At 36.7% G+C, this 288,358-nt stretch overlaps 1 protein-coding gene and 1 long non-coding RNA gene across 11 annotated transcripts in view; both read right to left on the reverse strand.

Annotated features, from left to right (window-relative positions):
• Positions 1-32,484: 32,484 nt before the first annotated feature.
• On the reverse strand, positions 32,485-229,364 carry LOC307188247. 2 transcript variants are annotated; one of them, XR_013828864.1, is made up of 4 exons: positions 229,303-229,364; positions 76,296-76,369; positions 75,565-75,649; positions 32,485-33,530 (listed from the first exon to the last, which is right to left on the reverse strand). It is a non-coding gene; the product is annotated as an uncharacterized lncRNA (long non-coding RNA). The 2 variants fall into 2 exon arrangements; XR_013828865.1 differs by lacking the exon at positions 32,485-33,530 and having other exon boundaries at positions 74,913-75,649.
• A 19,385-nt stretch (positions 229,365-248,749) lies between these two features.
• The window catches only part of LRP1B (LDL receptor related protein 1B), a 1,831,517-nt gene continuing 1,791,908 nt past the window's right edge, over positions 248,750-288,358 (reverse strand). For 5 of the 9 annotated variants that reach the window (XM_079925113.1, XM_079925117.1, XM_079925114.1 and 2 more), the window contains 7 exons: positions 284,371-284,475; positions 283,383-283,496; positions 263,244-263,320; positions 255,261-255,351; positions 253,936-254,080; positions 251,848-251,946; positions 248,750-250,397 (listed from right to left, as the gene is read on the reverse strand). In XM_079925113.1, the coding sequence (XP_079781239.1) occupies positions 250,257-250,397; positions 251,848-251,946; positions 253,936-254,080; positions 255,261-255,351; positions 263,244-263,320; positions 283,383-283,496; positions 284,371-284,475 (772 nt within the window). In that variant the 3' untranslated portion in view covers positions 248,750-250,256. Of the gene's footprint in view, positions 250,398-251,847; positions 251,947-253,935; positions 254,081-254,792; positions 254,859-255,260; positions 255,352-263,243; positions 263,321-283,382; positions 283,497-284,370; positions 284,476-288,358 lie in introns of those variants that run through there. The other 4 variants (XM_079925118.1, XM_079925116.1, XM_079925115.1 and 1 more) reach the window with 3 other exon arrangements.

Here is a 288,358-nt window from a genome sequence, read left to right on the forward strand (position 1 = left end):
GTAGGCATTCAGTGGGATTAATGCAATGTCTTTAAACCTGCTAAAGAGTTTATGATATTTTTCTACTTTTCCACAGAGAAGTGTGATGATCCAAATCATGTATCCACAGGACCAACCAGAGAACAGCATACAATGTTATGATAAGAGAGAAGACATGAGAGGTAATGCAAAAAGCTAGGGCACTATTGCAATTGAGAGATATTGAGGAGATGATCTAGGAAAGAAAGAAGAAGTAGTTGTGGAAAGCATTGCAGCAGAAGAAACAAGAGGTCTTGCCAATTGATTGAATGTATGAGGCAAGTTAAAGAGTTAAACATAACTTTGAATTTTTGGCCATAAGTGACCTGGGGTACCATGCTACCTACAAACAGAAATAGGGAAGTATAGGAAAAGCTGCTTGGGATAAAAGATGTATTCGGTTTTGAATATATTGAGTTACAGGTTTAAACAAATCTAGGAATGATTTAACTAGTTTAAATAGCATTGTACTTAAGATATTTAATGGATTTAAAGCAGAAAAAAATAAGTGAATTTAAACAGTATAGATAATTTAAATGGAGAAGTTTTTCCCCCTGCAATCGTGGATTCAGTCAAAACTCTCAGACAAAGAGTAACAGAGTAATTGATTTTAATGCTTTCTTCAGTGTAATGCAATTATAAATTCAACTAAATATAGCACTATATCTTCTTTCAAATATCTTCACAAATAAGGGAGAGGGATGGTATAATTAATTCACAACAGTAGCTAGCACAAAAGAGCAGCTATTCAAACACATATATTAGGATTTGGATATGTTTTTATACTGGACATGACTGCTGATCTGGGACTGAATTACACAGACAGAAATCAGAAATCGGTAGTGAGGACTTCACTAAGGAAAAGCTGGTGTACCCGATTCATTTCATGCAAGCTTTTCTCACTGGCTTTAGACTGTGGGACACAACTAACTGAACGTGAGCTTGCCCAGCCTTTGCACGTGGAGGGGATTCTATCATCAGTGAGCACAAGGGAGGAGATGCAGTGGACCTAAGCACCCTTAGCTTTGGATGTTTGTGATACAACAATCCTGGCTGGATTATAATTTTATCTTTGTATTATTTACAAAGAAAGTATGTGCAAGTGAATCATTAGTTTAAAAAATTGAAAGGAAAAGGCTGAATCATCAAAATGACAAAAGTTTTCTAAGTGACTTTTTAGAAGATTAACTGAATGCTGCTAATTACAAATGAGATTATCTCATTCAAATAGAATTGGATGACATTTAACATAAAATTATATTATTCAAATGACTGTATGTATTTTAAAGTAATAGTGCTACATCATACTTTTTACAGCATTACACTTGGTTCTTTACAAGAAAAACATTTTGATTAACTCCTTAAATATGCTTAATTTTTAAAAATTGATTTTTAAGTGGACATGCTTATATTTACACAAAATAACATGCTAAGTTCAGGTAAGAGTTGCCACATTTTAATATTCTATCTTTAATTAGATTTTCTCACCCCCTCTGCTGTCTGTGTCTCCTATTTTCCTACAATAGGTACAAAATTGTTTACATATGTACACACACACACACACACACACACACACACTCCCTGCATTCAGGTGAAAGTAGAAATATCAAGCAGGCTGCAGCAATGGCCCTGGATTTCTTCCCTCAATAAACTGATTATTTAAACTGATACTGAGCAGGAAAGGAAAACTTAAGCTCAATCTTTAAGTCACCTACAATTGATCTCTCTCTTCTTTTTTCCTCAGGCCAACCCATTGAGTTTGTTTTAAAATAATCCTAAGATTTACAATTGATGAAGGAAGTTTAAAGAATTTAAGAATTTTCAAAATATAATTAAGCAGGTTCTGCTTTATATTTCTTTTTGAATCATTTTTCTTTCAAAAATGAGAGTAAATATCACAAAGTTTCATAAAATTTGCTAAGGGTGGCACCCAGATGTCATGTAATTATCCTCGCCCCATCTTAGATTACAGATATTGAAAAAAGAGAGTATCTTGTGAGTTAAACATAAAGGAAATTGGTTTTCTCTCTAATTTATTTGTTTTAATTCTCCTTTTTTGTAGGAACTCATGCTAGATTATGTATCAGAAAACAAGTCTTTTGATTTAGTGTCAGTGGTAGCCTTTCTGATACAGTTTTTTTCAGATTCTCCCACTGGACTCCCCTTGGTATATATTGCCTGCCTGGAGGAGTAGATTCTCTTTTCAGTTTACTGACATTATTTTAAGTACATAAGTTGTCCCTGGATTTGAACAAGTACATCTTGATTAGATCTGTACAGAGGTTGCTGGTACCCCATGTATTTTTCTTATTTATATGACTGGCAGACATTTTCTTGTTCCTTGCACCTAAGTAGTGCCATATCGCCATTTCTCACCAATAGAATCTGAGTGGAAGTGACATATGTCATTTCCTGGCGGACATGGTTAAAAGCAGGTGTGCATTCTCCATGCTGTCTCTCTCTTTTCCCATTTATCAACTGAAGACAGAGAGCTTAAGCATATAGAAGAGGACAAAGCTACAGGCTGGAAGGAGCCCAGGTCCCTAGTTTACTGTATAAAGCAGAGAGACCACCTTCCTGACCTGCTCTTGACTGATGTCAGCAAGAAACAAAATTTTATTATTAAGCATTAAGATATGGAGGATTTTTTTTTTTTTACAACAGTTAAGAAATTCAAAAAAAGACAGGCAAAGCTGAGTCAAGATGGCGTACTAGGAGGACGCAGAATTCGCATCTCTGCACAACTAGGGCACCTACCAGGCACCAGTGGAGGACCACGGACACCTAAGGGGATGGAAGGAAGCACCAGCGACCAGGAAGGACGTGGGGCATGTGGGGGAGTGAGGGGGGAGGAGAAGAGGAGGTGGGATGGGACTGGCACACCTGAGGGGTGGCTGGGGGAGGGGAAGGGACCCCACGCCCGAAGGGGGAAATTGGGGGACCACTGGGAGGGCAGAGGATCAAAAGGGAGCATGGCCAGGTTTCCTGCCCACCTGGGCCCCCGGGAGCCTGCTGAGATCCCAGGCCTGATCCTTTGCCCACCGAGGCCCCTTCAAGATGCATGGGTCCTGAGGGAGTGAGAGAGAAGGAAGGGGGAACAAAAGTAAAGGCCAGACCTATCAGAGCAACACCCCTAAGGGGCGGATGGGGAAGAGGAGGAGTTCCTACACCCAGCAGGACCCATCCACAGTTAGGAGTCCAGCAGTGATGGGGGAGAGCCTGTTGGGGGAGGGGAGCAGAAGAATGGAAGGAAACACCTGCTTCCCCTGTCCCCTTAGGCAATGGGGAGCCTGTAGGGCTCTCAGGCTTAATCCTCTGCCCTCGGTGCCTCCCTCCTACCTCGTACAGCCCAGGTCCCGCCCCTACACCCCCAACCAGGGCCCTGCTTCTACATCAGAGACGCCCTCTGAGACTCCCTTCAACCACGCTGGGCCTAAACCCCACCCACACACCCTCATCCAGGGCCTTATCTCCAAACTCCAGAACCCCATCCTCTGGAGGCCCCGCTTTGGATGTGCTGCCTTTCCCCTTCTGCACAGGTCCAAAGCAGAGGCCCCGCCCCATGCTTGAACGTCCACCTGCTTAGGGCCCTCCCCAAGGCCTTTTCCAGCTGTGTGGGTCCTGAGCCTAGGCCCCGCCCCATGCTCAAACGTTACCCCCTGCCTACGCCCCGCCCCACCCTAAACCCCACCCCTGCCTAAGTTCCACCCCCCCACCTAAACTCTGCCCCGCATAGCCAAGGCCTTTTTGTTTTCTTTCTTTTTTCTTCTTTTAGGTTGGGGTTCTGTTTTACTTTGTTGTGTTAATTCATTTATATTTTTATTTTTCTAGTAAATTTTTAATTTTCTAATTTTACTTTATTCTTTATACTTTGTTATTGTTCTGCTCCTTTTGGCTTGTCCCCCCCCCCTTTTTTTTCTCTTGTGGTTTTGTTTTACCTTCTTGCAGTTGTTTCAATTATATTTTTATTTTCCTAATATATTTTTTAATTTTCTAATTTTATTTTATTTTTTATTCTTTGTTATTATACTGCTCCTTTTTTGCTTATTTTCTTTTTGCTATGCCATGTGGCTTGCAGGATCTTGGTTCCCAGGCTGGAGGTCAGGCCCCAGCTCCTGTGGCGGGAGCACCGAGTCCAAACCACTGGACTAACAGAGAACTTCAGGCCCCAGGGAATATTATTCAGAGTGAGTGCTCCTGGAGGTCCTCATCTTGGCACCAAGATCTGGCTTTACCCAACTGCCTGAAAACTCCAGTGCTGGATGTCTCAGACCAAACAACCAGTAAGACAGGAATACAGCCCCACCCATCAAAAAAAACACAAACAAATGAAACGACAAAAAAATATGTTACAGACGAAGAAGCAAGGTAAAAACCTACAGGACCAAATAAATGAAGAAGAAATGGGCAACCTACCTGGAAAACAATTCAGAGTAATGATAGTAAAGATGATCCAGAATCTCGGAAACAGAATGGAGAAAATACAAGAAACGTTTAACAAGGATCTAGAAGAACTAAAGAACAAACAAACAGTGATGAAAAAAATAACAACTGAAATTAAAAATAGAAGGAATCAATAGCAGAATAACTGAGGTAGAAGAACTGATAAGTGAGCTGGAAGATAAAATGGTGGAAATAAAATGAAGAGAATTGAGGACAGTCTCAGAGACCTCTGGGACAACACTAAATGCACCAACATTCAAATTCTGGGGTCCCAGAGGAAGAAGAGAAAAAGAAAGGGACTGAGAAAATATTTCAAGAGATTATCGTGAAAAACTTCCCTAACATGGGAAAGGAAGCACAGAGAGTCCCATACAGGATAAACCCAAAGAGAAACAAGCTGAGGCACATATTAATCAAGCTATCAAAAATTAAATACAAAGAAAAAATATTAAAAGCAGCAAGGGAAAAGCAACAAATAACATACAAGGGAATCCCCATAAGGTTAACAGCTGTTCAGCAGAAACTCTGCAAGCCAGAAGGGAGTGGCAGGACATATTTCAAATGATGAAAGGGAAAAACCTACAACCAAGATTACTCTACCCAGCAAGGATCTCATTCAGATTCGACAGAGAAATCAAAAGCTTTACAGACAAGCAAAAGCTACGAGAATTCAGCGCCACCAAACTGGCTTTACAACAAGTGCTAAAGGAACTTCTCTAAGTGGGTAACGCAAGAGAAGAAAAAGACCAACAAAAACAAACCCGAATCAATTAAGAAAATGGTAATAGGAAAATACATATCAATAATCACCTTGAATGTAAGCAGATTAAATGCTCCAACCAAAAGACATAGACTGGCTAAATGGATACAAAAACAGCATCCATATATATGCTGTCTACAAGAGACCCACTTCAGACCTAGGGACACATACACACTGAAAGTGAGGGTATGGAAAAAGATATTCCATGCAAATGGAAATCAAAAGAAAGCTGGAGTAGCAATACTCATATCAGATAAAATAGACTTTAAAATAAAGACTGTTAAAAGAGATAAGTGAGGATACTACATAATGATTGAGGGATCAATCCAAGAAGAAAACATAACAATTATAAATATTTATGCACTCAATATATGGTGCAACATGTATGCACCATACATGCTCATATGTATTGTGCACCTCAATACATAAGGCAAATGCTAACAGCCATAAAAGGAGAAACTGACAGTAACACAATAATAGTACGGGACTTTAACACCCCACTTACACCAATACACAGATCATCCAGACAGAAAATAAATAAGGAAACAGAAGCTTTAAATGACACAATAACCAGAGAGACTTAGCTGATATTTTTAGGACATTCCACCTGAAAGTGGAAGAATACACTTTCTTCTCAAGTGCACATGGAATGGAGTGTTCTCCAGAAGAGCTCACATCTTGGGTCACAAATCAAGCCTTGGAAATTTAGAAAATTGAAATCGTATCAAGCATCTTTTCTAATAACAAGGCTATGAGATTAGAAATCAATTACAGGTAAAAAAACAGTAAAAAACACAATACATGGAGGCTAAACAGTGTGCTGTTAAATAACCAAGAGATCACTGAAGAAATCAAAGAAGAAATTAAAAAATACCTAGACACAAATGACAATGAAAACACAATGGCCCAAAGCAGTTCTAAGGGAGAGGTTCACAGCAATTCAAGCTCACTTCAAGAAACAAGAAAAATCTAAAATAAACAATCTAACCTTACACCTAAAGCAACTAGAAAAAGAAGAACAAAGAAAATCCAAAGTTAGTAGATGGAAAGAAATCATAAAGATCAGAGCAGAGATAAATGAAATAGAAATGAAGAAAACAATAGCAACGATCAACAAAACTAAAAGTTCATTCTTTGAGAAGATAAACAAAATTGAGAAACTTTAGACAAACTCATCAAGAAAAAAATGGAGTGGACTCTAATAAAATTAGAAATGAAAAAAGAGATTACATCTGACACTGCAGATATACAAAAGATCATAAGAGACTACCACAAGCAACTTTATGCCAATAAAATGGACAATCTGGAAGAAATGTACAAATTTGTGGAAAAGTACAACCTTCCAAGATTGAACCAGGAAGAATTAGAAGATATAAAGAGACCAATCACAGGTAATGAAATGGAAACTGTAATTAAAAATCTTCCAACAAACAAAAGTCTAGAACCAGATGGCTTCACAGGCAAATTCTTTCAAACGTTTAGAGCAGAGTTAACACTTACCCTTCTCAAACTTTTCCAAAAAATTGCAGAGAGATGAACATTCCCAAACTTGTTCTACGAGGCCACCATCACCCTGATACCAAAACCAGACAAAGGTATCACAAAAAAAGAAAATTATAGACCAATATTGCTGATGAACATAGATGCAAAAATGCTGAACAAAATACTAGCAAACAGAATCCAACAACACATTAAAAGGATCATGCAACATGATCAAGTGGGGTTTATCCCAGGGATGCAAGGATTCTTCAACATACGCAAAACAATCAACGTGATATACCATATTAACAAATTAAAGAATAAAAACCATATGATCATCTCAGTAGATGCAGAAGAAGTTTTTGACAAAATTCGACAGCTGTTTATCACAAAAACTCTCCAGAAAGTGGGCACAGAGGGAACCTACCTCAACATAATAAAGGCCATATATGACAAACCCAGAGCAAACATCATTCTCAGTGGTGAAAATCTGAAAGCATTTCCTGTAAGATCAGGAATAAGACAAGGATGTCCACTCTCACCACTATTATTCAACACAATATTGGAAGTCCTAGCCACAGGAATCAGAAGAAAAATAAATAAAAGGAATCCAAACTGGGAAAAAAGAAGTGAAACTGTCACTATTTGCAGATGGCATGACACTATGCATAGAAAATACTAAAGATGCCACCAGAAAACTAATAGAAGTAATAAATGAATTTGCTAAGGTTGCAGGATACAAAATTAATGCACAGAAATCTCTTGCATTCCTATACACTAACAACGAAAAATCAGAAAGAGAAATTAAGGAAACAATCCCATTTACCATTGCAACAAAAAGAATAAAATACCTAGGAATAAACCTACCTAAGGAGACAAAACACCTGTACTCGAAAACAATAAAACACTGATGAAAGATATCAAAGATAACATAAACAGATGGAGAGATATACCATGCTCCTGGATTGGAAGAATCAATGTTGTGAAAATGACTATACTACCCAAAGCAATCTACAGGTTCAATGCAAACCCTATCAAATTACCAATGGCATTTTTCAAAGAACTAGAATAAAAAATTTTACAATTGTATGGAGACACAAAAGACCCCGAATATCCAAACCAATCTTGAGGGAAAAAAAAGGAGCTGGAGGAATCAGACTCCCTGACTTCAGACTATACTGCAAAGCTACAGTAATCAAGACAGCATGGTACTGCACAAAAACAGAAATATAGATCAATAGAATAGGATAGAAAGCACAGAGATAAACCCATGCATATAATGTCACCTTATCTTTGACAAAGGAGGCAAGAATATACAATGGAGAAGAAACGGCCTCTTCAATAAGTGGTGCTGGGAAAACTGGACAGCTACATGTAAAAGAATGAAATTGGAACCCTCCCTAACACCATACACAAAAATAAACTCAAAATGAATTAAAAACCTAAAAGTAAGGGCAGACACTATAAAACTCTTAGAGGAAAACATAGGTAGAGTACTCTATGACATAAATCACAGCAAGATCCTTTTTGACCCATTCTCCTAGAGTAATGAAAATAAAAACAAAAATAAACAAGTGGGACCTAAAGAAACTTCAAAGCTTTTGCACAGTAAAGGAAACCATAAGACGAAAGGACAACCCTCAGGATGGGAGAAAATATTTGCAAATGAAGCAACTGATAAAGGATTAATCTCCAAAATATACAAACAGCTCATGCAGCTCAATATCACAAAAACAACCCAATCCAAAAACGGGCGGAAGACCTAAAAAGACATTTCTCCAAAGAAGATATACAGATGGCCAACAAATATATAAAAAGACGCTCAACATCACTAATCATTAGAGAAATGCAAATCGAAACCACAATGAGGTATCACCTCATACCAGTCAGAATGGCCATCACCAAAAAATCTAGAAACAATAAATGCTGGAGAGGGTTTGAAGAAAAGGGAACCCTCTGCACTGTTGGTGGGAATGTAAATTGATACAGCCACTATGGAGAACAGTATGGAGGTTCCTTAGAAAACTAAAAATAGAAATACCATATGACCCAGCAATCCTACTACTGGGCATATACCCTCAGAAAACCATGATTCAAAAAGATACATGTACCACAATGTTCACTGCAGCTCTATTTACAATAGCCAGGACATGGAAGCAACCTAAATGTCCATCAACAGATGAATGGATAAAGAAGATGTGGCACATATATACAATGGAATATTACTCAGCCTTAAAAGGGAATGGAATTGAGTATTTGTAATGAGGTGGATGGACCTAGAATCTGTCATACAGAGTGAAGTAAGTCAGAAAGAAAAACAAATATCGTACGCTAACGCATATATATGGAATTTTAAAAAGCAGTACTGATGAACCTAGTGGCAGGGCAGGAATAAAGATGCAGATGCAGAGAATGGACTTGAGGGCACAGGGTGGGGAGGGGAAGCTGGGATGAACTGAGAGAGTATCACTGACATATATACACTACCAACTGCAGAGCAGCAAAGATCAACTCGATGCTTTGTGTGGGAGGGAGGCTCAAGAGGGACGAGCTATGGGGATATATGTATACATATAGCTGATTCACTTGTTGTACAGCAGAAACTAACACAACATTGTAACGCACTTATACTCCAAGAAAGATGTGAAAAAAAAAGACAGGCATGAGCCTACTTACTACATAAAATTAGAAAGATTCAGTAGCATATAACATGCTTATTAAATCAAATGTATTTAGAAAAAGTAATAAATTTATAGTTTCTAGATTTCAAACACCATCAATGGCTCCTGATCTAATATTTGGCTTTCTCCATTATACATACTGGAACTTTTAATTTGCTTTACGTTTATTCCTATATTCTTATCTTTATAATACAACTACCAAAGAAAAAATCGAAAAGCAGAGGACTGAGATTTCCAAAAAGAAAAAAAAAGGAGCGAGAGATTCCATGAGATTTTCAGATCATGGATATGCCAAGAAGAATGAGTGACCCAGTTGCTGAAATTATCCCCTCCCACAAACAATTCACAAACTGTTATTTTAATATATCAAACCATTATGGGTGTCTTTACATTTTTGATAGTGGAATAAAGCTAAAGTAACCTTAATAATGATGTTATTACTGCACCATATAGCTGGTTCCTAAATGTGTAATAACATATTGGTTTTTAACAAAATTTTATGTAATATAATGCCTTAAAATTAAAGATAATTTCTGAAAATAAAAATTCACATTGACTCTTTTCTGGTTACTTCAGGAACTGACTATATAAAAATCAATCTTCTCCAGTTAGTCCATCTTTCTCTAACTTTTCCAAACCAATTTAAAAACTTACATGCAATTAAGTATATTTGTATATATTTCATATGTGATTCACATATATCACTTACTTCTTCACATAGGCTTCGAGCAACTTTAAAATATTCAGAATCCAATACTTTGTATTCCACAAGTCACCTAGCAAAATGAACACATAATAAGCATTTAATAAACATATGCTTGTTCCTCTTACAGAATAGATGACTTTAAGAATTGATTCTTAATGCCTAGCATTGGCTACCATTGTGATTGGGTAAGCACAGGGTTATTTTTTTTTTCTACTACCACTTCAGCAAAAGGTAGAATCAACATGGTAGAATGCTATTTGTATAAAGAAAATCAAGAGAAAGATTGGTTAACACTGACCAGTTTCCAGTGGGCAAAATTATTTACACATAATAAAGAAAGTGGTATTGGGAGAATTTATTTTTCTCACTTTATATCTTTAACATTTTAAAATAATATATTTAGCCATGAAAATGTGAATTTTATTAATACAAAATCAAAATGTTTTATAATTTTTGTTTTTACATGAATAGTAAATTCTAGACAATCATATACATATTGAGTTTCTATAAATACTTTAAAACATTCCTCCAGCAATCCATGCCTTTTGTCTAACTAGAAAAATACCATTAAGGGAATCATGTCATTTTGTAGCATCTCAACTGTCACTCTTTAATCCTCAGTATTTCTTCTTGTTGAATCTATAAAATCCAAGAATTCTAAGGAACATCAAACAATGGAGACTACAGGTCACAATAAAATTAGTTGACCATTGACAAGATTTTTGCTGAGAATAAATTAATATTACCACTTTAAGAAGAAATTATTGTATGATTCACAGTACAATTTAGTTCTCTTAATCTTACATTTTCACCAGCACACGAAAGCCCCTTTGATTTATATAATTATATAAATAAAAAGAAACTCTGATTAAAAGGTAATCAATATTGAAAAACTCCCTAATTGAAAAAACATGAGTTTATATATTCTTTAAAGCATATGTGCATAATTTCATGATACATCTTATAAGCCCCATATATAAACTTTGGGGAGTACATAAATATTTGTTGAGTATTGATAGCTGTAAGGAGTTAGGAAGTGAATGCTACAGAGCATGAAGTTTATAGCTATTCACTAAGCAAGTGACTAAGTTCTTCTTTATAACTTTTCAAAGACTCTTGTGTAGTATGTGGTTCTGTTAAAGTATTATTTATTTTCAAATCCAATAGTTCTGCTAGACCCTGTGCAAGATGCTTGCATATATAGTATCTTTTTTCAGGAATTCTCAAGTGATGGGCTATGACACACCAGTACGCCATGGAGAGATTATAGGAGGGCTGTGTAAAATATCAATCTCTCATCCTGTGGCATGACTGGAGAAGGCAATTGCAGGCAGAGTCCACAAGGTCACTTGTCTCTGCTTAAGTAGTTTCATCTGGGTTCCTCAAAGGACTGACCAAGTGGAACAGATTCATGGGCATGTCCTTCAAACCCCACTGTAGGTGAGTACATTGAGCAACAACCGTCTGCTGCTGTTCTGTCACAGTGTCCTGAGCATGGTCAACAAGGTGTTCTTCCCTTGGGCATCTCCTTGCATGGTCTGTGGTAGCATGTACCACGCACTACACCCCTTCCTGGATGAGGGCTCTATGGAGCTGCTGAGAGTTTGTGTTCCATGTGCTCATCTGTCTAAAAGTCTTCCTAAGAAACACGTATACCATTTCATGGAAGCAAAGTTAGATTATATTTAAGTTTGGTACACATTTCACTAATACTTTAAATTTTCCTTATCATAATTTTATTGCATAGGATATTTTTTACATGTCAAGTCCTAAATAGACTACACACAAACCCCAGTGTGATATATGTATTTAATATTCCATGTATGATACTATGTGAAAAATACTGGGAGGTTTATAACCATTTTAATACTAACAAAAAGCAAACATACATTCATTTTTATTAATATTTAAATATAAAGGTGTGAACTCTATAGGCATGCAGAAACAATTTAGATCCACAGCTGATGAGCTGATAATTATCTTAAAGTTTGGATCCTTAGTGACCAATTATCAGCACATCATACTTCTGTGGCATTTCGTAGGTCTTATGCATACAAAATTATTTTATTTTTACAGCTCTATGAAGAAGATATTATTATCCTCATTTCACAGATATTTGAACCAGGTAATTTCTTAAGGTCACGGAGCCAATAAGTAGTGAAGCTGAAATCTAAACGATGGTCTGTGCTAACACTATGTACCTTCTCCAAATCCTTATTTAAATTAACCCGAATTTCTATTTAAATGTCATGAATAACTTGTAGCATAAATTCCCATTATAAATCAGATAATAAAGAACACATTAATGAGAATCACTAATCCTTCTATAAAATCTGTTTTGCAGTTGCTTTCTTTCTATATGATCAGTCTCTGTCAATCTGACATGTTCCCTCTTCTATTGCCAACTTTTAGACATAATAAGTGGTGGGTTAAAAGGATACAGGGAAAAGATTTGAAATCAACTAACTTAAGTCTGGTGCCTCAGGTAAATCAAGAAATTAAATTGAGGCAATATCTGTTACTTCTAATGGACAATTTCATGTTATAAGAAAAAGTGAAAAACTTGCTCTTTTCCAAAATATGAGAAATATGAACTAAAATTCTGATCTGTTGATGTTGTCTACAAATGTTTACAGAAAAGTGTTTTGTATCACCAGTTTGGTTTCATCACTTCAAATATTATCTATTTCCAAAAGCTTTTCTTGATAAGTTATGACCACAATTGACCCAGCTCTTCTCATTCCTCTGTCTCGTTAGTTTTAGTAATCATTTTTCATTCTCACTGGGCCATGTATAAAGTAAATCTCAATTAACAAATTGTCCAGTAGGTATCTACGATATGTTCCTTGGAAGCCAGAAGATAAATTAGAAAGAAATGCAGATCACCATTATCTCCAGAGGAGACCTGACTTGCCCAAAGTCACACATTAAGTTAGTGGCAGACTTGTTTAATGTCACCTCTCTTAATGCTGTATCATTGCTCTTGCTGTCACTTGTGAGAAAATAGCTTCCCCAGTCTGTGAACTAGACAGTATGGTTTACTGAACACTAAATGGCAGTAAGCATTAAACTAACACTCTTTTTCCTTTAACAAGGTTTGTGAAATACAGCCTCCTCCACTGAACCCTACTTGACTGAACAGAAATGAATACAAATTGCCTTGCCCTACTTCTAATTCCAGAGGGCAACTTGTACTTCCACAGTGTGAAGTGTCATGGGAAGCTCTACTAAGGCTTTGAATAACTGTAGTACCTCATACTATGGCTCCTGACTTCTCTGTGTACAAATTCTCGAAAGAACTCAAAATATTTGAGGAGCAAAACTTCTTGCATTATGTTCTTTCTACTACCATACACAAACACATATTTGTTATCTAATTTTTTTGAGGCAAACTCCCACATCAAGGGAGAGTACGAAACATTGAGCTGTCCCTTCTGGTGAAATGCTTTGACCCAGGCTGGCCCTGGGAGACAATCACATCTTTTTGTACAATAAAACTCATGTAGATATCAGCAATCACCAGTCTAAGACTCTTCTTTTACAAATGGAGGAAACAATTGCTCAGAGAGATTAATGATTTGTGCAAGTGACTTTGGTTACGAGCAGAGCTAGGAATACATCTTCCTAACTTCCAGAAGGTGCTCTTCTTTATCACAGCAACACAACAAGTTGCTGTGTTGTGTATTCAAATGCAAATAACTTTATATTTCTATTGACTCTGCTGATTCATTTACAAATGTTGATTGTTTGTCAACATCACAGTTCATTTGGAACATAGCCTTTGCAGTTGAAACTCCTGAGTTTAGATTTGTCTTCTACAGTATTATAAGGTGACAAAAGGCTTTGGGGAAAAAAAAACAGCTAAAGACAAAAAGTTCTGTTGGTAGCTATACAAATCAGATAAATACTATTTCTATATATGGTCTATGAAAAGATATACATAACACATTTGAACCTTCATCTACAAGATTAAAAAATATATTCATTTAATTGAATGCAAGGCACTATTTATTATAAGATACACCATTATTGTATACAATAAGGATAAAAAGAATAATACCAGTACAGTTATGCCACAATGCTAACATTCAGTAAATAACAGACACATTGATTTTTCAGAGATAATAAAATACAAAGGAATGTGTTTTTGAATTTATAAAATGTGCTATATATTTCTCTACCTATATATGGATAGAGATAAAGAAAGGGAGAGATTACTATGTACCAGGTACTAAGTTCACTGATTTTATAGGTATAACCTATTCAATACTCATAACTGTCATTTTAGTTAGGTACTATTATTCCATTTTACAGGTGAAGGGGCTGAGCTTTATAAAATGACTTTCCAAGATCGTATTATTTCAATAAGGGTAACAAGTACCTGTTATTATACATTTGTTAGGTGATCACACTTCTGCCAGGTGACTTGTGGTAAATCAAGCACTGCCCTCTGGTGCATTCTGTCTAGTTGTGGTAGCAGGTTGTGCACACATGAAACAAGCAACAATCCGTGTCTTAACACAGTCTAGTTCGAGATTGTCTAGTCCATGATTGGATATCGTGTTTTTTTCTAATGCCCCTTTGTGAACAAAAAAGATAGGCACATAATTTGTGTAAACCAAAACAAACAAAAAGACTTGAAACAAAGATTTACTCCAAAGGACTGAAAATCAAACTGAGCCCAATTTTCATGTTTTTACAAAACGAAGGTAAAAAAGAAAAATTGAGCATGGATTCTCAGGTATTTTTAGTACATTATTGTTTCCATTTTTTCCTTTTACTTCTGGCTCCCAGAAACACAATAAAGTCAGTTAAAACTTGAAGAATGAGAAAGCTTCAGCTATATACAAGAGATAAGTCAAATCTCTTCATTTGGATGATTAGGGAATAGGGAGGTTTCTGTTTGTTTGTTTTTCTTTAACACCACAGATTTCAGCAAGTTCAAGTTAATTGGGTTTTGTGTACTACCATTCATGTGGTGTTTGTCAAAAAAAAAAAAAAGAAAGAAAAAAGGAAAAAGAAAGTAAACACGTGTACACACATCAAACTAGTATGCATACCGGAATATCACAGTGAATTCAAACAGAATTGGGAGCTTTTGACTAGGGAACATACTTACTGAAGCAGAAAGTATCCTCTGTGTGAATAAGCTTCCCCAAAATATCTTGGCATAAATGTGCTTAAACTCATTTAAAATACCACACTCTATGAATTCTCCATGCTTGTCAAGTTCCTCAAACTATACTGCAAGCTACCTCCTCAAAGTATCACTCTATTTTGCGATACTTGTCTGTAACATGCATTCAAAATTTCAAAATGTAATCAATATTTTAAAATTAATAATCATCATTTAAATTATCATTTTCTAATGTCATTATGCTTTTTAATAGTTTTAAAATCAGAACATCTCTAAACGTCAATTTACTTTACATAACTGGACCCTGTAATATAGCTCAAGTTCATCCATCAGTCTTAGTTTAGTGGTGATATAAATTATCCTGATTTCTATTTGCCTTACCGCCTAGGGATCTTTCAGAAGTGAAAGTTTCTGGTATATCCCTTCTAAAACTAGCTTGCTTTTTTTCACTGAATAAAAACATCTTTGTGACAAATGAATAAATAAATATTATGTTATTCTGGTCAGCTCATGATGTTCTATAGTGGTAATTGCAAAATGAGTAGTAAGGGTAGAGAAATGGGTCGTAATGCTTTCTCCTCCACGTTCAAATTAAGTAGAAAATTAAAAATTAAGTGAAACCATTATGACGATTATAATTATCTCTTTCAACATGGGGGGATTTCAAAAGTGGCTAATAGAGGCTAATTTTATTGGTATGACCATATAGAAGTGCGGTAAGAATGGAAATGCAAAATCATAACCAAATACCATGGAATCGAAATCTAGGACAATAGAGGCATAATTCCAGAATCATGATTTCTTAAGGCAGAAGCCAAGATGTTAGGTATAGCCAGGATCAGACACTGCCATCGCAATAACAAAGAGCAGAATAAACAGGAAAAAACACGAAACACAGAGACTTTTTGTGAAAATCTCTCAGGAATAACCAAGAAGATTAGAAAGAACAGTAAAAGAGAGAAAACAGTCAAAAGAAACGAAGACCAAAGGAAAGGAGGGACTGGGGTGCAGTGTGGTCTTTTCCTAGAATTAAGATTCAGTTATCTCTTAAGCCAGGTTATTCTGATGTTAATGACAAAAACTTTATGAAAAGAATCTAATTCATTTGTTAATCGATTTATCAGTTACTGAGTTCCTACTATTTGCTAAGCACTTCATTTCTCACTGGAATTACAATTCATGATGCAACTCTTATTTTGAAAACGTAGTTTGGAATATTTGGCCTTGCAAAATGAGGAAGAGAAGCAGGAGGCCCAGAAATGCCCAAGAACTGAAATTATTCATAAAACTTTAGATGTCTTAGCAAGAATTTCCAAGTGCCACAATTTTATTAACATACTGTCTTAATAGGAAATCTTTGCAAAGAACAGAGAACATAACTTTATCAAATAGCTTCCAATTATTTTACAAAGGGCTTTCCCTTTTGCTTGGGTGTAGGAAAAGACGTTCTGGATTTCCTTTTTTTTTTTTTTAACATCTTTATTGGAGTATAATTGCTTTACAAAGGTGTGTTACTTTCTGCTTTCTAACAATGTAAATCAATTGTACATATACATATGGTCCCATATCTCTTCCCTCTTGCATCTCCCTCCCTCCCACCCTCCCTATCCCACCCCTCTAGGTGGTCACAAAGCACCGAGCTGATCTCCCCATGCTACATGGCTGATTCCCACTAGCTACCTATTTTACGTGTGCTAGTATATATATGTCCATGCCACTCTTTCATTTTGTCACAGCTTACCCTTCCCCCTCCCCATATCCTCAAGTCCATTCTCTAGTAGGTCTCTGTCTTTATTCCCGTCTTGCCCCTAGGTTCTTCACGACCTTTTTTTTTTTTCTCTTAGATTCCATATATATGTGTTAGTATACGGTATTTCTTTTTCTCTTTCTGACTTACTTCACTCTGTATGACAGGCCCTAAGTCCATCCACCTCACGACAAATAACTCAATTTCGTTTCTTTTTATGGCTGACTAATATTCCATTGTATATACGTGCCACATCTTCTTTATCCATTCAACTGTTGATGGACACTTAGGTTCATTCCATGTCCTGGCTATTGTAAATAGAGCTGCAATGAATATTTTGGTAGACGACTCTTTTTGATTTCTGGTTTTCTCAGGGTATATGCCCAGTAGTGGGATTGCTGGGTCATATGGTAGTTCTATTTTTAGTTTTTTAAGGAACCTCCATCCTGTTCTCCATAGTGGCTGTATCAATTTACATTCCCACCAACAGTGCAAGAGGGTTCCCTTTTCTCCACACCCTCACCAGCATTTATTGTTTCTAGATTTATTGATGATGGCCATTCTGACCAGAGTGAGATGATATCTCATTGTAGTTTTGATATGCATTTCTCTAATGATTAATGATGTTGAGCACTCTTTCATGTGTTTGTTGGAAATCTGTATATCTTCTTTGGAGAAATGTCTATTTAGGTCTTCTGCCCATTTTTGGATTGGGTTGTTTGGTTTTTAGATATTGAGCTGCATGAGCTGCTTGTAAATTCTGGACATTACTCCTTTATCAGCTGCTTCATTTGCAAATATTTTCTCCCATTCTCAGGGTTGTATTTTGGTCTTGTTTATGGATTCCTTTGCTATGCAAAAGCTTTGAAGTTTCATTAGGTCCCATTTGTTTATTTTTGTTTTTATTTCCATTTCTCTAGGAGGTGGGTCAAATAGGATCTTGCTGTGATTTATGTCATATAGTGTTCTGCCTATGTTTTGCTCTAAGAGTTTCATAGTGTCTGGCCTTACATTTACGTCTTTAATCGATTTTGAGTTTATTTTTGTGTATGGTGTTAGGGAGTGTTCTAATTTTATTCTTTTACATGTACCTACCCAGTTCTACTAGCACCAATTATTGAAGAGGCTGTCTTTCCTCCACTGTATATTCTTGCCTCCTTTATCAAAGACAAGGTGACCATATGTGCATGGGTTTCTCTCTGGGCTTTCTATCCTGTTCCATTGTTCTATCTTTCTGTTTTTCTGCCAGTACCATACTGTCTTGATTACTGTAGCTTTGTAGTATAGTCTGAAGTCAGGGAGACTGATTCCTCCAACTCCATTTTTCTTTCTCAAGATTGGTTTGGCTATTCGGGGTCTTTTGTGTTTCCATACAAATTGTGAAATTCTTTGTTCTAGTTCTGTGAAAAATGCCAGCGGTAGTTTGATAGGGATTGCAATAAATCTGTAGATTGCTTTGGGTAGTAGAGTCATTTTCACAATGTTCATTCTTCCAATCCAAGAACATGGTTATCTCTCCATCTATTTGTATCATCTTTAATTTCTTTCATCAGTGTCTTATAATTTTCTGCATACAGGTCTTTTGTCTCCTTAGGTAGGTTTATTCCTAGATATTTTACTCTTTTTGTTGCAGTGGTATATAGGAGTGTTTTCTTAATTTCACTTTCAGGTTTTTCATCATTAGTGTATAGGAATGCCAGAGATTTCAGTGCATTAATTTTGTATCCTGCTACGTTACCAAATTCATTGATTAGCTCTAGTAGTTTTCTCGTAGCGTCTTTAGGATTCTCTATGTACAGTATCATGTCATCTGTAAACAGCGACAGCTTTACTTCTTCTTTTCCAATTTGGATTCCTTTTATTTCTTTTTCTTCTCTGATTGCTGTGGCTAAAACTTCCAAAACGATGTTGAATAAGAGTGGTGAGAGTGGGCCACCTTGTCTTGTTCCTGATCTTAGTGGAAATGGTTTCAATTTTTCACCATTGAGGATGATGTTGGCTGTGGGTTTGTCATATATGGCCTTTAACATGTTGAGGAACGTTCCCTCTATTCCTACTTTCTGCAGGGTTTTTATCATAAATCGGTGTTGAATTTTGTCAAAAGTTTTCTCTGCATCTATTGAGATAATCATACGGTTTTGCTCCTTCAATTTGTTAATATGGTGTATCACATTGATTGATTTGCATATATTGAAGAATCCTTGCATTCCTGGAATAAACCCCACTTGATCATGGTGTATGATCCTTTTAATGTGCTGTTGGATTCTGTTTGCTAGTATTTTGTTGAGGATTTTTGCATCTATGTTCATCAGTGATATTGGCCTGTAGTTTTCTTTCTTTCTGACATCCTTGTCTGGTTTTGGTATCAGGGTGATGGTGGCCTCATAGAATGAGTTTGGGAGTGTTCCTCCCTCTGGTATATTTTGGAAGAGTTTGAGAAGGATAGGTGTTAGCTCTTCTCTAAATGTTTGATAGAAGTTGCCTGTGAAGCCATCTGGCCCTGGGCTTTTGTTTGTTGGAAGTTTTTTTTTTTTTTTTTGCGGTACGCAGGCCTCTCACTGCCGTGGCCTCTCCCGTTGTGGAGCACAGGCTCCGGATGCGCAGGCTCAGTGGCCATGGCTCATGGGCCTAGCCACTCCACGGCATGTGGTATCTTCGCAGACCGGGGCATGAGCCCGTGTACCCTGAATCGGCAGGTGGACTCTCAACCACTGCACCACCACGGAAGCCCTGTTGGAAGATTTTTAATCACAGTTTCAATTTCAGTGCTTGTGACTGGTCTGTTCATATTTTCTGTTTCTTCCTGGTTCAGTCTCGGCAGCTTGTGCAGTCTAAGAATTTGTCCCTTTCTTCCAGGTTGTGCATTTTATTGGCATACAGGTGCTTGTGGTAATCTCTCATGATCCTTTGTACTTCTGCAGTGCCAGTTTTTACTTCTCCTTTTTCATTTCGAATTCTATTGATTTGAGTATTATCCCTTCTTTTCTTGATGAGTCTGGCTAATGGTTTATCAATTTTGTTTATCTTCTCAAAGAACCAGCTTTTAGTTTTACTGATCTTTGCTGTCATTTCCTTCATTTCTTTTCCATTTATTTCTGATGTGATCTTTATGATTTCTTTCCTTCTGCTAACTTTGGGGGTTTTTTATTCTTATTTCTCTAATTGCTTTAGGTGCAAGGTTAGGTTGTTTATTTGACATGTTTCTTCTTTCTTGAGGTAGTATTGTATGGCTATAAACTTCCCTGTGAAAACTGCTTGCTGCATCGCATAGGTTTTGGGTCATCGTGTCTCCATTGTCATTTGTTTCTAGGTATTTTTTGATTTCCTCTTTGATTTCTTCAGTGATCACTTGGTTATTAAGTAGTGTATTCTATAGCCTCCATGTGTTTGTAATTTTTACAGATTTTTTCATGTAATTGATATCTAGTCTCATAGCGTTGTGGGTGGAAAAGATACGTGATACGATTTCAATTTTCTTAAATTTACCAAGGCTTGATTTGTGACCCAAGATATGATCTATCCTGGAGAATGTTCCATGAGCACTTGAGAAAAATGTGTATTCTGTTGTTTTTGGATGGAATGTCCTATAAATATCAATTAAGTCCATCTTGTTTAATGTATCATTTAAAGCTTGTGTTTCCTTATTTATCTTCATTTTGCATGATCTGTGCATTGGTGAAAGTAGGGTGTTAAAATCCCCTACTATGATTGTATTACTGTAGATCTCCCCTTTTATGGTTGTTAGTACTTGCCTTATGTATTGAGGTGCTCCTATGTTTGGTGCATAAATACTTACAATTGTTATATCTTCTTCTTGGATCGATCCCTTTATCATTATGTAGTGTCCTTCTTTGTCTCTTGTAATAGTCTTTAAAGTCTATTTTGTCTGACATGAAACTTGCGACTCCAGCTTTCTTTTGATTTCCATTTGTATGGAATATCTTTCTCCATCCCCTCGCAATCAGTCTGTATGTGTCCCTAGGTCTGAAGTGCATCTCTTGTAGACAGGATATATACAGGTCTTTTTTTGTATCCATTCAGTGAACCTGTGTCTTTTGGTGGGAGCATTTAACCCATTCACTTTTAAGGTAATTATCGATATGTGTGTTCCTATTCCCATTTTCTTAATTGTTTTGCATTTGTTATTGTAGGTCTTTTCCTTCTCTTGTGTTTCCTCCCTAGAGAAGTTCCTTTAGCATTTGTTGTAAAGCTGGTTTGGTGGTGCTGAACTCTCTCAGCTTTTGCTTGTCTGTAAAGGTTTTAATTTCTCCATCAAATCTGAATGAGATCCTTGCTGAGTAGAGTAATCTTGGTTGTAGGTTTTTCTCCTTCATCACTTTAAATATGTCCTGCCAGTCCCTTCTGGTTGCAGAGTTTCTGCTGAAAGATCAGCTGTTAACTTTATGGGGATTCCCTTGTGTGTTATTTGCTGTTTTTCCCTTGTTGCTTTTAATATGTTTTCTTTGTATTTAATTTTTGATAGTGTGATTAATATGTGTCTTGACGTGTTTCTCCTTGGATTTTTCCTGTATAGGACTCCTTGTTCTTCCTGGACTTGATTAACTATTTCCTTACCCATATTAGGGAAGTTTTCAACTATAATCTCTTCAAATATTTTCCAGGCCCTTTCTTTTTCTCTTCTTCTTCTGGGATCCCTATAATTCGAATGTTGGTGCGTTTAAGGTTGTCCCAGAGGTCTCTGAGACTGTCCTCAGTTCTTTTTATTCTTTTTTCTTTATTCTGCTCTGCAGTAGTTATTTCCACTATTTTATCTTCCAAGTCACTTATCTGTTCTTCTGCCTCAGTTATTCTGCTATTGATCCCTTCTAGAGAATTTTTAATTTCATTTATTGTGTTGTTCATCATTGTTTGTTTGCTCTTTAGTTCTTGTAGGTCCTTGTTAAATGTTTCTTGTGTTTTGCCTATTCTATTTCCAAGATTTTGGATCATCTTTACTATCATTGTTCTGAATTCTTTTTCAGGTAGACTGCTTATTTCCTCTTCATTTGTTAGGTCTGTTGGGTTTTTACCTTGCTCCTTCATCTGCTGTGTGTTTTTCTGTCTTCTTATTTTTCTTAACTTAGTGTGTTTGGGGTCTCCTTTCCGCAGGCTGCAGGTTCGTAGTTGCCCTTTTGGTGTCTGTCCCAGTGGGTAAGGTTGGTTCAGTGAGTTGTGTACGCTTCCTGGTGGAGGGGACTAGTGCCTGTGTTCTGGTGGATGAGGCTGGATCTTGTCTTTCTGGTGGGCAGGTCCACGTCTGGTGGTGTGTTTTGGGTTGCCTGTGGCCTTATTATGATTTTAGGCAGCCTGTCTGCTAATGGATGGGGCTGTGTTTCTGTTTTTCTAGTTGTTTGGCATAGGGTGTCCAGCACTGTAGCGTGCTGTTCATTGAGTGAAGCTGGGTCTTGGTGTTGAGACGGAGATCTCTCAGAGATTTTCGCTGTTTGATATTACATGGAGATGGGTGGTCACTTGTGGACCAGTGTACTGAATTTGGCTCTCCCACCTCAGAGGCACAGCACTGATTCCTGGCTGGAGCACCAAGTTCCTTTCATCCACACAGCTCAGAATAAAAGGGAGAAAAAATAGAAAGAAAGAAAGAGAATAAAATAAAATAAAATAAAGTAAAATAAATTTATTAAAATAAAAAATAATTATTAAGAAAAAAAATTTTTTAAGTAAAAAAACAAAAAAAACCAGACAGACAGACTCCTAGGACAAATGGTGAAAGCAAAGCTATACAGATAAAATCACACACAGAAACATACACACTCACAGAAAGAGAAAAAGGGGAAAAAATAATATACCTTTGTTCCCAAAGTCCACCTCCTCAATTCGGGATGATTCGTTGTCTATTCAGGTATTCCACATATGCAGGGTACATCAAGTTGATTGTGGAGATTTAATCCACTGCTCCTGAGGCTGCTGGGAGAGATTTCCCTTTCTCTTCTTTGTTCACACAGCTCCCAGGGTTCAGCTTTGGATTTGGACCCGCCTCTGCGTGTAGGTCACCTGAGGGCGTCTTTTCCTGCTCAGACAGGACGGGGTTAAAGTAGCCGCTGATTCGGGGGCTCTGGCTCACTCAGGTCGGGTGGAGGGAGGCATATGGATTTGGGGGCGAGCCTGGGTCAGCAGAGGCCAGCAGGACGTTGCACCAGCCTGAGGCGTGCCGTGCGTTTTCCGGAGGAAGTTGTCCCTGGATCACGGGACCCTGGCGGTGGCAGGCTGCACAAGAACCCGGGAGGGGAGGTGTGGATAGTGACCTGTGCTTTCACATAGGCTTCTTGGTGGCGGCAGCAGCAGCCTTAGCATCTCATGCCCATCACTGGGGTCCGTTCTGATAGCCACGGCTCGTGCCTGTCTCTGGAGCTCCTTTAAGCAGCACTCTTAATCCCCTCTCCTCACGCACCAGGAAACAAAGAGGGAAGAAAAAGTCTCTTGCCTCTTCGGCAGCTCCAGACATTTTCCCGGCTAGCCGTGGCACACTAGCCCCTTCAGGCTGCGATCACGCCTCCAACCCCAGTCCTCTCCCTGGGATCTGACCGAAGCCTGAGCTTCAGCTCCCAGGCCCCAACAGTCCCAGCGGGTGAGCAGACAAGCCTCTCAGGCTGGTGAGTGCTGGTCGGCCCTGATCCTCTGTGCGGGAATCTCTCCGCTTTGCCCTCTGTACCCCTGTTGCTGTGCTCTCCTCTGCGGCTCCGAAGCTTCCCCCCTCCGCCACCCACAGTCTCCGCCCGCGAAGGGGCTTCCTAGGGTGTGGAAACCTTTCCTCCTTCATAGCTCCCTCCCACTGGTGCAGGTCCTATCCCTATTCTTTCGACTCTTTTCTTTTTTCTTTTGCCCTACCCAGGTACGTGGGGAGTTTCTTGCCTTTTGGGAGGTCTGAGGTCTTCTGCCAGCGTTCAGTAGGTGTTCTACAGGAGCAGTTCCACCTGTAGATGTATTTCTTATGTATTTGTGGGGAGGAAGGTGATCTCTGCGTCTTACTCTTCCGCCATCTTGAAGCTCTCTCCTCTGGATTTACTTTTAATTTGCTAAAAATAGTATTCAGAACATTTCTACTTCTTAGGAATGGGCTTATAGGCATGAAAAGTTAGAAATGTACAGATAATAGTGCTCAATTGATGATTTACTCAATACTTTTTCTTATTGTACTCTATTACTTGTAAATTTCATTAACTTTTTTTTTTTTAACAAACTAGAGCATTAAAGGCAGGCAAGGCAAAATTTTAATTATCTTTTGTGGCAAAGCACCATATGTTCTGCTTTAACAACAGAAAATACAATGAACCACATTCAGTTTTATAAAACAATACTTTTATAAATTTAGCTGGGTTGAAAAAGTTAAGCTGGTCAACACATTGCAAACTGGATCAGTTTGTGACATATTTGATACTACCAAAATATTTATCACTCAGCCTAAGTACCTATCAGTGAAAAGGGGAGATGTGGTTTATCACTTTAATACTCAACGTAATTTTGTATCCAGCTGTGGCCCTCAAGAAATTTGAAGACTTTTCCTGTGAGAAGGAGGAAGGTTGAAGGGGAAGATATGTGGATGCCATTACAAAGCAACCAGATGTTTACTCTGGCACTTTGCATGAAAGTTAAACAAACATTAAAAATACTGATTGTTTGTGTGTCTTTGGATAAAACTGTTTTTAAGGCTTGCTTTATGATTTATTTGATCTCTTGCAGAGAAGAAAGATTGAGTCATTTTTTAAAGATTTAAAAAATAAATATGCATCTAATTTTGTTTTGGGAAATGTAATTCCATACATGCATTTTTAGGAAAGGAAAATATGAAAGGGAATATTTATTAACTACTAAGCAGTAAGTGAGTTCTGGTCACTATCCTTGTGCCTTAAGTAGCTGGACCTTTCTTCCTCAGGAAGAAATGACATTAGTATGAGGCACTTGCAGAAAAAGGTCTGCTCTAACAAATCAACAGAATAGCATTTTCCCAAAGGCTAACAAATCAACAGAATAGTATTTGTCCAGAGGTAGAGAGACCTTTTTCTGTGACTTTCTGTCATGTTAAAAATTTTAAAAGAATAGATTTTTCTTTTTTGCGGGGGGGGAAAGAAAGGTTTTTGGAAATCATGTTTTTGTTAGACCCATATAAGCATTATAAACAGAATACCAAGAAAAGCTTGTCTCAATATTTAATATAAACGAAGAATCATGAATACCACATCCCAAGGTATTTGAACAGATCTGAATCTTGCCTTCTGAGGACTTTGGATCCAAAGGTACTTTCATATAGAAGAAAAATAAGTTATTTCTGAGATTTTTTGAAGACTCACATATAGCTGAAAAAATATTGATTTGTTGACAGAATTTATCAAGTTTTTTAAAAATATTTTTGAACTGTCTAGACTTGTAGCCATGAAGAGCACTTTGCTTTGCTAAATAATTCATTTGATTTAACTTCTTCCCTAAATTCTGGTTTTCAGTATTTCAAAAAATACTTGGCTTCTCTTTAAGTCACTTCTCACTGTCTCATACATTTTTCAGCTTATGGAGACCACAATTTTAATGGTTATCTTTTTACAGAGACAGATATATGTATTGTGTGAGACATACCTCGTGGCATGGTCAGCCCATTCTTAATACATGGTAAGTATTAAATTAGTGAATCCTATCTTAGTTATTTCTTATATTCCATACTTCATGCTTTCTCTACTGCTTGAAGCTCCCTCTCCTTTACCTTAAAGTCCAAATATCCACATTCCCTTGTTTAGCTACAAAAAGCCTATCCAGGTCCCACTCTGGCAAAATGGTGCTCTGGCCCACAACTTTTAATGTTTCTACGCACCAGAATTTCCATTCCCATTCCATCCTCATTTCTACTCTTCCTCCACCAAATGTCCCATTTTCTTGATGAAAGTGGAGGTACCTACCAGAATGAATGAATCTCATTAAATAGTTAACTCAGTCACATTAAATTATGGATGATTAATAATGAACCCTTCTTGTGAATTTTTATCTGAAATAAATTTATTTCCAAAATAAATTCTAACTAGACTGAGTATAAAAAGTGTTTTTGGTGGAAAATCTTTTTTTCAACAGTCCTTAAAATTAAACTCGTAAGATAAATTAATAATTTTTTTAAATTGAAAATTTTCTATTTCATAGATAAAGAGATTTTTAAATGGTTTTTTATTCATCATATATCTCCAAATTATATTTTGACTTCTCACTTGACATTCTTGTGTCTCTTTTATGCTTAGTTAAGTTTTGGGGGAGGTTTTTATGCATTATTTTCTCTGCTTTTTAATTTTATAAACGTATGAATTCTATAAACTTTTCAGTTCATTCAATCTTGTTCAAAGACCACTGGGATCCTTTTTCTATGAGAAAAATTATATAGGTAATAAATCCAATTATCTTAAGCACAGATATTAAAAAGCACGCTGAAGCAGGAGAACCAAGAATTTCCTGAGCCTACATAAACCTGGCATCTAGCAACCAGCAATAGCAGGCTGCTGCTGAGGATGGGGTAAGTGTGTGAAAAGTAGCCCCACGTGAAGCACAGACCTGCAGGGTCTCATGAGAGCTAAAGTTAGAACACTGATGTTGAAGAAAGGCCTCTGGCACCCAAGGAACCACACTAAGCGGAAGGTAATCACAGCCAACCACCGGAAGACTTCTGCTTCTACTTAGAAGTAGAAAACCACAATAAAATGTTACTTCCACTCTGACAATGAGAAAAAAAAATTAAACCAAACAAAACAGATAATTTGCTTAACCTGATAAAAGCCAACTATTAGCTTTCTAAATTATTTACAAAAATTGCAGCAAAACAGTGTTTCAAGAAAGGTAGCTAAGAGGAAAAGCATAATATTAAAGTCTTAGGATTGTCAAGCTTCTGACAAAATTCTTTATTTCTAAAAATCTCAAAATGCCTATATATTAATGCAACAATGCTGTTTAATAAATTGATGACATTTCTTGAATGACTGAATCCCTGCCCTTCATTTGGACAGTAAACATTTTTAGCCTTTTGTGCCTATTATGAGACCATGCTACTGGATACTAACATTTCTTTAACTTCTTACATAAGTGGTGTCAGAATTCCTCCATTATCAGTCAATCAACCTGTCTACAGAGTCTTTTGTCTTCCCTCCAACATTCTCTAAGTTAACTCATAATTCAGTCTGTTAAGTGAGAGCCAGGCTATAGGGAACTGGACAAAAAGGCCATCTTTCTCATGGTTTTCCCTAGCAATGCCCCATGGCAGCTATACTCAAGAGATTCCTATTTAAGTGACTATCACTGCCATGTATTAACAGCCATCCAATGTCAGAGCACATTTTATTCCTGAGCTTTGAGGAAAAAATCAATTGGTGCAGGAAGTAGAATAGAGAAAATAAGGAGAAAGAGAAAAATATAACTGAGGATTTGCACAAATTCAATTTTAAAAATAATATTGAAAGAAGATGTGGTACAAATATGCAATGGAATATTACTCAGCCATAACAAAGAATGAAATAATGCCATTTGCAGCAACATGGATGGACCAAGAGGTTGTCATACTGAGTGAAGTAAGTCAGACAAAGACAAATATCATATGATATCTCTTATATGTGGAATCTAAAAAAATGGTACAAATGAACTTATTTACAAAACAGAAATAGACTCACAGATGTAGAAAACAATCTTATGGTTACCAGCAGGGAATGGAGGGGAGGAATAAATTGGAAGATTGGGATTGACATATACACACTACTATATATAAAATAGATAACTAATAAGGACATACTGTGTCGCACAGGGAACTCTACTCAATACTCTGCAATAACCTATATGGGAAAAGAATCTAAGAAAGGGCAGATATATGTATATGTATAACTGATTCACTTTGCTGTACAGCAGAAACACAACATTGTAAATCAACTATACTCCAATAAAAAATTTTTTTAAATGTTAATTTACTTAAAAGTAGTTTAATCAATATTCTACTTATTCTTCAAAAACAGCTGTAGTATTTAAAGATTTTTAGTTCAAGAAATGCATAAGACATTAACCACTGGGAAAGGGCTCAGGATGGTGGCATAGGAAGATCCTGAACTCACCTCCTCCCACAGACACCACAAATCGACAACTACATACAGAATAATTCCCTCCAAAAGGGACCTGAGAATCGGATGAACAGAATCTCCACAACAAAGAATAAAAGGACTGGATTGAGATGAGTAGGAGAAATATACAGTCATACCAAGGGAAAAAAATCACACTCCATCCACGGCTATCTACAATTGGGAATGATCACAAGGATAGGGTTATTTTCCCTGAGGAGTGAGGGATTTGAGCTCCACATCAGACATCCCAACCCTTAGAAACTGCATAAGAGAGACGAGCTCCCAAAACACGTTGTCTTTGAAAAACAGTGGGGAATATGTCCAGGAAAAGTATAGAGCTACAGGGAATGGAAAACCCACTTTTAAAGGACTCATGCACAAACTCATGTGACCTGAAAATCAGTGCAAAAACACTAGATTGAAAGGCACATGGACCATAGGTGAAGGGGACCCACTTACTAATCCTGAAGTGTATGTTGGAGAGGCAGGAACGAGTTGGGTTACTCCTTGAGGATTGAGATACTGGCAGGCACCATTTTGGAGATCTCTATCAGTTAGCACCAGTGGGCATGCCCTGTCAATAGCCCAGCTCACCACTGCACTTTGGCCAGGCCTCACAGCGAGTCAAGGGATAAATCTGCCCAGCAGTGCCAGACAGCCACTGTGGCTGGGATCCACAGTCTTCCTGGGGGCCAGCCTTGCCCACCAGCATGCCACAGTAGCAGCCACAGCCTCACCACAACAGAAGGGTGCATGCAGGCCACATAAAGGACACCACTTGAACTCCTGTCCCTGGTGGCCAGCAGGATTGTGCTTCTCAGCTCTATAGGACATCTACATAAGGCCACTCATTCCAGACTGGGAGAAGTAGCTGATATAGCTAATACCGGAAACAAACAAAATTATACAAAATGTGGAAGCAGAAAAATATTTTCCAATCAAAAGAGCAAGATAAACTTCAGAAAAAGAAGTAAACAAAACATAGATAAGCAATCTATTTAAAAAGGAGTTCAAAATAATGAACTTAAAAATGCTTCCTGAACTCAGGAGAAGAATGGATGAATGCAGTGAGAATTTCAACAGAGATAGAAAATATAAAAAAATACCAAACAGAAGTTATAACTGAACTGAAAAATACACAGTGGGGTACAACAACAGATTGGATGAACTAGAAAATACATCGGCAAGCTGAAAGATAAAGCAATGAAATTCACACAGACAGAGCAGCAAAATGAAAAAATAATTTAAAAAGTAAAGATACGTTAAGGGATCTTTGGGACAATATCAAGTGGAATGACATTTGTATTACAGGGGACACAGAAAGAGAAGAGAGAGAGGGAGGGATAGAAACATTTGAAATAAAGATTAGTGACTGAAAACTTCCCTAATCTGAAGAAGGAAACAAATATTCAGGTCCAGGAAGTCCAGAGAGTTCGAAATAAGATGAACCCAAAGAGACACATACCAGGACATATTACAGTTAAAATGGTAAAAGTTAAGGATTAAGACAGAATCCTAAGAGCAGCAAGAGAAAAACAACTTGTTACATACATTGAAAACCCAATAAGGCTATCTGCAGATTTTTCAGCAGAAACCTTACAGGCCAGATGGTGGTAGCATAAAATATTTGAAATGCTGAAAGAAAAAACAAACAAACAAAAAACTACCAACCAAGAAATCTCTACGCAGCAAAGTTATCATTCAGAATTGAGGAAAGATTAAGGATTTCCCTGATAAGCAAGGTTAAAGGAGTTCACCGCCTCTAAATTAGGACTTCTTTAAGCTGAAAAGAAATGGCTTTTAAATATTCTTTTCATATGTTAGAAAACATGAACGTGAAAATCTCACTGGAAAAGGTAAATATTTTAAAAAGGTAGTGGGTCAAATACTTATAAAGCAAACATGAAGGTTAAAAGACAAAAGTAGTAAAGTTAACTAAACTACAATAATTAGAGTACATAAAAATGTAAAATGTGTCATTAAAAGTATAAAACATTGGAAGGGAATAAGAAGATAAAGCTTGGAATGTGTTCAAATTTAAGCTGCTACCAACTTAAAACAAATTAAATTATTTTCCTTACGTGTTACTTCCCTAATACAAGTTTGCAGGATAATTAGTCCTGTAACTGGCCATGAAAACTGTTCACTGGCAGTGGAAAGATTGATTTTCCATTTCCTGCTATGCACCTTATGTCTATAAAAAGAGATGATTTTTTTTTTTTTTTCGGTACGCGGGCCTCTCACTGTTGTGGCTTCTCCCGTTGCGGAGCACAGGCTCCGGACGTGCAGGCTCGGCGGCCATGGCTCACGCGCCCAGCCACTCCGCAGCATGTGGGATCTTCCCGGACCGGGGCACGAACCCGTGTCCCCTGCATCGGCAGGCGGACTCTCAACCACTGCGCCACCAGGGAAGCCCAAAAGAGATGATTTTTGATAGATCAGGTGACATTAAAGTATCAACTCCATATGATTAGACAACCTAATAGCACTGTTCCCCATTCTTTTCTGTGCCTAGAACTGATTCTGGATTGATGGTAAATCCTGAATCAACTTTTTATGAATGGTTGAATGAACAATTAAAGATGAATTCCAAAGTTACTTATGACACCTTTAAGGATTACTCTGTGCTACTGCTGAGTATACACTTGAAGGGTGATCCTGAATCTCCAACTGCTCAAGCAGCCCAGAAGAAGTCCCAGTCACGTACATGTGTGAGAAGGGCCTGTAAGAGCCTGATGAAAGAAACTCATACATGTGAAGAAAATGCTTAATCTTCCTTGACAGGGGATTTGCACATTGAGCTAACAAGTATCTCTCTCCATCTCCTGTACATCTAACATTTTTTTGTTGTAATTTTAAAGGAAAATGCCATACACTTATGCTAATTTTAGAGGAGAGTATCATACACAGGTGACAAGCATGCTGGGATTCTGATGAATTAAAAATATTAAGATACGTAGAATTATGGATGTTATACAGAAGCTAAAAACTTGAGCCCTTACTGTTGCTCACTCTGAAAGTCTAATCAGATGACACTTCTCAGATTATTGATGTATAAAATGAGATCTTGCTACTATAGTTCCTTTTCGTGTGTGAAAATGTTTATCATGATTTAGGTTGAAGTGAGTGTCATATACTGTGTAATATGCAATTAAAATAACATGATGTCATGAATTATCTGAAAATTTTTAGAAGTTCTATTCATGATTTATTCTTTCTCCGTATTTCTCCTGAAGGGATGACATATTGTAGATACAGCATTTTCTACCCCGTTAAAAATAGGCAATGTTTAAGTATCAATATATGAGTGACATCAATTTAAAAATTCAATAGTTTAATTATTAGATATAAATAATGAAATATGGAAGAGAAGATTTTTAAAGGCAAATTTGTTTTATAATGCCTTTAGAAAATGTATGCTTAAAACACAATGAAGAAAAATTATTATGGCAAGACAGCAGTGGCAAAAACATAACATTTGAATCTCTATAAATCTAATGCCTCAAGAAGGTCAATGAATATAGCAAGCAAACAAACTCATAAATTGATCAAATTAAATATTTCTGTTCATCAAAAGATCCTATTAAAAGAGTTAATAGGGAAACAAAAAAAAGTGGAAAGTGGATATTTATAGTATATATATCTGAAAAAAAATACTTTTCAGAATATATAAACAGCTTCTGCAAAGCAGTAAGGAAAAGAGCAACAATATAGTAAGTAAAAGCAAAAGACTTGCATAGGAATTTCATGAAAAGAGAATATCCAAATGGCCAAAATGAGTCAAAATAGTGGTTATCTCTGTGGCAGTAGGACAGAGGAAAGCTATCTTCTGAAGTTTTTGGAATATTCTATAGTTATATTTAGTGGGTTGATAGATTCACAGATTGTGCACTTAAGATTGTAGACCTACCTAAATGTCTTATTATACTTAATAAAATAATTAAAAAATAAAAACTTCATTGGAACACAACATCTCATTTACGACAGTGACAAAATTCTACAGCTATAATATAGTGTTCGCTCGAAGAATCTCTGAAGCCAGAACCCTCATATATTGTTCACAGGCATGCAAAGTATCATAACCCTTATGGAGAATAATGTATCAATAACTAATAAAATCTACCAAATGTAAAATCGATAGCTAGTGGGAAGCAGCCACATAGTACACGGAGATCAGCTCAGTGCTTTGTGACCACCTAGAGGGGTGGGATAGGGAAGGTGGGAGGGAGATGCAAGAGGGAGGAGATATGGAGAAATATGTATATGTATAGCTGATTCACTTTGTTATAAAGCAGAAACTAACACACCATTGTAAAGCAATTATACTCCAATAAAGATGTTAAAAAAAAAAAAAAGAACCTAAGGCAAGTAGCACTTTATAGAAGGAAACCATTAACTAATATAGATTGATTTATAAGGCTCCTGTTTGTATATTTCAAGGGCTATGGACTGATAAAAAATTTAATCTCTAGTACATTTTATAAGCTATAAAGGATATTCTACTTAGCTATGTATATTTGAAGGTGTACTACCTCAAAAACACAAAAGGGAATCCATAAATACTTTACCTTAAGAGAAAAGGGGATGTTATAAAATATTTAGAAATCAAAGACATTCATTAAGAAACCAACAATTATTGAATGTCAGGTATCTGGAAGTAATGCCCTTAATATTATTATTAATATTAACTTTAACAAAATTAAAATAGCAAATAATGTTATTTGTGAATAACCAGAATTTTTTGTTTGTTTCATTTTTGAAGAAAATAGCACAGTTGCAGTTAGAGGCATTTCTATTTTAATTAATTACAAGAAAATATTGTTTTCTTTCTTTTTTAATTAATAGAATTTATTTTCTAGGGCAATTTTAGCTTCACAGCAAAATTGAGTGGAAAGTACAGAGAGTTCTCATGTATTCCCTCTCTGTACATGCACAACCTCCCTCACTATCAACTTTCCTCACCATGGTTGTTTGTTTGTTATAATTGATGAACCTACATTTGCACATCATTTATCACCCAAAGTCCAGAGCTACATTAGGGTTCACCCTTGGTGTTGTACATTCTGTGGGTTTTGAAAAATGTATAGTGACATGTATCCACCATTTTAATATCATACAGAATTGTCTCACGGCCCTAAAAATCCTCTATGCTCTGCCTATTCAACCCTCCCTCCCTGCAACCCCTGGAAACTACCAATCTTCTACTGTCTCCATAGTTTTACCTTTTCCAGATTATCATATAGTTGGAATCATACAGTATGAGCCTTTTCAGATTGACTTATTTCAGTTAATAATATGCGTTTAAGTTTCCTCTGTGTCTTTTCATGGCTCGATTGCTCTTGTATTTTTGGTTTGCTTGTTTTGTTTTGTTTTAGCAATGAATAATATTTCGTTTTCTGGATATACCAGTTTATCCACTTACCTACTAAGAGACATCTTGGCTGCTTCCATGTTTGGCAATTATGAATAAAGCTGCTGTAAAAAAATTTTTTTTTAATCACATAAATTTAATTCAGCTGTCCACTTTTAGAAACCTACCCCAAAACTGCACTGATAAAAATATGAAAAGAAATGTGCATGAAGCCATGCACTGCACACTTTACATAGTAACAAAAGACTGGGGGACAATCTAAATGTCCATCAAGGGAGGACTGAAGAAATGATGCACATCCAATCATTGGAGTACCAACATTCCACAAAAGGAAAAAAGAAATATTTCTATATATACAACCATGAGGAGTGATTTGCAAGATATATTGTAAGTTTTGTTTTGGGTTTAATAAAGCATGGTTAAAAAATATAAATGCCATAGCTTAAGTAAGGGAGACTATACATTTATAGGTATATATATATATATATATATATATATATATGTATGTATATATACATAAATATATTAATATATAAGAAAAGAAGATACAGATAAATTTCCCTTATGGACTGATAAATTTCCCTTATATATTAGTATAAATATATTAATATATAAGAAAAGAAGACTACAGATGTATTTCCCTCACGGACAGAGAACATGATTATCTATATAGAAAATCTTAAAGAATCAACACAAAAAGCTACTAGAATGAATTAACAAGTTGAACAAAGTTGCAGGATACAAGGACAATTTACAAAAAGTAATGTATTACTATATAATAGCAGTGAAGAGTTGGAAAAATGGACATAATCCAAATGTCCCTCAACTGGTGAATGGATTAAAGTAAATAAATGATGGTGCAAATCTATTATGAAATGCCACAAAACAATAAAGAGGAATGTACTACTGATATATACAATAACAAATTAATATCAAATGCATTCTGAGAACTGAAAGAAACCTGCTTCAGTAGGCTGCATGTTACATAATTCCATTTCTTTTTTTCTTTTTTCAAAAAAATTTTATCAAAGTACAGTTGATTTACAATGTGTTAATTTCTGCTGTACAGCAAAGTGACTCAGTTACTCACATATATATTCTTTTTCATATTCTTTTCCATTATGGTTTACCACAGGTTATTGAATATAGTTCCCTGTGCTTCCATTTCTATGACATTCTGAAAAAGATAAAATGATAGAGACATAAAACAGACTAGTGGTTGTCAGAGGCTGGGGGAAGTTGTGGGTTTGACTATGCAGCGGCCCGGAGGGACTTATGTGATATCTTGACTGTTGTGATTACACAACTCTATGATTTTGTCAAAACTTGAAAACTGTACACTAAAATGGGAGATTTTCACTATATGTACATTATACATTAACAAAAAATTAAAAAATGATGGGAGGGTAAACTATTAAGTAATGAAAAATAATTATATTCACAGGTAGGATGATGGTAATGGGGTAGAATGGTCAGGGACAGAATATTTTCTCTAAAGACTGCAGATTCTTTCAAAAGATTTAACTTGTTGATTTTTATTTTAGATGTGATTTTAAACCTATGCAAATATTATACATAATTGTAAAACAAAATTAGATTTTAAAAAGCACTTTATAACAATTAATGTAAAATTAAATAAGCCTGTCATAAACTACAATAATAACATGAGGATTTAAAAGAAACAAAACAATCTGCAACAAAAAAACAGTTGTAAACTATTTTCCTAAATCATGTTGTTGATAGTGTTGATAATACTGTTTTTGTTATTCAGAGTCAGCTGTATGTGTAATTTGCAATAGAGCAAATGAGTCATTATTTTGCTGTCACTGAGAATCAAGATATTTTACATGATTGAAAGGAATTTTATTTTCAAAGAAAGTATACAGTGGGATTTATCCAGTGTAGAGGTTTTGGTAGGCACGTGCAACAGGAGGACAACAGTATATTGATGTTAACTATATAAGCAAAAACATAATAATGAATGACAGTACAAGGTTAATTGTGAATATTTCCTGCTTTAGTCATGGAATTAAGAATTCCTAAGGAGTTCTGTTTCCTCTTAGTTAGAAATAGTACTTAGAGACATCAATTTGGGTGTAGAAGATGCTCACTGCTGTTTTGTTTCTAGGTCTGCTTAGTAGAAAGAGCTAGAAATTGTGTCATTTTAAAATATACAATATATCATGAGTTAATATTGATACTTTTAATTCAAATTCAGGACTACAGGATTATTACTTAGTCTTTATGATGCTGTGGATCCTGCAAAATGAAATAGATGGGCACCTTTCTAAGGTGCTGTGTGATACATATAATAAAAGCTTCTGTAACTGGAATCAGAAACTTGACTCTAGTTATCAGAGTGGGACTCTAAGCCTCTCACCTGGTTTCCACATCTAAACCTGTTATTAGAACTACAATCTATTGATTGAGGGAGAGGCTAGGTCAACTGAAGGAAGGCAGCCACAATTTCTGCTACAAATTTTTCCCTCAATGGGTATGTATCCTTTCACCAAAGAGACTATAACCTAAGAAAAAGTAAATATCCAGTAAAAACTCATGTTTTCTTATATATTAATTATGAATTATTGTTAATATCTGAAAAAACAAAATAACAAGTGGTCAGAGGGATTATGTAGATTAGATAATGTATAGTATTCTTGAGGTGGACACGCTTGGCTACCAAATGAATTCTCATATTACTGAGAGATATTTTGGTGGGAAAAGCCATAAAAGCCCCAAGAACTACCATGTGCACCTTCATTTCATTCCCTTATTCCACCAAAAGAGAAAAACAATGCCTACCTAATGCAATGGGGATATGCAGAGATTAATGCACCAGCAAATCCTTGAAGGATTCAGGGGTGTTGATTCTTATACCTTGATTTATCTTTCCTTGCATCATGGAAAATTGCAAGGATTTGTCATAGCTTTTGATAAAGAAGCATGTACTACTGAAAACTTAATAAAATGGGAAGGCCAATGGAGCTTGCTATTCCTGATATGACATCTTTACTGGATCAATTGCCCCACCATCAATTGACCTGGCAGATTCTTTTGTTTCTTGATTGTAGTTAGTAAAGGCTATCAGAAGCAATTTGCCTTACAAAATGGAGAAAGCAATTCACTTTCAATGTTCTACCTCTGAATTATTATGTCAGCTTTTCTGGTCCCTGTAATAAAATTTTCCAGAAGAAATTTAATGTCTTGATATCCTATAAAACATCAAGATTATCCATTAAATAAATGGCATTATATTAATTGGACTGAGTGAAAGTGAGTAGGCAATACCCTAAGGTGCCATATTAAGAGACTTACATGCCAAAGGTAGTTAAATTCTGTGAAAAGTCAAGGTCTTGTCATATCAGTGAAGTTTCTAGTAGCCCACTGGTTTTAAGTATGCTGGGATATCCTCTCTAAAGTAGGACTGGTTGCTGTACCTTGCAGCATCCATCAGTAAGAAGGAATGAGCAATTTGGGGTTTTGGATGTAACTGTATTTAAGCATGCAGCTCAGAAGACCTCTAGTTCTGACTGGAGCCCAAATTAAGAGAGAAATCTGCAGTGAGTAGGGGCTATGGTACAAGATGCCCTGCCACTTGAGTCTTATGTGCCAGGAAACAAATGCAGTTCTTTCTATGCTAAAACTATTCTCCATTTGGGAGTGTCTCCTGGCCTAGTCCCTGGCCCTTATGGAGACTGAATGCCTGACCATGGAAAAAGAGGTAACTATGCAACTTGAACTACAAATCAAGAACCATGTATCTTCTGACCCACCATATTATATAGTTTAGATATGGAAACAGGCAATGCTCTTAACCTCTACACATTTCCACCTCTCTAGAGATTTCTTCTTTATACGACATTTACTACCATGGTACCATTAGAGAATGGTGTTCTAGTCTTACCTTGATATTGTTTGAGATGCCTTATCCTCCAAGGTTTAACATGGTATATCGAATCACAGAGTCCACCTTGGTCTCTTTGTTAGTTCTTGAAAGCACATATGATCTGAGAGTGGATCTATGTCTGTTGTGCACCTAATGCTGACCAGGTCCTGAAACAACCCCAATGGATTATTTCAGCCTCCCTGAAATGGAGAGTGCCTACTGCCTAACAGTGTCGGTGACCACAAACCTCATATGCCTCGTACCCCCAGAACTGGAACCCTGGATATCTACATAAATCACTTTAGTCTGTTACATGTCAGCTGGTGAGAGGGAGAAGGCCAAAACAACCTGCCTATTTCTACTGATTGCTAGACTTTCATTTCTCCTGCCTCTATCTATGACATGCAGTCTGTAGTCTGTACTATGTGACTTATTGAGCACATGCGCGCATGAGTGCACGGGCACATGCGCGCGCACACACACACACACACACACACCCCAACAGTAGGATACTGGCATGAAATAATCAGGAAGTCATATCCTGACCTTTGTGTGTGCAGAGGTGGAGACTGAAAGGAGAGGTCCTACCTGTAATATTTCTTCACAGGAAGCACCATGACAGCTGTATTTCTGGCCAATGGAGAAGAATCTATATTAGTTTCAATCCTCAACAAGGGAATCCCACTTTCCACAAAAGGGAGTAAGAGCTAACTCTCTCAATGAACAGAATGTTGATTAAAATAGAGAATGCAAATAAGAAAGCAAGAAGAAAGCCAAACCTGTTTGTTGTGGGAGAAGAAGGAAAGAGGAGAGATGAAAAAGCTTTTCCTAGTTCATGACTAAGGTAGAAAGCATTTTGCAAAATTCTTCAGAGTTATTTTCTATTCATATAAATTGCTGAATACTGATTATACATAGACTACCAGTTAAATGAGGTATATTGATGTCATCTTCCTCCCCCAAACATAGGAAATGATGGAAAGAAAAAAAAAAAGGAACTTTAATATATTAACCTGAAAGGATGACAAGAATGGGGGCAAGGAACAACAGTGGATGAAAATTCTCAGCCAAGTTTTAGAAAGAAGACGGAAAAGTGATAACTGACCACACCGTTGAGAAAGTTAAATCTATGTGCCTACAGAGGCAAGCACCTTCAAGAAGTGAGCTGACAAGCTCTGTAGGTCAGCTGAGGGTCTCAGAGCTTGTTGGCGTTGCAGAACTTGCAAGCAGGAGGTGACAAGCAGGGTTTGGATGAGTGTCTGTGTATGGTGTATTTGTCCCTCCAGGACCCTTCCCTCCTACATGAGATGCATGAGATGACTGCTACTCATCGTCAATGCTGCACAAAACAGTAAAGCAAATGAAGCAAAGAGACTTGAGGTCCCCAAGCACAGGGGAAGGAAGAAGGGAGACAGGGACAGAAAAAAAAAAAAAGGAATTTTATGAGGGCGTTCATTAGGAACTGTGGACCCTCAGCAACCTCTCCCACTATTTTCAAGGGAGACCACCTTCCAGGCAAAATACAATCCTATCACAGCCAACCAGGCAAGAGATAGAAGACTTTCACCCTAGAGAAATTAAATGACCCAGAGAAAAGATCTTCAAACTAAAAAGATCTTCTAGCATTCGTGTTTGAATATTTGGGTAACATGTGAAGTAGTACCCCAAATTTTCAATTTAATACTACTTTCTTAACATATCTGATCTATGACACTCAACCCATGATCTCCAGAAGGGCACACTGACAATGCAGTTTCCGTGTACTTCGCATTTGCTTGCCCTACAGCACCAGCACACTCTTGTTCTAAATAGGTCCCAATAAGTATTTTCTGAGTCTATTAACAAATCCAGCCATATACTTGCCAAATCTCAGTTATCAAAAATCTCAAAGTGCAAGAAGAAACTTTTGTAAGTCAGCTAATGTTCCCTGGGCACGATAACTTCTAAACAGAGTTTTCTATCATATTTCTGTACGATGTCAACATAGAAGTGAACAAACCCACTTGGAACTTTAGAGGACTTATATTTTTGCTTCAGTGAAGCTAAACCAAATTATTTAACAGCTTAAAGTCAATCTCCCACCTTTTCAAAATTTCAGCATCAGCATTCATGAAAGGTTTTAGTGGAGTTTCAGACTAAGAAACAAAAAATACACTGGTAGTCAACTGTGTATCCATGGAAATAGGAAATGAGTAGACTTTTTGATAAGATTATGCCATCTTTGGGATAGGTCATAATGACACCTGGTGAAAGGAAATGCAGGACAGAAAAGGGCCTGAAGCAAGTCCATACATGTTACACTTAACTCAGCTCCATCGCTCTCATTTGTCATTGGCACTGTAGTTTTCAACCTTCAGCACCTAAGAAAATGTTTAGTTGTTTCTAAAATTCAATGAGAGCTCTGGCTTTCATGGATAATTTTTTGATATGTCACTTCCTATTTACCGGAAAGGGTTATGGAAAACTTACTGAATTAATTTCTTGGTTATAGTTAATGTTCTAATTTTTAGAATAAATCACTGTGCTGCTTCTCACTGATCTCTTTAGTAAAGCAGCCATCCTTTTAAAGTTTCTCAGTTTTATATACTGCCTCATTGACTCCCATGAGAATGAAATAATATAATGTGTATAAAGTGCTCAGCACAATAGCTGACATGAGTAAATGCACATTAATGGGTAGCTGTTTAGGTTGTTATGTCATTATTGCTATTAACTTGCAATTTCATGAACTTTCCATTTAATATCTTTTAAAAAAACACAAGTATTTTCTTCTACATCTGGTTAACATTTAAGTCATATATAGAATCATAATAATCAAATGTTATTCCTTATTTTTGACATGATCTTTTTTCTTCTCTATTCTTTTCTTTTTGAGAGTAAATATAAAGTCATGAAGACTCAGGGTTAAATAATAACAGTTTTGAGAATCCTCATTTCCTCAGTTATATTAGCTTTTAAAGTAAAGTCACGTAAAGGGTGAATGCCAGTTCTGCTTTGTTGTCTTTGAAAAATGTCTATCAAGAAGAATCTCTGTTCCCTTTATTCCTTACAAACTGATAGAGAAAAATGTATACTTTCTATTATTCAAATGTATCCATTTTTGACTTAAATATCTGCTCATTAAGCAGCCTTAACTGTAACTCCAAGAATATTTATTTGCTCTTTTGCTGAATTCAATTTCTTTTATAGAACTAAACATATTAAATTTCCCCTCTTTTGTAATTAGAGTTACAAACATCCAGTGTACCTTAAACACATCCCTTTACGTCTACCTTCCTGGTATCCCTTCATGTTTGCATTTGTGCTTGATTTTTCACATTTTAACGAAGTTTAATCAACATGTGTATTAATTTATTCCACGATGGCTCTTGCAGACACCATATTGAATTTCGGTTCTGCCTTGCTCTCGTCTAGTATTCTTGAGATGCATGTGCAATGAAAAAAAGTGATTAATTTAAAACTTAGTTAAATCTGAAAAACAACCAATGATAACCAGTCTCTCCTTTTCAAGACCTTCTCAGACTCATAGACTGAATGTAATAATATATGTATCTACCACACACACACACACACACACACACACACACACACACACACACACACACAAGAAGGGAGCAAGAGACAGGGAGAGGGCTTATTTATAACATGTACCAATGTATATTGGTGACCAATTAAATTTGAAAATTAAACAAAACACATACATTAAAATATCAGTAGAAAATTCAGTGAAGACTTTTCCATAATTTGGAAGTAAGGAGGTAATTGCTAAGCTTGACATCCACGCCAATAGTTAGAAAGGAAAAGACTGACATAACGGATTGCATGAGTATTTAAAATGTCTTTAGGGAAAAGAAACATGAATAAAATTAAAACAGGTTATATACCAGGATAATATTGAATCTCATGTGACAATTTTTTTTAAAGGGCATTGCTGTTCTTAAAGCAAACACAGCTTTTACAGGAAAAAAAAGACAAAAATTCTTAACAAGAAATGAGCAAAGAGAATGAAAATGAATAGGCATTTTGCCAGGAAAAAATGTAAATGCCTTCTGCCAAATAAACACTATTAAAGCAAAACAATGCAGAATAAAAATATCATGAAAGATTTGGTTTGTGTTTTCAGATTTACAAATCTTAAGAATGTCATTAACGCTCAGAATTGGCAAGCTTTTTGAGGAAATGTATTGGTAAATCTTCAAATTATTAAAATGTTTTTGGAGAACAATCTGGTAGTAAGTATCAAAATTTTAAATGTATCTACTCTTTGACTCAGCAATTCTACTTTAAAAATAGATCTCAGGGCTTCCCTGGTGGCGCAATGGTTCAGAGTCCGCCTGCTGATGCAGGGGACACGGGTTCGCGCCCTGGTCCGGGAAGATCCCACATGCCGCAGAGTGGCTGGGCCCGCGAGCCATGGCTGCTGAGCCTGCACGTCCGGAGCCTGTGCTCCGCAACGGGAGAGGCCACAACAGTGAGAGGCCCGCGTATCGCCAAAAAAAAAAAAAAAAATAGATCTCAGAAAAATATATTGGTGTATGCAGATGAAGAAGAAATGCGTTCATCTAATTTCTTTAAATAACAAAATTATAAAGCTTGTTTTCTAGTAAATTTTTCATGAAGGGCTCATGGAAGTGATATTCCCTGAGTTTTCAATGTTGAAAATAATTTTTGTGTGCCCTTTATACCTAAAAGTCAGTTTTGCTGGATATAACATTTTTAGTTCCTTTTATTCTTTCCCCTTGAACAGTCTAAAATTTTAATCCAATTTCTTGGATACCAATGCTACTACCAAGATATATAATAATAATATAATTTTCTTTCTCTGTTCTTTGCTGAGATAGCCAAAAACTATTTTTTTCTCTTTTTTGTTACTGTTCCAATATTTAAAAATGAAATCATTTTTGGTAATGACCTGTATGTTTTATATTATAGAATATTATTATTATATTATAGAATATGATATGCCAGTTTAAAAGAGTAAAAACAGGACAAATTTATGGCATTTGGTATTTCTATTTCTACCTTGGTGATATAAAATCAGATTTAAAGTTCTGTTTTAGATTCCCATTTTTAAAAATTCTCAGTACTTGCTATGGAGGTTAATTATAGAAGCAATTCCAATGTAAAGTTCTGCTCTGGGGGGAAATGACGTCAAATATCTCTTTTTAAATTTCCTATAGACCAACTTGTGAACCTGTTTATAGGTGCATGTGTGAAATGGGAAGGTCAGTGTTGTTTCTGAATCAGAAACAAATAATATTTAATAGTAATTGAACACATTAATTTATGATATAGCTAATAGAGCTTATTTTATTTTCAAAATACACTAAATAGTTTTTTTTCCCCCACAAAGAATAACTAGCAGTGAATTTTTACAGACAAAAGACTTTGACTTTTTCTAGGACTTTATTTCCGTCTGGGATCTCTCTGTGTGGAAAACCAAAGGATAGTGAGAACCTAATTTTGACCAAATGGTATGCCAGGTTACAAAAGTTTCTGTTGAACATCCAGAGTTCCTCAGAAAATGAAAAATATATATTAACAGCATAATGATCACTTTGGTAAATACAGTGTAATGTAAGATCACTGCAAAAAGAGAAAAAGAAACTCTATAGTTATTGTCAGCACCCCGTGTGGACCTCTCCTTGTTGGCATCTTACACTTAACAAGTGCAAAACTGTGTTCCTAAAAGTCAGCTCATCCTGATTCTACTCTTCCTCATCTCAGTTCAGGACAATTCCACTTTAAAAAAAAATTTCCAACACTTTATTTTGAAAACTTGTCAAGCCTAGATAACATCCACTAGAATAGTACGTTAACATCCATATTCCCATACAACATTTGCTTTAGCTGTCTGTTTATAAAAGTATTTTTTTAAAATTGGGGTATAGTCGCTTTACAATGTTGTGTTAGTTTCTGCTGTACAATCAACTATATGTATACGTATATCCCCTCTTTTGTGGATTTCCTTCCAATTTAGGTCACCGAAGAGCACTGAGTAGAGTTCCCTGTGCTACACAGCAGGTTCTCATTAGTTATCTGTTTTATACATAGTAGTGTACATATGTCAATCCCAATCTCCCAATTCATCCAACCCCCTTTTCCCCCCTTGGTGTCCATATGTTTGTTTTCTATGTCTGTCTCTTTTACTGCTTTGCAAATAGGTTAATCTGTACCATTTTTTCTAGATTCCACTTATGTGCGTTAATATATATTTGTTTTTCTCTTTCTGACTTACTTCACTCTGTATAACAGATTCTAGGTCCATCCACATATCTACAAATGACCAAATTTCGTTCCTTTTTATGGCTGAGTAATATTCCATTGAATATATGTACCACATCTTCTTTATCCATTTGTCTGTCGATGGACATTTAGGTTGCTTCCATGTCCTGGGTATTGTAAATAGTGCTGCCATGAACATTGGGGTATATGTGTCTTTTTGAATTATGGTTTTCTCTGGGTATATGCCCAGTAGTAGGATTGCTGGGTCATATGATAGTTCTATTTTTCATTTTTTAAGGAACCTTCATATTGTTTTCCATAGTGGCTCTATCAATTAACATTCCTACCAACAGTGCAAGAGGGTTCCCTTTCTCCACACCCTCTCCAGCATTTATTGTTTCTAGATTTTTTGATGATGTCGATTCTGACTGGTATGAGGTGATACCTCATTGTAGCTTTGATTTGCATTTCTCTAATAATTAGCGATGTTGAGCATCTTTTCATGTGCTCCTTAGCTATCTGTATATCTTCTTTGAAGAAGTGTCTATTTAGGTCTCCCACCCATTTTCTGCTTGGGTTGTTGTTTTTCAGATATTGAGCTGCACGAGCTATTTGTACATTTTGGAGATTAATCCCTTGTCAGTTGTTTTGTTTGCAAATATTTTCTCCCTGGTGGCGCAGTGGTTGAGAGTCCACCTGCCAATGCAGGGGACACAGGTTCGTGCCCTGGTCTGGGAAGATTCCATATGCCGCGGAGCGGCTGGGCCCATGAGCCATGGCCGCTGAGCCTGTGCTTCTGGAGCCTGTGCTCCACAACGGGAGGGGCCACAACAGTGAGAGGCCTGCGTACCGCAAAAAAAAAAAAAAAAAAAAAATTTTCTCCCATTTTGAGAGTTGTCTTTCCATCTCATTTATGGTTTTCTTTGCTCTGTAAAAGTTTTTAAGTTCAATTAGGTCCCATTTGTTTATTTTTGTTTTTATTTTCATTACTCCAGGAGGTGGGTCAAAGAAGATCTTGCTGTGATCTATGCCAAAGAGTTTTCTTCCCATGTTTTCCTCTAAGAGTTTTATAGTGTCCAGTCTTAAATTTAGGTCTTTAATCCATTTTGAGTTTTTTATTGTGTATGGTGTTAGGGAGTGTTCTAGTTTTATTCTTTTACATGTAGCTATGCAGTTTTCCCAGCACAACTTAGAAGAGACTGTCTTTTCTCCATTGTATATTCTTGTCTCCTTTGTTATGGATTAGGTGACCATAGGTAAGTGGGTTTATCTCTGGGCTTTCTATCCAGTTCTATTGATCTATATTTCTGTTTTTGTGCCAGTACCATACTGTCTTGATTATTGTAGCTTTGTAGTATAGTCTTAAGTCAGGGAGTCTGATTCCTCCAGCTCTGTTGTTCTTTAAGATTGTTTTGGTTATTCAGGGTCTTTTGTGTTTCCACACAAATTGTGAAATTTTTTTGTTCTAATTCTGTGAAAAATGCCATTGGTAATTTGATAGGGATTACACTGAATCTGTAGATTGCTTTGGGTAGTATAGTCATCTGCACAATATTGATTCTTCCAGTCCAAGAACATGGTATATCTCTCCATCTCTTTGTGTCATCTGTGATTTCTTTCATCAGTGTCTCATAGTTTTCTGAGTATAGGTCTTTTACTTCCTTAGGTAGGTTTATTCCTAGGTATTTTATTCTTTTTGTTGCAAGGGTAAATGGGACTGTTTCCTTAATTTCTCTTTCTGATCTTTCATTGTTAGTGTATAGGAATGCAAGAGATTTCTGTGCATTAATTTTGTATCCTGCAGATTTATTAAATTCATTTATTACTTCTATTAGTTTTCTGGTGGCATCTTTAGGATATGCTATGTATAATATTACGCCATCTGTAAACAGTGACAGTTTTACTTCTTCTTTTCCAATTTGTATTCCTCTTATTTCTTTTTCTTCTCTGATGCCATGGCTAGGAATTCCAAAACTATGTTGAATAATAATGGTGAGAGTGGACATCCTTGTTTTGTTCCTAGTCTTAGAGGAAATTATTTTAGTTTTTCACCATTGAGAATGATGTTTGCTGTGGGTTTGTCATATATGGTCTTCATTATGGTGAGGTAGGTTCCCTCTATGCCCACTTTCTGGACAATTTTTATCATAAATGGATGTTGAATTTTGTCCAAAGCTTTTTCTGCATCTATTGAGATGATCATATGGTTTTCATTATTCAGTTTGTTAATATGGTGTATCACATTACTCAATTTGTGTGTAGTGAAGAATCCTTGCATCCCTGGGATAAATCCCACTTGATCATGGTGTATGATCCTTTTAACATGTTGTTGGATTCTGTTTGCTAGTATTTTGTGGAGGACTTTTGCATCTATGTTCATCAGTAATATTGGTCTCTAATTTTCTTTTTTTTTGTGATATCTTTGTCTAATTTTGGTATCAGGGTGATGGTGGCATCACAGAATGAGCTTGGGAGTGTTCCTCCCTCTGCTATTTTTTGGAAGAATTTGAGAAGGATGGGTGTTAGCTCTTCTCTAAATGTTTGATAGATTTCGCCTGGTCCTGGACTTTTGTTTGTTGGAAGATTTTTAATCACTTTCAATTTCATTACTTGTGATTAGTCTGTTCGTATTTTCTATTTCTTCCTGTTTCAGTCTTGGAAGGTTGTACCTGTCCAGGAATTTGTCCATTTATTCCAGCTAGTCCGTTTTATTGGCATATAGTTGCTTGTAGTAGTCTCTTACAATCCTTTGTATTTCTTCAATGTCAGTTGTAATTTCTCCTGTTTCATTTCTAATTTTATTGACTTGAGTCCCCTCCCTTTTTTCTTGATGAGTCTGGCTAAAGGTTTATCAATTTTGTTTATCTTCTCAAATAACCAGCTTTTAGTTTCATTGATTTTTGTTATTGTTTTCTTCATTTCTATTTTATTTATTTCTGCTCTGATTTTTATGATTTCTTTCCTTCTATAACTTGGGTTTTGTTTGCTCTTCTTTCACTAGTTGATTTAGGTGTAACGTTATGTTGTTTATTTGAGATTTTTCTTGTTTCTTAAGATAGGATTGTATTGCTATAAACTTCCGTCTTAGAACTGCTTTTGCTGCATCCCATAGGTTTTGGGTTATCATGTTTTTGTTGTCATTTGTTTCTAGGTATTTTTTGATTTCCTCTTTGATTTCTTCAGTGATCTCTTGGTTATTTAGTAGCGTATTGCTAAGCCTCCATGTGTTTGTGTTTTGTATAGTTATTTTCCCTGTAATTGATTTCTAATCTCATAGCATTGTGGTCAGAAAAGATGCTTGATATGATTTCAATTTTCTTAAATTTACTGAGGCTTGCCTTGTGACCCAAGATGTGATCTATCCTGGAGAATGTTCCATGTGCACTTGAGAAGAAAGTGAATTCTGCTGCTTTCTGATGGAATATCCTATAAATATCAATTAAGTCTATCTGGTCTACTGTGTCATTTAAAGCTTGTGTTTCCATATTAATTTTCTGTCTGGATGATCTTTCCAAAGGTGTAAGTGGGGAGTTAAAAATCCCCCTCTATTATTGCGTTACTGTTGATTTACTCTTTTATAGCTGCTAGCATTTGCCTTATGTATTAAGGTGCTCCTACGTTGGGTGCATAAATATTTATATTTGTTATATGTTCTTCTTGGATTGATCCCTTGATCATTAGGTAGTGAGTGTCCTTCCTCGTCTCCTGTAACAGTCTTTATTTTACAGTCTATTTTGTCTGATATGAGTATTGCTACTCCAACTTTCTTTTGATTTCCATCTGCATGGAATATCTTTTTCCATCACCTCACTTTCAGTATGAATGTGTCCCTAGGTCTGAAGTGGGTCTCTTGTAGACAACATATATATGGGTCTTGTTTTGTATACATTCAGCCAGTCTGTGTCTTTTGGTTGGAGACTTTAATCCATTTACATTTAAGGTAATTATCAATATGTATGTTCCTATTACCATTTTCTTAATTTCTTTGGGTTTGTTTGTGTAGATCTTTCTCTTCTTTTGTGTTTTCCACCTAGAGAAGTTCCTTTAGCATTTGTGGTAAAGCTGGTTTGTTGGTGCTGAATTCTCTTAGCTTTTGCTTGTCTGTAAAGCTTTTGATTTCTCCATCGAATCTGAATGAGATCCTTGCTGGATAGAGTAATGTTGGTTGTAGGTTTTTTCCCTTTCAATGTATCTTGCCACTTCCTCTGGCCTGCAGAGTTTATGCTGAAAAATCAGCTGATAACCTATGGGGGTTATCCCTGTAGGGATTCCCTTGTATGTTATTTATTGCTTTTCCCTTGTTGCTTTTAATATTTTTTCTTTGAATTTTTTTGTTAGTTCGAATAACATGTGTCTTGGCATATTTCTCCTTGGGTTTACCCTGTATGGGACTCTCTGTGCTTCCTGGATTTGGGTGGCTATTTCCTTTCCCATGTTAGGAAGTTTTCAACTATAATCTCTTCAAAATTTTTTCTCAGATCCTTTCTCTGTCTCTTCTTCTTCTGAGATCCCTATATTTCAAATGTTGGTGTGTTTAATGTTGTCCCAGAGGTCTCTTAGACTATCCACATTTCTTTTCATTTTTTTTTTTCCTTTTTTCTTTATTCTGCTCCTTGGCAGTTTTTCCAGTATTTCCACCATTCTAATTTCCAGCTCACTTCTTTGTTCTTCTGCACCAGTTATTTGCTATTGATTCCTTCTAGTGTATTTTTCACTTCAGTTATTTTGTTGTTCATCATTGTTTGTTTGTGCTTTAGTTCTTCTAGTTCCCTGTTAGACATTTCTTTTATTTCTTCTATTTGTGCCTCCATTCTATTTCTGAGATTTTGGATCATCTTTACTATCATTACTCTGAATTCTTTTCCAGTTAGGTTGCCTATTTCCTCTTCATGTATTTGGTGTTGTAGGTTTTTACCTTGCTCCTTTGTCTGTAACATATTTTTTTGTCATCTCATTTTTTTTGATGGGTGGGGCTGTATTCCTGTCTTGCTGGTTGTTTGGCCTGAGGCATCCAGCACTGGAGTTTGCAGACAGTTGGGTGGGGCCAGGTTTTTGTGCCAAGATGAGGACCTCTGGGAGAGCTCACACTAATTAATATTCCCTGGGGCCCGAAGTTTCTGTTAGTCCAGTGTCTTGGACTCGGTGCTCCTACCACAGGAGCTCAGGCCTGAGCCCCAGCCTGGGAACCAAGACCCCACAAAATGTGCAGTATGGTGAAAAAAAAAAAGAAGACCACAACGAAAAAGAGCAGAACTATAACAAAGGATAAAAAATAAAATAAAATTAGGAAAATAAAAATAAAAATGAAACAGCAACAAGCAAAACAGAACCACAACAGCAAAATAAATAATAAAAAATAAAATTAAAAGAATAAAAAATAAGAAAAAATAAAATAAAATAAAAAAATAAAACATTCCCCGGTGCCTCTGCTATCGGTGTCCTTGCCCCCATGGTGAGCTATAGCCAATCCCTGCCTCCTCAGTAGGCACTCCAAGACCTCTAGGTAGGTCTGTGGACCAGCTGTGTCAGCCCCACCTCTGCATGTTTCTCTCACCAGCATCTGCTCCTGAAGCTGGCCCAGAGCACACATGGCCACACAGGCCAACTGGGGCACAGGCCTCCACAGGTGTGCCCACAGGGGCTGCTGCAGCCAGAGGAGGCCTTGGAGGGGTGTGGCGCTCAGCCTGTCAGGACCCATGCAGCCAGAGGAGGTTCTGGCATAGGCAGGGCTCAGGCCAGGACCCACACTGCTGGGGGGGCTTTGTAGAGGAGGGGAGCTCCACTTTTTAACTATTCACCCCTTTATCCACACTACTCTTTCTCTGAAACTAAATATCTTGTTCATAAGTAGATTCTAACTTCAAGATATATCTTGGGACAACTGTGGCCATCTCCCTACACAGCTGCCACATGGTGAGGGACTTCCTCCCATCTGATCTGCATTACTGCAGTAGCCCCCTCACTGTTCTCCCTGTTTCTGCCCTTGTCACCCTACAGCCTATTTTCATTGAAACAGCCAGATATACCCTGTTAAAACATACTCAGACCTTTTCATGTTTCTCTTCAAATTTCTCAAAATGCTTCCTTCTCACTTGTTCTGACTAGAAGCCCAAGTTCCAATCTTGAAGTGCAAAGTCCTACATGACTGCTTCCCCCTTACCTCTCTGAACTCATTTCTAGTAACTCTGCTGCTGCCTCAGTGTTTTCCAGCTACCCTGGCCTCCTTGCTATTTCTGAAAGTCCTTGGACACACACGTACCTTATGACCTTTCCACTTGCCCTATCCCCTCTGTTGAGAATGCTTCTCTTCTGGATGAGGGAATGTGACTCTTCTCTTTTTTCATAACTTTCCTCAGTTGATACCTTCCTAGAGAGCTCTTTCACATCACATTGAAAATTTCTCTGCTCAACTCCTGCACTCCCAGGATATCCTCCTGCTTTTTAGATTTCTCCTTAGAACTTCTAAATCTAATACACTATATGTTTTAGTTACTTAATTCATATGTTGTCTGCCTCTCCTGTTAGAAGTTAAGACATAAACACTGGGTTTTTTTCTGTTTTGCTCAGTGCTCTATCACGAGTGCCTACAACAGCGCCTGGCATTAGGGACCCACACTGCACAACTCCATCCTCATTGCATTCCATGTAAGCAGGACTTTCTGGAGAGTAACTGAACAGCAAGGTACTTGTCTCCCTGTAATTATCCAAATGGTGACCTCGTCTCTTATCCACTAAGCATAAAACAAATGTTTAAGAAATAAATGACTATATAAACCAGTAATCACACTACCATAGGTAAGGAGTCTTGGGAATTTGCAGGGTTTTTTTTTTTTTTTTAAAAAGACTCGCTGCTAGGCAAAACTATGGCAACAGTAAAAAGATCACTGGAAGCCAGAGGTGGTGGAGGCAAGGATGGGTAGGGATAAAGAGAAAGAGCACACAGGACTTTTAGGGCAGTGAAAAGACTCTGTATGATACTATAATGATAGATATACATCACTATACTTGTCCAAACCCTAGAATGTATAACACCAAGAGTGAACCCTAATGTAAACTATGGACTTTGGGTGATTATGATGTACCCAGGTAGTTTCACCAGCTGTCATAAATGTACCACCCTGGTGGGGGATGTTGATAGTGGGGGAGGCAGTGCATGTGTGGGAGCAGAGACAATATGAGAAAGCTCTGTACTTTCCTTCCAATTTTGTGATAAACCTAAAACTGCTCTAAAAATAGAGTAAAAAAAAAAAATCCTTGCTGCCAAATTAATCCATGTTTATTCAATTACAATCATTGAAACTATCTTTTTAAAATATCATTAATTCCTTGTTGGCTTAAATGTGGAAAATACCTAAAGAAATATTTTCCAAAATTCAGAATTCAGACAACATTTTCAGGCTGGGATTGTCTTTTTGATTTAGGTAACCACCCAGTTTCTATATTTTTCTCCTGATTGAAAACAGCCAGGAATCTGAAGCAATTAATTCTGTTTTATTCCTCCTCATTTAGCAAACATTTATTGAGTACTTGATAGGTTCCAGGTGTGGTACTAGATATCTCAATGCTTGTAATTTAAATTAAATACTGACAAAAGCTATATAATCTTGTTATCTGGTACCAAAACTATGAATTATCAGAAAGATTGTTCAGGCAATTCATGAAAAACTATAATGCACATATCCTGAGAATTAAATTTATTTTCCCTTTCCTGAGGATCAGTAATGATTGCCATGTCCAAAGATGTCCTTGCTGGCAATGAATATGATATCAACACTAATAAAATAAAGAGCAAACACACCCTTACTAAATATATTTAACAGTTTTTATATTTTGAATACAAGTCCATGTTTGGTTTTGAAAATACAGATAGTTTTTTGTTTTTTTTTTTGCGGTACGCGGGCCTCTCACTGTTGTGGCCTCTCCTGTTGCGGAGCACAGGCTCCGGACGCGCAGGCTCAGCGGCCATGCCTCGCGGGCCTAGCCGCTCTGCGGCATGTGGGACCTTCCCGGACCAGGGCACGAACCCGTGTCCCCTGCATCGGCGGGCAGACTCTCAACCACTGCGCCACCAGGGAAGCCTCAGATAGATATTTGAGGGAAAAAATATGAGGTTTTGGTTTTGCATTTGGTTTCCAATTTTAACCTCAGGGAAACTTACTTTTAAACTAATGATTACTAAAAAAAAAAAAAAAAAAAAAAAAAAAAAAAAATATTTGTTTGTATTGAAAATTTCTCTTCTTTTGCTGAAGTTATGTTATGCTGTGTATCATTTTTTCAACTCATATCTCAGATGTAAAAAATCTTCATCAAAAGGAATCATATAAAGCAAGTAATTCTGAGGCTGTAAGTATAAAGCAGGCGACTGAGGGGCTATAAGTACCCTAGTTCAAACGATCATCAAACCACAAATTTGTATTTGCGTCCCCACCAATTCCAAGGTTGGGTTTGGGTTTCTAATAAACGTTACCAGTATTTAGTATAATACAGTGGTACACTTAACTCATTTGCTGAATTTCTTTTTCCTTGGGTTATATCAGTTTTTCTGAAATTCAACCCTAGATAAAGTAGCAATCTTTACACTTAATTCATTGTTTTTATTGTGGTAGTTCATTTGCTTGTTTCAAAAATGTCTTAAACTGCTATATATTTAAAAAAGAAACATAAAAATGAATTATGAATATTTAAGTATATTGTATATAATTTTAAATTACCACTCCAAGGTCATTACAAACAAGAAGAACAAAGGTAAGGAAAGCTGGAAGTCACTCCCTCCATCAAATGATCATTGCTTCACCGACAACTGAAATTTTAAGTGAAATATGCAGTTACAAGATGCTAGAACAGCTGTCTCATGTGGAATATGATTGACCTTGTTCATGATTTTCCAAGGGAAAATAATTTATAGGTGCACTATTTTTATTTTTACTTTCTTTTAGGTTTCTGTTCTACAAAAGAACTGATGCACCTATCTTCAAAGGAAAGAACCAAAAAGACTCAACGACAAGCGTGCAACACAGGGGGCACTATGAGATTAGGCTTTTCACATTCAAGACCATGTATCATACAGTTTCCAACTGTGAGATGGATTTACTGCACAGCCCCAGACTTCAGGCCACCTGGATATGAAAGAACTGTCCATCTTCAGATTAATCATTTCTTGGTCGGGAAAAGTTCTTTTCCTGAGCGTGTTTGGAGGGTCATTATTAAATCCTATAGGCTGTAAAAGACATTAGCTGCACTAGATGAGTTCTTTCTAAAGTTGCACTTTATCCACTGACCAATTTGGTTCATACCATCCCACAAACAGTTCTCCTGAGAACAACAGTTTTTATTCAGATGAATCAATTTCCAGTGAAGGGGTCCTCATATTATCAGGGAGATGACCCAGGGGCCATAATCCCAATTGGCCACATCAAGTGTCACAAGAATATAGCAATGTGGACTGTATGTGCTAAGCACTGGTCAGTCACAAACACATAAAGAAATATTTTAAAAAAAGATTCTAAACATACCCCAAGTTTGAGGTGCAAAGTTAGAGAGTGAGAATCTCCCCAAAGCTTTCATTTTCTTTTGTCTGAAAACAAATAAGAGCTCCTCTCTACCTAACGGCATTCATTATGTCTTGTGTTAGAAACATTGTTGGATATTCTAATAAGATATTTTAAAATCATTTAATGAAACTTCAGTGTTTTGTGATGGAATTGGTGTTCCTGAGAGTACTATATCTAGGAGAAGGAATTCAACATCATGTGAAAGGGAACGAAAGACTAAAATCTCCTTCCCTATCAGTATGTCTCTTGCGTCTTAAAAGAATCCTCAAGGGTTTGGTTCTGGTAGAGATGGAAGTACAATTATGTCTTTCTGGTCACTAGGAAAACTTGTTCTCTGCTTTCAGGAGTTTATTTTCCCCCAAAGTTAATCAGGACCAGTCATGTCACTCACTGCCTGATATCTTTGAAGACCATCATTCTGTCTTCTCTGATTCCTTCATCTTTAGATGTTCGTGTCTCTCTACCTCAAAAGACAGTGGGCTGGTCCCAAAGACTGAGCCCTGACATTCTTACTATCAAATGCACTCATACCGTGTTTCACTATCACTCTCCCTTCCCTTTCAGGGAAATCTCGTAAGATATCTAGATTTCCACTATCTTGAGAAAGAAAAAACGCTGCAACACAACTAAGGTGAAGACCAGCGGTTTCCAGTGTCCCTCTCAGTCCATCAAACACATGTGGTGACAGTGAATGGCTATACTATTTCCACTGGCTTTGTTCTCTCTAGACCTGGCTTATATTTACAGATGACTCATTGTCTTGAGGTGTAATTTTCTGAACTCTTGCTAGGACTCATCACTGGATACTACTCCCATGCAAATCACTTGACTTTGGAAAATGTTCTTGTACTTTCAGTGGTCACTTGTGACCTTATCCCTAGCTGTTAGTAAACTGGTCTTCCTATCTATCTTCTTGCTTCTGGGGTTCTATTGTCCTTCCAGTGCCCACATCAGTTCCAAGGAAGATGCTCACACATCCCTTGCCCTGACAGCCTTGGAGAAGAGGACAATTCTAACGCAGCCCCCTGCATGCTACACACACTGCCTACTTTAGCTTTCTCTGGAATAAGCTTGGTCCCAGACCTCTGGGTCTTCCAGCAGCAGCAGAGAACATATCTCAAGCTCTTTGAGTCTTCCAAAAGAAGAGTCCATCACTAGGCTTGAGGTATTCAAGATAGGATTCTTCTTCCTCCCCCTACCTAATTCTAAAATATTCCTTTTGAAAAGTCTGTACTGGAAATTTGTGTCACTTTGATATCTGATATCTATTTTATTGGCACCTCAGTCCAAACTGAGGGAGAAATAGTTCTGTTCTAACTCAATATCCTGTGTTATAGTTTTCAAATTTATAAGGATTTTTGTGGGAGTGTGTATTTCATTGGCTGTAACATACAATGACAGACATTTATGAAGAACTTTCTATATCCAAGAACTATGGAAGGTAACAAGGATGATAACATGATTAAAACCAGATTCCTACCACATTGTTATTTTCATGATTAAGGCAAAACAAATCACAATAATAATCTACCTCTGAAATATTGTTTTTATAGTATTTGGTAACTTTTTCAATTTCACCACTATTTACCAATAACTTCTATCAGGAAACAATAGCAAAGAAGCACCAACATAATATTGTTCTTTGTGATTCATTTGATACCTGCTTCTATGCCCTGATTCTCATTTTCTAGAGTTAATGACCAAAGAAAATAAGCATCCTTTATAAACCCTCTAATTAAGTCACTCTCTCTTTACTATCTTTTTAAAAATCTTTTTTCTTAGTTTTTATAGGTATAATTGACATATAACGTTATATTAATTTCAGGTGTGCAGCATAATGATTCGCTATTTGTATACAGTATACACTGTGAAATGATCACCACAATAAGTCTAGCTAACATCCATCATCTTACATAGTTACAAATATTTTCCTTGGGATGAGAATTTTTAAGAGCTACTCTCTTAGCAACTTTCAAATATGCAATCTAGTATTATTAACTATATTTACCATGCTATATACTAAATTCCCATGACAATTATTTTATAACTAGAAATTTGTACCTTTGGACCCCCTTTTCCTTTATGCTAATATATACATTTCCATGATTCTTATCATCAGGATTCTTAGGAGATGAGTGCTTGGAAATACCTAACTCATATTTCTGACACCTTGTCCCTCACTTATTCTTTTGGTATGACAGTAAACGGCTGCCTACATGCTCCAAATCTCCAGAACTGGACCGCACGGAGCAAGGGTAGTATCTTAAACTCCAGATTCTCTTCATAACTTTTCCCAACCTCCTTCTACCCAAATAGGCACACTGTTTCACAAACACATATTCTATGTGTGGGAATAAAATGAAGCCCAAACTTCTTTCTGTCTCAGAACAAACACAAACTTAGATATGCATATTCTCTTGTACCGTACTGGTAAGCAAGGGAGAAACAAATGCTTCAAGATAGCAATAAATGAGGTCTTTGTGCAGTTCTTGTGTAGATTTAACCTGCTAGCTTTAGGAAGTTAGTTTAGGAAGCAGACATTGAGGGAAGTTCCAAGAAGGCAGTAATCTTGAAGAAATGTTTTAACATGATATACATTTATTTGAAGAAAAAGGCAGAACAAAGTGTGCAAGTGGGGAGGAGCATGTTTGGGAGGGGCAGGTTTGAATGAACTCAAACATTTTATTAAAGTCACTAGTCAATATTTACTTGTATATCTATGTTTGGACAAGTACGGGCAAGTTACCTTCTGTGGTGTTTGAATTAAAATTGCTTCTACATACTATGTATGTTATTATACAAAATGGAGCTATGGCTTAGCTTAAAAAAGCCACTTGGGGCTTTATTTTTTTGAAAATGTATTTAACTTTTGTGAGTCTTAGTTTCCTCATTGTTGTAGAGATTGGCTATGAAAATAAATATCAAATTATATTGTAAACTATTGAGTGCCAGAAAAATATAAACAATGAGGCAGAAGATAGCAAGTGAAACAGAACAGATATTTTTTTATAATGATTCTAAATCCAAAAGGTAATTTATGTTAGAAAGGTACTGCTGAGTAGTCGCAGTAGCAGAATTTTTTATTCAGATGCTTCGATTCTGTCTCCTAAACCAACATTAGACTTTCTTCAATAAAAACCCCTTTCTAAATTTTTAAGTTTTAACTAGTTACCAAATAAACTGAAACCTTGGATTCAAAGCCTTCATAGTAACAGATGGTGGTATCAGAATGGGCCTATCTTCCCTAAGAGTTGAGTTTAATGAGGAAAATTAGCTTGTGAGAGGCAATACATCTGAATCTCAAGAAAAAAAAAGGCAATTTATATTTGATATCTACTAAAAATGGATATATCTTCTTCAAATACACTTAAGGTATTTTCTGACTCAAGGTAAGCAGGTATTTGGGACCGTCTGTTTCCTAATACTTTCTTACTATATACGGAAATAGCAATTTTGATGTGAACAGTAAAGAATATGATAAAATTAAATGTCACCGAAGTCAAAAGAAAGAATAAAATAGTTAAGTATACTAAAATCTCTAAACAAACCGTATGCATGTATAACAGCTCCTCATAGGCAAATTGCTTGTAATTGCTAAGTTCTACTTCCTCATTTCCAAAATGGTGAATGTAATAGAATGTATTTTATTGAGTTGTGAAACTTAAAAAGAGAGTTAATGCAAATAGTTAGCTCATTACCTAGAACACAGGAAATTCTCAGGAAACTTTTTGGCTGTTGTTATTAAGATCAGTAAGTGGTGGGTGGCAAAGAAGATACTTAAAATAGAATCAGTAATCAGTATCTCCTATGCCCTCAAAAATTTGCCTAAAGTACAAACAGTGAGTTTTTATTATGTCATGTTTTTTAACTAGGACAATCATCTATTTGTCCGTTACGAGAAAATGAGATATCCATAATTTTATAGAGAAAGCAAAATAGCATAATTAAAATCATTCATATTTGTTTTAAAACAAATCTCATTTCCAGTACTATAATAAAATCCTTTTACAAATAGCATCAGGACCAAAAATAAATTTATAAAACTAATTGGCTCCATACAAGCTGAGCTAATGAGTGTCATTTGGGTCAAATTCTCAAATTACAAATAAATGTTATCGTTTATCAACTGAACACTTTCCTCAATAAATCCTTGCATGGCTTTTCTTACTTCTCAGGCATATGGTTTGAGACTTCCTTCTGATTAAATAAACCACATTTACCTGTGTCTGACCTCTCACCTAGTGGAAACTTTTACCTTCAAACAGCAGCTAATTCAAATATTGCATAATGCAAAATGGAATTTGGAGGGAGATAACACTTTAATTACACTAACACAATCATTTTTCATCTCCCCCAACAGCTCTACCCCAGGAAAAGTGCTTGGTCCTATGGAGAAACTCTAAGTACACCTACACCAAGAATCATTTATCTGTGATCTGCTGACAAAGACCACTCTCAGGGTGGACAGTAAGTTTTCTTCTCCATTTGATTCATGGAATGTTTATGTGGATAATTCCCACGAAATCCAGCTTGATTTATGAACAATCTTCTCTGCTCTGTTGAATCATTAAATCCAGAGTATTAGCACGTTTGAAATACACATAGAGAAAACAATGGCATTTAAATAAAAGAGTCTCTGTGGTCTTAAGGATGAACATTGTTCTGGAACATGCATTTTGCACTATATGAAAGGATTAAGGACCTATGTATGACTCACTTAGCTTCATTTTATTTACCTCCTTAAATTCCTTTTGTTCAGATTGTCTCATCCATTTGTTTGATTTTATTTAAATATGTAATTCATATGCTATTGTAAACCTGCATTCCTTCTGAAACAACTCGTTTAACATATAAATAAATGAATAAACAACTAATGATGAATAATGAACTAAGAAATTGTTTTGAATGAATGTATGAATAGCAGAATGAAAAAAATTAAAATGTATTAGTTCACTAATGGTTTCCTGGTAGATGGGATAAAGGTGAGAGGATTTAGGTTTCAATATGAAAAATGGTACAAAGTAGGGTAGAAACATATGCTTTAAAAAGTCAGTCATCACCTTCATAAACTTTCAAGGGACTGTCACTCACTGTCATGCATATTCTCTCTCTCTCTTTTTTTTTTTTAACCACTCTTGGCCTCTTTCCTACTTCTCTCTTCTCCACTCTATTCTAAGACTTTCATGTCAATTGACACAGAATATTCAGAGTTACTATGCTAAAAAAACCCATCATAGTAAGATGATGAATTTGAGTATTCTGATCCCTGATATTAAGGGATGGAAAGAAATTGGTAGGGTAGCCAAGTAGTGAAAAAGAAAATAAAAAAGAGGAAAAAAAGAGAGAGAGAGAGAAAAACCAGTTGTAAAGCTGCGATGAATGAGGGGTGGGGAAGAAAACCAATTACTCATTGAAGGTGCCAGAAGCAGAACTGATGACATAAATTCATAGCTTCTCACCATAAAGGTGAATAATGACACAGACACTTAGACTTGGAAATGAGAAGAAAAAGGTGTATGCAAGGTTCTTCTATTTATACCTGATTGAGATATGAAAAGAAAATGAAGGATGGGATTACTAAAGAAAAATTCCAGACAGTTAAGCAATTTTAGGAATGATTCATTTTAAGATATAGCCATCAATTATTTATAAGGGTTAATAAATAGATTTATAAGCAAGAGGTACATGGAATCTAGAAATACATAAATGCCCTGCAAATTATTTACGACCTCGACAAGTCATAACACATGAACTACTGCTGAAAACACAATTTACTTGACTTTAAAATTTGCACCATAAACTATAAATGGACTGGTTATGGAGCATCAGCCACTTGGAACGTGCTGTGCAATATTTAACACCAACTAAATGTGTTTTCACTAGCTGCTGACCAGTTGAACTAATTTAATAAGAATTCCTAGTGCCTAAAGATTTATTTGTAAGTAAAATGATCCTAACTAGTTAATGGTCTTGATATCAAAGATGTAATTCTCATACAGAATATCATAGATTGGATTTAGTGCACATAGTTTAAGATGAAGCGTCCAAGATTTAAAAAAAATAAAAACAATTGTCAGAAAAAAATTATGCCACCTGTTTACTTTATCTCTCTTGGTCCCCAGCTTTTCATCTTTACTTCCTCCTTTTTATTTTCACATTTAGGTCATCTCTTAATATTCCTCGCTTTGGTGAATCCTCTCTTATTCTTTATACCTCTTTTGTTCTTATTCTCTAGTGATTCCCCAGCGAGCTCTTGGTTTCCAAAGGGAGATGTTTTTCTAATCTCTCCAAAGGGAGATTTTCTATTAGGCATGGCAGTAAACACGTGGAAATATTCCATAGTTATTCTGCTTTCTGAACAAATAGCTGTAATCACCAGAGTCCCTGTCATCACCTCAGAGACTTGGATTGTCACGATTCTTAGTCTGGTTGGTGCTTTATTGTGTCTTTGCTCATCAAGAACTACTCTCCCCCAGTTGTAATGTCTAGAAATGCACACAGGTTTATGATAACGATTTGAGAGTGATACCTACATTTATTGTTTTGTATTCTACTGGAAGAGGTAATAAAGATTTGGAGTTTGCTAATAATCTGTCTTTAAAATGCCACAGCATAACATTCTCTCAGTATTCTGTTTCATTGATCAGCATAGACTAGGTTATGCTGTGGAAACAAAAAAAAATCAAAGTTGCTGAACTATATACAAGCTTATTTCTCATCAATTCTACATGTCAAATGTCAGCTGCCTAAGGGCTCTGCTCTTCAGATTCACTCAGGTCCCCAGGCTGGAGGAGTCCCCTGCCTAACACAGGGTTCGAAGACACTGGGAAGGAAAAGAGAACCTGGCATCAGAGAAGAGGCTTTTAGCTTCATTAGTTTCTGTTTGTATTCAACTGTAAGGCTTTCCCCCGATCTTTGTCATTTTAAGTTAACTTTGAATATATAAAATGTTGACATAGTTGAAAACTCAAATCTGTATAAAGCAAGGTATACTCAGAGAAGCCCACACACATTGTAGTTTTCCATTTTCATTAGTTCCTAGTTTATCCTTCCGGCATTTCTTCTTTTGCAAAAAATAACCTCTTCTGTCTTTCAGGAAATGTAACATAATTCATCGTATTTTTTCCCCTCTTAACAGTGTATCTGGGATATTACACCACATCAGTTCGTAGAGCTCTCCTTATTCCATTCCTATAGCTGCACAGTCCTGCACTGTGAGAATGCATGGTGTCTTATTCAACTGATCTCCTCTGTAAGGCGATGTAAGCTGTTTCTAACATTTCACTGGTATGATAATGCTACAGTGACTCTCCTGTGCATATTTGTTTTCCTATTGCTGGAGGTATACCTTTAGAGTAAACTCCTAGAAGTGGGATTACGGAGTCACAGGGTAAATGCACATGTAGTTTGGTTAGATCTTGCCAAGTTCTTCCTCCCAATGGTGGTACCATTTTGCATTCCCACAGCAGTGGAGGAGGTTCCCCACAGTTGCCCACAGCTTCCCTCACAGTTCTGCCAGAACGATCAACCTTTTACCTTCTGTCAATTTGATACGTGTGAAGGCTTTTATTATCATTCCATTCACTGTAAACTTTTTGAACATTCTTTGAACATTGTTTCTTTGAACACAGTTAAGGAACATCTGCTTATTTTCTGTGAACTCTCTGTTCATGTTTTTGCTCATTGTTCAAAAGTGTTTGGTTATATTCCCTCAGTATTAGACTCCTTTATATATTAGGAATATTAATCCTTTATCTTTGATATATATTCAAATATTTTCTTCTAGTGTGTTATTTTCCTTTGGACTTTGCTTATGGTGTGGTTTTGTTAAATGAAAAGAAATTTTTCTTCATTTTTATGTTGTCAAATTTTTCTTTTATTGCTCCTTGATTTTGAGTCATAGGAAGAGTCCCCCCAACACCAAAGTTATAAAAGTAGTCACACTTATTTTCTTCTAGTGTTTGTGTGGTTCCATTATTTTTACATTTGCATCTCTGATAGTTGTACTTCTCTCTGTTTTTCTCTTCTAATTTCTCCCTAATTCCCCTCTCTAATGATTCCTTTATCTAAAGATACCATTAGGATCATTAAAGAAGTTGAATAATTTGTTTTATTAATATAATTTTTCCTTATAATTTTTCTAACCTATTACTTTTGCTTTGGGAATAAAGAACTGCAATATTTCAGTGGCATAAACAACAAAGATTCAGGCTCACTCACGTTAAGTGCTGGCACTGGGACACTGTGGTTCAGTGCAGCTGGGCTACACGTAGACTGGGTTTCTGCTCCTCAACCTTCTCTTTCCAAGATCCAGGCCAAAAAAGTAGTGCCTCTCTAAGCTATGCAAAAAGCAGGAACAAGAGAGCATGAGCTAAACCAAGCAATCACATGAAACGTCCACCCTAATGCCAAAACACATGGCTCAGCTGAAACCTGTCACTCTTCCAAACCCAAATTCAATCAAACAGGTAAGTCATGTAACAACAGGCAGGAAAGTCGAATCCTATAAGAGGGAAGGTGAAAATAGTTGGGAAAAATAATTCTAGGTATGGTTTCTATATAGTTTAATATTAAAATAGAGATGCTATTAAATATATTATTTTAATAATGTCTTAATTACAAATTAACAATGACCTTAGAAAATCTGTAGAATATTTTTTAAAAGTAAATAAGAAAGTATTATGTATGAACTCAACATCTAGGTATAAAAACTATTAATATTTTATGTATCTCCATGAATTAAAATCGCAAAATCTTGTTCAAACTATCAACAACTTTTCCAATACCATTTTTAGTACATAAAATAAAATTTTCTTTCAGCAAAGGAGTACTTACATATAGTATTTGTAGTATATTAAAAATATACTGACTTTAGGTATGTAAAAATATGCTGACATTTATTGATTTTTATTCCATCTTGAGTCTTTTAAACTACTATTTCTGTTCCTTTAAATCTGGCTATAGAGAGGGACTTTTAAGTGACAGTACATTTATTTCCTATACAAGTCATCCAATTAAAGGACCTTTACCAAGGTTGTTAGGCTTTCAAATTTACATAATTTGACAGTTGGTTCATTTGATAGCCCTTACTTTATGGATGTCATCTTTGCTAGCTGTCTATTTTATTGTTTTACAATTATGCTTATGCTGCTGAAAATGACAGAATGAATGACTCCAAAATCCTACTCTGAATACGAGGCGATAAGACAAACAAATGCTTACTTCACTAGACTCCAACTTTCCTGTGGACAGGCTCTTTGTATCCTCAAAATTCTTGACAGACAAGAGACGCTGAATGAATTTTGAAAGGATGCATTAATAAATAGTATGTCTTTCTCTCTCTCTTGCCCAAATTGATCAAGGAAACATTCAGTTTCATACAGTTCACAGGCCTGTTCTCGGGAATATCTGACCTTTTCAACAAATAAGATGTGAGAGTCTTTTATGTGACAGACACTGTGTTATGTGTCACGGTTAAATCAATGAGTACAATAGCAACCCTGCTCTTCGCAGCAAGGAATTTTCAGCTGGCTCTGGGCAAGTGCCTTGAATGGACAGATATGAGCAATATATATTCAGATGCAAGATTTAGACAGGTTAGGCTAAACCAGAGGTTCTCACTCTTGAATGCACATTAGAATATCTTGCATAGATTTTTACAGTATCAATACCTGGGGCCCACCCAAAGAAATTCTAATTTAATCTGGGATGGGGATTACACATAGCTGATTTTAAAAGATCCCCAGGTAATTCTAATATACAACCTTGGTTTAAAATCATCAGCCTAGTTACTTCAGTACCTTGCTGCTATAAATGTGGTTCTTGGACCAGCATTCTTTTTATCACATAAGAGGTTGCTAGAAAGGCAGAATCTTAGCACTCATCTCAAAACTTACTGTAACAGAATCAACATTTTGACAAGATCTTCCAGGTGATTTATATGCACATTAAAATTTAATAAGTGCTACCTTCAGTGTATAAGGTATTATGATAAAATGATGTCTCAGGATGTTTGGGAGAAAGGAGAGGTGTATCACCAAGTATGCCAGGAATTTTCATGGTAAACACACCAATTCTCCACAATCTATGCTGCAGACTGAGGTCAGTCATGATCATCAGTGAGATCTCGCCGATAGGCTTAACACACTTTATAAGTGTGTTAAAGTTGAAGCTGGCCAAAGGGGATTATTTTAAACATTTACACAAAGCAATTTAGATGGACCATGTGAGGGTACGAGGAATATACATTTGGATGAGGATGAATTCAAAAGCTTCTTACTAAAGCACAAAGATGAGGCTATTTAAGTGAATAGTTAAAAGATAACCCAAATCATGCCTGAAAAAATATGGCACAGCCCTAAGGAGCAGAAAGAGTAGCAAAGCACTGGCCCAAAACCTCAGATTTGATCTTAACCTGCAGGAGAAGATGTGTTTAGTAAGACCTATTAGTGTATAGTGATTGTATCTGGCTTAAAAGTGGCTTTGGTAAAGAAAATGTCTTAGCCATTTCTGGTGTCTGAGTCTACGTTTGTTGATTGTTTCTAAACCATTTACTTTCATTTACTCTTTAGTCTAGCCACATACCCCTTGGTCTAAATGCCATTTTTAAACTTTTATGTCCGTCACTATTCCACTGTTTATCTTTTTGTCGATTTCTACTATATTTTTGAAAGAACACTTGGATTGTGTGTTTTATGGCCCCATTCCAACTTTCTGTAGCCTCATTCTGCCCTTATTGTGCTTAGGTCAGATTTTGAATTCTGCTTATTTAATTTCTTTGCAATCTTTCATCATCTATTCTAGCTTTTCATTCATGCCTAGCTCCATCTCTACCACCTTCCACTTTATTTCAACATCTCTTAATCTTCTTAGAGTCTGTATTTCCTTGGCTTCTATTAATAACATGATGTGACGATTTTTAAAATTTAGTCTCGTTTCTTTTTTTCTTTTTCTTTTCTTTTCTTTTTTTTTTTTTTTTGCGGTACGCGGGCCTCTCACTGTTGCGGCCTCTCCCGTTGCGGAGCACAGGCTCCGGACACGCAGGCTCAGCGGCCATGGCTCACGGGCCCAGCCGCTCTGCGGCATATGGGCTCTTCCCAAACCGGGGCACGAACCTGTGTCCCCTGCATCAGCAGGCGGACTCTCAACCACTGTGCCACCAGGGAAGCCCTCTCGTTTATTTTTAAAAATTCTAAAGAGTTCAAATATTCCCTGTATCTGGAGTACACTTTCTTTAAATTGTGTTAATAAGAGGGGAGTTGACAACGATGGTGACAGAGGAGGCTCCTGAGCAGTCTTCCTCCCACAGACATGCTGAATAACAGCTACACCCGGAACAAACTCCCTCCGAATGAAAGCTAGAAATGAGCAACGCCTACACATCAGGTAAATGAGAAAACGCCTGCAATGAACCAGGTAGGAAAGACTGGGACACACTGTCACCATAAAACCCACTGTCATGGGGCTTCCCTGGTGGCGCAGTGGTGGAGAGTCTGCCTGCCAATGCAGGGGACACGGGTTCGTGCCCCGGTCCGGGAAGATCCCACATGCCACGGAGCGGCTGGGCCCGTGAGCCATGGCCGCTGAGCCTGTGCGTCCGGAGCCTGTGCTCCGCAATGGGAGAGGCCACAACAGTGAGAGGCTAGCGTACCACAAACAAAACAAAACAAAACAAAAAACCCCACTGTCAGCATAGCACCATACAATCAGGAGGGAACCTCCAACTCCCAGAGTATCCCCAAGGAGTTGTTTGGACTGTACGTCTAGCAGTACAACATTTGAGGCTTCCACCCAAGGGACAAACCTGTAAAACAAAACACCTTGCTCTGAAGGCACACAGGGGTTTGCTTCCCTAAGAGCCATACAACTAAAACAAACAAAGAAGCAGCTCCTAACTGGTGTGTGAGCATCACTGTGGCTATCTCCCCAGGGCTCAAGGTACCGAGAACAGACATACCTGTCTCCTACCTTTCCATAAAAAGGATCTATCTACATACTTCACAGTCTGCTGCCTGAGGGTCTGGCTTCTAATTTTAGCAGGCATCTAAGGATGCCTGAGATCCTCCCCAGAGACCGGGGAAGCTAGCAGACACTTTTTCCACCTTAACCCTCTCACTTACTCTCACAATAAAAACCGAGTCACCGTATCTCTCTGGAAGCAGCTTATACACACATCTGGTTTTCCAGCTTTTGTGGCTGACACATGAGAGACAGGCACCCAGACTACCTGGCTCTGGTAGCAAAAGGGCTTGCATTCACGAGTTCCATGGGACTGCAACAAAAAAGAAGCCGTTCCTAACGTACAAACGTGGGGAGTCACTGTGGCCCTCCCCCATGTGCAAGGGAGCAGGCAAAAATGTCCAGTTCTTAGTCTTTCCATGAAAGACAGAGTACTTTATACTCTGTGTATTTTGGAAGCTAATACTTAGTGGTCCAGCTTCTAACGTAGCATGCATCTGGAGGCTGGCTGCCTCTCTCCCTGGAGACTAGCAATGCTGATGGAGATTTCCATCCCCATCCCCTTCCAAGCTCACTACAACAATAAAACCAAGTTGTCACTATCTTCCTAGAATGAGCTATGCAAGTCTGGCTCCCCGGCTTTTGCAGTTGCTGCCCAAGCAATGGACTCCCAAACAACCAACAGCCAATAGGGCTTACATTCACAAATCCCACAGGACTATAACGAACAAAGAAGCAGTTTTTCAACAGGTGCAGGAGTTCTCCAGGACAGTTATACACCCAGGCTCAGAGCAGAAGGGGGAGGCAACAAATGCCTGTCTCTGGTTTCTCCCTGAAAAGACCTTAACTACATGCTTTCACAGATGCTGCTTGAGGGTCCAGCTTCTAATCAGCCTGCACCTAGGAGCTGACTGCATTCATCCCCTTCGGGGCATGGATGGGTCTTGGCACACCATCAACAACTGGGAGGCATTAAGGACAAAGGGGTGGCTTAGAAAGTCACAAAGCCTTGAAAGACAACCAAGAGCTTGGGCCGGGCTGAGTGACGGTACATCTCTTACATGAGACCACTCCTGCAAGACTGGGAGAGGTGGCTGTTTTAAGTTAACATATTATGGGTACCAGGAAAGAAGTTCCCATACATAGTTAAATTAAGTACTTAAAAAGATTCTGTGAGATAGGTGTCAGGTGTCATTATTCCTATTCTTACAAATGAATAAATACATTTCCGCAAACGATAGCCCATGGATGTGCATAGTGACAGTAATAGCTAATAATTACAAGTGCTTACTTTATACCTATGACAGTTATAAAGTTTTATCTATATTCATTTAATCCTTGCAACAATCTCTAGAAGTAGATACCAGTATTATCTATATTTTACAACAAAGGAATTAAGGCATATAGAAGCTACATAACTTGCCCAATATCACATGCGGGAGCCAGGGTTCAAACAAACACATTGCTTGAGGCTTTGGAGGATGGAATTACTTTGCTGTCTCAGAAAGCCACATCCAACCCAAAACAGTATGAATGCTTATTCTCTCAAAGAGCTTCCAAATTTCTGAGCACAAAGTAGGGTTGGGTGAAAAGTTCCTTTTCCTGTCTAGCTCCTTTGCTTTGCCTTTTGGATTTAAGAGTTAACTTCACTTTACTGAAATTACATCCTGGGATTTCATCTTGAGTTCGGAAGAGTGATATGTGTATTCTCAACTTCCTTTGTCCAATTAACGGTTGCAATGTTTCCTGTGCTTTTATGAGAATTCAACAGGAAATGTGAAATAAAGTTATCTGGCTGCCATCTTACTAAGAAGTTTATGAAGAATTTTATTAACCCACTAGTAATTTGTAATACTTCTAACCATAGAATGCTCCTAGTTAAAACAATTTGGGAAATTTCTCTTTGACAATTGTAAGAATCACTCTATCAGCCAATGTGCCTTTAGTCTTCCCTTACTCTGTTGTATTATTCTAGCATACAAATCTGATCTTGCTAATCCCTTGCACAATATATTTTAATGACTCTCCATGGACTATAGAACAAACTTTAAACTGAGTAAATCAATTTAAATTCATCTGGCCACTGTCCAAATATACAACTTTCTGCCCTCCTATTCCTACACTTTTACTTTGAATTTCAACAGTCTCAACTACTTGCTGGTCTTGTTCATGTTTTAGTACATTCTGTCTACACACCATACTTCTGCTTATCCATTAGAGGGTCTTAAATACTTCCCTAAACTCTATATCACCCCTCTCTTTTTATGTTTTCTCTTATTTTCCCTCAGTACTTAGTACAACATGTGTGTAATAGAAAAAAGTCCATTTACTCATAAAATGCGTATGTATTTAATGTTTTATAATGTGACAGGTGTCCACATCCATGAAGTTTCTTTCCTCACCTCCCTGCCTACTGCAGGAACTCCAGAGAGGTTCCTTCGAGAAGAGTACTGTCCTGTGTTCTGATCAGGATGTTCCATCCCTTGTCTCCACTCTTTGTCTTGATGGCTTATATTGATGTCTTCTCCTTTCCTGAGACTTTTCAGACTTTCTCTGTTATTTATTCCTAGTTTGAACTTTGATTCTGTCTTTCTAGTTTCCCCCTTTGGCCAGAAACTCACCCAATAACTCACAATCTAAACTCCTGTATCCCAACTTAGAAAAGCACTAGAGGCTTCAATATAAATGCTATAGTCCTATAGGCACTTATTTTTCTATATTATTTCATTTGCTTAATCAATCCGTATTAAAGGGAAGACTGTGTTTATGCCTGGCATAAAAAAATACATAAACTTAATTAAATGAATGAACAACTAACAACTTCTTACTGCTACCTTGATTAATACAGGGTGATTTTTTTTTTTTGGAGATAATTTTTTTGTTTTATTAATTAATTAATTTTTATTTATTTATTTTTGCCCGTGTTGGGTCTTCGTTTCTGTGCGAGGGCTTTCTCTAGCTGTGGAGAGCAGGGATCACTCTTCATCGCGGTGCGCGGGCCTCTCACTGTCGCAGCCTCTCTTGTTGCGGAGCACAGGCTCCAGACGCACAGGCTCAGTAGTTGTGGCTCACGGGCCCAGTTGCCCCGTGGCATGTGGTATCTTCCCAGACCAGGGCTCGAACCTGTGTCCCCTGCATTAGCAGGCGGATTCTCAACCACTGCGCCACCAGGGAAGCCCAGTACAGGGTGATTTTTGACACTGATATTCAACTCAATTTTCCCTCAGGTAGTTATGGTTTAAAAGAGTGCTTTATAAATTGTACTCTGTGGAGTGCTCAGAGGGTGATGTGAGTCTGCTGTGGGGTGAGGGTGGGGGAGGCTGGGATGAAAGACACGAAAGAGGGCCAAGCAGGCAGGGCTCCAGGCTGCTCCTGCTCACATGCATTTCAAGCAGAGAAAATCCCCTAGTGTGCATTTTACGTATTGGACTTCTTCCAAACATTCCAGCTGAACAAATGTTTCCAAGACTTAAAAAAAAAAAAAAAAAAACAACCCACCAAAACCATTGATGCAAAGCTAAACTAGAGAGTGGCAAAGGGTGACTTCCTATAGCACTTAAACCTGTTTACTTTGTCTCAATTGTACTGTAATAAGTTTCCATGAACTTAAAACTTTTCTAACTATGATACTGAATTTGCCAAGAAGACAAACAAAGCCTTACATGCTTGGCAAAGTTGCTTCTACATCTTTAATGATGACAGACACCCCAGGAATATCGGATGGACCACATCTGCATAAGCAAAAGGATTTATTTACCCAGGCATCTCTTCAAATAGAAAATTCAATGACTTAATAATTCCATATCATTTTAACTGCTTGGCATCTAGAACTTGAAGTGTCTCCTGCTTGGAAGACAATTGTCAACAACCAACACCTTAGAGAGCGCTAATGCAAAAGGATTAGTAAGTTAGTGCAGACAAAATGAATTATGCTTAGCACTTACAGGTTCTCTATGGGCAGTAGAAGGATAAATGAGGTATTATTAGTATTGTACATTTTGTGCCAAAGGCTGTATCTAGCACTGTAGTGCTTTATACTACTCGATATGCCAGTCTCTACGGCATGTTCTTCCAAGCTGATGCTGACAGAGCAAAGTAACACACAGGGATGAAATCCTCTACATTCCTGTGTTCCTTGAAGTAAAAAAGGAGTTTAAAAAAAATCAGTGCTTAGGTGGGTGCAACAGAAGAATAAGAGAGAAAGTGAGTCAAGAATGCTGGAAAGTTTGAGGTTTCAGACTGGTTAGGAAAGTTAGTTTGGAATGAAAATGTAAAAGTAATGAGAAAAGGATTAGCATTCTCAGAAAGATGAATACTTAAAACCATATATACTGAAATCTTAATAAAACTATGAACAGAGGTGTTGATAAAGAACCTAAACAATGCCCAGTACAGAGTAGCCCCAAATAAATACTCTTCAAATGACTTTTTTCCCCCTCTAAGCACCATACATTATTCTTAAGTAGTTTTGGGGGACTGGGGTCCCATTTTGGAAAAATAGCTCTATAGAATGCAACTGAGATGCCAATTGATGACTGGATTGTGTTTCTGTTTCTTTGATGACATTTCCTTCCTTTTGAGTGTCTCCTAGGCTGTTTAGTTTGTGCTGATATAGTCCACAGTTCATTTCTGTTTGTTTTGCCCTTATTTAGATAGGTTTAAGCTTTGTATATTAGGTGTAAACTTTGTACATAATTGGTAAAATTCTGACTATCTTGGGGATGTTTAGGTAGCTTATTAAGAGGATTTATTCACTGTCTCTCACAAAACTGGACTCGAATTAACACTGCACTATGTACAGAAATAAACCTTTTTCATTTAAACTCTAAAACAACAACAAAAAACACAATGCATTATGTTAACTTGAGAATCAAATAAAAATGTATAGTAGACTTATTAATTTTTTTCCTATCTCCTATGGCTATTAACCCACAACAAAAAATCAAAAGGAATGGATAATCTGTCAAAAGGGCTTGAACATTTCAAAGGCACTTCTGAAGTTTATTTTTTTCTTTTCTCTTCTCATCACTGATATATCCATATTTTTTCAAAGAAAAGGGGCCTCTGTGGGTTTAAGGCAGTGGTTCCTCTCGTGATGTCAATATCTGTAGCAGAGACATCCAGAGACAGTTTGAAGTTTTATGACCCTTTAGGGAAAAGCATGAGATGTCATCCCGGTTCCTTCTATATAGATGGCATATTGATAGCAGTGAACAGTATTTGCCAACACTGGCACAGAAAGAATGCCCCATTTCAGAGCTCAGTATCGAGACTACAAGGAGAAGGAGATGCAGAATGAGGACACTGAATGTGCATGAAAGTTATGCTTTGATCCAATGAGACCTAAACTGATGTGTCATACACTTTGCCTTCATTAATGTGTGTTATCACTCAACTTCCTGCCAGAAAGTTCCACACCATCTTCCACTTTTAAATTAAGCACAGTAGACTAGACAAGAACATAACATTAGTCTGAGAAATACATTTGCCTGCAAATGGTTTTTATGCAAGAAAATATTATCCCAAATATTTGAAAATTAGCCTATTGTAAACACAACAAATCATTTAAAAATTACCTCTATGCTCACAGAGTGTAGAGTCTGCTAAAACATCATTTTTAAAGTTGTGGCAGCAGATAATAAAAGAATACAGAATCTAGCTTTCACTTTCCCTTATTATCTCTCAATGTGTGATGTGAGCCTGCATGCTGAATAAAGAAAGTCATCCATATTGGTCAACGGCAGCAATACATGAATTCATTCATTTGTGCACCTGTTTATCCATCCGTTTACTTGGCACACTGAGTGTATCCCATGGGGTAGGTAACTGTGCTAGGTGCTAAGGGCCGAAACACACAAACCATGGCTTCTGCTCTTAAGGGGATGACAGTATGGTGGGATAGATGTATGGAAAATAACACAGACAGTAATAAGAGCTAGGACAGAAGTGAACTTTGGGTGCTCTGGCAGCAGAGGCTAGAGTCAGTCTGCTGAATTCTATAGTTATTTCAGGGGCCAAATGTTTCCATCAGAATCTGAAAAGAATCATGTTCCCTTTGTGACCATATGCTTGGATTTGGATCTTAATCTATCTCTGATAACTTCTCAGCCATAAACTGTCTGTACATGGGGCTTAACTGTGGCTGCCCCACTGCCTGGAGAAGGTGTCTTCTTGGGGAAATCTTCTGTTCAGCTCCACTTACATTTGAAAGAAGTTAACAGTGTCTTTCTCTAAAGGCAAACACTCCTTTGTCACAGTTTCACAAAGCTCTCCTTAGTTTCTCTAAGTGTCACCATAATTTCAGTTTCCACCGTCAGACTCAGCTCCCGATATTGTAGTTTTTATTTAAAGTGACACCTGCAGCTCTTCAACTTGCCTGCATTCTTCACACTTCTATTCACTTTTGTCTGCACATTAAAATTAAAAAGTGCACCAGCCCTAGATAAAATTAGAGCCCTCTTTTAAATCAATGACATGTAGTATTGAAGTTCAATTCTGTTTCAAGAATGCAATCAGTTTCAGCTCATATTTTAAGATATTTAAAAAATAATAACCATCCTTGAAATGGACTGTAGGATAGAGGCTATGATATTACAACATTGTTTTCAGAGACAGAACTTGTAAGAAAAATTGTGTGAGTTTATAATCACTTCACCTTGAAAGCATTCAGAGGTTAAAAAAATAAATTCTGTTCCTTATAAGCTGACCTCTCCTACTGTGAATCTGACTGTTGCAATCCCAAGAAATACTGGCTCTCCCTTGGATAGTCTTAGTCATTGCTTTCTTATTATCAAACAGCCTAGAACACTGCCCCACACGGATTTTCTTCTTCTATATCTCATTTCAGAATTTCTCTTCTTCAGTGTGCATTAATGCATATCAAATTCCATAATATGTTTTCCACCTACTCCTGTGGCTATCTTGTGCATATAGCAATTGAGAATTTCACATTAGGCCCAAACTATCATATCCCTCAGTATAATAAGTTATTTAGGGAGGCAAGCAGTATGAAGTTGTATTTATTCTCCATTAAGAAGAGAGGGAGAGAAAGAGAGAAAGAAAAAAGTATTTACATGTATGCAATCGAATAGAAATCCTTTTCTCCCCTTGTCCCCTTTCCTTTCCCCTTATGGGTTGTTACTTTTTTCCCAGTGAAGACTGTCAATCTCTTCTCTATTAACATTTATAATATCTAAAAGATGTTCTTGTCAATCTAGAGTATCATCTAGATTGACAGTTATCATGTAATCAATCATCCATTTCTCCTTGAGTTTATTCATTGGTTTAAAAAAGATTTATTGAGTAGCTACTTCATGTCCATCACTGTGTAAGAAACTGAAGATATAGTGATGGCCATGAGAAATACTATCCTTGGCTTCATGGCCCTTGAGATTTACTGGGAAAGATATTTTAAACAATATTGACTTACATAATTAATTTATATCAATAGCCAGAAATTACAGTAAGTAAAATTAGAGGATTAGGCATGTATATAAATGGACTCTAAAACATCTGAAGATCAATGATAGCTTCGCTGAGGAAGTTAAGATCTAAAAGACGAATTAGTCACTGAATGTAGTGGGAAAAACACTGTAGACTGCCAAACATAAGGAAGAGCAAACTGAACACACTCGCGGAACAAGGAAGTCTAGCTTCTTTAACTAGCTGTTAATGATCTTAATTTACAATAAAGGAAACTGAGGCACAGAGGAGTCAAATATCTGCTCGTGCCACATGCCTAATAAATGGCAATGCAAAGATATAAGCCACGACTTTCCACCTCCATGGTTCACAAGTTTAACTACTATGCAATACGCATGACTCTCCTATAACTTCATAAATTCTTATACTTTTCAAGTTACTTCCTTCCAACCAACCATTCTAACTGATATAGGTGTTAGCGTTTTAGAAATCTTAGTTCTCAGCTTTACAAATATTTTAGGACTCTTGAATTCTCTATGTCTTTATTATCTCTCTTTTGCTTTACCAGATCTCCAGAATTACCAACTAAAGCAGAAAACTACACTTGCTTTGGAACAAAAGATGTTGTGTTCACGAAGGAAGGGAAATGGAATCAGAAATACTTTGGTTGTTTTTCATAGGACTTAGCTGACCCATCATGAAACCTCATTTGTTTATACAATCAGTTTTGATTTTTAGAATTATATTGCTTATGAATAGAGTTACGAAACAGCACGGTATATGCTGGAAACTACAAGATATTCAGTGTTGATGAAGAATAATACTGAAAGCAAGGAATACTAAGAGATAAGGCAGGAGAGAGATCACAGACTGCTTTGTATGACATTTAAAAAATGCCTGTTTTATTCTGAAGATATTTTGTACACAAGTAAAGACTTCAAGCATGGAAATGATAAGTTAATATTTGCATTTTTAGAAAGATTGCTTTGATTGTAGAATAAATAGCATATTAATTTGAAGCAGACAGGACATGGAGTTCTGTTAGAAGCCATTGCCAAAGTCAAGGTGAATGATGATTAAAGCCTGTATTAGAGGAGTAGCAGTAATGAAGATGGAGAGGTAATTCTGTAAGAAATATTTTAGAGGTAGAATCTGAAGTATTTGACATTTTACTGGATCTGGGGAAGAGTGAAGAATCTAGTCTAATCCCAGGTAACGAGATCCAGTGACTCACTGACTGGAGGGACCTCCAACAGAGAAAGAGCATACACAAAAAGGAACATACAATTATTGGGGAATAATTAAATTTCTTTAGTGTCTATACGTGATTCTCTATAATAAAATAGAATTTCAGATGGAAGGAGTTTGAGTCATTTCTGCAAAAGGTTATAAAAGGAGGCTATTGACTCTCTGTTGCTATACAGAGATAATGTTTTCAACTCCTTTCAAAGGCAAATCTGATTACTCCTGCTAAAATTAATTTTAACAACATTCTTATTATTTTAGGGTTTCAACTATTACCATCACTTCACACCATTTGCATCAAATAACAAACCAGAAAGAAATGTGGATCCCTCAACTGGACTCCATTTCAAAGGAGAAAAGTTTTAAATAGAGAATTATAAATGCCAAAGTGCAAGCTACTTTTAAAATTTCACTGTTACCTTCCCTTTCAAGTTTATTTACCAAACAACAATTGAGCGACTATTATGCATTCAGGCCCCTGCCTGGTTCTGCAGAAATAATCAGCTGAATTGCTTCCGTCTTATCCAAGTGGAAGCATAGACTTACAAATCTACCTTCCCTTTGTTCACTATCAAACTATGCCACCTCCTGATTCCTACAGTTAATATGTTGCTACTCTTCTAGACTGATTAGAGATTTTCAGGTTTTATATCTTTTCATTATATGTTTAAAACTTTGATAATTTTAACATAGATTCATGTTCTGCCTCATATCCTAAACCAGAAAAATATTAAGATCACGTCCACGACGATTATACATGCAGTATTTTGTATATTTACTTACTTGAAACACTTTTTCTCGTAAAATAATTATTTTCCTTATATATTGAAACATTATACTCTGTATAATTTATTAATATTTATTTTAAATGCCACAACAATCTGATAATATGAGATGTTATTCCCACTTCACAGATGAGAAAATCTGAAGCTCAGTGAGATCACAGAGCTGAGAACTTTCCATAATACTAATCTATCTGAAAGTACTATAAAATATGCTTACCCTTCTAAAATACCTTTGTATAGCATAATTAAGTTTCTTGTGATTCCTCTTTTCCCTGCACCTCACTCCTCATTATCTTAGTGGACTTCAAAGAACAGAAAATGTAATGGTCTTAAAAATTCCAATCAGGGACATATCTTTGGTTTTGCCAGCTTTCCCATGGAAACTGTGTTAAAGTTAATACTTAACGTTTCAGGTAAAAGGTACATTACTTTTACATTTTATTGATGTTGCATTTTGCCTACTTTGGCTGTTGCAAAAGTTTTTCTTTCTTCCAAAAGATTATAAAAATAATGTTCTTCAAATTTACATTTTTCCACAGGGACTTGAAAGGCATTATTGCTAGAATTCATTTCACCAAATGATTTATTGCTTTTCTTAGGAAAAAGTGTAAGATTTGGAGATCAAATTGAGCATTTTCAAACCTTTGCAAAATGTGCATCTGACCTTCCTTCTGACCAAAAGGAAAAGAAATAAGAAAAAAAAAAAGTAAAGTGAAAAAGGCATCCTTGATTCTGAAATGATCACATGTATGCAACTCTCAAAGCTGCTGCTTCTGTCTCCACAACTGCATTGCTGACTTTCTGAAACATAATGTGGCTGTGAGCTTCTGAAAGCAGCGGGGTTGTGTAACAAATAGCAGATGATAAAATATGTGTCTTTAGTTAACCTCAAGGCATAATCCCACCAGTGGAGTGTAAAAGAAGTTCAGATGCAGAAAGTAACTTTTGATTTACATTTAACACCAGTTTCTTAGTTCACAGATGATGAAATTAAGACACAGAGCAATGGCATTATTTACTCAGATCTTTGTCACACTCCATGCAATGTACATCAATGAAACCTTACCGGTGCCTTTTGGATCAGACATCAATGTAAATTCTATGCTGGAGTTTGGCCGACGGAGATGGAGAATGAGATATTTTAAATTGTTCTACAAAATAAAATAAATACACAATCAATCAACAATATTTATTGAGTATGTACTTTAACTGTCAGCAATATCAAGAAGTTGCCAACTATAGGAGCTCATGAAATGGATTTCTTGCAGCAGCATTCTTAACTCAGCTAGTGTTTAGAGTCAGCTTGCTTCCCTCCATTCTTTCTCTCCAACAGTGATAAAGGGTAGTATTGCAAACATCCTATCCAAAGGTCACATCATGTCAAAATCATGAATTTTATTTCAATTTCCAAAGGGGCTTTATGTAGGTGTTTCAACATTCATTAATTGCATTTGAGCCATGTTGTAAAAATATTTTACCTTACCTGCATGTCTTTCACATAGGGTTCCCCAAGGATGCTACAAATGAGCAACAGTCACTTTCAGGTTTCAGAACAGTCTGCTAGACTGACTAGTGGGGTTTAAAGTTCTCCGAATCAAGATGATATAAAATTCACTGGATTTCTGAGCAGGCAATCACAGTAAGGTTTTGAAACAGGATGATAATCATCGTTGGAGTTGGACATGATAAAGGAAAGATGGAAGTAGGTCTTAGGGGAATGTTACCAAAAAACAGACTTGCACCTGTGCGTGGAGTTTTAGCATTTCCGAAGTGGGAGGAAAATTAGCTGTCACTTACTTTAAATGACTTTCCACTACATGTGAAGAAATTGAGGCCAGGACAGGGCAATGGACGTATTCCACATCATGTAGCTAGGTAGAAGAGAAGCAGGAATTAGAATCTACTCTGAATTTATAATAATTATGGCTATATAAACATTGAATATGCTTCGTTGTGAGGTAATATTTTATAAAATATATCCTTGATTCATTTGTGATTATTCTGAGTTTAATCTGCTTTCCTGAAATATTGACAGTCATCACAAAATTAACCGAACACACTTCACATGAGAACTCTTTCATATATGAAGACATGCTTAGTATCTATTCATTCTTCTCTAACTGTTCTCTCCATTTTGCTCCCAATCTATCTTATACATCAAGTTCACTTCACCATTGTGATCTGATTTAAACAAAGCACAGTGAAACTCTTACCTCCCTTTTCCCTCCTCCCTTAAAACTGGGATTTTGGTTTTGAGAGGAAAAAAAAAACCTTCCATTTTAATTCACACTGAGATTACAATCAAATAAAACCTCTAAGAAATAGAAGCACAGAATTTTTGGATTGGAGTGAGGCGGTAACAATTATATCATTTCACTACACTTTTATGCTTGAATCTCCCCTACAATTCCCCCTTGAAGCGGCTCTCCCCTGCCTACATTTGAACAATTTCAATGACAGGCTAACAGACTGCCACCAAAGAGAGCTTGCTTCGTGTGTAAAATAGCTCTAGCTGTTAGCTCTTCCTTATTTTTTGCTGAAATCCTGTCCCTGTAGCAACCAAAAATTGGCCCTAGTTTGCATTCTTGGGGCCATATAGCCTCATGGAAATACTTCAGATATTTACAAGCAGCTGTCTTATTCTCTCTGAATTTTTCTACTCCAAGCAAAATATCCTAATTTTCCTCAACTGACTTATATAATAAGGTTTAGTCTCCCTTAACTCTCTTGATTACCTAATTCCTGTTCATTGAAACAAACTCAACTTGTTTATATCTCATTTCAAGTACTGTATAAAGAATGAAAAGGCTTTCTACAGATGTATCTGGCCAGTGCCAAATATTCTACTTAATATATGGATAGCAACAGAATCCAAGATCACAACTTATTTTTTGATGACTACTTGCTTCTGATGATCCCTCTGAAACTTGCTGATGGCTAAATCTCTTATGTCTTTTTTCAGATGTGCTGCCACTGAGCTCATCTCCTCACCCTGAATTTCTGCCATTAGAATGTCAGAGCCAACTGTAAGCATCTATCAACTCCCCTTACATTTCACTTTTTTTTTTTTTAACATCTTTATTGGAGTATACCTGCTTTTTACAAAGGTGTGTTACTTTCTGCTTTATAACAAAGTGAATCAGTTATACATATACACATGTTCCCATATCTCTTCCCTCTTACGTCTCCCTCCCTCCCACCCTCCCTATCCCACCCCTCTAGGTGGTCACAAAGCACCGAGCTGATCTCCCTGTGCTATGCGGCTGCTTCCCACTAGCTATCTATTTTACGTTTGGTAGCGTGTATAAGTCTATGCCACTCTCTCACTTTGTCACAGCTTACCCTTCCCCCTCCCCATGTCCTCAAGCCCATTCTCTATGTCTGCATCTTTATTCCTGTCCTGCCCCTAGGTTCTCCACCTTTTTTTTCTTTTTTTTTTTTTTTAGATTCCATATATGTGTGTTAGCAAAGGGTATTTGTTTTCCTCTTTCTCACTTACTTTACTCTGTATGACAGACTCTAGGTCCATCCACCTCACTACAAATAACTCAGTTTCGTTTCTCCTTATGGTCTGTCATTCCATGGTATACATGTGCCACATCTTCTTTATCCATTCATCTGTCGATGGACACTTAGGTGGCTTCCATGTCCTGGATATTGTAAATAGAGCTGCAATGAACATTGTGGTACAAGTCTCTTTTTGAATTATGGTTTTCTCAGGGTATATGCCCAGTAGTGGGATTGCTGGGTCATATGGTAGTTCTACTTCTAGTTTTTTAAGGAACCTCCATACTGTTCTCTATAGTGGCTATATTAATTTACATTCCCACCAACAGTGCAACAGGGTTCCCTTTTCTCCACACACTCTCCAGCATTTATTGTTTGTAGATTTTTTGATAATGGCCATTCTGACTGGTGTGAGATGATACCTCATTGTAGTTTTGATTTGTATTTCTCTAATAATTAGTGAAGTTGAGCATCCTTTCATGTGTTGTTGGAAATCTGTATATCTTCTTTAGAGAAATGTCTGTTTAGGTCTTCTGCCCATTTTTTGATTGGGTTGTTTTTCTGACATTGAGTTGCATGAGCTGCTTGTAAATTTTGGAGGTTCATCCTTTGTCAGTTGCTTCATTTGCAAATATTTTCTCCCATTCTGAGAGTTGTCTTTTCATCTTGTTTACGGCTTCCTTTGCTGTGCAAAAGCTTTTAAATTTCATTAATTCGCATTTGTTTATTTTTGTTTTTATTTCCATTTCTCTAGGAGGTGGGTCAAAAAGGATCTTGCTGTGATTTATGTCATAGAGTGTTCTGCCTATGTTTTCCTCTAAGAGTTTTATAGTGTCTGGCCTTACATTTAGGTCTTTAATCCATTTTGAGCTTATTTTTGTGTATGGTGTTAGGGAGTGATCTAATCTCCTACTTTTACATGTACCTGTCCAGTTTTCCCAGCACCACTTATGGAAGAGGCTGTCCTCTCTCCACTGTACATTCCTGCCACCTTTATCAAAGATAAGGTGACCATATGTGCGTGGGTTTATCTCTGGGCTTTCTATCCTGTTCCATTGATCTATCTTTCTGTTTTCGTGCCAGTACCATACTGTCTTGATTAATGTACCTTTGTAGTATAGTCTGAAGTCAGGGAGCCTGATTCCTCCAGCTTCATTTTTATTTCTCAAGTTCCTTTCGCTATTCAGGGTCTTTTGTGTTTCCATAAAAATTGTGAAATTTTTTGTTCTAGTTCTGTGAAAAATGCTGATAGGGAATGCATTGAATATGTAGAATGCTTTGGGTAGTAGAGTCATTTTCACAATGTTGATTCTTCCAATCCAAGAACATGGTATATCTCTCCATCTATTTGTATCATCTTTAATTTCTTTCATCAGTGTCTTATAATTTTCTGCATACAGGTCTTTTGTCTCCTTAGGTAGGTTTATTCCTAGGTATTTTATTCTTTTTGTTGCAATGGGAGTGTTTTCTTAATTTCACTTTCAGATTTTTCATCAGTAGTGTATAGGAATGGAAGAAATTTCTGTGCATTAATTTTGTATCCTGCTACTTTACCAAATTCATTGATTAGCTCTAGGAGTTTTCTGGTAGCATCTTTAGGATTCTCTATGTATAGAATCATGTCATCTGCAAACAGTGACAGCTTTACTTCTTCTTTTCCAATTTGGATTCCTTTTATTTCTTTTTCTTCTCTGATTGCTGTGGCTAAAACTTCCAAAACTATGTTGAATAAGAGTGGTGAGAGTGGGCAACCTTGTCTTGTTCCTGATATTAGTGGAAATGGTTTCAGTTTTTCACCATTGAAGACGATGTAGGCTGTGAGTTTATCACATATGGCCTTTATTATGTTAAGGAAAGTTACCTCTATGCCTACTTTCTGGAGGGTTTTTATCATAACTGGGTGTTGAATTTTGTCAAAAGCTTTCTCTGCATCTATTGAACTGATCATACGGTTTTTCTCCTTCAATTTTTTAATATGGTGTATCACGTTGATTGATTTGCGTATGTTGAAGAATCCTTGCATTCCTGGGATAAACCCCACTTGATCATGGTGTATGATCCTTTTAATGTGCTGTTGGATTCTGTTTGCTAGGATTTTGTTGAGGATTTTTGCATCTATGTTCATCAGTGATATTGGCCTGTAGTTTTTTTTTGTGACATCTTTCTTTGGTTTTGGTATCAGGGTGATGGTGCCCTCATAGAATGAGTTTGGGAGTGTTCCTCCCTCTGCTATATTTTGGAAGAGTTTGAGAAGGATAGATGTTAGTTCTTCTCTAAATGTTTGATAGAATTCGCCTGTGAAGCCATCTAGTCCTGGGCCTTTATTTGTTGGAAGATTTTTAATCACAGTTTCAATTTCAGTGCTTGTGATTGGTCTGTTCATATTTTCTATTTCTTCCTAGTTCAGTCTCAGAAGGTTGTGCATTTCTAAGAATTTGTCTATTTCTTCCAGGTTGTCCATTTTGTTGGCATATAGTTGCTTGAAGTAATCTCTCATGATCCTTTGTATTTCTGCAGAGTCAGTTGTTACTTCTCCTTTTTATTTCTAATTCTATTGATTTGAGTCTTCTCCCTTTTTTTCTTGATGAGTCTGGCTAATGGTTTATCAATTTTGTTTATCTTCTCAAAGAACCAGCTTTTAGTTCTATTGATCTTTGCTATCATTTCCTTCATGTCTTTTTCATTTATTTCTGATCTGATTTTTATGATTTCTTTCCTTCTGCTAACTTCAGGGGTTTTTTGTTCTTCTTTTTCTAATTGCTTTAGCTGTACGATTAGGTTGTTTATTTGAGATGTTTCTTGTTTCTTAAGGTAGAATTGTATTGCTATAAACTTCTCTCTTACAACTGCTTTTGCTGCATCCCATAGGTTTTGGGTCATCGTGTTTTCACTGTCATTTGTTTCTAGGTATTTTTTGATTTCCTCTTTGATTTCTTCAGTGATCTCTTGGTTAAGTAGTGTATTGTTTAGCCTCCATGTGTTTGTATATTTTACAAATTTTTTCCTGTAATTGATTTCTAGCCTCATAACATTGTGGTCAGAAAAGATACTTGATACGATTTCAATTTTCTTAAATTCACCAAGGCGTGATTGGTGACCCAAGATATGATCTATCCTGGAGAATGTTCCATGAGCACTTGAGAAGAACGTGTATTCTGTTGTTTTTGGTTGGAAAATCACAGAAATATTAATTAAGTCCATCTTGTTTAATGTAGCATTTAAATCTTCTGTTTGCTTATTTATTTTCATTTTGCATGATCTGTCTAGTTGTGGAAGTGGGGTGGTAAAGTCCCCTACTACAATTTTGATACTGTCAATTTCCCCTTTTATGGCTGTTAGTATTTGCCTTATGTATTGAGGTACTCCTATGTTGGGTGCATAAATATTTACAATTATTATATCTTCTTCTTGAATCAATCCTTTGATGATTATGTCGTGTCCTTCTTTGTCTCTTGTAATAGTCCTTGTTTTAAAGTCTATTTTGTCTGATATGAGAATTGCTACTCCAGCTTTCTTCTGATTTCCAACAGCATGGAATATCTTTTTCCATCCTCTCACTTTCAGTCTGTATGTGTCCTTAGGTCTGTAGTGGGTCTCTTGTAGACAGTATATATACAGGTCTTCTTTTTCTATCCATTCAGACAGTCTCTGTCTTTTGGTTGGAGCTTTTAATCCATTTACATTTATGGTAATTATTGATATGTATATTCCTATTACCATTTTCTTAATTGTTTTGAGTTTGTTATTGTAGGTCTTTTCCTTCTCTTGTGTTTCCTGCCTAGAGAAGTTCCTTTAGCATTTGTTGTAAAGCTCGTTTGGTGGTGCCTAATTCTCTTAGCTTTTGCTTGTCTGCAAACGTTTTAATTTCTCCGTCAAATCTGAATGAGATCCTTGCTGGGTAATCTTGTTTGCAGGTTTTTCTCCTTCATCACTTTAAATACGTCCTGCCACTCCCTTCTGGCTTGCTGAGTTTCTTCCGAAAGATCAGCTGTTAACCTTATGGGGATTCCCTTGTATGTTATTTGTTGTTTTTCCCTTGCTGCTTTTAATATTTTTTCTTTGTACTTAATTTTTGATCATTTGATTAATATGTGTCTTGGCGTGTTTCTCCTTGGATCTATCCTGTATGGGAGGGACTCTCTGTGCTTCCTGTACTTGATTAACTATTTCCTTTCCCATATTAGGGAAGTTTTCAACTATAATTTCTTCAAATATTTTCCCAGTCCCTTTCTTTCTCTCTTCTTCTTCTGGGACCCCTATAATTCGAATGTTGGTGCATTTAATGTTGCCCCAGAGGTCTCTGAGACTGACCTCAGTTCTTTTCATTCTTTTTCTTTATTATGCTCTGCAGTAGTTATTTCCACTATTTTATCTTCCAGGTCACTTATCCAATGTCTGCCTCAGTTATTCTGATATTGATCCCTTCTAGAGAATTTTTAATTTCATTTATTGTGTTGTTCATCATTGTTTTGTTTGCTCTTTAGTTCTTCTAGGTCCTTGTTAAACGCTTCCTATATTTTGTCTATTCTACTTCTAAGAGTGTGGATCATCTTTACTATCATTATTCTGAATTCTTTTTCAGGTAGACTGCCTATTTCCTCTTCATTTATTAGGTCTGGTGGGTTTTTACCTTGCTCCTTCACCTGCTGTGTGTTTTTCTGTCTTCTCATTTTGCTTAGTGTTTTTGGGGTCTCCTTTTCGCAGGCTGCAGGTTCGTAGTTCCCGTTGTTTTTGGTGTGTGTCCCCAGTGGCTAAGGTTGGTTCAGTGGGTTGTGTAGACTTCCTGGTGGAGGGCACTAGTGCCTGTGTTCTGGTGAATGAGGCTGGATCTTGTCTTTCTGGTGGGCAGGTCCACGTCTGGTGGTGTGTTTTGGGGTGTCTGTGGGCTTTTTATGATTTTAGGCAGCCTGTGTGCTAATGGATCGGGTTGTGTTCCTGTCTTGTTAGTTTTGGCATAGGGTGTCCAGCACTGTAGCTTGCTGGTCATTGAGTGGAGCTGGGTCTTGGCATTGAGATGGAGATCTCTGGGAGATTTTCACCGTTTGATATTACGTGGAGGTGGAAGGTCCCTCCTGGACCAGTGTCCTGAACTTGGCTCTCCCACCTCAGAGGCACAGCCCTGATGCCTGGTGAGGCCTCTCCTGAGGATTTTAAAGACCACAATTTGTTGCCCTCTAATTCTGGATTTCTGAATGCTTTCTGTTCTTTATTTTTCTCTTTATGGTCACTGAGCATAGGGTCAATGATTAGGAGAAATGGTCTGGTGACATCCAAATTGTGCTGCTACAGTTTTAGTTTTCTATCCATTCTGTTTTCTTTTAGGAAGTCTGAGGTCTTCTGCCAGCGTTCAGTAGGTGTTCTGTAGGAGTTGTTCCACATGCAGCTGTATTTCTGATGTATTTGTGGGGAGGAAGGCAATCTCCATGTCTCACTCCTCCGCCATCTTGAAGGTCTCTTGTAAAGAATTCAGTTCAGAATAGGCATTGTAGGGTTAGGAGCATGTGATCTCCCTATTGATAGCTCTAACCAGTAATTGAAGCCTTCTTCATTCTGTACCATCTGTAGACTCCATGTGGTCCTCCAAACTCTGAAACTCCAAACTCCAGAGGCCCTCTTTTCGACATCACATTTCACTTTCTTAAATTGGATCCTTGAGTTTTGCTATTTCTGTTTTTTGAGGAGAGATTCTGATTTAGTTCTCAACATATATATTATTTCTCGCACTTTGTTTTGTTACTAAGTAGTATGAACATGTTTTTGCTTAAACTGATAAAAGACAGATTTTCCTTAACTTATGTTGCCAAATTTTTAAAAGATCATTAATATCAGTATCGATGTGTCAGAAAATGGGTACTTTTTTTTCTCTTCATATGTGAGTGATAAATTAACTATTTGGAAACAAGTGAGTGTAAATTTTGTAATATTCGTACCATGAATAATAAAGGGAATTAAGAATGATAATGTAGGTGCATAATTATTGACCTGGAGGAATGTTCATAATATATGGAGAATGATAAAAACAATCCACAAAATAAGGTAGCTTATGTCCCCTTTCAGCTAATATAAAGACAAAAGTGTCTCCTTTGTATCTGTTTAGTTAAGTCAGTCACAGCCTTTGCCTTCTATTTCGCATTCTTCACTATTACCCAAAATTGTATAGCAGTTGTTTAAGTGTAGTTATAAATAAGAATTATTTTATAATTTTGAGATGTAAATTATAAATAAAAACAAAATACTTGAGGAAAGTAAATGCTAAAAGATACTATTGTTGAGTTCAATATAATATTTTATAAAATACTCAAATTATTAAAACTGTGCACAAGGTATTATCAATATTGTTGAAGTCTGGTAAGTAATAGCAAACCATAAACACTAAAAATTTTTAACTTGCCTAGTCTGACTATGGTTTTTTCTTATACCTGATGTCAATAATATGGGAATCACACATCATTATTTTTCATAATTTTATATACAAATGATTGCTGCTATTCATGGAGTGTTTACTCCATGACATTTGTTGCAACTGAAAACCAAAAAATATCCAGAATTTCTGTCTTAGAAAAAAAAGATACTTGGGTATTATTATCTAATAAAAGGAAGCAAACTAATTTATACAGTCCACATGAGTGGCAACTTGTCTTGATGGAAAGCACTAGACTTAGAATTAACTGTGCTCAATTTTTGTCTTTTTTCCCTTTTGTGACATCCTGGGAAAATTCCTGAACTTTGTACAAAATATATAAGTTCCAAAATGAGCATGGTATATTCATCTCTAGTCTTCTTATCTAAGGTTTCAATGACACTCTGATTCAAGAGGAAAATGATAGGCACCTTAAACTCATAACTGGATAGTTATATCTACCATGAATTCATTAGGTAATAAGATATCAGTGATTTTTTGTAAAATTTCAATTACTATGTTGTCAAAAACTATAGGATAATGGTTAAGACTATGAGCTTTAGCATATGAAAGATGTTTAAAATTCTAAATCCACTGTTCCTTATGTGGCCAACTGTATTCATTAGACTGTAAGCCACAGGAAAGCAAGGACTATGTCTGCATTCTTTACCACTGATTACCAGGGACTAGTACCATGTTTAGATAGTTGGATGCTCAACAAAAGGAAAAATGAGGAATAAATGAATTTAACTCTCTAAATCAAATGTGGCTAATAATACCTACATCATAAGGTTGTTGTGAGAATGGGATTAGTTAATACATGGAAAGGTTTTAATACAGTTCTTGGCAAATATTATAATTAAATAAATAGGAAGTATCTGCATTATAAATATGCAACTCATGATAATCACTGCATTATCCAGAATTCTCAGACAAATCTAAGAAACGACCCTTTGAAAAAGATGATGAGAATGTCTTACCCCTTACATATATCATGTAAATGTGTGGTCTCTAAATTATTGACATATTTTTCTTCTTTCATTTCTCAACATCAGGATCATAGAATTATGAGAATACACACCTTGGATTGCTAAATACCACTGCTTATTTCTGAGACTCTACCCTCATTTATGCAGTCCAACTGCAGTCTGACTTTTATATTTCCACATTTCATTTGGGTGATAACTGCATGAGTGCACACACACCTACTGTGTCTTTGCATTCTTGTCAATTGAGACTTTCCTCTGATGGCAAATTGCCGCCAGTTCTTTCTCTTCCTGAAAGGAAAAAACCACACAACACAAAACCAAAAATGCTACCTACAGACGCTCATCATTATTTTCTCTCTTCCAGAGAACGAGCAAGTACAAAGAAAATCTCTTTACCCTCAACCTCAGCATCAACCTTAGATGATTACAGACACAATTTCTCTCTTCTCTAATTTGAAAAGGATCCAAGTAAATGTTTTATATCAACAGATACCCAACCAAAATAACATTCCCTTTTAATTTTTATGAATATCATGGTAGGTACCAGTGTAATTGTAGCATCTTCCCAATGACAATGAAGTCAACTTGATAAAGAGATGTTGCTGTTACTGTTCTTTGTTCACTAGAAATGAGTACAGTATACTGATATGGTCTAACTTATATTTATATATAAATTAATTTGAATCATAGAATATTAGAAGGGAAGAGGACTACAGTTCAGCACCTTGTCTTGGACTGGGTTCCCCAGAAGAAGAAACCTAACTGAGGATTTGCAGCAAGTGACGTATTAAGGAAGCACCCTTAGCCAGATTGGTAAGAAAACAGAAGAAGCAGGACAGGGAAGAAGTCAAGAAAGGGTGTGATTTCAGGCAAAGTTCTAGCCTCAGCCTGATCATGAAGGGGAGCTCTGGAGGGTAAATAACATGTCAGAGTCTATTCCAACCAGCAGCAGAGGGGCTAAGCCTTAGCACTCCTGCATGAGGCAGTCTTTGGCTAAGTGCTGCTGCAGTGGCACGTAAATTATCATGTACTTTTGGCTGCTTGCATTTTCCAGTGAACTGTGTCCTATTTTATGAAGAGCAGCAGAGATGCAAGTCATTAGAAGTTTAAGAACATGGACATTGGGGAAAGACCATACAGAAACAGTAAAAGGACCCAAGGGGTACATTGAGTGTCTATTACACGGGGTGAGGAAACCTGGGTTCTGAGGTAGTTATGTAAAATGGTCAAAGACACATAGCTAATTAGTGATGGAATCTGTCTCTTGATTTATTATCCAAGACATCTTGTGCTAGTTTAAGGCAAGTACCAGTATCTCAACACTTGATAATTCCAATTAATTTAAATAAAGGAAGATTTGTTAGTTTATGACTTGTACTGCAACTCCCCCATATGGCAATGGCAGTTTTAAAATTATTGGTGTGGGCCCTTCTACTACCAAAGATATTTACAGTTGTAATTCCCTGTGACTTTTAAAAACTCAGTTGAGCAGACATTCAATATTTGTTTTAGGGGATAATTTTTTTTTTTTTCGGTACATGGGCCTCTCACTGTTGTGGCCTCTCCCGTTACGGAGCACAGGCTCTGGACACGCAGGCCCAGCAGCCATGGCCCACGGGCCCAGCCGCTCCACAGCATGTGGGATCTTCCTGGACCAGGGCACGAACCCGTGTCCCCTGCATCGGCAGGCAGACTCTCAACCACTGCGCCACCAGGGAAGCCCTAGGGGATAATTTTTTCATTAAAAAAAGGCTTCTAGAGAAAATGAAAGAAATTTTATGAATTATCTGACAAATCAGAAGATTTGCTGTTTGCCAAGTCCATAAACAAAACTTATAGATCTATTCCAACTTTAACACAATACATACAATTTCCCTAATATTCATATTTGTGTTAGCTCATTTTTACTCAATATCCCCCAAATGTAAGTTTGTTGCACATATTTATGTCAGTTAAGACTATTTTGAATGAAACTTGATAGGTCTTTAGCATCTGGGAAGGGAATCTGTATTAAAGTCTTCATATTTGGACTTACACTAGATATACTGAATGGACACCTGCCCAGTGTTTGTGGTTTGCAAAGGATAATAATAAAATTGGTAGCGATGCAATCATTGTTTCAACTTTCCTTAAAAATATTTTTATTAAAAATTTAAAAAACCTAAATTAAGTAATCAGGGAGAAAACAGGGAAGAGAATTACAGAGACATGTTAAAAGATTAAAAGATGCTTAAAAAGTTATTTCCTCACTTCATGCACAGATTTTCATTGCTTGTATCATCAAAGAAAAAGTAGACAGAAACCCTGATAAGTAACAAAATATTTCCTTTCTGTTTGTTTATGAAGACAAAAGATAGTGAGAACCCCTCTGCTATGAGGACAGATCATATGACAGGATGGTTATCTCTTCACCAGGAGGGTGAAAGTTGGTTTGAAAATTGGTAACATAAATTATTATAATAGCATAAAAGAACACAAGAAGTCTTCTCAAGTTTACATTGTTATGTTTTGCCTGTGACTTATGAAAGCAATTGAAATGAAATGTGAAAGATATAAAGATTATGGTTAACATCTGGTATGGTACTTTTGCACAGTAGGCATTTAAACAAGTATACGAATCTGAAACTGTTTTCCTTTTAAAAATACAAATGCAAAGTCAATTCTTGATAATATATAAAAAATATTATTTTCAGATTGTTTTTCCAATGATGTTGTGCTTTGATTTTTCTGACTCTTACTTAGCTTGGTATTTTTCCCTCTTTCAAATTTCCTATCCAGCAGTGGACCTTAGAAACCCAAATACTTAATTAGCTATCTCTCATCCTAACTAGCCCATGAAAGATATCATCTAGGCAAACCTGTCTCCATTTTCATAAAAGAGTTATTTTGTTTCTGCTTTAATTTTGCATTGCTTTAATTTCATATTTTATGGCTTAAAGCTCTTCAGCTAATAGATTATTTCAACTGCATATGTTTATTTTATACTTACATGTATACTGGGATTCATAAAGCTTATGGCTTTCAGAGACAATTTTCACATTACCTTAAAATCCTTCTGTGTTGTGACAATGATTGTAATTATCACTCAACACCAAATAAAATGGAATTCTTCTGCAGTTACATTCATCTTGAAATTCTAAGTCCCTTCTAACAACTGTTGAAGTCTGTCACAGCCCAGGAATTAACACAGAAGAATTTTTGCATGTATTCCCCAGAACAACTCCAACCTAACACTTTCATTTGGTGATAGAGAGTTCGCTTAGTTCTTACACTAATTAAGGAAGAATCCCAACAGCTCCGTGAGGAGGAGGTGTTGGCAAAGCACAAGGATATAGGGACTTTCACATAATGAACTCAAAACCACAAACTTGGGAAATAAGAATATAAATACCAAGAAGAAACTTTGAAAGATTTTACATGTGTGACATGCTGTGGAGTAGACTATTATTCTATGATGGAACTACAGGAGCAGTGCCTGAGAAGAGAAGTAAATGAGAACTTAAAGAGCAGGAAAGAAGAAAGAACCAGCATTGTTTTTTCATCTGCCTCCTTGCTGTGAATAACCTCCAATTATTTCTTCGTGGAAAACCAAGGAAGGAAAGAATCTAATATTTGTTTGAACACATATTGTGTACTAAGACACAATATATATATTGTGTGTGTGTGTATATATATATATATAGTGTGTGTATATATATATATATATTCTTTATAGAGGGTCATTTTTATACAACTCTTTGAGATAAGTAATATAAACATTCAAATGAAGAAAAAGGTGAGTAACAGCTATTTAGTGCCTGAACTAGGATTTATTTCAAGTCAGGGCAGGTGCCATCAGGTCAGACTGCCTCTCAATGATGGAATAAGCCATTGTTATAACCTAGTGATATTCAAAAGTCACAGAGTGAGGACTTCTAGTTTTCAATCTGACACGTAAAGAAGTTGGAAGTCATTATTCGATTCCCCATAACAAGGGGAAAAAAACCCCAAATGAACTAAATATCAACTACTCTTCTTAGATCCATTAAAGCCTTATGGTTACAGGGCACACTGCTGCCCCCAAAACTGGAGAGACAGGAGATACAGAGCAACACAGTTTACTAGGAATAGAAGCCCAAGAGCAAAGTCCTGCCACTGGAACCAGTACCAGTAGGAATACTTTAACTATAATTACATTGACTGAAGGTTCAGTGTGGACTAGCTTGAGAGTTAAAAATGTGGGGTTCAGTCTTGGGGGACACCACATTTTTGTAAGTTTTACCTCCAAGAGCTCCATAAGGTTCTCATTATGAAGACAGGAGAAAAATCCCATTGCTCTTCTGGCAGGGAGAGAAGAAAAATAACCATTTTTGAAATATTCTCAGAGTTTTATGTTATCTTTAACAAGGCCTGTCCTCAAGAAAAACTACATTACCAAGACTAACACACTTGGGTTTTACCAAAGCCTAGCTGACATGGAAGAAGTGAAATACCCAACTCCATCCCCTTTTAGCCTTCCTGTTTCACCTATGGGCAGAGGGTACTGAGAAGCACTTGTGAAGGTCATAGCCCAGAGATATCCCTGACTAAAAGACTGAGATTTAATCATGGGGTTATAGAATAGTTCCCCTTCCCTTATACCTAACCATAAGCTCCTTTATAGTAACAGAAAGTGACAGCTGAAAAACCACTATCCTCAGACCCTATTTAATAAAGAGGCTCTAGGGAAACTTAAAGACAACAGAGGAGATAAAAACAAGAACACTAAGGACATTTTATTCTCTGACACCCAGCTATAGTAAACAGTAAATACAGTCTAATTTCTAGCCAGATAAACATAAAATCTCACATTAAAGGCCTATTTTCCTCAGTTCCTTTCATCTGGTACATCATGAATAACTTTCAAAAAATTACAAGGCATGCCAAAAGGCAAAAAATAGTCTGAAGAGATATTGCATGCATCAGGTCCAAGATATGGTTGAGAATTTGGAATTATCAGAATTTGAATTTTTGTAAATTATGATTAAATTCTAAGGATTTCATGAAAAATAAATGTATAACATACAATGTAAGCAGAGGGATGGATACTCTAAAGAGAATCAAAACAAAATCTTAGGGAAAAAAAACTAATAGAAATGAAGAATGTTTTGATGGGTTTATCAGTAGAGTGGACATAGCTAAGGAAAGAATAAGTGACCTGAAGAGACATTAATAGAAACTTTCCAAACTAAAAAGCAAAAAGAAATGGAAATTTTTTAAAAACTGGAAAAAAAACCCCAACAAAAACTGGAACAAAATATATAAGATCTGTGGTACCATTACCAAAGCTGTATTGAACATGAAATGGATATACCAGAAGGAGAAGAAATAGAAAAAGAAACAGAAGAAATATTGTACTATTGGCTGAGTAGTTCTAAAATTACTGACAGACACAAAACTACAGATCCAGGATACTCAAAAAATTCCAAGCTAGATAAATAAAAACAAAATTTACACTTACACATATTACATTCAAACTTCAGAAAATCAAAGAGAAAAAGAGAAAAACTTGAAAAGAAGACAGCTTTTTGGGGGGGGGGGGTGCACCTTACCTATACAGGAACAGAATAAGAGCCATACCAGACTTTTTTAAGGTACCATGGAAGCAAGAGGAAAGTAGGGTGAGATATTTAAAGTTCTAAAAGATTTAAAAACAAAAAAATTAGAATTACATATCCAGCAAAATCATCCTTCAAAAGTGTAGGAGAAATACTTTGTCAGACAAACAAAAATTAAGGAAATTTGTTACCAGTAGACCTGACTTGCAAGAAATGATAAAAGAAGTTCTTCAGAGAGAAGGAGAACTTTATAGATCAGACCTACATTAAGAAAAGAAGAGCATTAGAGAAGGAATAAGTATATAATAAAATACTTTATGTTTTGTATTCTTAATTGATATAATAGGTAACTGTTTGTTTGAAAGAATAATAGCAAAAATGTACCAGGTGATTATAGCTTATGGATAAGTGAAATGAAAGACAGCAATGTGATGAAGGATGAGAAGGAGGAAGTGGGAATACTCTGTAACAAGGTATACACACTATCACTGAAGCAGTATAGTATCATCTGAAAGTATACACAGGTTAGCTGTAAAAGTATGTTCCAACTTCAGGCAACCATTAAAAAATTAAGTCAGAGTAAGTGTTAAAGAGTCTGCTTCTTTGTCCCTCCATCAACATTGTCTAACTCACTTTTCTGTGTCCAGACTTAGTGACCAGGTCTCCCAGATTTGGCTCCAGCTTCTTGGTGGGAAAGACATATACTGCAATTTTCAATGACTTCAAAAAAACTGAAAAGAAATCTGAATTCTGAAATTTCAAAAATGAAATACTCTCTTTACTTAAGCTTAATCACAGTGGAAAACAAAAAGGATTTTAAAAAAAACAGCATATGATATGAGATCATATATCAAAAACAGTGTTCAAAAAAATCCTCTGCTTAGAACAGACTATTCTGAAATGTGAATATGCAACCTAGAGGTTTTTGATCACAGATGAAGCATGCTGATAATCAAAAGTCCATGCCTGTCTGCCATTTTCAATAATAATAGCTACAAAACAATCAGCGAGATTAAAGGAATGGCTACCTCAGCTGATGAAGAAATAAGCACGTTTTTACATAAAGTTTCCTTGTCTTTTTATGCTCATTCTTTTATCATTTAAGTCATACCCATGAGCTTCAAAGTAAATTTATGAAAAACTAAACAGAAAATGCAAACTGTAAATTGGTTAAAAGCAGCAACAATAGCAACAAAAAAATCTACCCATTTCAGAGGAACGTGGCTACAAAATGCAGAAAAAAAATAGATATGCACTTCAAGAAAATATATGATTATGATTTATTTCTCTTTCTAGCCAAACCAAATAAGAGTTGGACAAATTCACACACATTAGGCTATTGGTATTGAAATGAATATTTCAATAATCACTTCCTCCAATCCCTAATCAGAAATCCAATTGTTCATTCAGAAAAAGATCCCGGCTTAAATTTTTTTTTTTTTTTTTTTGCTGTATGCGGGCCTCTCACTGTTGTGGCCTCTCCCGTTGCAGAGCACAAGCTCGGGACGCACAGGCTCAGCGGCCATGGCTCACAGGCCTAGCTGCTCCACAGCATGTGGGATCTTCCCGGACTGGGGCACGAACCTGTGTCCCCTGCATCAGCAGCAGACTCTCCACCACTGCGCCACCAGGGAAGCCCTGGCTTAAAATTTTTTAATCTCTGCAAAACTGTTTTACCCACATTGTTTTCTTTAATAGCTCCATTCTCTTACCTCTTAACTGCTAAAGTTTTATGTGTATTTATGTAAGGCATGGAGTGCTTTATGCATTACGCATCCTGCTGTTAGTTTCAGGGCAACAGGGCAGTGCTCCACGAATACAAGGGCATCTATTGAAAGTTTATGGATGATTGTGCATCTTTCCTGAAAATTAGTAATGATTTTTCAAGTTAAAGGAAAAAAAAAAGATCCTGATGTGAGGAGAGAAAACATTATGAAAGAGAGACAAAAGTAAAAATGTTTCCCTAGGCCTTCTGTTCTAAAATACATCACCAATGGAGAAAAGACAGCTTCTTCAATAATGGTGCTGGGAAAACTGGACAGCTACATGTAAAAGAATGAAATTAAAACACTCCCAAACACCATACACAAAAGTAAACTCAAAATGAATTAAAGACCTAAATGTAAGGCCAGACACTATAAAACTCTTAGAGGAAAACATACACAGAACACTCTATGACATAAATCACAGCAAGATCCTTTTTGACCCACCTCCTAGAGAAATGGAAATAAAAACAAAAATAAACAAATGGGACCTAATGAAATTTAAAAGCTTTTGCACAGCAAAGGAAGCCATAAACAAGATGAAAAGACAACCCTCAGAATGGGAGAAAATATTTGCAAATGAAGCAACTGACAAAGGATTAATCTCCAAAATATACCAGCAGCTCATGCAGCTCAATAACAAAAAAACAACTCAATCCAAAAATGGGCAGAAGACCTAAATAGACATTTCTCCAAAGAAGATATACAGATTGCCAACAAACACATGAGGGGATGCTCAACACCACTAATCATTAGAGAAATGCAAATCAAAACTGCAATGAGGTATCACCTCACACGGGTCAGAATGGCCATCATCAAAAAATCTACAAACAATAAATGTTGGAGAGGGTGAGGAGAAAAGGGAACCCTCTTGCACTGTTGGTGGGAATGTGAATTGGTACAGCCACTATGGAGAACAGTATGGAGGCTCCTTAAAAAACTAGAAGTAGAACTACCATATGACCCAGCAATCCCACTACTGGGCATATACCCTGAGAAAACCATAATTCGAAAAGAGACGTGTACCACAATGTTCATTGCAGCTCTATTCACAATATCCAGGACATGGAAGCCACCTAAGTGTCCATCAACAGATGCATGGATAAAGAAGATGTGGCACATATATACAATGGAATATTACTCAGCCATAAAAAGAAACAAAATTGAATTATTTGTAGTGAGGTGGATGGACCTAGAGTCTGTCACACAGAGTGAAGTAAGAAAGAGGAAAATAAATACCCTATGCTAACACACATATATGGAATCTAAAAAAAAAAATGGTGAAGAACCTAGGGGCAGGACAGGAATAAAGATGCAGATGTAGAGAATGGACGTGAGGACGGGGGAAGGGTAAGCTGGGACGAAGTGAGAGAGTGGCAATGGACATATATACACTACCAAATATAAAATAGATAGCTAGTGGGAAGCAGCTGCATAGCGCAGGGAGATCAGCTCGGTGCTTTGTGACCATATAGAGAGGTGGGATAGGGAGGGTGGGAGGGAGACGCAAGAGGGAGGACATATAGCTGATTCACTTTGTTACAAAGCAGAAACTAACACACCATTGTAAAGCAATTATACCCCAATAAAGATGTTAAAAAACAAAACAAAATACATCACCATTTAGTTTATCTTGAACTTCAGATTTTATTGCAGTCAGGTTCCAATATCATTTCTCTGGGCCCACCTAGTAAACTTCAGATGGCCCACCATTGCTAATATCTGCTCTGGTGTCAGCTACTATAACCTCTTCTGCTAAAGCCTCTTAATCTGGTTGCCCTGCTTCTCTCCTACCTCATAGTCTGTCACAGCTGACAGAGCAATTTTTGTTAATATGCATGTCAGACCTCTGACAGGGCCCTCCACAGCTCCGTGTTTTAGCATCCAACAACCTTCCAAAAGCCTACAAGTCCTTCCTGGATCCTCACCCTCCTCCCCACCCCTTTCCTCTTCCTCTTGCTTCTCCTCACTCACTCTGCTCCAGCGCTCTAGGCTTTGCTGTTTGCAGAGCACCCTGGGCACATTTCTGTCTCAGGGCCTTTGCACTGGTTGTTCCTTCTGCCAGGGAAGCTCTTTACCCATATATTCTATGTGGCAAATTTCCCCCCCCCCACTCTTTTTTGGTATTTGCTCCTGTGAAACCCAATTTGAATACTTTATTTAAAGTAACCACTCTACCTCCACATTTATGCTTTTAATCCCCCACACTCTGATCTTATTTTCTTTGCATATTTATTTTATTTGTCTGTTTCCTATTAATCTGTGTCTCCCACCTATAATGTAAGATCCACAAGGGCAGTCATCTTGGGATTCTGTTAGCTGATATCCCCAGTACCTAGAACACTGCCAGGAACACGTTGGGTGCATAAAGAACTTGTCAGATCAAAATGCTGATCCTCAACACCTTCCCCACCACCTACACCTAGCACCACTCTTCCTGTACATTCAATCTTTTGCCAAACACACAGTCTCACAGATGATGAAAAAAAGTCTTTTTAATCCTTATCGCATGCCAAATTTCAGAAAAATTGCAACTATTTGCATGATGACCATAATAACAAATAATGCAAGCAATGTATTTAATTCTTTTTTCAAATGAGCAACAGAGCATAATAGAAAATACTCACAATTTATATTTCTACCCATTCCGTTTCTTCTGATAAGAACCGGAGATCAACAACACTTTAAAATAGTAGAATCCATCATTAACTGAGGCCAAGAAACTAGGTCTTTGAAGAACATGAATCAAATAGAATGGTGCTGGCACATTTTGTTCTACCATATATTTAAGCTTTCTGTTAATACTAATAATACCTGACATTTCTTTGATTCTGAAAGAACTGTGGCATTGAGCCATCTTGTCTTGCACAAGGCAAAAGTTTCTTTTTGCTGTCATCAATTATCAGAGACCTGTCAGTTTGGGAACACTGGACGACAGACATGCAACCTTTTGCTTCTTCTGGGTATGTCAGTTTTATTTCCATATATTATGATTTTCTAGTTTTCATTTGTATACATATTGGAGATGTTGTGGTTGATGTGATGTGCAGAATACCAAATTCTAACTGATTACTCACTTGGGAACCTAAAAGCATTGATATAAATAACAGTGGTACTTTCCGGAATCATTCTTGAATCTCTTGGTAATGTGTTGCTTGGTCCATCCACCTTCCATGTCTCATGTATTTGAGATAGCAATTCACATTAAGAAATATAAATTGCAGTTTCGCTCAGCCTATAAATTCTAGATTTTCCTCCCCAACAAAAAGCACACTGTCTATATATACTCTTTAGAAAGCAGGAAGTCATTCTTAGTCTACTTCTGACTGGCACTAGATTTGCAGCAGACAAATCACTTGGTAAACCTCCTCTAGCAAATAATACGGCATTGTTGGAGAGTGAATGAGTTTGTCATGTATGCTTTTAGTTGTCAACTTTGGCATAATCATATTTTACACACTTTATTCTGTTCCAAACATTTTCCCACATATTATCTTTTTGTAGCTGTATAGGCCCTGGAAAAAGATAGGATGTTTCTTATTCCCCAAATGTTACATGAAAAGAAACTAAGACCCAAAAAGGTCAAATGACTTCCCTCAGGTCAAACATTGAGGGAATTTTGCATTGCATGTTAGGAAAACATCCCTGATGCCCTGATCCCTTTCAGTCTTATTTTTAAAATATTACTCTATATGTTAACCAGTATACAGGTAGAGTCATTTATACGATAAAACATGAACTCACTAAGAAATCTGAAATGTCCTCTATGCTTCCATCTGCCTTTTTTAAATCTCATCTCTTACACATCTCCACTGATACTTTCGGTTATCTCCAAAAAGGTTTTCATGTGTATCCACAAACAAGCCTGTATCCACTCAGGATATGGATCTTCTGCTAGTCTGTACTGGGTGCCCCATGCCCACAGAGCAGGGTGCCACCCCCATGTGTGCTCAGCTAATGTTTCTCTAGGTGACAATTGTCCTCCCAAGCCTGCTATCTCCCAAAGCCAGGCTGACATCCTGCTGCTTCCCTTTGGTCCTCATAAGACATTTTCTGCAGAAATGGGAATAATGGCCCCTTCTTCATGGGGGCTCTGACCTAATCCATATCAGATTGGGAACCAAAGCCTCCTTATTTGTTTTCTCTTCTCAGTCTCCCTTTTCTCTTACTCTAAACATATGAAAAGATGCTCAACATTACTAATCATTAGGAAGATGCAAAGCAAAACCACAATGAGATATCACCTCACATACTGGCATGGCTATTATGAAAACAAAAGGTGCTGGTCAGAATGTGAAGAAATTGAACCCCCATGGATCGCTGGTGGGAATCTAAAACGGTGTAGCCACTGCGGGGAAAAAAGTTGTTCCTCAAAAACTATACATGGAATTATCATTTGATCGAGCAATTCCACTTCTGAGTACAAATAAAAACAGAATTGAAAGCAGGAACTTGAACAGATATCTGTATGTCAATACTAGCATTATTCACAAAAGCCAAAAGTAGAAACAACCTTAAAGTCTATCAGTGAATGAACAGATAAACAAAATGTGGTATATCCATACAATGGAATATTTTTTAACCTTAAATAATCATGAAATTCTGATCTGTGCTACAACATGGAAGAATCTTAAAGACATTATGCTAATTGAAATAAGCCAAACACAAAAAGACAAATAGCATCTGACTCCACTTGTATGAGGTACCTAGAGCTGTAGAATTCAGAGAGACAGAAAGTAGAATAGTGGTTACCAGGGGTGGTGGGAGTGGGGTGGTAAATGGGGAGTTGTAGTGTTTAACGGGTACAGAATTTGAGTTCTTGAAGATGAAAAAAGTTCTGGTCAACATGGTAGATTTTATGTTATGTGTATTTTACCAAAATTAAAAACTTATAAAAAAGAGCGCATGTCTGATTGTCATCCATTGTATACTGCACTTTAGTTTCCATTTGTTCAAAATTCTTTAACAGGGCCCACAAAGTCCTAAACCATCAAGCCCGTCTCATCCTGTGCCCATTTAAGCTTACCTCAGTGCCCCAGTCAAAGGGATCCTGTGCAGTTACCAGAACATACCTTAGGTTTTCCATGGCCTTTCTATATGTTCTACCTTCCTGGTGAACTATTCAACACCATTTAACTTTTGTAATTTTACTAGACAAACAATACACACAAATGTTTTGTGCTTTGAAAATGTATAAAATCAACGTGATATTAATAAATACGTATTTGCAACTTGTTTTTCACACTCTACCTTAATGTTTTTTACCTTTATCCATGGTAAAGACACTTTAGTCATTTTAATTACTATATAGCATGCGATTGCAGTACTACACTAGAGTTAATTTGTCTCTCTCCATACTGAGGGAGATTCATTTCTTTTTCCTTCAATAACTTATTCCTGTTTCCAGTTGAATTTCTGAAAGAGTTTCTTTAGAGTACTATAGGTAGAAACAAAATTGATGGATATTAGAATATGAAATATGAGCATCTTCATTATTTTACCAAGTTGAATTTTATGGTAGTTACCATTTACAATCTCTTAAGGAACATGTAAAAATATTTTCCTGCATCTTTACCAGCAACTAGCATTATGGATTTTAAAAACAGTTTTTCCATTCTAAAAGATGAGAAATTATATATTATTGTTGTTTCAATTTACATTTCACTGATTAACAGTGCCAGTGAGGTGAGGATATTTTAATATGTGTATTTGCCTTTTGGATTCTTCTTATGTAAATGGATTGTTCAAAACCTTGCTCCACTTTACATTTGTGTCATTTGTCCTTATTGAGTTTTAGTTCTTTGTATATTCTGATTAAAAGTTTTTTCTTGCTTACGTATGTAAATATCTTGGTAAGTCTGTCACTTGTATTCTACTGTGTTTACAATACTTTTTCCTGTAAATAGTTTTAAAAGTTTAATCTAACCACATTTGTACATATTTGTACGTATCTATAGTTTGTGTTTATTGTGTCTTATTTAATAAATCTTTCTCTGTGCTAAGTTCATAATGATTTTTTCCTATATTTGTGTAAGAATGTGTAAAATTTGATTATTTTGTATAGAGTGAGGTAGGGATCTATTTTTTTTTTCAATATGAGTATCCAGTTGTCATGATACTATTTTTAAGTGGCCCATAAGTATCCTCTAGTGTGATAAGCTTTGTCCTTAATGAATTGGTTCCCAAATATATGTGGGTTCCCTATTGCATTTCTTTGGTCTGTTTATCTAGTGCTACAACATATCATAGTGTTTTCAATTACTTTTTACTTTAATTAAATCTTGATGTACTGTAAAGAGAATCCTTGCTTGTATTTTTTCTTCATTGCCTTGATATTCTTATCCTTTACTTTTCAATGATTATTAAAATGTATTTCTAATTCTCTGGTATATTCTATTAGTTACAGTAGTTTATTGGATCTATGATCCATTGTACAATTTTATTACTTGTGAATAATGACAATTTGGACTCTTCCTTTTTAATCTCTATACATATACATATATATATATATATATATATATTTTTTTTTTTTTTCCTTATTTCACTTCACTTGCTCAGCCCTCCAGTAAAATGATGACTAGGAATGAAGAAATTTCTTGCCCCTGACTTTGAAGGAATCTGTCTAATATTACACCATCAAGTAAAGTACCTTTTATCTGTTTAATTAGATATCTATTACCAATTCAAAGAAATTTTGTTCTAGCACTATGTTTATTATACTTTATGTCACTGATATTAAATTTTCCACTATTTTATTTAGGTTTATTGCATCCACATTTATACATGAAACTGGTACATAATTTTGGTTACTTGTATTGCCCTTGTCTGGTTTTGAATCAGAATTATATAAACATTACAAAATGAGTTGCTGAGCATTCTAATGTAGAAGCTGGATTATCTGTTTCCTTATTTCCTGAAGATTTCATAGAGGGCTTCCTTGGTGGTGCAGTGGTTAACAGTCCGCCTGCCAATGCAGGGGACATGGGTTCAAGCACTGGTCGGGGAAGATCCCACATGCCACAGAGCAACTAAGCCCATGTGCCACAACTACTGAGTCTACGCTCTAGAGGCCACGTGCCACAACTACTTAAGCCTGCGCACCTAGAGCCCGTGCTCCACAAGAGAAACCACCACAATGAGAAGCTCACGCACCGCAATGACGAGTAGCCCCTGCTCGCCACAACTAGAGAAAGTCCGTGCGCAGCAACAAAGACCCAATGCAGCCAAAAATAAAATTAATTAATTAAATTAATTAATTAAAAAAATGATTTCATAGAACTTCCTGAGCTGATAGGTATTTGTGATAGTAGAGGTGTGGGGAAATTGTGAACTACTTACTCTATTTCTTTGATGGTTTTAGACTCTTCTAGTTTTTTGTTCCTTTTTAAAAAAAATTTTTATTGGAGTACAGTTGATTTACAATGTTGTGTTAGTTTCGGGTGTATGTTACTTGTTAAAGCACTGTTTCTGTTAAATTTTGAGTTGATACAAAATATATTCTTTCTTTTTTGTTACTACTTTATTTTTTTTTAAATTGGGGTATAGTTGCTTTACAATGTTGTGGCAGTTTCTGCTGTACAGCAAAGTGAATCAGCTATATGTATACGTATACCTCCTCTTTTTTTTTTAGATATCCTTCCCAATTAGGTCAACAGAGAGCATTGAGTAGAGTTCCCTGTGCTATACAGCAGGTTTTCATTAGTTATTTATTTTATATATAGTAGTGTATATATGTCAATCCCAATCTCTCAACTCATCCCACCCCCCATTTCTCTCCTTGGTGTCCAGACGTTTGTTCTCTATGTCGGTGTCTGTATATTCATAACGTGCATAGGTAGGAGGCATTTCCTGTCTTGTAGCAGCCTTTGCTACCTTTGATCAGTCCCTCCCCAGGCTTCCAGGCCCCTCTCTGCTGTTTTCCCTCTAGCTCTCTGGCTGCCGTGTGCAATCTCTATTCATGTTCCTCCTTATCTACCTGACTTCTTCGTGTGGAGTCCCCCCCCCCCCCCCAGTGATCATCCCTTGCATCTTTTCAGTCCACATGCATTTCCAGTGATTTCTTCTGGCCTCATGCTTTTATATCCCCAGCTTAGACCTTTTTCCTGAAGTTCAGACCCATATATCCAACAGGCTGCTTTGTATCTTTGCCTAGATGTTCAATAAGCATCTCAAAGTTTAAATATACAGCTTGTGCCCTGATTTTACCCACCTAACTATTCTTCTTGCAGTTTACTCTCTCAGTTAATAGCAACTCCAACTTGATTGCAGCCCTGGGGGAGACCTTGAGCCAGAGAACCCAGCTAAACCCTACCTACATTCCGGAATTACAGAAACTGTGAGGTGATTAACGTTTGTTTTTCTGAGTTACTATGTTTTGGGATATTTTATGCAGCAATAGATAATGAATACAAGGTATATTTAATCCTTTTTTTTTTCCTGTTCTTTAAACGAATTTGTGTAAGATTGATGGTTTTTCTTCCTTACCTGTTTGGTAGAATTTACATGTAAAGCCATCTGTCCTAGAGCTTTCTTTGTGGGAAGGTCTGCAATTAGTTTTTCAGATTTCTTTAGTAGTCACATTAACTATTTCTCCTAGTGACAGGTTTAGTGAGTTTTATTTTGCCATATGTGTCACAAGCTTAGAAATCGTACCTCTAAGGATGAATGTAAAAAATAAAGTACTAACTGAAAAGCTGACAATGGTAAATAATTTGGGCTGTCGTAAGGACACTGTCTCATAAATGGAAGAAGGTCAAGTTTGGTGCAGATCATGGCTCTCTAAACTTTCTTAAGCATCAAGCTTTTTTTCCTCACCACAACTCAGTTATAACTATATACAGCTGTACTAGTCAGGGTTTTCCAGAACTTGAAGCAATAGTATGTATATATATATGTGTATGTGTGTGTATATATATATATATACACACATATATATATACACACACATACACACACACACACACCTGTTTATATATAAACATGTATATAAAAATACAAATTTTTTATTGAAATATAAATATATAAAATAATCTATTTATATATATATTTATCTTTATATTTATACAGGCATACCTAGGAAATATTTGTTTCCAGACAACTGCAACAAAGCCAGTCACACATTTATTTGGTTTCCCAGTGCATACAGAAGTTATGTTTACACTATACTATAGTCTATTAAGTGTGCAATAGCATTATGTCTAAAAAAAACAATCTACATACCTTAGTTAAAAAGTATTTTATTGCTAAAAAATGCTAACCATAATCTGAGCCTTCAGCAAGTCATAATCTTTTTGCAACAGTAGCATCAAAAACCACTGATCACAGATCACCACAACTATAATAATAATGAAAAAGTTTGAAATTTTGTGAGAATTACCAAAATGTGACACAGAGATACAAAGTGATCAGATGGTGTTGGAAAAGTAGCTCCAATAAACTTGCTGTGCAAGGTCGCCACAAACTCAATTTGTAAAAAATCTAATATCTGCAAAATGCAATCAAGCAAAGCACCGTAAAATGAGGTATACCTGTACATATTCATTATATTTATTATATAAATTATAATATATATATAAGGAAGTGGTTTACATCATTATGGAGGTAGATAAATCCCAAGATCAGCAGGGTAATTCAGTAACCTGGAGACCCAGGCAAACCCATGGTTTAGTTCCAGTCTGATTCCAAAGGTCAGAGAACACAGAGAGCTGAAGGTGTAGTTCCAGTCCGAAGGCTGGTATGCTCAAGACCCAGGAAAGAAAATGTTTCAGTCTGGGTCAGAAGGCAGGAAAAAGCCAATGCCCCGCTTTTGAAGGCCTTCAGACGGGAAGAACTCTCTCTTACTTGGGGGATGGTCAGCCTTTTGTTCTATGAAGGCCTTCAAGGGATGGTCTGAGGCTCACCCACGTTAGAGAGAGCGTCTGCTTTACTCAGTCTACCGATTTAAAAGCTTAATCTCATCCAAAAACACCCTCACAGAAACACCCAGAATAATGTTTGAACAAATATCTGGGACGCTGTGGCCTAGTCAAATTGACACATAAAATTAACCATTACAGTAGCTTACTATAATCTCCATTTTAGCTCTATGGGTCTTATAGTGAGAAGTGAGAAGAAATACCTCCAAATTTCTGAAATGGATTCTTTGTCACTATTATTGTGGTTATTACTGTGGTATTATTCTTCTTCTCAGAGTTTTCAAAACTATTTTAATGGGGTATACATGCCATGTAGTACTACTTGATTCCAAATTCAACCAGATGCCTGAGTTGGCATTTAACAAATACTTTTAACAACTATTTCAAAATGCATTCTCATGTAAAAGGTAAGTGTTGGAAGTAGTAAACATTTATAATATTGGCCTTCTTAATAGTATATCAACTACACTTTAGTTTTTAAATTTTGTGTCTTTAATCCAAAGTGTCAAAAGAGTGTAAAGTGACTCATTTGTTGAGTAAAAAGGGTTTTATTACAATGGATATAGAAGAGAATATCTTGGGGTACCTTGTAATTGCAATTTTGAGCATTTCTGCAATTGTACAAAAATATTTTCATTTCGTTTGAATCATAATCACTTTATTTGTAAGCATTTTGACCAAGGAAATAGTAATAAATCAGAATCATTTTACTTAAGAATTTTGACAAAAGAAGTAGTAAACAGCCAGTGTGCAGACCTATAAGATTACTTCTACGAAATGGCTCTTGAGCAAATGCTTTTGTTGCAATTCAGAGGATCCTTGGTACTTTAAACAGGTATTTAGTAAACACTTCCCCACCTAAGAAGGTCTTAAAGCAGCCCAGCATATCTATACCATAGCCTCCTAAACTCAGTCAATTCTCTTTCAGTAAAGAAAAAGGAAAAAGTCAGATAGGACATTACCTAAGTAAATAGCCTTGGATAGTAAGTACTCATAAGACCTGAGGAAAAGTAATAGCAGATACCCAAGTGTCAGATTTAAACACGTTTCTTAGCTAGAAGGTCTTTAGTTACTTCCATTTCTGATAGTATATGGCCCTTCATCTCATGGTAATCCTGCAAGAAAATCACTTGAGTATCTAGAAGGAAAGATATTGACCAAAGTTAGGTAAAAGATACTGTAAGCATAAATTATAAATTACCAGAGACCCTGTGTTTTTTCTCCTTTAAAGAAAATGCCATAATATTTGTGAACTACTTTGATTATAAGGATTTTTATAAGCAGTGACCTCATTTCCCCTTATAAACCAGATACCTGGATAAAAATCTCAGAAACAGGGAAATCATGTATTTTTAGAAGAAATTACTACTATATTTATTTTCATGGATCTTTGAGGTCACCAAAGAGGAGAGACGATTCCGATACGGATGTCAAGGTATTGGTGTTAATGGGCAGGAAGGAGACAGTGTCCCACTATTTTCCCAAGTCAGACTCTTAGATGGTGCTATAACACAGTGGACCTCAACCTTTGGCGTGTGTAAAGGTAACCTCAGAACTCTGTTGGGGTGTTGCTGATGTATGCATTGGACAGAGCAGGCAGACTAAACGGTAATTTGTATCTCTTTCTTCTGCCACTCTTCCCCATGACAACCACAATCACTGTGGACTCCCAAATGTACACATTCACAAACACCCAACATACCCAGACATGTTTCTTGGTCCAAAGATTTGGAGCCAAGTCCCAAATAGAGTTCTGTAGCTTTGGGATTCCCTTGCTGTGAAGGGGCAGTGTGAAGTCAATGTGCAAGCCAGTGGTTGCTTATCTATAGAATATATTACTGTTTTAAGGCTTCTTGCCCATGGCCGACTGAGGTAACACATACAGATCTCTCTGTATAGAGGTGTTCTTATCATCATTATAATCATAAAAGATTATGTCATTCTCCTGATTAAAATCACTCATTTATTTCCATTATTTTAGGTTAACGTAAGTCATTTCATGCTGAGAGCAAATAACTTTGCCTTTGTTCTTCGGACTTTCACGTGTGGTCTTTTCTGTGGCAATTTAATCTCCCTTTACCCTTACAGCATGGTCTGTCACTGTCTATAGCTCTTCAAACGTAAAGCATCTTAAAGCACAATTTTTATTTCTGCACATCTTATCTATCAACAGGTGTATTTTATTTTTGTAAAGATAATACAGCTACATAGTAAATATCAACTAGAATTGGGGATCTTATCCAGGAATATAATATCTTCCCATCTTGTCCCTTAAGAGGCAACCTCTTTTATTCTTATTTATTTTTAGTTCTTCTGGCAGGTACCCCTATAATACAGTCATGTGCTATCACTTCCATTTCTTGATTTTCTCAATTTTGGATCATATTTATCACCCTCATGATGTGATAAAAGATTTACCTTCACTGATGCTTTCATTCATCCCACTATTCTCTTCCCAATGTTTAATTTTTATATGTTAGTTTAAATACGGATTATCAATTGCCATGTCCTTGGGTACTCTAGCTTTAAATGCCCTTTCACCTTTATATATAGAATTGAGGGCCTAAAATTATGCTATAAATTTGTTTGCAAGATATTCATGAAGGGCTTTTTAAAAATATTTAATCACTGTCTCATTTTGGGGAGTAACTGTATATTTACCCTCCATTATATCAGGTTAAGCATCTATATGTTTTTTCCCCAAGAAACATCTATCTTAGAGCTGAGGGCTCCCAGACCTTTCCTGCTCTCCTTTACTAGAATGACTATTTCCTGCATTTCTGGTCTTCAGTTTTCTTGGTTTATTTTCTCCTTTTGTTAGAGAAATCCCTCCAGTAACTTTAAAAAAAAAAAAAAGGTTAATTGAAGGTAAACTATCTAAATTCCTGAAGTCTGAATATGTTGTTCTCCTGCCCTTCCACCTGATTGATAATTTAGTGGTGTATAGAACTTTACACAGATAATCCATTATCCCCCCAAACAATAAAACTCCACTGTTTATCGTGCTATGGTGTTCTGAGTTGCTGATGAAAAGTCTGATATCAGTCTGTTTTTCATTCCTTTGTTTCTTGATTATTATTATTCTTGATTGTTATTTGTTTCTTGCCCCATGTTGGAAGCATTTATAATCTCTTTATTGCTGCTTTGGTGAAATTCAAGATCACATATGTTCATTTGTGGTTGTTTTCATTCATTGTGCTAAATGGGCATTTGGTGAGACTTTTCAATGTAAAGACAATGTCATACCTTTCTTCAGTTCTAGGAAATAGTTTTGTAATATTTCCTTGGTAATCTCTTCCTAATTTTTTTAACTACACCTGTTCCTTTTATACTCTCAATCTACACATCCTTTTGTTCGATATGACGGGAACATGACTTTTCAGAAAAAATGAACATTATCCAGATGCATTAACTCCTCCTAAAGACACCTAGGTTTTTCAAGCTAAAATTCATTTAAAAAGGACATTCTAGTTGTTTTGGGGGTGGTGTGTTTGTTTTGCCAGAGAGCAAATATTGATCATGCATACCTTCAACATTAGGGTGAGACAAGGGTTATCGGAGCTGATGGTTATAGTTGTCTTCCTCACTACTTTTTTTTTCAGAAAAAATTCTCACTCACACTTTCTGCTACACTTGCTGACTCTTGGCCTTGGTGCTCCATGACATGGCAAAGAAAGCCCAACTCCCCTCCATCCAGAAGAATCCCCCTCAAAATCGCAACTTGTCTCATCTGCCATCCAGGACCAACTGATTTCCATTTTTACAGCAATTTGTTGATAATTCTCACTAGTTTATATTTGGTGCTATTAAGTTATTACATTTTTTAGCCTTTAATATTTGTTTCAATGAGACTTTAACATGGAGAAAAAGAAATATGTATGCCCTATTTATTAGCATAAATTAGTTATTTTCTAATATCTCTAACAGTCATTTTTCTAAGTTAGTGGGAAGAAACTTTTAAAATTTTTATTGTAGAAGTCAGACTGCATTTAAAATTAATAATAGAATCAAACATTTATCAAATTTCTAAAAGGTGCTTACAAACCTAAATGTATAAGACAAATAATACAGTTTTTAGAAACAAATACAGAGAATACTTATAATATTGATGTAATTAAATAGTTCTTAATCTAAATATTAAAAGTGCCAATCAAAAAAAACCCCACAGACCAGAAGGCAGACAGCAGAAGCAAGAAGAACTACAATCTTGCAGCCTGTGGAACAAAAACCACATTCACAGAAAGACAGAAAAGATGAAAAGGCAGAGGGCTGTATACCAGATGAAGGAACAAGATAAAACCCCAGAAAAACAACTAAATGAAGAGGAGATAGGCAACCTTCCAGAAAAGGAATTCAGAATAATAAGAGTGAAGATGATCCAGGACCTTGGAAAAATAATGGAGGCAAAGATCGAGAAGATGCAAGAAATGTTTAACAAAGACCTAGAAGAATTAAAGAAGAAAGAAACAGAGATGAACAATACAATAACTGAAATGAAAACTACACTAGAAGGAATCAATAGCAGAATAACTAAGGCAGAAGAACGGATAAGTGACCTGGAAGACAGAATGGTGGAATTCACTGCTGCAGAACAGAATAAACAAAAAAGAATGAAAAGAAATGAAGGCAGTCTAAGAGACCTCTGGGACAACATTAAACGCAACAACATTTGCACTATAGGGGTCCCATAAGGAGAAGAGAGAGAGAAAGGACAAGAGAAAATATTTGAAGAGATTATAGTCGAAAACTTCCCTAACATGGGAAAGGAAATAGCCAACCAAGTCCAGGAAGCACAGTGAGTCCCATACAGGATAAACCCAAGGAGAAACACACCGAGACACATAGTAATCAAACTGGCAAAAATTAAAGACAAAGAAAAATTATTGAAAGCAGCAAGGGAAAAATGACAAATAACATACAAGGGAACTCCCATAAGATTAACAGCTGATTTCTCAGCAGAAACTCTACAAGTCAGAAGGGAGTGGCATGATATACTTAAAGTGATGAAAGGGAAGAACCTATAACCAAGATTAGTCTACCCAGCAAGGATCTCATTCAGATTCGAAGGAGAACTCAAAAGCTTTATAGACAAGCAAAAGCTAAGAGAATTCAGCACCACCAGACCAGCTCTACAACAAATGCTAAAGGAACATTTCTAAGCAGAAAACACAAGAGAAGAAAAGGATCTACAAAAACAAACCCCAAAAAATCAGGAAAATGGTCATAGGAACATACATATCGATAATTACCTTAAACGTGAATGGATTAAATGCTCCAACCAAAAGACACAGGCTTGCTGAATGGATACAAAAACAAGACCCATATATGTGTTGTCTACAAGAGACCCACTTCAGATCTAGGGACACATACAGACTGAAAGTGAGGGGATGGAAAAAGATAGTCCATGCAAATGCAAATCAAAAGAAAGCTGGAGTAGCAATACTCATATCAGATAAAACAGACTTTAAAATAAAGAATGTTACAAGAGACAAGGAAGGACATTACATAATGATCAAGAGATCAATCCAAGAAAAAGATATAACAGTTATAAATATATATGCACCCAACATAGGACCACCTCAATACATAACGCAACTGCTAAGAGCTATAAAAGAGGAAATCGACAGTAACACAATAATAGTGGGGGACTTTAACACCTCACTTACACCAATGGACAAATCATCCGAAATGAAAATAAATAAGGAAACAGAAGCTTTAAATGACACAATAGACCAGACAGATTTAATTGATATTTATAGGGCATTCCATCCAAAAACAGCAGATTGCACTTCCTTCTCAAGTGCTCACAGAACATTCTCCAGGATAGATCACATCTTGGGTCACAAATCAAGCCTCAGTAAATTTAAGAAAATTGAAATCATATCAAGCATCTTTTCTGACTACAACACTATGAGGTTAGAAATGAATTACAGGGAAAAAAACGTAAAAAAAACAAACACATGGAGGCTAAACAATACGTTACTAAATAACCAAGAGATCACTGAAGAAATCAAAGAGGAAATCAAAAAATACCTAGAGACAAATGACAATGAATACACAATGATCGAAAACCTATGGGATGCAGCAAAAGCAGTTCTAAGAGGGAAGTTTATAGCTATACAAACCTACCACAAGAAACAAGAAAAATCTCAAATAAACAATCTAACCTTACACCTAAAGGAACTAGAGAAAGAAGAACAAACAAAACCCAAAGTTAGCAGAAGGAAAGAAATCATAAAGATCAGAGCAGAAATAAATGAAATAGAAACAAAGAAAACAATAGCAAAGATCAATGAAATTAAAAGCTGGTTCTTTGAGAAGATAAACAAAATTGATAAACCTTTAGCCAGACTCATCAAGAAAAAGAGGGAGAAGACTCAAATCAATAAAATGAAAAAGGAGAAGTTACAACAGACACCGCAGAAATACAAAGCATCCTAAAAGACTACTACAAGCAACTCTTTGCCAACAAAATGGACAACCTGGAAGAAATGGACAAATTCTTAGAAACGTATAACCTTCCAAGACTGAACCAGGAAGAAATAGAAAACATGAACAGACCAATCACAAGTAATGAAATTGAAACTGTGATTAAATATCTTCCAACAAACAAAAGTCCAGGACCAGATGGCTTCACAGGTGAATTCTATCAAACATTTAGAGAAGAGCTAACACCCATCCTTCTCAAACTCTTCCAAAACATTGCAGAGGAAGGAACACTCCCGAACTCATTCTACAAGGCCACCATCATCCTGATACCAAAACCAGACAAAGATACTACAAAAAAGAAAATTACAGACCAATGTCATTGATGAATATAGATGCAAATATCCTCAACAAAATACTAGCAAACAGAATCCAACAACACATTAAAAGGATCATACACCATGATCAAGTGGGATTTATCCCAGGAATGCAAGGATTCTTCAATATACACAAATCAATCAATGTGATACACCACATTAACAAATTGAAGAATAAAAACTATATGATCATCTCAATAGATGCAGAGAAAGCTTTCGACAAAATTCAACACCCATTTATGATAAAAACCCTGCAGAAAGTAAGCATACAGGGAACTTTATCAATATAATAAAGGCCATATATGACAAACCCAGAGCCAACATCGTCCTCAATGGTGAAAAACTGAAAGCATTTCCACTAAGATCAGGAACAAGACAAGGTTGCCCACTCTCACTACTCTTATTCAACATAGTTTTGGAAGTTTTAGCCACAGCAATCAGAGAAGAAAAGGAAATAAAAGGAATCCAAATCGGAAAAGAAGAAGTAAAGCTGTCACTGTTTGCAGATGACATGATACTATACATAGAGAATCCGAAAGATGCTACCAGAAAACTACTAGAGCTAATCAATGAATGTGGTAAAGTAGCAGGATACAAAATTAATGCACAGAAATCTCTGGCATTCCTATACACTAATGATGAAAAATCTGAAAAAGAAATGAAGGAAACACTCCCATTTACCATTGCAACAAAAAGAATAAAATACCTAGGAAAAAACCTACTTAGGGGGACAAAAGACCTGTTTGCAGAAAACTATAAGACACTGATGAAAGGAATTAAAGGTGATGCCAACAGATGGAAAGATATACCATGTTCTTGGATTGGAACAATCAATATTGTGAAAATGACTATACTACCCAAAGCAATCTACAGATTCAGTGCAATTCCTATCAAATTACCAGTGGCATTTTTTATGGAACTAGAACAAAAAATCTTAAAATTTGTATGGAGACACAAAAGACCCTGAATAGCCAAAGCAGTCTTCAGGGAAAAAAAACGGAGCTGGAGGAATTAGACTCCCTGACTTCAGACTATACTACAAACTACAGTAATCAAGACAATATGGTACTGGCACAAAAACAGAAACATAGATCAATGGATCAAGATAGAAAGCTCAGAGATAAAGCCATACACCTATGGTCAACTAATCTATGAAAAAGGGGGCAAGGATACACTATGGAGAAAAGACAGTCTCTTCAGTAAGTGGTGCTGGGAAAAGTGGACAGCTACATGTAAAAGAATGAAATTAGAACACTCCCTAACACCATACACAAAAATAAACTCAAAATGGATTCGAGACCTAAATTTAAGACCGGACACTATAGAACTCTTAGAGGAGAACATAGGACGAACACTCCTTGACATAAATAACAGCAAGATCTTTTTTGATCCACCTCCTAGAGTAATGGAAATAAAAACAAAAATAAACAAACGTGACCTAATGAAACTTAAAAGCTTTTGCACAGCAAAGGAAACCATAAACTAGACGAAAAGACAACCGTCAGAATGAGAGAAAATATTTGAAATGAATCAACGGACAAAGGATTCATCTCCAAAATATATAAACAGCTCATGCACCTCAATATTAAAGAAACAAACAACCCAATCCAAAGATGGGCAGAAGACATAAATAGATATTTCTCCAAAGCAGACATACAGATGGCCAAGAGGCACATGAAAAGCTGCTCAACATCACTAATTATTAGAGAAATGCAAATCAAAACTACAATGAGGTATCACCACACACCAGTTAGAATGGGCATTATCTGAAAATCTACAAACAACAAATGCTGGAGAGGGTGTGGAGAAAAGGGAACCCTTTGGCACTGTTGGTGGGAATGTAAATTGATACAGCCACTATGGAGAGCAGTATGGAGGTTCCTTAAAAAACTAAAAATAGAATTACCATATGATCCAGCAATCCCATTACTGGGCATATAACCTAAGAAAACCATAATTCAAAAAGACCCATGCACCCCAATGTTCATTGCAGCACTATTTACAATAGCCAGGTCATGGAAGGAACCTAAATGCCCATCAACAGATGAATGGATAAAGAAGATGTTGTACATATATACAATGGAATATTACTCAGCCATATAAAGGAACGAAATTGAGTTTTTGTTGAGACGTGGATGGATCTAGAGACTGTCATACAGAGTGAAGTAAGTCAGAAAGAGAAAAACAAACATCATATATTAACACATGTATGAGGAACCTAGAAAAATGGTACAGGTGAACCGTTTTGCAGGGCAGAAGTTGAGACAAAGATGTAGAGAACAAACGTATGGACACCAAGGGGGGAAGCGGCAGGGGGGTGGGAATGGTGGTGTGCTGAATTGGGCGATTGGGATTGACATGTATACACTGATGTGTATAAAGTTTATGACTAATAAGAACCTTCTGCATAAAAAAATAAAAAATTAAAAAAAACTAATACTAAACTTTCTTTGGGTTATTTGTATGGAAATATGTTAATATAAATGTTTCAGACATTACATGAAATTCCTAAAAATCTTATATGTTGTGGAATAGTAAGTCATAATTCTAGTTATTGCTTTAAAATGTATATCTCTGAAAAAACTAAATTTCCTTGTCAGTTGATTATGAAATTTCATCAAATCGTTAACCGTGGTCATTTTTAAGTCTTTTATCATTTACAGACAGTTCTGGGTGTACTGTGATGCTTTTGCAAAAATGTTCCTATAAAAGGGTTTCATCTTCAAGGAATTCATGGAAAAGACTCTGACAAGTACAGGTTTCTGGTAACTGACCATAATGCTGAACTGAATGAATAAGCATTTTCAGAACTCTAATGGAAAACTGATGAGTTCATAGAAGTGCTAACAAAAGATCAAGATGAAAAAAAAATTAATTACATGGGACTGAGTGAACTGATGAGGATGCTTATAATTTTTGTGACTTTCTGTTTGAATTAAAAAAAATGTTCTGTAAATTTATGTATAAAGAACTTAATGTAAAACAATGCCACTCTTCTCACATATTTTCTCTTGTTTTGGAAAATATAGATATTTTCTGTTAAAAACATGATTTATACTGAAAAAAAACCCAAAACCCACAACCTATATCAGTTTTATTTTTGAAATTTAGAAATGTTGTTAATCAGGACACTTTTAAGAGAGTTGAAAGGCAACCATGGGATAAAAATAATTAGAGTGCATATAGATTATTTAAAGAAATATAAATCATTAAAAGAAAAAGAAAAATGGACAAAAGACTTGAAAATACTCTTTACAAAAGAGCATATCCAAATGATGATAATGGTAATGACAATGAAGAAGAACTAGGACTGGGAGTGGGAGAGGGAGGGGGAGAAGAGAAGAGAAGGAAAGAGGTTATCAATTCATTGGTTGCTAGAAAATGCAAATTAAATGAGATACGTTACTCTCTTACTGAAGTAGCTAAAATGAAACAAACACGCAAACAAGTCTTGATGAGGACGTGGAGCAAAGGGAAAGAACAGTCTGTGCTGGTGAGAGAATAAGTTGTAAATCACTTTAGACAAGTGTGGCAGAATCTACTAAATCTAAATATAGACATACTGACTGTATGACCCAGCAATTCCATTCTGTTTATTTATTTATTTATTGGTATAGTGTTCATGGAAGCAATATTCTTAATAGCCTTAACCTGAAACTATTCAAATAATTCACATCCTTAATTATAGAAAGCACAAGAAAAAATTATGCTATATACACATGATACATGCAGCATAACACTAAAAAAAAAAAAAAAAAAAAAAAAAAAAAAGAATCCTGACACAAAGAGTACAGGCTATGTGATTCCATGAACATATGCCTTATATAAACTGTGAAAAGTAGAATAATAAGCAAAATTCATTTATGTTCTTAGATGAATAGTATATTTGGGGGGAAATGGGTCTCCTCTGAGGACTGGTAATATTCTGTTTCTTGATCTGGGTACTAGCTCCACAAATGCGTTCAGTTTGTGAAATGTATTGATATTATGTGTACACTTGTCTGCATGTTTATGATGCTTCAGTAAAATGTTACAAAAACAATGTCAGTGAGGGATGAGAAGAGGAGGAGAGGGTTGAGGATGAGGTAAATTTGATTGTATATTGATAATTGTTGAACTGTATGATGGGTACATAAGACTTCACTCTACTATTCTCCCCACTTTTATAATTTTGAAATTTTCCCTAATAAAAAAGTAAAATTAAAAACATATAGTAAAAAGTTTTTTAAAAAAGAACAGAACTCTTTCTTACCAGCAGATACGTCTGGAATTTAACACCATCACAAAATAACTTCTGGAAAAGCTAACATATTTAATCATGATGTTTACTGATATACAAGTCCCTAAAACAACGCATGACACGTAATAGTTAACTCAGTAATACTTGCTGAATGAAATAATGATTAAATCTGGAAGACAACATGGCTGAGATAATTACATTGTAGCAATAAGGCATTAAAAAAGTCTCAAACCCTATATTAGGAGATTTTGTTTGTGGTGTGTTAGTGCAGAAAAGATAAAATCTGCCTTTTATGTACTCTGGCTCTACATTCTTCCCCATAGGATTAGAAATCTAAGTCACTTCCTTTGTAAAAGTAAGCTCCTTGTTATTAGGTAACAATGTCTGTCCTCTCTGTGGAGAAAATGCTTCAGCTTTACAATCCTATCAAGCTACTCATTTCTTTGTACTTTCTTCCATCTGAAACATGAGCTCTTTCACTCCAGGTAGCCAGTATTATTTTTACAGAAAAATTCTATGAGTTTCCAGTTCCAAGGGATGAAAGCATATTTGAATTTTCACAGTATCTGCTTTTTAATAATGACAGAAAAATTTTTTGGAAAATTTACTTTATTCTGTGCAAAACCAATTTTGGTTAAACATATAACTTTTCAGATTTTCTGTTTCTCACAAAACAAACACTCAATAAACTCATCTCTTTTAAAATGATAATAGCAAATCTCTCTAGAAAATATTTGTATATAGTTTATTTATACTTCAGTTGATCCTGAGACTTAGAACTATGGTTAAAAGTTCAAGTTCATTTCACATAATTATAAAGATCTATAAAGTACTGTGGTATTGTTTAGTTTCACTTCCTATATTATGTGTCTGTATTCATGTCCCTCATAAATGTGAGTAAAATACCTTTAGATTACGATTATCATGCAAATAATAATAGACTTAAAAGATAATATATATAAATGCTATTATAAACTTCTCAAAGTTTCAAGTTTATGTATTTAAGATGTTCTGGACATAACCTATTTGGTACTTATTTAACACTGACATAAATAACTACCTAGCCAAACAGTGGATTTGGACCCAAACTTAAAGTGGGCTCCACTCCAAATCAGATATGGTGTCTCATTATCGAAAATGAAATCCTAAGCTGTAAAATACCTTTAAGTGGTTTTAAAATAAGAATAAAATATACTCAGAATATTAAAAATTGTTTTAAAATAAATATCTGAAGTTTGAAATTTTATTCTTTCAAAGAGCCTGCTTTCATTCACACTTACATCCTTCCAACAAATAAGTTTATTTGATAAAGACTCCAGAAGGATGTCCATTTGGACATGTTTTCAAGCAACATTCTATATTGACTGCAGGCCATTTGGCCGACAGTAATTAGTGGTTGAGTTTTACCACCTACCTTCAATGCCATCTGTTTTACAATAGAAGTGCTTAATTTAGAGTGTAGATTTTGCAAACCTTATAATATAACAGGAAATCTGAGACAATGATTAAAGAAAGAATGATTGGGTTCCAAATTCTATTTCTAGTCCCATCTCCCTCCAATCCATTCTCCACACTGAAATAGAGTGAACATTCTAAAATATAAATTTGATTAAATTACAATCTTACTTAAAAACCCTTCAATGACTCCCTATCTTTCTTAGGATCAAGTCAATAATCATTTCGTAAGCCTTTATCCTCTGTCTTCTGAATACTCCTTCCGTATCATTTTTGAGGACTACCCCTCTCACTTTTTACTATGGTTTTTCCTATGTTCATGCTCTTTTTTGTCTTCAATGTATTGTCTTCTTTACCTGATATTTCCACACTCAACTCTACCAAAGTTTAGACTCTCAAATTCCAATTTACTCTTCCTGTAAGACTTCCCTGGAGTCTAAGTTAATATTCCTTCCTATAGGCTTCCATAGCACAAATGTTAATAGTAATTATTGAACTTCTCTCTGTGTTGCAATTGCCTATTTACTTGTCCATCTCCACCATTTTTCCAGAAACTTCCTTTTGAGAGTATGGATTACCTTTCATTTGCAATTACGTACAAAGTATTTAACATCATATCTAGCTTATAATAAGTTCTCAACAAATATTTGTTGAGATAACTAATGAATAAATCAAGAGAAACAAAGTTATTCAGTTTCAGTCCTGAAAACATAAGTCATAAACAGTACAAACGTAGTCCTATGTTATTGTAAATGTTCATCATCCTGAAGGCTTACACTCCAGGTAAAACATGCTTCTTCAACTTAAACTTGTAACATCCAGGTCTCCAGTTCTTAAAGTTTACACAGTGGCCTTTTCAATGTAATTCTCCCTCCATATTGAATTTGTTATTAAGGGACTTATACGGACAACTGAGTTTTTCTCAAAAGTCTCCCTAAAGAGATAGAAACAAAGAATATTTGACCAGCCACAGTTAAGTTTAAGAAAGATGAATGACTCATCAATTTCTCTGGCTTGTTTCGTTTTCCTCTTCCAAGTCACATGAATTGTTTGCCACCTGAGTATTTGTCATTTTTATTTTAATGTTTGCTTATGTCAAATACAACTTGGATCTCTGACCAATGAATAATTTATGGCTGGGGACTCTTTTTAGATGGAAAAACTCCCTTCTGTGTACAGCTAGCTGCGCCAATTATAATAAGTAGCCAATTCTGAACAAAAACAAACAACCACCTGAAAGTTCCTGTCATAGCTAAACAGAAAATAGCTTATGCATCAATGGAGGTCATTAGAGCATCAATAAATTGAATTTGTTGCAGGGAAAAAATTGTCTGTGTAACTGCTATTCAAAGTTCCTCTCCCTGACAGGATCCAATTGTGTCAAGAAACTAAGTAAATATGCTTAAATTCAAAGACTCAAAGAAAACTGAAAAAGGCTATAGAAATTATCCAGCCAGACTTCTGTATGGAATAAGGCTCGTTTGGGCTTAGAATACTTCCGAGAATCTAAACAACTCTGTCCATAACCTTTAGTGACTATGTTGTTTCATTAATGGTCAAGACTGTATCCCTGTCTAGATGCAAGGCAAATTTGTACTCAGAAAATAAAATTCTGTTTAAAAAAAATCAATCAAGGCCAGTCTACCTGACTTAAGGTACTTTAAATACAGTATTCTTCAACTTCCTTGATACCTGATTCTTTTTCCTTTTTTCCTTACTGTCATAAAGAGTATGAATGCATTTCTGACGTTTGACTGCTGACAGCTCTCAAGCTCCACCCCTCCCTCTTCGGCTTCAGCTCCACATCTGGGTAAGGTGGTAAGAAAGCCTGGGTGCTTTCCTTGGCTGCCAGTGGTAAGTTCAAACCACACAAGCCCCTGCTTGTGACAGAACCCTCAACCCTAGCCCCACTACTCTACCACTATAAAAACCCGAGTTACTCCCCTCTCCCAGTTCTTTTAAGCTATTACAGACCTGCTACAGAAGCCTGCCCTGCTCTCCTTCAGAAAGCCTCCTAATGTGAGTAATAAACCTTTTCATACCATCTTGGAGTATGAAAATTACATGTGACTACATGAGTCTCAACATCCACATAAAATTTTGAGTGTTCACAGAATCTCACATACGGCGTATAACTGGAAGTCAAAGTATTAATGCACAAGAAGGCTGTGAACCTACAGAATATATTTCAAATAGGAGTGAGAAAGAAGCAGAATAAAATTATTAACAACAAAAACCAAAGATCAAAACAGGTTAAACTCACTTTAGAAATAAAATGTGTCACACATATCCAAGAACAAATAGATCTATGTTATTTCGTTACAAATAATCTGGATAATCGTCAGGACTGTATAATCTACAGAGAGTGTCAATCAGTTTACAAGGCCAAAGTAGAAGGTAAATAAAAAGAACTGAAACAGGTAGGAATTGTTCAATGTTCCAAATTTATTTTACATGGTGACAAGATATTAAAACAAAGGTATATCTCAGCATGGGAAAGACACATTCCTGGAAAGTAATTTATAAAACAGTATAGCATTCTAACATTTTCTCAATGTTATATTGATTCCCAATATAAAACAGAAGATACATTCTATACAAGAAAAAAAATCATTAACCCACTTATTTAAAAGTTGTTTTTTTTGTTTTGTTTTGTTTTGTTTTTGTGGTACGCGGACCTCTCACTGTTGTGGCCTCTCCCGTTGCAGAGCACAGGCTCCGGACGTACAGGCTCAGGCGCCATGGCTCACGGGCCCAGCCGCTCGGCGGCATGTGGGATGTTCCCGGACCAGGGCACGAACCCGTGTCCCCTGCATCGGCAGGCGGACTCTCAACCACTGCACCACCAGGGAAGCCCTAAAAGTTGTTTTCAAATAACTCATTCAAGATGGAGAAATTAATATCTTTCTCAAGCTTAATAACATTTTTTAAAGTTAATTCTATTAAGGTATAACTTACATGTAATAAAATGCACACAAGTGAACAGTTTGATGAGTTTTAACAGATGTTTATAGCCATGCAACCACTGTAACAATTAAGATATAAAATATATACAACATTCAGAAAGTATTCTCATGTCCCTTTGCAGTCAATTTATCTCTAAACTTCTTCCCAGAGAATCACAGATCTTATTTCTATCACCCTAGAATTAGTTTTACCTGTTCCCGAAATTCACATAGATGGAATTATACTGCATGTGTGCATTTGTGCATGATTTATTTTATTCAGCATGTTTTTGAGATTCATACACTTTGTTTCATTATTTTCATTGCTGTGCATTATTCCATTAGTAATAATACACAACAATTTGTTCATTCATTCACCTCTGGTGGACATTTGGTTTTTTTTGGCTCTTATAAAGATGCTCTGAACATTCACGTGCAAGTTTTTAATTGCAAGGCCATAAAGTTTTTTCCTACCTTTTCTTCTGACAGTTTTATAGCTTTTGCTTTTTACATTTAGGTTGATTATCAATTTTAACTTAATCTTCTCTACGGAGATAGGTAAAAGTCAATAGTCATTATTTTTCCCTTCAGAAATCCATTTTTCGAGCATCATTTAATTTAATTACCCAGGAGTCTTTGTAGAAAAAATAAACATATATATGTGGGTCTATTTATGGACGTTCTATTTTGTTCTACCGATCTTTGTGCTTATCCTTACCCAAATACCATAGAGATTTGATAAGTGAAGCTTTTATAAAATTCTAGAAATCAGCTAGTGTAAATCCTTCAAATTTTTTTTTTCAAAATTGATTTGGTTATTCCACCTTGTTTGCATTTCCAGATAAATTTTTAAAACAATTCCAGTTTCTATAAAAATACTTTCTAGGATTTTAACTCACATGGTGTCAAATCTATAGATCAATGATCAATGTGAAGAGAATGGACATTTAACAATATTAAATCTTCCAATTCATGAAGGTGGTTAACGCTTCTTTAATTTTTCTCAGCAATGTTTTGTAGTTTTCAGTGAGGATACATTAAACAATTTTTCTTAAATTTATTCTGAAATATTTCTTTTGCATGCTTTCGTAAGTGAAAACTATTAAATTTACTTAATAATTATTGTAGGTTCTTTGCAGATTGCTTCAGATTTTCTACATAAACAATCATGCCATCTACAGACAGCAACAGTCATTTTTCTTCTTCTCCAATTATTATATATTTTATTTCTTATTATTACCTTATTCTGTTACTCATGACCAACATCAAAACTTTGAATAGAAGAGGTAGAGAGTAGGCATCTTTGACTTCTTTCAAAACTTAGGGAGAAAGCATTCAATATTAATCATTAAATATAATGTAAGCAATACCTTTTTCATATATACGTGCTTTATCAGATTGAGGAAATTCCACACTATTCCTAGTCTGCTGCAAGTTTTTGTCATGGATGGGATTGAGTCTTGTCAAAACCTTTCTCTGCAATCACTGAGTTGATCACAGAATTTGTCTCCTTCATTCTGTTAATGTGAGGAATTGAGTTGACTGATTTTTGAATGTTGAAACCACTTCACTTTCTTTGGACTACCTCCTTCTCTTGCTAATGATACATTATCCTTTTTTATACTGCTGTCCTAAAATTTTATTGAGGATTTTTGCACCTATGTTGATAAGGGATATATATAAATTTTATTAATGATTTCAAGAAGTGAGTTGTTGGCATGGACAAATTTCTCTAATGTTTGGTTTTTAGTGGATAATTTGGTCTTCTATTTTTAGCTTGTAAAACCTTTTTTCCCCTCCAAGGACTCCCTTAGAAGTATACCATAAAAAAATTTTTAATATGTTACATTTTCAACATCCTGTATCTCAAAACTTTCATTTGTGTGCTTGTAATTTCTTCTTTGATCCATGGGCTATTTAGGAAAGTATAATTTAATGCCCAAATGTCAGGGGATTTTACACTCATTATTTTGTTATCGAATTCTAATTTAACCCATCATGGTCAGAGAACACAAAATGTAGGATTTCTAGCTTCATTTATCTTGAGAGCTATGAAAAGTCCAAGGCGTTTTCTAATATTCTCCACCTTGGCAAGACTCAAACACTAAACTCTGTCTCCTCTGTGGATTTTGTTGAGACTTTTCTTATTCTTAGAGTAAGTCTAAAGTAGATCTTCCTCTAGGACATGGTCATTATGACTAAGGCATTTTTGGTTGTGTTGTCTTAGCTGCATGTTCAGGGTGTTAAGATGATTTCTTCATTCTGACTAAACCAGAGTTCCACCATCTCCCAGCACTGCTTAATTTCTAGTATCTCTGTCTGTTTTCTGCCCCGTAGCAGCCAATTTTTGGCAAGCCTTGCATAATCTCATCTTTTGCATGGGTAGCTCTACCTTTGGTGAAGAATTTGTGGGGATCCTTCTGTTCTGCATACACTTCCCCAGGCAGTCCATTGCTCTCCAATGCTCTGCCCATCAGATTCCAGCCACTTCAGCTGCCCTGAACTCTGATGTCCTCAACTCAGTGGATCTACCATGATCTTCTTGTACTATAGCTACCTGCACTGCACTCAAGGAAGTGTCCCCATGCCGACAGGCAGGGAGAATATGGGTTTCATTTCATGACTTTCCCATTTTTATTACATCACAATCTTACTCTGCCTATTGTCTGATGTTTGAAAACTATTACTTATATATTTTCCCCAGTTTTATAGTTTTTTTGTTTTGTTTTGTTTTTTTACATAAGAAATCTAGACCAGTACTAGTTACTTGATCAGAACCAAAAGTGAAAGCTTGTTTAATTGTGTTTGTTTGTTTTAAATTCTTGGGTCAGCATCTTCCATCAATTCCAGTTTCCTTTAAAATGTATAAAAATGTCAAAGCCAGGTAATTTATTCAGGAGTGGGAGTTTTTTTGTTTAAAAAAAAAAGTTGCCCTACTATGAAAATGCAAGAGAAGTAGAAAAGGGATCTTATGTACTCAGACACCCAGACGTTTAAAGGAAATACAGCCCTGATCAAAAGATAATTTTTATTGCTATGAGAAGAACAAAAGAAAAAGGGAGAAGTTCTGCCTGAGATGTGTCAGCAAGAGTGGAGACCTGACCTTCTAACAATATCCAAGCAGGAGGGGTTATTATGCAAATTGATGTGTCCAGCTGTTGTTCTTTTCTGTGATGGATAAAATAAAAGGAAATAGGCTCAAATTGCAGGATGGGGGACTAAGGTTTGGCAGCTTTACAAATGGCCCTTTACTTACTGACCCAAGGAAAGTGATAACTGATTGCAGGAGGGTATTAAGGAATACTGATTTCAGTATTGATTTATTGTTTCTCCATCCCCAATCAGAACACAAACCAGTTGATGCTACACTGTTAGGATGCTGTGTTTAACTTACATGCTTTTATACACAGTAAAGAGTACAGAGAAAATTTTATAGATTAAAAAAATTTAGAATTATATTCTTCTAAAACAAAGAAAGTCATTTTTATCTCCCTGAATTGATTTTTTTAAAGTGCATTAGTTCAATGGTTTCTGATTTATATATAGTACAATCATAATAGTAGAAATAGCTGACATATATACAGGAATTTAGAGTTTTCAATAACTTTATAATAACCTCTATTATCTCATTTGTCAATAACTTTATAATAACCTCTATTATCTCATTTGTTGTTTCAGATATGCTATTTCCATTTTATAGAACAGGGAACTGGGGTCCATGAAAGGTAGATAACTTGGCCAAGTGAGTAGTGATAGGTCTTGAAATGCTATTTCAATATCAAACACCTCTTGTTCAGCCTACTAATCTTTTCACTGAAGCTTCTAGGGGTCTCCTCAATAAAGTGGTGATGTGCAGCTCTAATATTCTTCTGTACAGTAGCAAGGGGCTTAACCAGAAAAGCCAATCGCAGTGCCTGTCATACTCTCAGACTCTTTTAGAAATTCTTCTCAGGAACTCGAAGCTGGAAATAAATTGATAAAATAAGCAAGTTCTGCCGGAAAGTCTAGGAGCTAACATGGCAACCTGGAGTCAAGAGGAAGCAGAAATTATAAATATTCAGAATTAGATATGCAGTAGCAAAAGAATCACTATTAGAGGGTGGAAAGGGCAGATGGCTGTTGAATTTCAAGGGGAAAAAAGAGAAAGAAAGAACAAGTAGATGTACATGTGCATGTAACAGAGCAGGGTCAACATACAACACTAAGAAAATCGGGGATCTTTTGCTCCTTAGGTCCCCCTCACAGTCTCTGATTCCGAATCAGTTCCTGGGAAGAAACCCTCTAGGGGTAAGTTTCTTATGATTCCCCTTCTACCTGAAGGCAGGCTCCACTATACTCCCTTGCCATGTGCGCTTTCTGAAGCTGCATTGTTGAGCCCTTCCTGGCTACCTGGGTATATGTATCTTCCCAATATCTCTACCATCTCCCAGTATTTCTGATTTCTTGAAGATTATTTGTTCCTTGTCAACAAGATACCCGAAATAAACCATATCCCATAGCATTGAGTCCAGCAGCTGATAAAGATTTAATGCTGACAGCTCAGAATAGAAATCTTGGGCTTCCCTGGTGGCGCAGTGGTTGAGAGTCCACCTGCCGATGCAGGGGATGCGGGTTTGTGTCTCGGTCCGGGAAGATCCCACATGCCGCGGAGCGGCTGGGCCCATGAGCCATGGCCGCTGAGCCTGCGCGTCCGGAGCCTGTGCTCCACAACGGGAGTAGGCCACAACAGTGAGAGGCCCACGTACCACAAAAAAAAAAAAAAAAGAAAAGAAATCTCTGAGAAAAATAATTTAAAATAATAACGACACTGAGTTACATCAAGCTGTTTGGTTATTAGGGTACTCAGGAGCATGCATTGTTATGAAAGAAACGTATGTATCAGAGATGGGGAAATGAGCAGAGGGCTTTTCCTACACGTCTTGTTTCTTTGAAATCCTAGGGCACTTATTTATGGTCACTCCTGCAAGATGCAGTTTTTATTCTAATCATTTAAGGTACTTTATCTTTTGCATGCCTGGCTACCTATAGTGAAACTCTTTGGAGGTGAAGAATTCTGTATCATTTTCTTTATGTATTGCTTCACAGTACTGAAACCATGTGCTGTCCTGTACTCACAGCAGTACATTTGAAATAGTCACTGACCAAAGAAAAGAGGGTTAACAGTACTGCATGCTTTATATTCCTTGGCATTTAATTTAATATTCATAAAAGCCTTAATAATTATGTGCTATCACATGTGAGTATATGGTGTCTCAGAATGACATAGCTGTTGTTCCACAATTTATACGTCACAGAGTTAAAGTTTGAAACCAGCAACTCTGATTTAGTAGCCTCTGTTATTTCCACCACCCAGCCCTAACTCCCATCAGCTCCTCCATTCACTCATACAACAGAAATTTAACTGATGACTGCGCCAGGCACTGGAGATAGATTGTGGAACTGCGGATACAGAGTTGAGTAACAGCAACAACAACGATAACAAAATCCCAGACTCCCTGCAGTACGGAGCTTCTACTCTAATGAGTCTCTTGAACCTTATGGCTCACAGATCGTCCCCAGTCAGTGATCTCTATTCATTTCTTCTCCTTCACCTTGCATATATGAAGTCCAGTGTGCAAGACTATCACTTTTGCATATACAAAATTAAGTATCACGCCCCTCCAGCTTTCTTCATACAGCCACCTGCCACTTACCCATCACAGAGCTCCATGCCCACGGTTAAGAAATAAGCTTCTCTCTGAAGGCAGTGAAGGCATATACATGTCCAAAGGCCGGGTAGGGTAGATACTTTTTTCCACAAGATTCTCTGGCTTTCGATAACAAATTTTATTCTTGCTAGGTCACATTTTGAAATTAATTTTAATTGGCAAAACCTTCTTAGTTATGGTACTGAATTATGTCCACCCAAAAGATACGTTGAAATCCTCTCTCCCAGTACCTCGGAATGTCATCTTCTTTAGAAATAGTGTTGCAGATGTAATTAGTTGAGGTCATACTAGTGTTGCGTGGGCCCCTAACCCAATCTGACTCATGTCATTATAAGAAAAGGGAAATTTGAACACAGAGATTCACAGAGGGAGGACAACTGGAAGAGACGCCGGGAGAAGACAGCCATGTGATGGGGGAGGCAGAGGAGGGAGTGATGCCTCTATAAGCCAAGGAACGCCAAGGATGGCTGGTGAACACTAGAAACTGGAAGAAACAAAGAAAGATTCTCCCCTTCAGGTTTCAGAGAGAACATGAGCCTGCTGACATCTTGATTTTAGATGTCTAGCCTCAAAAACTGTGAGACAATGAACTTCTGTTGTTTAAACCATCCAGTTTGGATAACGGCAGCCCTAAGAAACGATTCCACCTTTCTACCTCTTTCTTTTTTCATTATCCACCCCCTTCTCCTTTACTTCTTTTTTACTCTTTCTTCCTTCCTCCCTCTTCTTCTACTTCTTTGTATTCTGTTCCATCACCTCTCACTCAGCTACTTTTATAGATCCCGATGGCAAGAATCAAAAAGTCACTCTGCCACCATTCCTCCCTACTTGATTTCCCAGGTCTGACATCTTCTTGGTAGCTCTATTGCAGAACCATTGTCAGAGTTGTTTAATAAAGATCCCCTTTTATTTATGAATGTTAAGCAATGCCTAGAAGGTTCAGAAACTCTCTCCCAGTCTATAGTACAAAATGCATGAACTGACGGAAAAGTCTTGGAGCAATGCTGCTGCTCCCATTTAAAGATGCTGAAGCATATGTTTCATTGGTCCTCTGGCATCTTTATGCCTTCAGAGACAGGCAATCTACTTCCTTCAGAGTTATTCAGTGCACAGCAAACGACTAGCAAGTCTTAGAACATGTAAATGTGTGGATGCTTCCCAGTACCAGGTAGAAAGGGCATTTTTCCTCAGTCCTCAATGTCACAACTAATTGTGTTTTGCCTCTCACAGAAGCACTGGGTCACTTCACGAAGCAATTTTCTACTCCAGAAAATCACACTACCCTGCTGGCTATGCAAATAATCTAGTATAGAGCATCCTTCCTGAAAACCTTTTCTCAAGGAAATGTTATTTCAAGACGTGATTTTATGCAATGAAAAAGGAACACTTGTCACTGGCTATTTCCTTCTGTAAACATCTCAGCTGGCAAAGTTTTCTTGGTTACTTTGCCCTTTGTTGTCAGGAACAATAAAGAACAAGAAAAAGGCACAAAACCATTAGCGAGACCTCACTACCTTTTTGTAGGTCAATGTAACTTTATATGCATAATATACATTTAAAACAGTAACAAATAATAGTTTATAGGCTGTTTTGTGTATTTTATTTAGCAAATAATTACAAAGGCTTTTTTTATTGTTCCTAGAAAGTGATGTTAAGAGGGTCAGAGCTAAAACCAATGTAATCTATTTCCTTATGGAGTTTTCAGTCTAGTGGGGGAAGCAGACACACATCCAGATGACTGCCTCTGTGTAGAGGCTGTGTGGGGCAGGCTGGGTGGTACCCTGGAAACTGCACAAGATCTGAAGTCAGATCATCTGGTTTCAAATCTTGGCTCAGCCACTTGCTAGTCTCCGATCTTGAGCAAATTAGTTAAACTGTCTAAGCCTCAGTTTTCTCATTTGTAACTAGATCCCCCAGTCATGGGGCTATTTTGAAGGCTTTACAAGTTAATGTACATAAAGCCTTAGCACAGTTCTGGATACGCAGGGAGCTCTGAGGAATAGTAAGCTTCTGTTCTACAAGGGGAAAGAGCAGTTGGGCAGAGGGACTGAGTGAATATAGCCCATCGCAATGAGACATTGGTGTGGAGTATTAACTATCTGGAAGCTATTCAACTTTGGCTGTGCTGAGTAGCCTCACCGATCTGTTTAACACTCTCATAGAGACCAACTAGTGACAGCAACCAAAGGAGGAGGGAAAAAACTATAGAACGACTTAAAAAGAGTCAGTGACATTATCACCACCTGCCCTCGCCCCTTCTCCTGAGGTATCAGCAGCTGCTCCAAAGAAAACACTATCTGTGTCACACACAGCAATTACTTGGTTGATTTCTCTGCAAGCAGTTGCTATTTTTCTGTTGACAAGGCACATTGAATTGATCATTTGGTATTACATAATATCCAATTTACTGTCTCATAACACTTTATTTGTTTTATATAAGGAGTTGTGTGCCAGAGGGCTCTGATGATGTTGAAAATGCATCGTTTCAGTCACTCACCTGCACTGCTAATGGTTTTGCTGCCAGCTTTTTAAGCTTGAATTAATTTGGCAACTTAGTGCTCAAGTGAAAAAAGTAGAGAATCTATTCTTGAACATAGGTAAAGCCAGCTGGAGGCTGAGGCGTAAGGAAGATAATTTGTTTTGTTGGAGGTTGTGACGCAGACGTCAGATTTTACCATTTGTAATACCATTTTTTTTTAAATAAACTTTTAATCTTAGAATAGTCTTACATTTACAGAAAAGCTGTGAACTAGTTCCAAGAGTCCCCATACCTGTAACATGCAGTCTCCCTGCTACTGTTAATGTCATATTATGTGTGGTACCTTTGCGGCAACCACTGAAGCAAGTGTGATACATTACTGTGAACTAAATTCCATACTTTATTCAAAGGTACTTACTTTCTACCTAATGTTCTTTTTCTGTTTCAGGCTGCCATTCAGAACACCACATTACATTTAGTCATCATGCTTTCTTAGGCTCCTCTTGGCTCTCACAGTTTCTCAGATTTTCTTTGTTTTCTATGACCTTGTCAGTTTGGAGCAGTAGCGTCAGGCATTTTGTAGAGTTGTCCCTAAATATTTTTATTTAATTTTTCTCTTTATGATTAGACTGAGATTTGGGGTTTTGTAAAGAAGATGACAGAGGTAAAGTTCTATTTTCATCATCACATCATATCAAGGGTACATGCTATCTGTAAGGTGTACCATTGTTGATGTCAGCCTTCACTGCCTGGCCAAGGTGATGTTTGTTCCCACTGTAAAGCTCCTCTCTTCTTCCCCATTTCCATACTGCGCTCTTTGGAAGGAAGTCATATAAGAGGTAGGATTTATGCTCCACCTCCTTGAGGGTAGACTATCTACTTAAATTGTTTAATTTTCATCTGTGCTTGACATTTGTCTGTTATCTCCCATTTATTTATTTATTCAATTATTTATATCCATATGGACTCACAGAGATTTATTTTATACTTCGGGTTCTGATCCAATACTGTGTTTACTTTGTTGCTAAATTGCTCCAGCTTTGGCCAGTGGAGCTCTTTCTATTGGCTCTTGTGTCCCTTTTACATACCCGCATCATGGTGGGTTATTTTGTTGTGGGGGGCTTTTTTTGAACACTCCCTTACTTTCTGGCAACACAAGATACTCCAGGGTCATCTTGTGCCAGCCCTAGAATCAGTTATTTCTTCAAGCATGGATCCTTTTATTGGAGAATGGTATTAGAATCTGAGATCTGGGTGTTGGGTATGCTTGTTGCTCCTGGAGGGTCCTTGCTTCTGATACCAGCTTTGTTACCACTAGGATTCCCTAGGATCCCCGGGGCCTCACACTGCCCAAGACCCCACTCTATAGTGGCTCATCCCACACAGCTCTCCTTCAGCAGCTTGCCATAGCACAGCCGGGCTAAACCATCTTCTTTCCCTTTCCCCCCATCAAAAGCTATCCACCTGTGTCCTGTTCCTTCACTGCTCTTTCCATCAGCTTCTGAAGATAATTAGTTATTTGAACCTTGCACAGACACAGGTGATTTTCAATAAATATTTGTTACATTGAATTGAATCTGATCATCTAATTCCCATTAAATTGTCAAGAACTGATAATGGATTAGTGTCACTACTCACACGAGATAACTGAATTTTTAATAGAGAATTTCTGAAGACACAGTTCTTTCCCAAGAAAATGACACCGAAACATGGCAGATGCTTGGGAAGATGCATATAAGCAGATAAACCTTAATTTAGTGGGTCCTGGCCAGCATTTTGAAAAATCAAAAGAGAATAGAAAATATAACGCCTCACATATAATTAGAATAAACATTGCTCTGTGAAGCTTTGGGGGATGTGTGTTTGTGTGTGTGTGTGCACACCGAGTCACGATGTACATCACAACATGGCTCACAATGTCTAAGTGGCTAGTCTTTCCATCATTTTGTATAAGGATATAGAGGATATTAGAAATTTTAAGGATGACTGTGCCAAATCTCAATTTGGCAAGGCAAATCACTGTGGTCCATTTTTTTCTTAAATTCCTTTGGAAATATTTCACAAACATTGTTTTGGTCAGTGGCATGCCATACCGGTAAGTCTGGCTTTTAGGTATATGAAAAGATATGATGCATATGTGATAGGAGATCACATTCTGTCCTTTTACTTTCTAGGTTATTATCTCTATTAAGGGGTAGTTCCATCCATCTAGATGTCCGGGTAAGCAACGAGACGATACAGTGTAGTGGTTAAGCATTCAGGCTCTGCTTTATTCATGACATAAGCTCTACCATTTCTTAACTGTGTGGTTTAGCCCAGGGACTTTAATTTTTCCTGTATGTAAAATGGGACTAATGTTAGTATTTACCTTACAGGGTTTTTGTGATAGAAAGGTTTAGTATGGTATACCTTCAATTAACATGGTCAATAAATAAGTCAGTACTTTGTGAACTGCAGATCACACCTCCTGGGTGGACCAGGAAATCCATTTAATGGGCTGTGTACAACATTAAATAATAAAATAGACTAACATATCATGGCAGAGTGTCCCCAAGTAGCTAGTGTAAATTTGATTCACAAAACTTTGGTTCTGTGTCTGTCTGTGTCTATATTTATGTGTGTCTGTGTGTGTGGATATTGGGTCACTAGGTAAAGTGCATTCTTACTGATGGTCATAATCAGAATATCTGAAATGTCAGACAGATCTTTCCTCCTCCCCAAACTAAATTTACCCCTCCCCATCCTTCCATTTTAAGTTCAGTTGTTCCTCTTTCAAATAACCTTTCTTTACCTGCCTGTCTGATTTAAATCCTTTATCGCATCACGAAACTCTGAATTCTATCACTTAGCTGTAATTTTACGTTTGTTTATGTGATTGTTAGATTAGCAGCTGTATCACCTTTTAGGCTGTAAGCTCACTGACGGTCATGACTGGTCTTTTTTTTTTTTCTTTTGCTCACTCCTATATTCCTTGCATCTAACACATGTATGGCACACAAGACCTGCTCCATAAATATTAAATGAATCAATGTATCCTCCATCTCCTCCAACATAACCCCATGTGTAATCCAGCCATTAAGTCCTGTGGATTCTTTCTCCTTAATATCTCTCAGGTCCACCAACTTGGCTGTATTATTTAGAGAACTTAATTCTTCTTGCCTGAATTTCAGCAATATTCTTCTAACTGATCTCCTTATCTACACCCTGCTGCTTTTCCTCCCACTCCAATCCAATTAATTTTCTCCCTAAGTGATTTTTTTTTACAAAAATAAAAATATGATCGTGCCACCTCTCAGCTTAGTATCTTTCAATTGCATCTAATTGCCCTCAGAAAGAAGTTCAAATCCTTTATCATGTAGGGGGTACAGACATTTGCAATCATAGTGCCTTTGTGCAAAATTTTAACTTTATTTTCTTATAACTGAATTTAATTTTCTGATTCTGAACTGTATCTGGCTGATTCAGAATCAATTTAGTCACTTTCATGTAAACCCAGTCCAACTTAGTGATTTTTCAGTCAATTAGGATTATAACTCTCTTACTTCCTTGCACTCTTCTCCTAGGGGCTGAATCTAATCTTTGGGTGATGAGGGAGGGTGACTGGGGTAGTTTACACAATTGCCACCACCACGTTTTAGGGAGAAGGCTTTTCCTTCTTGCTCTCAATCTGGTTCAGATCTACACTGGCCTTGTAATGCTGGCTGTGCTCTCTGATTCTCAGCTGGACATGAGCAACTCCATCAAGGGTGATCTGGGTAATCTAGGTCTGCCTTGACTCCTTTAGCATTCCAGTGATGGCGGTCCATGGTAAAGACAATCATTTACTCTCCCTGTCTCTGCAGGCAATTGTCTATGCCACAGCCTTCTAATGAATGGCCCCTGTGTCACCATATTAATGCCCAAGTCCCCTCTGGTACTTGTGCTTTGTTCACTCATGCTCTCTCTCTCTCTCCCTCTTCTTCTCCTTTCCTCTTTCCTCCTTAAATATGATGCTTCACTCAGAACATATGGGAATGGTCATATGTCATGCCTTTTAGGAACTGAGACCTACTAATGGGCTCTCACACTTGCCCCTAAAATCTTTCACTGAGTATTTGATTACCAGGCCCACATACAGTTTTGAGAAGCATTGCTTTTCCCTTCTTTCCAATTCCCCAAGCTTCAAGGCCTCAACGGGGGATTCTAGTCTGTAAGAGACCCTTGTATCGCTCAGCACTTGCTAAACCCTCCAGAATATGATCCAACTGTATTTTCTCTCCAAAGTTTACAGGCTTTTTAGTGCCAGGAATGAAAGGAAAACTTGAACTATGTCCACTTGCATCCTTTATTTCAACTTTGGAATTTATAAATCATAAATTTGTTTCTGTTTATGTTATTGTCCCAATTTGAAAATCTCCCTCTGTAATTAATGTTAATCCAAACACTTCTGTAGGGACCTGTATGGTTGTAGTTAAAGACGGCATTTATTTTATTTTGCCAGACACTAGTCTAAGCACATCCTGTTGTTATTTTATTTAATTCTCACAACAAACTTCTGAGGAAGGTAGAATTATTTTTCTTATTTTACCAACGAGATAACGAAGTACAAAAAAGAAGAAACCTGTTTCAGGTTGTACAACAGGTAGTAAGACAAAATCTAACCCAGGAACTCTTAAGTGGGAGCCTTTGCAGTCAATTATGTCGCTATGCTGTAAACACCTCCATGGTTTATAACACCTCAAACCCTGGTACCAGATGCACTAAGTTAGTGGTAGAATGTTCTTTCTCTGTCTTCCTTCTTATCATTTGAAATTCAGTTCACTTCACTGTCTTCTCTGAAAGGTTTCTTTTTAATCACCTGTCTCCCTCCCCTCCTCTAGTCTGATTTCACATGCTCCAATGGCCGGTTTAACTAACTTTCGTCTCCCACTGGACCATGAGTTTATTGAAAGCAAGAGCCCCATTCTCCCTTTCTTTTAACTGAAGTATAGTTGATATGCAGTAATATTATATAAGTTACAGGTGTACAATATAGTGATTCACAATGTTTAAAGGTTATATATACTTCACTTGTTATTATAAAGTATTGACTATATTCCCCATGTTGTACAATAGACACGTGCAGCTTATTTTATACCAAATAGTGTGTACCTCTTACTCCCCCACCCCTCCCTTCCCTCTCCCCACTGGTAACCACTAGTTTGAGAAACACATTCTCTTGATATCTGTATTTCAATGCATGTTCTAGTGCCTGGCACATAAAAAAGTGTTTAGAACAACTTATTGAATGAATTAATGATGAATAAAGAAATTTGAAGGCTGAAGGTACTACGAAGTACTGATGCAGAAATAACAGAAACTTTTAAGAAATGGGAAAGATGGCAGGTTTAAATGATGCCTGTTTGATAATAATATAAAATCTTATTTTCAAGTTGAGAGACTTGGGTGGAAAATCAAGCTCTCCTGAGGCTAATAAGCCTCTCTGTCCTTGGATATCCATCTTGCTCCACATTTTGAAGGAAAAATCTAAAGTAGTATGTTTTCCCAAAGGTGTCTATCATTCATGAATTTTGAAGTCCCTGAAATACTAAAAAAAGAACATTCTGCTGCTTGCAAGGATTATCTATGGTCTTTCGGGAGATTAATCCTCAGAATCACAACAGGGAAAAAGACTGCACAGGTTAGTAAAAGAAACCCTAGGGGTCTGGTTTTAACAACAGCTATGGAAAGAGCTGTGGACAGCCGCCAGTGGGACCTGAAAAACTGAAGCTGCCATGGTACTGGGCCACGATTTGTTAGAACATGTCCAGAAGAAGCAAAAAGAGTCTCACGGTCCAGGACATCTGGAATCTTGGTGAATTTCCCATCCCCTCTGCCCACCAGAAATACCAGTATCGACTGCACAGAGCAGAAACATGAGTCATGCCTACTACACACAGGATTCATGTTCTCTAGCCAAATGGCTAACTTTCAAGGCTACCCAAAGCAAATGCTCCCACCTAAAAAACTGCCAGTACTTATTAACCCATTCATAAAGGACAGATCTGTCCTGCTCCCTTTATTCCCTAGGACAGGTACCTATTAAAGGTCAGCAGTTGGTTTATTAAGAAAAGATAAATCTTGAATCCAAACAAAACGTTTGCAGAATGTCAGAGACGCAAAAGGCTGAACTAATTACTTGAAAATAACTGCTTGGTATTTGACCAAGAATCAGTTCATTAGCATTCAACACCATCACTTCTGCATAAAGAAGGAAAATGAAACATGTCAAAAAGAATGGAAATTTTCTGGGACTGAATTAAGGAATAGCATTTTCAGAGTAAAACTGCATAATATGCTGTATATTTTAGGGGCAATTATCAAACGTTGATATGATATTCAGTTTGCTAATTGCATTTCTGAATTCAGTATGTGAACTATTGAAGGCATTTAAGAACCACTATAGTGGGGAATGCTTTCCAAGTGCTAATAGGTAATGGTTGAGCAATTTAGGGATGATGCACGCTACCGAATTCTTCAGACAGACATTTATACCTCTAAGCAAATGTAAGTAAAAAGTTATAGGTTTAACATTACCTCTCTCCTCTGTTTCAGCAATCTCAACATGTAGATCTTCAATTAACTTTTAAATAAAATTGTGTTTTTCAAATAGCATAATAACTGATTTTTGAACAATCAGTTGTTTATGCAGGTGATTTTGCAAAACTTTCACTTATTTTAAATCAAATTTTTACATATTGTTATTCTTTGACTTTTGGTTCTTCACTTGTTGGGAGGTAGGGGAGAATAAAAGCTTCTGAAGGAAAATCTAGCTCCATTACACACCACTTAACTCTTGATTGTACACAGCACATGTCTTCAACCGGTTCCCAGCATTGTAAGGACAAGGACTGTGGTCCTCCTTCCCTTGTATCTCTAAAAGCACAAGACTAGTAAGGAGTACGCTGTAAGCAGCCAGTTAATACTCAGTCGACTGACTCTACTAATATTCTTCCCAGAACACAGCAAAATTATGCTTGTTGCCTCATATAATGATACTGATTTATCTGTATCCTTTTTTTTTTGTCCCAGAGATTCTTCAGTTCTAACTAATCAATCTTTAAACCACTTAAGAGTCAACACTGTATATGATTATTTTTCCAATGATATTAGCCAGTTTCCAAATATTTAATAAGCCTGTTTTCAAGATGCAATGCATAGCAAGAAGTGATGAGAATTGTTATGTGTTATAGTCGGGGTATTAATGACCATCTGGGACAGCTGATAGTCCAAGGAAATATCCGATGGTGACTTTACAATTTCTATTATAGCTCATTTGTTTTCTTTAATTAGGTGAGGAAAAAAAAGAAATCTCTTCCCCTACTGTGTCTGTCTGAAGGAATAACTGTGCCCTGGGCAGCAGGCATGGCCATTTTTAATGAATTGGCAACAAAAGTAGGATTCAATTTCCTAGAACTGATCAACATTTGGGGAAGGGGGACCTTGAAAGCACCATACAAATTGTCAGTGTCCAGCCTTCTAATGTGTATATAATGTGTGTGTGTGTGTGTGTGTGTGTGTGTGTATACACACACACACACACACACACTATATATATATCATATAAATGTAAATGAAACTACCTATGTCTGATTATAAAACACTTGCAAAAGTATTTTTTAGTAGTTTTAAGATTTTTTGAAGCATCATCTGCAGAATATAGTGGATGTTTTCAGAACAGAATAATGTGCTTTCTGACAGTGTTATATGAGTGCTTTTCAATGATCATATCCAAAATACTATCTTTCCAACAATAACCAAAGATGGTTCTCATAATGGCAAGTAGATTACATATGTCTGATAGTGAATGTTTAAAAATGTGCAGGCTTTCAGTGCTGCTATTTGGTTGGATAATTTAAAACAAATGAATACTGAAAATCCATGTGTCTTCAGAAATTCTTATTATTTATTATATATTATAATCAGCGATGGGACACTTCAAAACAGGAAACACAAAGCAAGGTCCTATGCTCCATAAAACATCAAATGTAAATTAGAAATAAATATATTGTTTACTAAAGGGAATAGACTAATGTTTTGCTTGTTTGGTGGAGCAGAGAGAGGTCCATGAGAAAAATAAAACAGGACAAAGACAAGGAGGATTGAAGAAAGGCACTAAACAGACTGGTACAAAAATATGAAAAAAAGCTGGGGAGATAATGAAAAGATGGCACTAAATGTGAAAAAAAGGATGATAGCAGAATATGAACCTATATATATATATCTAAATGTTAAGAATCAAAAAAGATTCAACTTTTTCATCTGAAAACTCCCTAATTTTATGTTTTAAGGGATTATGGAAATGTGTGTTTAAGTTTGTTTGTTTTTTCTTTTCCCCTGAGCTAGTTAAATGAATACTTTATGGACACCACCTCATTAATCATTTTTTACTGTGCAGAATATAATTACTTCTGCTTCACATTTTGAAGAAACATGTTTATGGTCTATTTTGATATAGAGCGTCACTGTTGTTCAATGAACATGAATTGGGAATAAAGATGAAACAACCTGGCTCCGTTCGCCAAAAACATGCACAGGACTATAAATTTGGTTGGCAAAATGTAAAAAGAGACTCAATATGCTTTTGTGTAATTTCGGTGTATGTGAACTGAAGTGAGAAATATAAAAATGAGCAGTACATCTCTTACCCTGCCCCCATTTCTGCATATATATAACTTTGTAAAAATATATAGTTTTATATGTGTAGGATGGATATATTTTTCTAATTAAATAAAACACTTTTACAAAACAATTGGTGTAACACAAAATCAGCCACAATTACTTAAAACTATGTACAAGTGAGAAAATTAATACTTGCTAAGTGATGGTTTACCTTTGGAAAACTCCACACACATTTTATTTTTCTCTCATTGACCAAAACACTTCTAAACTTCACATTTAGAATATATTTTAAGCAAGTGGTACATTCTTATGGCTGTCCCTTGGAGCAATAAAATGTATTCATGTTAAATGCATATTATTTTGGGGAACCACCAAAAGTCACTTGATGTCAAGTCCAGAAGTTTGCCACAGCTTGCATAGAGAAAGAGAGTGTTCTAGAAAGCTACAGAATATTTGGTGCATGACACACTGAAAAAGGGAAACAATGAAGATACTCCTCCTATAATGCAAATTACATATGAACAAGGTTGTGTCTGTGAGGGTGTTTCTGGATGAGACTAGCATTTCAATCAGCGGACTCAGTAAAGCAGATTGCCCTCCCCAATGCAGGTAGGTATCATCCAAAGAAAAATATAAACAGAAAAATAGTAACTTTCTACTGGAGAAACCTGGCAGACATACCTTAACTGGGTGATCATATAGCTCACATTGCTAGCAGTAAGAAATCTCTATATCATATACCTTCTGATATGGTATACTGAGAAAAGTACAACATCATTTCTGTGCTATTCCTGCCAGAAATTCCTAAACTGAAGTTAATCATGAGAAAACATGTCAAACCCAAGTTGAGGGACATTCTACAAAACAACTGGCCAATACTTTTGAAAGACAAAGATGGATGAACTGTTCCAGATTAAAGGAGACTAAATGCATGTGACAACTGTGTGGTCCTGGATCAGATGCTGGTGCAGAAAATAGGGGCATTACTGAGATAGCTGATAAAACTGTAATAAGGTCTATAGATTAGTTAGTAGTGTTGTATCAATAATTCCTGGGCTTGATAATTAGCTACGGTTATGTAAAATGTTAACATTTGGGAAAGTTGGGTGAAGTTTACAAGGAAATTGTTAGGACTATCTTTGCAACATCCCAAGCCTGAAATTATTTCAAGTTAAAAATTAAAAAACTAGTTGAAAGACATGAGGACAGACCAAAAGTTTTGAACCTCCAGACCCCAATTCATAATCAGATGATTCTAAAGACAGCACAACAGGAGCAAAATGGCCAACTTAGGGTTCAATCATCACAGAAGGAAAATTTTTGAGCACACCATTTTGAATGTGAGAAGAAGTTTCAAACAGCAGACAGTGTAACTTTACATTTTAAAAGACCATCTTTCCCTGTCACAATTCTATACAAGTATGTGCCATATTTGCTTCTCACCCAAGACAAGAGCAAAACTTGACATCACGTAAAAGCAATGGATAATGCTATGTTAGTACTAAAACTATCCACACTACATAATGTAACAAGTCTACGTTGAGTCAGAGGACCTTAGATCTTTTATTACATATTTATAAGAAGAACTTAGATTTTTTATTCTATATTTATAACAAAAAGCTGTAAATATTTAACACATATATTCATGTCCACTGTTGGCAACTACTGGACAAGGCAGACTAAGATAAATTGCACCCCCCAAGCTGAAAAAAAATCAGAGACTGAAGCAAACATTCCAAATCTATACAAATGCCTGCTAAAATATATGGACGACACATGAATTCTGAAGGTCTACATAGCCAACTTCAGAAATCAACAGCACAGAATGAAACAAGTTAATACAGAGAAGCCAGGAGGCAATCAGTGTCTGTATCTGGGAGATCAGCAAGACAGGAATTAGCAAGTGTACATCATGATCTAGATAGACAAAACTGCAAAGTGAATGGATGTGTTCCCCAGGCCATAATCCTTTGGAGTATAGGTACATAATAATTACTCAATAAATGTAAGTTATTCCTATTATACTAACACGGGCTTCTCTTCCTTTTAGTACCTTATCATGTTTCAAATTTCTACTTAGAGGAATGTTTTATGATGAACATTACATATAAGTTCTTACACATATATATTTGTAAATGAATATGAATATATGGAAGTAACTAAAACATGTTGTATTTGTGGGATAGACGGTCACTGTTGAACAGGTATAAAGAGGTTCAGTTACGCAAGATGAATAAGTCCTAGAGACCTGCTTATGACATTGTGCCTACCCTTAACAATGCTGAATTGTGCACTTAAAAATTCAAGAGGGTAGATCTCAAGTGTTCTTATCACAATATAAATGAACGAATGAAAGTGAATAATAAGAGAATGTGATTAAAAAAGAAATGTTGGTGATGTCAGGAATGCTCCATTTCTTGTTATATTTCTATTTGATAAACTGTATTATTAATGTTTGCACTTAGATATATACAGATATGATTTGAGTACAGAAAGGGAAAGTGTTTGCAATCACTTGGTTTAAAAATTCTCCAAATTGGATACGGGTTGAATCAGGCATAATGGCCATCTTGCATGGCAGTAACTCCCAAGGTGAATTTATCTGACCTAGCTGCCTTGTCAGGTCTGTATTTCTCTCTCTGCTCAGCCAAACAAAGCTATGTACACTGGTTTAGAATTATAAAAATAAAGAGAAATACCAGTGAACTGATCTAGGACCTCTGGCCTGTGCTCTAGCATCATGTCTCCTGCTGGTTGAGAGCGGGACTGAGCACACAAATGACAATCCTGGCAAGAAAGTCAGTCATAGATTGAGTGGTAGACTTTGTTCCTTGATGAGGTAGGGTCAGAGAGACTAACTTGACCACAGAAATATTAATCAGAAAGTATTTATCTCTCCAGTTGCAGAAGTTACAGGAAATATGTCCACATATAACCTCCATGTAGATGAAAATGCATTCCAAAGTGGCAGCCTGGGTAGCTATATGTGAAGAATGGCTTCTTCCTAAGATTGTTTAGGTTCAGCAACCTCTATGCCTGCAACATTAATCTCCCGCTATGAAGCTATCTCTACTTAAAAGAAATCCATGCGATACAAGAAGATATCCTGAAAATTTCAACAAGATTTAGCATTCAAAGTCTATGTCTTTCACCTTTGCTTTTGACCCACCTATTCATTGTAAATGACTTACAAAATCATACTTGTACATTTTCTTCTAGTTACCTGTTGAGAGGAGCAATCATGTGCAACAGGGTGAGAGGACCACTGAAGACTAAGAGGCAGCCCTGAGGCAGGGCAAGGTAAATGCCCTACCCTATCAGTTGGAGCAGTTAAAACAACCCCGGGGGTGGTCTTATATGTTAACAAAGGAAGCACAAAGATTTACAAAGGGAGGAAAGAAAACTCAGGAAGCTGCTCCACGTGCAGGCAGAAGGTGCGAATGTCTTACCCAAGACCAGGGGTGTGCCATCCCCACCAATCACTCAGTCTGGTGACAGACTTCCCTTCAAAATATTACTTTTCAAAAAAGTGGTCACATTGTTAGCCGAAAATATTTACTCTCTTCCATCTTTATGCAGTTTTAAGACAGTAAAAATCTGTAAGTAAAACATTTTAATTGTCTATCAAAAAGGAAAGATGCGAGCAGAAAACTCAGCAAGTTGATGCTACAAAATGGAGATCTAAAGGAGATACTACTGACATAGTTGTGGATGTCCCACAAGTCCAAAGCCTCAGAGGATGCCAGCTGGACCCTGTCGACCTTCGTTGTCCATATTTTGAAGACCCTTCAACAAGATCTTCACCCTTTAAGAGTCATGGTTTTTGTGTCTACTTTATCCTGCCCTTTAAAATTTTGTGTTTTACAGTCTTGGAAAAAATAATATTTTATAGCACATAGATGCCCAAATGGCCTATCTTTAGTTTCTGGCTGAAACCACACTGACTAAACATCTTTCTGACCCGCCACACTAGCCTCACACCATTGCCTCCTATAACCAATTCTGTCTTCCCCACTGTGATTGTTAATTTTATGTGTCAACTTAACTGAGCATGGGGTGTCCAACTATTTGTCAAATATTATTCTGGATATTTCTGTGAGAGTGTTTTTGAATGAGTTTAATATTTAAATTGATAGACTGAATAAAGCAGATCGCTCTCCTTAATGTGAGTGGGCTGCATCCAATCAGTTGAAGGGCTGAATAGAACAAAAAAGTTGACCCTCTCCCAAATAAGAGGAAATTCCTCCTGCCTGACTGCTTTGAGCTGGGACATCTTTTTTTTTTTTTTTTTTCTTCCTGGCTTTGGACTCAAACTTAAATCTCAGCTCTTCCTGAGTCTCAAGTCTGCCAGCATGTAGACTGGACTACACCACTGGTTCTCCTAGGTCTTCAGCTTGCAGTCTTGGGACTTTTCAGGCTCCACAATCACATGAGCCAATTCCTCACAATAAATCTGTATGTTTATATAGAGATTATATCATATATGCATATAGATACACACATATCTATACATACATTATACATATAATCATCTATATATAGAGTAATATACATATACATTCTATTGGCTCTTTCTCTGAAGAACCCTAATACCCCCACCATGTCTACTCAAACAGATACTTACCTCCTCTCAATGATGTAAAGTACACATTCTTTGATAAATAATAATCCCTTTCTTTGAATTCAAGCATGTTAAATGCTTAAGTTGTCTAGGACTAGGAATGGTAGCCAGATGTTGATACTGAGTCACTTTTTAGAGAAAGAAGATTCTCTTAAAGGAAACAGAAAGAAGAGAAAAAAGAGAAAGGAGAAAAAAAGAGATCTGGACTCCTGGGAAGACTACATTTCTAGACTGAGAAAGTAAAGGAGAGAAAAACCATAGAAAGAGAGAGAGAGAGAAAGGGGGAAGAAAGGAAGGAAGGAAGAAGATTGAGCATCAAATTGATTTCATCTTACCTACTACTTTGGACAGTCTAATGATTCTTTCCAGTAACATGGCTAAGAAAAAGTTAATAATAAATAAATTGAACGTTTTCACTAAGTATAGCATATCTAATACATTTCTGAGTAGTGTCCTGAATTTCTAGAAAACCTGTCAAAGAGTGTGTATCACACATTAACAAGATTTTACTTATTCATATCCATGCAAATCAGGATAATCAGGAAAGCCCATATGGAATTGCAAGTTAAAAAAAGAAGGAAAAAACAACTCAAAGTAATATTTAAAAGTCTTTTTCTGCTTGACCAGTGGGCTTCATAAACAACACAAATATTTTCCTTATTACAGACTCACACAACACCCCTGGCCACCACTGCTCCATCTTCCTTCTAAGCAGCCCTTCTAGACACAGCTCTTGCTGTAATTCAGTCCTCCTGAGGGGCCACAGCCTTACCTGTCTGCACCACCACCCACTTCTCAAGAAAAGTCAAGAATCCTCTATCTATGTTATAGTCTAACTAGAAACCTATTTCCCACCAGCAACAAATGGTGGTTAAAAGTTCACTAGTAAAGCTCAGTACTTCTTTAAGCACTATCTGGCTGGGGGAAAAGTTCAGTGTGTCATCTCACTAAGAGTGCAGTAAGAAAGGAATATTAAAATAGTGACACTGTAGCTGAAATTGAAGAAAAGACATTGCTGTCTTCAATTCATCCAAAGAAATGATCTTTATATTAGACTGACATTCTTTTTCACAGATACCCTCTGATCCTTCCCACCTCTGTGGTCCTTTCTCATAATATTCTTTATTATTTTTATACTTGTTGTGGACATGTCTCTCTCCCCTGCTTATTAACAGACTTTTAAAGGCAGGCATGTGATTTGATCCTTCCTCCTCATCATCCAATTGCAAAACACAAATACAGATAAATGTTACTCATCTAAAAATAATTCATTTAAATCTAAATGCTGGTGTGTAATATGATTGCTTTCTTGATATTCAGACTTGTAAGCTTTCTTTCTTTCAGGTTCCATCATTTTCTTGCTGTTAGAAAGGTCCTAGACAACTTTTGGACAGAGAATAGCATCAGCCTCTCTGTCACTACGGTTCTCTCCTTCACTTTCTCAGACTAGAAATGTAGTCTTCTTAGTAGTCCAGACTCCCACTGCCCACTATCCTACCTGCTGTGGTTTTTGCTCTTACTCTTTCTATGAAGTCAATACCTCAATCTAATCCAGGAACTCCCCCTGACATAACTGCATTCCTTTAGCCTTAAAACACAAATCTCATACAGAATTTGACATGATATTATCTTGAGAATTATAATGACTGAACATATTTCCAAATAGCCCCAAAATATATAACCTTAGAAGGTAAGGAGAGGGAAAGGAGGAAACATTAACTTAGGTATATAGTCTTACTCAGAATTCCTGATGAGTTGGGAATATTTTAATGTGCTTCACTAAGTCTATCACTCTACCATTTCCAAATATAAATGATCAAATGATGGTGATTTCTCTGCTGCTGCTAATCTTTTAATCCACCCATCATTTATTTATGTTTTTTTCCTACATTTTGAGTAACAAATACTCTTGCTCATAATAACATAAGAGGAAGAGGTTTGTAAAGAAATATTTACTGTACCCCAGTAAGATATTAGCATTGATAAAATGAGTACACATTTTGTGTCCAGAACATCCGTTCTATGCAAGCCTTACCAGTTATTCTGAAATTTCAGGCATAGAGATCTGTTAGCCCTCACAGTCACAATAGAACTATCCCTATTTAAAATTCAAGAACTTTCTGGCAACCAATATGAACAGATTGTTAATTTTTTCACCCCCAAGGAATATGCATCATTCACATGGTATGTTAAAAAGTATGATTTTCAAAGTCATCTATTTTCTGTTCTCATTTGCTAATGTTAATATATACAATGTTATTTGTTTATTTTGTGAGTTGCCTTCTAACAGGGAACAGATTTCTCACATTTGCATATTAAATAAGAGTAGCAGAACACGTTTCCTACTGTGATACTGAACTTCAGTGATCATCTGCTCTGTCGCATTAACACAGACAGTCACATGTATCTGCCCCAAATAATGTGCTATAACTAACAGAAAAAGATATTATCCCCAAACCCCCTTTACTTGGTCACAAATGTTTTCTCCTCTTCTAACACCATGATTTAATCTCAGACCTGATGGTCTCAATTTTTTTTAAAAGCCGACCTTTTTTTCCCCCTTACTTCCCAGAGATAGTAAGGTTGTGAAACTAGCCTTGCTCCAAGTCCATGTAATTTCTTACTAACCAACCATGTGGTCTGGGGTAAGCCACTTAGTTTCCACAGTATCTACGTATGGATTGTGTACAATGACATCTACCTATGAATGTATTGTGAAGGCTAAAAAGAAAATATATGAAAGTAATTTATTAAATGCTAAGCGACATATATGTGCAATTCAAAAACGATAAAAACTGTTATATGAGTAAGCCACCTAACTAGATAGATCCTCAAGACTTTCTTTTGGAACACAACCAGAATCAGGGAGAATATCTTTGCCTATGGCCAGCAAACATAAGTAAAGAATATCAGAGGAGTAACATTAGCAACATGACTGAATAAGATGTCCCTCACTTGTATCCCTCCCTCATTGACAAAATTAATTTGTAGAAGCTGTGGGATCAAGCACTTTACACCAAGAGACCTAGGAGGAGTCTTGTGCACACTTACATCAGGTAATACACAGACCTTGGTCCTGGCTGTGGACCCTGCAGTGGCCTGTGTATCAGCTCCATTTCCTCTCATCTGTGGGCTGAGAGACCCTGGAGAACACAGTCCTAAACAGTCACCTATTCATAAGAGCCTTTGTGGAAGTCCAGGATAGATCATGTGATAGGTCACAAGACAAGTCTTAGCATATTTAAGAAGATTGAAATCATGCTAAATATTGAGTTGGCAAAAAAGTTCGTTCTGTTTTAAGTAAAAATAAAAGACACATTTTTCATTTTCACCAAGAACTTTATTAAACAACGTATTCATTAACCAAATGAAATTTTTGGCCAAGCCAATATTTTTGCCTGACCATTACAGTATAAAACTAGAAATCAATGACAGAAGGCAAACTGCAAATTCACAAATATGTGGAGATTAAACAACATGCTACTGAACAACCAATAGGTCTCAGAGAAAAATCAAAAGAGATATCCAAAAATATCTTGAGACAAATGAAAATGAAAACACAACATACCAAGACTCAGGGGATGCAGCAAAAGCAGATCTAAGAGGGAATTTTGTAGTGATAAACACCTGCATTAAGAAAAAATAAAGAGCTCAAATAAACAACCTTTAATGTACACTTAAACCCAAAGAAAAACAAATTAACCCCACATATGGCAGAAGGAAGGAAACAGCAAAGAGCAGAAATAAATAAAACAGAGACCAGGCAAACAATAGAAAACATCAACAAACTAAGAGCTGTTTTTTTGAAAAGGAAAGCAAAATTGACAAACCTTTAGCTAGATTAACTAGGAAGAAAAAAGACTCAAAAATGTAAAATCAGAAATGAAAGAGGAAATATTACAACTGTAACCACAGAAATACCAAGGATCATAAGAAATTACTATGAACAATTGTACAGCAACAAATTGGATAGCCTAGCAGAATGGGGTAAATTCCTAGAAACACAGAATCTATCAAGACTGAATCATAAAGACACAGAAAAGATGAACAGACCAATAATGAGTGAGAAAATTTAATTAGTAATCAAATATCTCCAAACAAAGAAAAGCTCAGGACCAGGTGGTTTCCCAGGTGAATTCTACCAACCATTTAAAGAAGAATTAGACCATCCTGCTCTAGTACTTCCAAAAAATTCATGTGGAGGGAGCATTCCCAAACTCATTTTATGAGGCTAATGTAACCCTGATACCAGAGCCAGAAAAGGACCCTAAAAGAAAAGAAAACTAATGGCCAATATCCCTAATGAATACAGAGTAAAAGTTTTCAACAAAATATTAGCAAACCAAATTCAACAGCACATTAAAAGAATTATACACCATGACCAAGTGGGATTTATCTCTGGGATGCAAGGACGGTTTAACATACATAAACTAACAAATGTGATAGCTTATATTAATAGAATTAAAAATCATATGATCATCTCAACAGATGAAGAAAAAGCATTTGACAAAATACACCATCCTTTCATGAATAAAACTCTGAAAAAACTGGGTATAGAAGAAACATACTTCAACATGATGAAGGCCATATTTGACAAACCCACAACTAACATCATACTCAACAATGAAAGTCTGAACAATTTTCCTCTAGATCATGAAAAAGCCAAGGGTGCCCACTCTCACAACTCCTATTCAACATAGTACTAGAAGTCCCAACCAGAGTAAATAGGCAAGAAAAAGAAATAAAAACTATCCAGATTGGAAAGGAAGGAGTAAAACTGTTTCTGCTTGCAGATCATGTGATCTTATATACATAAATTCCTAAAGACTTCACCAAGAAGCTGTTAGAACTGATCAACAAATTTAGTAATTGCAGGATACAAAATCAACATACAGAGATCAGTTGTGTTTCTATACACTAACAGCAAGATATCTGAAAAGAAGTAAACAATCCCATTGACAACAGGATCAAAAGCAATACAACATTTAGGAATAAATTTAACTAAGAAAGTGAAAACTTTGTATTGATACACTGAAAACTGTAAGACTTTAATGAAGAAATTGAAGAAGACACAAAGAAATGGAAAGATATTTTGTGCTCATGGATCAGAATTAATATTGTTAAAATATCCATACTACTCAAAGCCATCAATAGAGTCAAACATGGGGACTACAGGGTACTCTATAATATTCTTGAAAGTTGCTAACAGAGTAGATCTTAGATGTTGTCACCACAAATAAAAAAATGGCAATTATGTGAGGTGATGGAGGAGTTAACTAAGTCTACTGTGGCAATCATTTCACAATATATAAGTGTATCAGATCATCAAGTTTTACACATTAAACTACATAATCTTTTTTTTTTTTTTTTGCGGTATGCGGGCCTCTCACTGTTGTGGCCTCTCCCGTTGCGGAGCACAGGCTCCGGACACGCAGGCTCAGTGGCCATGGCTCACGGGCCCAGCTGCTCCATGGCACATGGGATCTTCCCGGACCGGGGCACGAACCCGTGTCCCCTGCATCGGCAGGCGGACTCTCAACCACTGCGCCACCAGGGAAGCCCCATAAACTACATAATCTTATATGTTAATTATATCTCAATAAAGCTGGAAATTAAATATATTGTAATAGGTACATTCAATTCATAAGGGGACTTGCACAAACCTGAGATGGCTGCAGAATATGGAAAACAGATTACAAAGTCAATTTGTATGAATCAAAATAGAAAGCTAAGTTGACCTATGAACCAGTGGTTATTCATGCAGAGAATCAGAAGAGGAACATAAGAAAAAAAGAAGCCAAATTTTTTTTTTTGAACTGACAATCTGGGAAAAATTAGTTTCCAGGAGCCATTCAGCTGCAAAATTGCTAGGACCATGTCTACAATATGGACCTCCAGACTTTTAAATTCTCTGGCTTGTTTTTAAACATGCGTGCTTGCTACCTACTGAACGATCCAGTAAGGCCTTAAGATGGCATTCATGGGCAGTCTCTTATACAGCTTCTCAGAAGATGATCCTAATAGATCACACTGGGTGTGAGCAGTCAGTCATGTTCAGGACTAGATGGTGGTCCCTGAACATTACACGCTGCTACGTATTCGTCTTTCTTCCGTACCTCACTCCTTTTCTTCACTCCTGCTGTCTGGAATGGCAATCACTAATAAAGTAGCAGCAGATTAAAAATTGCATTCATATGCTTCCTCTGAGGGACCTTATCTCAGAGGGTGAGTATTAGAAAAAGGTATGGTTCTTCCAGGACGAGGGCTTGGCTAGGTCCATCCTGAAATGTAGGTTGTTAAGGAATAAGTTAGGGCGTGTGAGGGTGAAGATTTTGGTTTACCTGATTTACCTTAGATTTAGAGTGTCAAGGGAGTGTTGAATGCTATCACATATCTCTTTTTTCTCACATATTTTTTTCTCCCATTGCTTGGAATAAGGTGCTTAACCAGAATCTATTAACATTTCTCCTTTTTACTGGACCCAAACAGTGTCAGCATCAGTGATTCTTTTGAGAAAATGCTTTGGATTTTTACTTAGATCTGCTTCATGCAGGATGAGTTTAGGGGCAAGTCTAGAAAAGGTAGTTCCAAAGTGTCAAGTCTATGATCTCTTCCACTTCTGTAAATTAAAAGTAATATTTTAAATACCTAAGTGACTTGAAAATCTATTATCAGCATCAAGGAGAGAAATTAGCTCATTGATTGGCTCTGAAAATGGAGCAAAGGCTCAAAATGGAAAATCTCAGTTTCTACTGTCTCTTGCGTGCTGAAGTGGTTATCACCATAGAACTGTGAACACAGAACATTTCTAAAGGGCAATTTATCACAATGACTGAAGTGATGAGGAGTAACCACTAAACTCTTCATAAAAGACCCCAAATCTGGTTAGGAAAGGGGCAGTCTGCTGAGATGTTTAATTACCACAAATTCCTTTTTTCATTTTACTTCCTCTTATATGAAGGACATTTTATAGACAAGCTTGTAACCTAACAGTGCTTTAGCTTTAAACCTGTTGAGGTTATCTACACCTAATCACTAAATTCAAACCTACCCACACACAAGGAGGAGAGAGAGGGTGTGAATTGTCACATACCCCATTTTCCAAGGTGCTTATAAATGTTGAACATTTCTGTCATTTGTCTGCATAAGTGAGACCTGGTATATCTGAAAAGTTCTGTCCAACGTTTTTCAGAAAGATAAAAAGCTTGACACATATCCTTATTGCTTTTTGCTTGTCAAGGGAGAAGGACTGAAGGTGCAGCCTGGGTGAAAAGGTAAGGAGAAGGAAGAAATTCTTTTCCATAACTTCTGTGCAGTTGCTGTTTTACATTCCCTCCTCCTGCTTAAGACAGTGGGCTGTCAGCCACCCACTCACCCTCAACCATATTCTCAGGCCTGGTAAAAACAGCTGTTAAAAGGAAATATAGCATTTCCTTTGTGCTCATTTCAGAATATACTGTCTCCGTTTTTATCACATTACTGAGACTTTGGCACAGACTTTCTTACGGTTGTCATTATCTGACTGTGGTCCTAATGACATATGGCAATATTTTTCTAACTATACTTCCTGCAAAATATCAAAAGATCTCATCTTCAAATGGCCATCTGAAGCAATACAACAAACCCACACTATTTTCTAACATAAAAATCCACTTGAAATAAGTATATATTTAATATGCTGTGTCTTTATAAATACACGGGTAACTTTTTCTACCTAATACAGTATTAATGCATTACTGTATTAGGTATTTACTTTCTGTAAAGTAGTTTTCTTCTCTGTTTTGAAGTGTTTATTTTGCCTATGCTTTGGTTTTCAACTATGTTGGAATTTGCTCTGTTCATTAAAATAAGATTTGACTGCATATGGGTAAAGTCTAATTTCCACGATTTCATGGTACATCTTGAGCTGACAGACTTGAGAAATTTTGTTACTAGAGCTAAAACAGTAAACTCTGCAAATATAACTCATTCCTCCACTTACTGTAATGTCTCTTAAATATTTCTTTGGAGATTTTATTTCATTAACCTGTGGTTATTTTCTCTTCTAATTCACATACAACTCTAGTTTTATGTGCATTTATTCAAGCATTTTGAGCATTCACTTGTAATTTTAAAATAATTCCCTATAAAACAAGTCTCAATATACCTGGTAGGATCGTCCACATCTCAACAAGTGCCAGGTGCCATTTGAATAGAGCAATGCTGACTACCTGGACACCAGCAGGTGGGTATGAAGAGATTATCCTCTTTAGTTTTTAATAACTTCATAGTAAATAGGCATATTGGCTCAAATAATTTAAATATATATTTAAGTAAATAAAATTTTACATCTAGCTTTGTTAATCACTCTCTTGGCTTTGTTCATTTCTTCCAGGCTCAAACATAACTCAATATATTACAAAAGAACATTTTTCATGACTTTGTAATAAAATCTCTATCCCAAAGGTATAAATAAAGCAAGAAATTAAACATTTTAAGAGTAAATGGAAATAAAGCAGATCAAGTGTTAGAGATATCAGTTGTACAGAGGCAAAAAAATTACATAAATGGATTGCTGATAGGGACAAGAAAGGGCAGCCAGAAAGTACTTAGAGGCCATGGAAAAATGTTATCAATTTGAACCATGGAAAGATACGACTAGTTAAAAATGCTACTGGACATAGTTAATAGATATACCATTAAAATAAAGGGATAAACGATATGTACTAAAGGTGTTTTTCCTATAAGGCCTGAGATATAAATTGCAATGGTTTAATAATTCATTGTCAGTTATGCTAAAGAATGTGTCACTTTCTGGTTCCATGTTTTTTTACTGATAATCTATATCCCACCCTAGGCAAATTATACAACCTCTGTGACTGTCAGTTCTTCCACTCCAAACTGACAATGAGTTTAAGACTAAATATGTTATAGCTAAGATTACTTCCAGCTTATATAATATATGTATTTTTAAATTTTACAACAGCTTTTGATTTACAGAAAAATTGTCAAGATGGTACAGAGAATTCCTATATACCCCATGCCTAGTTTCCCCTATTATTAACATCATTTTTTTGTATTATACATTTGTTACGATTAATGAGATAACAATACATTGTTATTAACTAAAGCCCATATTTTATTCAGATTTCCTTACTTTATATCTGATGTCTCAGTACCACATTGCATCTTGCAATCATGACTCCTTAGGCTCCTCTTGGTTGTGACAGATGTTCAGACTTAGCTTGTTTTAATGTTAAATATCTTGACATCTGGAGGTGCACTGTACAGGTATTTTGTAGGACGTTCTTCAATTGGTCCACTTAGCTTTTTAAAAACATTTTATTTATCAGTGATATTTGTAAAACAATGGTTGACACATAGAAACTAATAAGTAGCACATGAATGAATGAATAAATAAATGAAAAACTGGATGTTTCATTCACGTGTAGAAAGTGATGTATCAATATTAATCAAGAAGTAATTCTTGGGTCTGGATTTTGATACCACACTAGCACTGTATCATTCAAGTTTAAAACCAAAAACCAAACTGGAATCTTTCATTATTTTTTTTGTTTTCTGAGTCAACTTAGCCACATTTCAGAAAAAGACTAATTTAGGGGTTCAAGACGGTATAGTAGAAGGACTTGAGCTCACTCCCTCTTGTGAGAACACCAGAATTACAAATAACTGCTCAACAGTCATCGACAGGAAGACACTGGAACTCACCGAAAAAGATACACCACATCCAAAGACAAAGGAGAAGCCACAATGAGATGGTAGGAGGGGCTCAATCACAGTAAAATCAAATCCCATAACTGCTGGGTGGGTGACTCACAGACTGGAGAAGACTTATACCACAGAAGTCCACCAACTGGAGTGAAGGTTCTGAGCCCCACGTCAGGCTTCCCAACATGCGGGTCCAGCAACAGGAGGAGGAATTCCCAGAGAATCAGACTTTGAAGGCTACAGGGATTTGACTGCAGGACTTCGACAGGACTGGGAGAAACAGAGACTCCACTCTTGGAGGGCACACACAAAGTAGTGTGCACATCGGTACCCAGGGGAAGGAGCAGTGACCCCATAGGAGACTGAACCAGACCTACCTGCTAGTGTTGGAGGGTCTCCTGCAGAGTGGGGTGGGGGTGGCTGTGGCTCACTGCCAGGACAAGGACACTGGCAACAGAAGTTCTGGGAAGTACTCCTTGGCATGAGCCCTCCTGGAGTCTGCCATCAGCCACACCAAAGAGCCTGCAGTATCCAGTGCTGGGTCGCCTCAGGCCAAACAACCAACAGGGAGGGAACCCAGCCCCATATATCAGCAGACAAGCAGATTAAAGTTTTACTGAGCTCTGCCCACCAGAGCAACACCCAGCTCTACCCACCACCAGTCCCTCCCATCAGGAAGCCTGCACAAGCCTCTTAGAATGCCTCATCCACCAGAGGGTAGACAGCAGAAGCCAGAAGAGCTACAATCCTGCAGCCTGTGTAACAAAAACCATATTCACAAGGAGACAAAATGAAAAGGCAGAGGACTAGGTAACAGATGAAGGAACAAGATAAAACCCCAGAAAAACAACTAAATAAAGTGGAGATAGGCAACTTTCCAGAAAAAGAATTCAAAATAATGAGAGTGAAGATGATCCAAGACCTTGGAAAAAGAATGCAGGCAAAGATCGACAAGATGCAAGAAATGTTTAACAAAGACCTAGAAGAATTAAAGAACTAACACCTAGAATAATTAAAGAACAAACAAACACAGATGAACAATACAATAACTGAAATGAAAAATCCACTAGAAGGAATCAATAGCAGAATAACTGAGGCAGAACGGATAAGTGACCTGGAAGACAGAATGGTGGAATTCACTGCTGCAGAACAGAATAAAGAAAAAAGAATGAAAAGAAATGAAGACAGCCTAAGAGAACTCTGGGACAACATTAAATGCACCAACATTCTCATTATACGGGTCCCAGGAGGAGAAGAGAGAGTGAAAGGACCCAAGAAAATATTTGAAGAGATTATAGTCAAAAACTTCCCTAACATGGGGCAGAAAATAACCACCCAAGTCCAGGAAGTGCAGAGAGCCCCAGGCAGGATAAACACAAGGAGAAACACACCGAGACACAAAGTAAGCAAATTGGCAAAAATTAAAGACAAATAGAAATTATTAAAAGCAACAAGGGAAAAACGACAAACATACAAGGGTACTCCCATAAGGTTAACAGCTGATTTCTCAGCAGAAACTCTACAAGCCAGAAAGGAATGGCACGATATATTTAAAGTGATGAAAAGGAAGAACCTACAACCAAGATTACTCTAACTGGCAAGGGCCTCATTCAGATTTTATGGAGAAATCAAAAGCTTTACAGACAAGCAAAAGCTAAGAGAGGGCTTCCCTGGTGGCGCAGTGGTTGAGAGTCCACCTGCCGATGCAGGGGACATGGGTTTGTGCCCCAGTCTGGGAAGATCCCACATGCCGCGGAGCGGCTAGGCCCGTGAGCCATGGCCGCTGAGCCTGCGCGTCCGGAGCTTGTGCTCCGCAACGGGAGAGGCCACAACAGTGAGAGGCCCGTGTACCACAAAAAAAAAAAAAAAAAAAAAGCTAAGAGGATTCAGTACCACCAAACCAGTTCTACAACAAATGCTAAAGGAACTTCTCTAAGTGGGAAACACAAGAGAAGGAAAGGACCTACAAAAACAAACCAAGAACAATTAAGAAAATGGTAATAGGAACATACACATCAATAATTACCTTAAATGTGAATGGAATAAATGCTCCAACCAAAAGACACAGGCTCACTGAATGGATACAAAAACAAGACCTATATATATACTGTTTACAAGAGACCCACTTCAGACCTAGGGACACATACAGACTGAAAGTGAGGGGATGGAAAAAGACAGTCCATGCAAATGGAAATCAAAAGAAAGCTGGAGGGCTTCCCTGGTGGCGCAGTGGTTGAGAGTCCGCCTGCCGATGCAGGGGACACGGGTTCGTGCCCCGGTCCGGGAAGATCCCACATGCCGCGGAGCGGCTGGGCCCGTGAGCCATGGCCGCTGAACCTGTGCGTCTGGAGCCTGTGCGCCCGGAGCCTGTGCTCCACAGCAGGAGAGGCCACAACAGTGAGAGGCCCGAGTAACGCAAAAAGAAAAACAAAAGAAAGCTGGAGTAGCAATACTCTTATCAAATAAAATAGACTTTAAAATAAAGAATGTTACAAGAGACAAGGAAGACACTACATAATGATCAAGGGATCAATCCAAGAAGAAGATATAACAATTATAAATATATAATGCACCCAACACAGGAGTACCTCAATATATAAGGTGACTGCTAACAGCTATAAAAGAGGAAATCGACAGTAACACAATAACAGTGGGGGACTTTAACACCTCACTTACACCAATGGACAGATCATCCAGACAGAAAATTAATAAGGAAACACAGGCTTTAAATGACACAATAGACCAGATAGATTTAGTTGATATTTATAGGACATTCCATCCGAAAACAGCAGATTACACTTTCTTCTCAAGTGCACATGGAACATTCTCCAGGACAGATCACATCTTGGCTCACAAATCAAGCCTTGGTAAATTTAAGAAAATTGAAATCATATCAAGCATCTTTTGAATGGACCTAGAAACTGTCATACAGAGTGAAGTAAGTTAGAAAGAGAAAAACAAATATTGTATATTAATGCATGTATGTGGAATCTAGAAAAATGGTGCAGATGAACCAGTTTGCAAGGCAGAAATAGAGACACAGATGTAGAGAACAAATGTACGGACACCAAGGGGGGAAAGTGAGGGGGGGATGAAATGGGAGATTGGGATTGAAATAGATACAGTAATATGTATAATATAGATAACTAATAAGAACCTGCTGTATAAAAAAATAAAATTTTAAAAAGAAAATTATAAAAAACAATTAAAATCAAAAAAAAAAAAAAGGAAGCAACCGTGGAGAGGGGGTATTTGGACTCAGAATACACAGAGTTTGTGATGTCTACTCAAGTGTGTTCGGTCTGGGTGAGGCTACCCTCTGCTGATCTAAATAGCTCTCTGAAGACCGTGGGGCATTAGCTCTTGCTGTGGTTAAGGTGACTCTTTTACCAGGAGTGGCAAAAGCCATGCAGCAGCCCCAGGAAGAAGATCTTGCCCATCCACACCGGCACCTTTGTTCCCTAGCAACCAGGGACTTTCCACTTTGCTCTCAATGGGTTCAGCTGTCTCCTCCCAAAAGACAACTTGTAGAAAGGTACACCTCAACTAAATTTATTCCCTTCATCTTACCTTGCTTGGAACAACAGTGTAATTAATCTATTATTAGTTTGGAATATGTTATTTCTTTATTAGTTTATTAAGAGATGTTATGTATGCTATTAGAGACAGTATATATTAAGAGACGTTATTCATCCTATAGGCTACCGGCTTGTGAAATTATTATAATTCCCACAGTGAAGCTATGTTAAATAAAATATTGGCAAAGATTAAAAAAAAAGACTAATTTAGAACTTTAATGAGAAAAAATATTATTAGAAGGTATTTAATAATAAGATAAATGCAAATTTGAGAATGGAAAGGACATTTTTTAAATGATGAGTTATTCTCAAATCACTACATTCATATTATTTTATTTTCCCACGCAATATGGGAAAGAACGCAAATATAGATGAGGAAAGAGATCAGAAAATGCATTGAAAGATCAGTCCTCCATTGGAATCAGGAAAGAAGTGAAATTAGGTTATTCTGCCTATAGGGCAACAATGTGTTAGAAATGGAGTTATGCTAAACATAACCTTTCCCCAACCTTTATTCAAGGTAGTAGGTGAAAATTCTCTTTTCACACATAATTTCACCATGCAATTACCTCAGAGAAAAAAGATAATAAATACAACCTTGACAGGCAATGAAATCTTTTGAAGTAGCCTTTCCTTGTTCTAAAAATCTGGGTTCACCAGATATAATTTCAGACTAAATACAATGCTAAATTCTCTCACAAGAAAATGCACAAACACTATGCAGATTAACAATATATTGATTAATATATTTTGTCCTAAATCAGTAATGTAATAGCTATTTATAGAGCATTTGGTTGCATCACTATTATTTCAATTATGAGCTCAGCTGGGTAATAAAACAACAAGCTTTTCCTCAATGGACCATTCCTCAGTTTGTGCAATTTACTTTAAATGTTAAGTTTAAAGAAAAAAGAGCTTGCCATCTTATCACTTCTTTCAGGCTGCTATATTTTACCGTAATATGGCAAACTAATAACTATCAATCCTTAAATGCCTTTTTTTGCAAATTAGTTTCAGAAAAGCAATTTAAATTTTCTTCATTTTTCTCAGTAGACTACAAGATAATATTCTTTTAATTGCAAGGGCTGGAATGCCTGATACTTTCCATTTTTAGTACAGCATATTGACTTTTTCAGTCATTATTCTATTTTGTACATTTCTAGTGATATTTACTTCACTGCTACTCTATTTCAGATAAATTAAGGACCACTTATTCTGATTCATCCTTTGTGCCAGGGTCAAAAGTGCCTGTTAGAGATGCAAAGAGGTAAAGGTATCTTTTCTAACACCACAACGGGGCTCTCGCATGCTCAGGCAACAGAAGAAAAAATAGGCGCCACAGAGAATGAGACCCACTTCAATCTATATATGTGACTCTTCTGCAAATGCATACAGCTGACGCTACTTAGTGTACATAAAAGACATAATGAAAATCTCTGTTGATTATTATTATAAGGAAACTTGGTTGGCTTGATTAAAATTCACAAATTGTTTAAAACACAAATTTAAAATAACAAAATCAATAGAATATAAATATTCTTGCTTATGAAAACAAGATTAATATTACCTCATTGATCATTTCATCATGAGGATAAAACAGAACAATGTACAACAAAATATTTTGTACTAATGCCAGGCATATGATATACATTTAATAAATGAATCTGCTCTTCTCTCTATATTCATTTTTCCACATATTTATTTCACTGCATTTACCAAAACATTTTTTTACATATTTTGACCAAAATAAGTTTTAACTGTTTTGTATGTTTTCCTTCCTTCTTATGCAACTTCTTAGGATTATTTTTTTAAGTTTTCCAATGTCAGCACCTAAAATATCAGTATACTGTCATATGACACACTTGTGTGTGAGTCTGTTTACTAAATGGTCCCAAGCTTCTATGATCTGGTTTATTTGAATTAGCTTTAAAAATATTTTGTTAATTAATTTTGGACTGTAAATAAAGAGTTTCTCCTAAAAAATATACACCTGTAACTGTATTTACACTTCTAATTGTACTTTTTTATTCCATACAAATTGTATCTCCTGAAAACACAGCCCTGAAGTGATGGATACCTAGAGCACTTTGAATCTATTATCCTCCAGACTGTAGATCCTCAAAAAAATTATTAATACAAAACTTACTGACTTTTTAAAGAACCTAATTACATCTATAATATTGTGATCTGACTTTATCTATAAAGCTTAAGTAAAGGCATTAAACTTTATTCTTATACATAACCATTTATAATCAACATCATTATAAAATTAAGATTCAAATCATATCCATAGGAATTTCTAGTTAAGCCCAAAGACTCATATTGTAAAGCAGAGTGTTGGTAGCTTGGCTGAAATGAATAGTCACTAAGAACCAAAAATACTCCTTTTACAAGTACATATGTTAGGTACAAAAAGAGTCAGGATATAATTGCTTGGAATCATTGCTAGAAAGAACATATTCAATACCCTCACTAAAAATAATGAGCGTGGTGCTTAAACTTTCTGGTAGAGCTTATTTAACTTTTGATGATCAGGAAGATAGACTCTTTTTAATTTAGAGTTCAAAATAAGAAGACATCATTACTGCTTAGGCAGCTGCCTAAAATAACATTTATCTGACATTTTCACCTATATGAAAAGGCATCTTATGAAATAAATGTTTTTTCAAGCCATGAAGTGAAAATGGTAATCATATCAGCAAAATTCTTCAAGATTACTCTTTCCTTTGAAAAATGTCATTCGGGGTTATTATATATTAAATGTAAACTGTATTCTGACTTCTGGTAGTGTATATACGCAAATGTTATACCTTACAATACTTATATCATTGAAAACAATACAATCTAGAATTTTTTCCAATTTATTAGTTTTGATAAAATAATTATGTTCTATTAAGCAATAAACAGCAAATATTCAGGTATCATTGGTCCATTAGTTAAGGCATTACACCTGGGTGGCCTAATTGCTGATAGTATAAATTGTATGACAGAAACCAAAATGCAGAACCTAATGAAATCTTTCCAATTACTTTTTAAAAAATTAATAAAACCCTAATACTGAAACATGACAGATGTCACAGAGAAAAAGTATAGCTGGTTACCATATATCAACAAAGAAATTAAAACACAAAAAGGAAATTAAGTTAAGCAATATATTAAAATAATAAACACGAGCAAAAACTTTGAGTGTATATTTGATATTATGGTACAAATTAATATAGTTTTGCAAATGAAAGGGTCAAAGGAGGAAAATAACAGGGTATCTTTAGAGATGAGAAGAATATAAGGTCACTGACTTGGTATTGCTGGAGTCAGGATTACAAGCAGTCTTTTAATACCTATTTCATTGTGTTTTAAAATTTTTAACTCAATTAAGAAACTATGGACACTTGTGAACATTTAGAGGTGCCATAAATTAACTGAATGGAATTTCTTATAACCTGAGTTTTCTTAACCTGAGTTTTCTAAGACATCTAATTAAGGTCTTGGTTAGAGGCTAGTTAGCTACATGCTTTAAAATCCAAAGAACGCACCCAATAAAAGGCAATTTTTGCAAGATACAGAAGTGAGCTCTAAGGCCTGAATAACCTTTCACTGTGACATTTTTTCTTTTGTGATGTTTAAAAATGAAGACTGCCAAACAGATGGAGTTCTAACCCAATTCTGAAAACAATATAACACAGGGAGGGAAAAAAAAACAGAAAAAAAAACAACTTTCGGACAAAATACTACAGGTCAATCATATAAAGCTAAAAAGAAAAAGAAAAGAAAAAACACATTATAGCTCACCGATCATTTAGTTGTGTGTGTGTGTCTGTGTTTGTTTTGTTTCTCCAATTTACAAAAGTAGGACATTAAAACTGTACAGTTGTCCAAACCAGTTGGAATTTTTAATTCACTGATAACCCATTATACCTAGCAGACAGGAATTTAGGCTTATTTGTCTGAAGATGAGAGTTAACATTCTTCGTCTGATACTAGCTTACACTGCTATCATTAAAGTGTGCACTGTTTGTAAGAAATAAACAAACAAAGCCAATTAAACCCAATGAGAGTCTCAGGATATCTGTGCCAGCAGTCATGATTGCTTAAGAAAATAGCATTAATCAATCTCAATTTCTTTTTTAAAAAGAAGAACTTCAGCATAGATTTCTTCCAAAAACAGCACCCTTAGCACATTTTTATAGGAAAAAAATCATCCTCTCCCTCAGGAAAGCTGAACTAGAATGCTTTATCTCCAATTTATTATTTCCTGTAATACATCAAAAAGTGTACTGTTAAGAACTAGCTTTGGCCAACATAAGTTACAATTCCAAAGAGGCTTCAGACCAATGACTACTGAATTTCCTCATTAAAGTCTACCCATCCTCCTTCTTCTTAACAGTGGAAAAAATAAAAGATGATAATCAAGAATTGGAAAGAAAAAGACATAACACGTCTATTGTTTATTTCAAAGACTGCATGACTATTTGTGTGAGTATAAAATACAGTAGATATTTCAATTTTACTTATTTTGATAGAACATGTAGAACAATTTAAATAGTTTTACTTATAGGCCCTATAAGAAAGGATCACTATAAGTAAATTTGAGGAAATCAAGTTTACATCTGTTTTAGAAAGAGTGATATGGGTCACTTGTATTTAAAAGGAGGTATATGAGAAACATATATCTTGAAATTCAGTTATGCGGTAATAATAGGCCAAAACTTTAAACATATATGCCTCTACACAGTGAAAGGCTAGCCCAATGCAGGTGGAAGATACTCCCAGGAAAAGGGTGGCAAGAGGTTCGGTCTAATTTCCTTGTAACATGCTAGTGACACACCTGCTGGAATTAAAAAAAATACACACACACACACATTGCTAGCAAGGGGAATCCTTATCTGTGGAATAAGATAAGACATGCACAGAGGGGACACAGACACACAGGAAGAGAGCCATGTGACTGCAGAGGGAGAGATTGAACCAATGTATCTATAAGACAAGAGATGTCAAGGATAGTTGGCAACTGCCAGAAATAGACAGAGGCCAGGCAGGATCCTCCCCTGGAGCCTTCAGAGAGAACACAGCCCTGCTAGCATCTTGATTTCAGACTTCTAGCCTTCAGAACTGTGAGACAACAAATATCTGCTGTATTGAGCAACCCAGTTTGTGGTGCTTTGTTATAGCAGCCCTAGAAAATGAATACATCATCTAATGATTATATATATATTATATACATATTTTTGAAAAATATATATTTATATATTTGAAAAATAATATATTAAAATAAAAATATTACCACATTTGGTAATAGAAACATCTGCCCTATTATATTTACTTAGTAGGTTTTTCTATCAAGTATTTCTTTTAATCAGCTTGAGAATATAAAGCTGAAGAAATATATTCATCTTAAATATTAATTTCATAAGAATTAACATTTTACATTTCATGAAAATAGTAATTTATATGTTAATATCTGCATTTAGAATTAATTAGCAGATCTTAATTTTTATGTCATTACTTCTATCCAAACATTGTTTTACCATGAACAGTATTAATTTTCTATATTTAATTTCTTGAAAATGTAGGTGTGATTGAAATGTGGATTTTAAAGTAAAATCTAGGAGAAAACAGTGAATCTAAAATAGGAACATGAGATTAAAGGGATTTTTAGCTTGATTCCCGACTTAACATAAATGTGTCTTTCTGACTTAAAAGTCCCTTTACCATGTAAGTGTATGGCATAAAACACGGCCTTTTGTGAAATGAAAAATTTAGTAGATAATTAATCATGCCAACTGTTTTAAGATGGATATTCATTTTTAATGCATAATTTGAATGAAAACTACCAAATTATAAAAATAACACATGAAATCTCTGGCTTATGGGCATTTGGGGAAAGCTAAAGGATAGCAATAAACATAAAACTTCCATAGAGATCACTTCAAAGGTTTTTCCTCTCATATTAGAGAATTTCTTCTTTTTCAAATTCTATTTATATTCAGGTGGAGAAAAGAAAAAGTCCTGAGGAATATGAAGATGAGAGCATGGTGTCAGAAAGCTGTGAGAAAATGACTATGGTGTGATTGAACCCTGTGAAGATTAAGGTGAGAACTGAGTAGCATAGTTTGCAGGGCATATTGAATACAGCAAGAATCCAAAGAAATAATATAAAACTATTAAAAATCAGGAATTATTGGTTTACTTTTTCTATTGCTTGGTATATATTTGTTGGTGGTGTTTTTTAAATAAGTATGATTGTAAATAGTCCTCCTTCTCTCTCTAAAAGAATCATAAACTTATGAAAAAGTTAAAATTTCAGTGTAAATAGTATTTTTTACAGTTTCTCGTCCATCATTCTCAGATATTTTAGCGAGTATTTTCTGCCAGCCAGGGAATTCTAATGGCCACAATAAAACCATCAAAAAGAAAGTTAACTTTAATATGTTACTATTATTTATCAGACCCTATGCAGATCTTGTCAGTTATTCCAAAAAAATCTTTTACAGAAAAAGCATCCCACACAGAATTACATGTTACATTTAGTTGTAATGTTTCTCTTGTCTCTTTTAGTTTGAACAGTTCCTTAAATTTTATGACAATATTTTCATAGACTATAGGTCAGTTTTTTTTTTTAAAGAATATTTCTCCAGTTTGGTTTATTAAGGTTAACTGGATTCAGGGCTGCATCTGTCAGGAATATCACTTTCGGCCAGATTCAATCTCTTAAAGTAGCTTGTCTTTATTTCCCTGCCTCTGCCCATTTTACGCCCTCTTCCTATCTGGACCACACCACACACTCTCATCCTTTCCCCATCACCAAATCCCAGAAGCTTCCGAGTTCTTTCCCAATTTGACAGACTCGTGCCATAAAGCTTGTCCTTGACTTGCTCCACCTAAAAGTACTGAGTGCTCTAAAACTTTCCCTATTTCTGATGTAAACAAATATGCAATATATGTCATTTCCAGAGGAGAATTACCTAATAATTTGGCAGTTAAACTTGAGCTGATAGTGACAAAAGGGATTACCTTTCTCAGACCATATTTGCATATTAAGAGATCCCTTCCATCCTTATGCCAGGGGCAAGGGCAAAGCTGGCATTAGAGGAGGCTAACCCTACCTTCAGCTCATTTCTCCTGGTAGGATTCTACATCGGTTTACTGAATTGTGTTTAATTCATTCTTAAAATAAATAAATAAGTAAAATAAAACTTCTGATATGCATCCAGCAAAATGTAATGCACGTAATATCCAACATTTGTTGATTCTTTGACATTTATTTATTTTTAAATACCACTTCATCCCAAGAAATAGCAGCATGGTAACTTGCTAAGTATATCTTAGAATTACATGGATGTCTCATTTCACCAAAACGCTTCCTTTTCCAAGTTTTAAAGTGCGGAGCAGCAAGCTCCACAGAAAGTCTTGGCCAGTTCAAAACATAAAGTCTATTCTGATCTGCAATCCTCTCCTTCACTCTCCTTTCACATTCCTTTAGCAGATAGGAACACCTGTTTCCAACCCAAGAGAACTTAATATTATAACTAACTATACTTTTGTCAGTTTTAGAGAAATAAAACCTTCCCTGATGTCTCTAGAATTGAACAAATGGTCTACTTAAATCTCTCATTCTTCCCACTGGGAAAAATTCACATCAGACAATTCAGAGAAATTTTATTTATTTAAAGGCTTTTCTACTCACGAATGTGACTACATTCCTAGGGGCTTGTACAGGGTTAAGGCATTGGTTTGGTGGGCTTCTGAGAAAGAAAGCTCCTTGCTTAGTTCAGGGTCATCATCAGTCTAAGATGTACGCACTGAAATACTCACTTGCATTTGCCTTATCATTATTGTTCCACGCAGGTAATTACAGCATATTATGTGTTCTGACAACAAATCATCACCATGTTTCCCTCATTTCCAGCTACTTCTTTGCCACTCTTGGACCACAGGAGACAAATAACTACACTGGAATTTTGAGGCTATGCCAAGCCCACCTGCCAACATTGCCATCTTTCCATTCAGTGGTTGCCAGAAACTCCACAGAGAGGTTGAGGAAGCTGTCCCTCTAATTCTCAGATATTCTAAATCTATTTGGATTTTCTATTTTCCTCCACTTCCCAGCAGGATGTGAGGAAGAGACCACAGAGTTAATTCTCAGGATCATCACACCTAGCATTTAATTAGCTGTGTTCTGTTATGACTCTTTCTCTTTCCCCAGACTATGTAATTTGTAGCTAGTCTAGGGTTGGGGGACAGGAAGCCCTACGTCTGATAGAGTACATATAGTTCTCAATCAATCGTGTAGCTCTGGGTCTTACACTTAAGAGATGCCAAAGTCAAGGATTTAATTACGTTCTTCTGTCTTTATTTCTCTAAGCAAAAAATAATTGTGAAAGATAACTGAGTCCATTGAAGATTAAAAAAAAAAAAACAACTCTCATGGGAAATACTTCTAAAATCTTGCTTCATACATAAGAATTCCTAAAGCACTCAGTAGTAAACTTCCCTACTTGTTGTCCTTTACGACTTCCTGTATTTATGCTCATTCCCAAAGCTACTTTTTTAAAGTAAATGGAGACTGTGATTTGCAGCTTTCAACCTGAAAATGTCAGAAATAAAGGCCAACACTAGGTCTTGCTCTGGGAAGTTCAAAATGTCTTGAAAACGATGTTCCTCCCCTTCACCAAATTGCCTTCTCCAACGTGGACGACTCCTACCACAGGGGTTGTGGGAAAGATGAAGATAAATAACAAAACCAATACTTGCCTGGAGGGATTCTTAAATATACTGATTCTTAGACAACAATCCAGAGTTACAATATCATAATTTTTAGAAGAGAGACAGGCCAGTATTTATATTTAATAAGCAATCCAGATGATTCTCTTCTTCAGGTTGGAATATTCTATCCTAGAAGATAGTACGGATCATATATGAGACATAAAAACTGGGCTTTCAAATTAAAAGAAAAAAATTAAAACCTGCAGATTGGGATCATTTCCAGCCAACTTGGGCTGTGTGAAAAAACTGGCTCAAAGGGATAATTATAAAGAATCTCAGAAAATATTGGTGATCCCATTTCCTGTGCCCACACACTAGAACAAATAGCATAATAGCACAAATCATGTCCCTAGACATTTACAGTCTAACTTCCACAATGTTGGTTACGTAATTCTATGTAGCTATTAAAATTAGTTCACTCAACAGACATTTATCGACATTTTCCTAAGTCAGGCAGTATACTGATTCATCAAAATAGTGTACTCCTACATCTATTTACATGGAAAACTGATCATAATGTTTTAAAGTATAAAGGTCAGTGACAAATTATAGGCACAGTATGATTAATGTCAAAAATGCATATAGAGATACAAGTTTAGATGGACACAGAGACCAAACCCTTTACACTGATTATCTGTACATGTTAGAATCCTAGGTTATTTTTAATTTTCTTTCTCTGTGTTTTCTTTAGGTGTTGTTAATTTTCTTTCCATCAGGCTCACCACTCTACTTCGCCCCTCCCGTCACGTGCCACCTTCTTATATTTACCTTCTTACCTACTCCACTTGGTTTTGATGGACGATACAGTCCTGAGAAATGGCATTCGAAGTGTTAAGGGGTATGATAATGAGATAAGCTATGGTTATAGTTAGGGCTTAAAACTTGACACCCAAAAGCCTGAGCCCAAGAAAAAGTTTTGAATGACACTTTTTTTTTTTACATGCCACTTAGGATAGTTTATTAATAGTGGGGCGGGGGTGGGTGGGTGGGGGTGGAGGGCCTGAAATCTCTGGCTACTGAGGCAAAAGGGTAACTAGAGGCCACTCACTACTCAACTCCACCCTCATCTTACTTGTCTTCCTCTCCCACACAGACTGGAAAATCTAAAATGTGCCTTCCCAAAAATCCTGTTAGCTAGGAGAGGCTGGGGACTCCATTCTGGCCAAAGACACATCCCCTCCTCCACTTCCTCTTTCTCTGAGGGACAGGCTGTGATGTCTGAGGTGCAGCAGCCTCTGCTAAGAAGGGCTGGGCAGGAAGAGAGAGGAAGCTGGCACCATGCAAGGCTGGACCGCCCTTGACCACCTACCCTAGCTGGCTTGTTGCTCAAGATGAATAACCCCCTAACTTGTCAAAGTCACAGATTCACTTGTTTATATGGCTCTAGGGAACACTGAGTTGAAAGATACGTATGTGTATCTTTCATTGTTTTTATGACTATAAATAAGATCTTATTCAGATATAGATTGTTCTATAAAACATTGCTAAAAACCAATCAAGATCTTCTAGACAACGTTTTGAAGAAGCGACTTCTTTTCTTTTTTCTAATTACACATAAAAAAGATATGTTTAGGGAATTCTCTCGTGGTCCAGTGGTTATAGGGCTGGGAGCTTTCACTGCTGGGCGCTTTTAATCCCTGGTGAATGACGTTTCTTTTACTCAGTTTTCTTTCTCCTTTTCTCTTTGGTTATCTTCCTTTTGATCTCTCCTTTCACCTTTTTAATTTATTTTTTTATTTCTTACATATTTCTGTAATTCACACTTCACTCTCTCTGCCTGTATTATTTTTGTTTTTGTCTTCATTCCCTAACCTGAAATATTCTTTTTCCAATACTGCATCAAATGACCAAAATTAAGATCACTTTATATCACACTCACTTAAAAAGTATGTGGGGGACTGCTGAGTTAGCATATATTTTATACAAGATAACTATTGTTTAGAAATATAGAATCACACATGTAACATGAAGTTTAGAGAGACCAAATGGCAGATGTTTCAGCAGACTTTTTAGGTTTCTCCTGAGGGAAAACAACAACAAGAACTCTGAAACTTCTTCACTACTCTTGATTTCCACAGCAGAATCAAGTACAATGGTTTGTGACATAAATCCAGGTGGGTAGGAGAAGAATGCTCTCTTACCATGTAAAGGCAAAAAACACAACTGGATACACCAAAAAAAAGATGCAACTATGATTTTTAAGAGGAATACCATTTTTCATTTAGTTCAAAAAGGGGGAGCTCTCCTAAACCAGTCTTCAGAGAGTAAAAAATCTGTTTGATTTTAGAGATTCTAGGAGAAAACACACCCTCAGCAGGAGGTCCCACCCACCTGTTCTGGACCTTTCATGGACAAGCCCGGAGATGTCCCAAGTCAGGGCCAGCAGAGAGGGAGCAGTAGCCCATCTCCCTCCTGTGAAGAGCAGCAGACAGCCATGCAGGGAAAACCAACCTTACTCCTCACTTCCACCAGCCTGGGAGTACTTCTTCTATGGAACTATATCCAGTACTTTGTTACTTTAAGGAAAACTGAGCCTTAGTTAATGAGGTTTGTTCCCCAGGCTCAAAAGGTGTTTTAAACTGCATCTACTACCTAACCATTGTCCTCTAACAAAACTATTTTATTCGAGGTGCCAACATCTCCCTCCCCCCACACACTCCCATCTGCCCTACACACTAAAGTTACAAATCATCAGAAAGAGTTGATGGAAATTAAGTGGGTTATTTCAATAGACAGGGGCAACTGAGGAGGGGCGTGTGTTGGTGACTCTGGAAAGTCAAGGCTATTTGAATGGCAGCAGGAAATGAGAGATGAAAAGGAGTGAGGAAATAAGAAAAAGCAGGTAAATTGTTAAATACTTCAAAAAGTCTCAGGAGGGGGCTTCCCTGGTGGCACAGTGGTTGAGAGTCCGCCTGCCAATGCAGGGGACACAGGTTCGTGCCCCGGTCCGGGAAGATCCCACATGCCGCAGAGCGGCTGGGCCCGTGAGCCATGGCCGCTGAGCCTGCGCGTCCGGAGCCTGTGTTCCGCAACGGGAAAGGCCACAACAGTGAGAGGCCCGCGTACCACACACACACAAAAAAAGTCTCGGGAGTATTCATGAGTGGCCTCCAGAAACAGGAAGCCTAGGCATTGATGTCTCGTCTCTTGCGTCATATGAGAGGGAGCAAGACATCTAGATTAGACTCACCACTTCACTTGTGTTCACCCCAACCCAAAATATAATTTCCTGTACTAAAATTCTTCTGTGGTGGTTTGTTTCTCTGACTGGTACATGGGCTTACTGTGGAGACAGATGTTAAATAGACATAAAAATAAGTATAATCATACAGTTCTAAGATAAACAATAAAAAAACTATATGAGTTTAAAACAAATGGATGGATCTATTTCAGGTTGTGAGTGGGCCTGGACACATTTTGATGAAAAATCTCATTCATCTACCCGCTTGTCCTTAGAGTTCTTATTTATTTCATCCACTTCAATCCCCATGCTTCAGTCAATGGCTTCCAAATCTTTTTTTACTTGTTCTGACTTCTCTCCTGTGCTCTAGTTCTCTCTTCTCTCCAGTTTCCTGTATATCTTCACCTGCTTTTATCTCGAATTCATCATGTTCAAAACACTTATCACCTGCTCCTGCAAATCTCTTTGTACATCACCCTCTGAGTTGTCACAGAGCCAAAATCTCTAGTTCATTTCTGTTAGACTAATTTGCATGAACACTACTGCTGGACATCACAATGAATCTCCTGGCTTCTAACTCTCCCCAACTCGGTCCACAAGTAAACCTTTCAACACAATTCTGGCTGTGTCGCTCCCTTTTCCAAAAATCTTCAGAAGCTTTCTTACATTGACTAAACCTCTGACATCAAGGCCACCTATGAATTACTGGTAACTGTTTTTTAAAATTTAAATCCCACAACTGTTCTGTGACCTAACTGGATTGGACTAATTGTAGTTCGTCAGATGTACTCTAAAGCTTTGTGCCTGCCTCATTTTTCCTCAGTCTGTTCTCTCCAAGGAATATATCCTGCTTTTTAAAATCATTTTCTATTTTTATCTTAGATTTTATATCTTCCTTAAAGGAATTCCTGGTGCCTGTTGAATGATGTAACTGCTCTGTTAATGATTACTGTGGTTTTTTTCTTTGTACAGTTCACATGACTTTTTTCATATGTTGTGTTTACGTGATTTTAACACCTTCCCATTCCTCCTTTATGTTTGGAAATATCTACTCATCTGTGTACTCCTTAGTGTATATGGTAGGTACTCAGCACTGCATCAGAATCCCTCAAAGAAGTTTAATCATACAGGCAGCATAATTACAAATGGCAGCATTCAGTAAGTGATTACAAGGTAGAAGAGAAATCTACCTGTTGCTTAAGAGGTCTTTCACTTAAAGGGTTAATTAGATACCATACTGGTGTGGAAATGTGTGAACTGTTTTTTTCTCCCAGAGCAGGCTTAATGATTAACTACTTTACACTTGAGAGCTGCACCACGGGCACTTGCTGGAACTAAGCCAGGGAATCAGTTAAGCAGATCTTTAGTTTCACCTTGCTACACTCTAAGAGAGAGATCATTTGACAAGCTGAAAACTTCCCCAGGTCAACCTGCAACAGCTATGGTGATGGCTGGAGAAATCTAGTAAGCACAGAGTAGAATCCACGATAGAATTCTCTTCCCATAGATCTTTTACTCTTTTTTTTTTTTTTTTACATTGGGTTCTATTTGCACAATACAATCTCATTTCACTTCTCAAGTGATGCCTTAAAAATTTACAGGAATACAGTTCAAACCTCTTCACAAATTATCAGATACTTAAAAACAATTTTTTTCAGATCAATTTTCTTTTCTTTATAATAGATATATAATAATCTGTATATACTATGACTAGTGGAAAAAAGAAGACTGGAAAACTGCTTGATGATGATGTTTGTCTGTGATCACTGGATTTACCAGAGTTCTCATACAAGTGTCTGAGCTTTAAATCAGGTTGGATAAAGAATGTAAAGCCTGAGTTTCTCAACTCTTCTACCAATGGGAAGTGGGAGGCAGTAGGAATTAATCATCTTGTTTCCTATGTCATTTGATTCCAACAGACTGAATTTCCTCTGACAAGGAAGGTAGCATGCAACATGTAAGTCTTTAAATACCACCATAGATTGGCTTTAATATAATATTCTCTAAAAAAAAAGTCTACACCTCAAGCTCAGGTATCAACAACAGCATATAAAAATTCTGTTGGCAAAAACTACAAAGAGGAGATTTTATATTCAATTTTGTCAAAGGCCTTCAATTCATTTCTCTTTCTTATTGTTTCTTTTAGCTTGACTTTTGTACAATTCTCAGAAGAAAAATGAATCAAAAAGAAAATAAATGATTTTTCTATGCAATATTTATACAGAAATACATGTAGTTATTTGATGATGATCCTCTAGGTTAACAGTATAAAAATAATTGTAAATGAAATTGGATGGTAGGAAATTTTTTAAAATGAAACAGGATAGGCATCTATGTCTCATCACTTAATTTAATCAATAAAGATGATATATCCCCTAAATAAATATATTAATGACAGGAATCTATGAAACTTTAGTAACATTTTATATCAAACTGATTTTCCATTAGCAAAAAGTAAATTTAATCACACATTTTTTAAAAAGGAAAAGAACTTTTTGCTTTCCAAATGGGTCCGGAAATATTTCTAAAATTCAGTTTCTCAGATTCATATATAGAAAAACTATAGATGAATACCTCAAAAGCAGAAAAGAGAAGGAAAGGGGACATAATCATGAATGAGATTAGAAGGAACTTTATTCAGTCATAGTAATATTTTTGTTCCCTTAAAGGAGAAATAGCGATTTATCCCTATCTTAAATATGATCAGTAATGGATTAACATCATCTCAAAATTTAGCACACAATCTACCAGTTTATTTACATTCTTATTCACTAATGTTTTCAAATCTACATAAACTGGCATTCCAACTAGAATACAAATTTATTAAGAGCAAATATCACCTTACTATTTATCTTAATAGGATATAGCAAAGGTCTTAGAAATAGTAGTGTCATCCACCCCATAGTTATGGATGACAATAGACATTTTAAAATTACCACGAGGAGGGACCTTCAAGATGCTGGAGGAGTAAGAAACGGAGATCACCCTCCTCCCCATAAATACATCAAAAATATATCTACACGTGGAACAGCTCCTACAGAACACCTACTGAACGCAAGCAGAAGACCTCAGACTTCCCAAAAGGTAAGAGAATCCCCACGTACCTGGGTAGGGCAAAAGAAAAAAGAAAAAACAGAGACAAAAGAATAGGGACGGTACCTGCACCTCTGGGAGGGAGCTGTGAAGGAGGAAAGGTTTCCACACACAAAGAAGCCCCTTCACTGGCGGAGACAGGGTGTGGGCGGGGGGAAGCTTTGGAGCCGCGGAGGAGAGCGCAGCAACAGGGGTGCGGAGGGCAAAGCGTAGAGATTCCTGCACAGAGGATTGGTGCCGACCAGCACTCACCAGCCTGAGAGGCTTGTCTGCTCACCCACTAGGGCGGGCGGGAGCTGGGAGCTGAGGCACAGGCTTCAGTCGGAGCACAGGGAGAGCACTGGGGTGGGCGGCGTGAACACAGCCTGAAGGGGGCTAGTGCGGCACGGCTAGCCAGGAGGGAGTCCGGGAAAAGGTCTGGAGCTGCCTAATAGGCAAGAGACCATTGTTTCGGGGTGCGTGAGGAGAAGGGATTCCTTCTCCATCTGCCCACAGAAAGCGGAGCACAGCCTAAATGAGCTCCAGAGACTGGCGTGAGCTGTGGCTATCAGCTCAGACCCCAAAGATGGGTATGAAACACTTAACCCTGCTGCTTCAGCCACCAAGAATCCTGTATGCAAGCACAAGGCATTATGTTCACCCCCACCCCCGGGAGCCTGTGCAGCCAGCCACTGCCAGGGTCCCATGATCCAGGGATAATTTCCCCCAGAGAACACACCCCATGCCTCAGGCTGCTGCAACATCAAGCCGGCCTCTGCAACCACAGGCTCGCCCTGCATTCCAAGTATAACTAGCTACCCCTCCCTTCCCCCATGCAAGAGAAGGAAAAGACCTACAAAAACAACCCAAAACAGTTAAGAAAATGGTAATAGGAACATACATATGGATAATTACCTTAAATGTAAATGGATTAAAGGCTCCAACCAAAACACATGGACTAGCTAAACAGATACTAAAACAAGACCCGTATATATGCTGTCTACAAGAGACCCACTTCAGACCTAGGGACACATACAGAGTGAAAGTGAGGGGAGTGAAAGTGAGGGGATGGAAAAAGATATTCCATGCAAATGGAAACCAAAAGAAAGCTGGAGTAGCAATTCTCATATCAGACAAAATAGACTTTAAAATAAAGACTATTACCAGAGACAAGGAAGGACTCTACATAATGATGAAGAGATCAATCCAAGAAGAAGCTATAACAGTTGTAAATATTTATGCACCCGACATACGAGCACCTTAATACATATGGTAAATGCTAACAGCCATAAAAGGGGAAATCGACAGTGACATAATCACAGTAGGGGACTTTAACGCCCCACTATCACCAAAGGACAGATCATCCAACATGAAAATAAATAAGGAAACACAAGCTTTAAATGACACATTAAACAAGATGGACTCAATTGATACTTATAAGACATTCCATCCAAAAACAACAGAATACACTTTCTTCTCAAGTGCACATGGATCTATGCTCCAGCATAGATCATATCTTGAGTCACAGATCAAGCCTTGGTAAATTTAAGAAAATTGAAATCATATCAAGTACCTTTTCTGACCACAATGCTATGAGACTAGATATCAATTACAGGAAAAAAAACTGTAAAACATAAAAACCCATAGAGGCTAAACAATACACTACTAAATAACCAGGAGATCACTAAAGAAATCAAAGAGAAAATCAAAAAATACCTAGAAAAAAATGACAATGAAAACACGAAGACCCAAAATGTATGGGATACAGCAAAAGCAGTTCTATGAGGGAAGTGTATAGCAATACAATCTTACCTCAAGAAACAAGAAAAATCTCAAATAAACAACCTAACCTTACACCTAAAGGAATTAAAGAAAGAAGAAAAAAAGCCCAAACTTAGCAGAAGGAAAGAAATCATAAAGATCAGATCAGAAAAAAAGGAAAAAGAAATGAAGGAAACAATAGCACAGCTCAATAAAACTAGAAGCCGGTTCTTTGAGAAGGTAAACACTTAGCCAGACTCACCAAGAAAATGAGGGAGAAGACTCAAATCAATAGAATTAGAAATGAAAAAGGAGAAGTAACAACTGACACTGCAGAAAAACAAACAATCATGAGAAATTACTACAAGCAACTAAATGCCAATTAAATAGACAACTTGGAAGAAATAGAATAATTCTTAGAAAAGCACAACCTTCTGAGACTGAACCAGGAAGAAATAGAAAATATAAACAGACCAATCACAAGCACTGAAATTGAAACTGTGATTAAAAATCTTCCAACAAACAAAAGCCCAGGACCAGATGACTTCACAGGCGAATTCTATCAAACATTTAGAGAAGAGCTAACACCTATCTTTCTCAAACTCTTCCAAAATATAGCAGAGGGAGGAACACTCCCAAATTCATTCCACAAGGCCACCATCACCTTGATACCAAAACCAAAGATGTCACAAAAGGAAAACTAAAGACCAATACCACTGATGAACATAGATGCAAAAATCCTAAAAAAAATACTAGCAAACAGAATCCAACAGCCCATTAAAAGGATCATACACCATGATCAAGTGGGGTTTACCCAGGAATGTAAGGATTCTTCAATATATGCAAATCAATCAATGTGATATATCATATTAACAAACTGAAGGATAAAACCATATGATCATCTCAATAGATACAGAAAAAGCTTTCAACAAAATTCAACACCCATTTATGATAAAAACCCTGCAGAAAGTAGGCATAGAGGGAACCTACCTCGACATAATAAAGGCCATATATGACAAACCGACAGCAAACATCATTCTCAATGGTGAAAAAGTGCAACCACATCCTCTAAAATCAGGAACAAGACACGATGTCCACTCTCAACACTATTATTCAACATAGTTTTGGAAGTTTCAGCCACAGCAATCAGAGAAAAAAAAGAAATAAAAATGATCCAAGATGGAAAAGAAAAAGTAAAGCTGTCACTGTTTGCGTATGACATGATACTATACATAGAAAATCCTAAAGATGCTACCAGAAAACTACTAGAGCTAATCAATGAATTTGGTAATTTGTAGCAGGATACAAAATTAATGCACAGAAATCTCTTGCATTTGTATACACTAATGATGAAAACTCTGAAAAAGAAATTAAGGAAACACTCCCATTGACTACTGCAACAAAAAGAATAAAATACCTAGGAATAAACCTACCTAAGGAGACAAAAGAACTGTATGCAGAAAACTGTAAGACACTGATGAAAGAAATTAAAGATGATACAAACAGATGGAGAGATATACCACGCTCTTGGACTGGAAGAATCAACATTGTGAAAATGACTATACTACCCAAAGCAATCTACAGATTCAGTGCAAGCCCTATGAAACTACCAATGGCATTTTTCACAGAACTAGAACAAAAAATTTCACAATTTGTATGGAAACACAAAAGACCCCAAATAGCCAAAGCAATCTTGAGCAAGAAAAATGGAGCTGGAGGAATCAGGCTTCCTGACTTCAGACTATACTACAAAGCTACAGTAATCAAGACAGTATGGTACTGCACAAAAATAGAGATATAGATACATGGAAAAGGATAGAAAGCTCAGAGATAACCCATGCACATATGGTTACCTTATCTTTTTCTTTTTTTAAACCCCACATTTGTTTACTTATTTATTTTTGGCTGTGTTGGGTCTTCGTTTCTGTGCGAGGGCTGTCTCTAGTTGTGGCAAGCAGGGGCCAGTCTTCATCGTGGTGTGCGGGCCTCTCACTATCGTGGCCTCTCTTGTGGAGCACAGGCTCCAGACGCGCAGGCTCAGTAGTTGTGGCTCACGGGCCTAGTTGTCTGCGGCATGTGGGATCTTCCCAGACCACGGCTCGAACCCATGTCCCCTGCATTAGCAGGCAGATTCTCAACCACTGCACCACCAGGAAAGCCCCTGGTTACCATATCTTTGATAAAGGAGGCAAGAATATACAATGGAGAAAAGACAGCCTCCTCAGTAAGTGGTGCTGGGAAAACTGGACAGCTACATGTAAAAGAAAGAAATTAGAACAATCCCTAACACCATACACAAAAATAAACTCAAAATGAATTAAAGACCTAAATGTAAAGCTAGATACTATAAAACTCTTAAGAGAAAAACATAGGCAGAACACTCTATGACATTAATCACAGCAAGATCCTTTTTGACCCACCCCCTAGAGAAATGGAAATAAAAACACAATAAATAAATGGGACCTAATGAAACTTAAAAGCTTTTGCAGAGCAAAGGAAACCATAAACAAGACCAAAAGACAACTCTCAGAATGGGAGAAAATATTTGCAAAAGAAAGCAACTGACAAAGAATTAATCTCCAAAATATACTAGCAGCTCATGCAGCTCAATATCAAAAAAATCAAACAACCCAATCCATATGGGCAGAATATCTAAATAGACATTTCTCCAAAGAAGATATACAGATGGCCAGCGAACACATGAAAGGATGCTCGACATCATTAATTATTAGAGAAATGCAACTCAAAACTACAATGAGGTATTACCTCACACCAGTCAGAATGGCCATCATCCAAAAATCTACAAACAATAAATGCTAGAGAGGGTGTGGAGAAAAGGGAACCCTCTTGCACTGTTGGTGGGAATGTAAATTGATACAGCCACTATGGAGAACAGTATGGAGGTTCCTTAAAAAAGTAAAAATAGAACTACCATATGACCCAGCAGTCTCACTACTGGGGATATACCCTGAGAAAACCATAATTCAAAAAGAGTCATGTACCACAATGTTCATTACAGCTCTATTTACAATAGCCAGGACATGGAAGCAACCTAAGTGCCCTTCGACAGATGAATGGATAAAGAAGATGTGGCACGTATATACAATGGGATATTACTCAGCAATAAAAACAAACGAAATTGAGTTATTTGTAGTGAAGTGGATGGACCTAGAGTCTGTCATACATAGTGAAGTAAGTCAGAAAGAGAAAAACAAATACCATATGCTAACACATATATATGGAATCTAAAAAGAAAAAAATTGTTCTGAAAAACCTAGGGGCAAAACAGGAATAAAGAAGCAGGTGCAGAGCATGGACTTGAGGACACAGGGAGGTGGAATGGTAAGCTGGGATGAAGTGAGAGAGTAGCATTGACATATATACTCTACCAAATGTAAAATAGCTAGTGGGAAGCAGCTGGATCGCATGGGGAGATCACCTCGGTGCTTTTGATCACCTAGAAGGGTAGGATAGGGAGGGGATATGGGACTATATGTACACACATAGCTGATTCACTTTGTTATACAGCAGAAACTAACACAACATTGTAAAGCAATTATACTCCAATATTTTAAAAATAATAATAATAAAAAAAACACACAGTGAGATACTACTCCACACCTATTACAATGGCTGAAATTAAAAAGACTGACCATACCAAATATTGGCAAAGATGTGGCAAAACCAGAACTCTCATACATTACTGACTGAAAAGTAAAATGGTACAGCCACTTTGGAAAACATTATGACAGTTTTTTTAAGTTAAACACACATGCATGTGATCCAGTCATTCTTCTCCTATGTATTTACACAATAGAAAGTATATGTCTTTGTAAAAGCTTGTACACAGATGTTAATAGCAGCTTTATTTGTATAAGCTAAAAATTATAAACAGCCTAATGTCCATCAAGAGGTGAATGGATAAACAAATTGTAGTATATCTATACAACAGAGTACTACTCAACAATAAAAGGAGCAATTTATGAATACACACACACACAAAAAAAAAAAACAGGGAGCAACTATCCCATTATATTTGTAGGATCTGCCCCCACAAAAACAAAGGGATTACACACAGTGTGAGTACCAGACAGTGGGAGTCTTGGACTCCATTTTATTTTACTTTATTTATTTATTTATTTTTAACATCTTTACCAGAGTAAAACTGCTTTACAATGGTGTGTTAGTTTCTGCTGTATAACAAAGTGAATCAGCTATACATATACATATATTCCCATATCTCCTCCCTCTTATCTCTCCCTCCAACCCTCCCTATCCCACCCATCTAGGTGGTCACAAAGCACCGAGCTGGTCTCCCTATGCTATGCGGCTGCTTCCCACTAGCTATCTACCTTATGTTTGGTAGTGTATATATGTCCATGCCACTCTCTCACTTTGTCCCAGCTTACCCTTCCCCCTCCCCATGTCCTCAAGTCCATTATCTATGTCTGCATCTTTGTTCCTGCTTGGACTCCATTTGAGAATTTTGCTTTCCATCCTATTCATTTATAAATCACTGTTGAATACTTAAAATAGCTACCGATCCATTATTTTTTTAAATTTAGTTGTTTGGGCTTCCCTGGTGATGCAGTGCTTAAGAATCCACCTGCCAATGCAGGAAACACGGGTTCAAGCCCTGGTCCAGGAAGATCCCACATGCTGTGGAGCAACTAAGCCCATGCGCCACAACTACTGAGCCTGTGCTCTAGAGCCCGCAAGCCACAACTAGTGAGCCCACATACCGCAACTACTAAAGCCCGTGCACCTAGAGCCCGTGCTCTGCAACAAGAGAAGCCACTGCAATGAGAAGCCCACACACCACAAAAAAGAGTAGCCCCCGCTCACCACAACTAGAGAAAGCCTGCGCGGCAACGAAGACCCAACATAGCCAAAAATAAAATAAATTTATATTAAAAAAATTTAGTTGTTTAATTTATTTTCTATTATAACTCTTTGGAATCTAATCATCATTAGTATAAGATACTGTGTCTCTCTTTTCCAGTGCTGTCTTTCCATGCTTAGAGCATAATATGAAACATGGAAGACAGTCAGTAATGCTGCATGTGTGAATATATGATACCATGGTTTCTAAAAATATATGGCCATACATTTCGGAAACAAACAAACTGTCTTTATCTCTACCTTAAAACTTAACACCAGAAAGAAATATAGATGAGATATGAGGTGAAACGTACAGATATAAAGCACATATAATATAAAGTACATGCATTTCTTGTGAACTGAGGAGGCATATCTAAGAATGATATCAAATTCGGGAGCCATAAAGCATAACATTAGAAGATTTGACTATGTAATAAAATTTCTGTACACTGGTAAACACCATTAAGAAGTTTTAAAAAAGATAAAAACTATAAACTTATAAAATACTTTAAAATATATACAATAACTGATATATGGTGAGAATATAAAATTTTTAAGAAAGACATAAACATTCCAATTTTAAAAAATGGACTAAAGTCATTAACAAAAAAATCTCTGAGGAAGAAATGGGACAAATGACAATGAATTGTCAACTTTTATTCTCAAATTCCTTAAGTATATGTCAAACAACAGTTAGCTATTATAATTGAAACTGCCCTATAAGAAGTAAAAAATTAACATGGCTTTGCCTTTGCACAGTGTAGGGTATCTGTGAACTACAAGAATATGGCAGAGATAAGGATATTTTAAAAATATAGATAGGTATTCAATGCCTTTGAGTGCTTGAGATTGCATTATAGTGATAAGATAAAAGTGTGTGATTTTTGAGCAACCTGGGAACCATAGAAAAGGTTACTGATCAGCTGAGACTATTTTTGTTACTTCTGTGAATGATGATGAAATTTGATGCATTTCTTTCTCACATTTTTATTATTATTTAGTAACGTAAAAATACGGTGTTCATGGGCTTCCCTGGTGGTGCAGTGGTTGAGAGTCTGCCTGCCGATGAAGGAGACACGGGTTCGTGCCCCGGTCCGGGAAGATCCCACATGCCGCGGAGCGGCTAGGCCCGTGAGCCATGGCTGCTGAGCCTGCGCGTCCGGAGCCTGTGCTCCGCAACGGGAGAGGCCACAACAGTGAGAGGCCCATGAACCGAAAAAAAAAACCCAAAAACCGTGTTCAAAGTGTTTTGTTCACCAAATTTTGGAAGCAAGAATTCTTTTTTTAATTTAAAAATTTAAAAAAAAACAAAGTCTTCCTCAAGTAAGTATTATCTGGTTAGGTGAAGAGCTATTATTTGTTTTATTTTTCCTTCTTTTTTTATTATAAAAATGTCACATGCTAGATAAAAAAGGTCAAATACGTAAACAGATATAATGGAAAGTAAAAACAAAAAATCTCAAGACTTTTCTCCCTCCTGCCTCACTACAACAATTTGGCAGATAATATTCTACTTTCCTTTATCATGTTTTAAATTAATTAAGCATATATAGTTTTCAGGACACATATAGGCTGAAAGCAAATGGATGGTAAAAGATGTTCCATGCAATAGTAATCAAAAGAAACATGGATGGTTATAATTATATCTCACAAAACAGAAGTTAAGTCAAAAACTGTCAAAAGAGACAAAGAAGGTCATTATATAATAATTATAAGGGGGTCAGTTCATCAAGAGAAAATAGCAATCATAAATATATGCACCCCAAATTGAAGCACCTAAATTTATTAAGCAAATATTAACAGGACTGAAGAGAAAACAGACAATATAATAATGGTAGGGGGGGCTTCCCTGGTGGCACAGTGGTTGGGAGTCCGCCTGCCGATGCAGGGGACCCGGGTTTGTGGCCCGGTCCGGGAGGATCCCACATGCCACGGAGCGGCTGGGCCCCTGAGCCATGGCCACTGGGCCTGCGCGTCCAGAGCCTGTGCTCTGCAGCAGGAGAGGCCACGGCAGTGAGAGGCCCATGTACCACAGAAAAAAAATAGTAATAATGGTAGGGGACTTCAATATCCCTTTTTCAACACTGGATAGATCATTCACACAGAAAGCCAATAAGGAAACAGTGGACTTGAATAACACTATAGATCGGATGCATGCAACAGACATTAACAGAATGAAGCATAAAAATCATCTATCTGATCATCACTATAGGAGCAGAAAAGCATTTGACAAAATTGAGCACCTTTTGATGATAAAAACACTCAACAAACTAGAAATAGAAGGAAAGTATCTCAACATAATATACACCATATATAACAAGCCCACAGCTAACACCATACTCAATGGTGAAAAGCTGTAAGCTTTTCCTCTAAGAGCAAGAACAAGACAAGAATGCCCATTCTCACCACTTCTATTCAATACAATACAGAAAGTCCTAGCCAGAGCAATTAGGAAGAAAATGAAATTAAAGGCATTTAAATGGGAAAGGAAGAAATAAAATTGTATCTATTATACGTCTGCAAATGAGATGATCTTATACATAGAGAACTCTAAAGACTCCACCCAAAAAGCTGTTCAAACTAATAAACAAATTTAGTAAAGTTGAAGCATACAAAATCAACCTACAGAAATCAGTTGCATTTATATGCACTAACAATGAATTATCCAATAAAGAAATTAAGAAAACAACCCTATTTACAATACCATCAAAAAGAATAAAATACTTAGAAATAAATTTAACCAAGGAGGTGAAATATATACACACTGAAAACTATAAGACATTGATGAAAGATAGAATAAGACACAAATTTTTTATGGATTGAAAGAATTAATATTATTATAATGTTTATACTAACCAAAGCCATTCAATGTAATCCCTATCAAAATTTCAATGACACTTTTCACAGAAGTAGAAAAAAAATTATACAATTTGTATGAAATGACAAAGGCCTCAAATAGACAAAGTAATTTTGAGCAAGAAAAACAAAGGTGGAAGCATCACACATTCTGACTTCAAATTTTATTACAAAGCTACAGTAATCAGAACAATATGGTGCTGGCATAAAAGTTGACATATAAACCAGTGGGACAGAGTAGAGAGTCCAGAAATAAATCTACACATTAACAGCAAACAGATCTTCCACAAAAATGCCAAGAGCACATGATGAAGAAAGGATTGTCTCTTCAACAAATGGTGTTGGAGACACTGGATATCCACATGCAAAAGAATGAATATCTTAGACTATATAGAAAATATCACACCATTTACAAAAATCAACTCATAATGAATTAAAGATTTAAATATAAGACTTAAAACCATAGAGCTACTAGAAGAAAACATAGCTAAAGAAAAAGCTTCTTGACATTTGTCTGGGCAACCATTTTTTGGATATGACACCAAAAGCACAGGTAATAAAAACAAAAATAGAGGAATGAGATTCCATCAAGCTAAAAGGCTTCTGCATAGCAAAGGAAACAATCAACAGAGTGAAGAGACAAGGTACAAAATGAGAGAAAATATTTGCAAATTACATATCTGATAAAGGGTTAATACCCAAAATACATAAGGAACTCATGGAACTCAAGAGCAAAAAAACCAAATTACCCAATTAAAAAGGACCTGAATAGACATTTATCACAGAAGACATACAAATGGCCAACAGCAACATGAAAAGTTGCTCAACATTAGTCATCACAGAAATGCAAATCAAACCCACAATGAGATATCATCTCATACCTGTTAAATTGGCTATGTTAAAAAGACAAAAGAATAGAAATATTGGTGAGGATGTGGAGAAAAGGGAACCTTTGTACACTGTACAGTGTATAGTATACAGCCATTACAGAAAACAGTATGGAAATTCCTCAAAAAATTAACAATGGAATTGCCATATGATCCAGCCATCCTATGGGGTATTGGGTATATACTGGGTATACATCCAAAGGAAATGAAATCAGATTCTTGAAGAGATATCTACAATCCCACGTTCATTGAAGCATTATTCATAATAGCCAAGATATGGAAACAACTGAAGTGTTTGTCAATGCATGAATGAAGAAAATGTGGTAAATATTGGAATATTATTCAGCCTTTTAAAAAAAGGAAATGTTATTATTTGTGGCAACATGGATGAAACTGGAGGGCATCATGCCTACTGAAATAAGCCAAACCCAGAAAGATAAATACTGTATGATGTCACTTAGAAGTGGAATCTACAAAAGTCAAGTTCATAAACGCAGAGAGTAGATGACGTTTAGCAGGGACTGGGAGGTGAGGGAAATGGGAAGATGTTGGTTCAAGAGAATAAAGTTTCAGTTACGCAGGATGAATAAGTTCTGGATATCTAATGTACAGCGTAATGACTACAGTTTATAATACTGGATAGTATACTTGACATTTGCTAACAGGGTAGATCTTAAGGGTTCCCACCACAAACCAAAGAATACAGTATATATGTGAGGTGATGAATATGTAAATTAGCTTGATTGCGGCATTTTTCACGGAAATAGAAAGAACAACACATATGTATATCAAAACCTTACATTGTATACCTTAACTATGTACAATTTTTATTTGCCAATTATGTCTCAAAACTGGAAAAAAATATAATACAACATGTAAATTATATATTAAATATATGCACATTTTCAACTATATGTATTCTTTATGTTCTGTTACCAACATTTTTTAAATCTGGAAAAAAGCTCATTGAAGGATAATTTTAAATAATGGTAACTCTCATACAATATTAACACACATTACAGAGTTTATGTAACTAAGGAAACTGCTAAGATGCTAACAATCCACTCAAAGGAGAACCCAAAGAAAACATACATTTATAGTTCAGGAATACTGAAGTGAATATGCAAACAGAGGCAAAAACTGGCTTCTTCCACATTGGAAGAGTGAAGTAAATTGAACCTCTACAGGACAGAAGTAGCATACCTATGAACAAGATTTTGCATTGTTATCAATTACCTATAATTTGGAGTTCTAAAATAGCTCAAAGGCGATATAATGCTAGAATTGAATAATCAAGATGCATGTGCTCCAACGATGCATAATTTTCCATTGAAGCACAAATTTCTCCCTACAAAATAAGTGGAAAAAAAAATTTCATTACCCGTTATCAATTAAATCTTTTTCAGCCTACTCCTAATAAATTATCCATGGTAACAATTAGAAATGGTCCTTTATGTTTCACTAATTTTTATTGAAAATTTCTCACACACACATGCATACATGCACACACACACATTCCTTCCAGGATGTAACATGTGGAACACAAAACAAACAGAAGATCACTGTTATTGCTACGTGCTCCTGGAACTGAACACAGTAAGCTGATGCCCAGGGACTTGCAGCACAGAATCTATGATTCTAAGTTCCTGGATCTAGAATTCACCTGCCCTCCAAAAAATGACAACTTCCTCTACTCCTGAATATACTAAACTTAGGACTAGTTTAGGACCATGTGTGGAACTAGATGCAGTCATGTGAGAATAGAGGCTTCCAGGTTTGGTGATCACTCAGACCTGATCTGAAAGTTAGTCCTCTTTACCATCCTTTGTAGGTTTGCCTGTAAAAAATGTAAAATGTATTTTTTTTTAAAAAGTAAGAAATGAAATGAATATGATCATGTCAAAAATATCTCACCTGTCTCAAATGACATCTCTCCTTAAAAGGAACAGTGACCTTCATCCAAAGCTTCTTTCTGCTTACTTGCTAGTTCTACTGTAAATATAGCCCAAACCTAGCCATTTTTCCAGAAGCTGCTTTCTGCCTTGTCTAACTTTGAGATGATAATCCTTTGACAGCCCTTCTGTTACTTGTTTAGTCTTTTAACATTCTGATGCACCCAAATTTGCAGCCATCCAGGTGGAATCAAAACCTGGAAGTGAAGTATCACTTTGAAGAAATTAAACACATTCTTTCATAGTCCTTTCTTCTTTTTTGCTTCCACATCCCTAATTTCTACCCCTGGAGACAGAGGAATATATAAACCTGACAAACAATAGGTAAGTAAATGAAATCAGCATCTCAGAAAGTAATAGTTTAGACTCAAAGACAAAAAGTTCAAAAAAGAAACAATCTGATTAGTTTCGTTAGCATTTCAATAGAATTTGGGCCTTCTGAAGAGGGTGGAGTAAGATTCCACCAAGTGTCATCTAAAATGAAGGCTTTGGAACTCTTGACAACTAGGGAAGAAGGTAATCATTTTATTTAATTTGTTTTTAGGTTCACTCATTTAAAAGAACTAACAGTTGCATTGCTCTTGGCAGAACACAACTGTGATTGCAGCTTTTCTCTTCAGCGCACTGGAAATATCAGCAAATGTCTCCAACTGAGAGTGAGACATTGGCAGTATTTTCTCATATTAAGTGCTTACACATTATTTTTCTCCTCCACCCTTTGATAGTCCAATTTTGATAAACATTAAAACAAATTCTTAAATAATGCAATCATCCAAATCATCGTTTCATGAGAGTATAGATACAAATGTATACATTAATTCAAGAACCCTCTGATGAGTTGCACTAATCACACCGATGTGAGCCTAATGTGGTTAATTTTAAACACAGCAGGATTTAACCATGTGTATACTCTAAAGCTACACAATTCTGAGTAAAGAGGTGTTTGAGCATGAAAATGACAAATTATATACTCCTTGTATCATATATACCTTATTTTCCCCAAATATCTTCCCTATTCATCAATGATAGTTAAAGACAATTGATTAAGTTTTTATATACAGGAGTTTGAGATTAAATTTTATTCACACTATGTCATCAACCCATGAATACTGTAAATTGCATCTACATAGGAAGTTTTTTTAATAGCTCCAGAGTTGATAGTGTCTTTTTAGAAATTCTAAACATTTTATATACGTATATACACACACACACATATATATATATACATATATATATATATAAATACATTTCTTTTTTTCCGAAAAGCAAAGTAAGTGCATTCAGTTTACCAGAACTACTGCAAGATTTTTCTCTCAAAAGTTGGGGTAATAATTAAAAAGGACCCAAATAGGGTCATGGAATTATGCAAAGGCAGCAGAATATGATATGTTCTCATTCTTGTTTCCCAACTCATTTGAGTGAGGAACAAGAATAATGGAAGACAAAAGAAAAACTAGTAATAATAAAGTAATGTAGTATTAATATAGTACTAATATAAGCTTACATTTAAAGAGTTACCTCATTTTTAAGTGTCTCATTTAGAGTCTGTATATCATGTGGTAGAAATTATATAAAAATGTTCATGTCTATGTCCAAAAACTGAAAGAACAAAGATAAATATTGATGCATGAAAGAATAGGAGTTTAGAGTGATTTAAGCATTTTAGTTTGCTCTTTTCCAATGAAAATAGTAATATTATTTCAGATATGGTGAAGCCCGTCACATCCTCCTTAGGACATGGATACGAGCTATGATAATATTTAAGTTCAGCAATTATTTAATGAATATCTACTGTACATCTAACATTGTGTTTGATCTTGTAGAAATATAAAATAGAGTATAAAATACCTGCTATAAAAGTTACTCCAGTTTAGAGAGGAAAAAGCTCACTTTGGGCTGTAACTAAGAATGTTACAAAAGAGTGATTTGTTTTCCTTTCATTCCAGTCAGTTCTCAGTGTTTGTATGTGGCTTATTGTACACACGACCCTGTGCCGTGTACCACCCAAATATGACCGCTACTTAGCGAGCACTTGCTACATGCCAGGCACTGAATTAAGCACTTCATATTTATTTAATTAACACACACAATAAACTTATGAGTTATTTTCTTATCCTTTTTAACAAATGAGAAAAATGAATCTTGGACATGTTAAGCACATTTCCTGAAGTCTCATGGGTCTTAAATATCACAAATGGGATGTGAACCCAGTTCTATTAGAGTCCAAACCCTGTGCCCTTTCCCACTCCACAATACCCCTCCTACAGAATTTGCATGATTCTGGGATGGAGTGTGACTTTGGGGAAGGGCAGAAGGGAAGAAACAACCGAAAGGAACTGGCGTCAGGTGACCGAGAAGAGGAAAATGAGAAGAGACACTAAGGAGCCACAAAAGACCTTTTGCTTATCTGAGGGAGACTCTGTATCGGACAGAAGGTAACCTGGGAAAAAAATAAATATTCTACATCATCTTCAAAGTGCTGTATGCTCAAAATTGACTAATATTAATAATGTATTCTTGCTGGAAATGCAGTTTATCTTAGGTGTCATCAGATGGGGAAGGATTTGACTGAAGACCTGGAAGACTGACGGAAAATTCAGGAGGATCAGCTAAGGTCAGTGTGAGCCTGCAGGCTCCACCCTGACCTTTGAGTCCTGATTTCAACAAAACTGAGAGCCATTTTATAGGTTTGCTATTTATTCACTTCCTAGGCCTTAGGTATGTAAATAAACCTAATAAAAAACAAGGTGATTATTAATGATGTATTACATGATTCTTACATCAAGCAGACATATCTAGGCTTGCCAATTTTCAACTTTACCAGAGATATATTCATCACTAACATACAGAGACTAAAATATTTATAAACAAATCCAAATGAAATCTGAAATTTGCTTTAAAATACTCCAGGGGAAAAAAAGCTGTGAACTAGATGAAACAAGAATGGCAAATTATTGATAATTATTGAAGTTGCATAATAATAAAGAAAGGTTCTTCACAACATTTTTTCTTCCTTTCCATAATAAAAATAAATAAATAAAAGATAGAAAAATGTATGGGCAAATAGACAATTCTGATCAAGATACATATATATAAGATATAAGATATGTATATATATATATATATATATATCCATCTATTCTTAATAGACCATGGTTATTTTGAACTGTTTTGTGGGTGCGTGTGCATACATATTTGTAGTATTGAATATGTGTCACGTTTAATCCGTCTGTTAAAAAACAGAATTCTGCCCCTGGTACTTTAACTTAAATTTGTTTCCCATTTCTTGTGCTCACTTCTATAGAAATAACATTCTCCCCCTTATTTGACATTTGATACTAAAATTTCTCATTACGAATAAAGTAATACATTAGGGAGAATTGAGCTGTGTTTCAGAAACAAGATTGTTAAGTCCTCCGTAAGCTATTTTCTCAACAGCTTTAAGTTGAGGAAGATTTAAGGATTTATTCTGCCTTTCAGGATTAGCTTATAAATACTTGCTCTTTCTTTTTATGAGTAAAGAAAGGGTTTTTTTACGTGGAAACACAGCACCTGGAGTGCCCTAGATCCTGCAAAACATTTCGAAAAAATGCAAGAATTCCATCTCTGAAGCTTGTCATTTTAACTTCAGACAATTCAAACAATTCAGATCCAGTTTTCTTCAATTATCAAAACGGGGAACTGGGCTTCCCTGGTGGCGCAGTGGTTGAGAGTCCACCTGCGGATGCAGGGCACACGGGTTCGTGCCCCAGTCCGGGAAGATCCCACATGCCGCGGAGCGCCCATGAGCCATGGCCGCTGAGCCTGCGCATCAGGAGCCTGTGCTCCGCAATGGGAGAGGCCGCAGCAGTGAGAGGCCCGCGTACCACACACACAAAAAAAAAAAAACAAAAAAAAAAACGGGGAACTTTCTAAAAAATCTCGTGACATGGAACTACTTACTTTGAAGTTAAAAAAAAACTTTGAAAAGTTTAGCAGAAGGAGCAGTGACAGGGAATATATATTTAAAATGAGAACTATAAATGATAAACAAGTGGCCATGAGGGCAGAATAAAAGATAACCTAAAGAAAGAAGAAAAGTGACTGAAACCTGGCAGCTATACATGGGCTAAGCTTACTGAAGTATGTAGCTCCCACTGTAGGAAAGAGAAAAACAGAGAGAGTCTGGGGTGATGAAGCACTGGGCTAAGCCCCTTTCTCCAGTTCATCTGTGTATTGTACATTAAGACCACCCAATGCTAGTAAAGCATTCTTGGTTATTTTTAAGGTGAATTGTTTTTAAAAAATAGAATTTTAAAAATGAAATTTGGTAATGTGTGTGTGTATGTTTGTAAGCATCCCAATTAGCAAAATTGGGTCATGCTTTATAAACATCTCCAAACAACTGAGACTTGAAGTATCAATGCCAATTTTTATAACAATTTCTTTGTGTCAGCAGGCAATATAAATCTGAGTTGCCAAACTTCTATTCAAACACTTTGACTCCAACCTTACCTAGGAGGCATAAATTTCTCCGTGAACCTATTTGCAGTGGACAGGAGATTAAAAAATCAGACGATATTTAAGAGCAAATGGATACTCACAATTGTCTAAATGAAGCAACAAGTAGAATAAAAAGGATTCAATATTTTATTTCTTATACAAATATTTTGTTTCATCTATACAGATTCTTACATTCTTCTAAATTGGTGTAGATTAGTCATTAAAACAATAATGAGAGATGAAAATAAATGTAAAGACTTCTTTATATTATAGAAAAAAAATACAACTTTGAGGTATGTCTCAGTAATTGTAGTCATATGTTTTGAGTTTCTCTGAGTAGCCACATTATTAAAATATGTAGGCCTTGAAATAAAGGCGGCTAACAGGCACTTCATTGAAAATAATTCAGTGGTAATAACTGCGGGCCAAAAATGAAAGAAAACCCTAGGCAGACCTTTGGTTTCACGTGTTTAATGGGGGGCTGGAATTTATTATTTATTTTTAATGCACACCAGTGATTGCTTGGCAAGATATAACAAAAGAATAGAAATGGTTCCAATTATCAGTGTAGAATGCCAGTCACACTTCATTTTTAATCCACCACGCCAAGAAATACAACACACTAGCACAGCATCTGAAGATAAATTACTATTTCTATTTATTGAATTAAATCTCTGTCTCTGAGTAATTAAAAGTTCTGAACTTTGAAGGATTTTACTTGAAGACTAAGCTATAGCCTTTTCTTTTTTTAACTTTTAATTTAGGCCCCTAATTCTCTATCAAGCATCATCTGGGTTACTGTTCAGTATTTTCTGGTCTAACCTTCTTTCTGGAAGAGGATTAGTGTGAGGGTCATAATATAATCATGTAACTCTAATTGGTGTGGATAAATTATACATCACTTGGGCAATTTTTTAATATCTAGAGCTCATGTGACATCATTAGAATTCAATTATTTAATTGCTAACTGGAATTAAATCAGGTTATCCTGGTCTCAAGACAATATATAGTAAATACTTCACAGAATATAAAGTCAGTATTGTTTCCATGCTTTTGATATTTGTAATTTTAAAAAAGCATGTTACAGAAGAATTAAATGCATTAGAATTATGAAGTAAAAGGACAGACTGTAATAGACACCTCTAAATGATTAGCTTACACAACCAAAAGCTTGAGGCCCCTTTCTAGTCATTTGCTTACAAGGGAACGCACGTTTTTCATGAGGCTATCATAATTCAAAACCACTTTAGAATTGCTTTACCTACTTTCCCAGCCACAAAAATGAAATCAGATTCATTTCTTCAGAATGGCATCTTGTTTCTGACCAAAAATAGTATCAGCCAGTTCAATCAGGTACATTATTCACTAGAATGGCATCTGAAATTTTTCTCAGTATTTCAAAAGGAAACATTCTCAAAGAATGAAGATTTTTCAACCTTAAAAATATTATGTTGATGTATCTCAGGTTTTAAGAGAAACTGATGTAAAAATAAGATTATGACAGCCTTTAAATTATATAATTCTCAGGTATTTAATTTGATGCAGAGTATGGAAAATCGGATCTACATATTAGAGAGTTTGTTGAAATTTCAGACATTAGTTTATCCTCTTCAACATTATAAAACTGTATCCTATAAATAGTAGATGCTTAAAGAAAAAAAAGCATCTTTTTTTTTTTTTAAGTACTTGTCATAGCCAAACTGGTATTTGGTGTGACATTTGATTTTTGGAGCTCTGAAGTGGTGAGCATGGAACTTGTTCATAATCACCTAAAGTGGTGACTATCCTGCTCTCTCTCCTACATATATATGCACCTGGACATACCTACTCATATACAAGTAAGGTTATTGCAAGAATCATTGTTACCTTTGATGAAAGTCATCAACAAAATACCAAATACACCTAAGGTGACATTAATGACTTTAATCAAAATATTGGGTTGGCCAAAAAGTTCATTTGGATTTTTCAGTAACATCTTATGGAAAAAACCCAAAACAACTTTTTGGCCAACCCAATATATGAGCAGAATTGTTATCTAGTCATATGAATTTGTTTTCGAAAGATATTGATTAAAATACCAATATTGCCCAATCATCCCTTATTTTTTAAGGCTCATAAGAACTTACTCAGCTATATGCTATAAGACAATTATTACTGAGGAATAAACTTATTTTTGGTGTAGTGCTGAAACCAAGCACGACACTGTGGGGACCTCCTAGGTACAAAAGCCTTTCCATGGCTCCCTTTTTGGGTTTGTAAGAAAAAGACTTCAGCCTCCTAGACCTTCCCTGAGTTCTAAAGGGCAGATTCAAACAGTTACTAATCAGGGAATGGACGGAATGCAGCAACAAAGGAGAAGTCAAGAAACAATAGTGCAGCAATAAAGCAAGGTCCTGGTTCCTCCTGAAGGGATATACATAACAATATATATTTGAGTTCTTCTGCAGGAACTAAGGCCCCCACCCAGGTGGAGAATTGTAACTTCAGGCTGAGCACAAGATTCCTGGAGCACTGCCCTGTTACCTCACCACCAACCAATCAGAAGAAAGTCACATACTCCGAAGCCTTCACTCCAAATTTTGCCTATAAAACGTCTTCCCTGAAACCATCAGGGAGTTTGGGTCTTTTGAGCACAAGCCACCCATTCTCCTTGCCTGGCCCTACAATGAACCCTTTTCCTCTCTGAAACTCCAATGTTTTGTTTGGTTTGGCCTCACTGTGCTTCGAGCACAAAAACTTGGATTTGACAACAGTGCTCCTAAGTCATTAACTCAAACAAAATTTTCTTGGTAAAATATTTTGTGAGGGGATGTTGTCAACTTTGATGGATTAAATGCAGTTGGATTGGATGTAATAAATTTATTGCAATAGAGTGACAGTTTGTTTCTATACTTAAAATGATATACTAGAACTTGGTCAAAGTAAATCTGGAAGTTGATACATTACAAAAACAACTAAAGAAAAAGAAAGATTATAATAAGCTCATAACTGAATCCATGATGTCAAAAATGAAGTTTTTTGTTATCAATTATTTTATATACTATAATATTATTTTTTACATTTTTTTAAATGAAAGCTGACTTTTTAAAGCCTGTGAAATAAAGTTCATATTTTATGGCAAGAGAAGAAACATTTAAACATAAAAAATTTTCTCTGCCCCTTGACCTCCTCTCTCCCCTTTAGTTTGTATTGTGTATCAACATTATGCATTGACCAAACCTCCCCCATCTGTAGAAATATCTGCTCAACCTTAAAAAGCAACATTCTCCTAGCACTGACAAGACAACTCCTTAAAAGATAACATCCTTCTAATGATGACACTTAGATCTGGATTGTGTAGACTGTCAATAATACATCATTTACTATGAAGCTCTCTGCCTCAAAAAACTTATACAACTGTGCCTTGACGTCTAATGTGCACAACAGTTCTAGGAGTTTTCTGAGACGCTGTTCCTGGGTTATAATCCTCAATTTGGTTTCAATAAAATTTTCCATTTATTTCTGAGATTAACTGATTAATTTTTCGCTGACAACTCAAAGTTGTCAGTTGTTTCCAAACCATAACTTTTTGTGATTCATCTGTACCATTTTTCTAGATTCCACATACATGCATTAATATACAATATTTGTTTTTCTCTTTCTGACTTACTTCACTCTGTATGACAGTCTCTAGGTCCATCCACATCTCTGCAAATGACACAATTTCATTCCTTTTTATGGCTGAGTAATATTCCATTGTATATATGTACCACATCTTCTTTATCATTTGTCTGTCAGTGGGCATTTAGGTTGCTTCCATGACCTGGCTATTGTAAACAGTGCAGCAATGAACACTGGGGTGTGTGTGTCTTTTTGAATTATGGTTTTCGCTGGGTATATGCCCAGTAGTGGGATTGCTGGGTCATACTGTAATTCTACTCTCAGTTTTTTAAGGAGCCTCCACACTGTTCTCCATAGTGGCTGTATCAATTTACATTCCAACCAACAGTGCAAGAGGGTTCCCTTTTCTCCACACCCTCTCCAGCATTTGTTGTTTGTAGATTTTCTGCTGATGCCCATTCTAACCAGTGTGAGGTGATACCTCATTGTAGTTTTGATTTGCATTTCTCTGATAATTAGTGATGTTGAGAAGCTTTTCATGTGCCTCTTCGCCATCTGTATGTCTTCTTTGGAGAAATGTCTATTTAGGTCTTCTGTCCATTTTTTGATTTGGTTGTTTGTTTTTTTTAATCCTGAGCTGCATGAACTGTTTATATATTTTGGAAATTAATCCTTTGTCAGTTGATTCGTTTGCAAATATTTTCTCCCTCCCAAGAAAAGAGGGTTGTCTTTTCATCTTGTTTATAGTTTCTTTTGCTGTGCAAAAGCTTTTAAGTTTCATTAGGTCCCATTTGTTTATTTGTGTTTTTATTTCCATTACTTTAGGAGGTGGGTCAAAAAAGATCTTGCTGTGATTTATGTCAAAGAGTGTTCTTCCTGTGTTTTCCTCTGAGAGTTTTATAGTGTCCGGTCTTACATTTAGATCTTTAATCCATTTTGAGTTTATTTCTATGAATGGTGTTAGAGAGTATTCTAATTTCATTCTTTTACGTGTAGCTGTCTAGTTTTCCCAGCACCACTTACTGAAGAGACTGTCTTTTATCCATTGTATATCCTTGCCTCCTTTGTCATAGATTAGTTGACAGTAGGTGCACAGGTTTGTCTCTGGGCTTTCTATCCTGTTCCATTGATCTATATTTCTGTTTTTGTGCCAATACCATATTGTCTTGATTACTGTAGCTTTGTAGTATAGTCTTAAGTCAGGGAGCCTGATTCCTCCAGCTCCGTTTTCTTCCCCTCAAGGTTGCTTTGGCTATTCAGAGTCTTTCGTGTCTCCATACAAATTTTAAGATTTTTTGTTCTAGTCCTGTAAAAAATGCCATTGGTAATTTGATAGGGATTGTGTTGAATCTGTAGATTGCTTTGGGTAGTATAGTCATTTTCACAATATTGATTCTTTCAATCCAAGAACATGGTATATCTCTCCAAATGTTTGTGTCATCTTTGATTTCTTTCATCAGTGTCTTATAGTTTTCTGAGTACAGGTCTTTTACCTCTTTAGGTAGGTTTATTCCTAGGTATTTTATTCTTTTTGTTGCAATGGTGAATGGGATTGTTTCCTTAATTTCTCTTTCTGACCTTTCTTTACTAGTGTATAGGAATGCAAGAGATTTCTGTGCATTAATTTTGTATCCTGCTACTTTACCAAATTCAGTAATTAGCTCTAGTAGTTTTCTGGTGGCATCTTTAGGATTATCCATGTATAGTATCATGTCATCTGCAAACAGCGACAGTTTTACTTCTTTTCCAGTTTGTATTCCTTTTCTTTCTTTTTCTTCCCTGATTGTCATGGTTAGGACTTCCAAAACTATGTTGAATAATAGTGGCAAGAGTGGACATCCTTGTCTTGTTCCTGATCTTAGAGGAAATGCTTTCAGATTTTCATCATTGAAAATGATGTTTCTTGTGGGTTTGTCGTATATGGCCTTTATTATGTTGAGGTAGGTTCCCTCTGTGCCCACTTTCTGGAGAGTTATCATAAATCGGTGTTGAATTTTGTCAAAAGCTTTTTCTGCATCTATTGAGATGATCATATGGTTTTTATTCTTCAATTTGTTAATATGGTGTATCACATTGATCGATTTGAGTATACTGAAGAATCCTTGCATCCCTGGGATAAATCCCACTTGATCATGATGTATGATCCTTTTAATGTGATGTTGGATTCTGTTTGCTAGTATTTTGTTGAAGATTTTTGCATCTATATTCATCAGTGATATTGGTCTGTAATTTTCTTTTTTTGTAGTTTCTTTGTCTGGTTTTGGTATCAGGGACCATCACAAGATTCTTAAATTAATTAAATTTCCAAAGTCATATAAACTAACATGTTCACATCTTCTAGGAATTAGCATGTGGACACCTCCGGAGGCTCTTATTTTTTCCATCATACATACAGTATATTGAGCTTCTAACTAATGCCTCTCTCTGTTTCTAACTCTGTCTCTGATCACATACCACCCCCACACACTATACGACAGCCTCTAAAATAATAACATAAACAAGAAAGTAATATAAGTGAGATGTAATAATGTGTTCCAGCTAAGTGCTTTATACTCTCTGGATTAGTTTTGATGACACTGTGGAAGATGGTTACTCACCTTTTAGAGATGAAGGAATTGAGAGGTTTGAGTATGTACACATGGGACATGCAGCCACAGAGTCTGAATCCAGACTCACATCTTGGGCCCCAGACGTATCCTAGTAACTCTTAACCACTATTCCAATATGTTTGTAGTTCCTCCAAATATTTTCCCTGACATACCAGAAAAGTTCCTAACTCTACCTTTTCCTCCACAGCTCTCTCTGCCTTCTAACCTTCATTTAAGACTCAGCTCAATCATTAGTCCTCTCTGAATCCTTTTCCAAACCTACTCACCCCTTTGGAATTTGCCATGCTATCCACTGCATGCAGTATACACTTCTATTGCACCCACCATAAAATCTCTGAGTATTTATTTATCTGCTGCTCTCCCTTTATAAGATCTGAAACCCTTGAGGAAAGAGGTCATGCCTTTAGTGTTGTATTTCCCAAACACCTTCTGCTATAACTGGGACATAGAAGGCACTTAATGAATGTCTGTTGAATTAATAATTTGAAATACAAAGTACAGTAAGTGGGGGTGATAAACTTTGCTTAGGAGAGTTAGGTCACAGAGGAGTAAAAAGGCATAGTTTATTTGAGAATCACAAGTATCTCAGCATGGTTGGAGCAGAGTACACAATGGGGATGAGCATCAGGAAGGGGGTGGAGAGACAGGGAAGGAGCAGATGACAGAAAGCTGTATCAAACTACGAAGTGGGATTTTATCCAGAGGCTCTGGGAATAGAATGGCAGAATTTAATCATAAAATGGATATTAAATTTGTACTCTAAAGGAATTTTTAGTTTAATAACTGATTTCAAGACCCCATGTAATTATTTTTTCTCCTCCAATTTAGTATGGTAGGATTAAAAGTCAGACAAATTACCTCTTTAAGCAACAGTTTTATCATGAAATAGCTCAATATCAGCACGTCCATTCTGTTAACTCCATGCATCAGTAGCTTTTCAAGCAAAATGAGAAATTGAGACGTTGGCATTCTACAGACCTTGGTTCCCTGGATCTGGCCTATCAAGGGGAGAGAGGACATGTGTTTTTTACCCTCGTTAGCAACTTCTGTCAAAGGGAATTCCCTGTTTTTAAGCAATGCCCTAAATGTTAAATGTTTTGGCGATGGAGCAGTTTCAGAAATTAATCACCAGGAATCCAGTAAATGTTTCATAACACACCATGCTATGAGAGCATAGAGCAACTTGGATTAGTCTCTTCTCTGATGAGCTTGAAGATTAAAAAAAAAAAAAAAGCAGTAGGGCCCTTCCTAGTTAGTTGAAGGTGTCATTCAAGAGACCAACTGACTTCTTCCACCAGCAGAATTGGAAATGTGCACTAAAGACACTTAACATTTTTATGGGGAGAAATTGGATTATGATTTAGCCTGTACAAGGACTTAGATGAAAATACACACACACACACACACACACACACACACACACAGATGCAAATATATAACCGGCAAAAATACAAGTAGGTATTGTTATGCCAATTTCCTCATATTAAGAAACAGACATTTGAATAGGTTACTTCCAAGATCACAAACTTGGTAAACAGTGGAGCCAACCCTCTACCTTGCTTGTGTCAGTCTCTAAAACCTATAGTGTTTTCCACCACATTTTCTCCCTTATTCAAAAAAAAAAACAGTTGAATATTTGTTATGTGCATTTGGTTCTCTGAAACAGTCCAGTATGTCACCCTTGGGAGCTTCTAACCCAAATATCTAATTTATCATCCCCTCACTTACATGCCATGGTCCTACTTTATGTCACCCAGGAAATAGGAGGCAACAGAGTTTCAAAGTTCAGTTTTAAAAACAAATACTTTTCATAAATGATATATGTAGCAGAAATAGGCTTTTGAATGTAGAAAATGGGGGAAAGGCTTTAAGAGCTGTAATTAGCTGTAAAACTTAACTGTCATTGCAGATTTCAACAGATTTAATTACTTAGTTAGATAAATTTATATTTGTTAGTGCCTGTGAAGTATAAAGTACTGTGTTAGGCCCCGGAAAGTCCATGACCAGCCATAAACACTGACTTTGTCTTCAAAGAAAATGAATAATTTAATAAAGAGTTACAGCAAAGTTTGTTAAGCGCTATGAAAATGTATTTCAGGGGATTTTAACCTAATCTGTAGTGGTCAGGGAAAGTTTCCAGGTGGAAGAGATGTTTAAGTTGAAGCAAAAAGAATGAGTAAGGTTTAATGAGATGAACAGGTTGGCGATGCCAAAATGTAAACCATTGGCAGATCATTAAGGAATACAACTTCTAGGAATGAAACAGTAAAGCCAAGGGAAGGTAAATGATCAGTTATATCGAAGGTCCTGTCTCTCAGAGTTTACTATTCAATGTCAAGAAATAAAAAGCACCAGAAATACTGTAACAGGTATGATATTTCACAGTTACAACAGCTCATATAACAGAGGTGTATAAAATGGAATTTTTCTTGACTAATTTTTGAGTCTCTGTCAGATGACTTACTGTATCAGCTTTCAGGTAAATTTAATACTATTGCACAAATTTTCAGGCCACTTCAGAAGAGTTTAGCCACTAAAGAAGCATGCTCAGAAGTGATGCTCAGAAGTTCATCTCCATATCATTGTTTTCCCCTCCAAGGCTCGTCTCCCTTTTCTCCCTTCTATCTTCCTTTTAAATGCTCAGGACATGGTCCCCGCATGCCAGTTTCCAGTGGTAGTATTAGCAGTGTGTGTGGAAGGGGAAGGAGGGGTTCATTCCTTTAGGGTTTTAGGTGAAAAACATCTTAGTAGGGATTACAGCATCTCCTTAGACTCCAGAGCTGGTCAACTGCTTGCCCATGTGCTAATGTCTCTGAATCTTGGATGGAGCCTTGGTGCATGTTCAGGCCCCTCCCCTCTCCCCATCAGCAATGCATGTGCACCTATCTGAGGTGAGTTCCCTTTTCCTTGGAATGTCTTCTTGGCTCACTCCCCAGCCAGACTCCACAGTTCACTCTGGCCCTGGGGGAAACACACATCTCCTCATGCAACCTTCAGACTTGTGGGAAACTAAGGGGATTATTTAAGTACCTCTCACACCCAGATGTCACCGTCTTTTTCCCAGGGTACATTTGTGGCCTTCCTTTCTTGTGCTGCAGTTGAAAAACCAGACATCAGTCTTTTCTTCACTTAGGTTTGCCCTGATCTTGCCAGGAACTCTTTTGTCCTTCCTCCTCCTTCCCCTGACCCTCGTTGGCAGAGGGGACAAAGACACCACTTTTTCTACTCTGCCTTCCTCCACGTCTTCTTTCAGCGTCTACTTCACTCCTAGCTCAGCATTTCTCAAACTTGGCACTATTGTTTTTTGAGGCCAGGTAGTTCCTTGTTGCAGGGGGGCCTCCTGTGCCCTGTAGGACATTTAGCAGCATCCCTGGCCTCTACTCACTGCTAACTCACTATCGCTCTCTAATTTTGGAGAGATGAAAAATGTCTCCAGATGTTGTTCACTGTCCGCTGGCAAGTAAAATTTCCACCCACCAGCCCTCCCCACAAAGTAGTAATTTTGTCTATTCTAGTGCAAAGGAAATAAACTGATTCTATCAAAACAAGTCTGTTTAAAAATATTTTCAATCCCATGCCTGAAATCTAAGTTTTATTTTTTCTCTATAATCCCAGGGAGATTCTAGAGTTAACATATTTTATTTGTGAACCCCATAAACCCTCTCCTTGTCCCCCAGGGGTCACTGTAACCCCAAATCTCTCAGCTTGAGAGTCAGAGGCCAGCAGAGCAAACATTTCACACGGTGCTTTCATGCCACAAATTAAAATCTGACCTGTCATCTGCCACAATGGTTTTACCAAACATCTAAAAAAGAATTCATAATACAAAGTTAAACAATTAAAACATTTCTAAGATTTTGGCCAAGGCAATTATTTACTTACTTTTTTCAAAAACTGTGTATATATGTGTAGAATCCTAACAATGGCTATACCGCTAACCCTAGATAAATCTCATATTAGCTAGTTTCACTTTTCTGTTCTCTCACCTTGAACTTAATTATCATCAGATTGTTTATATTTAGAATCCCAAAGTGTCATTATTACTCCATGTTACTGATCTATCACATCTTATCTCCTTTACTTTCTACTCTCTGTTCTTTCTACTGTGACAGAGGCAGAAAGAGTCTGAGAACCAGCTCATATAACTCTTGGTTACACCACGCTGTATTTGTTTTATTGTGATACACAATCCAGTAGATAGACTTCTAGGAACCACATGTATCATTCTGGTCGGTCTTAGAGCAGTTGTTTTCCATATTATAGGTATATGCTTAGTAGTTTTATAATTAATTTACGATATATTTGAGAGTAAAGGAGAAAAGCAATTTGCAAAGGGAATACAACTTTAAGTTTAATGCAAACTAAATCAGTAGTATTAAAAGAGAGAGAGAAAACTGCAACTGTTGTGAATATGTACTAGCCTAGTTCACTTTAATGTTCCTACTATAAATGTCTGGGTTCACACATTATTATAAACAGGAATTTAAATCACCGCAGCCAGTTTAATGGCATAAACAAAACATTAATAGGAACAACGAAACAGGAGCAATAATGAATTTTCAAACAAGGGTATTTATCCTGCCATGTTCTAAAACCCAAACACGTAACTAACCTGATACCATAATTCTCAAAGTATACATTATACCAAAGACTAGTTATTTTTCTATAAAAATACTGTTACAGAATTAAGTTTTAAAAGGTCACTTCAACTGTAAAGTAAAGCTAATTAAATTATACCTAAAAATTGGTGTAGGTTAAAAATTTGAGTCCTTATTCATTTCAGAAATTCCAATATTTAGTACAATTTCAGGTGCATAGTAGGTGGTTAATAAATATATACTGAATGAGTAAAGGAACTGAAGTTTTATACAATAATATGCATGCTAAATAGAGTAGTGAGAAATGAAGACCTATGTTATAGTTTAGAAGCATCTGCACAAATTAAGTGTTCAATAAATGCTTGTGATCTAAGCTGAAAATGTTATTATGGAGGAGTTGAAGAGAGAAACCATAGAGTATTGACAAAGAGGTTTTGACTTTGGGGTTTTTTTTTTTGGCCATGCAGTATGCAGGATCTTAGCTCCCCATGTGGGATCTTAGTTCCCCAACCAGGGATCGAACTTGTGCCCCCTGCAGTAGAAGCACGGAGTTTAACCACTGAACCACCAGGGAAGTCCTGATGAAGAGAAAAAAAGAGTTTAGTTATCACATGAGGTATGCTCCCAGTGAGCTCGGCTTCCTGTTAGTCACACCGCTGTGTAATTCCCTCCCTCAAGTGACGACTGGACTTAATGACCCACTTCTGATGAACAGAGTACAGCATGAAGAGATTAGGTGACAAAAGGCCATGTTTTTTACCTTGCTTCCACATCCTCTAGCTCTTCATGCTTGGATGAAATCAGCTGCCATGTTTTGAGCTGCTTTATGAAAAGACCCAGGCAACAATGAGCTGAGGGTGACCTCCTCCGGCAACAGCCAGTGAAGCACTGAGGCCCTCAGAGACAACAACCATGTACAAGATCTGGAAAGTGTTTCCTCCCCCAGTAAAGCCTTGGCAAGACTACAAACCCAGCCAACACCTCAGTGAGGAACCCAGAGTCAGAGGACCCGGTCGGTCATGCCCAGATTCCTGACCCATAGAATCTATGAAATAATAACTGTTGTCTTAAGCTGCTGAGGTTTGGTGTAATTTGTTATGCAGTACTATACTTCAAAAGAAGAATTCCCTCCCAATCCTACCCAGGAAATAATTCTTGCTTTTATCTATAATGCCATTACAACTCTGAGGTCAGTAAACTAGCAAACTCACTTGACCTAGGGGTGATATGTTAAAAAAAATTAATACAAATGAACATTGTTTTTTCCACAATCACTAAATTATGAGTTTTATCTAAAATCTTGCAAAGAGGTAGAGCAGTAGAAGGCAAAACTCTGGGACTTAGAACAGCATGAGTGGCTGTATTAAATGGAAGTAATAGTTGGGAAGGAGATGAGACAGTAGCTGATAAAAGCAACGGAGAAGAAAATGTGGTTCAGTGACTGGCCTATTGGCAATTTTGCCACTCAAGACACTACTGAGCTCTTGCAGTATACCATGTCATTGTGCAAAGATCGGTGAAACAAAAACCAATAACACTTGATCTCTGCTCTCAAGAGCACTGTAGAATAATGGGAGAGACAGACAGACAGACAGACAGACACACACACACACACACACACACACACACACACACACACACACACATACTTCTCACTATGATACAATGTGACAAGTGCTATAGAAGATGTCCGCATGGTGAGTAACAGAAGAAAAGCACTGACTTCTCAGTGGATGTGTTCAGTGTGTCTGCTGGGAAGCAGATAGTGAGACAGAATAAGGAGCTTTATTGGGGGCTAACACCTGTGGAAAGATAATAGGCAGAAGAAACAGGAATGACAAGAGGAGCCTCCGACCAAGATGCAGAGCTAATGTATGTCTAGTCCAACAGGGAGTTCCTGTTGGACTAGATTGCCCTTTCAAGGAGGCCTGCTTCGGATAAAAGAAGAGGCCCTTGTAGTTCTTCTGTAATACTCAGCACTGGCTGGGGCTACCCAGGTCCTAGAGCATGACGACAGTGGTTCAAAAGCTGAGATGGATCCGGAAGAGGCCGACAGCTGGAGGCTCACAGCTAACTGCGCAGTGTGCAGCTGAGTGCAGTCATCTCTTTCAAGGAGATCTGATCCTCCACCTTGGAGAATCAAGGAAAGCTCTCTAAGGCACAGTACACTTGAACTGAGCTTGGAAGGAGGGGAGGCTAGGAATGAATGAGACAACAGAGCAAGGGAAGTGCATGGTCAAAGGCACAGAGGCTTGAGGCAGTACTATGTGTGGCTCAGAAAGCCTGGAGGGAAGAATGCTTGTGGAGAGAGAACTAGATTTGACAACAGAGGTGGGCAGGGGCTGGATAATGAGAGCACATGTGTCACTTAGAGTTAAAACTTCATCTTAAAAGCTATAATGATATTTAAAAATTGACAATTTTGATCAGAGAATTATAATAATCAGATTGACATTTTTTATAAACTGCAGTTTAAACCAATATGAGAAAAATAGCCCATGCATGTAGGTTGCTGAACCCATTAATTGCTTTATAAAACCGTAATACATTTGTTCCATCACAGCATGTCTGCTGAACAGTAATTATCATATTGTCTTCATTTGCGCTGGAACTGATAATCGGACATACTGACTTTTAAAGGTGGATGTCTCTTGGAAGTTCACCTTAAGCGTCTAGGATGATAAAATATTTAGCAATTAAACTAGTTTCTGGCCAGTTCCTCTGATTTGCTTGATATCTAAGAATCTAATAGAAAAAGACTTGAACCTTGTGTACCACTGGGCTCTAGACCTAAACAGACTTATCTGATTAACTGTGAGAGACTTAGGAGTAGACAACAAAGGTAAGACTTCAAGGACTGTCTGCAGGACCCTGCGAGAAAATATCCAGTTTGATGGGAAAGATGGAGAGGTTGGAGTGCAGGCTGAGTAGCCAGTGTACATGATCTTCCCTGGAATGCTCTGCTGTGGAATTTTTTATGACTATTTTTCCCTTTGTTAAAAAAAAAAAGTTTTGATAAAAGTAGTATGTATTCAGGCAGTCAGTCAACAAAGGAGAAAAAAGAAAACGAGAAAGTGGAAGTCTCTGACCCTGCCCGTAATTGCAGAGATAAAGTACTGTTAACAGTTTAAGGTATCTTTCTAGACACCTTCATCATAGTTATAAACTAGTTTTTAAAAATATATGGGATTGGACAAGAAGGCAGGTGGTAGGCTGCACATACTGAGAAAGAACCTGGATATATGAAGGGGACCTGACACTCTGTGTGGCCCAGGGAGGAGAAACCTCTACTAAAAATAAGGAAGTGTGTTACCCAAAGTCCCATACACACTGAATGCATCCCATTTGTGACAAACAGCTTTGAAATGACACCCAGTGATACCAGCCTACTGGAACTCACACACTTGTGTAATCTCAAATTGAGCACAGGCTGGATCTGGTTACTTGTTTCTAATGAATATAAATGACAATGGGACGGCAATTCTGAGATTAAGCTTTAAAGACTATGACACTGTGCCTGTTTTTTTTTCTCTGACTGTCTCTCTGTCCCTCTCTCTCTCTATCCCTGGCTCTTCTCCCATTCCTGTTCTGATGAGGCTGGTTATGTTGTGAACTATCCCAAGTTACCCAAGTAACTAGGAACTGAGGACTTTCTCTAGCCAACAGCCAGTAAAGGACTGAAATCTACCAACAGCCATGTGAGTAACCTTGGAAGTGGATCCTTCTCCAATCCAGCTTTTGGATGATACTGTAGACCCAAACAGTACCTTCATGGCAGCTTGATGAGAGACCCTAACTCAGAGAACCTAGCTAAGCCTGCCTAGTTTCCTGACCCACAGAAACTATGGATAGTAACTGTGTTATTTTAAGCTATTAAGTTTTCGGAAAGTTTGTTATTGAGCCATAGCCAGCTAATACATTATCATAAAAGCAATGGATCCAGACAGAGAAAAAAATTTTCCCACTAGCTAGAGAGACGCATAAGGTATTTGACCCTGAAACAGGCTTCAGAGGGTGAAAATAGAGAGTGAAAAGCAGCTCGAAGGATATCAGAGATCACAGAGGTTGGCACACGTTCCTGGACAACCTGAACACAGTGTAAGCAGCATGCCTGACTGACAGAGTCAGGTGCTTGGTGGTGTGAGTCTAGAGGCAGCCCGTGACACCTGAGCTGCAGGTCTGCAAGATGCAAGTAGTGGCCCTGTTTTTATATGAAGCATGTTTCTTTCTCCTTTCTACTCTCCCCAACACTCCCCTTTCCACCCTCCCAAACATAGACCTTGAGAAGGGATACGTTTGAGATCCTGCCACTAGAAAGATGTGACCTATTCATCGGTTATAAAATACTCTCTCACCTTTAAAGGTTCTCTATTTCTTCGCATCTTCATCACTACCACGCTAGTCCAACTTTTTACTCTCTCCTGCCTGAACTATTACAAAAGCCTCTCTGTTAGACTCACTCTTTACCTTGCTTTAATCCATTTCACATAAAATGCTGCATGTAACAGGGACATTTTAAATACACAGACAGGATTGGGTATTTTATACTTTAAACACTTCAGTGGCTTTCCATCGCACATACATATATGCGGTAGCCAAAAAGAAGCCCTGCACATTGTTTATCTTACTAGCTTCATCTTACATACACCTTTGTCATTGTCTGCTTATTTCTCAGATATTTTTAAATGTCACCACCTCACTGATCACTCACCAGGCTCTGACAGTTTTACTTCACATACTTCTGAATCCACCTCCTCTTCATTACAACTAGGTCAGTCCCTAGGTTACATGGTCTGTTCTCTGTCACGTTTTATAACTTTTTAAATAGCACTTATATTTGTAATTAAATATCATGTATTTAATTAGTTGCTTATTTCATCCATTAGGTGTTTATTTCCACCATTTCTTTCCTCATTCATTAGAATTTAAGCTTTATGAAAGCAGAAATCACATGTATCTTGTTTACTCTTGTATTCTCAGTACCTAGCATAGTAGAGGTTCATATTAGGTACTGAATAAGTATTTGGTAAATGAAAAGATAGATAGAACTGGGTAATATGAATATCTCCTCCTTTATCCCAGATTCCATTAAATGACATCCAGAATTACCCAAACTAGAAACCGAGGACTCTATCCAAGAAGTCTCAGGCTTCTTTACCCCCCACCATCCTCCCCAACCTGGCCTCTCATTTACCAAGCTCTGAGAGTTTTACTTCACAAATACTTCTGAATCCATCTCCTCTCCATCACAACTACCACTGCTATCTCAACGGAAAAGAACAACTTCCTAATTAGACTTCTGTAATCTTTTAAAATTTTTAAATAAAATAAAATAATGACTTTAATTGGTATCCTATAGTTCTTATTTATACAAATTGTTAAAGGTGTTTTATAATTCATATATTTAGTTAAGTGTCCTTACAATTTGACAAATTTAATGCCTTTAATACTCATAATAACACCTTGGTGGAAACTATACTGATTTTAATCTCATTTTTACAGAAAAGAAAATTGAAACAGTGCATAACTTTTCAAAGCCTGCACGGCTTGAAAGTGAAAGTTTAGAATGTGAACATATTAGTGGGTTTGGAGCCAACGGAAACAGTGGAACTGGTGAGAGTGGAACTTAAAATTCTGGTTCCATATTCCATACTCTTAAAGCCCTACTTTCCTGAGACTTACTAAAATTCCTCCTTCACATATTTGGCATAATTATCTTTCTAAAGCACAGATGTGGCTCCGCCATACTCTCATACCCACCCCACACCCCTGCCAGTGACGATGGGACAAGATCTAAGTTCTTTACTGTGACATACAGGACTTTCCATATCCTGGTATCTTCCAAAATCCCCATGCTCCTCTTTTGTCACTGCTGGTTTGTACCTTGCCCTCGAGCCTTACACAGTTGGTCACACGTTCCCACACATGCTGTGTTCATTCAGGTCTCTGTACATTTGCTTATGCTCTTCGCTTCCCCTAGAAAAGCTTTCCTCATTCTGAGCTTGGATGCTTGGATAAACGTCAGTCATCCTTCAAGATTAAGCTTAGGTACTACCTAATCCAGGCAACTTGTCCACTGTTAGGTGTCTTTCCTCCATACATCCATTATTTTACTTTCTCTATTTCTTTGACAGCACTTTTTTTTTTTCCTTATGTGTTTTCTTCTCAATGGACTAAAGCAAGAAGTGTATCTCATATTTTGACATCCAGTGGCAATCACAGTGATTGACACATGGTAGACACTCAAAAAGTAATTGTCAAAGAGCACTAAGAGGGGCTGGATAGGAAGCAGAGAGAAAACAAATCTCTATCGATTTGGACCAAACACTATAGTAGACATTTCAAACTTGTCATTTTCATCCAGGTTCATTGAAATTGTTCAAATGTTTCAAATTGTTTCAAATGTTCACTGAAATTAGACAACTTGTCCAGGTTTTCTTAGTGGACAACTTGTCTATTAGTAGAATTTAAATGTAACTTTGACTGTATAAAATACAGTACATCCCCTGGAAAAAAAATTGTCTTTATAACAATAGCTACCATTTATGGTGTAATTACCGTGTTCAACATATTCCACCAAGCATGTTCTTTTCATTCATTTATATTAATTAATATTATTATTAAGCACAGACTATAATTATTAAGCACAGGCTATTATTATTAAGCACAGGCTATAATCAGACAATATTCTAGTGATTTGGGTTATTAGCAGTAAATAAAACAGAAAAAAATCCCTTCTCTCCGTGGAATTTGCATTTAAGAAGAAAAGGAGAAAGATGATAAATTAATACATTCATGAAATATATCAGTTGGTTAATAAACACTATGGAGAACGATGATGAGTTAATGTATGGGGCATGCAGGGGGAAAGTGGGAGTGTTGCATTTATAAACAGGATAGTAAGGAAGCTCTCACTCTGGTGACATTTGAGCTGGAACTGGAAAGAGATATGATTCTGTGCTTGGCATGTACAGCCAGGAAGGTAATGTGGCAGGAATGGGAGAAGGGGAGGAGATGTTAGTTGAAGATGAGGTCAGAGAAGTAGGGATTGGGGTTGAAGGTGCAGACAGGGTAGACCTCTGACTTTGACTTTTACTCTCACAAGTCATAAAATTATTGAGCAGAGAAGTAACACGATCTGATGTGTTTTGAAAAGATCACTCTGGCTATTGTGTTGAGGAAATACTGCAAGGGGGCAAGGCCCAAAGTAGGCAGACCAGTTAGGAAGATATTTCAATAATTTATCTAAGAGACTGAGGTGGCTGAAACGAGGTGTCAATAGAGATAGTGAGAGTGGTGAAATTCGGGACATATTTCAAACAGAAAACAGAAAGAATATGTTATGAATTAGATGTTTGTGAGAAAAAAAAAGGAGTCAAATGTAAAATATCATTGTGGTTCTTGATTGAATGTTTATAATGGTTGTGTAGAAAAGTCCAATAAGATTCAGTAAATGTGAAAACATTTAATGTACTTGCGTCATTATTTCTTAACAGTAATAGTATAAAGAGTACTGTCCAATTACTATATAGTAATTTGGATATCTGTATTATTTGAAGAGAAGTCTGTATTAGTATTTAATTATGTAAGTGGTCAAAATCGCTATTTCAAAAAATTTCACAAAAATTACTGTTTCAAAACATTTAAAGTGGTTATAACATTCTGCCTTCTGTTTTTAATTTATTTTATTACTTGTATTGGTACTTACTGCACTTGGCAAACATTTAGCCTGTCTCAAAGAATTTGCAGTGGAGAAGATTTTTTATACTTTTTTATTCCACTGCCAATGAGAAATCAAATGACTAGCAGGAGGAAGCAATCATAATGCCTCTGACATGTTCCTTGGGGACTGTAGCTACTTTCACGGCCTATGAAAGGCAGGACTTGTCATGTTTATTGCCTAAGAAGACCTTGAGCTCTTTTTATCCACTGTGCATATATAAAATTAGAGTTTTAACTGAGGCTATTGAGCAGTGACATAAAAATAATCATCAAGGGCACTACCATTTTTTGAATGTTAAGTGTCTTTGTGTGACTATAAAAGTGGTATAAGAAAGCAGAAGAAATGAAGCCAGAGAAGAAAAAAGGATGGAAAGCACAGTGAATGCAGTAGTGAGAGGGCATCATTAAGATCTCAGAAGTAAAGGAAATATATTTTTTCCTTTGGGTGGTGTGAACACCTGAAAAAGAACTCAAATAGACCAACTGTCAATGGTAATGCTTCCTTGGTTATGCTTATTAGGTGATTCTAGTTTAGATTCTAGCTGAGCTGGGAGCATCACAAGGGAAGAAATGTCAGAAGAATATAACACTATTGATCTGACATTTACTCATGAAATTATCTTCCAACAATCTTTGCTGAGGTATCCTATTACTACCTTTATTTCCTCCACAATGCACAGAAAAATAAACTCAGTTCATCTTGAACATTAGAAATGCTGTAGGAGTTTGGCATGAACTTGCATTGCTGTTTCAACCCTCCTGTAAGTATTAGTTGGGTAAGGCAATGGGAGAGATGATGACTATAAATGGAATTGATTATTTCTCCAGAGAAAAAAGAAAAGAGAAGGGGTAGATAACAATAGCTCAGATTCTCTCAGCTTGGTAGTCAACATCTGGCAGTATACAAAATGCATTTGAAAGTTCAATGACAGTTATCAGTATTGGATAGTCATTTGTTAAATGATGTAAAAGATTCAGTGTTTAAAATAACAACTACAAGATGGGAAAAATAATGACTTACAAAAACAGAAAAACATAATAATAGTCAACTGAAACCTGCCTTGTCAAATAGTCACTTTGGGAGAATGTACAGAAATGGAATGCATGTATCATTGGTAAAAATTTTGGGAGCTGCTTTTTTGAAATTGTCTTGAGAGTTCGTTTTTAAACTACCCAAGAAAATGAAGAAGATGAACAGAAAATTCAAACTGAAAGATTACCAAAGGAAATGAAGCAGAATAATGCAAGCAACTAAAGCAAATATCTTCAAGTATGGTCTTGGGATAAAGTGTGAACTGTCAGCATCACTCTCTATCCCACTCTTCTCCCTCCCCCTACAGTCCAGCACTCCCCAGACCAGTAGACAAGAGGAATAATAGATTCTTGCTAAAATGAAATAATTACTAAAATTATACGTACAAAATATGGAGAACCTACTCAAGTCAAAAAGCCAACGACATGCTTTTCCATTGTTCAGATTGACCTAATCTCAATAAAAAACTCCTATCTGCTCAGTTCCACCATAATGACACCCACAGAATAACCAACAACTTGAACATTTCTCTTTTAAATGAAGCCATGTAAAACAAATGATTTTAAAACTAGATTACCCAAAGAATTTGAATAGAGACACACTTTCAGTGACTTCTGAAAGAAGTGTACTTCATCCTTAGTAAGAAAAAAAAAAGTCTTCATTTCCATTCTTCCCGTGATATAGAACTATTATGGCTCGATACATAACAGTTTATAAGTTTAGGTTACTTTCTGATCTATCTGATCGTCACCACAACGTAGCATCTTGAGATAGGATTTTCCAAATTCTCCTTGGTTTCTATGTTGTAAGTGCACAAAATTTCCATTTCAACTTTATAATTTCGGAGATAGTAAAAGGCGAGGAGCCCAATTAACACACACAAGCACAGACAGAGTAAAGGAATACATACTATAAAGTTTACTACAAAGGTGAGAAGAACTGAAACAGTTGTTTTACCTGGGACCATAACAGTTCAGAGTAGAAGAGGTGATAGCCTGAGGGTTATGGCACATTGAAACACTCTGAGTAGGTGTTGATGTATTTTTAACTGTGAGGGGGAAGCAAGCTTGACTTACTTCATTTGGAACCAGAAGCCAGCCTTGGCAGGTGTTTTACTGCATTAAGCATATGGGCCTCAAAATGTCGATGGCACCCCTACTGCTTTCAGTTTTTAAGTCAGCCTATTAATAACACCTGACAGCTGGGTCAAAAGCATATGCTATTTAGCCTTATTGTGATATTTTGGCTCATCAGGACACCACCAGTGATTATTCAACCTTGAGAGTGTGATCGTGTAGTCTTTTGAAATTATGACTGCTCAACAGAGTAAAACAACCCATACATTCTAGCCAGAAAACTTTATAAGGTTGTCTGTATACTGTAACTGAGTTTACCAGCCCAAGTAGTCAAATCCTTTTAAGTGTGAAGCAAAATCAGCCTTTAGAGTAGATGGAATGGGTGGATCTATAATGTTTTGATTTAAGGGGTCTTGGCGTGGAATGCTTCTCAGTACAAATACTCCCAAAGAGGGTAACACCCATTTACTCTCATTTGCTAATATACATAATGAAAACATCTCCACAACTAGGTTGGGTATGAAGAGGAGAAAGTTGAGAAGTTTAAGGGGGAGGTCGTTTAAGAAAAGAACACACGAGGGTGGGCGTAAAGAACCTACAGTAGAAATGTGATTGGTACTACTAATTGTAAAATCTAATTTTCTTCTGGGGCTCACTGTGTGAACTTTTATGCACTGCATATTCATGGATCCACCTATCTTCACAGCCAAAGGTTACTAGAGTCTAGGGATTAAATGCATAACACACAATGGCTGAGAAGCAGGTCTGGCACAAGAATCAAACACCAAGTGAACCAAGAAAAATATCCAAAGTCAACATCTATCCCTCATAATAGACAATGGAGCAGAGAAGCTCAGAAAAAGACAGAGGAGCATGTGATGTGTGAGCATAAATATATTCCTCTTTTTATGGATCAATAACCCAGAACTCTATTTATTGGATTCCACAAACATAAAGTAATATCAAATCTCACTCAAAGAAAACAAAGTGAAAATCACTCGTAGATTCTTCCTTCCTTCCTCCCTCCCTTTTTCTTCCCTCCCTTCCTCTCTTCCTTCCTTCCTTCCCTTTCTTTCTTTCTCTTTCTTCTTTTCTTTCCTTCTTTCTTTTTCTTTCTTTCTATTATCTATCTATCTATGGATCTATTGATCTAATGATGTACTGATCTATCTACTTTTTTAAATTGAGGTATAGCATATACTATATATCTATATGTCTTTCTACTTCTTTATTTTTGTTGGAGTTCTCTCCCAATCTTCTCTAAATTAATCTAGATCATTTGTTAGTGAATCCTGGGCGGGCAGAAGTAGGGCCAGGGAAATATGATGCAGAAGCCAACACTTATTTTGAGGATGCCATTAAAATTAAAACTTGCCAACATGATTCTGCTAAACAGTCTTCAAACATTCTCCACCTGACAGGACACGGGATAAGCTTCTGGGTGCTTCCTATTACAGGAATAAGAGCAATAAAATATGAATTTTATGACAATATTTTGATGCTCTGGCCAGACTCCCTGCCAGGAATTCTCATGAAGGGGCCTTCTGAAATGAGTTTCGAGGACTGCAAAATCTTGGAACACCCTGACCATCAAGGAGCAGGAATAAAGCCAGCACTAAAATTACTGAAGTTTGGGGAGAAAAGAAACAACTGTGTCTTCTTTCTTGAAAAGGTGAAAGCTGTACCAGAGTCCACAGAGTCTACAACTGAGACTACAGCTGTAGCTCTGGACCAGGCCAAAACAGCAGCAGAGGCACCTTCTTTCAGAGAAGGGTGTGAATTTCATTTTCTTGGCACCATACCAGGAATGCTGACCATGTCCGAAGTAGTACTCCTCACTGAAACGTGAAGTTGTTTTTGTGTGAGTGTGCACATGTGTGAGGGAGTGTTTTCTGTATTTCTTTAGGGAATTAGAAATAAATGTTAAGTGATGCTATTCAGCCCTAAATCCACCACTGAAATTTACATTATCACCAGGCTAGTCAGAGAACGTTCAGTTAAACTTCTGTCCATTTTTGTGTGAAATAATTGTTAAAATGTGTCATTTACTTTAATAACTACAACATACACATACAAAATTGGTTTAACTTTTAAATGAGACATTGGACCCATAAGTAAAACAATCTAGGACTCATTTAAAAAAAAAAACACAAATTTAGATGACAAAACTTTTAACACTGGTTTTCAGAGGTATGTATTATAATTGTTTTTGTTTGTTTGTTATTGTTGCTTGTTTTTGCTTCTTAGAATATTTAGTAGTATATTTTTTTGGTCAAGCATCTTCTCTGCTCCCAGTAGGATTTGCTTTCCATGCAGTGAAACTGACTTACTATGAATCTGAGGAAGTGGAGAAATGTGCTCCTGTTGATAGGTTTTGAGTACTCAGGGAAAAAAAGGTGTTCACCTTCACTATACTTGGAGTAATCCTTGGGAGATGCAGAATTTGAAATACCATGTAACCTTAACAGCACCAATTTTTTTCTTCCCCTCTGGTGATTGAACAGAAAAAGTACCCTCCCCTCTCCTATTCCTGAACCAAAGATGCTGCACAGTAATTATTTCTTATTTCACTCTTTGATTTGTATTTTACCAGATGCCATTTATTTATCCAAGTTGAAAAACTAAGCTCTCAAATATTTTAACCAAGGATGGTATTCGAGATGATTTTAATCACTTTGATCACTTTCTCTAACCTTTAAAAGACACCAACATTTTCTTACTCCTCTTTGTAGAATGACTGAGGTTATGTAACACTGATCATTTCCTGTTATATTTTAAAATGAAATGCTAGTGTGAAAATGCAAGTGTTTAATGTAACTAATGCTTCAGTAAAGAAAATGCATGGTGAGGAAAGGTGAGATCAGCAAGAGAAATGCTTGCCAGCTTCTGGTGAAGTGGAGCTTCCTTAAAAAGAAAGGATCATACACAATGAGGAGAAATATGTGCTCTAATAGGGTGCCTCAAAGTACTCACAGTGAAACAAAGTGGGACCCTGTGGGGCCCCTGTGAGTGCAAAGACCTTTCTGTGACCCCCATTTCTTGTGTGTAGGAAAAAAGCTTCAGCCTCCTAGACCTCCCCTAAGTTCCAAAGGGCAGATTCAGACAGCTGCTAATTAGGGAAGTGAGGGAATGCAGAAACAAAGGAAAGGCAGTCAAGAAACAATAGTGCAGCGATGGGGCAGGGTCCTGGTTCCTCCTGGGGGATGTGCACAGCAATCTGACACTTATCTCTGTGTTCCTCTACAGGAGCTGGAGTTCCCACCCAGGTGGAGGACAGTAACTTCAGGCTGAGCACAAGCACGGGACCCCAGACTGGTTGGAAGGTAAAGGCTGATGACTGAGATTCCCGGAATCCCACCCTGTTACCTCACCACCAACCAATGAGAAGAGAGTCACACACCCTGCAGCCCTCCCCCTCTCCTCCCACAAATTTCCCTTTAAAAACTCTTTTCTGACACCCTTCAGGGAGTTCAGGTCTTTTGAGCACAAGCTGCTTGTTCTCCTTGCTTGTCCCTTGCGATAAACTTTTTTCTGCGATTAACTTTTTTCTGCTCCAAACCCTGAGATTTCAGTTTGTTTGGCCTCACTGAGGGTCAGGCACAGGAACTTACGTTCGACAACAACAGTACTTCTGTCTGGTAAGCACAATGTTTTGGGGTGTCACGATGTCCTACACAGTAGAAAATCGTAAGAACTGGGACTTGGGCTAGTCACAGCAAATGTCAATTTAGGTGAGCGTATCACCACTGAAGATTTTAGAAGCTACACATAAGGCTTCCTTTCTCCCTATTCTGTTATGAACACCTAGAGGAGCACATCCTTTCAGCCACCATCCCTGTTATGAATCTTGTTACTTGTCTGGAGAGTACAGTATATCCCATTTCTTTGGTGGGCTAGGACACTAAGCATGTGATAAAATGATCTTATCCTTTCCAAGACAAATTGAAACCATTTCAAGGTCCATGTCTTCCAAAGTAAGTTCAAGAAAACTGGGCATTGTTCCCCAGCCGCAATGTTCACAGCTGACGACGATGTGAAGGGGAAAAATCTGAAGCCACCACCAGCACCTACTCTTTTATTCCCTCATAACCTTTCAAACTCCTGCCTTAGTTACTGTATTAGATGTTCAGTGTGGTGATGCAGGAGAGTAAGGGCCTGGAGACTCTAAGGTGTTAGAGAATCATAGGGATGATGAACAAATAGGTCAAGACTAGGTAGATAATGAAGAGAGAGGTAAGAAAGTTGTGTATGTGACAAGGACAGAGTAAAGGGAGAAAGTAGGTAATTAAATAGTTAATCCCACTAGGGGATTATAGGAAAAGAAAAACGTTATGAGAGACCCCTGTAAGTTAATGATCAGTCAAGAAAGCAGGTTTGCTTAACCACAAAGCCATGCAGGCTTGCTTAGCAACAAAACCATGCAACAGAAGCGTGAGACATGCCCCCAAACAATAAAACGGTGGTGGCATGAGACCTGTCCAGTGAGCTCAGTAATAAGTTAATGACCACTAGGACATGCTCTTTGCACACATAAAAAAACAATAATTTATGGAAAGGTGACATTTCCAAGTGAAAGACCCTCATTGTACTGAGACCTGAAATAATTTTTCCATACTGCCATGACAGTCCCAGCTGGCTTGACCATGCAGGGATGAGAAAACTCCCCTGCCCAACCTGGAGGAGAAGCTGATGATGGAAGTCTGATGTCTACTCAAGAATGAGGAAGAAAGTGGTCTTTTCCCCCTCCCCACTTTCCTTTGATTATAAAACTGTAGCCCACTAAGTTCTCAGGGTGTGGCACCCTCTCCCCTGCCTGCTTGTAAGCCTCACAAGCGTCCCATTCTAATAAAATACTTCTTGTCTGTCACTTTGCCTCTCACTGAATTCTTTCTGCGCTGAGACATAAGGAACCAGAGCTCCTCGGAGGCCCCCCAAACGCCACCTAGTGGTTTCATATGGACTGGGGCCAATGAAGACAAAGTGGGTAAGGAAGCCCCTGTGAGTTTAAAGCTAAGGAACCATGGGAGAGCCATGCCCATCAAGCCATTCAGTTCTTATAGTTCAGAATTTCCTGAGAAGCAGCAGTTTGGAGTACTCCTGGTGAGAATCACATCCCACCCACCCACACCAGTATCAGGCAGGAGAACAACAAGACAAATTTATGATCATCCTTTGTCCCATATCTTTATGCTCTTCCCCCAAGAAATCAGCCTGGCTCTCTCCCTGACAGCCTTTTTTCTCAAGACCCCTATTTGAAGGAACCTTCCTCAATCACCCTATTTAAAATAGCATTCCCCCACAGGCAGACCACACCTCTCTCTCCAGCTTCATCCCTTTTCTTCACAAAACTGATTATCAGCTGACACGTACAGGTATTCATTTAATTGATTATCACTTACCCACTCCTACTATTTTAAGCTTCAGGAGAATATGGTCTCTTATCTATTTTGCTTACTGTTGTACCTTCAGTGCTTAGAATAATATCTGACACATAGTAGGTGCTCAAAAAAAAAACCTAGCTGTATCTTTGCTGATAATTTTTGGCCCAAGGATTACAGGTTTCTGAAAACTGGCTGAAAAATAAAATGAGCCTAAAATACCTTGGATAAGCATTCACCAGGTTTGCTGAGGGACTGGGAAGGGTCCTGTCTTGCAGAGGGACTGTGTAGAGGTGTTCAGGGTAGAGATGGAGGTGTAGGGCAACAAATTCCAAGAGTCTGGGAAGCAGGAGAAGGGTTGTTTGGTCCAGAGTATTATGGTGTCTGCAAGGCTTTACTAATGAGGAAGCAAAGCCAGCCATGACAATCTGGACTGGGACATCCTGTCACTAGTGTGGAACATCCTTACTGCTCAGCTCTACTCCAGCAGGAAATTCATATTACCCTGGGCAGACACCCACTACTGGATTCCAAATAAGCAAAAAATATGCCACTCTGAAATGATTCAAATTCATATTTAAAATTTTGAAAAATACAATGTAATAAAAAGAATTTCCTTGCCTTTATTTGACCTTACTCATCCCCCCAAAAAATACACTTTCTACTCTTTTACTATCAGTAAGCAGAATAGTAAAGAAATCGCCGTCAGATGGAGTTTCTTCACCATTTCCTCCAAGCTCCCCAGGTTACTGCTGGCTCAGCTCCCTGATACTCTCTGGCCATACATCGGTATCAGGTTTCCCCAGCCAGAAGGTACATAACAAGTTTTGAATACAATGGATTTCCTAATTGATGAAGGAGCATGTAAGTCACTTGCCTTCTTAGTGCTCCTTTTGTGTGCATTTATGCTTGATTACTACATCTACTGTCTTTGTTCATTTATTTGTGCTTGTTCAATTATTCACCTGAATTCTTGACTTTGGTTTCCCTGAAATTCTAATTCAACTGGTTGGTATAGTACAAAACTCCTATCCTATGTTCAACTATAAACACAATAGGGAATACATCCTTTTGTCCCATGAGTACTTTTCTATATTCTAAATTGGTTACATTTATTCTCTTATTAGAAATTGAGAGGGTGGGTCCTGTTTTATTTAGCAGCATGCTACCTAGAAACCCTGTGAATAATTAGAGTGTATTTAACCATGGGATGTAAGCGTGTTTTTGCTGCAAATTACAAACACCTACCCATAGTTGTTAGTGAGAAACTTCACTGAAAATTTTTAATCAGACTGTCACCATCTCTTATGTATTCTTCTAAACTGCGAATTTGCAGAGGACGGGAATCGCTATCTTCGTTCAGTCAGTGTTTCTAAAGCACCAGCATCTCATGTAATGCCTCCTGGCACTGAATATATACTGATTTATGAAATCCATAAATTGGAAGATAATGATCTCTATTAATCAATGGGGAAGATGATGGGGAGTTTACAGCTGCAGTTCAGGGACAGTGAAACACTGAATAGTATATTTTGATGCCTTCAGTGTTATAACCATTGAGTAACATCACATCAGAGTTTGCGTGTGTGTATCATTTGTGCATGTGTGCGGTAGACATGCATGCCTAGCTTCTACATGCTTCTAGGCCAATGTAGGAGAGAGAGAGAAAAAATTTGTTTAGTTTTGAATGTCATGTTGTTTGCTGCTAGAAAGATTCAGTAATTTACTCTTCCTGGCTTAGCTCTTTTTATTTCACTATTCCTGTAACCCTTTCTGCTCTTATGCAGCAGCCAATAATACCATATTTTTCTTTGTTAGCAAGATCTTACACTTTCACTTCACTAATAGGAAGGAGACAAAAAAACAAATTCAAAATTTAAATAGGAAATAGTCACAATTTTTCTCCTTTTCAAAAAATATTCATATTTTATAGGTTTCACTCTCATTTATGACAAGATATATTTTGATATTTATTGGTCCTTAGACTTTTAGAGGAAGTTAGAGACTATCTCAACTTAATTTCTCCTGAAAAGTAAGTAGTCCCATTAGATGGTTCTTTAAAAAAAATATGTTTTCACATGTTTGAGAAAGGCCAGAGTCTAACCATTTTTAGAGATTAGCAATACTCATTAATGAATTTGCAAAAAGTATTATAAATTATGGTTTTCTCATCATTGTGACCAATATTTTCCCATATTACTTGAATGTGAAAACTTCTTTTTAACATTTAAAATGGATTAGCGGGGAGGAGCTTCAAGATTACAGAAGAGTAAGACGCGGAAATCACCTTCCTCCCCACAAATACATCAGAAATACGTCTACATGTGGAACAACTCCTACAGAACACCTACTGAATGCTGGCAGAAGACCTCAGACCTCCCAAAAGGCAAGAAACTCCCCACATACCTGGGTAGGGCAAAAGAAAAAACAGAGACAAAAGAATAGGGACGGGACCTGCACCAGCGGGAGGGAGCCGTGAAGGAGGAAAGGTTTCCACACACTAGGAAGCCCCTTCGTGGGCGGAGACTGTGGGTGGCGGCGGGGGGAGCTTCGGGGCCACAGAGGAGAGCGCAGCAACAGGGGTGCAGAGGGCAAAGCAGAGAGATTCCCGTACAGAGGACTGGTGCCGATCAGCACTCACTGGCCCGAGAGGATTGTCTGCTCACCCGCCGGGGTGGGCGGGGCTGCGAGCTGAGGCTCGGGATTCGGTCGAAGCGCAGGGAGAGGACTGGGGTTGGCGGCGTGAACACAGCCTGCAGGGGGTTAGTGCACCACGGCTAGCCCGCAGGGAGTCCGGGAAAAGGTCTGGAGCTGCCGAAGAGGCAAGAGACTTTTTCTTGCCTCTTTGTATCCTGGTGCGCAAGGAGAGGGGATTAAGAGCGCTGCTTAAAGGAGCTCCAGAGACAGGCTTGAGCTGTGGCTATCAGCACGGACCCCAGAGACGGGCATGAGACACTAAGGCTGCTGCTGCAGCCACCAAGAAGCCTGTGTGTGAGCACAGGTCACTCTCCACACCTCCCCTCCCAGGAGCCTGTGCAGCCCGCCACTGCCAGGGTCCCGTGACCCAGGGACAACTTCCCCAGGAGAACGCACGGCACACATCAGGCTGGTGCAACATCAAGCCGGCCTCTGCCGCCGCAGGCTTGCCCCCAAACTCCGTACCCCTCCTTCCACCCACCCTGAGTGAGCCAGAGCCCCTGAATCAGCTGCTCCTTAACCCCGTCCTGTCTGAGCGAAAAACAGACGCCCTCGGCGACCTACATGCAGAGGCAGGACCAAATCCAAAGCTGAGCCCTGGGAGCTGTGCGAACAAAGAAGAGAAAGGGAAATCTCTCCCAGCAGCCTCAGGAGCAGCAGATTAAAGCTCCACAATCAACTTGATGTACCCTGCATCTGTGGAATACATGAATAGACAACCAATCATCCCAAATTGAGGAGGTGGACTTTGAGAGCAAGATTTATGATTTTTTCACCTTTTCCTCTTTTTGTGAGTGTGTATGTGTATGCTTCTGTGTGCGATTCTGTCTGTATAGCTTTGCTTTTACCATTTGTCCTAGGGTTCTGTCTGTCCGTTTTTCCTTTGTTTTTTTAGTGTAGTTTTTAGCGCTTGTTATCATTGCTGGATTTGTTTTTTGGTTTGGTTGCTCTCTTCTTTCTTTTGTTTTTTATTACTTTAAAAATTTTTTAATAATTATTTTTATTTTTTATTTTCATAACTTTATTTTATTTTATCATCTTTCTTTTTTCTTTCTCCATTTTATTCTGAACCGTGTGGATGACAGGCTCTTGGTGCTTCAGCCAGGCATCAGTGCTGTGCCTCTGAGGTGGGAGAGCCAAGTTCAGGACACTGGTCCACAAGAGACCTCCCAGCTCCACGTAATAACAAATGGTGAAAATCTCCCAGAGATCTCCATCTCAACACCAGCACCCAGCTTCACTCAATGATCAGCAAGCTACAGTGCTGGACACCCTATGCCAAACAACTAGCAAGACAGGAACATAACCCCATCCATTAGCAGAGAGGCTGCCTAAAATCATAACAAGTCCACAGACACCCCAAAACACACCACCAGACGTGGACTTGCCCAACAAAAAGACAAGATCCAGCCTCATCCACCAGAACACAGGCACTAGTGCCCTCCACCAGGAAGCCTACACAATCCACTGAACCAATCTTAGCCACTGGGGGCAAACACTAAAAACAACGGGAACTACGAACCTGCAGCCTGCAAAAAGGAAACCCCAAACACAGTAAGTTATGCAAAATGAGAAGACAGAAAAACACACAGCAGATGAAGGAGCAAGGTGAAAACCCACCAAACCTAATAAATGAAGAGGAAATAGGCAGTCTACCCGAAAAAGAATTCACAATAATGATAGTAAAGATGATCTAAAATCTTGGAAGTAGAATGGAGAAAAATAAGAAACGTTTAACAAGGACCTAGAAGAACTAAAGAGCAAACAAAGAGTGATGAACAAAACAATGAATGAAATTAAAAATTCTCTAGAAGGGATCAATAGCAGAATAACTGAGGCAGAAGAACAGATAAGAGACCTGGAAAATAAAATACTGGAAATAACTACTGCAGAGCAGAATAAAGAAAGAAAAGTGTAAAGAATTGAGGACAGTCTCAGAGACCTTTGGGACAACATTAAACACACCACCATTGAATTATAGGGGTCCCAGAAGAAGAAGAGAAAAAAAAAGATACTGAGAAAATATTTGAAGAGATTATAGTTGAAAATTTCCCTAATATGATAAAGGAAATAGTCAAGTCCAGGAAGCACAGAGAGTCCCATACAGGATAAATCCAATGAGAAACTCGCCAAGACACGTATTAATCAAAATATCAAAAATTAAATACAAAGGAAAAATATTAAAAGCAGCAAGGGAAAAACAACAAATAACATACACGGGAATCCCCATAAGGTTAATAGCTGATCTTTCAGCAGAAACTCTGCAAGCCAGAAGGGAGTGGCAGGACATATTTAAAGTGATGAAGGAGAAAAACCTAAAACCAAGATTACTCTACCCAGCAAGGATCTCATTCAGATATGATGGAGAAATCAAAACCTTTACAGACAAGCAAAAGCTGAGAGAGTTCAGCACCACCAAACCAGCTTTACAACAAATGCTACAGGAACTTCTCTAGGCAGGAAACACAAGAGAAGGAAAAGACCTACAATAACAAACCCAAAACAATTAAGAAAATGGTAATAGGAACATACAGGATAGGGCTTCCCTGGTGGCACAGTGGTTGAGAGTCTGCCTGCCGATGCAGGGGACACGGGTTCGTGCCCCGGTCCAGGAAGATCCCACATGCCACAGAGCGGCTAGGCCCGTGACCCATGACCGCTGAGCCTGCGTGTCTGGAGCTTGTGCTCCGCAATGGGAGAGGCCACAACAGTGAGAGGCCCACATACCGCAAAAAAAAAAAAAAAAAAAAGGAACATACATATCGATAATTACCTTAAATGTAAATGGATTAAATGCTCCAACCAAAAGACACAGACTGGCTGAATGGATACAAAAGAACCCATATATGCGCTGTTTACAAGAGACCCACTTCAGACCTAGGGACACATACAGACTTAAAGTGAGGGGATAGAAAAAAATATTCCATGCAAATGGAAATCAAAAGAAAGCTGGAGTACCAATTCTGATATCAAACAAAATAGACTTTAAAACAAAGACTACTACAAAAGACAAAGAAGGACACTACATAATGATCAAGGGATCAATCTAAGAAGAAGATATAACAATTGTAAATATTTATGCACCCAACATAGGAACACTTCAATACATAAGGCAAATGCTAACAGCCATAAAAGGGGAAATCAACAGTAAGACATTCATAGTAGGGGACTTTAACACCCCACTTTTACCAATGTACAGATCATCCAAAATGAAAATAAATAAGGAAACACAAGCTTTAAATGATACATTAAACAAGATGGACTTAACTGATATTTATAGGACATTCCATCCAAAAACAACAGAATACACTTTCTTCTCAAATGCTCATGGAACATTCTCCAGGATAGATCATATCTTGCGTCACAAATCAAGCCTTGGTAAATTTAAGAAAATTGAAATTGCATCAAGTATCTTTTCTGACCACAACGCTATGAGACTAGATATCAATTACAGGAAAAAATCTGTAAAAAATACAAACACATGAAGGCTAAACAACACACTACTTAATAACCAAGAGATCACTGAAGAAATCAAAGAAGAAATCAAAAAATACCTACAAACAAATGACAATGAAAACACGACGACCCAAAACCTATGCGATGCAGCAAAAGGAGTTCTAAGAGGGAAGTTTATAGCAATACAATCTTACCTTAAGATACAAGAAATATCTCAAATAAACAACATAACCTTATACCTAAAGCAATTAGAGAAAGAAGCACAAAAAAACCCCAAAGTTAGCAGAAGGAAAGAAATCATAAAGATCGGATCAGAAATATATGAAAAAGAAATGAAGGTAACTATAGCAAAGATCAATAAAACTATAATCTGGTTCTTTGAGAAGATAAACAAAATGGATAAACCATTAGCCAGACTCATCAAGAAAAAAAGGGAGAAGACTCAAATCAGTAGAATTAGAAATGAAAAAGCAGAAGTAACAACTGACACTGCAGAAATACAAAGGATCATGGGAGATTACTACAAGCAACTATGTGCCAATAAAATGGATAACCTGGAGGAAACGGACAAGTTCTTAGAAATGCACAACCTTCCGATACTGAACCAGGAAGAAACAGAAAATATGAACAGACCAATCACAAGCACTGAAATTGAAACTGTGATTAAAAATCTTCCAACAAACAAAAGCCCAGGACCAGACGGCTTCACAGGCAAATTCTATCAAACATTTAGAGAAGAGCTAACACCTATCCTTCTCAAACTTTTCCAAAATGTAGCAGAGGGAAGAACACTCCCAAACTCATTCTATAAGGCCACCATCACCCTGATACCAAAACTAGACAAAGATGTCACAAAGAAAGAAAACTACAGGCCAGTATCACTGATGAACACAGACGCAAAAACCCTCAACAAAATCCTAGCAAACAGAATCCAACAGCACATTAAAAGGATCATACACCATGATCAAGTGGGGTTTATCCCAGGAATGCAAGGATTCTTCAATATATGCAAATCTATCAATGTGATACACCATATTAACAAATTGAAGGAGAAAAACCATATGATCATCTCAATAGATGCAGAGAAAGCTTTTGACAAAATTCAACACCCAGTTATGATAAAAACCCTCCAGAAAGTAGGCATAGAGGGAACTTAACATAATAAAGGCCATATATGACAATCCTACAGCCAAGGTCGTCCTCAATGGTGAAAAACTGAAACCATTTCCACTAAGATCAGGAACAAGACAAGGTTGTCCACTCTCACCACTATTATTCAACATAGTATTGGAAGATTTAGCCATAAAAAGAAATGAAATTGAGTTATTTGTAGTGAGATGGATGGACCTAGAGTCTGTCATACAGAGTGAAGTAAGTCAGAAAGAGAAAAACAAATACCATATGCTAACACATATGTATGGAATCTAAAGAAAAAAAAAAAGAAAAATGGTCATGAAGAACCTAGGGGCAGGAAGGAAATAAAGATGCAGACCTACTGGAGAATGGACTTGAGGATATGGGGAGGGGGAAGGGTAAGCTGGGACGAAGTGAGAGAGTGGCATGGACATATATACACTACCAAATGTGAAACAGATAGCTAGTGGGAAGCAGCCACATAGCACAGGGAGATCAGCTCGGTGCTCTGTGACCACCTAGAGGGGTAGGATATGGAGCGTGGGAGGGAGGGAGATGCAAGAGGGAAGAGATATGGGGATATGTTATCAGTTATATATATGTATATATATAACTGCTTCACTTTGTTATAAAGCGGAAACTAACACACATTGTAAAGTAATTACACTCCAATAAAGATGTTAGAAAAAAAAAAAGGATTAGCATCCTTTTGGGAAAACCCTTAAATCTAATTTACTTTAATGAGAAGGAAAGTGCATCCCCTGGAGGAGGAGCACTGAAAGTAATGAATAGAGTTAGAATATGAAGCCAGGTCTGAGGTGCCTCAGGTTTGGGGTCTCTCACTACTCCACATTATTATTTATTCCCAATTCAACTCAATTCTGCAGTAGAGACATGTTGTTTTTCTGCAAATAATAATTCCTGGATTATTTCTAACATTGAAGTATAAATTCAGTCTAACATGAACCACAAATATATAAAGGTAAAAAAAAAAAATCAATATCCCTCTCCTTATCATGTTCCAAGACTATAAATTTAAAGCCACAAGAGAAAATAGAAACTAAATTTTTAAGAGGTTAAAAGTATGAACCCTAAAAACATTTCAGTCATTGCTGATATTTTTATTCTTTGGCCTCTCAATGCTAGCTTACTCCTCAATACCAAAACTAACAGAAACAAGAAAGCAGGAGGAAATGAAACCCTTCTCTATATGTAAGAAACTTCTCTGAGGCACAATCCGAGTGATTTGCACTCAGTGAAAATTAGCAGAAACCATGATATCTGAGTATGATGTACTGACAGATAATCAAAGAGATAGTTGATGACTATGAGAAAGTCTCTGAAAAAAAAGTGGTTGAGAACATTTCTGTGGGTTGAAGGAACATCACTTTGATCAGTTGGATGTGTTTGAGGTATGTAGTCTTAGTAATCACATGTTATTAAGTCTATCAGTGAATACATATTCGTCTCCAGGTGTTTTTGAGTAAGACAACATTGAATTTCAATGGATGAATGATTATACAAATTGTGGTAAATACATACAATGCAATGGAGGTTAAAAAAAACGGAATGAAGTACTGATACGTGTTACAACATGGATGAACTTCCAAAACATTATCCTAAATGAAAGAAGCTAGACACACAAAAAATCACATATTGTATTATTCCACTTATATGAGATATCCAGAATAGGTAAATCCAGAGAGACAGATTGCAGACTGATGTTTGCCAATACTTGGGGAACTAAAATATAGGGAGATACTGACTTAATTTCTATGGGTTTCTTTTTGGGTTATGAGGATGTTTTGGAACTTGAAAGTAGTGGTTGCTGCATAATACTGTGAATATACTAAATGTCACTGGATTGTTCACTTTAAAATGACTAATTTTATGTTATGTGTATTCTACCTCAATTTTTTAAAAAAAGATTGGGTTAAGCCTCTGGTCTCTTAGAGTTTTGTTCCAAACATAGTCTCTAACTTTAGGCTGGAAATAACCTCATGCCTCTTTTTTGTTGCTTGATGTTAAAACAGCATGTTTTTCTTGGCACTTCTCTCTTTCTCTTTCCTGCTTCGTAATCAACATGTCCAACTTGCACAGAAAGGTCTCCTTTCTGTTTGGAAAAATTAACAGAGTGCATTACATATTTTAAGCACACTGAACAAAGCAAGTTGAAATGCAAAGTAGATGCGTTCTGCACTCTCTCCCATTGCTCTCTTACATTTAACCCTAACAAGAAATGGGTAACAATGTGCAGTCGGGTACTATAGAGGCAGGACACACAGGTAAGAAGCAGCCCTGACTTAGGAATCTTTAGAAATGTGAGTGGAGGGTGGAGGGTGTTAGCCACATAAGGTACAAGGCACATTCTTCTGGCTGGTGAGGAAAGAAGGAATTGGAATTTAGAGGATGCCAGGAAGTAGGTAAATAGATTGCCCAACATAAGCTCTCTGAAGAAGTGGTGAAAAATTTGTTTCTTAGGAAAAATGCATTTCAACTTTCAAAGTTTTGAATCAACTTTTTGTTTTTAGCTGCTATTGTTGTTTTGAACCTAAGAAGCAAATATTTCAGTTCATGGCATCACCATTCGTCTGTGTAAGGCATTTACTTGTTTTATAATTTATAACTGTATTTATTCACTCATATACCTTTTTATCCTATTTTATCCTATCCCACCCCACAATGACAACCCAGTATGATAGACTCACTATGTACCCTTTGATCTTGTAGAGCATAGCCTTTTTATAGAGGGATTGAAGGAGATCATTCCTATGTAATTCCCTTTTCATTTTTGTTCTTTCAGAACCTTTTGTTTTAATTTCTCTTCTGATATAATCCACAAAGCATTTTTTTTTTTCAGAAAAACAGTGACGGATAGTGGGAGAAGGCCCAAGTTGAGGGGCAGAACATCTATACATTTTGAGAGAACTAGATGCCTTTTTGTTACTAGCAAATCGAATATCAAAGAGTCTTCTACAAAACCACCCCTTTTAACGTTATAGTTTGACCACAACTGCAACCATATACATACGTAAATTATGTGTAACAAAGCTCTATCCCCATCCCGGGGTGGGAAGCAATTCCTCCCACACTGGGCAGTTCTAATGTAGCGCTCCACCACGGCTGTAAATATGAACATGCTGAGGACATGTTCACAAAGGGAGCTGAGGCTACGCAGTTCCTAAGTTTACAGACAGATTATGCTTACAAAGTTTGTTTGTAAGTCAGCTGTTTAGAACTCAGCATGGATTTCTCCATAGAGAGAATGTGTAATACCTGTGAAGATATCCCTAGGCCAATCAATGGAATTTAATAAAACCTTAGGTAACTGAGAAATAATATGAGTATTGCTAATAATATTAGGACTTCAGCAAAGAAGACTGGGCAATACTTGTTGAGAACAGAATGTGGGAGCAGGTAGATTACTTTCCTCCCTTCTCCATCTTGCTGTCTTCCTTCCCATCATAGCCTAGTCCTTGGTGAGAAGAAACATGATGATCCTGAAATTATCTCCCTTTTCCTAATTCCTGGGTTTCACCTTCTTGCAACCATCTTGCCTACTTCAGGAACAGAACCCAGTGCCACTAGAACTGTTCCTCACTCTGCCTCATCTTATATCCTTATCTTCCACTGAAAATCACATTTGCAAGTCAACACGTGCTTCTAATAATTTCTGCTATTAGAGAAGTACTTCCTCTAATGCCAAATCCTGTTTACTTTTTCGGTTTCTAATGACAGAGTAATTGGGTTGTGGCATCTTTTCCTATTTGCTGCAATCCACATCCAATTGGTTGGGAAGTTATGTCAGTTCTATCTTAAAAAACACATTCCAAATCCAGCTACTTTTTTTTTTTTTTTTTTGCAGTACGCGGGCCCCTCACCGCTGTGGCCTCTCCCGCCGCGGAGCACAGGCTCCGGACGCGCAGGCCCAGCGGCCATAGCCCACGGGCCCAGCCGCTCCGCGGCTTGTGGGATCCCCCCGGACTGGGGCACGAACCCGCATCCCCTGCATCGGCAGGCGGACTCCCAACCACTGCGCCACCAGGGAATCCCCCAGCTACTTTTAGTCTCCTCTACCACACCCTTGTATGTACCTGCCCCTCAATAGCTCATTTCTGCATATAACAGCCAAAATAATCCTTTTTCAAAAGATTACTCGGCTCTTATCACTACTCTCTTCAGAATCTTCCACATCCCTTCCGTCTCAGTGAGGACAAAATCCAAAGCTTCCATGACCTAACCCATGTCTTCTCCCCACTCACATCTGCCACTTTTCCCTCATTAGCCTACCAGAGTTACCGTGCTCTTCTGACCTCATTTCTGCTCCAGGCTTTTTGCACCAGTTACTCCCTCTTTGAGAATGTTTTCCTCTTGATATCAGCATGCTTCTACCCACCACTTAATTTATGGCTCTTCTCATATTTTATTTCCTCAGACAGGCCTTTCTTTATCACCAATCAGCCTCTTCTTCCTTCATCACTCTCCATCACCCTACCTTGCTTAAGTTTTCTTTATAGAATGTATCATTAATTGATAATAAAATTCTATTGGTTTACTATTAGTTTATTGACTAGAAAAAGTCAAAAAGCTTGCTCTCTTCACTGCTCTAGCACCAGCACCTAGAACCAGACCTGGAATACAGAAGACAACAGTGACTGCCTGTTAAAGAAATCAATGTGGCCATTCAGACACAACTACTTCATTAGCAACATGATGCATAGGGATATCCTGGGATTTTAAGTAAGTTTACTATTTAAGATGGAGAATAGCAATGGTAAGATGTAAAACAGAGAAAGTGATGAAGGTTAAGAGAAAGAAAATATGTCAAATGGAAAGTAAAATGAATAAAGAATATTATTTTTTTATGGAGGATGAAGAACAAAATAAAAACAAAAAAATTTAAAATAGAACTTACTAGACTTTAGCTAATGTTGAACTTGTACATGGAACTATTTAAATGTGGGTAATAAAATTAATGATTAATACATAAAAATTTCAGTAATCAGTAAGCTTTTAATGCTAATGAGAGATTGTTTTCTCAAAGCATATCAACATATACTGGGAAACTACAGTTCATACGGATATTTTGTCCATAGCAACTCAAAGTTGTTATGTATTTTCTTTTCTTTTCAAGTTCAAGGACTTTAGATTCACTCTGTTTTGATTACGATCGTGGCTTCTCATAAAATGAATTAAATGAGCAAATCCAAAAGGTTTCCGTTTTATTGTGGTTATTTTTAATCTGTTTTACAATGAAATTATTAGAAGGGAACTGAGAAGATTTTATAAATTCTGTTGCCTTGTATTCGTTTGGAGTGAAGTATCCTTGTTTCTTTTACTGAATATACAAAATATATTTAAACATGTTACTTAAAAGAGAATGTGTGCTTAGGAGTGTATTTAATATGATGAGAGTGAAAATATATTTGTATGGCAAACTTTTAGGGTTTAATAAGCAATGATAACAATTCAAATAAAATTCAGAGGCAAACAACAGAAAGAATGAAGAGTCTATTATACAATTATAATTATTAAGCCACCAAATGCACGAAGTCACTTTTTCCTCTCATGGCATAGAGTGAATGTATACATGATTTAGATGCTTCTTATGTATTTACTGAACAGCCAGGAGTCATTGCAAAGCATTATGGGAGACACATATGCCTATCAGAATTCCAGCTTTCAGGAAAAAGAAAATCTAATAAACTATGATTTTAGTTGTAAGTTGTAAGTTTTATTGTTTGTTACAGAGACTAAGTAACATAAATGTTTAGCATGGGAAATGTTTAAATAAATGCTGCCATTAATTTTTTACAATTTGGAGGAGGCAACAGGATCTAGCTTCAGAGTCACAATGTCTGGGTTCAAGTTACAGCTCTGCCGTTCAGAACACTGACCTCACTTCTCTAAGCTCCAGTATCTTCTTCTGCAAACACATGATGAATATTATAATTAACATAAACTACCTAACAGAGCACCTGGCATATAGGTGCATAACTACCACTGTCATCTGATGTGAGCAGCCTGCAGTATTAATACAATCTTCCAACTGCTTTTTCAGTGGAAATTTGCACTTGGCTTGTGCGTATTGGAAAGTACTGTTTTCCTGAGCAGCTCCAAGTTTCTATATAAGGAATATTAAAAACTCGGCTCTAGTCATGCTAGGTTGATTTTTTTTTTTCTTTTTCTGTTTGGGGAACTGATGAAGAACAACATGACCAAAGGAAATATTCTATACAAAGACCCTTATACAACCTGTCATTAGACACAACTACCCAGGTTTTACTGATTCAAGTATACATTTCTCAGACTGTCTTTTCCCCTCTAATGTTATAATTATCTTCTAATAAGAGAATTTACAAGACATTTTAAGAGACCAATAAAAAGCAAGTTCCTCAGATGAAATTCATGGATTTCCTTTTCTAAAACTTCATTAACTATGAGAAACCTACCATTGACCATGATGTTAATGGTGATTATTCTGTTCATCAACATGTTTATAATTCATATAGCAACTAATGATTATAAAGCATCTGATGATGATGAGCAATTATAATAATTATAGACTTTCTTTTACATGTAGAACAGCACTTGGGCTGTGTAACAATGAAATAGGGCTGTAATTTAAAGTAATATTTTACATTTTTATGCAGTTGAGACCTGCACTTCTGAGTTGAAAAAATGCAAAAAAGACTCATTTCTACTGGGTTGATTTTAAATGTGTCAGCCCTATCATGCATATGCTATGCCAATGATTATTTCAAGGAAAAAAGATCAGAGTTGGTTAAGCATCAGGATGGGCATAGGTTTGCACCTGGAAGCTTCCTATACACAGCAGTATTCAAACTGGAATGGTCAGTTTTCAGGTCTGAAACACTGGGAGGTCCAAAAAGACAAATGTTTACACAGACATTAGAAAGTGCTTTCCAGATCACATCTAGGCATTTCTACATTCACTTAATGGAAGGGATAGTTCCTAGAGAATTTCTAAATTAAACCCACACACATAAATTTATGGTTACCAAAGGGGAAAGGGGGGGAGAGGGATAAATTAGGAGTTTGGGATTAATATAAACACACCGCTACACATAAAATAGATAACCAATAAGGACCTACTGTATAGCACAAGGAACTATACTCAATATTTTGTAATAACCGATAAGGAAAAAAATCTGAAAAAAAAATATATGTATAACTGAATCACTTTGCTGTTGACACCTGAAACTAACACAACATTGTAAATAAACTATACTTCAATAAAAAACAAACCAAGACAAAAAACAAAGAAAAAACAATAAAGTTACTCATTTTCTTTATGTCATATCATATATAGCAATATTAACACAATCACTAAAAATTTGACTACTGAAAAAAAATACATAAATTCAGAAATCTGTAGAGAAAACACAAAGACATTTTTTGCCCACTTAGTAAACTTATAGGACATTTGGTCATTTATGTACTATAGAGGCATTCTTTTAGGTTGCTTATGTTTTCACTTTCAACCACAAATCTTTCCTCATGGCTACTGACAGCATCTTTACAGATAAGAGGCTAACCCCTGCCCCAAAGAATCATGTTCTAAATGTCTTTTTCTAAGTAATTTTCTTTGTTTCTGACTTGAGATGCCCTACTTTTTACTCCAAGAGTGGTTTCCACATTGGCAAAGACTATAGAATCCCTTCTGCATTTTTTATTGTCCAGGGACTAGAATAAAAGTACTTTCCACCTTTAACTACCGAGGTCCCCTTTTATAGGTTCTATAGCCTTGAAAAAAACCCAGAAGTCTCAGCCTGCTATTCCTGACAGTTTGCATCCACCCCGACTTGTCTTTTCTGATGCTCCAAACTAAATACTGTCACATCTAGCATTGTACTAACTATAATTGCTTTATGTAGGCAAGTTTCAAATGAAAACCTTTCCAGAGAAAATTTCTAGTGGCAGCTGACTCAGGGGCAGCTTTCGGGGGTGTGGAGAGAGAAGGAATGAAGAGGGAGGAGCTGGCTTTGGCAGGTGCTGAGGAGACAGCAACAGAGCTGCTCAAACCTTCACAGCAGACATTTACAACATTTGGGATAATATCTATAGTTTTGGCAGAATTTATGCCCAGGAAACCTGCAGGTTAGAACTGATAGAAATTCTTCCTTGTGTAAGGCTGGCTTTTAGCATGTCCCCTAATCAAAGTAAGTATCACCTCCTTGACAAGAAAGTCATTTTTCTGTGAAATATTTAATTAGTGGAGCCATTTCTCTCTAAACTCTAAGTGTGACATCACCTTGTGTTAGACCAGGCAAGGCCAAGAGTACTGATTTTAGACAAAGTAGATGTTTTTTGGTAACCCCAAAGCCTGTTTTTTTTTGTTTGTTTGTTTTTGGTTTTGGTTTTGGTTAATATAACTTGGGAAAAGAACAGCATATATTTTGGGAACAAATCCATATATATTTTATGTTTCTGCAGGACCAAGATATCTACCTGTATTTACAGAGTTTGTATGCCAGACTATTTCAAGGCAGAGAAAAAGTTATACTAAAAAAAGAACAGGTAAAAGGTCTACCATCTAATTGGCTGAATACATATAATTTCACAGAAAATGCCTCTTTATTCCCCAACCTCTTTCAATTCCCTGAAGGTTAATGCCCACTAAAAATACAAACACAAATATTTATTTTGTGTTTTCTTTGGATTAAAGAGACAGTCTCTAAAGGGCATTTCACACGCATTTCATATTCAAAAATGCGCTGGATGTGACCTTAAGAAATGCCTCAATCTGGGAGTTCTCTTTGTGTTTATTCATTCACATTCAATGCTGGTCAGGTTGCTGGTTTTCCTGGTTTAAACATACCCAACAAGTATAGTTTAGAAGAACGTTCATGCTATCTATCTATATTTTATATATATATATATATCCATAAGCATATATATTTATATATTTATAAAAATATAAAATCACATCATTACCTAAAACTGATTACAAATAAAAGAAGCATTTTAATATGTAGTTGTAACACTTTCACTTAGGCACATGTCTAAACTATTAATGCTATAATAATAGATTTTTCACATATGTGACATATTATTTGTTAGTCTTGAGATACAATTAAACCCTTCATAGCGTCTACATGATCTGGTCACAGACCGCCTCCCTGTCAGTTCTCACATCTTTCACTTGCTCACTCCGTCCCGGTCACGTTGGCCTTCTGCACTTGCCAATAAACAATCACACGCTCTGCTTTTGTACTTCCTGTCACTAAGCCTGAAGCATCCCCCATGCCCTACATAGGTTCACAAGACTCAGCCTCACTAGGCTCAAATCTCTTTGCAAATGTCATTTCTGAACAAAGGCCTTTCCTGGCCACCTTACTTAATATAACACCCCATCAATATTTACACACCCTTCTTCTAAGTTTATTGCCTTTCTTCTTCACTGGAATGTCAGGAGATCATTGAGAAGGGAAATGAGTTTTGTTCGATGCTACACCCACAGCAACAGGAATAGTGCTAACACATGCAGACACTCAGTAAATATTTGTTGCATAAACGATAGGTGGCTCAGGGTGCTGAGTACTCTGATACGTTAGCTCATTGAAGGCTCACAGGCCCCTAGTGGTGATACAAATCCATGAGGGAGGATCAGGGAGCATGCTTGGGTGGGGGTGGGGGGGGGGGGTGGGGGGTAGGGGATGGGGGTAGGGTGGAGGTGCTCTGTCTGTGACCCAGGTAAATGGTTAACCACTAGGTATCTCATCCTTTTGTAGAAGTTTCCTTTCTGAGGTCACAGAGACACATACAGGAGGCAGGGACTGATGGAGAATTACTGACCATCTTGAAGTTTACTGCCAGCATCATGGGGGTGGAAGGAGCCACCTCAAAATGATTCCGTTTACCAGGTTGTATATAACAGTTAAAAACTGTCTTTCCTGCTATTGGGACATAGAGCCTCTACTCAAGATACTGAAATGTTTGCAGGTGGCTTGTAGAAGTGCTAACATTTGGCTTCAGATATAGTTCTTGAGTCTTTCTCCATATCTAGGATTTAACTATCAACCAAATCACATATTTACATACACCTCACACATCTTCAGTAAGAAAGGCAAAGACAAAATGTCCTGAAACAAAGAGAACTACCAACGTAAGTACAGAAATTGCTGCTTATACATAAGGATTTTGGAGAGGTGTAACAGTATTTAATCCTGAGAAACAAGGGGAGAAACTCTAGCCGAATCTCCATACTTTGGTGGGAAAAAGGCCCTTCCATTCAGGTTGCCCATTCTTGTTTTCAAAGCCTGGATAACAGTTTTCAGCACTCCAAATGAAGTCAATTTGGGAAAATGTGTTTTGATGAAAAAAAATTAGAAATTATCTAACCATTTCATCATAATCCCCTTGAAAATAAAGATTTTCATTTACTTTCAAAATGCATGAGGAGGTATCAGAGATGTTAAAATTTTCACAGTGACTGTTGCCAAAACAATGGGCAGGACTGCTCCATAGGAACTTTGACCTTTTAGTACTGAGACTTCTCCTCATTTCCCCCCCTACCCAAAACATTTCCCCCCCTACCCAAAACAGTACTTCAATGTTTTCACCAAATAGAAGGAATTTCAGTGGAGAATATTTAAATATTTCAGTGGTAATAATTTAAATAGTATTAAAGACTTCACAATGTAAGCAACAGAAGTTGGTTGGAGTTAAAAAAGGTTGAAAAGGAATTACATCCATGATAAAGAGAGCTCGTGTTGACGGGAGGTCTGCAGAAGCAGTCTTTGAAAAACAGACGCGTTACAAATGAGGCTAAGAGGCTAGAACTACATTCCAACCATGCTCTAGGGAGAGTCTTGTTAGGATGCTGCAGGCCACACCCTGAACCAGCACTGCTTCTCCCTCCACCACCGGGAATAAACTCTAATGTGTTCCCTACTTATGTGCATTACTCCCCCAGAAATAGTCCCTGCTGGGTACATCTAATTGGCCCTGTTTCCACACTCTGGTCAAGCGGAATCAGGAGACAAAGTGTTTGGGAAGTTTTGCTTCAATAAGGAGGATAACTTCTTTCGCTTGACATAGGCTGGGGCCTGAGGTCGTCTGCCCGCACCTGGACAACACCTCCGAAAACAACAGGGTGTCATCTGCCCACACACTTGCACCTGGACAACACTTCCTTAAACAACGAGAAGCTGAAAGCCAAGAATCTGCCAGAACAATTGAGCCTGGACAACACCTACCGACCCCCTGGACAAACAGGAGGTCGAGCACCGCAAACGGATCAAGAGGAAAAAACTTCATCGTTCGGCAGCATGAGACCTCTTGAAGGTTGAGTATGAGAAGTTATCAGAGACTTGCCTGCTTTTGCGCTTGACGCCCTCCTTTGCGGATGACGAAGGCCTCGTCCACCATGTTCGAGGTGCCGGGTGCAAAAGCGAAGGATTGCGCATGAGCCGACCGCCCCGCTCTCTGAGGTGGCCCAGCGCCCCGCCCAAGCCGCCCCTCCGCCCGCCCCGCCCGCCCATCTGCCCCCACCCTCACCCGGTTAAAGGAACCGAGCACCAGCAGCAGTCGGGTTCCTGCGTAGTGCTTTCGCTGCACCGCACCCGCAGTAAAGCCTTGCCTCAAACTCTGCTCTGGCCGTTTGTCAATTTCTATTGATTAAAGAGTTCAGGAGGCCTGATCATAACATAATTTGTGGCCACTCTGCCAGGACAGTGGGGCTTGGAACTGCCTGAACAGACACCGCAGAGCGGCAGGTGAAAGGGCAGGCTCGCGCACTCTCTCTCATTTCCTCTGTTTCTTCTTTATTCTCCATATCTGAACCCTCCACTCTCCTCCATCCTGGAGGTCCCCTCCTGGGACAACCTTTACCTTACCTCTGGATGTTTTCCTGTTCTGTGCCTTCACCTGCAGGGAGGAGAGTTCTGTGATTGCCTTTACCGTCCTTCTCTTCCTGGTTTCTCCCCTCGAAACCCCCCTGGTTGACTCTGTGAAGACCGTTTGGATAATACTTGGGCCCATTCCCTCATAGACTCTTCAGTCCCAGTTTTTCCTTTGTTCGCTCGATTGTCTGACACCTGATTCATTGTTTTTCAATCAGAAAGGAGAAAGGGGTTCAGGTTAGCCAGACTTGGACCCGGTACAAGGTTGAGGCAATAGAGGAACTCCTCCGGTCACAAGACCTTGAGTCTCCATAGCTTGTTTGTCACTCCTTTATTCCCTCCTTCTTTGGAGTTTTTGGGACCAGAAAGGATCAGATAATTACATTGATGCAGCGTCTCCAGGCCTCCATCTTGCTCCTGGACTTTTTTTTTTTTTTTTTTTCCGGTACGCGGGCCTCTCACTGTTGCGGCCTCTCCCGTTGCAGAGCACAGGCTCCGGACACGCAGGCTCAGTGGCCACGGCTCACGGGCCCAGCCGCTCTGCGGCATGTGGGATCCTCCCGGACCGGGGCACAAACCCGTGTCCCCTGCATCGGCAGGCGGACTCTCAACCACTGCGCCACCTGGAAAGCCCGCTCCTGGACTTTTAATCATTGGTCATTAGAAGTATAGCAATGGGAAATGTCCCAGGAATTCCCAGAGACTCCCCCTTGGGTTGCATGTTTAATAATTGGGGACAGTTCAAGTTAGATGTCTTAAAGGAACAAGCTGGTTTTCTTTTGTAATAGGACTTGGCCTCAATATGCCTTAGGCGACTAGGAGACGTGACCCCAAAATGGATTGCTTAATTTTAATGCCATTTTACAACTGGACGTATTTTGCAAGTGCTCTCAAAAGTGGTGAGAGGGCTTCCCTGGTGGCACAGTGGTTGAGAGTCCGCCTGCCGATGCAGGGGTCATGGGTTCGTGCCCCGATCCGGGAAGATCCCACATGCGGCAGAGCGGCTGGGCCCGTGAGCCATGGCCGCTGAGCCTGAGCGTCCGGAGCCTGTGCTCCGCAACGGGAGAGGCCACAGCAGTGAGAGGCCCGCATACCGCAAAAAAAAAAAGTGGGGAGAAATCTCTTACATGCAGGCCTTCATGAAGCTTTATCAGGACCCCGGTCTGAGGGCTCTTGCCATGTGTGTGTGGCCTCTATTTCTACCTCATCCCCAAAAGATTCAGAGCCAGATTTCCTCAGGGACCCGCCTTTTCAACCACCGACTGACCATTGACACACGAGCCTCTTTCTCAGGTCCCCACTCTTTCCCCTTCAGCATTGCCTTCAGCCCCTGAACCCGCATCTTACCCTGGTAAACAAGAAACCCCCAAATCAGAGCTCCCAGTGCTGTCCCCAGTAGGGCTCCAGTCAGGTTCAAAGTTAGCTCCCACTTTTGCCCCACAGGTACCTCACCCTCTCCGTGAGGTAGCTGATGGAAATGGAGGGGTTACTAGGGTGCATGCCCCCTTTTTGATGGCGGACCTAGGAATCTGTTAGGAGAGGCTTGATAGGTTCTTGCAGAACCCCAACAGGTTTAAGAACAAATTTATCAGGCTGGGGTTAACATCCTCCTTGACCTGGCAGGACATCCCATTTGTTCTGGCCCACTGTTGCACCCCAGATGAAAAGGAACACATACATACTGAGAAAGGCCAGGGAACACACAGATAGCATACTAGCCACCAACCCGCAGCACCAGATTTATGAAATGGGTGGTGGTGCTATCCCAGACACGGACCCACACTGAGATTATGAGGGTCACATAGGTCAGGCCAGCACGAGACATTATGCTACTTGTTTATCAGAAGGAATGAGAAAGTGTATGGTGAAGCTGGTAAATTATGAGAAGGTCAGAGAAATTACACAAGAGAAGGATGAAAATCTGGTGGTCTTCCTGAGCCTGGTGACAGAGGCATTCGGGAAGGACACCAGTACAGACACTGAGTCCACAGAGGGTAGGTGGCTATTGGCCATGCATTTTATCACCAAGTCTGCTCCTGATGTCAGGATAAAGTTACCAAAGCTAGAGGCTGGACCCAAACCCCATTATCAACCTTGGCAGAGGAAGGCTTTAAAGTCTATAGTAACGGAGACTTTACAGGGCAGGCCAACAAGAAGAGGAAGTTAAAAGGAAAACGCAGTTTTTGGCTGCTTTGATCCACCTGCCACCCAAAGGGACTCTGGGAAGCCAAGAAGACCAGACGGAGAGCCAAGAAGTTGCCTGGGTGGAAATCAGTGTGCCTTTTGTAGGAAAGAGGAACAGTTGCAGAGGGAATGCCCAGAGCGCCCTCTTGTGGGGATCCCGAAGGACAACGCCTGCTGGCCTTAGTTCCTCCTGAATCCCTGGATGAGAGGTTCCCACACATGACACTGACTGACAGGACCCGAGTGCCCGCAGGGCTCCGGATCCTACTTGATCCATCCTCATCACTCCAGCGGAGCCTCAAGTCACCCTCAATGTGGCAAGTAGAAGAACTGAATTTCTTGTAGACACTGGAGTCGCCTGCTCTGTTCTCACTTGGCCAGCTGGCCCCCTCTCCAACCCTGACTGTCCTGTGACAGGAGTTGATGGACAGCCAAATGTAAGGTGGTTTACATCTCCCCTAACCTGGGAGTCAGGTCTATTATTATTACTCATTCCTTTTTGTATATGCCAGAATGCCCTGTCCCCCTCCTTTGAAGAGACTAGCTAAATAAATTAGGAGCCAGCATTTTCTTAGAACAAGGGGAAGTTCAAGGAAGTAGGAAACGAGAACAAGGAATACATCTATTAGTGGCCTCAGATGACCTGCCTGTTGATCATTGAGACATTCTCCCCAAATTAGAGAACAAGCGGATCAGGTGGGTTTGGGATATTTCAATGCTGGAGAGGGCAAAGTGTATTTCCCCAATAGAAATAAGATGAAAACCCAGGGGAAGTATCCCTGGAAAAGGAAATACCCTTTAAAGCCTGAAGCCCTGGGTGGGAGGGAAGGGGCATCCAGCCACTGCTCACCAAATTCCTCAAACTTGGACTCATTCGGCCCTGTCAGTCCCCTTGCAACACCCAGATTCTCCCCATCCAAAAGCCTAACGGGGAGTACTGGTTTGTGCAAGACTTACCTATGGGCAGTAAATGAAGCAGTCATCTCCATTTACCCAATGGTGCCAAACCCATACACACTACTCACCCAGGTGCCAGGGGATGCTCAGTATTTCTGTGTTGGACCTCAAAGATGCATTCTTCTGTATTCCCCTATATCCAGATTCACAGTTTCTCTCTGCCTTTGAGTCGAAGGACACTGACACCTTGGAGGATATGCAATACAGTTGGAGGATGCTTCCACAGGGTTTTTGGGATAGCCTCCATTTTTTTGGAAATGTGTTGGCAAAAGAATTGGGGAACTGAGCCTGAAACAAGGAACTCTGTTACAATATGTTGATGACCTACTTGTAAGTAGTGAGACAAAACAAGATTCAGATTCTAATACTGTTAAGGTCCTACATTTTCTGGCAGAAAAGGGATATAAAGTCTCCCCAACCAAGGCTCAGATATCACAGCAAAGGATTCAATATTTAGAATTTGTTTTGACCCCAGGAGCACGAGCCCTGGCCATAGATTGGAAGGTAGCAAGTAGTGCATTACCATCTCCAATCACAAATAGACAGCTTTGAAGCTTTCTCAGGATGGCTGGATTCTGCTTTAGCTGGATTCCAAATTATGGCCTCCTAGCAAAACCCCTAAATGAGGCTCTAAAGGGAGGAGAAAGGGAACCTCTCCAATGGGGTGGGGACCACTAACAGGCCTTTGAGACTCTAAAGACTGAATTGAGTAGAGCACCAGCACTAGGGCTTCCAAATTTAGACAAACTCTTTATCCTGTCCATTCATGAGTGATCGGGAATAGCAGTGGGAGTCCTGACCCAAAAGCCGGGACCAGGTCAGAGACCGTGGCTTACTTTTCAAAACAACTGGAGTGGGTTTCTCTGGTGGCGCAGTGGTTGGGGGTCCGCCTGCCGATGCAGGGGACACGGGTTCGTGCCCCGGTCTGGGAAGATCCTACATGCCGCGGAGCGGCTGGGCCCGTGAGCCATGGTCCCTGAGCCTGCGCGTCCAGAGCCTGTGCTCCGCAATGGGAGAGGCCACAACAGTGAGAGGCCCGCGTACCGCAAAAAAAAAAAAAAAAGAGTTTGCATGATGCTTCCACTATAGGAGGGATGCACTATGGGACTTGGTGCAAAAGACGTTTTCAGGGAAGGGACTTAAGGGAACAGTAAAACAAGTGACTCTTGCCTGTGATTTGTGTGCCGGTAATAACGTGCAAGCTCACCCAATCCCCCCTTCATTACTCAAACCAGTTGAATGCTGAGGGACATACTCTGGGGAAGATTGGCAGTTTGATTTCACCCAAATGACCCTGTGGTCAGGATATAGAGATCTACTAGTATTTGTTGACACCATCACATGTTGGGTTGAAGCCTTCCCCACTCAATCTGAGAAAGCTACTCAAGTCTGTAAGTCCCTTCTAAAGGAAAAAACTCCTCTGTTTGGCCCTCCAAAGTCCTTCTAGAGTGATAATGGGCCCTCTTTTGTAGCAAAGATCATACAGGGGCTCTTAGCAGCCCTAGGGGATAGATTATAAGCTATATAAAGCAAAATGGTGGTACTTTGTGCTGTGCAAAGATGACATCTGGTGTAGGACCCATCCAAGGCTGGTGTTCTCTCACTGAGTAAACTCAGAAAACGAAGATGAGGCTTAGACCAGTACTGTGGCTGAGATCTCAAACTCCCTTTCTCTAATTACAAACGCAAAAAAAGAATATGTTACCCCATATGCCACTAAAATTACCCTCTGGATTTATTTATATTTATATATATTTATTTATATATATATATATTTATATATAGAAATATATATATTTATATATATATATAAATATATATATATTTCTATATATAAATATATATATATAATATATATTTTTATATATTTATATATATATTTATTTATATCTAGAGGTATGTACCTAACTTTGAGAAGATATAATGAGAGAATTAAGCTTTCAAAACTCATTTCCATAGTTTCGTGTTTTCAATCCCCAATGCTAATGATCTTTTAATGCAGATTTTATCTGTGAATTCTATTTATTGTAAGTGGTCATTTGCTAGCTAATGTATTTATTTATTCATTTATTCATGTTAGGAAATAGAAATGCAGAATATGTGTTGTGTTCTCTGATTATATCAGCAGATAGCTCAATCATGTTCTTAGAATAATGTTGCCACAAACTTTTGAATTGATAATAGACTATTGTGTATACAAAATCCAGGTCCTTAAAAATAAAAATGCTCTGTTTTCTTCTGAATAAAGCAATAAGTCTAGGTCAGTAATAAGTTTATATAAATTAATAAATGTTAACTTCTTTGAGTTTAATAACTCTTCCTATGGGTTTTGTAGCTGACTATAAACCACCTACCTTTAGAGCTGGGGGAAATCTTGTTTATTTCTAAGAAAATATGTAATTTTTGATGGACTCTCTAGAATAACATTGCATCTGTCAGAATTAATTAAATATATGTGAATGGTCCAATAGTCAGATGAAAACCATGATCCTTGTGGTACTGATTTAAAACAAACAACAAAAAAATCTACAACGGAGGCTCTCAAAGATCATCTAAAACAGTAAAACCTCCATTATTTACAATCTTCATGACTCATCATTCAAGTGTTCCTGCAGTTCCAACTACATTAAAATTTCCAGAAAAGCTTTCAACTCCTGGCCTGAATCCTCCCTCTTTCTCTAATCATTTTCCTTCTCCTGCTCACTGCCCTAAACTATACTCCCTTGAGACATTTATACTTATGATTATCACCAAGACATGTCCTTTTCTGTACTGAAAGTTTCAGCCAAGGGGAAGTCAGCTTCACAAACACAGTATTAAAGTATTGCTGAAACTCAGTGAGGTTTTTTGTTCTTTTTAAAATCCATGTGGGTCACAGTAATGGATTAGATACCTTGAACAGCCTTGCGTCAAAGCAGTAAACAGGTCTGTTTTAATTTAGCCACCAGTGTGTCTAGGTCAAATTTTTTAAAAAAAAATTTTTAATTCAGAGCTTCTGTTCCCAACCAAACTTGGGACCGCTTGCCTGCACGCAGTAAAGCCAATCTATTGACACCAGGTTGTGGTGAAGGAAAGTGCAGCATTTATTGTAGGGCGCCAAGCTGGGAGTACAGGGCAGCTAGTGTGCGAGACACCGGAACTCCTGGATGGGTTTTAGGAAAGCATCCTTAAAGGCCAAGTGAAGCAGGTGTGTTGTAGGGTCTCAGGCACAGTTCTCTGATTGGTTAGTGGTGAGGTAACAGGGTGGTGTCACAGGGTTAACATTATCGATCTGGAAGCTCCAGGAGGCCTGGGGACTATGTGCTCGTGGTCATCAAATAGTTAACATCTTCCATTTGGTGGGGGTTTTAGCATCTGTAAAATAACTTAGGAAATGTGCATCAGATATTGTTATCTAGGTACTTCAGAGAGGAGCTTAGAGAGGGAGAGTTTTTCTTCTAAGGCTCAATAAAGCTTTTACTCACAGGTTAATTTAAGAAAACAATCTAGCTTGGTGTTCATGAAAAACACAGTCATCTGGTTTAAAATGACAACAGTTGAAGTAAAAATTAGGTAATTATGTTAATAGCCTATTGAAGATTTCAGTCAATAAGGGAGGACACAATTTGGGCACCTTATTAATCATTCATTTTTCGAGTTGTATGACTTGTAACCTGCTCTGTTGGGTTAACTCAATTAGAAGTGCTCGCAGGTATCATACATCTCTTCATTTTAAGTGCATCATTAATTTTATGACAAAATTAACCCAACACCATTAGAGCAACAGGCAAATCTTGACAGCTATTTTTTCTTAGACTGTTCTAGTTGATATTTGATGGGGTCCACAAACAATTTTATCAGTTCAGTAGGTTTTTACCTTGAGCCTGCTACAGCTGATGGGATCCTAGGATCAGTGGTGACATCAGTTGTGCTACACACAGCCTTTCCTTACCACACAGAACCATCCCTGATGTGCTCACTCTAATAGGGGAAGGTTACTTTCAACTTTCTGCTTGTGGTGTTCTGATAACCTTGCATACTTAATTGTAATTGAGAGTCAAGTGACTTCTACAAAGTATGCATTTTAATTAGCTATCAAATGAATAGCGAGGTTGTTTGAATAGATTTTCTTTCTTTGTACTAATTAATTGGGAGTCAATGTTCAGGATCTTGTCTTGAAGAGTCCACTGAAGACATTCATTTCAAATATATATATATACATCCACTTACAAGCATGAGATTCAGAGTTCATTTTGCATTGTAATATAGGCCAAAAAGAAGCATTTAAATGGATGTGCAGGTATCATGCTGCAAGGTAAATATATTTTGTAAAAATACAAAAAGATTTGTATTTTCTATTGCAGTCTTTAAGATAAATAAAAATGTGTTATTTTAAAAATCATTAAGGGCTTCCCTGGTGGCGCAGTGGTTGAGAGTCCGCCTGCCGATGCAGGGGACACGGGTTCGTGCCCCGGTCCGGGAAGATCCCACATGCGGCGGAGCGGCTGGGCCCATGAGCCATGGCCGCTGAGCCTGAGCGTCCGGAGCCTGTGCTCCGCAGTGGGAGAGGCCACAGCAGTGAGAGGCCTGCGTACCACAAAAAAAAAAAAAAAAAAAAAAAAAAATCATTAAGCAGGCAGGAGAGAACTCTGTAGGCATAATTATATCTTAACTGAATTTGAACAGAAATTATATTTTTAAAAAAGGGCAAATAATTCAAGATTTGAGGATTCCACAGAAAATAAATGGAATGTAGAATGGAGGCAGTATTCTGAATATCCAAAATACTTTTGTGTCCAATTATTTAAAATGAAAACACTTAGGCAAAAACTACTTAAGTTCTAATTTTTGCCCTCTGCCTGGACTTATAGCACTACCAAAATAGTTGCATACAATAACATCAGCCTTGAAAATAATTTAAAAATTCATAAAACTATAAATAGTTTATTATTCTATGAAGTTTATGTTTGCCATACCTATATTTACTAAACAGACAGTGATCCTTCCCATGCCACTGTGTGGTCTACAAAATGTGAAATGATCATCAAGTTTCCTGAAAGAGGGTGAACACAGTTCTGAGATCAACAGTGAATATATATTGCTGTTCTTCTTGCATAAAAGAAAAAGTTTGAATCTTCTGATGGGGATTGAAAAAAATGTATCTACCAGATCAGTAGCTGTACACCTAGTGTCATAACCTATGTAAACATATTCCTTTAAAAATATCACATCTGGCAAAGGATGGCACTTGGGTCTGCAACTTAGTTAAGTTTATAGTAGTCCATTGTCATCTGCCAAATAGATTCATTCATTTATTTATTTTTGACTAATGGTTTAAGACAGAACCAGCACCACCATATCCTTTAGATCTTTAATTGGGGCACCAATCTCCGAAATTCTTCCAGGAATGTATTCTTGCTTCTGATTTCCTATTTTGACTTGAAGATAGGGCAGTTTCAGGAGCTTCCACACTTAACCCTTATCATAATCACTGTTCCTCCACAAATCAGAGTGAACATGTCAGAGTTTGGCCAGGTGCTCAGAAAATGCATCCCAACTGTGTACTGATGGGCCAGGAAATAGCTACTGGGTAGATAGTTGGATGCACTAGATCCACTATAAGATAAACCTGGATCAGAACTTTACTTATTACTTGGCCTCCCCAGGCTCCCGCTAAATGAGGGGCATGATGATTGTTATGGTATCCTCTTATCAGTTTGGGTACTATATCCAAAAACATTCCAAAGTTCTGAGTATTTCCTTTTTCCATTGTGAGGTTAAGTCTGGCAATTGGCACAGCACCTTTGAGGACAGATTGAAGGAACATTTATTCTTCCTCAAGGGCATTTGGTTTCACTTTCAATTATTGGATTCTGGGTCTGTGAACTGACTTAGGTTTTGAAACCACATCAGGAGTCATGAATTTTTATCCATTGCTGTAGAGGATGTAAATCTTCTATGTGCCACCTCTAAATTTCTTTGGATGTAAGGTCAAGTAACACCCTAGTTGGCTGCGCATCTATCTTGCTACCAGAAAAACCTATGGCCTATCAGTCATTGCCACAGACCCAAGGCACCCTGGTTGCCACTTCACCCTTGCTGTCCATAGCAGTAAATATTTCTACCTTCCGTCTATTGGATAAATGCTTCCACTTAAAGCATGACATTCTGAAATCCTATTATCTCTATTGACACCGTAGAGCCCAGTTCCAGAAAACATCTCCTATTATCAAATCCAGCCTACCAAAGTTTTAAATTTGCCCTTTACCAGGGAATCTTTTATTACCTTTGTGAAGAGAGTATCCTCTTGGACTTTACACAAAACATGGTTGACCCATACACTAGATCCTAATATGCAGTAGGTCTGGCCTAACGTTCCCACCTACCTCCTTGAGCCTTCTGACCCCAAATACTGTTAAGGCAGTTCCAGCATCTCTGCCTCATTTATTGAGGACCGTCATATTTCCCATGATTTAGGGATCCATCACAGCACAAAATAACTAGCTCCAGATGCTCTTACCATGATGTCAAACAAATTATCCTCTTGTATTCTTTCCTACTGGTCCAGTGTCTTCATGATCCACTTTTGAATGTGTTCCCTTTCATAATAACCAGGTCTTCTACTTTTTCCTGGAAAAGGAACCATTTCCCTGCTTGAGCTGGTTGAACCTGGTTATTGACATGAAGGCAATGAAATGGGAACAAACTGTGGGGAGAATAAGGATGACCTTGCAAGGCCTCTGTTTTAGGTGAGATCTTTACAGAGCCTCCAGACAAAGGCAGCCTGTTTTCCTTTAGCAGATGGGCAGGTGCTCCTTTTGTCAGTCTGGATGATTCAGAGAAACTTGGAGGTTTGACATTTTCATCCTTGTCCACGCAAATATCCCCTATCAAAGTTTGCTTTCTATAAGATCACTGACCTTAAGCTGTGAGACAAGTCAAGTCTACACCAGGGTACCTCCTTTGTAGCTCTGCTCCATGTAAAATGAAGTCCAGGTCTAATTTTCAGTATAGTCTGCGTGAGGCTGTAGGAGTTAGAGGTTCCTTCAACTGCCTCCAATTTGGCCTTCTGACCTATAACAGTGTGCCTTGAGGTGATTGTTGGCTAAGCTGATTCTATTTTTTTTTTAAGACTTAAATAAATTATACAATATAATCCTTATAATTACTTTTGTCCCTATATTGTCCAAGGACCACAGCTACCATGTAAGCCAATGCTACATCTTCTACCTGTAACTCATCCTGGTTAGCACTAGTGAGACTCTTAGAAATCGTGATGCCACTGCATGTCAGGGTAATCATCCTCCCATTTAACCCCAACAATGGGGTCCTTATTATATCTGTTTTAGAATTCCTTCCTGACGCTTTACTTTGAAAGGCCACTTTTTATTTCCCAAAATGGAGGTTGAGACATGGGCCTTATGCAAGCAGTTTGTATTGGGCAGTGATTTCGAGAATAGGTACAGGAAACTGAGAATAGTAGACAATCCATACAAGCAGGTGTTATCAAATTGATCACTAATAAGGGAATCTTGGGTTTTTTTCTCAGAGACTTTTGAAAAAGACAGGAAGAAGAATGAAGCATGAAATTAGCTAAGAGATGGAATTGGGACTTTTTTTTATTGGTTAATGGTTGCTCCATGTTGTATTAACACCTTCACATCTCCAGGTTGCACATGCTGAGTGCCAGGTAGGTTCCTGTAGATGTTCTTGTCCTCCCCATGGTCTGCTCTCCTATCATTTGTCTTCAGGCAAATAATCAAGGTCAATTAGGTGTGTATCTTGAGTAAGACATTTTTGAGACCTGGTCAATAGGAGGGGGAGAACATTCAAGAGTAGATCATGAAGACGTTGGACCAGCAAGGAAGAATATAAGAGAATTTAATATTTAGCAGGACTTCTAGAGCTAGTTGTTTTGTACTGGCTCAGAGGTGCCCCAGGGCAGAAGCAAGAGTGTGTCACAGGTCAAATATTGGCACCATAAAGATACCTGTGCCCCAATCCCTGGAATCCATGAATATGTTAGCTTACATGGCAAAAAGGACTTTGTAGATATAATTAAGGTTATGGACTTTAAAATAAGGAAATTATCCTGTATAATTCACATTGGTCCAACCTAATCACATAAGCCCTTAAACGCAAAAAGCATTCTCTGGCTGGAAGCAGAAGGGATCAGTAGAAGTGTAACTCAGGGAGACTGCAAGCATGAGGGAGCTATGAAACATGGTTCTGGGATGTAGGGGCCCACCTACTAGGACCATAGAGATACCTGTAGGAGCTAAGGATGGACCCCAGCTGACAGCCAGCTGGATTCTGCCATAAGCCTGAATGAGCTTGGGAGCACATCCTCCCTAGAGCCTGTGATAAGAGCTCTGGTCATCAACACCTTGATGCCAGCCTTGTGAAACCTGGAGCAGAGAATCTACTCAAGCCAACCTGGACTTCTGACCTACAGAACTGTGAGATGATATATGTATTGTTTTAAGAGGCTAAACCTGTGGTAATTTGTTATGGCAGCAAAAAAAAGCTAATCCAGAGAGAGACTAAGCATAGCTGAGGCCAAGTTCTCTGTTGCGCTCCTGCAAAGCTAAGTGCAGCAGACAGATTAGAAAGAGGTGAAAAGTGACACTGTGCAGTGGGAAGTAAGAGGTGTCTAATGCACCTTTAAAGGACAACATCTGGAGGAAAGATACAGGGCTACTAATCTCTGCGGTTGAGTTCTAAGGACTGAAGACATGGCTGTGGATAGGAGAGAGGAAGCGATATTCCCAGATATTGCCCGCACATTGTTTATTAACAGTTAAAGAGGAAACTAGCAGTTTTAAAAGGCATCTGACAAGGAGCCTTTGATTCAGTTATTTGTAATTTTCTCTAAAACACTTAGGAAAATACAAAATTATTGATAAATCAGTATGACATGTGTGAGAGTTTTTAGGTGAAGTGGAGCTAAGTAAAAAACAAACCAAAACCAGTGGTAATCTAGCAATAATTTCCCTGATGAAGCTGAGTCTCTGTAAAATTTAAAATATGTGTTTTCTCAATACTCAGCATCAAGATGCAAAGGCCTGGGATCTGTATTAGAAAATAAAGTGGATAGCCATCCTTCTACCAGTCAGTGCTTCTTGAGGTGGGCAGAGCACTTCCCCAATCTAAGCTTCTACATTCTTTCAAAATGTGATGCTGCCAGAAAATAGTCCAGACCTCTAGGACTGTTTTCAAGAAAGAGAAGGGGTGCTGCAGCACTAAAGAAGCCTGGTACTTTCCTAATGAATTCATGGACCAGGTATTTGGAGGTGCAGCTGGGTGTGGATTACAGGAAGAATCCCCATAATACAGCATACAGGAGCACTGACATTTTCTGCACTTTCTTATTTTATTGTTTAAGTAAAGATATATTGATATGAGAATGAGATTAATTAGACTGATTCTTAGAAAAGACCCACTAGGATATATGATGGAGAAATGGACCAGAAGTTATAGACCTAAGAAAGATATTTAAGAGGCATAAAATTGATGGAAATAGTGGACAATAAATATTGTATACCCTATTTGCTGGGAAGCACTGGAAGTAGAGTGTTTTCTCTGTAATTAAACATTAGTGAATGGCGGGACTTCCCTGGTTGCACAGTGGTTAAGAATATGCTTGCTAATGCAGGGGACATGGGTTTGATCCCTGGTCCGGGAAGTTCCCACATGCCGCAGAGCCACTAAGCCTGTGAGCCACAACTACTGAGCCCACATGCCACAACTACTGAAGCCTGAGCACCCTAGAGCCCATGCACCACAACTACTGAAGCCTGCACGCTCTAGGGCCTGCGTGCCTCAACTACTGAGCCCATGTGCTGCAACTACTGAAGCCTGCGTGCTGCAACTACTGAAGCCTGCGTGCCTACAACCCGTGCTCTGCAAGAAGAGAAGCCACCACAATGAGAAGCCTGTCCACTGCAACAAAGAGTAGCCCCCATTCGCCACAGCTAGAGAGAGCCTGCATGCAGCAACAAAGACCCAATGCAGCCTAAAAAAATAAAAAAAAAAAATTAGTGAATGGCAAAGAAAATGTAAAAAGCACTTGGATTACGCTTTTAAAAATTCCATAGGACAAGGATGTCAAAACATCATTCTCTAGACTTACAGATTGTTACAAAACAAAAACTTTTGAAAATAAGTTGGTATTGTGAGTAGGAAACAGGAAACAGATACTATGATACTTCAGCAGAAAACCATAAGAAGAAAATACACTAAACAGAAAAATAAAAAACTAAGTTAAAAAGAAAGTTGAGCAAGATAAGGAAGGACCCATCCCCAAGGCACTTGCATGCATGCACACACACAGACTCACACATGAATACGTGAAAAATAAATTGAATATGCAGGGGAAAAAAGTAAATCAGGAATTCAGGCCAGAAACTTGAAAATCTCTTCAAGAATAAAGGAAAAAAAAGGAGAAAAAATATTAAGATGATTTTTCTCTAGTAAAGAAAAAATAAAGATTTAATCTAAGAAATGTAGGTGATTCTGTGTATTGAAAGAAAACACTTTGGACAGAAGTGATAAAGACCTCTTGAAGAAAACTAATCTCAGCTAAAAATAAATTGTAGTAGATAGACAAAATTAATAAAAATGTATGTGTATATTTGACAATATATTTTAATTATAATTAATTTTTGCTTTGTTTTCTTAAAGTCTGGGGAGAAATGTTACAAAGAAAGGAAAACCTCTTTGGTCTCAGACTTATCCTTAACAGCACTGAACACCAGAAAGCAGTGGGGCAGGTTCAACCTAACTTTGGAGGAAAAGAAAAAACTCCAAAAATATACATACAGTTGAGTTGACATTCGTATTTGAACACCTTAGAGAAATGTCTGTACATATGCAAAAGTTCAGCAAATATACCACTGATAAAGGCTTTTCATAAGTATGCTTCATGAAAGATACTAATAAGACATCAGTCAAAATAAAGAAATTAAGGAAGGAAGAATCATACAGTGATGGAATGATGAATTTTAAAAAGAAATCTTAAATGTAAAAATAGTTGAAAATATTCCAAATAATTGATAAAGAAAAGACAAAACATATAAAAAGTAATACTTCAGTTAAAATATTTTCTTAATGGGACTTCCCTGGTGGTTCAGCGGTAAAGGATCCACTTTCCAATGCAGGGGACGTGGGTTTGATCCCTGGTTGGGGAGCTAACATCCCACATGCCACGGGGCAACTAAGCCCACACGCCACAAGGACTAAGCTTGTGTGCCTCAATGAGACAGCCAACGTGCCACAAACTACAATGCCCACGTGCTCTGTAACCTGCACGCCACAACTAGAGAGAGAAAACCCACACACCACAACTAGAGAGAGAAAACCCGCATGCCACAACCAGAGAGAAGCCAGCACACCACAACTAGAGAGAAGCCCATGCACTGCAACAAAATATCCTGCAACTAAGACTTGATGCAGCCAACAAAATAAATAAATAAAATAAATAATACAAAAACACAAAAATAAAAAATAAATCAATTTAAAAATACCATTCTAAAAAATATTTTCTTAATAAAACAACAAACTGTATCAACAAAGACGGTGAGGGTGAGCTAGGTTAGAGGAATCTAAGGATGTTAAATTCCTCAATTTAGAGAGAGAGAAAAAAAGACTTATTTTTAAATTCTATATTTAATTATTTAGAGTTGGAAGTATTTACCAGTAGAACAAATTATAAAATATAATTTTCAAAAGAGAAAAATAAAAACAAGCAATACAGAGTTTCCATAAAATAAGCAAGAAATTGAATAAAAAGTAACTAAATAAAAGCACAAGAAAGACATAAAACCAAATATTTTAATGTCATAATGTTATATTTTTAAAGCAGGATAGAAAAATTAAAGCATGATTCTAAAACAAATGAATAAAATTCTCTGAAATCATAATTGGTTCTCTCTAGTTTTTAAACTTCCTATTAATTTTTCTTCATTTTCTTTCCTAAAATGACTATTTTTTACAATAAAAATAAGCAATACAGCTTATGACAAAATAGTGAAAGAAGAATATTGGCTTCCTGTAAGATCACTTTGGATAGAAAATAAGAAGCAAATAGGGAGAGATATAATTTTATATTAAAGAATAAGAATCTAGGAACTTGTTACTAACATGGATAAGTGTAGTGATTTCTGAAATTATAAGCCAGAGAAGCTAAACGTGATTAAAATTTAGGTAAAATAGGAGAAAAATGCCATCTTCACAATTAATGGGACCTCAAAGTCAGTGTGTGAGAATATGTGAGTGTATGTGTATGTACATGTGTGTTTGTATGTTGTCATTATTGTTACGTGTTTATACAGATTTCCACAAACATACTATTGACACTTGTAGACTGCAAGAACGGAGGTTGCTCCATGTGAAATTTCATTGTCTGGTTATTTTCTACCTTACTTTTGACATTATTCATTGAGAAATATTGTATCAAATCAATCAAGCCATACTAAAGTTTGACTCTGTGTATTGTTTTTTTAAGAATCTCCATCAACAGCCTTATTTCAAACTTCTAAATTTTTCTAAACTATATTTCACAGTTTACTCTGTGTGTAGAAAAATAGTTTCTCACTTATAAATTTGTATATTACTGACTTGAATAAGCTGCATATGGCTTTCACTATTGACATTATATTTTGAAAGGCTAGAACAGTTATATTACTGGTTCTCCAAACCATTACAACATAAAAAAGATGGAAATCACCTTCTATCAGGAGACACATAATTTATCTATTAAAACTGCAAAAGAAACTACAGCTGAAAAATTATCTTGGAGTGAATAAATGACTAAAGTATCAGAATTGCATTGCCTAGGTTCACTGATCTCTTACAAACGCTGTGCTAAAGGGGCAGGCTATCCATCAAAGAGAATGAACACCTTCTAAGCATAGAATTTATCAAATAGGCCATCTTTAGTAGCAATTTTTCTTTGATTTTTGATCACTTTGGGTACGAAAAATGATGGGATTCACTAGAAACTGTTTTTCAGAATAAATTGCAGCCACTTAAGTGTAATATCTACAAGAGAAAAGTTAAACCAGAGAAGTCATTTTATTTATTTTTCTTTTTTTAGACTAGATACATGCACCTCATGGCATGAAGTATATGTCCCTGGACCTTTTGATATTAGATAACATCAAAAACTAAATGTTTTTCTGAATAAAACTGGTTCTGAATATTTTTAATTAACTTTATCTTTGCTGGACAAGTTAATTTTCTGGATATACTGAGTTAGCAATAGATTTGGTAGTAGAGTTGAAAAATAAACCATGTTTTTGCTCTTTCTATTGTTGTTTTTCTCATATTCAAAACACATGGAAAAATAATTTTTGTGCTATGTTACCCAGTAGTCATCTTCAAAAGAAGTGCTTGAGTCCCTCTTTTTCTTACAAGTTACAATTCAAGGGAACCTATTTGAACAATGACTTTAATCTACATTAAATTTAAATAAATCTTTTAATATTGAGAGAGCCATTGTTAAACAAACTGACAATAATTGGAATGGGGCAGAAGGTGAAGAAAGTGGTTAGCTATATTTTGCTCAACTCTGCAGAATTTTAATTATCGTATATTTTAATCTTTTAAGTAAAACTACATGAAAAAGTTGAATTTGTAAATAGTAGTAGTATTCATAGACAGGAATAAGATTTTGTATCTGTTGGAAGATATGGAGATGGGAGAGGATAAAGAAAAGTTAACAATTTTTTTTTTATATTTCCTTCATCACATGTATCAATTTTCCCTGTTAGGGATTTGGAAATTGTGGGCATTTTACAAATTATAGTTCATTTATAATAGCCATAAAATACAATGAGTGTTGAACTTCTTCAAGTCATCATAAAAATGGAAAGAAACATTCCTAGATGAAAACTGCAAGCTTAAATCTCAACCTTGAGATACAACAAAATAAGCATATAATCAACCACTAAACAAAATAACACATAATCATTAATAATATCAAAAAGGCCACAAATAAAACATTTGCATAAATGAAAATAGCCCAATGTATGCAAAACGGTACGTTTCTAAATGAAAATTTTCCCTTAGTAATGACTTTTTTAAACTACATAGGCACTTTACTAATACCAAGTTTCTATAACTTATGCATCATCAACATTAAAGAATTAAAATAAAAACTTAGTACTGCCATGATTTTGGTGATGAGGAGCCTTTTTTTTTTTTTTTTTTTGACTCAGCTGATCCAGCTGAAAGTCATTTAATAGCGGTTAAACAGAACACAGCCCTAGATCAGCAGTTCTTAGCAAGAGCAATATTGTTCCCCAGAAGGCATGTGGCAATGTCTGTAGGTATTCTGGTTGTTGCAACTTTGGGTGGTGCTAGTAGCGACTAATGGATAGGGGGCAGAGATCCTGCTAAGTGTCTTACTCTAAAGAGGACAACAAAGAATTGCCTGGCTTAAATGTCAAAAGGCTGAAAATCTCTGCTTTGGATGGAAAGACATATGGGTAAGAAGAAGAGTTTACCAGGAAGCATTCGTTTTTTAGACAATGTGTCCCATCAAAACTTGAAGGAATATTTCAGGAAGTATTTTGGAAAGGCATTTATAAAGAATGGTCACTGTGGAGAATTATACACCTGACTTTCTAGCATTTATATGAGTTTTTGCAAAAGAAAATTGAAATAGAAACAGCTAGAGCCATAAAGTTTGATGAGTTGACAAAAAATATCTTTGTTCTCTAAACACTGAATGCAAAGTAACTGCAACTAGAAATACTATGGATTCTGATGTGGACTTGAATGAACCAGCATAGAATGGTGAAACATACTGTGAAATAAGGACCATGAGAATGTAGGTCCTTAGGATGAGCTGCATCCTGAGCTCTCCTGACTATAGTTTTCGGTGTACTAGAGAGAAAACAGGTCATTAATGCCAGACCCTGAGTGTTAGTTGTATATCATATATGTTTTGACAGATACTTATATTAATGTTAGTTGCATTGAGGTCATTCCAATCTGTGGGTTCTTCTCTTTCAAATGATAATGTCAGCTACGGTCATAAAGCTCTGATATACAAAGACTCTTTCAGATAATACAACTCAATGATAGCTCCAGTCAATCAGACCCTCCTACATTTGCATCTCTAGTCCAATACTCCAAGTAGGTACATTAATAACTATTCCATTTACAAAATAATGTCTACACAGCATCTAATGGATTCTGAGTTTTCCTTAAAGTACATTTTTTTGAGAATGGGAAAGAGCAGGAAGAACTTTGGCTTATTTCAACACAATTGTCATACTACTGTGTATATAACCTATCTTTCTTTCTATTGCAACATGGCGTCCACGATGAGCAATGTATGGCAGGGAAAAGGAAAAAGTTAAGAGATGTGTTTCTATTTCAAGAAGAGGGAAAATGCCTTCTTATTGTGATTTGAAAAATGATGCAATGAAATCAGTCCTAACCCAAGGAGTATGTCCTAAGGATACAACAAAAATTATGTTTCATGTTTACTAAAATAACTTCCTAAGAATGTTAAACTCCATAAAGAAAATAATTTTCTTTTCAAAAACTATCCAACACAAGAACTTAAATATGTAGAATTTCATTTAAATAAGCCAGTCAACAATTTTTTATAAAGTATTTAACACTTCATTGTAGAAACATAGGCAAAATGACTATTATAACCAAAATGAAAAATACTGTTCAATTTAAAAAATGTACTTAAACAAGAACCTGGAAAAGTTTATGATATGCATAACATTGTTTCAAGCAAAATTGCACTAGTATTACATAAATCAATCGTTTATAAAGGCCTCAATATGGCAAAGTTTAGAAATAGGTAGTATGCATGCACATAGTACAACAAAAAGTCTCTTTATAAAACAGCTGTGTTTTTTTTTTTAATGCTTGTACAAAGGGATAAAGAGCAACCACAAACATATTTCATCTGTTAATACATTATGACAGCTAAAAGTCAGTCATGTCTATCAGAGGAACAAAAAGCCCTCCATACCTTGTGAATAAATCTTTTGTGCCTTTAAAGATATTTGTATAAAAATGCTATACTTTTTTATACAACTTAAATAAATCGTATGTGTGTTTCAATTGAAATTTGAAAACAGACAAGTAAATGGGGTCCATGTGTTTTGTATAACCAGAAGAAATCAGAGTACCAGAGTAACTGGTCAGCATGTATACTCTCCCCCTTTGATTATGGGCAGATAATTGTTTTTCCATAACTTGGAAAGTCCCTTAAGAATATATTTTGGATAGGGCAAATAATAGATTAGTCATATTGTATATTGAAAATATTTACTGATTACTCTATACCATAATGGCTGCCTTGCCTCTTCCTTTTGATCTCGCGAAGAGAATGCATTCACATAATTGAAACTGTGTTATCAATTTGTGTGCTTATATAGTATTCTTTAGTGTTCTGTGTGTTAAGGGGTTGGGTTAATCTTCCACAAAATGCACGTGACTGGGAAGAAATTCCTAAGACATGAGTGCCCAATGCCCTGTTGTGCTCTAGGCTGGCTATTTACCTCAGGACTGAGGGAAAACAAAATGTCTTCTCCCATAGCAAGTGTGTTCTTTCCACTTTTGATTATAATTTTGCTATGTTCTACTACCTAAATATAACTATTGTTTATAGGGTGTATACTTTTAGTATATCACAAGAGAGTCCACTAAATTTTGGAAAATGTAGTCATATGTATTCATGCAAATTATTAATTTTATAAATTTTTAAAGGTTTTTTGTCAAAATTCTCACTTGGCAACCTAAGACTAATTTCAAAGCTGGTTATGCTGAACTTGTGAGGGCTATATGTTTTCAGCAGTCTGAATCAGTCTTAATGGGCACAAAGAAGAGAGTTGACCATTCAATCATTTTTCCATCAATTTAAACAGAAAATTAAATGATATTGTATTACAGCTTTCAGACCATATAATGAAAAAGTGCAGAGATTATATTTGTTGATTAAGTAGAACCAAAAAAGTTCATATAAAATAGATTGCTCATATTCACACTACAAAGGAATATGTTGTTTTTAATTTTAACAAATTCAAAGGTGTCTTATCAGCAGCATTGGTGTAAATTGTACTGTAGTGCAGTTCTTTTTCATAAAAATACCATACAAATGGTCAATCAGTAGTCATCAGCAAAAAATAAAACCCAGAAAACTCAGAAAACAATTGACCAGAAAAAAGATAAAGGAAGAGGTAATGCTGATCCCAAAACAAGTATAATACTGTTGGAACATACAAAAGTAATCCTTACATTTTATACATTTATACAGTATATAAAAGGTATCACTCATTATGCCACTGTCTCTCTTATCCCAATTTCTATTTTCTTTGGAAGCAGTTCTTTCCTTTCATCAACACTTCCTAAGGAGTTTCGACAGTTTTGCCCATCCATATACAATTTCGCATATATCGGATTGGAGTAATTTGTTGGCTGAAGGAGAAAAATAAATATAGTTTTATTACCTGTTTTGACCACATGAATTTGTTATTTTCTATGATGTCTATCTTTTACTGTTAACAACATTTATATGCATTTCATTTAACTTACTAAATAGTAATTATATAAATGTAATTTAAATTCTGTTTACAGGCTTTCGTCGACTTTAGCATTGCTTTAGATAAAAACATAATTGTATGTCTTTCAGTTAACTTGTGAACCTAAGGGGAGCTTTGACATAATATTGAAAGCCTGAAGAAATCTTCATGAAAGCTATATTCACTGCAACTTTATTTAAAAGTACAGAACATGAAACCAAACTGTCTTATTTCCAGTCCATGTTTTCTCCCCTTAATGCTATTGCAGTGGCAGGAAAGATGTGCTGCCATCTTTTTGCTTGGTCATCTAACTGCTTGGTGCTTATAATTTTTCAATATGAAATAAAAAAAAAAAAAAGAAAAATGAAAGTAAACTACATTAGTTGTATAAACTTTAAAAAATAAAGACAGTATTTTTGCTTCAAACAATCTCTATGTACTTATTATTGGAAATATTTTTGGATTCTTCCAAAGAATTGTGAAGGACACATTCATTCTAAGTTTCATAGATACTTGCATCACTTTGAGGTAGAATTGAGACATGCAGAAATGATCTCTTTCATTTGAAAAACATATACAATGTTTATTATTTTAATAGTTGCAACTTAACCTGAGGTTGTTACCTAGTTGGATTTTTAAAATTTTGTCTTTCCAAAATAGAATGTTAAATCTTAGTCATAACAAAGAAATATTATATTTTTTGAGCCATGCAAATGAGACAAACATGATAAAAAAATGAGAATGAAAACCAGTTGATGGGAGAGAGGTACAAGGGTGAGATCAATCCTAGGAATCTTGATACCTGTCTTTAATCCCTCTTCTTTCCAATATGAACCATGTAACTTTAGGCAAAGTACCTTTCTCTAGAAGCTAGTTACTTAAAAAGTTTTCAAGAATGGTTTCATACACCATTTCTAACTTCTCCATACAATGCCACATTTTGTATTATATTTTTATTTAAAAGGATATCAAATTTGTATATACTAAACAAAGCGTCTTAATAGAAAATAAACCAAGCCAAACATAAATTTAAACTATTCAGCTTAAATTTCTGGCTAGAGATTTCTGTTCTAACAATAGCAAATGCTCATGTTTACTGCTAAGGAGCTTTAACATTTTCAAATTTAGAAGAAGAGATATTCCTACTGAATAACTTGCCGAAAATAACATTTCATATATAATCTTGCATACACAGGACACTTAAGCCCCCAATTTTAATGCTGTTTTGAAATCTTTTGTTAATTAAAAAATCATTAAAGATAAGCCCCTATCTAAGTCTAGTAATCATCTTTGATTGTGAGGAGTTCTGTGATGGAATGGGTATGGAATAATGAATTTTCTCTCACCCCAGCGGTTAGTGGTCCTTTCAAATCAGAGTTTAGGTAGCTGGGCAGCGCTGTGTGTGGAAGCTTGAAAGCACTGGTCCCTCCCCCTATATACCTGGGCTGTGTGTAAACAGAGAATTTTAGTTTCTGATCTAATATCATGGAACTGTTTTCATTGATATAAACTCATGTTAAGTCATAAAAATAACATAAGATATATTCTTCAGCCCTGGGGCATCAACATTGTGTTCATGGTAGTTTCAATAATTTATGAAATAACTATTAATATTATACCTGTGATTCACAGATCATGAATTCATGAATCATCATTCACATTCACATCATGAATATATCAAACCATTGTAACAAGTGAATACTCTATGAAAAACACTTCATCATGAAGGTTGCTTTGGTGTGGCTACCTGCTTTTTAAAATCGTCTATACCTATAAATGTATTTTCTGCAGTTACTTCTTAGGCAACAATTCATATTTACATTTCAAACATCAGGACTCAGAATCAGCCATCTAAGGCACATTAAGTGTAATTTTGGTCAATCAGAAAATAAGTAAATATATATTTACTGAATGTTATTTGCTAAATACATTAAAAATATATTTGAGGGGCACTGAAGCACAGCTTTATCTTCTTAGAGTAAATATTTAAAAAATTAAATGGAATATTAAAAAGCTAGCCCCTTTAAGTATCCAAAATAGGCTTAGCTCTATCACTAGAAATAAAATGATGGGGAAAATGAGAACTCTCCCGCTCATAAAAAGTGTATAAGGTATATCCTCATCAGTTCATATTATATTTACAGACACTATATTTTATTCCTAAGAAAAATTCATAGAATATGAGAAGTCTATTATTTAAGATGTCTTTCTCCTTTATAAATTATCAAACAACATGCACAGTATGTTTAGTTTTTCAATTTCGAGTACAAAACACTGAAACTTAGGTTGCCAGGGTTTATTTCACAAACAATTTCAAGTGTAGGAGTTAGTAACTGAATTAATAATTTAGAGAAACTAAAAAATTATTTCTAATGAGGAAAAAAGTATACAATATCTTCTGATAGGGTAAAAACTTATCTATGCAATAATGATTGATTTCTTTTCATAGAAATGAATACTTCTTCAGTTTCAGACCACCAATTTTAGGCTTAGAAAGTCTGGCCGTGGATTCAGAACTAGATTGAATATATGGGGACCTATTCAGTTTCTTTGGGAACAGCTGTTGCTATGAGTGCAAAGCCACGTGATCGTTGCGATTATTTAATATAATGGTGCATTTTGGACAAAATACCTTTAATATATCAGAATATAAATAACCATTTAATGAATGAACAAATAAGCTAAGAAAAATCATACCATACTAGCAAATTGATGCTCTTAATTCATTAATTCAATTGATGCTCTTAAAATATTCTATAATTATCATGCAAAATATTCCGATTATACAGTGAAGGGAATCTTTGCAAGTTTATCTAGATAGTTGTATCATTTATCTATTTCTTATGAAAGCTTCCAGACTGAGCATTCAGTAATATGAACTAATAGAAACTAAAAAAAGACTGTGGATTTTTAGGCTATATATATCAATGGTATGTCTCAAATCAATAAGAAGGATATTATAGTAGGTAGAAAAATATTGTTTAAAAGTGATTTGATCACAAACAAATCCAAGCACACAGCTTAGTGGACTCTTCAATAAAACATTATTGGAAATAAAGTACTTATTTTGGCAATGAAATACTGTACTCTTTTTGTTATTAAAAATAAATCAGTAATTTTACACTAGGCTGTATATTTACATGTGCCAGCACCTCAACACATTTGAATAAGATATTATTTAAAATAAGCTATGTTTATAAACTAAGCAAATAAATAAATATTATTTTCCAAAACATGTTACATTAACTTCGTGCTTCAGGTGAATGCAGTCCACAATTTTATTTTTTCTTTAGAAGAGCCTATAAAATTCAATGCATCCTAAAGTTCTTTAATCTAACTTCAGATAAAAGAAATAATGATGAAATTCAGAACCATTTTATGGAGAAATGACTCAAGAATGTTAGTGCTCACAGTGTATCATCTTAAAACTTTACCTTTGCTGGATCCACCATAAAGCCAGGATCTAAAAGACCTCCATCGCTGTGATCATGATCCACCTCATACATGTTGTAAGATGGATTGCCGATTTCTACATTTATTCCTCCATTGATAATAGGTTGTCTTCTTATAGTTTTCGTCCTAGAATAAGTGAACATTGTGTGAGTTATCTAAATATCACAATGTGGTGCATGAAACTGTCATATTTGTAGATTTAATGACATTTTAATGTAACTGATGGAACATTCTTAAATAAAATACACTGAAAATAAATGACATTTATTGATTCACAGAGGAACAAAAACTCTGAATGTAATACATTATTTTCCCAAATTATTTAGATTTAACAATAAAAAATGCACTTGGAACATATTCCTTGTAAATAGCTAATACCACATTAGTTGAAACTGAATATTCACTAATCAATTGCCCTTTAAAATTCTACTTTCTCCCTTTCGTTCCTGAAAAACGTCTATAAAAAGTGATAAACTTTCAATCCTCAAGTCATGTGGCTAAAATCCTCTTTTACATAATTCAAAAACGGACTCGTGGGGCTTCCCTGGTGGCGCAGTGGTTGAGAGTCCGCCTGCCGATGCAGGGGAAAACGGGTTCGTGCCCCGGTTCGGGAAGATCCCACATGCCGCGGAGCGGCTGGGCCCGTGAGCCATGGCCGCTGAGCCTGCGCATCCGGAGCCTGTGCTCCGCAACGGGAGAGGCCACAACAGTGAGAGGCCCGTGTACCGCAAAAAACAAACAAACCAAACCAAACCAAAACAAAAAAAAAAACGGACTCACAAACTCTAGCTTCCAGATAATAACCCCACAGACAACTCACTCCTTATAGATCTTTTACCTGCATATTCAAATAAGTTGAAATAATGACACTTCCAGTAATATATAAAATCAACAAATATGTAATCTGTGAATAAAACGCACAATTTGTGACATACAATACATAGTCATTATCATTTTATTGACATTACTAATCTTACACATTAATATTATAAAATGCTCTTTAGAGACGCTTGCTATTTCAAGGAAAAACTACCACAAATGTAAAATTCTATTGAATGTTTAATAACTCCCTTGTTATTTTTGTTGGAATATGCAAGTGCAGCCATTCCATCAATATAACATAAGGGAAAGGTTGTCTAAATTATAATCACTTAAAATGAAGTGGAGGGATAAAATGGTTCAAAAAACATAGAATTCAGCAGTTGGAATATGTAAATCATACTTTAAGAAATTTTCTTAAAAAAAATCAGTTTCTGTAACTATTTGTGTAATTTATTTACTGTTGGTCTAGAACCTTGCATCTTACCTTCGTTTTCTTTTACAAAGCACTAAACCAATTACCAAGGTGGTTATCAAAGTCACCAAGAGGACGAGAGGCACAATGATGGCTATGCTTCCTGAAAAAGAAATGAATGAATAGATGAACACATAAATAAAATGAAGACAAGATTGATATAACTGAACACTTTATTACACCAAATCATTTGACAATTGACATAATAAAAATAAAGCTTAGGTCAAATGTCTATATTCCTAGTTCATAACTACATTACTGGAAAATCACTTTCTTATTAAATACTTGATCTGCTGGAAATGTTTCTTCAGATATCTTTCCTTTATATGTTATCATTAAATACCTTGAGGTTAGAAATACTGACTTCTTTGTCAATCTGACTCTGATTCTCACCAGACACATTTATTTGCAATGACATAAGTAAAGAAACTGTGACTGAACACACATTTCCACAATTTCCCTGGCCATATTTCCACCCTTAGTTTTTTTCCTTCAGCTATAAATACTCCCTGGCCATGAGTACATGTGGCAAGTTAGATGGCAGTCTGGTAAAACAAAAGGGGTAACAGTTTTGGATTTGGATGGACATAGGCCTAAATATCAGTTTCACCACCTACCTGAAGTGAGACCTTGGAAAAGTTATTTAAAATTTGAGGCTCATGCTCTTTACCTGTTAAAATAGAGACATGAAGACCTACCACATAGGGCTCTTAGCTTGATTCAACAAAATAGGGGGACAAAGTGGATTCTCTTTCTCAAATTCCAGCTCCAGAATATTTTCAGCAAACCACATTTAAGTGTTGGGCTTATGTTGTAAATGTCCACTTTCCCTCTTTATAAGAATGATCTAGGTTGTATCACTCATCTTCAAAATGGAATAACAGATCTATGGAATAGATTTTCAAAAGTGGTCATAGAAAGTGGATCTTAGTTTTTATGCAGCTGAGCATAGGGGAGAAGTAAAACTGAGGAGAAACTCTGCCCTGCTCTCCATTTCTAGGTTGGCAATAAGAGCAATCTTTTTTTTCTAAAGAAGAAGGAGACGATACCCTTTTACTGATGATGCGATCCACAGTAAGATACATCTAGGGTCATATGTCACTTATGCAGGAAGAAAACCGAATGCAAGCGTTGCCTAATAACAGGAGAGTATTAAGAAGCTCTATCAAGTACCTAAAGCTCATGTTTCCAACAGACAAATATCTAGTGCCCATAAGACAAGTCTTTGTCTATTTGGAAGAAGTATCTCATTGATTCTGTCAAGTCAGCTTAATCATTGGCTAAACTGAGAAACACAGCAACACCCAAACTAATTGAAATTTAATGTGAGGATCTTGAATGGTTCAGGAATGAAACGTTAATAGTTATTAAATATATGAATTTTTCTCTGCATATACATGTACATGTAAAATACTGTGGTAGAAATTAATGGTAATATTAAGCATGATAAGCAGCTGCCTAGGGAATTTAAAATAGAAATATAGATCAGTTTTAACAGCTCTAGCCACAGATATCTGTGTGAGGTAGTACGTATTGCAGATCATTTACCAAAATACCAAAAAGTCTTTATTAAGGAAATGTCATATATAAGATAATCTTTCAATTTGGAACTTCAAAAATAACTTGACTAAAATGACCAAATAACTCTCTTCCATGCAAGAAAAAATATGGTTTGCCTTCTTTAGTCAGTTTCTGAAATGTAAACCTCATTTTATTTTTTTCATGCTGTTACCAGCACTATATGATTTAGTGAGTTTGATATTACATTACCTCCTTGGTTTTGGGAAAGTGAACTTTATATGAATGTGTAATTTATTAATAATTAATGTAAGTGGAGAATCTGGCACCTTGGATAGTAATTAACATTTGTTCACAAATTTTAAATACCAGTGAACAGCTTGATTTCTTCATAAACTGACTTCAACTGATTGATCACAACTTTATAAATATCCTCACTTCATCATTTATATTTTTTTCTGCTAAAATTTGTGGTAAATATGTAGGTTTAAAATATATATCAATACTAGCTTTAAGGTATATAAAGTTACTTTCCCCTCAAAGCAATTATAAATTATTTAGAATATTAGATTTTATTTGTTCTACATAGTTTCTTTTATTCTTATTAGGTAGAAATGCTGTTAATTATGCATGCTAGAAAACAAAGAACTTTGTTTTTCTTTTTCCCATGACAGATGGCAGTTCCAATCCCTCACATTACAGCCCTCTGTTTAAGAGCCTAGCATTCTTATAAGTTTATATAAGCTATCAAGGTAACTGCGATAATGCTCAGTATAGCCAATAAATAATAAAGGGTGGCAATTTGGCAAGTTTTTCTTTATTTTTTGTAAATTAGTTTATATTCATAGAAACAACTAGCAAATATATATATTATTAGAATATAGTATAGATATTTATCAAAATAAGTATTTTTTCCAAGCAGTATATACGGCAGTAAATATCATATTGTAACATATAACAATCAAGATCTATTGTAGGTGATATTTTTGATAGTATATTTTTGGTGGATTGTCCTAAACAGATTAAAAAAAAAAAAAGCACACTCTGAACTTGTTATTGGGTGGAGGGGAAATCTCAACAAACTTCTCACAGAAAATAGAGCCAGTCTTTCTTTGCCACGTTGTACTGTAGCCTCATTATATAATGCTTTTCCATTTGAAAGAAGAACTGTCTTATCAAATTGTTACATTGAGGAGACCCCTTCAATGGGAGAGGCAGTACAGCATCACAGTTGATATAATAGATTCTGGAGCCAGCCTACCTCAAATTTGAACCTCAAAGGTCAAATCTCAGCTTACTAGCAACATGCGCTTGGGCAAATTTATATTCTTTGAGTTTACACATTTATAAAATGAGTGTTATCATTAATATATACCTCATAGTAATGTAAATAGAATTGTGTCTATTACACAGAAAGTGCTAATACATGTTTATTAACTAATTCAAAATACATATTGCCATATGACTCTGTGTATGCCTCTATGTATGCACTTTTCACCATATGTTGTAGAGATCAGTTTATTTGTAACTTGAGGGCATAAGCTATCTATCTTTGTTTTGCAGATAGCACAGTGCCTAGGATATCATAGGGACTATACATTCAGTTCTCATTTAGCAGATATATTTTAAGTGTTGCTATACTCCGCACACTCAACATTTACTCTACTTTGCACTGGGGATAGAAACGTCCCTCCTCTCATCTTGTTTGACGTATATTAGAAGATGACAAACACATGGGTTTATTTAGCACAGTGATAAGCACCACCCTAGTGAAAGTATGTATTGCTCTGAAAACATAGAGGAGTACTATCCGGCTAGATCTGGGATAGAGGAGGACGACTGGTGTGCCTTTGAGACCTGAGGGATGAGTTCCATGAAAGAGAATGCAGGTTGAGAGGAGGAGGAGATATTGAATTAACCTAGGGAGAGAAATATGAAAACCTGGAGGAGAAAAGATCAAGGAACAGCAGTCTGAATGGAGAGTAGAGCAGAGGGTGGTAGAAGGAGATGTGGCTATAGAGGAAAGCAAAGGGGATGTTAGGAAGGGCTGTGTAAGCTACATAAATGAGCCGGGAATTTATGCTATTAAAAAACAGGATGATGTTGAAGGAAATTTAGGAAGTCATATCTATGGACTATATTGTCTAACTTAACTTAAAAAAGGAGGAAGGTTAAGAGTGACACTTAAGTGTTGCTTGGATAACCAGGTAGATTTTGCAGCTATGTGTATAGACAGGAAGGCAAAACAAGGTGTATAAAAATGGCTGGTTGAGTGGGAGAAGGGGATGAGATCATTTGGGGAAACACGGAACTTCAGATTCCTGTAGTATAGAGATATAGATATACAGATATAGACAGAGATGACATCAATATGGATACAGCAGTTGTGCAGTGGGATATGTGTCTCAGCCTCAGAAGAGAAACCAGGATTGAGGATAGAAATTTGGGAGTAATTAACGAAGAGTTGAAAACCGAGATCAAGGAATTATGGATTACCAAGGAGAATATATGTAGTGTGGGGAAACCAGCAGAGTTTACTATCATGAAAGTTAAAGAAAGAATTTTTTATTTATCGAAGTTATAGTAGAAAAATATAAGCATAAATTATATCATTACAATTGACCTCTTTTGACTTGCTGCTATATATTCTGCTCTTAAGTTTATGTTTACATATATGTATAAATGTGTGTGTCTCTATATATAGTGATTTGGATGATGTTTCTTAAGCATTTTGATAAACTGTTATTTTAAAAATCATAAAGAACATATCATGTTCCAAACTTAGCAAAGATTATCCTTCCAGTGATCTTTGAGAGGCTGCTTATCATCCTGGTCATGTATAATCATCCTCACTTTGTACCACTCTCACTCTTGTCCCCTTGGTGTCAGTACACTGATTTTCTTTCAATCCCTTGAACATGTTTAGCTTTTTCCTACTCTAGCGTTCTTGTATCTGCTGTTTCTTTTGTTTGAAATACACTTAGCGTCTCCTCCCCTTTTTAATCATTCAAGTCTGAGCTTAAGTATCACCATCTCAGAGAAATCACTCCTGACGTCAGTTCTCCCCTAACATTCTCTATTTCTGTGTCTTTTTTACTTCCTTCACAGATCCAATCAAGACTCATAATTATTTTCTACGTGTTTACTTATTTGCTTGCTTTCTTGTTTAACTATTTTTTTTATCCCTCTGGCACCTCAGTTTCATGAGAAGAGGCACTGACTATTTTTTTTTTTTTTTTGCTGTACACGGGCCTCTCACTGTTGTGGCCTCTCCCGTTGTGGAGCACAGGCTCCGGATGTGCAGGCTCAGCGGCCATGGCTCACAGGCCCAGCTGCTCCGTGGCATGTGGGATCCTCCCGGACCGGGGCACGAACCCGTGTCCCCTGCAACGGCAGGCAGACTCTCAACCACTGTGCCACCAGGGAAGCCCTGACTATCTTATTCACTGATTCATCCCTGGGATCTAGACATTACTTGACACTTAGTAGAGGCTCAATAAATACTTGCTTTTGGATAATTAGGACAGAGGCATTATTTTGTTGCATTTTTCTCTATATATTTGCAATTTATAGTTATATTTATAATTCCTTGGTATAACATAATTAATTTTTTTTCTGTTTTAAAACATGACAGTATAAAAGACATGAGGATAAAGTAGGAAAACAGAAGATATGAATAACCCCCTAACAGATGTCACATTTCTGTTGTCACTACAGTAAAATACAGCATCATTACATTACTGTCCCACAAATGCTGAGTATATTTTTATCCTCCTTAAATTTAGCAGATATGAATAGCATAATCCAAACACTGAGCATCCACTCCCTTAAAACTTCAGGTAAATCTAAAACAGGAGTATAAAATAAATATTTCATCATCCTTAGTTTAAAACTCTTCCAAATAACTTCAGAAAAGTTTCTGCTTTTTCAAGTGGAAACTAAGCAGAAAGTTCTAGAATAATAGATCCACTTAATTCCACAGGCAGGCTGATCTTTAGATACTTTAAACCGCAAGGGGCAGAGAACATCAGTATGACTACTCAGAGATGATTAAGAAAGCCGCTCATCAATTAGAAAGGTAAATCTCGTGCCAGTTGATAGCAGTTAGGCTGAGAGAGGCAGTATATTCCTGATTGCGCCAAGGTCCAATGATTATGGAATGCTTCACTGTAAGTGGAAATGCAGATTTGAAAACACATTCCTAAAGTATCCATCTTTCTTACTGAACAGATTACTTTTGCCCAAGTTCGGGGAACATTTGACAACCATTCAAAACCACTGGAGTTTACCTGAGAAAATAAAAATAGCCCTCCTACCTTAGGAAGGATCAGTTTAACTACCTTTTCTCTCCTTTCAGAGTTACTGAGGCAAGTTTCTCTAAGCGCAAATGTCTGATAAGTACCTTTTAACATAGTCATTATGTGGTCAACTTTGCTCAAATCTGAGATAATTTGACATTTGCATAGCTAATAGCCCTTTCAATGTGCATTGATACTTCCATTAAATGTAATGACTTTAAATCAGTGATGGAAGAAAGAGCATCAGAATCTTTGGAAAAAGGGTTACAACTACTTGCAACTCCTCCTTCCATGTGATAGTTCCTATTTTAGAACTGTTGCATGTAATTAGAGGCATTTTTTTTATAAGGGAGCTTGTTGCCAATGCAAATGGTTGGCAACATCACCTTTCAATAAATACATCTGGCACACCCCTCCTCAAAATCATCTTCCAAACACGAAATTTTCCCTTGTAGATGGACCTTATATATAAATTGAAAATTCAATTGACATTCTACTCTGTTTCCTTCTTTCAGAAAATTTTATCAATATTTAAAATTGTTTTGATTCTCTAAAAGACTAAGTTTTTAATTTATCTTAGATAATTGAGAAGTTATCATCAAAGAAAGCCTAAAGTACCATGACTTCATTAATTCTCAACTTATTACTTCAGTATGTTCTACAGGTTGGTAACTCAAATGCATTTTTTCATTACAAAAATGCTCTTAATGATGGTTGAGTCTTATAACTGGTTCACAAAAAATCATATAAATTAGTATTCCTCCAGAATTGTTAGTACTAATGTCAGTATGATCCTGGAAGAGAGAGAAGAGAGTATTTTTTTTTCTTTTGCTCTTCTTCTGCAATATCAAGTTAGGCAAGGTATATTTTCCCACATCTCCTATATTTTATGAATCAATTCCTCAAATCCTAGTGCCCTATTCCTACAACTACGTGTCCATAGTTTTGTTACAGTATTCTCCCTTCCCTTCCTAAAGACAACACACAAATTCTAAGGTAACACCATATGCTCCATGACCAGAATCACGTATCTCACTTTTCCAAATGCAAAGACTCATTTCTAAGGTTATTTATTCTATATCTATTTGCCATTTTTCAAAGATGGTCATCCTTACTAGCCCAAGTTAATCTCTAAATGGTGGAACTTTAAACAATGTCACTTGAAGGATTTCAAGCAATGATAAATTATTTGGGGACAGGCACAACAAACAAGTAGATCAGCAAACACTGGGAGCCTATGTCTAAGGTACAAAAATCATATACTTTTGATTTTGATAATGTCTTTCTTTTTTCACAAATTCCATAGTATATTTTTTGTTTGTTTCCATGTATGCTCTCTCACCAGCAGTGAAAGACTAGAGAAAAATTGCTAAGTAAGCATTCATAAATCAGAGGTATTACTTTTTCTCTTCAAGAATATATTTACCCACTTGATAGTTATTCCAGATTTCTCAAAAATTTTCCACACATTAGCGATAGTATGTGTGAGTTGGGAAACTTTATGTAAGACTTTTGTTGTGAAAATCTTTATAAAATCATTTAAAATTGTTGGAACACACACACATAGACACAAAATATTGATGTAGATAAAATTTCATATCAGGGACCTGTCCTAAGACTACAGCTACACACACAAAAAAACTTGTAAAATGTTGCTACATTTTAACATACTTCAAAACCAGTACTTTAAAGATAAGGAAGCAATGAATCAACTATGCTCCTTATTAAAAATTGCTTGTTAACATACTTCATCACTTTGAGACTAATCAAGTTTGTTTTTCCACAACACACTGAATGCACTTCAAGAAAAATACTCTAATTAAAACATGAAATTACTTTTCTTCCCCAAGCATTCTCACATCCATTGTGATATTTGCAGACTTTGCAGCTGACGCACATTTCCGAAGAAAAGCTTAAGCTAGGTTTACAGATGTGTGTTCTGAAAACTGCCAAAGTTTGAGATGAACCCTCACAGCCTAAAAGCGCACATAACGCTGGATCCTGTCACCAGGTGAGAGCTCAGTGTTTCTTCTTTCAAAAAACATATGGATTGCAGATCTCTTGCAAAATTCCATAAAGGAGATTTTCCAAGACTCAATTCCCACAATAATGGTATAAAAAGAAAACAATGCTTTCTATACTATGTGGAACACCCAAGATATTAATCTGAGAAACTTACTTGTGCTGATATGATCAGATTTGCTGCTCTTTGGGGCCGGCCTCTCACACTGTGTGCCTGACCAGTTGGTGGAACATCTAGAAAGATAAAAACAAACAAAAAAATCAGTGAGTAACAAAACCCACAAGTCTGCTAACGTAGTAACTTTAACCAAATGAAATGAAGGAAGAGCCTACTATCACAGATTCATGAATTTTAGATAGAGATTTCTGCTAATTTCCTGCATATTGTCAGTATGCTGAGGGTAACTTCAATTGGACTTCACTTGTTAAAATACTTTTTAAAATTTAAAGTCATTTTTCTTTATTCTATGTTAAACTTAAAATTGGCATATTTTATAACAAAACTGAAATTTTAATTAAGAATTGAGATTAATTTGAGACGTACTGAAAATTATGCCACTATAAAAATTGAGTTTGCCTGTCAAGCAAATCCTTCTTTACTAAGTTTCTGTGATTTATTTTTTCTGGTTCTAAATTCAGAGTGGAACTAACAACCAAACAGCAAATGGTCATATGTCTCATAGTTCAAACTGCACAATTTTTACTCTTTTAATCAGAGACAGGGAAATATAGTGCTTTCCCATTTAAGATCATGCTTCTATTCCCATGAAATCAAGACAATATGCCCAAGTTTTCATTCAGAGAAGTTGTCTTTCCCATATAGGAACCATGACATTATGATGGGAAGTCTTGCAGAGGATTAAAATAATAGATTTGATTAAAATCCTTCATTTAAACATAAATCACAACCATATAATTAGCTGATTGTATCAAAATAAATGCTGGAATGGTTTTAGCTATGTTTGAACAATGTCTGCTGGCTAACACAAGATGCCTCCATGCATCTGTCAGAGGAAATCCATAGAGAAACAATTTAATTGGCTTCAGTTCTTATTTAAAATGACTGTCAAATACCACCACATCACAAGTAGTTGTACACAGTAAAAGAACCGCTTCCAGAACTATTCCAAGTAGATATCTTTGGGCATGGTGGCCAAACTAAATAACTGCCATGGGTGGGTCTCTTCCAATTCTGTCACAGCCAATTCAAGTAGCTGAAGCTGTTTGGGAACTAGGCTTCTATGATGCCATGTGAATTATTTGTGGTATTTGTGAAGACAGTATCGGGTGTCCTAACACAGGGCAAAATCTCATAAAATCATCATATTGACAAACTCAAGTTACAAAAAGAAAAATTTGTTTCATAAAAGCATACATTAACTTCAGAATAATGGACAGCAACGTTACTATTCAAGAATATAGTTATTTGATTAATAATGATATTATAAAACTATGAGTATGGATCATGATTTCAATGAAAATTAATATCATTATATTATTATTAAGTCATCACTCATGCATTATCCTGATTTTTTATTTAGATCCTTTATAAAAAGCTTACATATATATTTTCTATACATCACATTTATTATATACCATACTACAAGTAAATCATTAAAATAGGTAAATAAATTTTAAGGCCAGGTCTATGACGCTGTCTGTATTACTGAAGTGAGGTAATGAAATGAGCATATTTCAAATAATTATAATAAAGTGAACAACCAATAAAATCATTGATTTAAAAAAAATCTGTTTTCTCCCTTAGTTGTGGTTTTGCAGTTGAATGTTCTAGAAAATTGTTCCAGTTCTTCAGTTCCTAATTCTTGACACAGTCCAAAGATAATTCAAAATAAGATGTTTAGGCAAATTTTGCAAACATCATTAGAATGAATCCTAATCATTGCAAAAGTCTTTTTGTTCTTTGTAGCTTTACATTTGTCAAATCTTTCTAATTGACCATTGAGGATATTTTACATGCTCCAGTGAAAAAAATAATACTGATTGCTTGGTAATTTTATTATATAACCGATGTGTACAAAGCTATTTTAAAATTAAAATATCAAAATTTGCTCTTTACATTACCTCCTTTGAAAAAACAACAGTAACAACAGCAACCTAAATCAGGTTCATGTTAAGCAAGAGAAATGATCTGAGATATATTTTGTTGTGTTAATAGAGATAAGAACCTCTGGGGCTCATCGTAACACTGAGATGCTTAGAAGTCAGAAAATGGAATTGCTCAGGAATTGGAGGAATAAATGCTAATTGATAAGATGTTCTGATATGAGCATAATGTGTTTTAAGTATTTTAGGAAGTTATTAAAAATATGCCTTTAGAACTCCAGAAGGGCAGAGAGAGATTTTTAAACAAAGAAGATCAGGATACTGTGATTTTTATTCCAAACTCTGAAATTATTTAAGTAGGACAGGTGGTATTTATTAACAGTATTGAGTAATTTTCTGTTTTATCCATAGCTTGGAACCCAGTACTTATATTAGATAAAATATATCACTTGCTAGTGGTCGTGATGCTCCTCTCTTTTGCATTGTGGAAGCACACTTAACTTCTTAGCTTTCAGGGAATATTTTGTTTATAATATTTGTTTATTATCATCTTTAATCTGTACTGTTGCAATCTACTGCTCCCTGCTATTCATCCCTGGACAATTATCTTTGAGTTAGTCCTGCATGGTCCTCCCAAGAAATCTTATTTTTTTTCTTACCATCACAAACATCTGTATATCCTTCCTTTTAAATTTATTCTACAGTTATTTCCCCCACTGTGCTTTATCCTAGGACAATGAAAATCAGCTTCTTTTTCTTATGTGTTTGATCACTGTACCACTCTGAATTATTTAACTTTTTAAGCACTTTTATGAATTTTGGATTCATGAAAGTATTGTTGGATCATGGATAGATAGGTAGACAGAAAGATAGATTCTTATTTATTCAAACAATTGTTTATCCTTCTCTTTTCACATTATCGTACGAAGATATTTGCTTCAAAAGCAGTCTTTTTGATTTCTCCCCTTCTCCCCAAGGCCAGTGACATTGAAAAGAAAGGTTGTTTATCGTTATATTGTTTTCCTAATCTTATTCTTCCTTTTATGTTCTAGGTTAGACTAATGATTATCAAACTGAAAAATGTGTTAAAGTTGAAATTCTGGAGGCCCATATACCAGAGATTTTCATTAAGCAGCTTGGAGCTGTGGCCAGAAATCTGCATTTTAACAAAGTGAGCCTGATGCAAATACTTCACATATCACACTTCAAGAGATATTTGAGATAAATTATGTTCCCACAGATTTTCTTCTTATACCAAATATTGTTCAATCATTTAAAAAAAATTTAGGATAGGAATAATAGTATGCATGTCCAGCAAGACTGTTCAAAAGGTTAAATGACATTGGTAGAAGTTCTTAACATAGTATCTGAAAGTAACTGAGTGGATTTTTGTTTGGGGTAACTAATTCTCATCTGAATGTTACTATATGAAATGCTTGGATAGTTAACTTATTGTGTTCTTTAACAGTGTGTGCAATTATTGTATAGTTACAATATTCTATACTTCAATTGTAATTTTCTGTAACGGGGAGTAACTTTGTGTAAAGGCAATAGTGTAGCATATATTACTAGGAAGCACAGTAAATATTTTTGGACTATCAAAATAAGTTTAGCATATATAAGGGAATAAATATATAATCTTTAAAAAGAAACAGTTTTTACAAGACAAGCATAAATATAAGACATATAATTAAACTGTCCAAAACAATGAGAACTCTGAAGTAGCAGAGAGATTTTACAAAAGGAATTGAAATCAGATATAAAATACTGAAAGTGTATTAAAATCTTAGGTATTGTCTTTCACTGTAATAATGATCAACTTACGTGGACTACTCATGTCATTTTGTGGAAATGTCGTCTAGAGTCACTTGCTTTGGGAGGACTTCAAAATAAAATAATGAGATTAATATCTGCTTCCTCTTTTCATCAAATTTAAAGGTCATGGAACCCTTCTGACCAAAGTGGAATTCAAAGGTAAACCTTAAAGCAATTTGAAATTGAATTTCTCCTCTTACATGCTAGGCTGCCGTTATTAACTATGATGATGGAGACATTCAGAATGAAAAATCTTTTAATATACCCTTCTCTTTCTACACACAGGGGAAAAAAAATATGGCACAAGGGATTAAAGGAGCCTTAGAAAACTTGTGCAGAGTGCCATGCATGTTTCAGTGCTCCAAAAAGCTCATTCAATAAAAATAAAACTATGACTACATTTTGTGCATCAGATTTATAAAACAGTATTTTCATACAGTGATGAAAATTCAAACATTAAAAGTCAGTTGCAAATTTTTTTTTCTGATTAATTCTGAAAATTTCACTCTTTTGGTGGAAGAACATGACTACATTTGCATGGCATTCTTAACTTTAAAGCCTTACACCCTATGTAGCTCCCAGCACTTTTTTGCCCCCCTCTTCTTGCAGACTGCTGTATTGCAAAATGCAAAAAGTTTTATTGCATTTGGAAAGGATATTTATATATTAATTCACCAGTTTGTTAACTTGACTTTGAAACATTTTTTCATCTGTTATTGTTTCCCAATTTTCTGAGATAAAATTATTTCATATATACATAAAGATTTATAATTTTTTAACATGCTTCAAAAATTTTCTATCCTACCTTTGATATAATATTTTGCATAAAGTTCAATTAACATTTGCACAACTTTGTGCCAGGTCCTAGGATAAGTGTTTTCATATGAAAAATATTCTTATTCAGCTTCTATAATAACCCATGAGTTGGAATTATTCATCTTATGAAATGGAGAAGTGTGTGTTCAAATGATTTTCCTGAAAAATCATAGCTAATAAGAGGTAGAAATAAAATGTGGAGTTATTATGATCCTTCTTATTCAAAGCAGTAGTAGGAAAAATGCTTTTCCTTACTCCCTCATGCCCAAGAGAGTACAGTCACTTAAGAAGAAAGTAGAAATATTATCTGAACAAAGGAAAATCAGTGCATTTTCTGAGTAGTAAAATTGTTAAAATTACCACACTGGCTCAGACCTGTGGTCAGTAATGCCTGATATTCTGTCTCTGGCAGTGACAGTGAGGGACATGTTATAGAAGGGTGTTAATATCCTTCTTGATACCAACTTCACATTTTTGTGTGGATTCCAAAATACTGTAGATGTGTTTAAAACACCTTTAAAAATCCAAGATCCATCAATTATAAATTCATCTATATTATTACTCAGTACAATTTTGAACTTCCACAACAATTCACTCTATATATATTTCATTCATTTGGTAGATATATATATATATGTGTGTGTGTATATATATACACACATATATATATATACACACATAGTTTTGTACTACAATTTCTATTTATTTAGCACTATTCTCTATCAAAATTTGACTGTTATTTCTAACATAGAAATAGCTAGGTATCACCCTGCTTTGTTTTCTTCAAAAAGCTTAAGTTAGTATCTTAAATTTTTGTTTGTTGTAATAAGTATAAGTGGTTCAACTCTATAATTATATATTATAATGCCTAGTTTTAAAATACTACATTAAATCATTGTGTTACCTAGTATTGATAAAATTAGTAAGACAAAGCTAATCTTACTTTAATATTAAGGACATTTGGTCAGAAAGAGTTTTTGATTTCTGAGAAGGGTTAATGAGATGAAGTAAAATAATAATGAGATGTTCAATAAACTCTGACCAACAATTATTTTAGGAAAAGTAAAAATTAATGAGAGGGCTTCTCTGGTGGTGCAGTGGTTGAGAGTCCGTCTGCCGATGCAGGGGACACGTGTTCGTGCCCCGGTCCGGGAAGATCCCACATGCCGCGGAGCGGCTGGGCCCGTGAGCCATGGCCGCTGGGCCTGCGCGTCCGGAGCCTGTGCTCCGCAATGGGAGAGGCCACAACAGTGAGAGGCCCGCGTACCGCAAAAAAAAAAAAAAAAAAAAAAAAAAAAACTAATGAGAAATTTCAGTTGAAGAAGTGACCATGAAAGAAATAAAATTAACAAAGTGCATTATTTAAAGTGATTATTTTAAGAAGGAGAAATATAAAAGATAAAATCTAGTTTGCCAAGAAGTTATCCATAAAAGGAAGTTTGTTAAGATTGGCTGGTTTAAGTTAGAAATGTTTAAACACAACATTCTATGCAGGCCACCTGAGCAGAAACGGCCACTGAAGTGTGAAATGATGACTCAATAAATATTAAAAAAAGAACAAAATCTCTAGTAATGTAAAACTTTTATTATCTAGATGTTTTCCAGGAAATTTTATTAAAAGCAGATCTGAAAGGCATAAAGTGTTTTTTGCAGAGTGAGTAGATGATTTCTACTTAAATTAATATGCTACATGCATCAACTCAAAAGGAAAAGGAACAATCATAAAATTAGTATTAAGTAATATGGCTGATAAAATTGAAGACATAAATGTAGGGTATTACATTAGAAACAGTGGTTATAATTCTATAGCTGAAAGTGGGAAGAAAAGCAATGTATGCTGTAACACAAGTGGAAAGTTCTGTCTACATGATGCCACGATGAATGACCAATTCCAAAACTGGCTTAAGAACATATCAAGCCATGGGGGCTGGGTTTGGAAATCTCCATGCTTAGTGCCATGCAGACAAAGTGACTAATCTTATACCTGAATATTTTATGTTTTAGCACAAAATAAGAGTAAACAATAAGGAATTTTTCTATGAAAACCTAATGACTACCCTTCCTAGTTCATAGGGTTTCTGTGGCGCAACATGGTAAAATCTGAAACAATTTATAATGGCAATATCTGGCATAGTCAACTGCAGTTATTAAATATCATTCAAGGCATATTAGTCCTATACAAATTTGGGGCAATGGTAGGGATATCAGAAAGTGTTAACAGAAGGTTTTGAGACTGTGAATGTCTTTATAAGTGAGATATATAACTCTAATTCTCTAGAAAATATTTATTTTCAGTTGTAGTGCACATTATGCTGAGATATTGATATTAGCCACTTTAATTTATAGTCTGAATCATTGGGAAATAATTCCTATATATAGATAGTCACCTCCTTTCTGATACTTCAGTATAGCCTTTGTTCTAGTTACAAGATTTTTACATATCCACCAAAAGGTAACACTAAAGGTTTCTAGAGGCAAACATTTTTAATTGATAAAGGTACACTGTATTAGTATTGATACCACCTTCCCAATTACCACCATTCAGCCTTCCTCAAAATCTAGGACCTGCATTTCACAAGTTTTTTTTTTTTTTTTTTCTTTTTTTTTTTTTTTTGCGGTACGTGGGCCTCTCACTGTTGTGGCCTCTTCCGTTGCGGAGCACAGACTCTGGACGTGCAGGCTCAGCGGCCATGGCTCACGGGCCCAGCCGCTCCGCGGCATGTGTGATCTTCCCAGACCGGGGCACGAACCCGTGTCCCCTGCATCGGCAGGCGGACTCTCAACCACTGCGCCACCAGGGAAGCCCGCATTTCACAAGTTTTTAAAAATTTTTAAATTGTTTTAAAACAAAACAAGCAATCAAAAAAGAGTAAATGAAAAAAATTGAAATGACTTGCTAAAATCAAGTGTCAGTATGAATTAACAAATTTGTCTACGCTGCATAAATGTCAATTAGTCATAAAACACTCACCAGATTTGTTCAACACTTATAGGAACATGTTGCAAACAGAAACATCTGGAGGCTTATGACAAAAGATGGCCATTAACACACACTTATTTCCTAATCCAAGTATTATATTACTTCCCTGACTCAAGGTGAGAAGGTTTATGCAGGCAGTAGTCTAAAAATTGATTCAGGAAGTTTAGATAAATATCTTCAATAAATCTAAAAGGCTACAGAATATTACAGTAGTATTTTACATTATGGAGAATTGCCATTTGGGGTCAGTTATAAATACCTTTATTTATTTGATCCACATACAATCATAAATATGGTACATTTTATTTTTGCATTTCTCTATATATGCATTTATAAATTTCTAAATATGCCTTTGCCTATGACTATGGTAGACTAATTACTTAAAGGTAGGGGTAATCTATTATTCATTTTTATATTTCTTCATTTCTTGAGCACATGGTCAGTATGTAGGTTTGGTCAATCAATATGTTTGTTGTTTGTTAAAATGAATGAACGAATGCATGAAGGCATGGAGGATGCATGGTTGAACTCATATGAATACACATACATGTGTCATATCCCATTCTATGAAGAATATATAGCTCCATTCATAAGTACATGTTTTCAGCTAGTTACCAGTCATTTCTCACTGAAAAGAATATTGATCCACTATGAAAAACACTTAACATGTAAGAACCACAAATATTTTCTTCCTTTCTTCCTTCCTCCCTCCCTCCCTCCCTTTCTTCATTAATCTATTTATTAATTCTTCCTTTTACAAAATTAGATGATCATATTTTAGCAACTTGGACATGTAAAATTTTACTTATTCAATGTTGTAAATTGTGTGACACTTCCGTTCTTGTCCCACGATGCAGCTAACTAAGAAACGTTTATCTTCTTTCCCTGACAAAAATTCTAAAGGCATTTGCCTGATGGGTAAATTAACATGGAAACCAGTTTTATATAAAAATCATACAAAAAAATATGTAGTTAAATGTAATTTAATTCAATTTAGTCATTTAAATAATTGTGTAAAATTAAAGTGCTGGTATGGAGTGACACAAATGGAATGTGTAAGTTTTGGAATTAGACAGAACTGTGCTGTAATCTAGTCTCCCCTCCCCTCCTAGAAGGATATATCTTCTAGCAATTCACCCACTTTGGTTGTTTAGTTTATAATACAAGGGAGAGCAATACTCCCACTTTTGTCACACATTTCCCACAGATCTAGCCTCTTATGCTTTAACCTTTGTTTTCCCCTTCCTTTCTTATTTTATATTTTATCTTTCTATTGTATGTTTTCCTTTTACTACCTCAAAATTTTTCTTCTTCCTTCTTTACTTTGTTTCTTTTTTCCTCTCTTTCTTCCTTCCATTCTTTTTCTTTTTCCTTTTTGCAAGGCAAGTTGATCATTATAAAAGTTAAAAAAAAATTAGGCTTCCTGAAAGATGAAATGATACAATGTATATAAAATTTACACACCCTCTAAGTTAATTTAACTCAAGTGATAAATAATACTATGAATATTAAATTTAAAGCTTGTATATGGCACACCAATATCAATATAATTATAATTTTTGTTTGTATGCTGAGTGGAAGAAGTATTAGGCTAAAATTTCTGTACTCCTTTAACAAAAATGGCTTTCTCCTGCTACTATTCCAGTGTGAAAAAGAAGAAAATATTTCCTTAACTGACGATAATGTAAGGAATTTTTCATTTATTTTTTTTACTCTTAAACCAGTGTTGCTTGTTAATCTATATTCCTCTGATCCTTTTCTTAAAATTGTATAAAGTTGGTTTGGAATTAAGTAGTAGGTTGGAGGTTTATTGATTTATTTTTTTTTTTTGACTTGTTCCAGGATAGAACATGAGCAGGAGATAAACCTTCATTGTTAAAAGCATCTGAAATTTGTGCTTTTTCATAGCAGCAAAACCTGGGGAATGCAGTCTAATAGAGAGAAAAATAATGTAAACTGTTAAAGAGGTAACAAGTAAATGAATGAAAATACTATGTAGTTATACTGTATTTGGTTTCTTTGGTTATTCTGATTTACTTACTGATTATATTAAAGGCCAAGAACATGTCCCAGAATCAAGGGAAAATAAGGTGACTACATCAAAGCTTCATAACAACAGCTGCCCAATGGGTACCTATGCAATAACTGTTCTCTGTTAGGCAGTGCCAGCTGTACTCTCAAAGCACAAACTGGACTTTAAACTTTAATAGAAAAATTCTGTATTCCGTGTTTTTCCCCATGACATGACTAGCTTGGTGAAAGCTAGAACAAGCTACAACTTGTTACCTGCGATCATAAAGGATAGATATTGATGTGACAGATTTTCCTGGCCTTTACTGTTCCAAAAGACATGCACGTTTCACATTTTGTGCTTTGAAAATATGCCACGGGGCAGAAAACAAATAAGGGACATGCAATGACCTGACTCTTGAAAAGTGGACAACACAGGCTGCCAAAGTTGAATTGCTCAAAACCCCTGCTGAAAAGTTGTGATCTGTTTGAAATCACTCCTGACAGCTTCCTTGGGCTCTTCTCAAATGTTCTCTACGGGGCCACAGGGTCACTGGTCCACAAGGAGGAGCGTCGCTCAGCCTGACAGCAGAGGCCTGAAGAGTAGCATGTGCCCTCTCCTTTCAGCAGAGCCAGTAGTTTGAAATACCTAGGCCTTAATTAGCTGTTGTAATATAGAAGAATAATTCCTACCTTTTAAAAATGTGTGACAGAAACGAAACTCACTATCTTCTTCCCCAAAACCCCAACAGAGGTTTCCCTAGTACCTGTACATTTCCTTATGTGTTTCTCACCCTAAGGACGTATAAAACAATGCTAAACTTTTAAGAAAATAATTAGATGGAACAATCACAAAACCAAAGAAAATGACAAAATGACTAATTTTCCGATCATTTGCTTAATGAATGTCCCTTTGGTACTTGTACATTCATTTTGCATCCCTCTGAGTTTTAAAAATCTGCTTTGAAAATGTTTCAAAAGCTAGCTCCTGTGTGTTTTCTGAGGTGTTTGAGGGTGGACCTGCTGCCCTTTTTTCTCTGTTGTCCCTCATGGGACTTGAGCTTAGTTATGTACTTCCCTTTTCAGTCACTATTACTATCACAATCATCACACTTCTAATCTTTTATTTATGCCATATTTTGCTTATTTTTAATAACGAGCACTTTTTAAGAACCCCACAGCTTATTTTTTGCCTCCAAACTCCCAGAAGCCCAAATTATGCCAAGTACTGATCATTTTATGTATGGTCTATTAGAACAGTTTTAAGGTTCTACTTTTTTTTTTAAGTGTTTACTAGGTTGAAAACAATATTCTGTTGTTTTTTTTTTAACAGGTATTACATTTCTTATTCCTCAAAATAATTTTAGGAAGTAGATGCTATCAGTATTTCCATACTAAGATGACAAATGAGGCAAAGAGAAGAAAAACAAAACCAACAAAACAAACTGCAATTCCAAGGTATAAGGTCTTCTATCTTTTGGCTCTTTTTTGTGCCCTGTTTACCAACAAATCACTTTTAAAAAGCCATTTCTTTAATTTAAAAAATTGTCTCCTTTTCCTTTGTAAATTGGGATTCATTTTAAAATCTGTTTTTTCAAACCCAGGGCTTCTTGTTCCAGCAGAGCACCATGCCATCAAGACCTTTTTAAAACACACACATGATTGAGATAGTTCATAAGTCAAATGTTATTAGTGTTCCCCTACTGTTTATGGACTTATGGAATAAATTTCAAATTCCTAGCTAAGCATATTATGTTCCTCAGAACGATTTCAGTGTATAACATTATTGTCTAATACTCCCCCAGAAGCACCATTTATCTTACACCACTCACATCCACAGAGCCCCTGCCACATTCCTTCTTGTCTCATCTCTTTCCTCAAAATAGATCAGAGTCCCTCAAGGGCAGGGGCTACAACTTACTTTCTTCTATTTCATTCTTTTTTATTTCTTTCTTTTTTTTTTTTTTAGAGAGAAAATACCAGGGTAAAAACAACAAACAAAAGTCAAAGAGAAGAGAGAACAAAAATTAATACAATTAAGTTTTACTAATAACTTAATATGGGTAAGTTAAAAGCCTATTTAGCTCCTTTTGTAGAGAGATATTTAACCTCAGTTCTAGAACGCTCAGGAAACTTCCTGTGGTAGTTTTAGAAGATATCATAAAGATAAGAAAGAGAACCAAAAATCATAATGAAATGAATCACTTAAAATTTTTTTTCTGACTCTTGCAGTTTTTGAAAATGTATTAATGAAGTAAGAAGTGGTATTACAATGATGATAGAAAGATGTTTATATCATAGGCTGCCAGATTTCACAATACAATACAGGCACCAGGACAGTATTTTTTAGCAACATTAGTTAAGCACATATTACACAAAGAATGCATGCTAGCTGCTGAGGCAAAATAGATAAATCAGATATAACCTCTTCTTTAAAGGAATTTACAATCTGCCAGAGAGAAACAGACATGTACATTTAGAAGGGCCATGGAGTAAAACAAGCAGCATTCCCAAGCCAGTTTCATAGAAATATGCTCCATGTCAAAAGGCCACACAGAGACGAGAAGCCAATTCTAGCCATAAAATATGGAATATCATAGGGTAATACGAAAAATGTAACCACACACTCATGCAGATGATCAGAGAAAGGAAAACCATGTTTCCAAAAAAAAAAAAAGAGGAAAAAAAAAATAAAGCAGAAAGCAAACAAAACAAAACAGATGCCCAAATAAATATAACCAAACCAAAAAAACAAAAAAAGGAAAAATCCAGAAAAAAGGGAAAAACAAATAATAGATTGGGGAAAAATGCTCACAGAAAGTTATTTTTAGCTTCTGCTTGAAATGAAGAAGGAAAACATAAAAAACTAACAGTGTTAAATTGTTTTTGACCACACAGAGAATTGGTCCTGTTACGGGCAAGAAGCAATAATACATATAGTAAGAAATGTCTTGGAATTTTGCCATACTGCTATTTTCAAAACAGTGTGGGCCTGAATTGGTATGATTTCAAAACCAGTGTAATATCAGAGTTAGATCTTTTTGGTTCTCCCTTTTCAGTTGATAAAATATAATTTTAAACTTGTTTTTTTCTTTTCTTTTTGAAAAAGAAGGTGAATTATACAGAAAATTGATTTTAAAGGAAATATTCCCCAAATTCCACCAATAATGGTCATTAATCTTTAAGCTTCACAAGTCAAATATTTTTGTCTGTTCACTGATAAAAACTTCAGTGCCTAGGTTGTTTTCTGGTATATAGTAGGTATTCAATAAAAATTTTCTGATGAATTAATATGGGAAGAAAAAAATCACCAGTATTTTTGTTATCTAAATGGACAAAAATATGAAGAAACCAAGGGACAGACACTTAGGTTTCTAGCTCATATAGATTGTGGATCTATTGATACTAGACTAGGGGTTGATAATAAGAAAGAGGTGGAAAAGATTATTACTTCTCTTGAAGTTAGGCATAAATAAGTTTATAAACTTATTTTATAAACTTATAAGTTTATAAACTTATAAACATAAATTTATATAACCTGATATATTGTGGTACATTATTTTAAAGTATCAGGAAAATAGATCATAAAATCACAGAGAAAAATTAATACAAATATTTAATTGTGACCCAGGAATTTTTCAGTTACTCCATAGTTTTAATAATAAAGGCTTTGTTATTTTTAATTCTGCTACTATAGGAATCTTTGTTTTCTCAGTGTCTTTATAGATATTTTAGAGGAATTTTGAGAGAATTGGTATCTGTGGTTGTGACTCTGACCCAATTTTTAAAAAATTACTAAAATTCAAATGTGACTCTGATTAAATACATCATACTTTATAGTTTTATAGTATATTAGTGAACAATTAGTCTAAACCCATCACCTTATGGACAAGGAAAATGTGACACAAAAAGACAATGTAACTTGCCCCAAATCATTGCTAGTTTGATTAATAAAATCTATACTTTCACACTGAATATTTCTTCTTCTGAGTGTTGATACTAGAAAACTAATGAGATAAGCACACAGATATTTAAAGACAGAAGTTTTTATCCTAGGAAAAAATAATTTAAAAAAAGAACAAAACACAGAAACAAACTAACAAAAAAATCCTAATTATAGAATGATAGCTGGTTCATTAAATAAAATAGGAAAAGTCCAGACAATAGAACACTCAGTAACCTTAAGAATAAAAGTATCTAGTTATGTAGATTGACATGGAATGATGTTCATAATGTATTGCAAAGTAAATAAACATGAAAGAGTATCTATCACATGATTTCATTTTAGTATATAATATTCTGCAAATATATATTTGCATAAAGAAACGGAATGAATAGAACCAAAGTAATAGTAGTTTGAGATCAAAGCGTCAGCAGGTTTGATTTCTTCTGAGGCCTCTCTCCTTGGCTTACGACCATCTTCTTCCTATATATCTTCACATGGTCTTCCCCTGTGTGTGCTGTATCCAAATCTCCCCTCCTTATAAGGACACCAGACACATTGGATTGGGGCCCACCCTATTGACCCCCATTTTAACTTATTCATCTCTTTCAAGATTCTATCTCCAAATACAGTCCCATTCTGAGGTACTGGGAGATAGAGCTTCAACATATGAATTTTGAACACAATTCATCTCAAAATACGGACAAAAAAGCAAAATTCATATACACACATATAGATATATCACTTGTGTGTATAAGTTAATTTTTTTTTTTTTTTTTTTTTGCGGTACACAGGCCTCTCACTGTTGTGGCCTCTCCCATTGCGGAGCACAGGCTCTGGACGCGCAGGCCCAGCAGCCATGGCTCACGGGCCCAGCCACTCTGCGGCATGTGGGATCTTACCAGACTGGGGCATGAACCCGTGTCCCCTGCATTGGCAGGCGGACTCTCAACCACTGCACCACCAGGGAAGTCCTGTATAAGTTCATTTTATGTCAACTTGACTGGCCTAAGGGATGCCCAGATAGCTGGCAAAACATTATTTCTGGGTATGTCTATGAGGGTGTGTCTGGGAAGAAATAAATGGTTGAATTAGACTGAGTAAAGAAGACCACTCTCACCAGTGAGGGTGGGCATCATCCAATCTGCTGAGGGTCTGAATAGAACAAAAAGGCAGAGGAAGGGCACATTTGCTCTCTCTGCTTGAGCTGGGACATCCGTCATCTCTTGCCCTCAAACATTAATGCTCCTGGTTTTTAGTTCTTTGAACTTAGAATGTGACGTACACCATCATTTCCCAGGTTCTCAGGTCTTTAGATTTGGACTGAATTACACCACCAGCTTTCCCTGTTCTCCAGCTTGCAGACAGTAGACCCTGGGATTTCTTGACCTCCATAATTGGGTGAGTCAATTCCTATAATAAATGCCTCTCTCTCCCCATTTATATATATAATATATATGATATATGACACATATGATATATATCCTATTGCTTCTTTTTCTCTGGAGAACCCTGAATATTTGATTCTTCTCTTTTAAAAAACTTCAGTTAAGTCCAAGTCAATTAATATTTACTATTCACTTGCCACGTGCTATATACAAAGAGATAATCCTGTGTTGAGACTAGTGGGATAATAAGAGTAAAGTGGAAAAAGGCAGCAGAGACATTTGGGTCCAGTGAGCTATTTAAGCAAAAACATCTAGGTGTGGAATGGTCCCATGGCTATGTGGTGAGCCTGTGTATGCACCTGTGTCCACAGTGGTAGGAGAAGTAGTGTAGCTACAAGCACTTCTTTACTACTGGAGGGTGAAATGTGCTGTGGGTATTGCTGGGAGATAATGCTGTGGAGGTTGGTCTACGTTTTAAAAAACAACTTGGGCTTCCCTGGTGGCGCAGTGATTGAGAGTCCGCCTGCCGATGCAGGGGACACGGGTTCGTGCCCCGGTCTGGAAAGATCCCACATGCCGCGTAGCGGCTAGGCCCGTGAGCCATGGCCGCTGAGCCTGCGCGTCCGGAGCCTGTGCTCCGCAACGGGAGAGGCCACAACAGTGAGAGGCCCGCGTACCACAAAAAACAAAAAACAAAAAAAAAAAACCTTAAATTCAATATAAATGAAAGTCTTACGCTAGGGAGAAATTTTAGAAGTAGGAAGACATAGTTAACTTGTTATTGAGTTCACAGGCTTATTCATTTCTATATCTCACAACAAAAATTGTTTAACAATACAAACATTGTCAAAATAACACATTAATTTTTTAAAGTTTGGCTTTAACATTGTTCAATATACCTTCTTTGATAAATGTCAAAACTCTCTCCAAATAAACATAAAAAAGCCTTTAGATTTTCATTTATTCTAGGCTTTTCTTTGGAGTTTTCTTTTCCTCCGCACATAGTAATAAGTGAAAAGGGCCATCAAGAGACAAAAGTGAAGGCTTTCAAAGAACAAATCTATTCCTTAAATTGAAAGATAAGGTAATAAAATTTCTATGTGGAAAAAACCTGTCAACCTCATAGATCTGAATACTTTGTAGACTTTCCAAATGTGTGTAAGTTCTGCACAATTCAATAGTTTTTTACTCTATGAAAAAAAGAAAAATGTAGTACCAACAAAGTTAAAGCAAGTACTATATCTTACTTCTTAAAGCAATTTTTGTTTCCTGTAAAGGCGCTTAGATGAAATAGTGCATACTAGCTTTTCATCAAAGATACATGACCACTACAAATTGAAATCTGAAGCTAAAATCTGTGTTTCCAAAAATTTCCACTTACAAGGAGAATCAACCACTAGAAAGAGATCCTGAGGGCTTAATATTCTCTTAGCTGGACAATTTTTGTATTCTACATGATCATAGGCACTTCATACTAAATTTATTTTTATTTATTTACATTTTAGTACCAAATGAATTATAAGTATCCTATGTAAAACTAGGAAATTTTCCATATTCTAGAAATTTTAACTCTAAGATACATGAGTATAGTATCTATGTCTGAACCATCTATCCTTCATAGTTACTTAACAATGGGCCCTTAATAAATAGTGAAAGACTGATCCTCTTGAAACGTATGTCTTTCTTATTGTAAAAATATTTTCCCTTAGATCCCACTTCCCCTTGAAGTTACAATTGTTCTTCCTTCATTTAATCCACAGCCAAACAGTCAGAAAGGAATCTACAGTCTTCTCTACTTTCTTACCTTTCACTTTTCCAACTATAATCTGGTTGCTGTCATGTAGCACTTTCAAAACATCTCTCATAATGGCCATCTAATTGCAAAATTCAATAAACCACTTAGAATTCTTATCCTCTTTGAACTATCTGGAGTTGATATTCTTGGACACGCTCTATTCCTTTGACTTGGAGGAACCTTCACTTTGACAAGTCCCCTCCAAATTCTATTTCTTCTCATTTTTTTGTTGATTCTTCCATAATACAGTATTAAACATTGGTGTCTCCTAGAATTCCATCCTTAATTCTCCAATCTTCTTTCTATAAACCCACTCTTGAATCATTCATAAACTGTACCTCACAAACTGGTCCCAACATATATCTTTAATCTCCCCCAACCCATCCCCCATTATATCACATAGCCTGTGTTCTATTCTCAACAACGTTCATCTTCTACTTTCAGACCTATTCTCTCACTGTGCTATTCCTCTTTCAAGAAAGGTTTTCAGACATTTCCTCCTGTAAAATAACTAAAATTTTTTCAAAATACTGTTAAAATGTCACTTCATCTGTAAAACCTTTCTCTCTCCCACTAGTAATCATTAACTGATCTCTATTCAGTTGTTTTCCCACAACACTTTGGTCATATTTCTGTATAGCAATTATCAAATGGTATTTTAACTTTTTAAAATCCATTCATCTACCCAAAATGAATCTTAAACTCTTTAAAAGTAAAAACCTTATTGGAGTTAGTCAGCACAAAGAAAGCAGTATGGAATAAGAGTTATAACCAGGGCAAGAACTTTAGAATCAAACAGGTATTTGCTAAATCAGTTTTAGCTGTTATTAATTCTCCTTCTGAATATACATAGGGCCTCACTCATCATAGGTTATCAATACATATTTGATGAATGAATTAATGAGTGAATAACAGAATATCATTATCTCTTCTACGATTCTTTCATGGCTTAAATGATTTGAGGAATTCAGTAAGCATTACTCCTACCATCAGAATAAATTTTAGGGTGTAGAAAACCAAAGCACAGACAAAATTTCCATTAAGCCCAAAGCAGATAGAAATAAAGATACACAAAAGTAAAAGGTGCTTGCTCTGAACCTTTCCGATTAACACATTTTTCCTGGCTGATTTTTTTTTTTTTTTTTTTTTTTTTTGCGGTACGCGGGCCTCTCACTGCTGTGGCCACTCCCGTCGCGGAGCACAGGCTCCGGACACACAGGCCCAGCGGCCACGGCTCACGGGCCCAGCCGCTCCGCAGCACATGGGATCCTCCCGGACCGGGGCACAAACCCGCGTTCCCTGCATCGGCAGGCGGACTCTCAACCACTGCACCACCAGGGAAGCCCTTCCTAGCTGATTTTAATCAGAGGCTGATTATACCTTACAAGGTCAGGTGCCTCTGATGATACATGGTAAGAGTGAAAAGTGGAACAGAACATTACTGTGGACTGTTATGCCCACAAGAAATATTCATTCTGGTGACACAAGGGCATTCTCTAGACAGGTCATGTTCCTGAGACCTATTTATGGAGTGGGGTGGTGCTGAAATGTCATGTATACTTTGCCTGGGAATTGTGAGAAAAGGACAAGAAATACAAAGACTGGGCCCCAGAGCAGGCATTACCAGGATTCTAAAAATGAGATAACGTAAGTACCTAGATCAAAGTTTGGCCAAGGATCACCCTGACCTTACTAACACTGAACTAACCGTGAATCCATCATTTTTCACCTGAAGTGCTGCCAGACCTTTTGGTGTGGGATCCCTGCAGCTGATCTCCAGGCCTTTCTTCCACATGCCACTCAGTGTCACCTTCGAAAGCAAACTCCTTCAGCTCTGCCTCAAATCACTTTGGCTATACATTCTTTTCAGGATCCTATGGAATCCCCTAACTTGCATAAATCGGGTTCCAATTTATCTTCCCAGTTTTAACTCCTCACCCCCCTCCCCAATTCTCCAGTCACCCTTCATTCTAGCTGTATTAAACCACTCACAGTTCCCCAGAGAGGTCACTAAGTCTCACATCCATGTCTCTGCTTATGTTATTCTTTCTTTTCAGAATGTTCTTCCCGACCTCACTGAACTATCTGAACTACATGGACAACACGAGGTTGCCTTTTCTGTAAAGTCTTCCATGTATTCCTATCTCCCATTCTAAACAAATCACCTGCCCTGTTAAAACTCCACTGCCCTCTCTTTTTTCCTGTGTTCACACCTGCGTTAATACAGGTTAATTAGTTGCTTATGAATTTCTAAACCCACTAATTCGTGAGCTCCTTGATGTTTGGGTTAAATTTCATTCATCTTCACTTGTCTAGGACTTAGCACTCTTTCAGGGTCTTATAAATACTTGCTGAATGACTGGAGGAATTTAGGTTGGAGGCAAGGCAGAGGTAAGACTAAAGAAGGGTCCCCTCTCTGTCTTCAGCTGCATAAGGCACTAAACCTGAGTATGAACTAAGAAGTGTATCAATTTCTTAACAGGTCAGTTTATATACCCTTTACAGACTGATATTTAAAGGAGTATTTCTGGATTATTTTATGTAGGAACATTGTTTTAACATATTCAAATATCTTTTAGAAAAAAAGAAAGAATATCAGTTTCTCCTATGTGATTATTTTAATCACTTCCCATATTTTCACAATTATTGTGTAAAGAATAACATTTTCTTGAATAACAAAATAGATCATTATGAACAAATTGTAGAGTTTTGGAAATGAAATATCTGAATTTTAATATAATTGTGCGTTAAAACCATTACTAAATACTCTGAGACACCACCATGAGCTATTATTGGGTGCCAATCAGGGTTTCTGTTTATGACATGGAGTATTAAGGAAGATGTCAGATATGATCCATCGCTAAAGCTCAAATGCAACATGCAAAAATAACTTCATTGTTATGAAGGTTGATAGCTACCCCAAAGGTGGTCCCTGAGATTTCACAGAGGAAAAGAATGTATTTGTTATGAACAAATTGAATCAAGAAAGAATGTTTTGAAATGAAGTTTCTGGAATATTTTAGCATATACCTATTTCTTCTGTAAAGAAGTCTTACTGATTAAGGTAAGACAGTTCCACTGAAATCTTGGGAGCCAAAATAATGTGTTTTATCAGTACTTGAAATGAAAAGTCAGTTACTAAATAAAAGACACTATTCCAATTATAGTATCCAGTATAGTAATAAAGTCTAAAAACACCTGCTTCTGTCCTCTAATTAAAAGCCACTGTTCTAGCAAATGTATTTTTATGAGACAGTTCCACGAGCTTTTTCATTCCCTCCATTATATTTCTAGACAATCTAGCTAACTGTGGTGCATACACTTGTCGGCGAGCAAAGCAAAGGTTAAGTGTGTATGACACAGATGAGCCCCGAGATTAAGTATACGCTGTGAAAAGCATGTGGATGTTCATGATTTAAACCAATGAACTCTGGCCTGAAATGATGTCACACAAAGCTTAGCGGTAAGTGGAAGGTTAAACCTACTTGCATCTCGGCTCATTAAACGAAGTTAAAGTGCAAATCCCCTCATTCTGACAGTAGTGATCACAAGGGTTCTCTTTCTGGTCACAGCGCTGACTTTTAAACCCAACAGAGCATCTGCAGAATTTCAGTAAAATACAGCTAAATAAAGCATCTGACTTTTTTTTTTTCAAATGTTTCAAATTCATTTCATACAGAAATAGTAACATATGAACAAAATTTTTCTCAGGTATGCTCACTTATTTCTTATATACACACTCATCATAGGCTATTCTGACAAGGTGGGGAACAGAATGCAGATGTGGATCAGATGTGGGCATCATTCTTCTGGTCAAGCAGTGATAAAAGAAAACTCAAAATAGAGATCACACAGGCTGAATGGTCTTATTTCAAGCTTTCCATTATGGCCAATCAGATATTTGAAAAGGGAATATATTAAATTCCAGATTTTCTCAGGAGCAGAGAATCTACAATACTTTCCAAACATTTAGAAACCCAGATTCAAGGTAATGTATTTCAAAAGAGACAAGGGCTTAATAGGTTTACATAATACAACACTCAAAACCTGATACAAAAATCAAATAGTATTATACTTTTGAAAAGATACCTTACATACTTTGAAAATAATGGCCCTAAGTACCAAAGTATTTATAAATATGATTATGCCTGGGTTTCACGTATCTATTGTAAATAAGGTCAATTAAATTAGAACAATTTTTACTGGCATTTCCAAGTTCAAAGGTCTCTGAATGTTTGAAATGGGTATGATGCTAAGAAGTGAATGAGCTTTTCCATATGAAATCACTAGCAAATTGATGAGGGAGGAGATTCTGTAGTACATGAGCCAATGAGGAACAATACTTGATCAGAGATGTCCACGAAACATTCATTTAAAATATGTTACGCCATGAAAGGAGAAAAATAGAGCAGGGATTCCATGTACATCTAAAGTTGTTATCATAAAATGCCCACAACGTTATAAAATACTCACAGACACACAGGTACATTTGTCTCTGGGTCCAGCTGGCACGTGCCACCATTGTAACAGTAGCCGTCACATAGCTGGCAGCTAGAGGCAATCTTTCCATTAGTGCAGCTGCAGCAACAAAGAAAAAAAAAATCTCATTGTTTCTGGCATGATTATTGTGGAGAGCTGACACAAATTCTCTAAAGATGAGAATATTCATCATAGAAGACTAATGCAGTGGCTGGCTAAAAGTAGGTTTTCAGAAAGAGAGACTTGCTGGAGGCAAAGATGTTTTTTAATAGAATGATGACAAATAAAATTTTTCTTTTGGTAATTTTCAAAATTTCAATCCATTCGTTTAATATAAAAATTTAATATAGCTAGATATAGGTGTGAAAAAATATACTCTAGTGTTTATCACTTACACTTCAGGGAGACATTAACATCAGTATTTTATTCCCTTTTCATATTACCAGAGTTTGGTGGCATCTTTATTATTTATAAACCACATTATCAAATACTCTGGAAGCAAATGCTCAGCTATTCCTTCTAAACTGGAAAGTCTGGTCCAAAGAACTGTTATGAGTTTTAGACTCCACATTTTGTACGAAAGCATAGAACTATTCTGTAGTCACTTTTACCCCACTGTTTCTCCCTGAATATGTACTATAATTAGTGTCAAACTCTTTTTATTCTAAAGGAAAAAACATAACAGTTCATTGCAAAAATAAACAGTAATATTATAGGAACAACATGAAATATGGCAACAAAGTAATGAGGTAGGCTTTCTTGGAAAATTTTTGGAAATGCTTCTAATTTATAGTACATTACCTGTCTGGGATAAGAATAAGCACTGTGGCTATTGCTACATGGGAAAAACAAGCATAACGATAAGAGGAAAATTACAGAAATTTCTTACTTGCCATGTTATATTTTTAAATAAATAAATGAATAAATAAATACTATTAGATCAGACATTGACAATTGTTGGTGGAACAGAGAAAAGTACATTGACATTCCAAATTATTGAGGGAAACTCTTCTGTGAGAAGTATGGTAATAGAATCATACAAGCCTTGGCCCAGATCAGAATTACAACAGATCATGTCAATATTCCGATTATGAGATCATGTTAGTACTAAGTGCTATGAAGTAATCAATGGTATCACAATAAATCTGGACATAACCTTGATAAAGAAATCAGGCTGCAATGTCATTGATTGATCACTTTGATCCTCTTCATGGTGGGTACCTATTGCAGTACATCCATCAAAGAGTAATTCCCAATGATTGGTTAGATATTTGAAATAATTGGTTAGCAATCCCATAGTTTATTTATTCTGTGCATATTTATTTGGCCTCTTGTGGGTGGTAGGGCTGCTGGAAATGCACTGAACTGCTTACACTTTCCCAGAAGTTTAATTTAAAGATTTTTTTTAAGAACCTGGATTTAAAAATCACATTTCTTTTCAAGATAAACAGAAGCAGTGAGTCAATTATGTACCAGATATGAAATGGAGACACATGAAAGTGGAACTAAACATGGGGAAGATGGTAGTGGTTTAAAGTTTCCAAGATTTAACAAAGAATATCACATTCTTTATAATCTATAGAGCCATACGAATATGGATGCAAAGTGAGTCAAGTACATATTTAATGGTAGTGGTGTCTGATATGTTAAATGGATCTGGGAGACTTTTCCTTGCTTTCCTCGCCCAGCCTCCTTGAAAATCAAAGAGCAGAAAGTTATAGCTTCATGTTCAATCAAAGGGACAACATCAAAGAAAAAAATTAGCTCATCATACATTAAAGAATTTTCCACAAAAAGATAACTATACACCAAATATCATCTTTTAAAAGAGAAAAATATTCTAATTATCGATTGCTTTTAAACTTCTGCTCCCAAGAGTTATAAGAGATGTTGCCCTGTTCTCCTTCTAAAGGTTTTATCTGAATCCTAAACTTTAGACAGAACTTTGTAGATATTTCAAATGTGAAATACAAGTTACCCAAATCATTGTAATATATCAGAGTACAACTTATATTTTAATGTAGGTTTTCATCATAATTTCATTTCTTAGAAATGTTACATGTGCGTGCATGCAGACACACTTTGTAATTAGCAGTTGTCCAGTAAAGAGAAAGAATTCTCGTAACAATTTGACATCACAGTGGTATTATTTAGGCTATTCAAAATTATGATAAAGACTTTCTTCAACAATATTTACTGAGGAAGAGAGAAAAATACACAATTAGCTCTGTTTCAAAGATTATACTCAGTATAATTGACAGAGCATCTATTCTTTACTGTAGTTGACAGCTCATAGGCTGTGCATTAGAAATACATGACTCTTTGGAATTGCAAGTATACATGCCGCTTGAATTTTCCCATTTCAGTAAAAAAATATTTAACGCAGTTGTGATTTTGTTTTAGTATCAGTTCTTTACCCATGAAATAGAAGTCCCAATATCACTGCAAGCTTTAGTTAATGCTAAGATGAAAAGTATCATAGAAATGAAAACAAACTTACCTAAAAGTTTCAAAATACCCAAAGAGTCCTGTTTGTACTATCATGTTCATATGTTATTATAGCCTATCTGATAAATCAAATATTATACTCTTATCTTTAAACTTCCATTATCAACTCACTGCTAGCAACTATTATTTATCCATTCTTACATATAGTTTTCCAGAAAGATCTTTTAAGAATCAAGAACTATAATGTTGGACCTTCAAAAGCCTACTCAGGCTATGAGGTTCTAGTGTTTCTATGTTGGTGAAGCCAGTATTCTATGTAAAGGAGCAGGAACCGAGGGTCCTAAGAGTTCAGCCCTTCATTCCTCACGTAGAACTGCCCTGTGTGATGGAAACAGGGTGTGTGTCTCTGCATGAGCTTCTCCAAGATAAACTGGGTTGCAAACTATGGCTCATAGCCTTTCTTATACGATGGTCCATGATTCCCTGTGTGACTGGGTTGGGGCTGTGAAGAAGATTCTACAGTGCATTCCTGACATGGTACACTGGACATAAAGAAAGATGTATGCTCAGTAATTAAAATCAAGTTCTGTCATGCTAAAGTTTCATCACAAAAAACCGATGAGCTTAATGAGCAAACATGATTTTGGTAGTTTATATGAAAATGCATTTTGCTTTTATGTACTTATCAAAGGCATATATTATAACTAGTCATATTTTAAATTACTTTAGTTAAAAAATAATATACTTTCAAAGGACACAATTTGAGGGTTTGAGTAAATGTCATTTATAGCGATAACACAAATCATACATGGAGTAATTCTAAAATGAGAGTAAATAAAAAAGAAAAAAATGTTGATGGTGTCTGTAATAAAATTTTATGGGGCCTTGTTTGGCAGAGCAACATAACTCAGGGCTGGCACCCTTGCAGAGCTGTCTTGGTGGAAGCTGTGACGTGAACCCTTTAAGGCGTGCTTTCCTATCACATATGCTCGTTTATTATACTCCTAGGGCAAGTGATAGAGTCCAGTCCTTTATAAGCCCTTTTTTTGAAAAGCCTGTTAAAAGAAGTTCAGAGTGAGAATTGATCTCTAACCCCAGTGGCATAAATTTGTTTCATACTAGAAACATTACTAGCATGTTGGCATTACTCTTTACCTGGAAAGTTCTGTTTTCCATTCACTTGATCTCAAAGCCAAAGAGCAAAAGGCAATGTAATCAAAATCTAACTTGGACATTTTTGTTGTAGTTGCTTCCTAGGAAACATTATTCCTTCTACTTATTTTGTACAATAATTTTCAAAGTCAGATAAAAAGATTAAATTTTATTTCCATTAGATAGGTCTTTTGCTTCTTCCCCAAAGGATCATTTTGTAAAATCAGAAAGGCAAACACTCATTGTTGATAATAATGATGAAACAAGTAAAAGCCTGAGCTATTCTAATTTAGAAGTATTACACATAGCTTTCTGAAGGTATGTTGCATTTCACTTTTACTTGCTTACTATTAGGAATATTCTATATAGGCAATGACCTGAC

Source organism: Stenella coeruleoalba, assembly GCF_951394435.1.
Source record: "Stenella coeruleoalba genome assembly, chromosome: 6".
NCBI lineage: Eukaryota > Metazoa > Chordata > Mammalia > Artiodactyla > Delphinidae > Stenella > Stenella coeruleoalba.